At 41.9% G+C, this 274,157-nt stretch overlaps 1 protein-coding gene across 7 annotated transcripts; it reads right to left on the bottom strand.

Annotated features, from left to right (window-relative positions):
* Positions 1-42,894: 42,894 nt before the first annotated feature.
* Positions 42,895-200,918, bottom strand: MBNL2 (muscleblind like splicing regulator 2). 7 transcript variants are annotated; one of them, XM_049647502.1, is made up of 9 exons: positions 200,694-200,918; positions 176,640-176,731; positions 151,450-152,224; positions 98,973-99,137; positions 88,424-88,624; positions 85,429-85,692; positions 78,153-78,206; positions 77,328-77,481; positions 42,895-45,694 (listed from the first exon to the last, which is right to left on the bottom strand). In XM_049647502.1, exons 3-9 carry the CDS (start codon positions 151,621-151,623, stop codon positions 45,567-45,569), a joined length of 1,140 nt encoding a protein of 379 aa, XP_049503459.1. In that variant the 5' UTR covers positions 151,624-152,224; positions 176,640-176,731; positions 200,694-200,918; the 3' UTR covers positions 42,895-45,566. The 7 variants fall into 7 exon arrangements, with proteins under 7 accessions (XP_049503459.1, XP_049503458.1, XP_049503461.1 ...); XM_049647503.1 differs by lacking the exon at positions 176,640-176,731 and adding an exon at positions 68,762-68,856 and having other exon boundaries at positions 45,593-45,694; XM_049647501.1 differs by lacking the exon at positions 176,640-176,731.
* Between the last annotated feature and the right edge of the window lie 73,239 nt (positions 200,919-274,157).

Below are 274,157 nucleotides of genomic sequence, written 5' to 3'. Positions count from 1 at the left end.
GGAGCGCGCGCCCGAGCGGGAGCCGCAGCGCTGCCGGGGGCGGGGCCCGGCGGCAGGAGGCGGGGCTCCGCGGCGCGGCCCCGCCCCTGCTCCCCGTCGCCTAGGCGACCGGCCGCGCGCGCTCCCGGGAGACTGCGCGGTGCGGAAGCCTCGGCTCGCGCTTAGATAAACAACCTCCTCTGCCACGCAACAACACATTACCCCGCACGCCCCGTCGAACCCCAGGGCCTGCGTACTGGGCATGCGCAGTTCGTCTGCCTGAGCCGGGAACCTGGTCAACTTGAGAATCCCACGCTCGGCATTGGGGCGGAGGCAAGATGTTAGCGGGGCCAGAGCAGTCTGCAGGCTTTAACGTGAGGCTGAGAGTGAAAAGAAGAAACGGGCAAGGTCCAAAAGGAGGTATTAGGGATTTTGCTTGACACCACCCAGTCTCTCTGTACCCCTGAGGGCTTTGGTGTTTTCTTGTATAAACATGAAGAGAAGCTTTTTTAAGAGGGCGCAGATAAATACAACGGAGTGAGCCTTTTTTTAAGCATCAGAACACTGAAGGAGAGGACATAAGGCCCCCAAAGCCACTGCCCTAGGCGGCAAAGGCGAGTCCGCGGAAGTCAGGCCCACGCCCGGTGACGTCGCCGGGGTCCCGCCCACCGCCTCCAGCCCCGCCCCTCTCCAGCGCCGGACTGGTGTCGAGCTCTTCCCACGCCCTCTCAGCTACGGGCGCCTGGAAAACCGGGAGAACAGAGCTCCAAGCCGCAAAAGAAGGCCCAGGGCCACCTCATAGCAACAGCTAGCTGGGGCACCTAGTAGGAAGCTGGGATTCATTCCAACCAACCAGATCACGTTTCTGTACCCCATGGTACCATTCTCGGCCAATAGAGAGCCGCTTCATACCACGTGATGCCCATCCGTCAGCCAATGAGGAAAACTCTAGTCGCAGGATCAACCAACTTACCTCCCCTCGCCTGGCCAAGCTGGGCGTTTGTTCCTGAACACTCTCTGCCAACCAATCGTAGGTGAGCTGACGAATGACGGAGGCTCGATCTGAGCCAACCAGGATTCGCGATTCCCTTGCCACCTAGAGCCGGTGGTATGGAGACGGGGCCGCTGGTGGGATCCGGGAGGGGTCGGAGGATGAGGGACCGGTCGCTGTGCCCTGTGCTGGCAAGGAGCAAGGTGTGTTGCAGGCTAGAGTGATGAATTCAGACGTTTAACGTCGTCTGCTTGGCATTCTGCCTAAGTGATGGGCTTGGAAATGGTGCTGAGCGATGTGGGCTGAATCGTGGGATGAATAGAGAAAACAGGGACTTTTGTCTCTAGGGTGAGAAATTTTCTGGTACTTAAGGAGACGTACTGCAGCAGTTGGCACGGATCTTCTATGCGTGCCTCCTGAAACATTTTTTTTTTTTTAACTACTTAGTTATAAAACTTACCGTTAGGTCTTTGTAGCCTTGTATGTTACAATGTCTCACGCCCATAATGTTAAATTTAGGAGAAGTTATATTCCCAAGTACTCATGGATTATATTTTGTAATAATGGGTTATTGGATTTACTTGATTTAAACTATGTCCTTCTCAGACTAGTCTACGCCCATAAGTTGCTAAATCACATTTCTCTGGAATAATAAATTTCTGCAGTTCTTACGTTTAGTCGTGGCATACCTCTTCGCCCTTTCCCTTCCCTACAAGGTCATCATGTAGAGAGGATTTTGATCTGAGTTTCTCGAAAAACCAGGTGTTCCTTTACCGTCTTTTCTGCCAATTATCAAACTACTACAAAAGTGTACTCAGATTTAACAGTGTTCTATTGCCCTGTCTGTCCATTATATTAGAATGAAGAACTTAAGTTTGCATTATCTTGCTGTAGTATAACATATACCAAGTTTTGGCTTAAAATAATTGAGGGCAAGTGTCCTGTCAAAAAGTGTAGTAAATATAACTCAGCCTTTATTTCTTGATTAAATATCGTCAAAGTATGAGAGGTAATATCTGAGCTTATGGAATCTGCAGATAAAGCAAACTGCAAAAGAACTAAGAATCAGAGGAACGTTTTAAGAGCATCGAAACTAAAGAGAATTCTAAACTAGTAGTGTGGAAAAGTGAATTAAAATGAAAGGAGCTCACATGGATGCATTATATCTGAGCTTTTTGGCAGGGATATTTCAAGAAGATGTTTATGAATGCAGTGTGCACCTAGCTTTTTACAAGTCTCATGTTTTGTGTGAAACTTGTATGCTTATTTGAGATTACTTTAGCTTAGTAACAGCCACACTCTTTTAAGAGCAAAGACAGACTGTCTCTTTAAGATCCAAATTGTGCATCATGGTGATAAGTTCCTAGGCTTTTTGAGGGTTAAATGGAGCCAAGAAGCATCAAACTTTTTCTTTGTATAGAGCATTACAACCCGTGTAGTACCTTAATTACAGTGGAACTGAAAAATCATTTACTTTGCAAGCAAAAAAAGATCCAGTGGCAGTTCGTTCGTTCTCTTTCTTTCTTTCTTTCTTTCTTTTTCTTTCTTTCTCTCTCCTTCCTTCCTTCCTTCCTTCCTTCCTTCCTTCCTTCCTATTATTTTTTTAGAAATTTCCATTGGGATTGTGGATCAAGAATGTAATCTTAAGCAGTTTTTTCACTTCCCAGGTCACGAGAAGTTGAGAAGCTCTGGACTGTTGTGCATCTGATAGAAGTTGTCACACACAAAAAATAGTGAGTGGGCTCTCTAGCCACTCCACTTAGCATAATAAAGAATAGGAGAGCTTTTTGACATTTTTCAGGCTGTTTTCCCTGACCTTTCATTACTGCTGACTTTTCTTGATAAGGAGAGGTATACAGAATGCAGCCTCATTTATATTTCTCACGTTGATGTTCGATATTCATTCTTGATGAATCATATTCATTTGATATTCATTCTCGATATTTATTCTCAATGTTGCCTTAAAGGTGGGTTTTTGACCACTAAGAGGCAAAAGAAACATGATAAGTAGGGCATATTTCCTTTTCTATTCCGCCTTATATGTGGTGGTACTTACCTAATTTGAGGCCGTATGTGAAATACTAGCTGAAGGATTAGCTGCCATAGGAAAGGATGTCAGAACGTGTAGAGAATTTTGAAGATCTGGTTTGGAGATGGGTATCTGTCTCCTGATTCCTTAATCGTGTTCATTTTTATGCCAGCATGAACTATCTATTCTGACAGTGATTTTGGAAATAAAAACTTATGTCTCCATTCATTTGTTTGTGGGAAAGACAAAATAGAAATGAGATACAATGAAATTGAATTTTCTCCAAGAGCTATAAATCTGTATGATAGTGAAAACACTGTATACTGACACTTTAGGGTCTCTTTAGCTTCAGAAGGACATTGCTGGGAGAGAAAAAAAAAAGGAAAACTTCATTTCTCCCCACTAAATCTGAGAGTTATCTCACCTATGCCCAGATAGCCTCAACTGTCACACTTGTGTTACCATGGAAACCTAGCTCCTTCCTTGGCTTCTGTGAAAGATGTTGGAAAAGGTGGGATGAGGTGGGAAATACACCGTGTTCTGGGACTTTCTAACTAGAGCAAGAAGCAAGTATGCAAAGAATTTGATGTAAACAAGTTGGAAGAGGACGTTTGCAATAATAGCAGTGCTTACCCCGATGCTTATTGCTTCCTATTAAAGCCTGCATATATGTGATTAACCATAAAGGGGAAGGACAAGTCAAGTCTATTTTGCACCTATGAAATGCAGGCTGGCAGTTATAAAGAGGGCAGAAGACATTTTCATGGCCTCTGAGGCTCCTAATACAGTTGAGAAACAGAAATATATATATAAACAGTGGAAAGGAAGGAGCAAAAAAAAAATGTTTCTTTTTTAAAAATGTGATGTGTTTTAGTGGTTTTGAAAAGAAAGAACTGAAGGCAGAAATTAAATGAGGATGTAAACAAGTCAATGAAAAAACCTTCTGGTCGAGATAGTGTTGCTGAAGGAAATGGCTTAATGATTAAGATATAGGAAATAAAAAGAAAAAGCTCGGAGAATCCTAAAAGCTTGAATGTTTGGAGGAAAATAGAGCTTCAGTGTGGTGTACTTAACACGGCCAAAGAGGAAACATGGTGTTGCTTGCATCCCCAGCAGTTTCCCTTTCTTTTGGCTGAAAAACATGGGATGAAACAGGATTGATCGTTAATGGCAGTCCTTTCCTCTCTGCCCCATAGTTAGTCCACAAGTAGGCACATGACTTGGTTCTCATTAGAACGGGAAGAAGTCATTAGAATGGGAAGAGCTGGGGGATTCCTGGGATTCTGACAAGAATGAGCAGACATCCCCATTGTTTTGATGTCACTCCCCCTTGCTTCCTGCCTTGTGCGTTGAAATAAGAGACTGTGGCCGCCGTCTTTGGGCAATGATGCCTTATGGCTGAGGTTGAAACCCAGCAAGCTTTGGATGGTGAGGAAGGTGGGGAAGAATCCAGGCCCTGGAAGACAACACTGAACTGTCATACCAATGCTGGAAATGCCCACCTTTGAACTTGTTAACTAAGTACACAGCCAGCATCCTTTGGTTTAAGTGTGTGTTAAAGTCTGTTATGTTTTCTCCATCTTGGAGTCAAATATGTCCCAACTCTTATAGAAAGTGTGAGAGTTTCGAGACAAAATGTATTTAAAAAAATCAGCAAGCACTTGTGAGCACTTTCATTCTATGTATATCCTGAATGGTATTTCAAAGACATTAGGGCATTAATTGAGCACTTACTATGTATATTTTGTAGGTTCTGGGAACACAAAAATAGACAATTATCCAAAAGAGCTCGTAGTTATAGACATCATAAACAGAGGAGACTGATGTTGAACAACTGATCGCACACTTACATTACATAATAAGAGCTTACAATTCATGCTAATAAGAAAAAATTAGAGATTGCAAGGATGCAATAATAATATAAATAATAAAATATCACAAAATATATAACCACATAACTGAATAAAATTATAAAAACATACACTTTCAAGGACATGATATTATGTGTAGCTTATATATATGAATTCTTAGAGGCCAAGAGAAAGAGGAATCAACTGAAGTGGGTTTTAATTATGGAAATCTGTCTGAAGGAAATGAATTTGGAGCCAGGCTTTGATGGAACTAGCCACAGAATAGACAAGACTGGGCAGAAGGGAGCACTCTAGGTGCAAGGAGCCGTGAGGAAAGGAAGAAAGCAGAATGATGTAGGAGCAAGATAAGGTAAATACAGAATCACCAGATTCTTTAATTCTCTATAGCAATGCCATTCTAGGGACAACTATCAGGGGGGAAGAATCAGAAGCTAGAAGTCTCAAGGCAAGATTACAAAAGGTATAAAAATAATGCAGGAAAAAATAATACAGAAGAAAAAGTAGAAAGTACAGAGGTAGGTTTCAAGAAGTTAAGGCATTATTCAAAATGATGAATAATTTATACTGTGGGCATCATGAAATAAATGTCATAAGAGTAATTACGGACTTGAGGGCATCAAAAAGGTGGAATTCAAACTTTCACAAATAGTAGAAGGAAAAATGAGGAGTAGCAAAAAATGAAGACAGCAACACAGTTTTTGCTTATGGGTATTTTTTCATGTAGCTGTTACTGGCATGCTTTATGTAAAAATGAATGGAGTTTGATTGAAAAGAGAAATTTCAATGGGCCAGTAATATATAAAGATAGTCTTTTAGGTAAATAATGTAATTTAAAATGTTTTTCCTGGAGTGCCTTTTTGTACCTTACCATAGAAAAGTCTTTTCACTAAAGAAGCTGTAAGGAATAGGGACGCCTGGGTGGCTCAGTCGGTTAACTGAGCCAACTTCAGCTCAGGTCATGATCTTGCCGTCCGTGAGTTCGAGCCCCGTGTTGGGCTCTGTGCTGACAGCTCAGAGCCTGGAGCCTGCTCCAGATTCCGTGTCTTGCTGTCTCTGCCCTTCCCCTGCTTGTTCTCTCTCTCTCTCTCTCTCTCTCTCTCTCTCTCAAAAATAAACATCAAAAAAAGAAAGAAGCTGTAAGGAATAATAAGTTACAGATTAGTGATGCATTTTGGAAATTAAAAAAAAAACACATTGATGTGCCAAATATAATAGTATAGCAACAATAATAAATACTTGTAACAAAAATCAGAAGCTTGCCAGATTTTCTGTGGTTTCTGGTCAATATGGTTGTAGCAATTTTTCTAATGCTATTTTCTGTACAAATATAAGAATATTTCTTAAAAATTAGGCTACAATAGGCGTATGAACATTTCTCGATATTGTTTATAATAATGCAGTGAATAATTATTGTGCTTTGCCATTGCCAGAGCATGTCCTACATGTCCAAGAAGCTTTTCATTTTTTAATAAAGAGTGTAAAAATGATTAGGAGCCATCATACAAATTATGTGACTCCACGATGCTGAACTAACATTATTACTGCTCCTTCCTGCAAAGTCATGGAAGCAATATAGAGGGTACAAGACCCTCAAGTGAAGAAAACGAAGAGAAAAGCCTAGTGATGAGAGGATTTGAGGGAGCTGTTTGGTCAGGGGACTGGGAGAAGAGGGTGGTGGTTCAGGCCCCAGTAATGAGCAGCCAGCCACCCCACGGGAGAATCAAATAGGAAAAGAACCATTACACATGTGCTTGTGCTTCTCACTCACTGGGAAAATCAGTGCCTGCCCCAACACGTGTGGTGACCCAGAGCTCTGGCCCAAACGGACTCAAGGGGAAAATCAGGGCCACACAGAAGCCCTCTGCTTGTCAGGAGCCAAGAAACTCTTAGGTCCTAACCAACTTGGAGCATTTGCCGGCCCACACCTTGTGCTCTTCCTTCCCGGGACTTGTGAACTGTACCCTCAGGACTGTTCCCTCTCTCCTCTCAGGGGAAGCAGAAGATGATCTCTAGACCTAAAGAGCGATCGGCTGTGATTTGCTTGGACTTGGGGTTCTCTGCTCTAGAGTCCATTTATTAAGTGACTCAGAATGGGTTCTGGAAAGGTGATCAACCATTTGGTTTACCTGGGATGGTCCTAGTTTTAGTCCAGCAGCCTGCAAAACCTCCCTGAACCCTAGTGGGTCACCCTATGTCTGTCCTCATATGCTTTTGCAGAGGAAAATGAATGCCCATGACAAGGTATTTTGAGAAGTACAACTATTTCAAAAGAGAAAAAGATTATAGATGCCATCAGAAGCACAAACATTAAAATGGACTGTTTAGCACAAACATGCTAAAAAAGATAAGGGATAATGGGAGACTTATGAAAACAAAGACACATAAAAGGAACCAAGTGGACATACTACAAATGGAATATATAATCGTTGAAATAAAGAGCAAGAGAGAGAGGATAAGGTGGCAGAAGGGACACCATTAAGGAACACATGAATGAACTGGAAAACCAGATTGAGGTCATCTCACAGAAGGAGAAACAGAAGTTCAAAGAAATAGAAAAAAGAATAATCGAGACATGGAAAACAGAAGTGGCAGCATACAGATAATAGGAATTCTCCCAAAAAATGACTTGTTAGAGAAATGATAATGTGAAATTTCCCATGAATGAATGGATGGATAAACAGGTAAAACACCTCAGGTTGAAGTTTCAACCTGGAGTTTCAAAGGAAAGTGATCTGGAAAACCTACACCTACACATATTATAGTGAAATTTGGGATATCCAAGACAGAAAATGTGTAGAATTTTAACAGTATGAAAGATTAACATCAGATTAAACATCAGACTTCTGAATAGCAGCATTAGAAGCAAGAAGAACAGTGGAGTAAGGTTTTTAAAATATTGAACAGAGAAGAGATTTAGAAACCGAAGTGTAATATTCAGCCAAAGTGACAGTCAGGTGTGAGAATAAGGTACAAATATTCATAGGCATAGAAGGCCTCAGAATCTCAGAATATTGCCACACAGAGGCCCATGTTGAAAACAGTGGATAAACCCCTCTTACAGTGCATCTTTCTCTCTCAATTACTGATAAGTCAAGCAGACAAAAACTACAGGGATACCAAAGGTTTGAATTAATAAAATTGAACTAGCAGACATATACAGAAAAATGTAATCTATGATTAGAGCATACATATTTGTTTCCAAGCACCTACAGAACATTTGCAAAAATTGATCATATGCTGGATCATAAGAAAATCTTAATACATTTATAAGAATAGATATCATTCAGAGGTGCCTGGGTGGCACAGTCGGTTAAGCATCCGACTTTGGTGCAGGTCATGATCTCTCAGTTCGTGAGTCTGAGCCCCGCGTCGGGCTCTGTGCTGACAGCTCAGAGCCTGAAGCCTGCCTCAAATTCTCTCTGTCCCTCCCCCTGCTCTCACTCTCTCTCTCTCAAAAATAAATAAACATTAAAAAGGTATATTTAAAAAAAGGTATCATTCAGTCTCTGAATTCATAATTAAATTAGAACTTTAAAAATAAGACAGACGAAGAACCATATATTCAGAAATTTAAAAACTCATAATCCTAAGTAACTCATGGGTTAAAAAAGAAATTTAAAAACACTTGGAGCCTAGTGATAATGAAAATACCATCTATCAGAACTTGTGAGATACAACAAAGTGGTTCTTTGATGGAAATTTAGAGCTTTAATGTGTATACTAGAAAAGAAGATATAGGAAATTCCTGAACTTAACCATCTCTCATGGACATGCTGAGTCTATAGCGACATGCAGAAAAATCCTCTCTTAAAAAAACCTAAAGGCTGGCCGAGTGATGACTACAAATTGGGCAAATGAGAAGAAAACCACACTGAAATGAGTAGGAGAGGCTGGAACACAATCTCTCTAATAAGCCCCGTACCTGGCACAGTGTCCCACAAGTAGGAGGGAACTCAAAATCCAGAGCTTTTTCCTAAGTGGGGCTCAAACCCCACATCAGAAAATTAAAACACTAATTCAAAAAGATATCTGAATTCCCATGTTCATTGTAGCATTATTTATAGTAGCCAAGACATGGATACAAGTGTCTATCAATGGATGAATGGATTAAAAAAAATGTAGCATATATCTGCAATGGAATATTATCCACCCATTAAAAAGGATAAAATCTGGCCTTTGTGACAACATGGATGGACTTTGAGGGTATTATGCTAAGTGAAATAAGTCCGAGAAAGACAAATACCATAGGATCTCTCCTATATGTGGAATTAAAACAAAACTTAAAAAAAAAACAAACAAGCTCACAGATGCAAAGAACAGATTGGTGGGTGCCAGAAGTGGTGAGTTGGGAGGTAGGAGAACTGGGTGAACTGTTTTTGTTTTAGTTTAAATAAATTGAATTTTTTATTTCATTTATTTTATTATTTAAGTTTACTTATTTTGGGAGAGAGAGAGAGAGAGAGAGAGAGCAAGTGAGCACGTGCAAGTGGGAGGGAGAAGAAAGAAAGCATCCCAAGCAGGTTCCACACCACCAGCACAAGCCAGATGCAGGGCTCAAGCTAACAAACCATGACCTGATCTGAAATCAAGAGTTGAATGCCCAACTCACTGAGCCACCCAGATGCCCTGAAATAAACGGAATTTTTTAAAAAAGAGAGGCATCCTACAATTTAACTGACCAGTGCTTCTTAAAAATAAGAAAAGCCTGAAAAACTCTCACAGCCAAGATGAACCTAAAGAGACATGAAAACTAAATGTAACATAACATCCTGGATTGGGATTCTGGAACAAAACAAGGACTTTAGGTAAAAACGAAGGTAATCTAAATAAATTATGAACTTTAATTATTGACATTGTATGACAAAAAAGAAAACCCTTGGGTTTTTAAAAATTAAATTCCAAAATAAAATACAACGGATAGCAAAAAAGTCAAACATAAAATTAATATTTAAAGTGTATTTTGCTTAATCCGATATATTATATTATTATTTCAATGTATAATCAGGACAAAATTATTAAGATACTTTACCTTTTTTTCATACAAAACCTTTAAAATCTGGTGTGTGTTTTAGGCCTACAGCATCCTTACTGGACACATTTTAGATGATCAATAGTCCTATGTTGCTACTACATTGGTGATAGATGGTGAATTGTTCAGGGCAGCAATGGAGATAAGATTTGAGAATCTGTTTTCTAGATATTGACAGGACTAGATGATGGTTTGGATGAAGAGGTAATGGGAAAGAAGAGAACTCAAGGAAAACTTTCAGATCTTTGGCCTGAACATACTAGTCTGTGTGTGGTCTCTGTGGTTGGGCCAGATTTTTAGAGTGGCTTTGCTTGGGATTCTCCAGACTTTTATTTCACTGGTTCCTTCCTATTTCCCAGGTTTCTCTTCAGATAGCATCTCTTTGGAAAGACCTTCCTGAACCACACAATCTGGAGTAATCCCTATTTCAGGACACTGTGTTATATTACTGCTTTTTATACATTCATCATCACTCTCTGAAATTACCATTTAGATTATTTCTTCATTGTCTGTATACCCCACTAAAATGTAAAGTCTTGGTCTCTCTTGTTCCTTTTAATCCTCAGTACCTAGGTCAGTGCCTTGTACAAAGCAAATGCTTAACACATATCTCTTGAATGACTGAAAGGAATTTAGGTAAACAAATTACAATTCTTGCCAAAAACTTAGAAGATCAAATATTTGAATATCAATACTTCAAAAGTCAAAAGAGAATTAAAAAGATACCTGTGTTGGGGCACCTGGGTGGCTCAGTCAGTTAAGCATTGAACTCTTGATTTCAGCTCAGGTCATGATCTCATGGTCATGATCTCACAGTCATGGTATTGCACCCTGAGTCTGGCTCCATGCTGGGTGTGAAACCTGCTTAATATTCCCTTTACCCCTCCCCTTGTGCATCCACGTTCTCTCTCCCTCTCTCTCTCTTTCTCTCTCTCTCTCTCTCTCTCTCAAAAAAAAAAAGATACTTGTTACAAAAATGTACATTCTTACAACTCACATTATGCTATTTAGTTTCTAACATTAGCATTCAAGGGATAATTCTAGACAACTAACTATGTGCAAGGCATTATGCTAGGAATAAAAGGTGATTTTCTCCTATCAGATAGATAGATGGATGGATGGATGGATGGATGGATGGATGGATAGATAGGTAGGTAGGTAGATAGATAACCAAGCATAATGTTAAAGACTAGATTTCACTTTGAAAAAGTGGCTTACAGAAGTGTAGGTGCAACATTATTTAGGATACATCTCCATGTATGTATGGCCTATTCTCCAATTTTTTTTTTTCTGGTTTATGTTTAGGTTGTAAGTTTCACAATCCTTAGCATACTTTTGTGGTTAACCTAACAACTTTGATTGAGAATATAATTTTCCAAAAGTACTTTTCCCATTTGAAGTAAGGGCAAGTGCTAGTTTCTTGCGGGGTTTATACTCTTCTTTTTTACACAGTGGGAGTAATGTCTTCTTTTTAGCTCGTATAGTTGTGTACACTGGAGATAGAATTTACTGCTTATTTCTTGTGACCCCTGCTGTAACCCTGAGCCGACTTCTGTCTTAACATCAATGGCACATTGCCATGCTGTCTTCTCTACTCACTGAAGATAGGAACAGTGTTCTGTTCATTTGGGTTTTAGCAGCACCTGGCACATTGTGTAAAACATTGTGGGAACTCATAAAATGTCTGTAAATAAATGAACGATTGAATGGACTTATAACTTTGCTTCTAAAGATCCTGTAACATCGAGGAGATGAAAACAAGGGAAGAGAATGGGGAGTTTCTCAATATCAAGGAGAAAGAGATATAAATATTTCTCTAAAACTGGCTTTATATCCCCCAAAGAAACTTCTAGCTCAGAAATAGGTCTGCAGTAGGCAAGGTAGGTGGCCGTCTTTGGGCTTTAGAAGTGCCAGGAATGGTTTGGAAAGTCAGCTTTTCTATTAACTGACTGCCACCTGAAATTTTATACCTATGGTTTTGGTTTTTTGATGTGAAAGCTTTTTTTTTTTTTTCCAGTTAAAATGTAAGTGGGAGCTAGGCAGTTAAATTGTACTATCTTTCTATAAACTCTGGGGGCATTCAGCTGTGCTTACCGGTCAGGAAGAGAAAACAAGGAAAATAAAATAGAAGAAAAGTAGTTAAATGGCACAAGTGTGTGTCGAAAGTGACCATGAGCAGGTCATGGGGACCCATTATATTTTGTGCCATATAGTAATTTTTTTTAATAAGATTAATCTCCTCGCACAGTATAACATGACTAGTAACAACCTTCTCAGTTACTGGATTCTTAGATGTGATTCAAATAGTATCTTTTTTCTAGTGATTACAAGAATTTTCCAGGCCTTGGAACTGTATCCCTCGTCTGTTTCCATCCATTTCTTCTGCTTCTGACACTATTACATTCAACAGTGATTTGGGGAGCCCTGGGGAAGACAGAGCAGTCACAGCTGAAGGCCTATCTGATTGTTCTTCTCAGCAGCCAGCCAGCTATTTTGTCAAGGAGAGTTATCCATCCTTCTTTCCAGGGTGATCTCCTCAAAACTCAGCTTCTGGCTCTTAACATAACAGTACCTCCTCTTTTATTATTGTCTAGTTAATGCTTCTCACACAGCTTCACAAAATATTAGCACTTAATGAGTAATTAACCACATGGAAATGGCGGCACTAGCGGAGAAGGAGAAATCTTGTTTACTTAATCAAAGCACTACCTCTGTGCAAATGGCACTGATGGCAAAATTGATTCCAGTTTACATCTGAATGAGAGAAGCTGAGGGAGACATTTCAGGGATACTTAGCCTTTTTATTTTCCTTGGCATGCCAGGTAGTTGAACAGGGTTAAACTATCCCATCATGCAAGTTGCCTTGACTTCATTCTGTGGGGGACTGGTCTCTGGGATTTTTTTTTTTTAAATGAAGACTTTGGTTATTTCCCATGCAAACTACTGTTGTTTCCAGTGGAAAGATGCCACAACATATGTAAGTTATCTAAAAAAATATTAATCTGTCAACATAATTAAGTTATATGAACAGCAGTCAGCTTCAAGACTAAAACCGAACATGTCCGTTTTGCACCAGATACTGACAAAGTCAAAGGAGCGAAAATAGGCAGCTTGCGGTGTGCTAAGGTTATGATCATGGCACTCAAAAGAAAGCAATCCAAGTAGAATTATTGAGAAAGGAGATCAATCAACAGCATATGTTACTGAGGTTTTACACGGAAAATGCAAAGCTCGAGGGGCTCAATGCTGCCTGTATTAGGGCTGTACATTGTCTGAAGCTGGAGCTGTTCTACCTGGATCTGTGACTAACGGAGTCAGGGAAGGGCTGAGACTCAGTAAGATGTTTAACTATGGCTGGGTGAATTACCTGTGCATAGGATTGGGCCTGTTTTCAGTATTCCTCAAATCCTGGCTCTCCAAAAGCAGAAATAAAGAGCACTAATTCATTCAGGTCACTAGCTATCCATCCAGATATCTATCATCAACTTATTTTTATTTATTTATGTATTTTTACTCTACAAGTTTCCAGAAAGGACTAAAGTACATTTCATAAATACATCTAAGATAACCTTAAATAAAAATTAACTATAATGATACATTTTATAATTTTAAGAGTTAAATCAGATCTTTCCAAGAAACTTGAACAGTTATCTGTCCAAAAAAAGTATTTATAGAAACTGTTTCACATTGAAGTTCATGTTAAAGCTTTCACCATGGCATTCACACTTTGTCTCACTTTGTGTGTGTGTGTGTGTGTGTGTGTGTGTGTGTGTGAGTGTGTGTGTGAGTCCCACTAGTTAAGAATATGGGGGACACAGAGTGGGCTTATGTTTTTTGAGAATTGCATATTTGACAAAATACTAGATGATTCTGACACACCTCTGTGTTGAATATCAATGTGCCATACTAATTTTGTATTTTCTGAGGTAAAAATCATGCTTAGAGTAAGTGATGATCTTGAAAATTACTACTGAGGATATTGAATAACCAGATTACATACCTCAAGTCCAGAACCTAGTTAAAATTCCCTTTCCTCGTGTGTCCCTCAAATTAGAATTAATCTCTCTCTCTCTCTCTCTCTCTCTTTGCATTCCCCAAATACTTCATACTTCTCATATTTACTGCATTTTCTCTTGTATTTTGTTTATTTTACCTCCATCTGTTATGTGGACTCATGGATTTTTGGGCCAGTGGGGGAGAAGGATGGAGAAGGTACATTCCCCCCCCCCCATCTCTTAATCTCTGTAATGCTTTGGCCAGTCAATAGTATGTATTCGATACATGGTGACTGGATTAAACATGAAATGATATTAAAATTATGATCAAGTCCCAAATTACTGAATTATTGTATTGCCCTCTCTATTAAAAGGTGTTATTTCTACTTTCATAGTACTTAAAATCAGTGATGTTTTAAAAATGAGTGAAGCCAACTAAAATTATAACAGAATATGTCTTCAAAAAGAGTAACTTTGGCTTAATTCACAAGAACGACAACTAAGTCACATCCTTTAGGTAATTATTTGTTAATTTTCAAGCCAAATCTTACATTAAAACACAAACTCTGGATTTGACAAAATAGTGGAAAATACAGAAAAGCGCCCATTTGCTATCTCCCTGTATATATATTCATTCTTAAAAGGAATCAATCACATCATGCTCTACTTCAGTACAAATCACCAATAAGACAATTATAATCAGGTAAAAACACAATTATAAAACAAGTCACAAAGGCAAATGAGCTTTAAATGATATGAGTCTTCAAGTTTAAAAAATTAGGTAAATTTATAAAAACTCAAGCCTTTGGTATACTTTTGTCTGTGTCCCCTTAAAATTTCAGGAGCTTTTCATGTTGGTTGGAAATCGAGGATTTATGAATGGCAAGACTAGAAAAGCTGCCTAACAATATATCTATTATGTCTTAAACCCTTTATCAAAAAGGCCCTCTCTTCCCTTCCAGCCTAAGGTCTGGGGTAAACAGGATAGGAAAACTTGGAGATGGTGGGAGGCCCAGGAGTTTCATGGGGGCTCAGGCAAGAATAGCCAGATGACGACAGAGTAAGGAGTAATGAACACCACTGGCCTCCTCACTGTGAGTCCACAATGGGTGCCTTGGATGGCGTTCCTTGTATTGACTCTCACGAATTACATGATCTGATCTTCTGTACGGACGTTTCAGAGCATAGTTGAGTGTGCTAAAATGGCATTACTTTCTACTCAGAACCTGATGTTTTTCTGTGCCTGTTTATGGCCAACTTATTTCCAAATGCATTTTGGAAAAATAAAAAATAGGCTTCCTTGGGACTAGAGAAGTACGGTTAAAATGCACACAACCATTTTATACCCATTTGTAGGTTCCTTTGGGAATGTTTGCTCAAATCAGGCTCCTGAGGACCCATGTTTGTATTTATTTATTTAAGTTCTCTTTGGTCATAGCTCACTGGTACGTCATGCCCAGCTCATGGGCCAGTCAGATTTGCTTCCTCCTGGGAATTTAGAATTGTAATCTAAAGGCTGGGTGTTTGAACAAGGAAATGACAGAAAGCTACAATGAGGATGCCTTTTGGGGGGCTCTGTATACAAAGAAATCAGCAGAGAATGCTAATATACAGAGGAAAGCCATAGAATGAAGCAGATTTATGTAGAAAGGTAGAGAAAAGCAGTGGTGACCCACTTTATTCCAGAGGTCATAGCTCACTTAGTTACTGAGGGCTTTCTGCCTCATGAGGAGATCTGATCACATTTTCCACCATTGATGTGTCTGATGCCTCTCCCACTCCAACCCTATACTAAATTTTTCTTTAAGCTAACATCAGTGGATTTTTATTACAACCGGAATATTCCTGACAAAGACAAGCTTATTCCATTAGGATGTGTTCCGCTAAGCCTCTGGTAGGCTTACGCTGGAAATGAACAGCATTCTGCTGTCAGTGTGTCAGCATGAATTATATGTAATAGCCCGAGCGTTGTTCAGAACCTAACTATGTTCATGACAGGGACTTTAGGAGCTGCTGCCTGATGGTTAGTTAGAGGGCCCTGCTATATTCTCTGGAGGATATCCTGCGTCCTTTCTGTAATGATGGAAATATTGTCCCTCACGTGTGTTACTATTTGCATTAATAACAAAATGCACCACAGAAGCTCCAGGCAAAAGCCAAGTCGTGCATTGTGAGGCCTGGGATGCGGCTTATCTCACAGACCCAGGTAGACGGGCCTCCAAGAGTGGACAGTCCAGGAGGGTTTGAGTGTTTCCTGCAGCTATTCACATAGAAGGAGGTGTTTTGCTTCAACTTAGCATGTCTGTTGTTATGTAAGTAGTGTTTTGTCTTCTGGAAAGACTAAAAGTTCATCTGAAATCGTCTAGTTCCTCTGTAAGACAGCACATGGCTTACCCGGAACACAATTGGAGTTTTCTCCTGTGAACACAGGGAGCGCCTGCTGTCCTATCTGCAGGGCATGGAGGCTTCTAGATTGTAGCCTATATCACATGTGTAAATTTGCCATCATCTCTAAAATAGCTTTATATTTAAATTTTTAATCAATTTTAAAATGAACTGCTTAGACCATACGTTCATCCATCCAAACTGGGACACTTTCGAGAGTAAAATGGATGGTATTGATAATAAAGCTACGTCACCAAGCACAAATTGGGGCCGCCCCAGGCAAACTGGATAGTATTGTCACCCTACCCTAGGCTTTTTTATTCACTTTCTGAGTACTCATGTATTGCGAAGCCCAAAGTTTCTTGGCATAATTTTTTTTTAATTTATGAAACATTTCAATTATATGTTCATTCGAAACCAGACAAGAACTTATATAGTAGGTGAATACATGTGATTGTGCCTAGATAAATCATGTAGCGAGTGAAGAATGCTGTTGTTGTGCAGTGAACACAAAGACCACGTGTGTATGGATATAAGGTTGACCAATGTGGTGGGGCCATTAGATTCAGTCCCCTAATTTTAATATAGTCATGTTGTTAACAATGATAATAATAACCTAGCTAACATTATGCTACACATAGTGCTATTTGTTTTGTTTATTTTATCTTCACAATTGGTATGGCTTTTCACCAAATCACATTTTAGCTGTCATTTGGAAAACTGTTCACGATCTCACCACGAGTCAGTGGCCATATAAATTGGAACTTCTCTGGGGTATCACTTTCCTCATCATTTAAGATTAAGTGGGTTGTGGGGCACCTGGGTGGCTCAGTTGGTTAAGCGTCCAACTTGGGCTCAGGTCATCATCTCACAGTTCGTGAGTTCCAGCCCCATTTTGGGCTCTGTGCTGACAGCTCAGAGCCTGGAACCTGCTTTGGGTTCTGTGCCTCCCTCTCTCTCTGCCCCTATTCTGCTTGTGCTCTGTTTCTCTCTCTCAAAAATAAACATTAAAAAAAATTTTTAAAAAGATTAAGTGGGTTGTACTCTATAAGCCCTAACGTCTCTTTCAGCTTTTAACTGTCTATATTCAGTGATAGATACTTTCAAGATTTTATTTTTTTTTGTGGGGGGGGGGAGTTTTGATTATTTTGATTCTTGTCCTTAATACAAAATAGAGAATATACATGTTGATGAAAGAATATATTATAAATATGTTTTGCACACAAATACTTAGTATGAAAGCAACCTTAATGATGCATTTATAAAGTCACACTGGCGGTATGGTATAGCATCAAGCACCTGGACTACAATTCAACTACTTACTTTCTCTGTGATTTTGCTAAAGTTACCCAGCCATCCTAAGCCTGAATGACTTCAACTGTAAAATGAGAATAAGAATAGAATCTTCTCGGGGCGCCTGGGTGGCTCAGTCGGTTAAGCGGCTGACTTCACCCCAGGTCATGATCTCGCGGTCCGTGAGTTCGAGCCCCGCGTCGGGCTCTGTGCTGATGGCTCAGAGCCTGGAGCCTGCTTCCGATTCTGTGTCTCCCTCTCTCTGACCCTCCCCCATTCATGCTCTGTCTCTCTCTGTCTCAAAAATAAATAAACATTAAAAAAATTAAAAAAAAAAAGAATAGAATCTTCTCAGTGATATTATGTGGATTAAGCAGTATGTAGTATGTGAAGTGTCTGCTATATACCAGATAAATAGATGTATCCAATCAAGAAATACTTTTTTCCTATCGGAATGATAGCATCATTACTGAATATTTATATCATAAATGTATACTACATCTTCTTATAATTAAACTAAATATTGCCAATGGGCATCTCTATTGTCAATATTGACTTTTACTGTTAGAGGCAGTAATTACACTGGATACAAGCACATCCATGATAATATACATTATCAGGGTCCAACATACCTGGACCCAAATGCTTTTCTCACCTTCCCAAAATGACCTTGGGAAGGTTGCATAGTCTGTTTCCTCATTTGAAAGCAATGAATGAGTACTGTATATAAATTACATGTTGCAAGTCCTTGTTTACAGTCAATAATATGCACTATCATTACAGGTAAGATAAAATCGGGGGTGCCTGGGTGACACAGTTGGTTAAGCATCTGATTCTTGATTTCAGCTCGGGTCATGATCTCATGGTTTGTGAGTTTGAGCCCTGTGTCAGTCAGTCTCTGCACTGACAGAGGGGAGCCTGCTTGGGATCCACTCTCTTCCTCTCTCTGCCCCTTCCCTGCTCTCTCTCTCTCTCTCTCAAAATAAGTAAATAAACATTAAAAAAAAATAGCGGAGAACAAAAGTCAAGCTAAACAGAGATATTTCCCTAAGAAGAGCTTTATATGGTGCATGTACACTACCAAAGTGTCTGTAAGTGAAGAATGGTGTTTGAGAGAAGGAACCCACGGGCACTCCATCAGCACTGTGTTGTTGCCACAGAGCAGAATCTCATTCCCGGTCGTTGTTGAACCATCTGTCATGGACGGGCCGTGATGCTGCGACTCCGAAGAATCCCAACCGCTTGAGATTTACAGTAGGGTTGAAGTTACATTTCTCCACACAGGGCACCTGACAGCGAAATCAAAGGCCTGATCAATGAACTCTGTAAACAGTGCTAAGCTGCCCTTAATCATTTTATTGATGAAGCAGAACAATTTGATTAATAATAAGCCAATCTTGCCTGAGCCCTACTTGCTTCTCTTATGAATGTACTTTTGGGGGAATTCATTTCTATGGCTTGTTGATAAGAAATCTCTGTGCAGTTTTGATGATCATGTTTAGAGAATTATAACTGAGATATTAATTAGGACAGATAATGTGGATGATGATGGTGATTCATTTCATGTGCATAAGAAACAATTAACAAGTGTGCCTGGGTGGCTCAGTCGGTTAAGCATCTGACTCTTGATCTCAGCTCAGGTCATGATCTCACGGTTTGTGAGTTCGAGCCCCACGTCAGGCTCTGTGCTGACAGCTCAGAGCCTGGAGCCTGCTTTGGATTCTTTGTCTCCATTTCTGTCTGCCCCTTTTCCGTGCATGGTCTCTCATTCTCTCCCTCAAAAATAAATAAGCATTTTTTAAAAATAAAAAAAAAACACAATTAACAACTTGAGTTTACCTGCACTGTCTCAATTAGTACTTATTTTTAAAAAAATGACTTCAACAAGGGTCAAATGTATCACTGTTTCATAAGGATTTTGAATTTTCTGGCCTTTTCCCCAGGCCTTTTCAACCGAGTCTTAAGTTTGCTGTCCAATTCTTCTTGAGGAGGAGGATCTAGACTTAGTATATTTTTGGTCAACTTCTGGTACCTACCTCATGAATTTGGCAGATGCCTTTGGGTTCTTCGCTGAGGTGGAAACTATGGAAACCAGATGGATGCTAAAAGCCCAACCTGGGGGCGCCTGGGTGGCTCAGTTGGTTAATCGTCCAACTCTTGATTTTGGCTCACACAGTTCAAGGATCGAGCCTTGTGTCAGGCTGTGCACCCTGACAGCAGGGAACCTGCATGGGATTCTCTCCATCCTTTTCTCTCTGTCCCTCCCCCACTCACACACTTGGTCTCTCCCTCTCAAAATAAGTAAATAAACTTTAAAACCCCAACCTGCTGGGGCACCTGGGTGGCTCAGTCGGTTAAGCATCCGACTTCAGCTCAGGTCATGATCACACAGCTCATGGGTTCAAGCCCCACAGCGGGCTCTGTGCTGACAGCTCAGAGCCTGGAACCTGCTTCAGATTCTGTGTCTCCTTCTCTGCCCCTCCCTTGCTCATGTTCTGTCTCTTTCTCTTTCAAAAATAAATAAACATTAAAAAAATTTCAAACAAACAAACAAAAGCTCAACCTGCCCTCCATTCTCCAGGAGAACTTGTATCAGGCTGCCTGGTGGACAGGCTAAGCCTCAATTCCTCCTTTCCATGCTAGGTTTGAATTTCTTCTCTGTTTCTGTATCCAGTGGTTTCCTATTCCATTTTCTAGTTTGGGCATTGACGTAATTATATTTTATGTATTTTATCCAACGTATATATGTTTGTAATGGGACCAGAGGCCCATCAGTTCCGTATTCAGTTTCAGCATAAGTGAGGATTTGACTTCTCCTCATCTTCACATCTCCCGGAATACTGTGTCTACCTTGTTGCCATGAACAGAATTGGCACAAAGAAACCAGAGCCAATACCTAAAATCACAGAGTCCATCACCACATGATAGGTTGTTTGGGAAGACAAAAGAAAGCAAAACAATCTTCTTTCTACCCTAGAATATTTAATATCTGAAATAAAAGTCATAAACTTTAAACTTTGACGGCAGTGAGACTGCAAATTTTAACCTTTGGCGGGGAGTAACTGGGATTATTTGCTCTACTAGAGATAAGCACAAAAGGTCAGATAGTATTTGTGGAGTGTTCACTTTTGAGTAGGAGTCTCGTGGTCACCCCAGGAAGATACGCCAAAATCAATGCAGCGCTCTTGGTATGCAGAGTGCATTTGGGATAGAGATGTATGCCTACCCTTGTAGCGTCAGGGTTCGTCAGGGTTCCTACCCACCGTCACACTGTTCTCCATTTCTCAAGTGCTGCAATCTTTACCCCTTTTTTGTTTGGTACCCTTAATTATAATACTTAGTACCTTAACTGCCTTCTAGAGAAATGTAAATCTCTGCAGAAGCCTCTTGTTTTCCTTAAACACTAGTGTTCACATGTACACAGGGTTTTCCTTGTGTGTGTTTTCCCTGCAGGTTGAGCTGGCCGGCTTTTCTAGGCTCGGTGACAGTACTGGGCAGTCTGAGCAGGGCTGAGCTCTGACAGGGACAGATGAGACCTGGAGCAACAGAGATGTGCACAGACTAACAATATTCCGTTCTTTTTTTCCTTTCTGGTGTTTAAAAAGCATCAGATTGCATTCTGAGTAAATCCATAGTGGAAGGTTGTTAAAGTGAGTGGGCACCGCTTTGCCAACTACCTAAATTCACAAGCTTCCCAGAGGAAAGCTGGCTGAAGGTCGTTTCGGGATGCCGGCACCTGCCTCCCCAGAGTCGGGTCTGTCTGTGTTCTGGTGCCTCTGATGAACTGAGAGAAGGACTAAGTGAGGTTTTCCCGCACTTCCACTGACCCCTCTCCTCTCCAGCCTCAGCACTCCCTTGTGAAAAAGGCAAGTTAGGAAACAACGGAAGTGTCCTTCAACAGACAGCAGATGTGGCCTAGCCATACACTGGAATATTCCACAGCCATGAAAAGGAAGGAAATCCTGACATATGCTACAACATGGACAAGCCTTGAAAAGATCATGCTCAGTAAAGTAAGCCAGACACAAAAGAAATGTTGTGATGCCACTTACACGAAATATCTAGAATTGGAAAATTCATAGATGTAGAAAGTAGACCAGAGGTTCCACAGGCAGGGGCCAAGGGAAGGAGGGGCTGGGGAGTCATTGAGGTTCTGTTTGAGGCATGAAAACAGTTTGGAGACGGATACTGGCGGTGATCATTGTGAGTATCATCAGTGCCCCTGAGGTGTCATGTAGAAGTGATTAACGTGGCAAGTGTGATATACATTTTACATTTTAACACACACACACACACACACACACACACACACACACACACACACCACACACACACACACTCACACACAGGGGCAAGTTAAGGGGACTATAACCTCTGGAAACCAACTACAGTAAAAACTCTAGGTAGGACATATCAAACTAAGAAGACAGAAAGGTAGAGAGAAGGCCAACCTACCAGGGGCCCTTGAGACCCAAGGAATGACCCAGTTGTGAGTTCTTGGGTTTTCTTTCTGCTTCCGTATACCCCACAATGGATTCTGGAGAAGTCAGCAGCCTGTAAACACCAACAGTTGTGGGCAAAAATATTATTTTTAAGCCCTAAGAAAAGTCAGGTTGGCTTTGCAGGTGCCAAATTTGATGGGGGCGGGGCAGGGCTGGGGCTGACAACAGGATGACTGTCTGTAGGCCTAGAAAGCAGCCCCCTGGGTTGTTGTGGCTACAAAACCTGCCGAAAGAGTCTTCAGAGACACCTATTCACTCCCCCAACACCCCCTTTGACTCAGACAGTGCAAACCCTGTGCTTTTTTTTTTTTTAATTTTTTTTTCTTAATGTTTTTTATTTATTTTGAGACAGAGACAGAGCATGAACAGGGGAGGGGCAGAGAGAGAGAGGGAGACACAGAATCCGAAGCAGGCTCCAGGCTCTGAGCCATCAGCACAGAGCCCGATGCGGGGCTTGAAGCCACAGACCGTGAGATCATGACCTGAACTGATGTTGGACGCTCCACCGAATGAGCCACTCAGGCGCCCCTGTGCTTTCGTGTAAATTCTCACTCTTTTCTAATTGTCCCAGAAAATTTTCAAAGACCAGTTTAGTGCTATATGCAGTGAGGGACTTCTTGGTTATTGTAGCTGAATACAATGCCTGTAGAGACTGAGCAATCTGCTATGTCCAAAGTAAGTAGAGTAAATGTGGTTACTGGGGAGAATTTATACCCAGAGACATCAGTATTGTGGCGCTTTTAAACAAGAACCCAGGAATTCCTAAAATTCAAGCCATCATCTCTGGTAAAGATTAGTTAACTTTTAATCCTATGAGAAGAACAAAGTTTAACAACTTAAAGGACCCCCAGAGGTAGTCTCTGCTTCTCCATAAAGAAATAGAATAGAGACTGAGGTAAAGGCTAGAGGTTGAATTTCATTGTCCCTCACCGTCTTTGCTGCATTGGACAAATCACTAAACTCTCCTCTCTGTGCTTTTGTTTTCTAATCTATAAAATGGGAATGATAGTCACAGTAAAGATTCTTCTAAAGGTGAAAAAAAGATAGGATTAGTTGCTTACAAGTCCATTATAAACAATTCTTCTAAATGCTTGGAAAGTAGAGACTCTCTTCATTTTTAGAATATTCCAGAAAAACCTAATCTTCTGCCTTGTAGATGCTCAGGGAGGACTTCACCAACCCAAACAGAGTCCAATGTTGTGCATTGAGTACCACCACTCAAGCACTCTCTGAACTGCTGAGGACCTCCCAGGACTCATCTGTTCATCCCTGGGGCCCAGAGGTCCACACTGCCTGGTCACAGATCCTGCTCTTGTTGTTTTAGTGGCCTAACCACTCTTTAATTTCAGGCTGGAATATTCCTGTGGCAGGGCCAATGGGCACAGTTCTTCACTTAAAGGCCCTAGAAAACAATCACATCATCCTTTATTTATATATCTCCCTGGGAGGATCTCAGGATTATCCTGACTTCCTCAAATCCAAATAAACCATGAAACCACCCTATGGAATGGACTTCTTATCCCTATCTTGCAAATAATGAAAGCTGAGGGGTTAAGTGATTGTGCTGATAAATTTTAAGCGTGGGAGGGTATAAACCAAGTTCATCACTTACTCCCTATTTTATTCACTGGGTCCTACTCTCCTGGTTCCGAAGGAGAAGAATTTTTTTTTTTAATTTTTTTTTTACATTTATTTATTTTTGAGAAACAGAGTGAGACAAAGTGTGAGCGTGGGAGGGGAAGAAAGAGAAGGAGGCACAGAATCCGAAGCAGGCTCCAGGCTCTGAGCTGTCAGCACAGAGCCCAACTCGGGGCTCAAACTCACGAACCATGAGATCATGACCTGAACCGAAGTCAGACACTCAACCAACTGAGCCACCCAGGCGCCCCAATAATTCTTAACACATATTCTTTTTGCTTGTTTTTTTTTTTTCCTTCTCTGGTTATGAGAGACTTTTAATTCCTGAAATCACAAGGTAGTAGTTCGACTCCAGTGTAAAAACAACCGTAGTCACAGTGATTCCTTTCTGAGGGGTCTAGATACCAAGAAAACCTCTAGATAAGGACAGATAACAGAATTTCCTTGATCTCTACACCAGTTTCTATTAGACAGTGGTTCGTTAAAATGTATTTATAGGATATCCCGAGTCAAGAGTTAATGAAATTTGTCATTTATTTCATCTGCTGTTGAAGGATAACCACACAACTTTATTCTTGGGTATCTTCTCTTGGTTATTTGCATGAATTATTTATCTTACGTCTGGAAATTTAATACATGTCATAGAGCTGCAAATTACGCAATCCATCTTAGGTTTTGTCGTTTGTTGTCTAAATGGGTCATCCATCTCCGCTATTAGTTTTATTTATTAAACCCAGCTCAAGAAGTAGAGGTCTGACCCCATTTTGCATTATGCTAAAAACATAGATATGGTTAGCCGAGATGTTGGCTGCAGTGAAGGTAAGAAAGCAAACCAATTTAAGTGAGAGGTGAATTAGTGCTGTGCCAATCCTGCACAGCAGGACTCAATATTTGTTTCAGGGCTGTGGGAAGAGATTAATGTTATTGTGGGTGCCAGGGCACAAATCAAAACACGCTGGCCAGTAGGTACAAACATTGGACGAAATAACAGTTTCAAAAGTCATTCTGCATCAGTGAAACAAACTGGAAACGTCAAGAAATGTGCAGAATGGACCCGCTACTTTTTATCTGATTTTTTTTTTTTTTTTTTTGTCTGCTCTTTTCCATCACGGGATCTCCAGCAGAATGTACCAGAATACTACAATAGCCTCGCTGGTAGGTCCAGTGACAGACTGCCCAGAGAAACGAGTCATGAAATCCTTTCTGAGTTGGCTTGTGCATGGCTGCCTTTCATTTGAAAGAAAAAGTACAGAATAAAGGAAAGGAAGATTTTGACCCTGTGACTGTGCATCTGAGCTCAGGGAGGAAGTGGAGGAAGTGGGGAGGAGTTTCAGAAACAGAAACAGAATTTAAAAAATTCAGGACACACTCAGGTGTTGACATCTCTTTTTTTCCCTCCCTCCCTCCCTCATATTAGGACTTAGGTTTATCACTCAACTTCTTCAAACAGTCTGCAGTTTTAAGCTCTCCAAACTGCTAAGTAATTGACTTTTATTAAATAGAATAGTATGAAGGATCCCAGGAACTTGGCCGCTGCAGATCTTGCAGACAGAGAAAGGAGAGGGTTCTGTGGTCACAATCATTGGCTTTTAAAGCTATTTTTTCTTCAGTGTTCATAAATAGCTTTTCTCAAGGAGCGGAGCCTTTGTGTACGTTACTTTCTCCAACATCCCTCTCCTCACCCTCCCTGCAGTCTGCCGGTTTAACTTGGAATCAACCTTCAAATGTCAGGGGATGTGTCTTTTCTCAGAAGGATTTCTAGTTCTCCAGACTAACTCAAATTCCTTTGTTGCAGAGTCTCCTATACTTTCTTTCCATAAGACCTTCTTTCATAACCATTATATTTATGTGTGTCCAGGATTTTTTTTTTTTTTTTTTTTTTTTTTTTGGTATCTGCCTCTCCCAACGTCAAGTAAACTCCATGCAGTCAGGGGCCACGCCTGCTTTTTCTCATCATTTTGTCTCCAGCTCTTAGCACCGTGCTTATAGGGTAACAAGAACTCAATATTTGTTAAATAAATGGCTGAAAAGCAAGAGCAATTTTGCTTTTGAATTTGGTGGGAAGAGGAATGTAAAACACAAACTTTTGTGCCTTTCATTACAGAAGCAGTGTTCTCGTGACCAACACAAGAGTTCTCCGTAGTGTTTCAGCTCTGGGATGACCATGTAAATGAGCAGCACCTTCATGATAAGAATATCTGGCTAGTTTGGAAATAACTAAGAAAGGTGTTTACATGGTTGTTTCATTATTGTGCAACAAATACATAACTGGCTTTAAAACTCATGGCAATTTTCTATCATTTGGTGGAAAGAAGAGGCAGGAGAAAATTGAAATGGACCCATTGGGCACCTTGGTTACTTATAATTGTATCATTCCTGCTTTTTCCACCGTCATAACATCTGCTGACCTCCCATGACATATTTTATTGCTCTACTGAACGGAAGAGGTCAGCAACTGGACTGTCTTGTGGAGATTACAGTATGAGACTTCCTTTGTTCCATGACCTCCCCCTCCATCCCCCCTGTGACCCCTAATTCCTCTTTCCTTTGTCAGGGAAGGTGTCGTCTATGCATTTCTTCTTCCAAACTGCAAAGGAACTTCATAATTTTGTTCCTTTCCAGCTTGCTGCTTGGCTCAGTGACAAAACCCAGCTATTATTTTAAAGATAAATATAAAGTCGAGTGGTAAAAGTTGAGAAGAGTAAGAGGCTCTTTCTGGTTCCTTTTCATCTTCAATTAAGTCAATACATGTTTGTTGTATGTCTTTGATACAGAAGGCACTATGGTATGTGTTGGCTAATAAAAAAGACTCACATGCTAATGGAGACATACAGTGTAGCAATATAAGGCAGATGGTGATAAGTATTAAAATAGACAAAATATTGGAGCACAGGGGAAGGGAAGATTAATTCCAATTTAAGGATTTTGAAAGACTTTGTGAGGGGTTTGGACCTTGAATGTGGGTTTTTAATAATGGGGAAGATTTCAGTGAGCTTAAAAAGGAAGAGAGCCTTCTAGGCAGAAGGAACAAGAGAAACTTGGACAAGAAGATAGGAGAACACAGGAAATACTTTAGATATATATAATAATACAGTGTAACCGGAGTTCCCAATGTTTGGAGATAAAATGAGAGACGAGAGGGGCGCCTGGATGGCTCAGTCGGTAAAGATCTAACTCCTGATTTGAGCTCAGGTCATGATCCCATGGTTTGTGACATCAAGCACCGCATTGGGCTCTGTGCTGACAGTGTGGAGCCTACTTGGGATTCTGTCTCTCCCTCTCTCTCTCTGCCCCCTCCCACCCTCTAAATAAATAAATATTAAAAAATTAAAAAATTGAAAAAACTTCTAAGATAAAGCAGAAACAATAAAAAAGCTATAAGAGGCAAGACACAGTATGTATAAAGGAACAAATCAAATCAGCAGTTGACTTCTCATGTGTGATCTCTGAGTTCATAGATAACAGCAGACAGTGAAATATCTTTAAAATGCTGTAGGACAATTATGCTGTGTATCCACGCATAGGTCATTCAAGAAAAAGCAAATATTCTCATACATTTCTAAGGAAGATTACCACTCACTGACTCTTCTAGTGGCTGCTAAGGGATTCACCTCAACTGAAAGGAAGCTGAAACTGAACCCAGAAGGATGGGTTAGGAAGCCAATATGTGTAGAAAATTGTTGATGTCTGAGCGGACCCTGCAGACCAGTGGGTAAAAGATACATGGCTCACGAAATAGTGTGGAGCAGTCCATTATTCTCAAGGGAAAAACAAAATGAAATTGGGTACCTGCTTTACTCTAAATACAAAAATCAGTTCTCAGTGGAATAATTTGAAAGGCAAAATTATTACCGATGAAAATGTAAGAAGATATCTTTATGACCTTAGAGTAAGGAAGAATTTATTAAACTGTAAAGAAAAGGCTTGATAAATCTGACGATATTAAAAACTCCCCCCTCAAAAAAAAAAAAGATTAGCATGTAGAATAATTTTCAGAAAACTCAAATGGCCAGGAACTTATAGGAAAGAGGCTTAATGGTACTAGTAATTGGAGAAATGCAAATTAAATCACAATGGGATAGCAGACTGGCAAAACATATACATTGGCAATATCAAAAGTTGGAGAGGATTTAGTTCAAAAACTGGAAACAACTAATGCCCATTCATAGTAGTAAATGAATACGGTATTTACTAATCAGGACATAAGTTATAATATATTCACACAGTGGAATGCTATACAGCAGTGAAAACTAATGAACATCAACTATATGTGCATGGGTAATTCTCATACATAATGCTGAGTGAGTAAAGCAAAAGGCGGGAGAATACATATTGTATGACATTTACATGAAGTTAAAAATTCAAAACAGTATTGCATGTGGTTTGAGGATACGTACATGATAAAATTATGATGAGGTGCATGGGGGTTGGTGTAGTTCAAATTTGGGAGGAAGAGGTATGCAATCTACCAGCGTTCACAGGAGTTTCCCCTGCCTGTATATATGTACATATGTAACATATGTACATATGTTCCCCTGCCTGTACTTATGTTATTTATTAGGCTGAGAGGTAGGTACATGGACATTTGTTGTTTTATTCTGTATACCTTTTTAAGTCTTCAATATCGCATAATGCTTTTCTAAAACAAAAAGTAAATCAGACATGAGGGAATGGAGGTGGCAAGTGAGGACTGTTTGTTCCACCGTTTTTTATACTGAGAAGGGAAGAAGAGAAGAGAATGTGTTTCTGTTTTTTGACATGAAATGATTTGGAAGGATTTGAAACTTTGTGCAGTTGTGTAGATAAATGGACACATGACGCTGCAAAATTATGAGCTCATACCCGATCTATTCAACTTTGTGAAGTACTTTTTGTTATTTGGATAGTGCTAGGTACAAGGTCTGAATTGTGAGACACTCAACTTGGAATTATGTTGAGTTGTTAGGAAACAGAGTTGTACATGATTTATTCCTTTTTATTCCTTCTTAATCTCTGAGTAACGTAGCTTTTTGAGAAGAACCAATAGGACACATATAGAAAGAGGACCAAAATTCAACATACTGAAAAAAAAAGTCAACATATTGAATCATTGAAGATGTTTATAAAATATATTCTTCCAAAGAAGCTGAAATTTGATGATAGGAAGGTCTTAAAATCTGTCATCCAAATGTAGATTGTTTGTGGTTGAATTATTTTGTTTATTGTTTTCAATTCCATACACTGAACTGGGTATCTTTATACATTTTGTTTCATTTATTGGCCACAAAACTTTCAAAAATGAAAGAACTCACCAACAGCATCCATATCTCTTTGGTAGGTTTGGGGTAGATATTTTTAAATGTGTGTTGAAAATTATATGCTTTAATTGCCTCCCCTTTAAAACTAAATCATTTTCTGAGTAGGGTACAGTGTGTTCTGTACCAAAAGAAAACCCCTGCTTGGAACAAAGGTGTTGCTGAATAGCTCTGCCAGAGACCTCTATTTCAAAGGCAGAATTTTATTTCACAGGAAATGTGAATCTGAAAGTATTTTACTAGTAATTAGCTTTTAAAATAGCAGAGACTTCATATTCTTCATTTATGCTTGGAAGCTGCACATGGAAAATGTGGGGATTTTTCCTGACTTGCATAAAATTGTTAGGAACATGCTCTATTCTAGCTTGGAAACCAAAATATACCACACTTGGCCTTCACTTGAGACAGCAAATTGAGGGTGGTCTTGGGGAGGCAGCAAACCCAGAAGATAAGTAAGCTCTGGGTGTCCTCAGCAGGTGCTGTCCCAATCCGGGCCACCCCAAACCCCTTACACTTTCATCCTCATCTCCAGTGAAATTTTAAAAGAATTAGTAATCATAATAGCATTTATTAAATGTTCAGTCTTACTGTCCCCTTTTAGAGATGGTAAAACTGAGGCACAGAGAAGCTAAGGGTCTTGCGAAGGCCCACAGCTAGTAAGTGGCCAGAGTCAGGTTTAAACTCAGGCAATATGATTTCAAAACCACTCACTTAACCACCAGGCTATGCCTCTTGCCATATTTGAAGACATTAAACCACAGCACTGGTGTGAGTTACTGGTATTAAGTAAGTTCTATCGCAGTTTCGTTATCACTCCTGGCTGCTGTTATCACAGGTAAATTGGGGCTTCGATCTTCACTCCCAGCCCTTGACCCAAGCGATATGCTACTAGGTAGTAATGCTAAATAGTTTTGTAGAACAATGATACCAGTTTAAAGTCTGAACAACACAGTACGAGAGTATGCCTTGTTCCACATTTAAAGTTTTTACTGATCTGATGGGTGTGAAATGTTATCTCATTGTGGTTTTAAATTGCATTTCCTTGATTACTGATGCAGTGGAAAATTTTTCACATGTTTTTGGCCCATGCATACTTCCTCTTCTATGAAATATCTGATCATGTCTTTTGCCCATTTTTACACTGAGTTGTTTTGTCTTTTTTCATATTGATGTGTAGGAGATTTTTACATATGCCAGATGCTAATCTTTTATCTTTACATATGTATCAAATATCTTTTCTTATTTGGGTCTTCTTGTCTTCCTTTAGATCGTCTTGATAAATAGAAGTTCTTAATTTTAAAGGCTTTAAATGTATCAGTCTTTTTCCTTTACGATTTAGAGCTTGAAAAAAAAATTTAATGTATCTTACCCTCCCCCCAAGATGGTGAAGATATTCTTATGTATTATCTTTTCAAAAATTTATGGTTCTGACCTCCCTTATTTAAGCCTTGAATCTAATTGGCACTGATGATTCTCATGTAAGGTGAGGGGTAGGGATCCAATCAAAAAAAATTTGTTTTATCCCTCATGGAGCCAAATATCCAAGTACCATTTATTACATCATTTCCCTGTTTCCACTGATTTTCAGGGTCTCTGTCATTCCGTCATGAGTGAATCTTTCTGATAAGGACAGATTATTTTTGGCCTTTTGTTCCATAGGTCTGCCTGTCTAACACCTTATCAGTTCCACATTGTCTTACTTACTATAGTTTTATAATTAGTTCATCTGTGGGCTAAGGAAGTCCTTTACCATATTCTCCTGTGGGGGTTTTGGCATTCTTAGTGTTTTGCTTTTCCATATACATTTTGGAATTAGTTTGTCAGGTACCATAAACAACTTTGTTAGTATTTTTATTTGATTGCACGGAAGTTATCAGTTAATAAGGGAAGAGGTGATATCTTAATGACACTGTTTTATTTCTCATTTGTGCACATGGGATATCCCTCTGTTTATTAAGGTTTTTCCAAAAAGTTGAAAACCTTTCTCAAAAAGGTCTTGTACATCTTTTGTTAGAGAAATTCCTAGGTACTTTATACTTTTGTTGCTATTATCACTGATAATCTTGTTGAAAAATTAATTTTTAAACTGCCTTTGGGTACAGTTCTACAATTTTTATTTATTATGTGGCAGAAACAACCTTGCTTTTCACCCGAAGTGTTTCCCTTTCTTCAAGGACACACATTTTTTTCTCCCTGGCCATCCTTTCAATCAGGTTTGGTGTGGCCATATGACCTTGGCTGACCAATGGAATGTGGGCAGCTGTGATGTATACTTAGTTGAGGTCTGAGCCATGAAAACCTCCTCTACAGGGGCTCCTGGGTGGCTCATCTGACTTGGGCTCAGGTCATGATCTTACGGTTCTTGAGTTCGAGCTTCGCATTGGGTTTGCTGCTGTCAGCGAGAGCCTGCTTCTGATCTTCTGTCCCCCCCCTCACTCTCTGCCCCTCCCCCGTTCTCTCTCTCTCTCTCTCTGTATCTCTCTCAAAATTGAATAAACATTTAAAAAAATCTCTATAGCTCCCACTCCTTTTTGTATGTTGTTGGATGTTAATGCCAGGAAGGCTTCGGAAGCCACATATTGAATAGGGTGGCATCTCTATCAGCTGGGTCCCTAAGAGACTGGGTGGAGCAGAACACTATTTCTCATCTGCTCCCACCGAATTAGCTTTACATGATGAGAAATGCATTGTTATTTTGTGAAGCTGCTGAGGTATATCTATTACAACAGCAAGATTATCTTAATTAATGCATATTAATTTTAATCCCAACAATTCTATAAGCACACCTATTAATCTACATATCTGTTGATTCTTTGGTGTTTTCTGCAAAAAAAAAATCACGCCATCTGTAAGTAAGGAGTTTTGTTTGTTTTCTTTCTTAGTTTTTCAGGCTTTATTTTTTTTCTTGTGCTACAGTACTAGCTAAGACCTCCTGTACAGTGTTGGACAAAAGCAACAATGGTTTGCAAGTTACCTTGTTCCTGGTAGTAAAGGGCAACTTTGAACATTTTATCATTAATTGTTATTTCAGGTGTAATTTTATGTCCTTTATCAAGGTATTGAAATTCCCCCTTTTATTTTTATTTATTTTGAGGGAGAAGAAGAGAGAGAGAGAGAGCCCACACGTGCACATATGAATAACTGGGGGAGGGGCAGAGAGAGAGGGAGAGAGAGAAACCCAAGCAGGCTCTTCACTGTGAGTGCAGAGCCCCTTGTGGGGATTGAACTCATGAACAGTAAGATCATGACCTAAGCTGAAATCAAGAGTCAGATACTTAACTGATTGAGCCACCCAGGTGCACCTGGAATCCCCTTTTTATTACTAATTTGTCAAGTGATTTTTCATCACAAATGGATGTTATCTTATTTAATGATACATTTGCATCTTTCAGAAAATCATGGTTTTTTTCTCCATGAAACTGATAATGTGCTGATAGATCTGTTTTCAGGGTGACATTACCCATAATTTGAACTGTCTTTTACTGTCCTTTCCTGATTTTCTCATTGTTTTGGTATTAACATGAATTGGGGCATGCTTCTATTTTTCTCTCATTACAAAAAAATTTGTTTAACATTGGATCTTCGGTTTCCTGAATATTTGATAAAAATTACATATAAAGTTGGGTGTGCCTAATGATGTGTGTGCATGGGTGTGTATGAGTAATTGGCTTTTTTTTCTTTTAACACTAACTCAGTTATTTTGATTGACCAGTAGATTATAGAATCTACTTTTATTTTCCATTTCTTTTTGGAGGAATTTTGGTAATTTGTGCTTTCCAGGGATTGTATTGGCATAAACTGTGTGTGTGATCTGTTTACTATCCTGTTAGCCTGCACTGTGATTTCATTTATGCCATTTCACCTTCATTATATTCTTTATTTATGCCTTCTCTCTCTGTTTGCTTGACTAATAATTTCAAAGATTTGTCTGTTGAATTATTCTTTTCTGGTAGCTACATATTTGATTTCCTGATTCTCTATATTATAGCTTTTTTTTCTATTTTAGAGAAAATTTGTCTTATATTTATTATTTGCTTCTTTATGTGTTTTAGGGACTTTCACTGCTTTTTTTTTTTCTAACTTCTTAATTTGGATGTTGATTTATAAACTTGGGGCCTTTCTTTCATAACATAACTATTTAAGGGTATACATTTTCCTTTATCATTTTATTTGTACCTTTAAAGTGTGTGTTTATTTCATTATTGTTCTGCTCAGTGTTTTCTAATTTCCATTTATGCTTTCGCTCAGAGGACTATTTTTATATTTCTAAGCAAATAGAATTTCTCATTATTTTATCATTAATTTCTAACAGCTGCATTTTTTTTATCAGAAAAAATGTGATTAGATGCGCAACACTTGTGATTTATTACTGAGGCCTGCATTAATAGCCTGGCACAGAGTGAGTTTCTGTAAATATTTCCTATGTGCAAGAGGATAATTCATATTACTTAATTTTTGAGTTCTGTGTTTATTAGAACAAGCATATTGATAGTGTTATTTAGATATTTCAGATATTTCCTCATGTACTTGATCTTGCTTGATCAGTTAATTACTAAGCAGATATATTAAATTTCCTACCATGATGAGATCTTTCATAGTTCTATCAATTTTTGCTTATATAGTTTGCATTCATGTTTTTATGTGCATACTGGTATAGAACCGATTTTTCTGGTGAATTGACCCTTTGATCATTAGAAAGTGACCTTTTAAAATCTCTAGTATTGCTTTGGCTTTAAATTTTATTTTATCTGATATCGATGTAGTTATACCAGTGTTCTTTTGGTTCCTTTTTCCTAACACCCGCTCTTTCATTTTTTGATTTTCCAACTTTCTGTGTGTTTATGTTTTTGATATGCTTATTGTAAACATCATACCTAGATTTAAAAATAATCCAGTCTGGCAATAATAATATATACTAATAACATATTAATAAGTTATATTTATTGTCATTAATGACATATTTATTTCTATTATCATATTTTGTGACTTCTATGTATTTTCTTTTTATAGCTTCTCTCTTTTTATTTCTCCTTTCTCACCTTCTTATGGATTGCTTAATTTTATTTTTCTCAACTTTTTTTTCCATTTGAAAGTTATACTTGCCATGGTTACTCTTAGTAGTTACCCTAGAATACTGTCTTTCAAACTGTGGGTGGTAAAATCAATTCCCACGGGTATTGATCAGGACTTTCAAAAAATTCTATAGAAGAAAATAGTAAACAGAGAACAGTAAATAGAATAGTAAATGTATAATAGGGAAAATCTTGTTTTCATGACAATGTTCCTTCTCTCTGTATCTTAGAACAGAACTTACTGCCTCCTAAGTCCGTTGATTGTATTTTCAATCATTCAAACAATCACTGAAACACAGCCAGATTGCAGTTCCCTGTAGAGCCCTCTTGGAGCCTGAAGCAAAAGGAAGAATGTGTGCAATTTTCAAGATATCCTCTCATATTCTATATATATGCAATATATTTAATATATATATATGTATATTAAAATAGCCTCTCACATTGTGGACCAAGGGAAAAAAGTTAATGAAAGTTCAACAATCGAAAAACATGACTACATATAGAGCCCCATGTGGCCCAATCTGATGTCAGGCCAGCGACTACCTTCACAAACCCACTTTGGGGTTGGGGGGTAGGGGACCGGCGCCCGGATTAGAAAGGGCAGTTTCCCCTGCACAGTGACACTGGGCGGCAAGTCAAACAAATAGCAACAGTCTTTGTTCACGGTTTTGCTATTTTGTTCATCGTGGGCTTTTTCCATTGTTTGGATTTTTAAAGATATTACATTAACAATTTTATTTAAAACATTTTTTTAATGTTTTATTTATTTTTGAGAGAGAGAGAGAGAGAGAGAGAGAGAGAGAACACACACTGGGGGGGGAGGGGCAGAGAGAGGAAAGGAGACACAGAATTGGAAGCAGGTTCCAGGTTCTGAGCTGTCAGCACAGAGCCCAACGCGGGGCTCAAACCCATGAACTGAGAGATCATGACCTGAGCCAAAGTCAGATACTTAGCATACTGAGCCACTCGGTGCCCCTACATTAACAATATTCTTTATCTTGCTTACTGGTTTCTCTGGTGCCCGAGGCAGGTGAGAGAACATTAATCCAGCCCCAAAGGTAGGCCCTGGGGCTCTGGCTTCTGCCCACTCTCTGGCAGGACAGGTCCGCCTTGCTTTTGGTCTCCTGGGCCACGTGGAGATGCCAGTTCACTGGAGTTTGGTCACGTGCCACCAGGCAAAGGGTAGATTTGGTGCTAGCTCACAGGAAAGTCGTCCCTTTTTTTTTTTTTTTTTGCCTTTCAGCATTTCTTACTTTCTTGATAGCTCCATAGTGCAAAGAGATGTTTTTAATATTTTATTCCTCTGTCTTTGTTATTTTCCACCAGGGACTCATTCATTGTATTTATTCTGTTGTGCCCCCAGAAATGCAAGTCTCTGGAAGCTTCATTACTGTGGGATATAAAATAAGAGGAGCTGTCCACTGAGCTCAGCCAGTGTCCGATGACCGGCCACGCTGGTTTACCTCATTCCGCTGGGAGGCAACCACGCTCTCCCAGTCAGTTTGCCAGGAGCACCAGGGAGAGACTGTCTTGATGGAGAAATGCTACACATAGAGAGAGGCTCCTTTCAGTTGGCTGACTTTTTCAAGTTTGATTTGGTTTTCAAAGCTAACTAGTGCTTTTAGGTTCCAGGCGCACCTCTAGGAGTTTTGCGTATATTAACTCACCTGCTTCTCATTGTCCCCTTATGTGCTCGATACTCCTGTTATCAGCTCCTTTTCACGGACAAGGAAGACAGAATGAGGGGTTCACGCCCTCACTGAGGGTCACACAGACGGAAAGTGGAGAGCCAGGATTTGAACACAGCTTGCTGGGCTACCAACGCCACGCTCTTACCCACAGTGCTATGCTGCCTTTTAATGTCACAGGATGAAGTGTGGTTAGTGTTAGTCCCGACCAATGCTCAGCAAAGGGCTACCACACTGACCCAATTTCCTGTCTCCCGCCATGGCTCCTGTGAGTAGAATATATGAAAGTTAAAGTCCCCATGTTTTTAGCTAGTCAGGCACTAAATATATCAACTGATCTCTGTAAAGATATTTGCCAGAGCAAACCCACCAAATACGTGGTTTTTACTTGAAATGTGTTGATGACTTTTGGAGGAGTTGGGATAATCTCAATATTGATTATGTGTATATGCTTTCTTAATTACTCCTTGCTGTCTCAGTGGAGATTTTCATCATCAATAGTGCATATCAACTATTAATTCCCAAGTGTGACCCACTTCAACTTGCAAATGCTATGAATGATATAGAAGAGTCACTTCCATTAGCTTTGAAATGGCTTTGATGGGTTGAGCAGGCCACATTCTGGAGTTTTATGTTCTTTACGTTTTATAGCTGAATCTGGCTCTAGGATTGTAGTTGTCAAATGCAAACTTAGCACGCTTTGTTTTAACCTTATATGAAGATGCTTGGCTTTCATAAGAACTAATTGGATCATTTTTCTGGTTTCTTTTCAAACAAGAATTGACATATAAAAGGAATATAAAAGATTAAGAGTAAAAATTTGGACCAAGTTAAACCTGACTTTCACTGGTGTCTTTTTAATATAAAAGCTGTATTTCCCCTTACAGTATGTGAAATTTTATCGTGTTTTGGAATACATACTAGAAAATACTTCAGTTTTCACTTCTTTCTTATCATTCTCCTTTTTCTTCTATGATTAATTTGGTACTCTCTCAGGCAAGACACTTTTATAAGCAAATAATTTGTCAAAAATAATCAAATCGTGACTTTAGATATATTTCTGGCCTCAGTTTAAAAGGAAATCAAATGCTTGCATAATGGAACTAATCAATGGTAGATTTGTTTTGGTATCAAAGTTTGGGTTCCCTGAGAAGCAGACTCTGAGGTGGAGAGTCCAACCCCATGTGGAGGGGAAGGGAGCAGGATTGAGCAGAGGAAGAAGTTGGGCTGTGAGACAGTCTCAACAAAGGCCTCAGCCCACCCCATGGGCAGCAGGGGGTGAGCCTTCACTGCTGACTCAGTTGGGCAAAGTTGGGCCTGTGAACTCCATCAATCAACTGGACAAAGGCCATGCTGGGGAAGGGGGCAGATATTGGCCAAGGCAGCTCTTGTTAGTTCATGAAATTCCAGTTGGTCAATGATTCTGTCATGTCCAGAGGGAGAAGACAAACATTTCCGGCAAAGGAGCAGGAATTCAGGAGGCAGAAAGCTTCCAGAACTGGGAGAGAACACATTTCTGTTGTACGCGGCTCTCTGTGGTGTTTGTTTTGTTAGCCCTGGGAAACTAATCCAGTGTGCTGCATCCTTCCTCTGCTGCTCACAGGTTTATTTTTCCCCTTCCGCCACACGGGAAGCTTCTTGAGGGTAGGGGTGGGACTTTGCTTATGTTCACATCCCTTGAACAGCTTAACAGTGCTTAGTCAGGGCTCAGTGAGCATTTGTTGAATGGAAGTAATTGTAGGCTTCCACAGAAATAATGCGGTTCATTATTTGTTATTATAAATTCTCTATAATTTGCCTGTCAGCTCTTGACATTAATTGTCATCGACGAAATAGCAGAGGTGCCTCTTAGTTGCCAAGAGTTGTTTGGATAGGGCGAGGAAATAAATATTTACGGGGAAACACAAGAGCCTATTTTAATATTATTTTAAGAACAGTCACTAACATTCACTGAAGAGTCCGCTACGTGACAGGCTCTGTTCTGCGGTCAGTGTGTATTCTTTTATTTAATCCTTACAATGTCCTGGTGAGGTAGACCCTATTGTCAGCCCCAGTGTACTGATGAAAAACACTGAAGCTTAGAGGATGTAAGGAAGCAGAGTTAAGAGTCCACCTTGGGCAACATGACTGGAAACTTTGCTCTTAACCTAAGAGTCTTAACTTCGACTCTTAGGAAGCACAGAGCCTGATCTTCCCTTTGTGCAGAACTGAAACATCCTCAACTTTGTGTTTATGGATAACAAGTGTTTAGTTTGTTCTCCATATAAATGTGTGTGTGTGTGTGTGTGTGTGTGTGTGTGTGTGTGTGTGAGAGAGAGAGAGAGAGAGAGAGAGAGTTGAATGTATATCTAATCTGTAGCGTGTTTGTTCTTTCTGTATATATCCTATCAGTTTGCTCAGACATCTTTAGAGCCTGGGAGGCAGGTCTCCTAAGCTGTCGTGCTGATGTACTTCTCTCCCTGTCTAAAACGACAGGTTTTCTAGTTAAGTGAGTGGGTCTCCAGCTCTGCACTGCCAAGTTGACCAGAAGCCGCAGCTCAGCAGGGGAGAGCCCCTCGCAATTAGAGCACGTCACTCCTGTCTTGCCCTAGAACTTCTGTGGGGGAACGTTTTGTTTGAAGGAAGGCTTCTCTAGCAAAGGAAGAGTTAGACTTCCCTAATTTAGATCATCTTAGTTTACACATGAGGCCTGGTAAATAAACTTCTTCCTCTGTTTATATAAACCAAAGTCCTGGGAAAACCCTAGTAAAGTTACCAGAGAGAGGAACACCACCAAAACCTAACTCCTCAGACTGTCTGGACTCAGGTTGGATTTTAGGGCTATGTGACCTCTGTGTGACCTTTGTCCAGAAATTCGTTCTTTCCAGGGGCTGCCCCATCATGATTTAATGACATGTCTTTTTTTTTTTTTTTAACGTTTATTTATTTTTTTGAGACAGAGAGAGACAGAGCATGAATGGGGGAGGGGCAGAGAGAGAGGGAGACACAGAATTGGAAGCAGGCTCCAGGCTCTGAGCCATCAGCCCAGAGCCCGATGCGGGGCTCGAACTCACAGACCGCGAGATCGTGACCTGAGCTGAAGTCGGATGCTTAACCGACTGAGCCACCCAGGCGCCCCTAATGACATGTCTTTATTGAGAAAATGAGCAATGGCTTTCATTATTTTTGATTTCAAGAGAAACGTATGGAAGCTTGATGAAAAAAGGAGGGGGGAGTGGGGAATAACACTGGAGAGGTGGTACAATGTAACATTCCTCCCAGGAGCCTCTGTTCCTAACATTGCCTTTTTTATGTTTATTTATTTTTGAGAGAGAGAGAGAGAGAGAGAGAGAGAGAGACAGAGCATGAGCGGGGGAGGGGCAGAGAGACAGGGAGACACAGAAGCCCAAGCAGGCTCCAGGCTCCAGGCTCCGAGCTGTCAGCACAGAGCCCAACATGGGGTTGGAACTCACGAACCATGAGATCATGACCTGAGCCGAAGTTGGACACTTAATCGACTGAGCCACCCAGGCACCTCTGTTCTTTTCTTTATTTATGTCTCTTAAAACAAAAAGGGGAAGAACGAAAAAAAGAAAACCCCATAACCTTCTATGCTTTTGCTGTTGTTTTTTTTTTAATTTTTTTAAACATTTATTTATTATTGAGAGAGAGAGGGACAGAGTGTGAGCGGGGGAGGGGCAGAGAGAGAGGGAGACACAAAATCAGAAGCAGGCTCCAGACTCTGAGCTGTCAGCAGGGAGCCCCACGTGGGGCTCGAACCCACGGACCGCTAGATCATGACCTGAGCCAAAGTCGGATGCTCAACCGACTGAGCCACCCAGGCGCCCCACCTCTGGTCCTAATCAAGAATGAGGCTCCATCCCAAATCTACAATAGTACTGTGCAGCCATCGCTTCAAAATATTTCATAAATCATATTCTTGTGACAGGAAAGAAAACTAGTTTATATAACCTAGTAAAGGGTTCTTATTATAGTTTTACCTTAAGCCTGGATGGAGGCTTTAGTCTGATTCTTTTATGAAATTTTGACCGGAAGGGTGCTCCAAATAAACCTCATGTCAACCTGACTGTGGAGTCAGGACGAGCCAGGGTTTCAGAGTTCTGCTGCTCTGAGTCACCTCAAAAGAGTTACTTAATTTTTATGAGTCTTGATTTCTTGTCTACTTGACGGGTATAATAGCTCCTTCCTAATGCTAAGGAGTGTGTAAAGCATATGTGAACAAGGCAGAGTTACTGCCTGGTTATACCTTATTTCATGAAAACGGTTAGATGGGTTTTCACCAAATGTGGAGGAGATACCTGAATGGTTTGATGAAACTACAGGCCCAGTAGCACATGTGACATTTACACTGGGGGAGGGGGTGGATAGCGGGGCGCCTCAAAAGGGGGGGGCAGTTACTTTTCAAAATAGCTGAATGAGAGGGAGACACCCAGGCCACACGCCATTGAAATGACCCAAGCCGAAGTTTTTGGCCGAGCTGTAGATCTAGTCAAACTAGATCGCACAGACGCCAAAAAGCAGTGTTGATCCAGAGTGAAGCTACTCTCACAGCAGAATCTTCTGTACACCTTGAGTAGGAATCTTTGTAAGTAGTCGGAATTTACATATCAGTTATTAGTAGTTCTGTTCAATGGCACAGGGTGGGCTTGTTAGAAACCTATATAGACCGCTTAGCTTAGGACTTAGCACATAAATAGGTCCCTAGTGAACGTTCTCAATTCCACCCATTCTCCATTCCTGCCACCCACCTCCTCCACCAGGAGCATGTAGGGAAGCTTTAATCATGTTCCGTTTTGTATAAATCGTACTTAGTCATAGTGACTCAGTCATTTCTGTGGAGACAGACTGGTCCAACAACAATAATAGCCTAATATGGCAGACACACTAGGATGTTTTGGGGGAAGAAGAAATCATTTTTTTTAGCAAGCTAGTATCTTTATTCCCACAAATATTAGAATATTGAACTACATTTTGGTTTGCCCGGCTGCCCCTAAAGTGTTGAAAGTGCTGTGAAAGAACTTGAATTAATAACAAAAGAGCCGGGGCACCTGGGTGGCTCAGTCGGTTGAGCGGCCGACTTTGGCTCAGGTCATGAGCTCTTGGCTTGTTCGAGCCCCGTGTCGGGCTCTGTGCTGACAGCTCAGAGCCTGGAGCCCACTTCGGATTCTGTCTTCTTATCTCTCTGCCCCTCTCCTGCTCACACTCTGTCTCTCCCTCAAGAATAAATAAACATTAAAAAAAAAGACTTAAAAAAAATAAGAGAGTATATTTTTGTGTTTGAAGCATTATTTTTAATTTGCCCCCACCCCAAACTGAAATGACGCTTTTTCTATTGGCAGATAAGTATAGAATAACGGATATTTTTATATTGAAATATTTTCTATGCGGAGGAGATGAACTAGCCTTGCTCTCTCCCATTTAAGTTTCACTTTTGATTTTGATGTGGTACCATAAAAAGTCAGTCTACTGATGGAAATGACACTTTATAAACCCAGGTGTGAAAATTTTAAGTACAATTTGTCTTAGATCTTTCCTTTAAAATAACTTGTTCTCTAAAGTCGATACCTTGAACTTAACTGTTAACCGAGAATGTTTTCTTGTAATGCGTGACTGATATGATAGCAGCTTTTTTCTGCATTACAGTGAAAACATTGCTCGTCCAGACAGGTAGCCAGTTTTTCCAACATCCACAAAGGTGTGAAAGTATTTTTTACCCATGGAAATCCCGATGGCACAGTTTAAAAATACAGGTGATTTTATTTTGCATCTGCCTGATGTGCTGCTGATTGTTTCCTACTCTTCCCTGTAAGGGCTTTCGTAACCACTCAGAGGGCTGAAGCTTCAAACCTGCTGTGGAGCAAACGTTCTTGTCTTCCCCCCGTTCCTGCCCTGGCACATAGAGGAGGTGATTTCTGCCAAACTCAGCGTGACAATGACTGTTTCAACCCAACAGCTAATACCCCCCTCCTTGAGAAATACTGTGGGCCCCAAAGGGCTGAGGAAGGAGAAATGGGAGAAGGTACCCACCACCTCTTGGGGGAACTCTCTTTGTTGAACACCTGCCCTCAGGTGTCATGCTAAGTTTCTGTCCTCTCCTTAGCCCACCTGGCCAGGATGTCCATATGGAACAGGACTCACCATTGTGCCTCTGCAGCCACGGGGCTGAGCCTGTTGTCCAGTCAGGCTCTCACCAGAAGCCTGTCTTGTGGATTAATGGGCACTTCCTTGTCTTAATGAAACTGATATTTTGTTCCCATTTGGTGGCTGCGGTTCTCTTCGTTATCAGGCAGAATCCTGAAGAAGAGGGCTGAGTGGTGGGATTTATTGTTTATTTTATTATTTTTTAATTTTTTAAAATATGAAATGTATTGTCAAATTGGTTTCCACACAACACCCAGTGCTCCTCCCAACAGGTGCCCTCCTCAATACCCATCACCCACCCTCCCCACTCTCCCACCCCCCATCAGCCCTCAGTTTGTTCTCAGTTTTTAAGAGTCTCTTATGGTTTGGCTCCCTCCCTCTCTAACTTTTTTTCCCCCTTCCCCTCCCCCATGGTCTTCTGTTAAGTTTCTCAGGATCCACATAAGAGTGAAAACATATGGTATCTGTCTTTCTCTGTATGACTTATTTCACTTAGCATAACACTCTCCAGTTCCATCCACGTTGCTACAAAAGGCCAGATTTCATTCTTTCTCATTGGCAAGTAGTATTCCATTGTGTATATAAACCACAACTTCTTTATCCATTTGTCAGTTCATGGACAGTTCGGCTCTTTCCATAATTTGGCTATTGTTGAAAGTGCTGCTCTAAACATTGGGGGTACAGGTGCCTGTACGCATCAGCACTCCTGTATCCCTTGGGTAAGATAAACAATAAATAGCACTGCTGGGAATTTACTGTTTATTTTAGTTTCAAGGAATACTAAAAGAGCTTCCAAAGTGATCCCTTTAAATTGCTTTCCTTACGGTTAAAAAACCAAAGTTAAAAGCAAAACCTGTCAGTCTCCCATCTGAAGACCAGAACTTGCTCTTCTTTGAAGTCCCCAAATGTTTTCTGTGCGATTGTGGAGACTGTTTTGTTTGGCTAATTACCAGTCTGTCTCCACACAAAAAGGAGCAAGACTAGAAATGCTTTTAAATGCTTCTTTTATTTCATTGGTTGTACATTGGGTGAGTGAACTGAATATTACAACCAAAACATAGAGTTGATACAAATTAGACTCCTGTTTACACTGTAAGGTAATGAATGAGGGAATTCTTTAAGTGGTACAGAAAGATTTAGTAGAAATGTTACCAGTGGTATGGCTGAAAGAATATTTCGGTGAAGTGCTGTTATATCCTGAAAACCAAGAGTGAAATGTAGTTCCCAAACAAGTGGTGAGTTCGTCTCTTAACTACAGTATTTGTTGAGTTGCTATCTTCATGTCTTGGACATTGGTGATTTTATTTTTGTAATTAAACAAAGCATTTAAGATTTATTCATCATAGTCAGACTTCTGAATATAAACAAACTTTTGGCAAATAATATTTATACAGAAAAATAGTTTTAGATCCTCTCAAATCCCGGAATTATTCTATAAAATTACATTATAAATAAATAAAAAGCAAAATCTGTTGTACATATATTTGTACATCTATGCATTTGCCTTGCCTCCTCCTTATTGTAAATGGCATATTTATGACTCTTTGCATATTATAATCACAATTCTGGAAAATGGATATCATAGTAAAAATACAGTCTTCTATATTCATTTGGGGATACAGGTGATGTTTTTGATGCTGCATTATTAAAGGGCTGAAAATAGCTGTGTGCTAATAATTTTAAAAATCAAAATCATGAAACAAAAGAAAGAAAGACAATGTTACAACAATTAGTCTACAAAAATATTTCAGTGATTCCTGTAATTGACCTTTTAGTAACGCATACTATGCTTTCAATGAGTTTAAGTGAAGTAACAAAGAAAAAAAAAGAAATGAAAAATGAAACAAGTTTGAATGTTTCAGGCAAGTTGTAGCATAACTACATTGTTATAGTTGAGAAAATTACAAATATCGATAATACATAAAGATGAAACTACCAAAGAAATACAAGTTAGATACAATACTTTCCCACAAATTAAAACAAATGCAACGATACAAGCACTATGTAAGATTACACTTAGAATGTGATTTTCTTTTGATGGGGTTATCAAATCTACAATAGAAAGAGAGTCATTAGACTTTGACCAACATTAAGTAAAATGGCGGATTTCTTTTTGCTCAAACGAAAATGATATGGTTGGTGCATCCAGTTCTCAGAACAGGCAGTGATGCCAAAATTTAAAATATTTTACATTCAATCTCAAAAGTCAAAATACTTCAATCACTAATATGTTCACAAAGAAAATGGATGTTTTAAACAATTACACATAATATTCATTTATAACAGCTGTTTTGTTTTTTAAACAATAATTTAAAAACTATGTAGGTACTGTATAGGCTATGTGCAACATATAAAATGTGAAATATGAAATATTTGGTACGATAGTGCTTAAAATAAACTTTAAAACAAACTTTCTGAACAAAATTTAATTGTATCGCTATTACCTTGAAGATCAACCAAGTATTTAAAAAAGTAAACAACATTAAAATATGTTTCATCCATATATAGTATATATATGTATGTGTATATATAATATGTATGTACTTGTATTAAAGTTTTTTATACTTTTGAGACATAAAATATGCTTTAAGGTGAAAGAATTAAAAGAACTATTTTTTTTTCCATGCTGTAGTCAGTTACAACCCTTTAATCCAACTTTTGAAATGCAAAACGTAATGGATTTTTTAAAAAGTGAAACTATCTACTTTTTGTTTACATAGTAATTTAGATTAAAGTCACAGTCAAATTTTCAGTGACTAAACTCAAACTTACTTAAATTAGAATATTATACAGATCTCCTCACCTACAGCTTCGTTGTTTGACTAGGTGTTTAGTTTAGAAGTTATTCTGTAACAGGCAACTGGATGGTGAGTTTGAAAAACTAATCCCTTCGATTAGACTGTTGGCATGGGCCTCTCATTCTGGTCAAGCTGGATGAAGTCTGGCAAAATCTAGGCACTTCTACAAAGTCTCTCTTATAAAACAACTTTAAAAATATACTTGTAAAATAATACCTTCAAGACTTTGTTTGGTGGGGTATGAAGCTCATACCGTGCAAAGTTTCTTTTTTCAATCTAGTTAATGTTATTCTAGAATCACATGATTCAATGCGGCATCTCCAGGCAAACCAAACAACCACACTTTGATGTGTCCCCCGTACTTGTGCTTGAATTTCCATTCAAATTTTAGACCTGCGGGACAGGCGTCCGTTTTACTTCACTTCCCACCTTTGCTGCAGCATTCGTGTTGTGAAGAAGCGAAACATACTCTTTGATCCAGCGGGTAAATGAAATGACAGTAATTGGCGTTAGAATCAAACCTGCCCTCGGAATAGATTTTTTTTTTTTTTTTTTTTTAACTAATGCTAATCGCTTATTGCTAACTTGGAAGTATTCTCAATCGAAATGAGTACATTGGTTGGACTTTCTGCATCAGCTATAGTTATGGAGATAAGACAATATTCCTAGGACAGAAACTATGTTTAGAAACCCTTGAAAAGTAAACTTTACTCTTTATGTCTTTAAACGTCACAGCTGGTCTCAGGTAGTTAACTATCTTAGGTTGGAATATACTAAGCATACCATATTTAATACTCATATATGATATAGCAGCACTAGCTTCTTACAGTTGTGGTCTGTCCAGAAGAACTAAATCTTTATTTAGCATGCAGTTTGTGGCAATTCTATTGAGGAGGAAACAGGATAGTATGTACAGTAACAATGTTTAGTTATTCTCAATGCGGATTCTTGGCATTCCATTCCGTTTCTGCTGATTATTTCAGAATTATCTGTTAAAGAAAAAGACAAGCATGCTTTAGACATCCTGCTGGGAGGGAACATAACGAGTTTCAGTTTTTTACTCTTTGAAAATAGGAATTTTCTTCAATTTCTCATTTTGATATATTGTGATCTTTTGATGCAATCGTCATCTTCAACGATCCCCACCCTCCATGCTGAAAATTTTTATACTTAGGCGCTGCTGCTATGTGACCGCTGTAAACAGCAGTGAGGCAAATGCACAGAATTTTATTTTCTGTAAAACTCTGATAGCGGATATGTGGGCATGCAGTGTGTTTAGACCCCGATCTCCTTTTTAGTCTTTGCCTCATATCTCTTTCTTGTATGTTCACATATTCATTCAATTAGTATTTGCTAAGGTGATCAGGGAGTCTAATCAGAGAATTCATTTGTACATGAAAAGTTGTGGGAAACGTTTAAATATAAACATTTTTAAATGTATAACAAATTAAGTTTATCTATTATTTGCGCGCATGTAAAATTCAGAGGTGTGTTCCCATCCAAAGTAATTTCGTTCCCAAGATATAATAACCAGTAGAGAATGTATGAACGTCCCAAATGAAAGAGAAAAAGGGACAATGTTCTAATAAAGCAGTTAAAACATTCTTAATAAATCCAAAAGCACAGATAAAGCTAAACTATCAGATGCAAATCGTGGTCCCAGGAGTCTGATTTCCAAGCTCATTTCCAACTTCATACCTTTGCAAAAGACAGGGAGTTTGCCTTGGGTGACCCAGTCCTCTAAAGGTCAAGCATTTAAAAAGCCAAGCTTTTAACACGTTCTAACAAAAGTATTTATTCTTTGTGCAATACTTCAACCAAACTTTGTGCAATGAATGAAATATTTATTTATCAAACTGCTAAGAGTGTTTAGGAAAAAGCCAGTAAAAATTCTTTATGGCCAAGCTAATATTCCTGCACACTGGGATGCAACTCCCAATTAAAGCCTTATTTCTACAAGCATAATTTCTTATCCTATTATGTTAGAATTCACACGTGGATATTTTTTCCTTTTAAGTGGGTGCTCCTGCAGTTTACATAAAACAGTTTTAGTATATACGCAAATAGTACAAACTCAAATTAATTCCTCCCATGAAATAAACCATATCCTTTAATTTACTGGAACATACAGATGTGTATGGAATTGATAAAAATAGAGGAAGAACTCATTTATATTAAATATTTATACTAAATGTAAACTCAAAACTTCTCAGATACGTTCATTCTTTGTTTGTTTTCTTTTAAGTTCCTAGGAATTTAAAATTAACTGGGAAGAATAGCATTCCTTGTCTTGTATACTTATATACTGATGTCCTGGCACACTGATACACAAATAAAAATGAGATGTAATGATTTTATATGTAAATATTATCACAGTATCCTTGAAGAGCCCGTTGCAAGTTGCTAATACCAAATTCAGCTGGTCGTATTGTAACTTCACTTTTGGATTTAGAGACTTGACTATTAAATAGAAATTATTCTATTTAATCCCTCAGCTTCAGTCCTGTCTATAAGGCTTCCAAATAAGAATGTGCCCCAGGACATCAAATCATGTCCTTTTTCTCTTTATTCTTTTACTTCAGCAAGTCTCCCTAAAATATTTATGGGACAAAATTTTGCAATTTCTTAAACTGATACATAAATAATACATATTTTAGAATATATTTACATTCTTGCTTACTGACACTATAGTGCCACATAGAGTGATATTCTGAACTGCCTGGAAAGGAAGGTATCCTACAGAAAGCCTAACAAAGGGGAAATTTGTATGGCAGAAATTAGTCACAGCAACGCTTTGGACTTACATTTGACAAAGAGACATGTACAACCACTCGGGTTTAAAGGAATTGTAAATTAACCTTGAAGTTAACTGAGAGAGTTAACTGGACTCACCCAGCTTGCCTGGACCCTCTGCCTCAGTTTACATAGAATTCATTATATGGATAAAGACATAAACAAGAATGGCCAATGCTACTATCTGTCAGCTGTTACTGCCACCTGGCCTCTACACCGGGAAACTCTGGCCATGTCTTTGCCTAACTTGTGGACTATCGTATGTGGTATAAAAAAATGAATAACTCTCCTGGCAGCCATGAGCTTCAAGAAGTCCAAGAGATTTGATTTTAGAAGGTAAGAAAGCTTTGAGTGTTTCGTTTTTTTGGATGGTAGCATTTTTCTTGAAAATGTAATTTGATTATTACTTTTTCTCCCCCCTGAGAAATACAGCTTGCTGGTACAGTCTGAATTAAGTGTACTCTGGGGTGAAATACAGTCTGGGGATGCAGACAGGAGTCCAGATGAGGAACAGTTACCAATTGAGTGCCTCTGATACAGCTACCGCCCATTTGACTGCTACTTCTGATGGTATAGGATGTGGGACACGACAGGCCATGGGGCCCACGGAGGGGACAGAACAAATTCCAGCTGGAGGGAGACCCCTGGAGGGAAGAGAAGAGCCAAGTGTGTGTGGGCGGGGGGGGGGGGGGGCAGGGGGGGTAGGGAGTATAGAGGGTAGGGTGTGGGGAAGCCATTTGGAAGTAGTAAAGAGGGCTCTTCTGTCTAGTTTTAAATCTGGTTTTTCTTTAGTCAGATTATATTTTTAATTCACAGCAAAGAAACATAATTTTAAAATAAAGACAAATAGGTACATTTTGTATGCTTCCCTGCTGCGTCTTCTCAGAGATTTTCTTTCTTACTAATTCTATATGGACATATAAAATTTGTTCTACACATAAAGACTTCTTCAATCTCCACTGTAATTTTAATGGCCAGCAGGATCAAAACCTTCCGTGGGTGTCTGAATATTTCAATTTAGGTACAAAATGTGCATTCTTAAAAGAACAGATTTATACGTGGCCCTGAAACATGGGCTATGAATCGGATTTTGACAAGTCCTAATCCTCAGCCTGTCCATTTTAAAGAACAGTTAATTAAATCACAGTGCACCAAAGTGACCTCGATAGACTGGCTGTCAGTGGCACCCTTCTTGTCCTGCACTTGCCCAAACTGAGACTCATCTCCAAAGTTCCTTCCTCAACCTCCTGTGTTTTCTTGGAAGGGGCAATCGAAAATTCCCCTGGCCCCTGGGTCTGCCAGAATACACACACACACACACACACACACACACACGTCAGAGAGCTGGCTACCACACTGGATTCCCCAGAAATCTCCTCTCTGAAACATCATTGTTGTTTTGGTGTAATTTGAATAGATGCCTCCCTGATTTTCTGGGAGGCTCTGAGCGATTTTTACCAGAGCCCTAAGAGCTAGGTCAGTATTGCCAGTCATATTTTGCAGACACACAGGAAAAGCAGCACAAATGGTTTTAACCGGCTTGCACGACGTACAAAGTGCTTGTGCAAACCAGCATGAGTTAGAGTTGTTAGCTCATTCTGTCTGCTGGCACGGGAGTCCCCTCCAGGGTATAGTGACAGTCTGCGATGACCGGGGAAAACAGTGATTCCAAAGGACGTGTCTATACCTCTCATGGGGCCAGTGGAGATCAGTGCTCAGAAGAAGCCCTGTGGGAGCCTGGGAACCAGGGAAAGGCGGGGCCGTGGGCTAGTGTCTAGAGCAAACAGCATGGAGCCCTGTGTTGGAGGCAGCAGTGACTGTCCACAGGAGCCATGTGGGGAGAAATTGCTGAGGGACCCTGGGGCTGCTTGGTCCTTGCCCGGGGGTGGGGGTGGGGCAACCACATCCTACCCAGGGCTCCTCCCAGTGGCTGCTGCACATGTGTCTGCTCACAGCAGTGGAAGCCCCTCCTCCCAGTCACAGGTCCACTGCTTCAGCCTCAGGGGACCCCAGTATGGTATGTGATGGGAAAGAAATCAAATACACTGAACAGGATGTACTTCTGTTCATCTCTCTGATAGACCAGTCTCTCAAATTTAAGTCTTTTCTCATAGAAGGAGAACCATGATGAAGAAGGGTCTAAAATAAGATTTAAGCAATCTTGTATGGTAAATCAATATTTTGAACTTTTAAAAGTATTATTTTTAATTCCTTTTTCTACTAAAGGAGAACACACAAAAATGAGACTAGCTGATGTCCACAATATTGGGCAATTTAAAACATTTTAAAACTATTTTTAAAATAAAGACACACTCGATTTCAAATTATGAGCTCAGGGATAACTCTTTGGTGGACCCTCTAGTTGTAACAAGAGTATCGGTGATGCAAAAAATATTACTTGGCTGCAGTGGAGTCTACTTTTTAATTAGCATTTCCTTCAGGTGGTCAGATTTGAGAATCTGATGATTCTGCTTAATCCATAGCCTTAAATTATTCCCATATGAGCCCAGTATACACTTAGTCTAATACATATTTGCTGAAGACAAAGCATGAATGGCCCCAAAGAATATCAGATGGGTTGTTTTCCCCTCAAATGTGTTATGAGCAGCCATTTAATAATCTCTGCATCCTCCGGGAAGTGCGTATACCATTTGCTTCATAGTGCAACAGCAGTCAAATTTATTAAAAAGAAGACAGGGTCCCTGCATATTAAGCTGACTGACTACGGGGCCCAGGCAGGAAATGCACATGAGTGAGTGGGTCAGGTAAGGAGTGTGGCAGATGGGAGGGCCCGTGCCTGGAAGGAATGGCGGAGCAGCTAGTCAGCTCCAGCCAATGGCTACCTGCAGAAACCTGGGCTCCACATTGCTTGGCCTTTCTGTTTTCCAAAAGAGGATGGGAATTCAGCAACTACTTGACATTATAGAAGACAACTCTGTGGGTCAAATATATCTTTGGGCTGAATGCTGGTTTGTGCCTTACTTACTGGGAGGAGATATCCATTAAGCCTGGATTGCTAGCTTCCTGAGCCAGGTAACAGTCAATGCTGTAGGCAACACTGGGGAGTTAATCCTGCAACTTGCAGACATTTGACTTTCACCCAAAGGAATAGGGTACTTGACCAACAGGCACCCTCTAAGAAAAAAATACTGTCCCTCCCTTTACTGATTCACCAGATAAGAAATATCCACATTGCCTTCTCTCTTCCAAGATGATGTTAGATTTTGGCTGAGCCAACCATATGCTCTTACCCTTGGTGGACACTTGAAAACCAGCTGGCCAGAGTAAGAAATGCACTTGGTTGAAAGCAAAATAGTCCATGCAGAGGCTGAAACACTGAACTCGAGTGCATCGGCATCATCCACTCAACCACTGAACTAACTAGCCCTGGTTAGCTATTTAGCCAAAGAAGACAGATCAGCATAGGATTTCTCCAGGCTTCAGAGGCACCAAGTACTAACACTTTCTGAGTTTTCTGCCTCGTGGTGGATAGCCAGGAACTGAACATATGAATACCCTAGGTTATGGTGAGCTTCCAGATGACTTCCAGAAATATTCATACTTGTTATATAAATGTGTTCATGACAAAGATTCACAGGATGCCAGATGAATTATCTTTCAAAATGTTAGCTCAATATTAAAGTCAGTAAGAACTCTTACTGCTTGGCTTAATTGATATGAAAAACATTTCAATGAAAAGACCAACTGTTCCTACAGATCCAAACCACAAAATAATTAGAAGAGAAGAACAATGTTTTACTTAAATCTTCCTGTGAATAGCCATCCAACAGTGTCTTTGGAGTGTTGAGTTTGATGATGTAGATAAAATATGCCTCATACTATGTTTGTATGGTTTTGCTGAAATCTGAAGGAATCTCAGTGCATCTGAATACTACTAGCATGGGATCTCTAATGCACATTTCTGAGTAAGGCTGTTGCATTAACTGGGTCCACAGCAAAGTTTTTAAGAATGAGGCCATGTTTCATTCATCTTTACATCTCTAGTGTCTAGGGAGGCACGTATTAACTGTTGGGTGCATGGAACGCTGAAAAAGTATTTACTGAGGACACGATCCCACAAAACTGTCATCAGTAGCATACCAACAGACCACTCACAAGTGCGATATAGTAATGGGGGCAGGAAAAGAACCCTTTGTGCAATATATATCTCTGTAGTCTTTCAGGGAATTTCAGAATTAGGGAATATTTGAGAAAAATAAACCATTCCCCTACTCCCTGTTATATATCGATAAGGGAAAAATATTCCAGGCTGGGGAAGAATCACTCACAAAGACGGAAACAAGGCGGATAAAAAAAAGAGCCACTTGAAGAAAACTTCTAGACTTGGTTGATTCCTTAGACAATCTGTTTCATGGTTACAAGGCCCTGTTTCCTTGGAAGGTAATTTTTAAAAGGATGTTTCGCTATCTTTTTAAACAGAACTTATTATTAATTAAAAAATTGAAAACCGAATGGCATTTCCTGCAACTATGGCCAAGCTAGGGAAGCTTGCTTGTTGCTCACCAGGCTAATATTTTTTGTCTTTATTTACAGGGTTTTTTTTTCTTTCTATTCTGTCATGCATGTTTCTCTTCACTACTATCTACTGGCATCCCTCCCTCCTTCAGTCTGTCTACTGTTTAATATTCTCTCCGTCTTTTCTCTAGTACTTCTCATGTCAGTCACGACTGTCTGAAATTCCCTAATTTTGTCTGAGAGGCCAAACTTGTGAAGTATTTTGGTTGAGGCGAAATGTACAAAGGCAGAGGCCCATGGGTCCATTTTTGGCTGCAAACTCATTCTGTACTTAATCACAGAATGGATTACTAAAGTCAAAAGCAAATGTCTTTGGTCTCAGTGACCATAACCTTATCAGAGCAGTTCTAATGATACGGGTTAATAAATGAACATTTGTAAGCACTCTGGCCTACTTCAAGACTATGTGTAAACTTGAACCACACAGACAAGTCAAAGATAATTAGTGGTATATGAAAACACACTTTGGAAAATAGTCCCAGTCATCATTTGGGGGAATACTGTTCTGAGAGAAGGCAACATCTTGTGCCACATTTGACTTGATTTCAAAATGGGCTTGCATGTATGTAGGAAGGCTAGGCACACGTGCGGGTTGTAGAAGAAAGTTCTCAAATATGGCAATGAGTTTCACACTCAAAAAGAGCAACCCAAGGCAGCCGGAATGCCCACAGTATTTAGCAGACCGTAAAGAGTAGTTTAGTCAGATGATTGTTTTGTCCTCTGTTCTTCACAGAAAGTTTACATCCAAAGTTCTAATTCCTTTGTTTTCAATGACATATCATTTTGCTGAGGACTCATTTCTAAAATTTTCTATCCTATAATATTTGAACAGAAAGATTCTTCAGATATACTTTCTAATACATAAAAATTGATCATTTAAAAATATTAATAATTGAGGTTTTGCATGAAAGTCAATAACCCTGGTCTCACTGAAGATTACTGACCAGGGTCCACACTGACAATTTGTATTATCTGGATTTATCTGGATAAAATACATACATGGAAGTTCTTGATTTGAGTAAGACTGCACTTCTCACATGATTCCATGTCACATGTGGAAAAATCTAGATTCTTGTAAGAATGGGGTGAGGCTCTGCTCATGATCCCCTTATCTATCCCACACCTAGCCTCAACCAATCCAAGTCCCTTGAGGGGATGCTGAGGATCATTTCTGTTGGTTTTACAGTGAGACAGGAATCTAGCCCTCGTGTCGCCTAAAAATCCATAGATCATCCAAGGATGACTCTTTCTCCTGTAGGATATGAGAAAGAAGGAAAAGGCCTATGAGAGACTTTTTCGTTCCTCATGCTTCCCTGTAATACTACAGAAGTGTTCAGGGTGTCGGGTGCTTGTTCTGGAACAGAGGAGCCATAACACCATGTTTGCTCTGCAAGTGCCAGAAGAAGTCAAGACAAAATGAAAATGAAACCAGACCCTAGACTGGAGGGGCCACACGAAAGCCAGGAAAAAAAAGAAGTGGGTGGATCAGGCCGTGGCAACCAAGGAAAATGGGAAGGAGGGTGGATGCATGCATCTGGTGGTCGGGTAGGGACAAGTCCCAGGTTTTCTCTTCCTATTCATGCCTGACACTTCTGTCTTCCACACCGTGCATTGCATCCCTACCCCACCGACCTTCCCCAGCAAACATCCTAGCCAAGGAATTCACCGTGGGTGATGGTTCCTCTACTCCCAGCGGGTAGAGAAAGCGAAGGACTTTTCTATCACACAGCTGTCTGGGGCTTTGAGTTAGGCATATGCTCTTGGCATCTCTCTTGAGTCTCAAAGATACAGAAACGTCCATGCACATGGTATTTGGCCTGTCCCATGCTGTTAGTACAGTATTATCCTTGAGCAATGTCATGAGCTAAGTAAACTATGATAGGTCAACCTGGAGACCTTACCATCAAGTTCCTCACTGTCTCTATGGAAACATTATTTGAGTCTCAAACCAAGTGACAAAGGGAATTGTGAACAAACACTTTTAAAATTAAGGACTTTCTATATACGAAAGAAGGCTAAATTCCTCTACTATATCAGACACAGTATACAAGATTTGTACCACACTATTTGAGAAAATACTCTGGGGTGCCTGGGTGGCTCAGTTGGTTAAGCTTCCAACTCTTGATTTCGGCTCAGCTCATGATCTCACAGTTCGTGGGTTTGAGCCCCACGTCAGCAGGGCAGAGCCTGCTTGGGATTCTCTCTCTCTCTCCCTCTCTCTCTCTCTCTCTCTCTGCCCCTCCCCCACTTGCACATGTGCGTGCTCTCTCTCTCTCTCAAAATAAATGAACTTAAAAAATATTCTAAAACATTATAGGGAAAAATTAGAAAATATTTTTCTAAATATGATATTTCATATTTAGAATATTTTCAGTGAGATGTATAGCAAGTGAGGCTACCAGGGATGAAATAGGCTGCCCACCTCGGAGGCTATTTCACGGAAGGTGACCCCTGGACATGAAGGTGGAATCCAAGAAAACTTTTTTTATGCCTTTAAAAATCAGTTTATGCAGCAATGGAAAAGAGATTTCCAGAGCAGTCATTTATACCTGCTCTTTTCAATATGGGGTTTTGCTTCCAGTAATAAATTGAAGATTTGGGCCAAGAAAAAATCACAGAAACAAGATCCTGTTGGATTCAACATAAAGTCCTCAATCCTGCTCAATACCCTGCTTTTATATCCACCTCCATTATGTTGGACTTAGAATCCTGAGCACATTTTGGCTGTGGTGTTCATTTTAACAGTGGAGCAGAATGTATAATCCAGCCTGCTAAGAACTGGCTTTTAGGACACTTAAAGGCGGAAAAGTAACCAAATGCTAAGATTCGGTAAAAGGAATGGTAAGATTAATGTTGCATGCAAGCCATGAAATGTGTCTCGTACTTATCTTGCACATTTCTGGAATTGGTGGGATGACCCTGCCATCTAACAAAATTTCCAGCAAAATTAGTTTGTTTTTTTTTTCCTATTTTAGTTCTTTGCCTGTGTGTCTGAATATGTGAGTCAGAGAGAGAGAGAGAGAGAAGGTGGTGAACAAAACTACTTAATTGTGTGTAAAATCATGGCGCAAAGGAAAAATCAGAGTCCTGGACTGGAATTTCAGGAGCCTTATCTGTGCCATCAGCAAGCTTCGTGACCTTCTGAGCCTGGCTTTCTCACTCTGCTTGCACAATGTTGGTACCTCTGCAGGCTGGTGGGTAGCTAAACCAGGTTACCATCTGTCTTCCCTAATAACTCCCAGGGGGTGTCAAAATACCAAAAATGGAGACCGAAAAAAGAAAATATATAAAGAAAGCTCCTCTATATTCTCTTTTATTTCTTTATGGCTGTCCTCTGTCAAAACTCAGTGGCTAGGACCATTCTTTGAGCATTTCTACTTTTTGAGATGATCCTTATTATATGAGAAGTGCTTGGACTGTCACTGTTTGCATGTGGGTTTACTGCCTGGCACCCTCATTAGGTAAGATTCATGAGAACAGGGACTGTTTTGTTCAATACTGTATTCCCAGGAGTGCCTGGATGGCTCTGTCGGTTAAGCGGCTGATTCTTGATTTTGGCTCGGGGCCTGGTCTCATGGTTCGTGAGTCTGAGCCCCACATCGGGCTCTGCACTGACAGTGTGGAGCCTGCTTGGATTCTCTCTCTGCTCCTCCCTGCCTCTCTCTCTTTCAAAATAAATAAATGAACTTTGAAATTTTTTTGTAAATGCTGTATTCCCAGAAATGTCGATTTTACACGAAACATACTAGGTTCTTAGTAAATGTCTGTTGAGAAAAGGTATGAAGGTGCATTGCCACCGAGTGAACACTGGGCTGTTGTTACGGCCTCACATCTCAGCATAGACCCCGCTTCCAGCGAGGATGGCTCACTGAGGACAAATCTGCTTGTGTACGCAGCTGCCTGCTTTACGAAAACAGAACTCTTAAAAGACAACACAGCCACAAAAAATAATTTGTCATGTAAAAATAACTTTATGCGATGGACCTAATAAAAGTACAATCACATGTCTTCTTTCCAATCCTAATCCCTGCTTTGTTGGAGAAATGTCTTTTCAGATCCTTTTTCCAATTCAGAAAATTGTGGCAAATAGGCATAGCTTAAAATTTGCCATGTTGACCATTTTTAAATGTACAGTTCAATGGCGTAAGTATACTCACTGCTGAGTAACCATCAGCACCATCCATCTTCGGGCCTCTTCATCATTCCAAAATGGAACTCTATGCCCGTTAAAGAATAACTCCTTACACCCCCTTTCCCCCCAATACTTATTTCCTTCTTCCTTTTTCCTTCTCTTCTCCCCATTTTTGGCTTTAAAATGGGATCCCTGGCTCTCTGTTTCATACCTGAATTGTCATCAGCTTCCTAGGCTCACTTTCTAATTCAGCTCCCTGGCTTGCTTACAACCAGACAGCCTCCTAGTGGCTCCTTTGAGTTGCCTCCTCCAAGCCACCCCAAACGTTTATTCCCAAGTAGTGATGTTCAATTCACCTGAGACAGGTGTGAAGGTAAGGTTCTATGGAGACTGGGAAGAAAAACAGTGTCTCTCCTTTTAAATTATCGTTGTTTAGGAGTGCCCGGGGGTTAAGCGTCCAACTCTTGATTTTGGCTCAGGTCATGATCTCACGGTTTGTGGGTTTCAGCTCCACGTTGGGTTCTGTGCTGATGGTGCCAAGCCTGCTTGGGATTCTCAACCCTGTCCCTCTCTCTCTCTCTCTGCCCCTCCCCTGCTTGTGCTCTTTCTCTTGCTCTCAAAATAAATAAACTTAAAAAAATCTTAAAATTATCATTGTTTGAAAAATTAAAAAAATGAAAAGCCCTGGATGAGAGGACTCCTCTTGGTAGACTCTTTCCAGCCAGAAGTTATTTGCCAGTATACCGTCCTGGGAAGGGTGAAATGGTGACCTTGTCCATCTGCTTTCTAGCTGTTGTTTTCTGGACTAAAATTTGAATTTCCTTATGGTTTCATCAACCAACAGTATTTTCAGACTATTTCTGATACTGAACTTGGATTTCAAGAGGTTTGTTTCTATTAGAACTTCCTTCTTAAATGGTTACAACTTTAAAAACTAATAGTTAAACTCAATAGTTAGACGTTTTAAAGGGAACCATATAAAGAGATTCATCCCAGTCCTACAGTGACCATAAACTCCAATCTCATTCTATGGCGGAGACCCAAGAGAACAGGATTTGGAGGCAGGTAAACCTGAATTCTAAAACTGTCCAGTCACTTCCTACCTGCTTGAATCTTAAACAATTTATTCTTTAATGTTTGCTCTCCTCTGGAAAATGTATAAGACACTTCACAGAGTTCTGTTGAATAGTAAATGAAACAATGTATAGTAAGTATCTGGTTTTGTTAAGTGTTGGTTCCCTTTTCTTAAAAGGGAAGGGAATAAATAAAATTTCGTTTCAGTTTCTATTTAAAATGGACATTCAAATAATAATATTGTGCATTTAAGTATTATATGATCTGTATTGCCCTCCATCTATGTTGTTAATAAATCTGATTTTGATGATATTAACATACTAAAAATGTCAAATATAGTTACTCTCCTTTCTATATTTGTGTATCCTGACCTGTCACTGACAACTAAATAAATATAAGCTGGATTTCTCTGTTTATTCATGAAAGTCTTGACTGTCACTCATACTGATCATTTTTCAAACTAAAATCTTTGATTATAAAAGCATCAAGAGTCATCAGTGTATGATGATCAGCGTCCACTGTAGTAGAAAGTTAATATCCAATGACAGGCAGGATTCTTTTGAGTTAGATCCTGTCCAAGCCTGTTCTAGGCCCATTGGATGTGTTATACGGGCAAGTGATTCAACACTTATCATTCTTAGTGTTCCTCATTTCTACAGTGTGGATCAAACATTGTCCCTAACTCATGAGTTGTGTGGATTAGATCACGTATTTAATGAGTGCCTAGTGGTAGGAAGCACGTGCGACCACTGTTATTTGGTAATATTTCACCTAAGTTAGCTTCCTAGGCCAGGCCACAAAACATGAATACTTTGACAAGGTATAGACAGCATTTACTAATAATGTGTGTATCGCTCTGCTTAGAGCAAACCACGATTTATGGACACTTCTGCACACCAGTCTCGTCTAACACACATCCATGCTTCTGTCTTCAAACCTTCACCTGTCCTGTCCTGGGGTCCCCTATATACCTGTCCTGTCCTAAGCTCCACATACACTTGTCTTTTCCTGGGCCTCACATACACCGCAGACAGGGGACTTATGTTATGACCTTATGTTAAAAAAAAAAAAAAAGCAACACTTAAACACCTTTTTTTTCCCAAGGCAAAGGAGTACAATGGGGTTTTCTTCTCATTCTTGACATATTCCTTAGCTTTCCCTTTTTAAACTTCTCTCCTTGTTCAAGGCCATCCTTCACATTGCAAGGGCCAGAGAAGAGCAAAGAAAAGGTGAACAATAGGAATAGATTCAAGTAATTCCTTTTCTCCCGAATTCTCATAACTAAGGTGGTTCTCTGGCCCTTTCAAACATTTCAGTGTAACAATGACAAATATTGAAAGAATGACTCATGCAAGAGCTATGAAATTATTATTGGAAAATATATTTGGAGAAAAAGAAGGAATCAAGTTTAACATCCCTGGGTATCTTTTTGATTCCTCAAAAACTTTTCTAAGTTCTAAGAAGGAAGCAAAGCTATTGATTGTTCAAAAACAAATGTGTAGCTCACATATTCTTGCTGTGTTGTGGTTTGACAGTGGGGTAAGTGCAGTGTTAGGAGGCAAGTTTCGAACCCTCATGTAACCTTGAGCAAGTCACTTAACCATTCTAGGTCTTTCTCACTATGCAATGGAAGGTTAGGGGCTTGGAAAAGTTCTGAATCTGGTTTTGCCACTTGACCGATGATCTCGGACAAGCCTCTCGGCTTCTTGAAACTAGTTTCCTCATTTGCATAATGGGGATAAGACTAGTCCCTTACAGGGCCATTTTGGGTTTTAATAATTCATATAAAAGGCTTATTAGCACAACGTCTGGTTCTTGGAAAGTCCTCCATAAAGGAGAGCTGTTGAGTTGTCTGTGTGTTTTCTCTGCGCTCTCTACTTTGTGGCTGGGGGAATGAACAGTTAAAGCACGTTCTCAGGAGGGCAGTGTGGTGAAAGAGAAAAAGCAGTACTCTCAGAAGGACACAGATAATTGGGTTCCAGCCCTGGCTCTGTCAATATCTGTGTGCTTGGATAAGTTGTCCTGCTCACCTGGGCTCCTGTTCCAATTTGCAACTTGCATTTTAGTTTCCTTTTTTATATTACTGTGGGAGTATGGCAGGACTGCAGTAAATTTCTCTTATGGTGTACTGTCTTTCATGACTGTGAAGAGTTGATGCAGGTCTGCAGTCAGACCTGCAATGCCTGATATAACCATGACTATGGAAAAATGGGTGACATTTACAACGACCAGCTTAATGACGCTGCTTCTAGACTGTGGTGAACAGTGAAGAGTGTCTGCATTTGATGACAGGAAGCTCATCGACATAAGCTCTGAGGACCTTTGAAAACGCCAGAGCGAAGGCAATGATAGAAAGAATAATATGATTTGATCACTGAAAGTGAAACAGACCAAAAGCTCCAGCAGATTAGATTCTAAATGCTACACTTTTTCATGAACCAACGTCAGAGAATAGTGGTCAACAAACTGGTCCTTCATAGTACAAATACAAGTGAAGATGTGTCAACAAGAACTGTTCTTCTTAAGTGAGTCATTGCAGAGATGTCTTAGAGAAGGCTGGTGTGGCAGGGAGGAGGAAGTTGGTGAAATCCAGATACTATAGAAGCGGGAGAAGACCCTTGGGAGGCCAAAGGATCAAAACGCGCCTTTGAACTTTCCTGATTCTTAATTATCTATCCCTCCCCATATTTCCTCTTTTCTCTCCATCCCAAGTTCATCTTTTCATTGATGAGGTAGCTTCCTCCTTAGTGAACCTTCCCTCAGCCTGTCCCAGCTAGTTCCCACCCACTCACTTGTGGTAGATTAGCGTTTCCTAGTCTCTGATTTAACTCATCACTGCCCTGCTCCCATCCTGTCCTCCTAAGCCCTCAGTAACTAATCCCTTCTCACCTCCACAACTGAACTTTCCGGCCCTGCCCAAACGCACCCTCTCCTCTTTCTCCCACTCACTATGGCCTAGAGCTCTTTGTTTTGCCCATGTGAGCCAGGGTCCACCCGCCTCCTTTAGATCTGATAAAGTAATAGCTGTTCCATCCGCCTCTGTTGTGGGATAAAGTCCAGGACTGATTCTAAAACTCTTGTGTGAACCACATAGGCTACTGAGGAAGAATGCGGGGCAAGGGGGAGGCATAGACTTCAGGGTCAGATGGACTTGGGGTCAAATGCAGGCTCTACTACTGATGGCACATGTGGCCAATCTAAGCCTTGATTTCACCACATGTAATAGAAGAATAGGGCCCATCTGACAGGGTTAAATATGAGGACACACGTAAAGCAGAATGGTGGTACGTTCATATGGGTTGTCCCCTTTCCCCCTCACCCCATGCCCATCTCCGCCCCTTATGCTTCACAGTGGTCTTTATCTGTCAAATTCCTACATACCCCTCCAGACCTACTTCCCCAGCCCTTTTAGGGATAAGGCCCTGCCACGGAGCTTACCGCCCACATAGTAACGTTTGAGTATCCGACTATTTCGTTTGCTGGCATTCTGTGTTTTTCTGACTAGGCAGTAAACTCCCGGTATCTAGCCCCTGTCCACAGTGGCAGCCTCCAGAATGATCAGCAGACTCAGCCAGGTCTGACCTTGGAGTCGTCACCCCCAGCGATGTGGCCCAGAGGGAATGCTAGCATGGGCTGAGAGGCCAGACCAACTGGCAACTGTCTGTGACACGTGGTGGCGTCAGATCCAGTAAGTGAAGGAACAGTCGGGTCAGCTGGCTGTCCCTCCCCCCTCATCAGGAAGCGGTGGGGATGTCTCCTCTCCATCTGCCCACACAGAAAGGCTGCCAACACCCCAAGCATGCTGGTAAGAAGTGCAGGAAGGCGGGCGGCAGCGGTAGAACTTGGGGAGCTAAATGCCTATAAATCAAAATTGTACTCTGTTCCTAACAACTTTTATTAAGAATGAGACCCCATTCATCTTTCAGCCCTTGAAAATGGATTTGAATTCCTGCGTGGTAGCTAGTCTCTTTCCGTGCAGGTCTACAGCTGAAATAAACACACATACAGGATGAACAGTATATTCACTCTGCTCAAAAGCGGAAACCTCAAATTAGGAAAGTTGAGCATGATTTTATTACCATCAACAGAAGCCAAAATACTACTGGGAAAAAAACTTCTCAGTCTAAAAAGATTCCCCCCAAATTCCATCAAAATGCAAAAGAGGATGGGATTTGAGTCATAATAAGTAGGACAATCCACCAGGCAGTAAAGTCCCACATAAGGACCCTTGACATTTTCTCTTCAGCTGCACAAAATTGGAGCTGATATGTCTTTAGGTGCTCCACAGAAAAGAATTCTACCCAAGTTTCTCACCATGAGGTGTAAATTATTCATGAAAAATGAAAATGCACTAGATTACGACACTTACATAACTTAGCCTTTCCTTTGAGAATCTGCAGACACATTTATGAACTGAACCTCAGGGTCGTTTGGCCTGCAAAGCAGCTGCCTCTGAGGCAGAAAGCTAAAAGATCTATTGTCTTCTTATTTTCTGATTTCTTGAAGAGCAAAAACAATCTGCTTCTGTACGGCTGTCCTAGATCCAAGACCCACCCCTCCCCCAAAAGTGTTCTGACCCGGATGGTTCCCTCTGGATCCTGATGCCTGAGCTGCACTGTGCCATGGAATTTACACTTAAATTGCCAAGCAGCTTTAGCCAATAGCATTAACTGAATGCAAGTCCTGCAGTTTCAAAAACATTTAGCTTTTATTTATTTATTTATTTTTTTACTTAGAGCTATAGCAGGCTCCAATCTCAACCCCCCCCCCCCCCCACGCTTACTCACTGCTGCCTCTTTCCACAAAATATTTAATATGGCAGTTCTGCCTCATTTGAAGCAACCCGATCCATTACTGAAACAGAACCCCCTCCTATTGTTAGGACATGAGCAAAACGTGCAAGGTGGCTAAGGAGCTTTAGTGGTGGGAAGTCAAATGCTGAGATGGATGTTCTCCACCTGAGTACTATTCACAAGGGCTTGATTTTGACACTTGCCCTCTGGGCCTCTCTGGAGCACAACATAGTTGGGTCCCAGCTGCTTTCTACAGTCTGTTCCCAGGAATGAGCAAATGGTGAGAAAGGAATTCGAGCATCCGTACTTGGAGGCCAGTTACCACCGTGTGTTTTGGCAGAGGTGTCTCCCAGGAACCCACTTCCCCCACACCAATGCTTTACAGAACCAAGATTTTTCTTGTGGGGGGAAAAAAAAAACAGGCTCCAAATGGGTCAAATGGTGAATAGTGGGGAGTGTTTAATGCCTCCTACGTTTATCTGAATATAGTCCTGGCAGATGGCTTTGCATAATAGATGTTTTATAAAACTCTTTGAGATGAGAGTTTAAGTAAAACATGACCTTACCTTTCTAGATTTCTTCATTAGTACAGGCTAACTTACATATCCAAAAATCTTTATACAAATAGCTTTGAGGTTGTGTTCACATTTATTTGTGAGAAGTAAAATTTGATGCTTTTAATCTTTATTCTTCCCTCTCAAGTAATTTGTAGCAGGCCAGATAAAGCATACTATTATGAATCTGGTTGCGTGTAATTTTTTTTTGGTACGATATTATTGAAGTTGATTATCAGATACAGTAAATTTATAACTGGCATGTATAGAAAATGGGATTTTTCTGACTTAGATATGTTCTCATAAATAGAGAATTATATGTGTGTATTACTAATTTTCAATAAACTCTTCCTAAGGTCAACTTTTTGTTAAATGGATTTAATCTTTGGAGAGTGTTTAGAAGATGTGACAAGACTTTGAGGTCATAATTTTAAACCTGAGTCATCACTTTTTGTAGATATGATTGAGAGATTTTTAACATATTGCCAGAAATATAATTTGTTTTCCCTAGCTTTAAAGGTACTGGTTGGGGGGTGGGCACCTGGGTGGCTCAGTCATGATCTCACTCTTGATTTTGGCTCAGGTCATGATCTCGCAGTTCAGTGGGTTTGAGCCCTGCATGGGGCTCTGTGCTGAAAGTGCAGACCCTGCTTGGGATTCTCTCTCTCCCTCTCTCTGCCCTTTCCCCCTCCCTCTCTGAAAATAAGTAAATAAACTTAAAAAAAAAGTTACTGGTGGGGTGCTCTATAAAAAGCTTCCTAATATCCAAGTTCAAGAACTTTTTCTTCCTAGCACAGTCTCATTTCCCAGAATGAATTAGATGGATAATCGCCCTCACTGCCCACGTAGCTCTCACTGGGGAAACATGGGCGGTGTGTATTCATTCCAAATCTGGAGGGGCTCTTTCTTTCGAGCAAAGGCTTGGGAGGTCTTTGAGCTTCTGTGGTTCTGAAGTCTCATTTAGGAAGAAGTGGAAAGGCACATGTTAGGAGTAAGCACGCTGGAGACATGGGACCAGTGAGTCCACTCAACTGCTGTCCCTGAAGGGACTTAATTCAGGTCCTAGGGAGCGACTTCCTATGGCTAATCTTCCACCTCAGCCCAAATTTCTTTTTGTGCCATAGGACCTTAATATTTGGATGCGTTTGCCATGGGATGAGTTTTTATGTTTCTCTTTGGTTAAAAGTAACTCTCCCCATGTAAGTGGCAAAGGCAAGACAAAGTATGCCACTTGCCAGTGGCCACCGTCTCAGTTAAAACCTTTCAATGGTCTCCATAGACTCTCCAGCCTCAAATCTATCTGTTCACTCTCCCCAGACTTCTGTTCTGTCAACTATCCTGTTTAAAGACCTCTATTGGCCAAATCAGGCAAAACCCTTTGCCTTGGTCCTGTAAGGTCAGAATCAAACCCAACTGCAGTCACCACCACCCCTCCCACCGGAAACTAAGGCTCTGACCAATCAGATTGCCTCCTCCCCGGAAACTGAGGCTCTGGCCAATCAGATTGTTAGCTCTTGGCCTCACCTTTTACACGCCCCTGCCTGCCTGTGCGCATGTGCGCTTGCCATTCCTTCTTTCCAGCGATGCTCCGAGGAGCGTGCAGGTAGAGTCCTTTCAGAACTCAGAGGCTAGAAAAAGCACTTCTAGCTGCCGGGATGAAGGGAAAGACTCTCAGTATAAACTGTATTTTAACTGGGTCTTCAAGGATGTTATTAGGTAAACTGAATGAACTCTGTATATAAATGAAGAAACTAAAACTTGAAGTGTATTTGTTCGGAAACTATTTTCTCTCCTCTTGAAACAGAATGTAGGTTTGAAATAAAACATAACAAAGCAATGACAGCATAGAGTCCTATAATAATTCAAGTTATAAGAATTTCAATCTGTACTCTTGTTAAATGAAATTTCTTGCAATATGAAAAAAACTAGGCAATCCATATACTAAGCTGTATACCTCTACGTCTTTTAATGTGTACTCTGAGATCAAATATTTCCCAATATAGGCATCTATAGATTGATACATTCTATCTGTTGGGCTGAAACAGACCGCTTTATATGGTATTTTCATTTTCATGTCTGACCTTCCTTGTTACCAGGCCATTTGTTAGTTGATGGGCAGAAGTAAGAGTCAAGTCTGGGCAAGGGTTTCACCCAAAAGAAGCCCGTGAGCCTGCTTCACTAGGATTAAGGACGAATTCTTTTTGACTTTTTATCTTCTTACTTCTTATCTTACTTGTATAAATCCTGTTTGTAATTTTCACTCGACTCACTGTTATAATATTATGCAGAATATTCATATGTGGTTATATATTGCAATAGTGTGTATCAGCTATATGGTTTCCAAACACGACCTGGCAATTACATAATTAGCTCAAAGCTCAAGTTCAGGCCATCTCCCACCCCCCACCCCCACCCCCCTTAGGATTCACCATAGTTTGAGCTGCACGAGCAAGGCTTCTTCATTTCCTCCTGTAGCAACAGAGTGTGTTGCTATTGGGTCTCACTTGAAAGATAGTTTTATTTGAGGAGGGAACTGACTTTTGTGTATTTATAATTATGAGAAAGGTGGTGTAGCACGGTGGTTAAGAGCAAGGCTTCTAGAGTCAGATTGCCCGGGATTCAGTTCCAGCAAGACCCTTCATTCGCTGTTGAACTTTGGCTAAGGTAGTTAGTTAACCTCTGTTTCAGTCTTACCATCTGTGAAACAGAGATGCCCAAAGCTGTGCTCATAAGACTGTGATTAAGGCTTACATGAGTATATCTATACATATGTTCCCTTTCTCATATAATATAAAATATATGGCATGATATATAATGTAACATATATGAGAGAGAAACCATTTAGAATAGTATCTTGTGCAAAATAAGTAGTTGGTAAATAATAATCTTATTAGGTAATGATTATGTAATGTAATTTCTATAGTAAGGCCCAAAGACCTTAGCTGAAAGAGGAAATAGCTGCTAATAAATTTGTTCATTGCATCTTTGTTTATAAAGCTATGCCCAGAGTCAAACAACCAAAAGGATTATTTTATATTTCCCCCCAAATATTTGGATTTTGTCTTCACTGCATTTCAAACTACAAGTCTAAGTTCATTGAAAACTTTCATTGCTGGCCCCTTGATTCAGCCCTGAGAACATAATTTCGAGGTTTGTACCTGTTCATCTTGGCTCACCACAGGCTCACGTGTAAAGGAAGCCTGGACCAGAGGGTCTGTCATGGGATGTTTTGGTCTATCTTCTTTCTTCTATGAATGACTTGTCTCTAATTACAAATGCCTGTGAGGTTTGAACTGTTTGAACTGCCGGTATAAATTGATCAAATGCACTGAAAGACTGTCAAAACCCTAGCGCATTTTTTGTTAAAGACAGATCACTCCATGAAGGAAAAAGAAGGCAAGATGCTTATTGTGCCCTGAACTCTGAAATCGTTAGCACTATTTGCCATTCCGCTAGTGTCTAGCTTCATACATCTGATACTTTGGGTCCAGCATAGCAGCGAAGGGACCACAGGTTTTCTGGATCTTAGGGCTGGAAGGGACTTTGGGGTGATCTAATGCTGGGCTCCCTCTCCCAAATGAGGAAACTGAGACTTACTATGTTTAAAGGACACATCATTCACATGGATATGATTCCATTTGAGTTTAAAGGGTGAGATTAACAAGACAATGACTTGTCATTTAAAGGCCATCAGCATCCTCTGAATTCTGGATTCTGGGGCACTGGAAGACATTCCAAGTTCTTGTTTGGCTGCTTCGCTCTTTGAAACTTGTTGAAAATACATAAAAAATATTCTATCTGAAAAATTTATATTTACGACTGTTTCTTTTTCTGTGGTTTTCTTGAGCAAGCTGACCTTCCTGAAGAGCTGCTAAAGGATTTCTCTTCTTCATCACTGAAGTGGAGCCCAGCAACTAGTATATCTGATAAACTGCAAGACACAGATTTAGGATTCTCGAAGCTACTGTCAGGTACTCCTTTAATAATATCTCTTTAAATGTAGCTGGAGTTAAACTTGTCAGTTCCCTTGCCAATCACAGTCTGGTGTAAAATGGTATATCTTAGCCTTTGCATATCCCATGCTTCCTACCCCTGCCACCCTCCCACGTACAGAAACCCACACACGGGTGTGCAGTCTCTCAAAGTTTTTCCCAGGAAAGGGAGCCAAAAAAAAAAAAAATCACCAGGCTGGAAAAAATATTTATGATATGTGATTAAGTATTTACCATATGAATGGAATTTATGCCCGAACTCCACAGTGTTTCTTTATCTTGACTTCCTTTCCATTCTTAGGAAAGATCTCTCAGCATTAGAAGCACTTAGCTTGAGGTGCCCGAGTGGCTCAGTCGGTTGGTTAAGCGTCCGACTTCAGGTCATGATCTCACTGTTGGTGGGTTCAAGCCCTGCGTCTGGCTCTGTGCTGACAGCTCCGACGGAGCCTGGATCCTGCTTTGGATTCTGTGTCTCCCTGTCTCTGCCCCTCCCCAACTTGCTCTACGTCTCTCAAAAATAAGTAAAATGTTAAAAAAAATTAAAAAAAAAAAAAAACAAGTGCTTAACTTGCCATAAAGTATAGTAAAATTCCATCATAATGAATGCCAGTATATGATACTTCAAACTTGTTTTTTTAGGAGAGGACTTTCTCACAAAAATTCTGTCAACAACCACAAAAACATGGTTCAAGAAGGCAGGACTCAGACCTAAATATCCAAACATCCAGCTTCCTTATTACGAACGAGCAAATGAAAGGGAACCTAGTTATAGCAGGGATGAAAATTGTCTCTCCCTCTTCCAGCCCATCCTTTCTTTTGAATCTTCTTCCCAGCTAAGAAACTTACTTGCTATTCTTTATCATATCTGTCTGGAAGCTGAGTTGGCTTTCCTTAGAGGTAATGTGGCATTTTTGAGGTGGTGAGGGAGAGCTGAAGCGTTATCGCTAGTTTATGTCTGCCTCTGAGAGCACGTGTGCCCCCCCCCATCCCTGTCCCGCTTCATCACATTTCAGAGGACACAATCGGACCTATCACGGGATTTTACTTTTATTCCTTCATTCAAGTGCACTCACACTTGTCGCTTCCGTGATGGGACGCATAGCACTGGAATCACTTACGCACTTGAACATAGAAAGAAAGTGTGAATCGGCCCTTCTCACCTGCAAAATGCAGTCTGGAATCTGCATTTATGACCTGACATGATTTCTCCCAGTTTCTCCCATTAGCTCAGACCTTCCTTCCGGCCTACTCCTATATCTATTTTTATCTTTTATCAGTACGGTCGATTTTACTTTAAAAAAAAATTAAGCTAAAAAGCAGAACCAAAACCATTGCTCTTCTATGAAGGGAGGGCATGCGCAGTAACGTGTTTTTCTAGGCGAGGTTAAGAGTTTACGCTCACCAGTCCTCATGTGCCTCTCCCGTGCGGGAGCACATGTTTGCAAGTCGGTTGGCTGGGGTTAGGGTGACGGTCAGCCTGTGATTACAGAGTGGGAAACAGCCAACTGGTTCTCACTGAGAAATAGGACATCCATGGTCTTTCCGGCACATGCGTTAAACCAACAGAGTTAAACACCCCTAATTAGTTATATCCAGCCTTTGTGAACTCAGTGCCTAGTATTTCTCTTCCAGTACGCTCTGGTTCTTAGGCCAATATCTACACAAATTGTGAAGTGGGGACCAGTGAGTTTGGGAGCACATACGACCAAGGCGAGATGTGGACAAGAATCATTCAGACCTCAAATTTGACATGAAGGAAAAAGGGGAGACTTTTCTCAGAGGAGAACTTTTTTCCTCCCCGGCGGGTGATAGGGTCTGAATGAACCGAATCGAAATATAGCCAGTTTTCCGGCTCAGCTTTTACAGTTTCTCTGTGGCAATTCACAAACCACTGGATACGTAATGCTGTACTAAAAGGAATTTAAGCCTGTCAGGTTAATTACACAATATTAGGTACGAAAACAAACAGTGCAACACAAAACATAGCTACATCATTATTTGCAGTAAATGTTAACTCTAAATAAGTGCAACCTGTCCATAAATGCTGGCTATAAACTAATTAAAAAAATAAAATTTGATGGATAAACATGAAAAAAAAATTCTCACCGAGAATTTTTTTTTTAAATATCAGCACTCATTTAGAGTTTGGGATTTGTGAAAGAAAGCTTTAAAAGGAGCAAACCTGATTGGCTGTGGCTGTTGCTGCGAAGGGGACACTTGTTGCAGGAGTTGTTGCTGCAGAGACAGTGGCTGACGTAGCGCTGTGCATCATGGGTACTTTCAGGAGGGGTACCATGGGAGCAATGAACAGGAGGGTGTAGCATTATGGTAATAGAAGTGGTATTTTGGCATGGTGAATATCAGAGCAGCAAGCCATCATGGGTTAAACCAGCAGATGGCATGCAATCACAATGCAAAGCAAGGAAGCATGGGAGAGAAATAAAAAAGGGAAAATAGCTTATTACAAGTACAATTAAAGGAAGTTTTAAAACATAATCAGTGATTCCCAGAAAGGCCAAAGCGGATCACTTTGGTTGATGTATTCATAAACATTTTACTTCTAACAATAGATCATTCCCAATCCGGCGTCTGCGGTTGTTACGTACTAACCGTCTCCTCTAAAAAAGCGACATGTAACGTCCAATGAAGTAAGGGTATACGATATTCATGTTTGTCATTCTAAAACATCCAAGGCTCAACGTGTAGGCCCAGTTTGGGGTAGGACCTCCTTTGGAGCTCATTGTGGTGGGACGGAAAATTTTTGTCAATTTGGGGCTGCTTTTTTGAACTGAAATTGCTGGAGGCTGTGGGGTTTTTGGGGTTAATAAATGGTAGAGCAAAAACTCGAGGCCTTGGTGTTAATTCTAACACAGTTACTGTGAAACAGCCCAGCAAATTTGGCCAATGTTTATTTCTCTTTATTCTAAATGGGACGAATCCGCGTGTCCTAAAGACGGACTTTTGTACCAAGGCACAGGATGTGTAGGGATAACGATGGATTATTAAAATTTAACATCTAAGGGAGTGCTAAGGTACAAATCATCATCACAAATAAGTCAACACTTAAAATTAAAAAACCGATCATAAAGCAAAGCAGTTCAGACATTGGTTTTCAAAATACATCCATTCATAATTTTTAAAAATAAATACTTCTGGGAAACTCTGATAACTCTAACACACAGCAAAGAGGAGATAAAGGCACACCACTATGAAACTTTAAAACACTGATGAAATTAGCCTGCCTTTCTGATAAAGTAAGCTTTTCTTTTTCTTATGCTAAACCATATAAACTATAAGGAGAAACAGAATACAGATCATTAAAAAAGCAATACTTGTGGTTTTATGTTTTGTAAGTGGTTGCTCTACTGTTCTGGTCACATTGAAATGGTCATTTTCTTCAAGTTACAAGTACATTTAAAAAAAAAAAAACCCTATACATTAACTCTAAAGCCAAATAAGCCTTCAGATCTACCATTTCCTCAAGCATTTCTACCATCTTGGAAATAAATTTCAAGCAAGTGAAGGTACTGTACACAATATAAAAGACACATAAAAAAAGGTTGAAACCTACCAATACTGGTAGCGGGTGTCATGCACAAAACTGACCCTGCATGTCATGCAATGGCAGGTGGAAAAAGTGAATAAAGGGAAAGAAACAGGTTAGCGGTTTAGAGTTAACATTCAAAGTGAGATTGAAGCACAACCAGAAATCAGTAGGGTTAGTTAACACAGTCTCTTAGAGTTACTCACATTTTTAGTACAGACACAAATATATCTGACTTATTGGAAGCCAATATTACTCAAAGCTCACTCTTTACTTTTCACACTTCTTATTCACATCCATCGAAATGATTCTTATAAGAATGACATGTGACAACGCTACAGTGTCCTTCCTCCTAGACCTCAAGGTATTTTACAGACAGTATCAAGGTCATCCTCTAAGGTAGGAAGTAGGTATTTTACAGATGAAAAATCTGAGGCATAGTAACTACTCCAAGGTCATGCATAGTGTGAGTCAAGGGTAAGGCTCAAAATAGAATTCTATTCCTAAATCCAGGTCAGGTTTTGTATTTACTAGATTACGCTGACCTTACTGCATTAAAACTGTGCTTGTTTCGTGTCAAAAACAATGTGAAAATACAAGCAGTAATTAAGATTCCATATCCTCCAAATCAAATGCTCGCAGGTCATGTGAACTTGGGATTATTGCTCCTAAGCCCTACAGTTTAGGAAGGCTGACATTCTTGTGACAGAATGACCTCGATGCATATGTGATCTGTTTTCTGCTACGAGATTCATCATTATAAAGAAGTGGTGCTGGCAACAAAGCTTGAATATCGTAGAGGCAAAATAGTGCAGAACTGGGGCTGAGTTAGGACCAGGGCTAGCGATTTTGTCATGGCTACTAGTCGGTGATCTCTGAGGGAGACCTTTGGCAAAACTAGGAAATCAGGTTGGCCTCCAGGTGGAGGGAGGGAGGGAAGATTTCATTCCTTCCAGGGGAATAGCTGCCTTCTCTGGGGGTTGTCTTATTAATGTGCTTGAATCAGAAAACTCTGACCATGAAGAGAAATGTGTGTTGTAGAGTACTGAAAAAAATGAATGACCTACTTCCGGTTCAGTTCCTTAGACTAAAAATCAAGGTAATATAATATAAGATACCTGAAGGTTGGGGTCATGTAGGTGACAGAACATTCGTTTGTAATGAATAAAGGAAAACTCTTTTTAACGAATGGATGTACACACTTAGGGTTTTAGAACTGTTTTCTGAGATACTAGGCGAAGAATCTGAGATGTGAAGGCCTTTATTCTCTCTGCCAAACTGTTCACACCTGACGGGTACTTTCTGCGTGATGTACATTTTGGTCAGGCTAACATTAACTAGTCAGGAAAAGAAGCTATTTAACTGGGCTTTTAATGGAGTCTTCAGCAAACACGTGCTAATATGTCTGATTTAGCACACACACATACACACACACGCACATCTCAAAATCCTGTTGACGACAGGATTCTTTTTCCTTCTCTTTCTCTCACCCTATCTCTCTAATCTTCATAACCGAACTTCTGAAAAGTTACCTGCACAATAATTTTCACTTCCTCGACCCCACATATTCTTCAATCTTTTCCACTTTGGCTTTCATTTTCACGTCTTCCCTCCAACTGCTAATGTCACCAAGAACTCCGTATTTGTGCAATCAGTAGGAACTCTTCCACTTTCATCTAACTTCCTGAGTCTTGGTAACATTTGGCACTCAGCCCCTCCCTCCGTAATAAACTAGTCTTTTCCCTTGGATTTTCTGATAACCCAGACACACACGTGCATGCACACACACACACACATACTCCATATCTCTATATGCTGGAGTTTTTCAGGACTCACTTCTGGCTCCTTTTCACCTACTCTGTGCTTTTTCCGGGCATCATTCAATTCATGATACCATTCAACCCAGGATTTAAATACTATCTATGAGCTCAAGGCTTCCACATTTATGCATCCGCCTTCCCTCTTGAAATTCCCTGCTCCGGCTCACCCAAAAGCCAAAGCAATCCTGCTTCTAAAATGCATCTTGCATTTGTCCGTCTGTGCGTCTCTCCTGCCACTTCTCCGGTCCTGATCGCCATTGTCTCCAGGCTTGGCCCTGTAATGATGTCCTAACTGGTCTTCCTGCTTGCCTTCCTGTCTCCTGCCTAATCCAGTCTCCACTCTGCTGTCAGAGTAAACCTTTCTAAATACAGGTCTGTTCGCTTCTCCGCTGGAAACAATTCACTGCCTTCTCATTGCTTTTAGGATAAAGGTCCCCTAGGGTCCAGTGTCTATCTCCCTGGCTTGTTCTATACCCCTCTCTGGAGGCTGGCACTGTGACCCGGGCAGATTAGTCTATCATTTCTTTGAACCGAACACATCGCACTTTTGTCCTACTTTTGGGCTTCCCACAAGCTGTCCCCTCTGCCTGGAATTATCTTCGCCCTACTCTTTTCATCTTCCGGGTCTCAAGGCACATACCACTTCTTTAGAAAACTGTTCAATTGCTCTTTTACCTACCTCCACATGCCATTTAAATCAGTTTTCTATTTTCAAGCGTATTGAACTCTACTTTTTCATTCATAGGATTTATAAAACATTTAAGTTACATATTTATATGGGCATTTCTTGAACATCCATCTCTCCTCCTCTGCTGTTAACTCTGGGAGGGCAGCGTTCATTGTCTGTCTAGGTCTTTGGGGCACACAGTAGGTGGACAGTCGGTTGAATGGGTGTTCTCTGCCATTAGTGAGTGCAGTGGGATCAATCTTTTCCTAAAATTTATGTACCCACTTTGTAAATGATTTCATTTCAGAGTGAACCATGGCTGGATTCAAAGTTAGGCCCATAAAAATTCTGTTGCATTCCCATGTGGAGGGGTTTTCTTGGAGGGCTTTCTTGTGTCACGGATGCGAATGTCACTGGGTTGAAAACCATCTACAGCAGCTCCAGCAGCCACACTGAGCCGGGATCGAATGTGTCACTTCAGCTTCAGTTCAGGATGTGGTTGAAATGTTCAACCAAATTAATTTCATGAGCCTCTCTTTCTCTCTGTGTGCTCTACAAACGATATGAATATTGGAAACAAATAGCTTTTGCTCTGCGTGGCTGTCTTACTCAGTGCCAGATTCTGGTTCTCATCTTCTTTTCCGCCCTTGCGCCCTCCTCCTGCCCCTTAAATACTTTATGCTGCAGCTAAAACAGATAACTTGCTCTTCCTCGAATATGCTCTCCCCAACCTAGGCTGTCTCCCCTGCCTGGGATGCTCTTCCTCCGCTGGGAAAATGTTCCTTTCAAAGTCCTAAGCAAATTTCTTCTCCTCTGGAGAGTTCTTTCCTTCTCAGGATCCTTTGTCACCACCACCCACTGCACATGCTGATGGCCCTAATGCATTGCCTCTTGGTGCCCTCTCAAATAGCTTTGCTCATGCCCTAAGGGGCCCTTAACGCTCTGCATTGTATTGATTTTTGCCTCTTCGTTGTATTCTCATTACTGGATCTGGAACCCAGAACTTACTATGTGTTCAAGAACTGTTTGCTGAATTAAGTGGGACAAATAGATTCTGCTGTGGTGGTACAGATACAGTTTCCACTGAATGCTGACAAATCTTTCACCAAGGTGTGTGATAACCTTACATAACATTATGGTTTCTGATCATTAGGCAATGTTTGTGCTAACACTTTTCCTTGTTCTGGTTATTCTGTACATCCAGTACAATGAAATATATCAAGGAAAGAGTCGGTGGGTCGTTTTGTTCTGACCGGCTGAGACATTTCACTAAGGCACTAACTCTCTCAACAAAGACTTCTCAACTATTCTCTGCTTTGGTTGCAGAAATATTCCAACTCTAGAATCTGTGAGTTAGGGTTCTCTGGATATTTCCATTAATTATATTTTCCACTTTGCAGCATAGACACAGCCTCGGTTTTTCCATCTGCAAAATGCCAATAATTACGCCTGCTGCTGCCAGAATGATCTTGAAGAATAATGAGAAAATGCCTATAAGAACACTTAGAGTAACTCAGAATAAACCTGTCAGAGAAATGCCAAGAATTATTACCCTGCTATTTTTGTAAGTGTGTGTGGTTTTTGCTGCTTTCCTAACATAGCAAAGAAAAAGTATAACTCCTAGATTAAAATAATCCCTATCAAAAAAAAAAAAAAGGGAGAAAAGGAAAAGTCCTACCCACCACAAACGTGCTAGGGCACCAACCAAGGTGATAATTATGTTAGCATGGTTTGGGAGAGGAATCCCATATTTTGCATGATATTTTACATTACTATCTCCACAGTCTGGAGGCAGAATTCCTAAAATCCAAATTCATACTGTGTCATTGGGAGAGTTCTAGTAACATATCAAAAACTTCACTATGGGTGACAGATGGTAGGTAGACATACTGTGGTGATCATTTCACAGTGTATACAAATATCAGATCATTATGTTGTACACCTGAAACTGATATAATGTTCCATGTCAATGATACCTCAGTGGGGGAAAAAAAAAGAAATAAAAGTTAGGGATCTTAAAAAAAAAAACAACCCCCAAAATTCCACTATGAATGACTTTTCGGTAAAGGGTGGCCTCCAGGAGAACACGAAATGCTTTTTGTTTCATATAGGATAGATATTAATATAAAGTATTTATAGAAAAATCAAAATCTGTCATGTTAAAAATAATGGGCCCACCCATCTGGCAAGTTACAAAACTTATTTTTGAACATCATCACTTAATTTGCAGACGTTTAAGACAACAGTGATTAACAATGATCATTGTCGTTACCATTTTAAAATTAAGTTGAAAATGTGGTTTATGAGAAAGAAAGCCTGAAATAAAAGCTAGAGCCAAGATAAACACTAAAATTTCTGTTCTGGGTTTAAGTGGGGGAAAGATTACACTAACTGCCTTTTGAGAAAATTATTTTCTCTTTCATCATTTAAGAAAAACATGTGAAAACTTCTTAGAAGTTGATATACCATTTCAGAGCACGAGAGCCACATGGTTGTTCACTATGATATTGATATCATGTTACAGATGGAAACACTTGTAATTCACAGAATTAAGTGGGCTAGGACCCACTTTTCGGCTCCCAAAGTGCACACAATTGAGGGTTGCCGGACACATGGACAGTTTTTAAACAATCCAGCAGGGGGCAGAAGTACTCAAGCACAGCAACCAGTACAGCCTATCGCTCCTCGATACAATCATTCCATCAGCAATAATCAGGTCACTGCATCAAGGATGTTATCCATTCTTGCTTTGGAAGTCTTTAAATGGTTTCCAGGTGAAACATTTTTAAGTGAGGGTTCTTTCAGTGATTTAATAGAGCAGTCATTATTGGATTGAAGTGTTAAATACGAGTTAAGAGGCCTTCACATTTTTACACGACTAAGTTCCAGGGTTTCAAAGGCATTCTCAGGAAATTGTTCTGAAATTATTACCCAGTCTCCAGAAACAGACTTGTCCTTTTATGTTTTACCCCTCTGTACATTCTTCCCTGATTTTTTTCTCTTCAAATATCTAGTGACGAGGTCTATAAAATAAGACGCTTCTAGAAATCCTACGAGACCTCAAGGTAAGTTTACCTACTAGTTATTATTTTACAAACATGTTATATCTAGTGGCTTACAATGACAAGTCCTGCTGTGCTATCCCTGCACTGAAATGTCACTAGTTAAGGTTGTGATAGAACCTTAAGTACAATAAGTCTCAGTAAGTACTGATATAGAAACTCACTCCACAGGTCTATGAATCTACTTAAGAGAAAAGCGGAAGTAAAATAGGAAAACTAAACACTAAGAACGATTTTCCTCACATAACTTATATCTTTACTGTAATAAATATTGTTAAAAGGTTGACAATTCATTTCAAAGTGTAACTTTTACACAAAGAATACCACAGAAATAGCGATTCTACTCCCTCCCACGTTAATTCCTGATATGCTACAGGATTTAAAGAAATGGAAAAGAAACCCAAAAAGTCCAATCATGTGGATTAGGACCAACAAGCTCTTTTGGACAAAACTGTTGTTCATCGATATTTGCCTTCCAGTCACTATCATGGGATGCAAATTTTGACTTCCGAACTAAGAACTCAGTGGACCGTCTTCTCACAAAAGCCTAAGTTACTCTCTGATTCTTCTTCTTCGCTTTTTTTTAAACAGTGGGAGGAGACTTTATTTATTTTGAGGACATTATCCCTGCTTCTAACACAGACTAAAAAGTCAATACCATGGTCAATATATGATGACTTTGTGTTCGTATATGGTGTGTGTAGGTCTGGGGTCAGGGAGGTGGGTACAAAAAGGAGGAGGGTTGGCATGCTTTGCACTTCTGCTTCTTCGCTTTTATCTGATGTTTTATGACTGCTGAGCTGTAAGGGAGAACTCTGTGACTCCACATACGGAAGCCGCGTGGTGTCATGTCCCGGTACGTCGGACCGGTCACGGGGAAACTAGGTGCTGGGTCCTTGTCTCATTAGCTGTGCCACCTTGGGAAGTCACCTCACATTTAGGGGGCCTCAGTTTTCTCATCTGTAAAACGATCGACTGGATGAGGAGATCACTAAGAATCCTTTAAACTTCGAGATTCTGTGATTAATAGAATTCATCTTTTAGTGGAATGATACAGTTAATGGACCTGAGCAGCTAACACTATCAGGCATTGGCTCAGAAACTGCGAGTAAGAGCCCTATCTATTTGTGCACTTGGTGAAGCTGAGAACGATGGAGAAAGAGAGAGAATGGATGTAAAATATGAGAAGAAGATCGCTTTAATTTGAACAGCCTTGGTTTTTTGTTTAGTGCTCTGAATAGGAATAGGGAAAAAAAAGGTTAGTATTTACTGGAATTGCTATTTTTAGGTCATTCAGGGTTAATGACAAATCTGAACTGTCACACATAAAAAGGCCCTACTGACATAAACAATTTTACACAGCATGTGCAGATACAAGAAACCAAGAGGCCTAACTGACCACTCTTTGCGTCTCACGGGTTCAGTCTGTCACTCAACTCTCTAAAATATTTGGCTTTAGAAACCTGACAGTCTTTCGCTATCATCCAAGCAAAGTAAATGTATCTAGCTAGCTAGGACAATGATGAGTTTCAGGCTGTATTGACTGTACCTTTACAAGCAAACTAGATGCCACCGAACAGCTTTGAGGGATGAGGAGAAAGCACATGACCGGAAGGGCACACGGACACGGGACTTGGAGCTGTCAGGGCACATACCTGTTGGAATAAATGCCGTGTGTTGCTGCAGCTGGGCGCTGGTGAGAGCCTGCTGGTAGTGCAGCACGCTGGGATTGAACACCGTGCTGGCACCGTTGTTTTTTTCAAGTGCTTGTCTCTTTGGTAAAGGATGAAGAGCACCGGGGGGAAAGGCCTATGAGGAAAGAATCGGATAGGACATGTATAACTCAAAGTAACCACACCTTCCGTGTCCACAGAGATCATCAAGTCCAACATTCTCTTTCAAAATGACAGCTAAGGAGATGCCTCTGCCATGCACCTTAATTTAAACAGCGGCAATGTCGAATGAGTGAGAATTTGTTATTGAGAGCGGAAGCATGATTTCTGTAACCCAAAACGGTAGCATCTCAACTAAGGAAAAGAAAAACTATCAAGCAACACCAAAATAAATAAATAAATAAATAAATAAATAATAATAATAAAAAAATAAAAAATGACTTCAGCTTTTAAAACGAGTTAAACTATTCTAAGGGGGGAAAGAAGCATTTGTGTTATTATTAATACCTATTCTCTTCGTTAACTAAACGGCAATTTCTTGGATTTAAAGGTTAATAAGAATTATAATGTGCATTTTTCCGAGGCAAGTAATTTAAATTTGCTTCACTCTTTTGGAAAACGTATTAAAATTGGTTAGGATTAATTTATTTCACATATTACGTATGAAAATGAGATGGCTAAACACCTTATTTTTTTTCCATTAATTAATAATAATGATCATTTGCAACCAATTTTTACAAGTAATACAAATCTCAGATGGTTCTCTGAAAAGCTACATGCAAAGCGAAAGGTGAAAGGTCAAAGTACCAGGTCTACAGATGCTTCGAGAGGTCGCTTCATTGCTTTGGCAGTCGACTGAGTCTTTTAATAACAGGCAGCGAGCACATGATGGCAGTGGGCCAATGGGATTCAAGCGAATTAACATACAGGTAAACAGCAAGCAGAGGTGCATCATGGGAACGGCATTGCATTGTGGATAGGTGAGAAGGAAAAAAATATTCTGAATGCAATATACAACGTACAAAACACTAGGCATGCACAACAACAAAAATGTTCTCTAAAGAAATGAATATTACACCTTAAATTAGTATTGAAGCAAAAATGCATCTACTATACCTTAGTTAAAAGCATATAAGAGAGTAAAATATAGATGTTTGAAATTCAGGAAAGTTAATTAAAACAGCAGCTTGCATACACACCATAAGCATTTTTTATATTGCTTCAGAAAAAAAATGCAAAACTTTCAAGGGCCATAGGATTGATGAACTTCTGATAAGTTAGTTTTCAAACGTAAAATAACGAATGTACTAAGTGGAAGATCCAAGTGAAAAAAAGATATTATCTTTAACGTTCAGAAAAATAATTGTTAATGAAGATCTAGCCTAACAAAATGAAGTGGCAAACTGAGACAAAAAATTCAGGCAAAAAAATATTCAAACACAAGATTATTTGGGCAAAACTGTTTGGGTTTGGATCTTAATTTTTTGTCTGAATCATGTGGATAATTGTCTCAATTCTTCTCTTCACTCTGCTAGCATGGATCTGGCAACACGGAATAAGGTTCCAAACTTAACAAGTTTTGAATTTGAATAGTAAGTTTCTCAAATTTCCCACTCTCATCCCGTTGTACTGTTTCTAATGACTAACTTATCATCCATTCTGTGTTTTCCACTACATTTGAAATTATAATTCAATTTATCTCAAACAACTTACCGGATTATGCTAAGAAAATACCCTTTAAAAAGGTATTTAGTGTTCTCAGGTATCAGAATAATCTCTATTTAATAATTCTATTTGTAATTTCAGCTATAATCAGTGACCAACCCAGTTAATGAGAAGTGGAACTCGTGGCTAGAACAAGTTACAACAGCTAAAAAGAGCAAACAGCTAAAAAAAATAGCCAAGGACTGCTTGAAATATTAGATGTAAAATAATATTTTTAGCTTATAACCATATTTGGGGGCAGACTGTCTCATTTAAGCAGCTGAAATAATAACAAATATCGATTTAGACCACGGTGAAAAAATGTTCCTATTCCTGGATCATTGCTGTAAAAAATGGAAAATTCTATGATGGAATTCTGTGAAAATAAAAATAAAATAAAAGGAGTAGCTCCAATGCAAATAAAAAATGAAATACCCCTTTTTCAATGGGTAGCACAATAGGTAAATCCCTAAGGTTTGTGTAACCAATACAAAACGTGATATTCTAAAGTTCTGAGCTGGAACCATGGCATTTGCAATAATATGAGGTACTACTAAACTCTCAAAATGGGAAACAGTTAATGATATTTTCCTCTGCAGACAGAGCTCTTTTCATCATCATTTGATGATTCGAGATCAAAAGTATAGAGGTGCCAGGAGGTAAGGAAGGGCAAGGTAGGCAGAAAGAAAGTGGGTGAGGAAAGGATTGAAGGCAGAGAAGAGATTTAGAATGTCCAACAGAGAAATGTTTGGGAAGGCAGTCTTAATAGAGGCCATCAAATAATATAAAATGAGTGTTCTGGAAGTAGAATTACAACATTTTTAAAACCCAGAGAGCCTCACAATAAGAAAGCTTCTTTGTACTGGATATTCTTTCTTCAGACGTAAGTTCCCCATTATGTAACTTCCATGACACCACATTATTTAAGATCTTCGGTTGCTGCAGAGTCTCGACACTGCTTGATAATGCGTTTCTTTAAGCTTAAATTCGTCTGTGCTAACTGTATAAGGCTGCACAGCCCGTTCTCACAAAGTGCACCGAGAACACAAACTCAGAATCAGTTTGGTCTCAACGTTCTGGACTCAGTTCTTCTCTTCCCTTTTCCAGTCCTTGGGAGTTCCAAAGCAGGTCTACTGTTGGGTTGATTTTGTCTGCTATGCTAACTGCAAGAGTGATTATGTCTCCAAAGGATGGCATTTATGAATGAAATTTTGATTGAACAAAGCATCATTCAATGACGTCTCCAAGTAGAAGAAGAAATAGCAAACATGTCTCCCTAGGATCCTCACCTGGAAGGTTAATGCTCTTTTTTTTCTGATCTTAGATTGATGAAAGTTCATGTCCACAGAAATCAGAAGAACCTAGCAATGTGAGGACACTGAGAGCTCTAAACTGAGCTGGCCAGCATCTCCTTTTCTCCCACTGCATACTGTGAGTTATCTTTCCTAGACACAAATATCTTAGAAAAATATCCTAGAAAAAAATCTTTTCCTTTTTTTTTAAGTTTATATTTATTTATAAATAAATAAAACATCTCCCAGGCAGGCTCTACACTGTCAGCGCAGAGCCCGATGTGGGGTTCCAACTCACGAACCGTGAGACCGTGACCTGAGCCAAAGTCAAAAGTCGGACACTTAACCGACTGAGCCACCCAGGTGCCCCATATCATGTCTTGTCAAGGAAACAGTAAGTTTTCAAAGGTTGGGCATACATATTAGTATCTTGCACACCTCATGCTTTGAAGCACATGTGTAGAATAAAGCTTAAAAAATCTGTATGGATTAATAACCACGTTATAGTATGGCTTTGTAACACAGAGATACTCTGCGGTAGAAGAATGACTTGACTGCTGTCATATGTTTACCTACATTGAAAGGTCTTCAGGCTTAGACTAGACTTTAGAGATCACCAAGCATGGCTGGTCTTAGAAGCTTCGTTAGGTACCTAAGCAGAGAAAGAAGTTCTTTATTTGGGCCTCGACTATGTGCCGGACACTTGGCATCCATTCCTGCTGGCCTCAACAACGTTTTGGACCCTCTGCCCTTTCTGGACCACCTGCAGGTTTGTGTACATCCAGCCAGATATTTCCTTCTCTGGCTCAAAGAACAACTCAACTGCGAGTCAAGGTACGCAAACCAAGGGCCCGTGCCAGGCATTGTGGGCGAAGACCAACTCTGAGGAGTCAGAAAACCCCGGTGACAATAATCAGAGCTGCTGCCCTTCTTGTGGAAGAAAGGGATGTAGACAAATAGGATGGAATTCAAAGTTCCTGTACATGTTTTCTTGAACGGTTGAAGCTTATCTAGCTGACGGCAGCTGGCCCCGTTTCCTTTCACAAAACAGGACTCTCCCATGTAGCCCCATGTTGTAGGATTGTGAAGAAAGACGGCTTGCTTAAAGATCACATACCCTTTGTGTGAAAATTACCAGAGAGACGCTGTCTGCCTTGTTTTCACATTTAAAAAAATTCTGGTGAGGATGAGGCCCACGTTTTAAGACGTATTATGAAAGAATAAGGCTCTAAAGGAAATAAATGTCTCCTTTTCTGGAATCAAAGCTTTAAATGTGTTTCAGGGTCCAGTTAATCAAAAGAAGGGGAAATCCCTGGACAATAATACAAATTGCATTACAGAAATTCTTTGTGTTCAGACATGGAGCCCAGGTGAATGGAATATTAAGATCTTCTGACTGCAGTCATCACTCTCATTTGTTCTTTTAAGTAAGGAAATAAAATAAGAGGGTTTTTTTCCCGTGTGTTGGGCATTCTTGCTCCTAGAGTAAGAATACTTTGACTTTACCCAACTGCATCTCAGTGGGTTCACATAAGCCTCTCACTTCAACTAAAAAGACATGACAGACTCAATAATTTTCATGTCATTGTCAGAAAGAAGCTGGCTTTTCTTCTGAAACTACATTCCTTTGGCTTGTCTTTGACGATGTTGCAAGATCCCCTGAAATATCAGAACTCCAAATTTGGGTACAGTATAACTATCTGGGAAAATACGGTAACTACATACACTGACATCCACTGCAATACCTCTATGCATCTTGGTAAGTGTGATGTGAAAATGCGCAGAAGGGCACGCAGAAGCACACACAGAGAAGGAGTCTTGACTTTAAAATACCAAGCTGAGGAAGGACGTGTTTGTGTAAATGCCTATGTCTTCTCTTATCCCCACCAACCCAAGTCACCTACCATTGACATAGAGTGGCTGCATTGTTCCTTCAGTGACTGAAGGATAGATAGATAGATAGATAGATAGATAGTGGACATTACAATTGCTACTTCTAATAAACAGCCAGATACAATCAAGGCTCAGATAAATTCAGGGCTTAGCCCTAAGGTCACTATTACTACCAGTGGCTTGTTGTATCAACAGGTATTTGAGATAGAGGGACTAATTTTTTCATATTCCCAGAACCTCGTCGCCTACCCCAGTGGCCAGAGACGGCTGTCGTGACCCAGGCTGAGCCAATCATAGCACGCTCGTACTCTGACCATGAAGACAGCCCCCAAAATGACCTTTAATTGCTTTTTTAGTTTTTCTAATTAGAACTGCTGTAGTAGATACTGTTTTCTCTCTTGTCGAAAGACATAAGAACGTATCCCTATAGGGGTCTGGAGCCGTGGTCAATGTTGCATTGGAGAACTTGGTCTTAGAAAACAGAGTTGATATACCAAGAGAGGCAGAAAAGAGAAAAAAAGACCTACTGGTTTTCTAGTTTCTGGATGCAGGCATCCTGATCTCTGTTTTACTTCTACTCCCTTTGGAGGGCACCGCACGAAGTCCAAAGTTTTTATTTCAGCTACTTCGGTTGGGTTTTTGTCTCCTGCAACCGCAGTCCTCAGAGGAAAAAATGTGTTCTTTGGGCCTAACTGTCAATACACCAGTTAGGATAAATTGGGGCCGGCCTAAAACAATGATTGCAATGAAAACAGTTTTACTTCGTTTTTTTTTTTTTTTTTTTTAAGTTTTTTTTATTTATTTTTGAGAGACAGGACGGGGCAGAAAGAGAGAGATTGGGAGAGAGAGAATCCCAGGCAGGCTCCACACTGCCATCCCAAGCCCGACGTGGGGCTCGATCCCACTAACCATGAGGTCATGACCTGAGCTGAAATCAAGAGTCAGATGCTTAACCGTCTGAGCCACCCAGGCTTTCACTTCTATAGGATGAGATCTTCACTAAGAGGATGGGAAGACAGATTCCACATAGGAGAAAGGTAGAAAAGACCTCACTTGTTCACTAGAAGAGTTCCTTTTCCATCAGCATTAAGTAACCAATTTACTCTCCTCCCCACTCCCACCCCCATTCGGTTCCCAATTACAATCAGTTTTGCAAACTGCTCTTTTACTAGAACAAAAGAGAGGGAGAATTTCTTTATATTGTACGACAGACTCTCTCTCTTGTGGTTGCATACACCTGTGCATATATATAGAAACTCACACATTCAGAAAAATCACTGTTCTGTCCGGGGACATAAGACTAAGAAGATGTGAGGCAAAAGCACCAAAACCTCAGAGACTCTGAGGAGAAACCATGGGAGACGGAGGACCAGTGCTCAAGCCTCTTGGGAACAGGATCCGTTCGGAAGGGTCTGTGTGACCACATACCGCGCCCAACGCGGTCATCACGTGAGGGCAGGCTCTGTGCTCTTCTCTGTATCCCCGGCACTCACAGGGCCAGGCCTTTAAAAACATTTGTGGGAAGAATGTTGAATAATAGGAGCTTTTTACGTGTAACAGCTACGCTTGCATTTTGATCAGTTATCCAAGTGTGAGGTGGCAGTCGCTAGTTAGAATACTGTTTTATTAAAGTACACCTTTCATCTCTGAAGCCCCGTCTGTCTCTTCCGAGGAAGCATTGGCCACTGAGTCTTTCGTTCCCCGCTGGGACCCATTATGCATTTCCATCATCCCTGAGCAGCAGTGTTGCTCTCACTAAACTCCAAGTTCCTTGAGGGTAAGGAAGCCCTCTTAATGTGTGTATGTTCCCAGCAAGTGTCTGCTGCATGGCAGGTCTCATTAAATGTTTTGGGGGCGTCTGGGTGGCTCAGTTGGTTAAGCGTCGGACTTTGGCTCAGGTCACGATCTCGCGGTTCATGGACCTCGGGCTCTGTCTGTGCTGACAGCTCAGAGCCTGGAGCCTGCTTCTGTGTCTCCCTCTCTCTTTCTCTGTCCCTCCTCTGCCTGTGCTCTGTTTCTCTCTCTCAAAAATAAATAAACATTAAAAAAAACTTAAATGTTTTCAATGAATGAGTGAATGCGCAGTGTCTATCATATATTAAAGTGAGCTTCTGATAAGCCAGAGACCTCATGTTAAAACAAATTAACTAGAAATTTCTACAGCCTAGTGTGATGGTTCTCATGCTGCACAGGAGAATCCCATGAGAGTTTCCAAAAAAACGGCCACCGCCCAGGCCACACCCAGACAAATTAAATAAGAAACTTTGGGGGAAAGGACTGGTGTTGAAATCTTTTAAGACCCCTCAGGTAATTCCAAAACATAGCCACGTTTGAGAACCAGTGTTCCAGGCAGGTGCTTGTCAACTGTTAATGTGGATACAACCCCTCCTGAGCATATTTTAGAATTAGAATTCTGATCCCAAAGGTCTGGGGTGGGGCCTGAGAGTCTGGAGCTGTAACAGCTCCCCAGCCATGATGATGATGATGATGATGATGGTGGTGAGGAGGAAGAGTGGAGAGGAGGAGCAGGAGGAGGTGACAGAGACAGCTGGTCTCTAAGGGACAGTACAGTGACTCAGGGACTCCAGGCTGTGTTACCCGCCCCCCCCTCCCCCTTTTAAAGCACCAGTCAGTGCAGCTCCATTTTCATCTGTTTCGTGACTGGATGTTCTGCAGACAATTGCATTTACGGGGGAGGGGGGGGGGATAGTTTGAAGGACGGGGTGGGGCGGGGGGAACAGGAGTAGGAAGAGCCCGTCACTGGTCACCTGTTGCTAGCCTCCCCGCCCCCAGGGCCGCGCAGCGCTCAGCCGCATTTCCCTCCGCTAAGCTCTGGAGCCCACCTTCCCGCCGGCGCCGGCCACGGAGCCCGCTCCCAGGAGGAGTCCAGGCCAGCGCAGGCCGGACTCACAGCAGGACGGGCCCCGGGGCGGGGCGCTGACGCCTCGCCGGGGTTCCCTGCGCCCGAGGGATTTACTTATTGTGCTGAAGGAGGGAAGGAGGGGGAAACAAAACAAAACAAAACAAAACGGGGGGGAAACAACAACAGAACTTAGGCAGCGGAGCAGCAGGAATAGCAGCCTTCCCTAGGTCCCGATCGTTTGGGAGAGCGTCTGAATCCCGCGGGGAAAGCGCCGCCCGGCGCCCAGGGCTCCCGGGCGGAGGAAGGTGCGCGGCGGGCGCGCCTCACTTACCATGACTGTGGCCGCGGCCGCGGCTGCCTGGGCGGCCACCGCCGCTTGGTTGGCTTGGTGCTGCGCAGCTTTGATTTTGGCCTGCAAGTGTGCAGGAGGGTGAAAATATTTGCATTTCTCCCTCATGCAACGCCCCTTTATGTAATCCATACAAACGGTTACGGTGTTGTCGTTTGTGTCGATCATGGTGCTGTCTGCGGGGTGTGCAAAGCGGCAGTCGGTCTCTCCCCGGGCACAGTTTCCTCGCTGGAACTCCCTGCATACCTAGGACACAGGGGGGAGAAGCAGACGATGCAGAAGAGAGGCTGATGGCCGCCGGGAACTACCTCTGCGAGCGCAGCCATTTAGGTTGAAAAAAACAAAAAAGGAATAAATGCTTTTCCTTTCTTTTAATGGGGGCCTTCGTGCCGTTTCACTAGAAATTTGCTGTGCAGAGCTCAAGTAACCAGAGTCCCTGACAAACTAATTTGAGTTTTGCTTGGCCCTCTTTGCTGGGGTGGGACTCTGTTGAGAAAATAAGTCAAAACGCGCAGTTTTCGCTAAAATAACAAAAATCAACAAAGCCTCCATTTGTCCCTGGGCTAGTGTATATACATCTCTAATAATTAGGACATAATATATGTATTTAACGACATATAGTATATAATTTGGACATCTGTAAGCACATCCAAATCTTTTCCTACTCTGACAACCCTGGGATGCCATAGTTTTTTGGTTGTTTGTTTGTTTGTTTGTTTTGCACGGAGGGATAGTTTCCTCACAGGTCAAGCCACCAGGTCACAGCTGTACAACTCCAGAAGGGATTGGGGGAAACAAGCTTGTTCCTTCTCCGAGGATGGCAAGTGGGTGGGGTGAATCTGAATACTCCTGTTTTCCCCTAGGACTCCCGGGCTCTAAAAAGATAACTTACGCTTATAATCATAAGTCAGAACAATCGAGGCTGAGACGTTGAAACTTGCATTTAAGATCACTCTATTATTATTTTTGATGGCACCGGAAGAAGATAAAAAAACAAAGAAAAGACAAAAAGGAGAGAAATATGGGAAGAAGGGGAAAGAAATAAGTGGAGGGAAGGAGGAATAGAGTTCCAAGTACTCATGTGTTGTTGCTATTGCTTTTTTAGTCCTTAATCCTTAGTTACCCTAAATGCTCCATCACCTAAGAATTCCGATGCATCAAGAGTTTATTGTATAAAGAAAATTTTCTTTAGAATTTAAAGCGCATTCTTGATTCTGCCCTGAATATCGATAATATAAGATGACATGACTGACCTATAGACATAACACTTAGGTTTATAAATATCATTAGCAGGACAGAACTACGAGTAAAACTGTAAGTTATTTTCCTTTTAGGCTCTAATTCCAAAGCCAGTAAGCGGTGGTTGGCATCTCGGCCATCAGTGACGTTATATGAAGGGTCACTGATGTGACAGTCAAGCTTTGTGACAGTCAAACTTACTTGGGAAACACAGTTTCACCGACCAGTGGCCAAGAGGGTTTGAAGGGTAACACAGAAGTCGCAAGATTGCTCATCATTTCCTCCTGCTTTGGATATAAGCCAATATTCCGATCTTTAGTTCATAAAATGTACAAATAAAAACAACTAAGATGTTCCCATCAATTCCGAGTAAGCCTTCCTCTCTAAATGGAATCCTCCAGTCTGAGACCACATCAGAGGTACAGACCAGCCGTCAAGCATTTACCAAGGGTCGCCGTGTGCAGGACAAGCCGGCTTCATTCCTGGCTTGAAATGAACTGCATGAAGGCCTGCTAAAGTCATTGTAAATTATTTTTCTATGTTTTTGTCTACCAGTCCTGTTGGGGAGGACAATTTGTTCCCAACTCTGCTGATTTAATTTGTTTTCTAAACCACACAGTCACGAACTGAACACTCCATGGGTCCAGCAGGTGGAGCCCCAAACACTTTTCTAGACCATGAAAGGTCTGTTCTATATTCACAGGGGCAGGCTAGATCAAAACAGCAGTGTTAGGGTCTTTAGTCTTTTCGTTTTGGGATTCATATGCTCCAGACTGAAGCTGATACCAGGCAGCAACACTGTATTGCCCTCAAGATTTATTGGGTAAATATTTAAGCAAATGCACATTGAAAGAACATCTTCCAATGATCCAATGTAAAGCACCGTGTACATCCTAACCATACATATATCACCTAACAACTTAAATAGGTAATGGAATTAAAGGAGCTCTTTAAAAAATCTATCAGAATCTCTACACTACTGCATAAAGTGCTCTATTAAATATCACAGGATATAGTAGCTAAGATAAATCCTCTTACTCTGATTAAAGAGAAAGTTTACCCAGTAACGGTTGGCTTGACTTATGACTTAAGAATCATCTTCTATAATTATACGAACGTGTTTTCTTGACTTTTACCGAACACTTGAACTTAAAGAAAATATCTCAATGAATACTTAATACGCCCAGCTTCCAGTTCCCCTGTTTACCAACAGTACAACCAGGGCTGATATTCTGGAACGTTCCAATATAACCATATTAGCTCTTAAAATATTGAAATGTGATCATACCAAATGGTCAATAGTCATAGTTCCACTTACCCCTACCCCTGTCCCCAGGTGTTTCAAATTCTTCTGATTTGGCCATTCTCAGACCTTTCCAGGAGCCATGAAAGGTTAATGCCAGCACAGCTGGAGGCCTTCAGGAGCCATCTCTATGGCCTACACAGTGATTGATTCAGTGTTCCACTGGTTGTTAAATATTTTGCCCCTGAACACACATTCCAAACAGCTGAATTTTGTTTGTGCTAAACTAATTCTTTCCCTACAGACTAATTTCCTTTATAACTCTGCCTTAAATTGAAACCACAGAATTACGAATGCATGGCTTTTAGATGAATGTGTGTGTGTGCGTGCGCATGGCTGTTTTGCAAGACTGAATTAATATCTTATAAGCATTCACTTACACAGAAGTACACCTCTACCCCAGATGCATCTCAAACCACAAATATAATGAAGTACCTCCAGTTTGTCAGTCCTGAGAAGTTTCTGAGTTGCAGTTGAGCCCGGGACAGTGACGGGTGGACTTCCGGGAACAATAACGGGTGTGGTGGGTAGAATTTCCGTTGGGACTAACCCAACTCCAGGGGTTACAGGTGCTAAGTAAGGAGCAAAGCTAATCGCCGTATTTGTCCCTATTGCGGGACCTACAGGAAAAGTGGGCTGTTAAAGGAAGACAACACAGGACAAAGATTTCTTTAGAATAAAACTTTAAAAAATCACCAGTAAGTGTCATTTGAGCAGAACTTACTCACCATACACAAGACCCTTTGTGTTACTTGCGTAAATCGATGCTGGCCTGTGAAAGTTCATTAGATTGCCTGTTTTGTTTTGCTTAAAAAAAAATAATATCCACGTATATCCTCTCTTCCTAAAACCATACAAAAACATGCGAGCACATTATAGAAACCTAATTACAGGGAACGGATTAAATTTTTATTCCTATGAAAGTTTTCTCAAGAAAAAACAATAATTCTCACTGTCATTGCTCATCATTCCAAACAGTGAATGTTATAACAGGAAGGGGGTAAATGTATGGAAAACTGACTCCTAATCTTTGATTTCTCCTCCTTGCATCTCAAAAAAGGACAGGAGGAAAGAAAAACCTTGATTAGAGCCTGATTTTCAAGTTGATCGAGTACATACATTCTCAAAAATTGGGGATTATCTGGGACTGTATTTGCTCTGATTCAGCATCATGTTCCCACGTTCCGTCACTAGCCTGTATGTAGTGTTCATATGGACCTGCTGTTTCTCGGTCCAGTTCAACTGTGTCTAGATCTAACCTTCCCTGCCTAAAAGGTTGGATGAGAGAACATGAACTTTTTAATTGGCCAATTTTTCAACTGGCCACTAAAAGTTGTTTTGGTTTCCTAGGTTAAAATCAATGCAGCAGTGATAAAGGCATACCGTACTTCATTTAAACTTCTCGATCGCTACACTCCTTGTCCAGAGATAAGAAAGAACTGCGCTAGGGGGTTGATGGGATAATAATTTTTAAAAGCCCCACCTAAAAATATGCTTTCCAGAAAGGAAATAATGTAAGAGAACAATAAAGTTTGCTTCACTTTTCTAGAACCAATGTTAAAAGTGTAAGACGCTAAAGATTTTTCTTAGAATGAATTTTACACTAAATTGTACCTGTATGGTTTTATTGGTTGGTTGGCTTTTTAGCTAGTTGGTGACTTTTACCCTCTTTATTTTTAGGAGCAGTTTGCAGATATTTGCAATCACGTGTTAATGCAATTTTCTAATAACCAAACCGTGCTCTCGGCCATGTCACGCTACCCCTCTATTTATATATTGTGAGTAACATTCTTGTTTTCTATTTACGGCTCTGAATGAGTTGTTGAACATATGGGAAAAATAACAATCTATGTTTATTATTAAACAAATTTTTTGTTGACAGCAATAACGGAAAAATACCTCTTATGGATGCTCATGTTAGAAAACAGTGAATTACTGATAGTTTGTTCAAGGAGTTCTCAGAGGTTCTGGAGGTCTTTAGCGAAGTGGCTGGGGGCTGTGAGAGGTGATTCTAATGGCCTGCGAGCGCTGTTATAGCCCTCCCACGAGGAGCTCTTAGATCTTTATGGCTCAGACATCAAATTCACTTTGGGACAGGGTTGCAACATGAGGTCTCAACATGGGAAATAGATGGCAGTTAGGATTTTTTTTCTCCCAAATTTTATATGTGTATGTTTTCCATTTTCAACCCATTGAGCCATAATTACAGAAAGTTGCGGTTTTCAGTAACTATAGTTTTTATGAGTTAGCGCCATTGAAAAAAAGCCAAGTGATTTAAATAGTATGACTATCTAATGTTAGAATTAAAAAAAAATCAACTCTGAAAGGTCATAAATCACAACAGATCAGGGATTCAAAGAACCAGCTAAATCAGAAATGCCTGAGGGGAATTTCATAAATAGAAATATCGCCAGACTCGATAGGTCTAGGCAGGGACCTTGAAATTTGCATTTAAAAAAACTTACTATGTGATCTGATGTGTGGCCCAGTTTGGGGACCACTGTCATAGATGGAGAGTGAAAATAGGTATTAAAACACTTGTACTGAATGTGTAATTTAACACAGAGACCAATTATCAAAGTAAACATTTAAAGAAAACAGCTCTCCCCCACAGGCCCGTTTTTGATTTTCTGCAGCAGCAAATTCCCAACCCTCCCTCTTGTGGATCATTTGAAGCCAGGGTCAGTGTAGTGACATAAATACAGGTTGTACCTTGACTGTCGGTGGGATGTCAGAACCTCAAAACTCATTTCCTGAAACCTTTTTTGGATATCAATAAATCTATTAAAATCAGAAAAATTTTGCTTTCCAAAATGTAAATTACTTGTTCATCTAATTTAATGATCTAAAATGAACGTTGCAGGGGAGCCTGAGTGGCAGTCAGTTAAGCGTCCGACTTCGGCTCAGGTCGTGATCTCACAGTTTGTGGGTTCAGGCCCTGCGTCGGGCTCTGTACTAACAGCTCAGGCCTGGAGCCTGCTTCAGATTCTGTGTCTCCCTCTCTCTCTGCCCCTCCCCTGCTCATGCTCTATCTGTCTCTCTCTCTCTCTCTGTGTCTCAAAAATAAACATTAAAAAAAAAAACCCTTAAAATGAATGTTGCAGTTTACTGATGATAGCTGTCACATAGCTCAGAGAGAGTATTATTTCAAAAGAAAAACACAAATTTTAGACCGAGAGTGATCTGGATTCAAATCCCGAGCTCTGCCAGTGAACTGTTATCCTAGGCAGTGAATTAACCTCTCTGAGCTTTAGTTCTCAAGGAAGTAAAACCAGTTGACTTGAAAAGTTGGGCTGAACAAAGTGCTACCTCTTCCCCACTTCCCATGGTCAGAACTCAGCGAATTGCAGGTGTCACGGGTAGTGTAAAAATTGGTATTAATAAAGTTTTCCCCCCAAAATCATCCACTGATTCTATAACAGGCATATAATCAGCATGGTGATATAATAATAGAGGTATAAACTCTTATTTAATGATAGCAAATGTTTTCTCCTTTTTGAAATATGGGCTGGGGAAAATACCTATTTTCTTTCATGTGAAGCTGACAGTTAAAAGTTGATAGGCCTCATGAAGACAGATTCAATGAGATATTTTCTCTTTTTTTAATACAGTGTTTTTGATTGAAGGCGATTAGTAAAAAAAAAAAAAATAGTTATAGTCATTCTCAGAGACGGGCACTCCATTATTATTGTTGACAGTGCTGCCTTACGCGTACATAGGAGCCGCTGTTTCCAAAGCACTGTCACACACACTGTCTTCTTTAACCTTCTCGTTATCCGTGAGGAGCAAGTGTGGCATCACAGTAGGTGGAAGCAGGTCGTCGGACTATAGACTCAATAGATCACCCAAGGTCAATGCTGCTGAGGCAAAGAAATTACAAACAAACAAACAAACAAAAATCTAGGGAGTGCAGAGGAATGGGACTCCTGACTCCCAGGCTGGGGCTATTTCCATTCCTCTGCACTCCCTAGATTTTTGTTTGTTTGTTTGTTTGTAATTTCTTAAAACAGAAAAGGGGAGAAAAAAACCCCAGCCGCCCTGATGTGTTTGAGTGTAAAGCCAGAGCCTTGGCAGGGAGCCCTGTCCCACAGTCAGCGGGTGCCTTCTCCAGACGGGAGGGTGAGGCTGCTCTGAACAGCAGTGCCGCTGCCCTGGAAGAGTGGATCTCAGATCCCGGATTCAAATGAAAACTCCCCAGGTAGAGTCCGGGCTGACACCGCGTCCTCGCGTCTGAATTCAGTGCTTCGCTGCAGCTGAGAAAAGAGAGAGGTGGCATCTCCAGATGATTCCGTTCTGCACACCACCAGCTAGAGCCCCGGGGGAGTCGGCCCCATGCTCTGTGCAGAACGGCTGCTGCCAGGCTGTCTGAGATGGGATCCATTTGGTCCCCGGCATTGCTCAGAACGAACGGCCGCCAGAGAGGCCAGAAGACCAGAGCTACAGAGTCTCGTGGGAGAAAATGGCTTCTGAAATGCTGGCCTTGCTGTTTCTAACCTCTGTTCTTTACTTCACGCTCCTGTGTTTCTCTCTCCTTAGCGTTTCACACGCTGGTCTTCTTGTTCAGTGCACTCTACCAGTAGATCCAGGTTCCAAGATCCTCTCTCTCTCTCTCTCTCTCTCTCTCTCTCTCTCTCACACACACACACACACACACACACATTCAGCACGCGTTCTTTGATATTTTGTAGTGGCAAGGAAGGATCAGTGCTGAGCAGTAATGACTAAGTGGCCTGGGGTGTTTTATGGTTCTAAAATTTAGTCAATTGACTTTTTAAAACAGGAGCGTGAGAGTTCATACATTTAGAAAGCTTTCACTTCAAAGGTAGGTATTTGGCACTCGAACTGAAAGGCTTAAAACATGGCATCCCTTAAGCCTCCTCTCTTTACTTCCAGAAGCATCTCTGGAGGGCAGAATACTCAATGCAAGACCTTGTCCCCAAGGACTGGGTTGTATAGGCTTTTAAATCTCTATCCTCCCCCACCCCAACTTCTTTTTCTTTTCTTTTTTTTTTAAATTGAGGTAATACCGACGTACAACATTCTATTAGTTTAGGGTACACAACACAATGATTTGATATTTGTATATATTGTGAAATGATCGCCACAGTAAGTCATTAATATCCATCGCCATATGTAGCTGCAGAATTTTTTTCTTGTGATGCGAACGTTTAAGATTTGTTCTCTTAGCAACTTTCAACTATGTAATACAGTATTCTTAGCTGTAGTCCCCGTGCTGAATAGCACGTCCTCACGAATTTCTTTCTTTTCTAATAACTAGAAGTTTGTACTTTTGACCCCCTTTACCCATTTTGCCAGTTCCTCTCCTCTGCCTCTGGCAACCAGCAATCTATCTGTATCTATGAGCTTGTTTTTTGCTTTGTTTTGTTTTGTTTTTTAGATTCTATGTACAAGTGAAGTCATATAGTATTTCTTTTCTCCGTCTGACTTATTTTGCTTAACATAATATAGTGCCCTCGTGGTCCACTCATGTTGTTGCAAATGGCAAGATTTCATTCTTTCTTATGCCTGAATAATATTTCATTGTTTATATATATCACATTTTCATTATCCATTCATCTGTTGATGGACACTTGAGTTGCTTCCATATCTTGGCTGCAATGAACATAGGCGTGCAGATATCTTTCCAAGTTAGTGTTTTCATTTTCTCTGGATAAATACCCAGAAGTGGAATTGATGGACCATGTGGTAATTCTATTTTTTAAATTTATGAGGAACCTCCATACTGTTTTCCATAGTGACTGTGCCATTTCACATTCCCAATGCAATGGATTTCCTTTTCTCCACATCCTGGCCAAACTTGGTACCTCTTATCTTTTTGATAATACCAGTTTAATAGATGTGAGGTAATATAGTGTTTTTCATTTGTAAGTCTCTGATGATTAGTGATATTGAGCACCTTTTCATGTACCTGTTGGCCACCTGTGTATCTTCTTTGGAAAAATGTCTATTCAGATCTTCTGCCCATTTCTTAAATGGGCATAGGATTTTGTGTGCTTGTTTGATATCGTGTTGTATGAGTTCTCTATATAGTTTGGATATTAACCCTTTATTGGATCTATGATTTGCAAATTGTTTTTCCAATTCCATTGATGCCTTTTCATTCTGTGGCTGGTTTCTTTTACAGTGCAGAAGCTTTTTAGTTTGAAGTAGTCCCACTTGTTTATTTTTGCTTTTGTTGTCTTTGCTTTCGTTATCAAGTCCAGAAAATCATCACCAAGACTGATGTCACCACTTATATTTTCTTTTAGGAAAGGAGCTTAATGGTTTCAGACTTTACACTCAGGTCTTTAATCCATTTTCAGTTAATTTTTGTGTGTGGTGTAAGAAAGCGGTCCAGTTTCATTCTTTTCCATGTGGCTGTCCAGTTTTCCCAACACCATTTATTGAAGAGACTTTTCCCATTGTATATTCTTGGCTCCTTTATTGCAAATTAGTTGACCCTATGTGAGTGAGTTTGTTTCTGGGCTCTCTATTCTGTTATATTGATCTATGTATCTGTTTTTATGCCAATACTATACAGTTTTGATTACTATAGCTTTGTGACGTAGTTTGAAGTCAGAGAGCATGATACCTCCAGCTTTGTTCTTCTTTCCCAAGATGTCTTTGGCTATTCAGTCTCTTTGACTCTATATAAATTTTAGGAATATTTGTTCTAGTTCTGTGAAAAATGCCATTGGAATTTTGATAGGGACTATTTGAATCGGTAGATCCCTTTGGGTAGAATGGACATTTTAACAATACCAATTCTTCCAATCCATGAGCATGGGCTATCTTCCTACTTATTTGTGCCTTCTTCAATTTCTTTCATCAATCTTGCGTTGGTGGTATAGTGGTTAGCATAGCTGCCTTCCAATTTCTTTCATCAATCTCATATAGTTTTCAGTGTACAGGTCTCTTATCTTCTGGGTTAAATTTATTCCTAGGTATCTTATTCTTTTTGATGCAGTTGGAAAGGAGACATTTTTCTTATTTTTTCTTTCTGAGAGTTCATTATTAGTGTATAGAAAGATGACAGATTTCTGTGTATTGATTTTGTATCCTACAATATTAGTGAACTAATTTTTTAGTTCCAACCACCAACTTCTTTATCTTGAGTGTACATATGAAGGTTGTGTGTTGGGGGAGGTGCAGCGTGTGAGGAAGGAAAGGAAAAGAATTACTCCCATTAGGAACTGGGGAGAGAAAAACTGCCAGGAGGAAAAATTTAAGGGGACTTTCAAAATACAGTGAATTGGAGACATAAAAGGAAAGAATGGTTTGTGTTTTCATTCGGTAAGTATTTAATGGTTTAAACATTGTACAAGGACACTGTGTGCACATTTACTGAACTTAAACCCTAATGGGAAAGAACAAACAAATAAAATTACAATTTATTTTTATGGATAAGCAGAAATGAGAAGGCCTTACTCATAGTGATGGAGATTGGTGGTAGGTCACAGGGGATAGATTTGGAGTCCTTATGCATAAGATGAAGTTAACATGTGAAGAGCAGTAGGATAGATACTTCCAGCAAGATCAAAGGCCATGAGGCAAGCAAGAGCTTTGTGTATGTGTGGAGCTGAAAGTTCGGTTTTAGTGAACACAGAAAGAGTGGCCCATGATGAGTTGGTGAGCTGATGGGACCAGACCACAGATGACATTATAGATCATAGTCATGGTTACATATTTGGCTTCGTCTCTAATGAAATGGGAAGGCACTGCAGGGTTTTAAGTAAGGGAGTGGTATGATGCATTTATGTGTTAAAAATATTCCTCTGGTTGCCATATGCAGAATACACTGGAATAAAGCAAGAATGGAAATTGAGAGATTAGAAAGGAAATGCTTCCAAGGTATTTTGAATGAAAGATTGATGGTGGCTCAGATGGGAGTTTGGGGAGTTCGAGAAGGGAATAGACTTGAAAGCAGATATGACAGGACTTGCTGATGAACTCGATGTGAGAGAATCTGCTTAATTTTGGTTTTGAAGCTGCTGGTTGCATTTACTGAAACGGGAACTTAGTCAAATAAAGAATTTGGAATTAACCATGTCAAGTTCCAGGGAGAAATTTAAAGGTGAGTCCAGTAGGAAGTTAGATATGCGAGCCTGGGGCTCAGAGGAGAGGTCTGGAAACATATTTGGGAGTTCTCAGCCTGCAGATGATTTACAGCCATAGGAATGGATGCAACCATGAAGGAGAGGGTCAATAAAAGAAATGTCCAGTGCTGGGAACCTCAATATAGAGCAAAGGAACATAATGGGCAACATCTCCAGCCTTTTCCAGAAGAGGAATACAGATTAAAGAAGAAGGAGCATTCCACAAAGGAGAGGTTGATTACATATGTTGCATATGGCTAAGCGGTCAAATGAACACAATGAAGGCAAAAGTGACCACTGGTTTAGTAATATGGCGAGCGGTGGTGAGATAGTCAATGGATTAGGTCTAGGGTGGATGGAAGTCAGAGGGAGTGGAAAAAATATCCACCGTTTGTTTTTTTTTTTTTAAGAGAAATTTAGCTTAGAAGGAAACCTAAAAATGGCGTGGTTCTTCTACTCCATGTTTATCAGTTTATTTGTCTTAAGCAATTCCTGCATGTATTAGTTTCTTGTAGCTGGTCTGAGAAATTTCCACAAACTTGGCAACTTAAAACAACACAAAATTATCCTTTGATTGTTCTGAGGGCCAGAAGTCTGAAGTCAGTTTCACTGGGCCCAAATCAAGGTATTGGCATTTCATGCTCCCTCTGGAGACTCCAGGGAAGAATCTATTCCTTGTCTCTTCTATCTTCAGGTGGCAGCTGGCATTCTTTGGTTTGTGGCCTCGACACTTGTCTCTGCCTCTATGGGCACATTGCTGTTCTCCTCTTCTCTATGTGTCAACTCTCCTTCTGCCTCTTTCTCATAAGGATACTTGTGATTGCATTTATTTCAAGAGGATTGCCCCATCTCAAGATGCCTAACTTAATCATATCTGCAAAGACGACTTGGTTTCCTTAGAGGTGACATGTACAGGTTCCACGTACCTTTCAGGGCCATTATTTGGCTTACTATACTGTATGATGTCACTAACGCATTCCTGAGATTCTGAAGTTATTTGTAGAGTTGATGATTTTTAAGTTTATCACACTTTTTATTCTGAGATTTCTTGTGATTTAGAAGCCTCTGCTAAAATATTTAAATGTAATATGAAATGTAATATAAATATTAAATGTAATATTAAATGTCTTTTTCATAGACAAATCATGATTATTAACTTCTAATTAATACTTGAGACAATACATAAACATAACTTTCAAAAATGATTTCAACTAACAGCTAACAACGGGAATGGGCTTTTCTTATTAACATTGCCACTGTTGGGGGGGTCAATCTTTATGAATTCTAAATAAATAAGAAGTGAATGATTAAAGTGAGTGAGACAGACACAAAATACCGTGTGACTGTGTTGATCTCAGTGGTTCCAAATTTATTCCTACAGACATTATTCAAGACGAAAAACTAAATTATTTTAGCTTTAGGTAATTTAATAAATAATTTATGTGCGAACATCAATAGAGAACCATAAATTATACATGTGTGTGTGGTTTTAAACAGATCCACTTAAATGCCTATATTTGGTGTTAAATGTATGCAGAACTCTATGTTGTCCTTACATTTAGGCTCCCAACTACTCATCCTTTGGGATACAGTTATTTGGGATTTTCTCCAAGCAGTATTTCTTGCCTCATTCAAAATCATAATTCCCTGTGCCTGAATCTTACCTCGCCCTTCTCATGACTCTGTCTACCCCCCAAAAGACTGTATCTTATTATTGCTGGATCCCCATGCACCTGGATTCCCCGCCCCCCCCCCCTCCGGGCAGAGCTGGGTCCTGGCTACTTTGTCCTGTCCACCATTCTTGAGCAGAAGCACCAGCAGAGCTAAGGATCTGCCCAGATTCTCCCTTCACCAGGGCCTTCCCACCCTCCCCACCTCATCCCGCAGACACTCAAGAAAGTACATCTCAGCTGCAGTGTCCTTTTTAATTTGGCAGCCTTTAATCACACGGACTTTTCACACAATAAAGACTAATTTTTAAACAATAGTCTTTTGTGTATGTACTGCTTTAAAAAAGCAAGTATCTCTCACTTTACTGGCTTTGTTGTGTGTGTGTTTTTTTTAAATTAGCTTGTTTTTGACAAATAATTCACAGATGTAAATGAATTCCACTGAAGCCCAATGCGCTCCTTTCCCCCAGGGCCTCATTCCTAAAACAATTTCCAGACCTTTAAGGAAATACTTTCAAACAATCAGGGAGAAAATATGGCACAATACATATTCTAAGCCTGAACTCCCTTGAGCATTTACTCTTGGGGCCCTGGCCACAGCGCCACACCCTTCCCAGGCCTCTGAGAGGCAGCGGAGTGTGGGTGGCTAAGGCAGCCTCCTCTCTGGCTGCTGTGGGGCTTCAGGCCTAGCACACTGCAGACAGCGCCCTGCTCCCAATGTCTGAGCCCCAGTGCCCGACCCACAGCGTATTAGCTGCGAGACATCGGGTAAATGGTTCAGCCTCTCGGGTTTCTCCCTTGGCTCATCCTTAAAACGACGCCATTGAATGGAAGAGTCCACCTGCTAGATTGCTAACAACGTGCTAGGCATCGAAACCTGCTCTTCACATAGATCATCACTTCGTACTCTAAATGAAAACGTCGAACTCTTTCTGTTCTAAGATGGTTCAAAGGTGGAGTTTACCGGTGAGCCCGAGTTGGGAGGGACACAGATTTCCCAGACACTGCTTAGAAACTGTCTTTGCCTACTGTTTCCACACACACTTTTTCCATTTAAATAATTTCAAAAACCCTATTTTCAGAAACCATTTAGCTTCAAAGCTATTTGCTTTAATTGTAGCCAAAGACAAAGTAGAGCGAGGCCGTTTTAGGTCAATGTGGCGCTGCCCGTACCAACACTTTAATCATCAAGCCCATCATTAGATGAGATGTACTCACCACTGGATGGAGTGGGGTTCCTGGAAACATAAATTGCATCTGCTGGGCAAGCATCGCTGCAGCAGTTTTTTGCTGGATCAAATTGTTCCTCCCATTAATTTCTAGTTGAGTTTTTAAATGTGTTGGAGGATGAAGATACTTGCAGTTTTCTCGTGAACAACGGCCCTGTAAAACGAATGTTTTGGTTTTAGGACTGTTAGGAGTAGTTTTCATCTACTGTCAACCATTTCACAATCGCTCCATGTATACAAAGGCAAGGAACCCGTGTGTGAGTGTGGGTGTGTGCGTGTGTGCGCATGCACGCACCCTCCCGTTGGAACATACAACAGACTTGGAACATACGAGGAGTGAATCAGGCATTAGGTGATTATCAATGTTGCTGAAACCTGTTCAGCAGAGAAGCTTCCTGAGATTTTTTTTTTCTGTTGTTCTTTCTAGTGGATTCCCACTCTGACAACAGACTCTAAAGGAATGTGAGGGCTAGGAGGAAAGGCAGACCCTTAGCCTAGGCAGTGTGGAAGGCAAACAGAGGAACATATTTATCGGGACTTACCAAAAGGAGTCTTTGAACTTGCTCTGCATTGGTTTGTGCATGACCAAATATGAATAATCATGTACTGAGTGTGTGCAGTGGGGACAGTAATACTAATTCCTTGAAATGTGTGTTCCACATTGGCTGAAGATATCCCTAATTCAAATCATTAAAGGAGACGCAATGGAAGTATAGGAGTGGACATTTCTTAGGAATCGATGCATTAATGAAATCTCCAGGCATAAACTCAGATCATTACCTGCGGCTAATTCGTTTGGTACACAAAAGTGGTTACCCCATGGCCCTGCCCTGCTCCCATGACGACTGTATCAAATGTAGTGTCCGAAGAGTGCTTATGGCTAAAGTAACATTTGGATGTTAAAGTTGGCCCAACAACAACAACAAAAAATAATAATTGGGTGGCAGGTGTGCATAAAACCCGTCTTGGAGAGTAATCGCTGATGCAGGGTTCATACTGAGTTCCCAAGTTTCCAGAAGTACCGATCGAGACAATCATGTTAACGTGTGACTCATGCAATTTCTGGAGAAAGAAGGGCAAATACTCTTTTCTTCTTTACAAGAGCCACCTGGTATGAGTATTATCATTCCCTAAAGAATTAGTCTATTTGCAACCAAGAGAATATGGCTTTGTTTACCAGATATAAAAATAATTTTAAACAGCAAGCTTGGTGGATCTGGAGAAACAAATTTGTTTATAGTCATCCTAATTCTAAACATCTGGAGTTCTCACTCTGTCTCCCACTAATTCCGGCTGCACTTTTGGCTGTGTTGGCTCCCTCTCCAGTCTGAGCCTTTCCCCACCGCAGTGGAGAGGGGGCAGATGTCGGTCGTGGGCTCAGTCCTAGTGGTCTGTGGTCATCAACCAATGCTGTCCTCAGGCTCTACTATTAGCAGCATTAAAGGTCGTGTCACCCACTGAGTGTAGGACATAGTCAGGTACTGGGGACATCAGAGGGAATTGGTCACATTTCTGCCAATAAAATTCTATAACAATGGTTATATGTCAGTGTGTCCCTTTGGTCTCAGGCTCATATTGTGAATGTTGTCATGCAGCTTCCTATGTGTGAAATTGCCATCCCCGGTCAACTATTGGAAGGTCTATTGTGAAGACAGATAGACTGAAACCACAATGAAAGAGAATGTAAATCAAAGTGGTCTAGGAATCCCTTTCTTTCTCTCTCCATCTCCTTTTGTTTGCAATTCTGGGGGATAGTTCTTATCCTCACTTCACTTCGCTTTTTGTTTTGTGATGTCCCAGGGTCCCTCCAGCCCTACCAACTTGCTTTAGGTTTCTCTTTGTTTATTTCCCTTTCTGTCCTCCTTGACAACTGCCTGCAAGTTTCTGTTTGCTAAAATCCAGTCCCGAAGAGGCATTCGTATCGGGCCAGCTCCTACAACACAGACGTGTGGCCAGTCTCTGGATTGGCTGCCTCTCTGCCAAGTGCCCACATACACTCCTATCATCTGTGATGGGAGGTGGTTCATGGGATACAGGACGTAGCTGCTGCCCATCGGCAGGGGTGGAGGCGGATTAAACAGAACGATATTTCTCGTACAGAAGATAACGCACCTCAGGCTCCTCTGTGACAACCTCAATCCACACTCTTTCAGCACAATCATTTGACCTGGAGGCTGACCCCAGCAAGGCTCAGGTATACAGAGTACCTTTACAGCCCTGTGTGCACAGACATACGGCTGGGCCCAATGCGGGGGATTCGGGAAAGTAGAGTTCCATGGAATGGTGAAAGAATTTGTGACATGTCTACACTTCTACCAATTTGGTTCTTCGGTGTTGCTCATTCATCTAATTGTCCATTTGATCCACTGGTCTTCTAATGTAATCCTTTGTAGCTACATGTAAAAATTTCGATTAGGCTGGCTAGAAAAATATGGTTTTCTTGTAAATGCTATTATCTTTTGATACAGCCGGGACACTTAAGGAATGGTATAAACCATTTTCAGCCAAGAGAACATGATTTACAACATCAAATTAGTAATTTATTGATGGGACCTTCTTTTTCATGAGAATTAATGTAATTTCCTAGTGTTCTCATTTACACATTTGGAATAAGGCGTATTATTGATCACCCACGTGCCAGGCAATTTATACACGGTTATCTCATTTTCCCCTTACCACAGCTATCATGATCCCCATCTTACAAAATAACAAAGGGGTTCAGAAATAATTAAGGAACTTTCCCAAGGTCATCTAATGGGTAAGTGGTAGATGGATTCTAAGTAAGTGGATTCTAAATTCAGGTCTTCCTGACTCAATTACATCACTTTACCAAACTAGTTATTGGCAATAGTTAAAATCTAGGAAAGATTAAAATCTAGTGTTATCCTTGATAAAATAACATGGGCACATATATATAATATAATAGTAAGAATGCATAACACAATTTAACATATAGTAAAATATACATGAGAATTTGGGAATAGAAAAGATTATTTGCCTTGGTCTATTCCTTGATAGTGGTCTGTCCTTCGGTAGGGGGATAAAGAAATGGTTAAGCTCACAGGCTCTGGAGGCAGACTCCTGGGCACATAACTTGGTTCTGTCCCTCCTCACTGCGTAACTTTGAGCAAATTACTTGAATTTCTTGTGCATCAGTTTTTTTAAAGCTGTACAATAAAAACTATTGTGTTTTCCTCTAAGGGCTGTTGTGGGATTAAATAAATTAATATATGCACAAGGTTTAGAGGTACATCTTCCTAGTACATGGTAAGCATTGAGTAAATGTTGTTAATATTACCAAAAAAGAGAAAATATTTACATATGGCATTTTACTTACAATAAGTAAATAAGTACATTTAATTGTACTGGCTTTTTGATTCTTCCGTAGAATAGAGTTTTACTTAAAAACTTGATGAAAGCTACTTAATTATGCTTATTCAAGTATTTTATATTTAAAATTATTTTCAGTTCTACAGGGTATTTCTGCAAGTACCCATACTTAAAGACACACCCCTGCACTGTAGTTCAATCTAGCGTAAATATTTTGAAGCGTGTTGCACCATGGATGTTTGGGGCATACTAACTCAAGAACTGGGAAAATCCAGGCAGAATCTTAGTAAAGGATCCTACAGGACTCTAAAATCCTAAAGGAAAAGCTACTGTCAAAACATAATGAGCTATTTGACACAGTAAACAATTTGTAAGGAAGTTTTTGTTAAGGCATACGATTCGTGGGATACGCATCATCGCACAAAAACTGTTGATTATCACAGCAAGTTGTCATAACCGAATGGGAGAGGGCAGCGTGCAGAAATGTAAAGTGTCTTTGTTTGTCATTGTGAAACACAACAGAAGTGTCAAAAGTAATGTTTCCTGATTTTAGTCCAAGAAATAAAGATAAAAATGTCTTGGAAAAGTCTTCCTGTGGCCGCTAGGATGTTTTTTTTTGTTTGTTTTGTTTTATTTCAACTCTTCCTCCTTTTTAGTTCTTGGTTAAACACTGTTTCTGGGGAAATGAGAGAGGTAGGGTGCAGCCTCTAGAGAAGGGGACCGTTCGGCTTCTGTGGGATGGAGATCCGAGGATGCCATTGCAGAGTCTGTGTGAAGAGTCTTAGGGAAATAAACCGCAGGAGCCCAGGCAAAGGCAGGCAGATGGGCCCATAGGAGGGGCTGATGTGGGGATCAAAGCTCCTGAGACATTAGCTTCAGGTCGTATGGAAACCATACGTGGTCTGGATCACATTCACCATTGTTCTTCGTGTACTTTCAAGCTTGGGTCTCATTCATTCATTCAACAAATATTTATTGAGATCCTACTATGTGTGTGCCAGACATTGTGGTAAGCACAACACCCTGCCTACCTTCCTAACGCCTGCAGTCTAGGGGTGAACAGGGGTACTAACCAAATAACGACACCCATAAATGTATAACTACAGATTGTGATACGTGTTCTGAGGAGAACGCTGAGACAGGATAGTGGGAGATGGTCAAAATTGAGACAGGTGGGTCAGGGAAGGACGCTGAAGAAGTGACATTTACACTGAGACCCAAAGGATTTGAGAAGGAATGAGGCAAAGGAGTGAGTGGTGCCTGGTGTGTGTGCGTGCGTGTGCGTATGTGTGTGTGTGTGTGTGTGTGTGTGTGTGTGTGTGTTGAGGGGAGAGAATACAAAAGGAGAACCAGAGGAAGAGAATGTGCGAGATGAATGCACATGGGGTGGGGGAGGGGGGGGGGGGGAGGGGCTTGCGTGGTTTCCCGAGGCTGGAGTACAGGAGCGGGTGTGGGTTGGAGCAGGAGTGAGAACCTTTACAAAACAGGCAGCAAATGGAGCCACGTTAAGGGGTCTGAACTTCATTGCCCCGGAGTTTTTAAGCAGGAGAGTAGCACGGTTTTATACTAGCTACATGCAGAATCTCACCGTGATTATTGCATTTTATACTTTTTGTTTACTACTTTCTTTAATTTTATTATAGTTTGCATTGTCTGGAGACAGCTTATTTTAAAAGAATAGCAGATTCTGACAGAGTCTACATAGGGTTTGTGCAGTTTATTTTACCTTCACAATAATCTCTATTCCAGGAATATTTAGATTAGGGAGTCGCGAGTAAAAATTTCAAGCCGAATTAAGTTTATTAAAGTAAGTGACCGTGGAAGATTCTAATACAGAGTATCTGTGTTGATTCTCAGCAAAATGGGGAAAGATGCTAAATAACTATAATCTGTAATTTGGCAGAACAACAGATTGGAGCCATCAGAATTACACGGCCATTACATTACATCGCGTGGGATCGAATAAACGCAGCCTTGGCTAAGAAAAGATTTCAGAATCAGGTCGGTGTGAGGGGGGGAGAAAGTGTAACTGGAAAATGAGATTTTCTAAATGCTTATTTTAAAACAAGTAATTTTTAGAATCTTTTTCTAATATGCTCCTAATTGAAAAAGTCAATTAAAATATGGAAGCCAAAAAGAAAACAGATTAATTAGGAGATTGTTAAAGGGATTAACAATAGGAGTTTTTGCCCACAGGAATAGCTCACAGAACACGTCCCATTAGTTTTCCATGGGAAAGCTATGGATTTTATATATAACAATTCAAACAGTTACTACGTTCCCTACTGTACATATCACTTGGGGATAATTGGAATCGTGTCTTGGTGTGGGCTGAGCCACGGATCCGCAGACTCTAAAAAGATCCTTTTCGGGGGGAATCATTCCAGGGGAGGTTCGGGAAACACAGTCTGACCTACTGAATTCTGCCTCTTCCAGTTGGGTCCTGGCCACGCCCTGCTTTCAGCACATGGTGGTATTTTCCAGTGAGCGGCCAGCTGTAGAATGGCAAGGGCTGACTCTAACCATCGAGGGGAGACGGCATGTGCTCTGAGACTGGCCTGCGGGGATACTCTGAGTCCAGGGGTCTGCCTTGGACCCCAAGGCTGGCCGTGAGAGAGGCTCTCGGATTCCCTTGCATTCCACACGCGTGAGGCTAGCTTAACGGAACCCTGATGTGACGACAGATTCTCGTCCTGGAGTGACACTCCTGAGACCCGTTCTGTCTCGGAACCCTTTTGGAGGAGCCGTTTGAACCAGTGGTAAAGGGAACAGACTCTTTCCTGAACTACTTTGGCCCCAAATCCAGCTTTGTTCTTCTTGCCACGGGGCTTGGTGGCCTCCAGTCGCCACATCCGCAAAACAGACATAACAATAGTTCTACCTCTAGACTTTCAGTAAAGATTATGAGTTGATGCCTGTAAAGTGTGTGAACAGTTTCTGGCACCTAGTAAGCCCTCCATAAGTTTTTGATATGATTACTCTTATTATTTTCAGCCTCATCCTCACCCTTATCATTACTATTACTGTTAACACCGTCATTGCACAGTAGATAAAGATAAATGGAATTAAAAACAACTTCGCTAATCCTACTTTCGTCTCTCCATCCCTTGCTTCTCTCTGGCCTGTCTCCCAAGCTCTTTAACCCTTTGTTATTCTTGTTGTCACAGAACAATGGCCAGCACAGGCCATTTCTGTCTTCAGAAGAGCCTCAGATCTGTTTTTCTTTGGTATTTTTCCTGCTGAAACTTGCCAGGGCTGATTGACATGGCATGACTAATCTAGAATCAAAAGCAAATATGCATTATAGTGGGAAAATCCTGACATTCTGGTTGTGGCTTCATCCCCAAATGGCTATACTAACTTTTACAAATCATCATAATGGTCTGTGTCTCCATTTTTTCATCTGTTCAAATGGGGGCCATCGTATTCCCATATCTCAACCCCTTCTGATGGTTGTGACAGCTGGAGAGATAGCAGAAGTTGCTCTGGAAACATCGTACTTTTCTATGCATTGTCTATTCCACATCTATTTCCTCGCAAATGTCCCTAATCTAGTGAAAGGGGAAAACTACGTACAGCAACAGTTACAGTAAAGAGTGACACCAGGGACTTCTGTTGGCAACAGCTCCAACGTGTTCGAGAATAGTTGAGAAGTCTATGTGACAGACAAGGCACGAGATGCGCCAACAGAAGTGGCAAATTAAGTCAAGCTGATTAAGTCTAGGAGGATTTATTAAGTACCTACAGTGGTACACAGCTTGAAAGTGAGAAATTCAGTCAGACCACCGTTTGGTTCTTGTGCATAGAAGATGTCCAGCAGACGTTTCCAAGTGACTGAACTGGCCTGATGACCCACCCGCCACCTCCGTTTCCCTACAATTTCAGACCCTCTCAAGGTTTTTTTCAAAGTGGGGAAAAATAAAGGTCTTCATTGATATTTATATTGGGCCATCATTTTTATGGGTCTCTGTCAGGTGGCAAGAGGCTGAGTTTAACATTTGGCCTAAACCTTTTCTTCCTTCTGCAGCACATTTCCGGAAGGATATGGGCAAGTAAAAGTGTAGGGGAATAAAACGGTTATTCACATCAGGGCCTAATTTATAATGTTAACTATGCGGCTGAAATAGCTGTACTCTAAGGCAAGTGACAGATTAGGCTTTTAAGCTTCTTTTGAATTTAAATAAACTAATTGAACCACATGAGCTCCTTGTATTATTAGTTCCAACTACATAATAGAGCAAATAAAATACAACCACATAAGTACTTTGGAATTAGAGGAAACTGAATTCAGGGAATCGCTACAAGCAAATGATAACCAGAACTTCCATCAAAATGAGCAGTTGCCCAGATCATCAATATTATGAATGAATTTAAAATAAGTACTTTCTGTTTATTAGTGATTTAGTTCAATTTGTATTACAATCTACCTTTTATGGTCCATATATGCAATTCTCTTTTGGTAAAGAGCATAAAACATTGCCCTTATTAAAGACAGATTAAAAAGGGAATATTTATGATCTGATCTTCTCTTTTCTAGGGAGTGTTCCTTTATCTCTCGCTCCCACAGTATGGAGGAAACGTGTGGGAAGATAGAAGGAAGGCTGGAGAAAGTAGCCAGATGGGGAAACGAGGGAAAATCACAAATGCTGATAGGCAGCTACCAACACCTCCAATTTTACCCGCCTTTGCACAGCTACGAGCTGGGAGGAGGAGGGGGAATGAGGAAGCCTGAATCTCACTGGGTAGATGGCTGGCCCAAGTAAAGGTGGTGATGGTAGCATTTTCTTTCCAGAAACTGGCATTGCCTGTCATTCCACTGCTGCACCGGTGGGGTGATATTCAGAGCTCTCCCCCAGTGCTAATGCTTTTTACCTTCCTTAGAGAGTGCTTCAAATGCTTCTGAGTCTTCCCATCTTTAGATATGCATTTAGGACCTTTTATTATGAATAGAGGGCTGGGAAGACCTTAGGGCCATCCCCAGTGTCTCGTAAATAGATTTGTGACTCAGGCTCCATTATGCCAGTGCAACTGCCCTGTTCTTTGTTTGTATTTTTAATTTTTCAATGGAAGTATAATTAACATACAGTGTTATATTACTTTCAGGTGGACACTGTAGTGATTCAACAATTTGATACATACTTAGTGCTCTTAATCCCCCTTATCTATTTCACCCATCACCCCACTCACCTCCCCTCTGGCAATCACCAGTCTGTTCTCTGTATTCAAGAATCTGTTTTTTGTTTGTCGCTTTTTTTCTTTCTGCCTTTGTTTTGTTTCTTGACTTCCACATATCGGTGAAATCATACCCTATTTGTTTTCCTCTGACTTATTTTACATGGCATTTTTCCCTCTCAGTACATCCATGTTGTTGCAAATGGCAAGATGTCATTCTTTTTTTACGGCTCAGTAATATTCCATTACACATAGACACATCTTCTTCAGCCATTCATCTATGGATGGACACTTGGGCTGCTTCTGTATCTTGGCTACTATAAATAATGCTGCAACGAACACAGGGGTGCATTTATCTTTTTGAATTCATGTATTTGCTTCCTTTGGGCAAAAACCCAGTAGTAGAATTATTGGATCATATGGTAATTCTATTTTTAATTTTGGGGGGGAACCTCCATACAGTTTTCCACAGTGGCTGTTCCAGTTTGCATTCTCACCAACAGTATAAGAGGGTTCCTTTTCTCCACATCCTAACCGACACCTGTTGTTTCTTGTGCTTTTGATTTTAGCTATTCTGACAGGTGTGAGGTGATAGTTCATTGTTGTTTTGATTTGTACTTCCCTGATGATGACTGATGTTGAGCATCTTTTCGTGTCTGTTGGCCATCTGGATGTCTTCTATAGAAAAAATACCTATTCAGGTCCTCTGCTCATTTCTTAAATTGGATGATGATGATGATGATGATGATAATGATTATTATTATTTTGGTGTTGAGTTCTGTAAGTTCCTTATATATTTTGGATATTAACTCCTTATTGGATGTATCATTATTTACAAATATCTTGTCCCATTAAGTAGGTTGCTTTTTTTGTTTTGTTGATGGTTTCCTTCATTGTGACAACTGCCTTATTCCTTCAAGCACTATTGGTAAGTGCCATTAAAGCCTAATTTTGTGGGGCACCTGGGTGGCTCGGTCAGTTAAGCATCCGACTTCAGCTCAGGTCATGATCTCATGGCCCATGAGTTCCAGCCCTGCTTTGGGCTCTGTGCTGACAGCTCAGAGCCTGGAGCCTACTTCAGATTCTATGTCTCCCTCTTTCTCTGCCCTTCCCCTGCTTGCTCTCTCTCTATCTCTCTCTCTCTCTCAGATAAACAAACATTAAAAAAAAAGTCAGAAAAGACCTAATTTTGTAACCATTTTAAGTAGGCAAAACATAAAAAGTGATGAACGAGGAAGAGAGACAAAGAGGGTTATTTGTTTGTAGCTTGCCATTTCAAAGCACGTTGAAATTTTTATTTTCTTAAATGGATTGTAGTTGCCTGTGCAGCTTTAGTTTTCTGGTACCATTTTTGTCATGTATTTGGAAACAGCTGTTTGTCAGTTTTAATTAAGGAGCCACACCCTGTTTTTACTGGTCTTTTCAGTTCATATGCTAACTGAAAATGTGCCAATTAAGAGACATCAATGAGACTAAAAACTGCCCCCGTGTTCTTGAGAGATTTAAGGAAACTAATATCTGGGCATCAGATGCCTTATTTGAAAATTATTTTGTTTAATTGGAAGAGAACTGTCTTTTGTCACAGAGGTACATTGGTTAGTGTGAACTGTGATAAAATAACATAACACAAAACCAGTCTAGTGGTTGTTTAATTCCATGGTGTTTAGATAGGCTAACGTGTATTACCATGGCCATGGGTGAAACAGAAGCTGTATGAAATATTAATATCACAGCAGTAGCATTTTTCCTGTGGGGAAGGGCACACCTTTCTAGTCTATTTATTATACCTCTCCTGCAAATATCTGCAGTACAGGGACTCTTAGAGAGAGTGCACGTTGTCCAATGATTGCCCTTTCTTCTTTTTGATAAATCTTCTCGAGCCCCTTCTATGTGCCAAGCCCTGTGATATGAAATGGGCGACTAACACAAGAGTGACCCATGCCCTGACAGGAGGAATTCAGGGGTGCTGTGTGGACATACTGTAGGGAGCCCCAACTAGTTTAGGGCCCAGGGATCGCTCTAAAGGAAGGGACATTTCACATCTAAACTAAGATCTTTATCAGATTCTCTAGTTGGATGTATGTGGAAGGGGCAAATTAAAACAAGCCAGACTAATTCACAACCACTCTGTGGGAGTTACATTCCTGAGGCCTTAGAAAGGCCTTCGAGCAGCACCTGGAGCAAAGTAAATGCTCAGTAAACACTGGCTGCCATTTTTATCAGCAATTCCAGAAGCTGGCCATTTTTTAAAAATAAGTGACATCTATCCAAAGGCATAAAACGTTATTATACATCTTCATTTTCCTACAGACTTTTCCAGTCTGATTTGTAAAGTGAGTAGTGAATCACCTACCCCCTCGGAGGCCTTCCTGGAATTCAGACACAAAGAGACCATCAGCCCTAATGGCTGATGTTTAGGGGGTATGCTCCTGTATAGCTGTGCTATTTATCAAAATGCTGGAAGTACTTCTGTCCCAGTTTAAAAAGTAGCTGCTGTCCCACTGCTGTTCACTCCTCTGGTCACTCCAGCCACCCCTCCCCCCCCCAATCCTAGCACCTCCCCCCACCACCCCCGCCCCCCATCCCAGCAATGGAAGTGTTAAATCCTGCACAGCAGGGGGCCTCCCTGAGCCAGCTCTGGTGCCACTGACTGGTGGCTACCCACCTGGGAGGTATTTATTTTAAAATATCGCGCATATCACACCTGATTATAAATATACTTGTGACAAAGCTGGAGTGCCCTGGTTGCTGGTATTCGGGCTGGGAGGGCTGCCAGGAGGAGGTGGGGGCGGGGTGGGTCTGAGCCTAGGGAAGCGGTGGGCAGCAAGGGAAGATGAGAAAAGACAGCAGGGGAAAGAGGAAGACTGGGGGAAGAAGCCGTGGAAGAAGATGGGAAAGCTAGGGGGCCCTTTCAAGAGTGCGTTCGTTTTTAGCAACACAAGCAGAGAACACTTCTCTCGGGCTGGTCTGCGTTACTTGGTGGCGGGGGACTGGCCTGCGAGCCAAACTGCAGCAGAAGGAAGCGGCACTTTGTTCAGAAAAAAAAAAACAAAACCGCCTGGGCAGGTGTAGGCATAGCGGCTTGTCCACAGGTGTGGGGCTTATCCAGGCTGTGCCCTGCGGGCAGAGCCACATGCCTCCGTTCCTTTATTCACTCGACAAACATTTCGTAGAGCATCTGCTCTATGCCAGAAGCTGGGCTGGAATTACACACAGGGTACTAAGACGTGGTCCCACCCTCCATAAAAATAACTGAGGCTTATATAACAGCGCGCGCGCGTATCATGCACCAGGCAGCTTTTCATAGATTACATTCTAATCTTCAATACAAGATCTGAACAGAGGTGCTGTTCATGTTCTCGTCTTCTGGGATGAAAGGGAGGCCCAGAGGGGTAAATAACTTCCCAAGGTCACACTGGGAGTAATGGCAGAGCTGGGTGACCAAGGCCGCTCTCTGCAGAGCCACTATTAGGAAACTTGAAGTCCAATAGAAACATTTGTATCACACCTTCAAAAAGCATTCTTGAGACCCAGTAGCTTCTTACAGCTTCATAACATTCTTGTGATCTGGCCCCCTAATTTAAAGGTAAGGAAAATAAAGGAGGCTCAGAAGGTTTGAAGGTGCTATCCAACGCCGGGTCAGAGTCAGCCAGGACTAAATTCTGGTCCCAAGTTACTAAAAAGTGTGCCCTCTCCACTGTCCCTGGAGGTCAGTGGAAGAACTACGGTTAACAGTTTTTTGGCCCAACATACGAGAGCTGTGTTTAGGACAGAATTAGCAGCCTCGTGTGGCAATGGACATCAGGGAGGTGACACTGGATGGTCAATGTTACAGGGTGCATTGTGTCATCCCAGAAGGGTACATTGGTGTCTTAAGCCCCTGTACCTAGAATGTGACTTTATTTGCAGATAGGGTCTTTACAGAGGTAATTAGGTTACGATGAGGTCATCAGGGTGGGCTGTACCCCACTTAGACTAGCGTCCTTATGAGAAGGAGGAATTCAGACACAGAGAGACACATGTACAGGGGGAAGATGATGCAGACACAGGGAGAAGCCCGCCATCTCTAAGCCAAGGAGCATCTGAAATGACCAGAAGCTGGGAGAGAGACCTGGAATAGATCCTTCCCTAGTTCTTCAGAGGAAGCATGGCCCTGCCACGCATCAAGGACATGCTCCTCGATTTCAGACTTGTAGCCTCCAAAACTGTGACAGAATACATCTCTGTTATTCTAAGCCACCTATTTGGGGTACTTGGTTGAGCGGTCTGAGCAAACTAATACGGTCACCCCTAAGAAATGCTAGATTATGTAGTGTGTCATGAGACCGGAGCCTTTACCAGCAAAACACCCTGCTATCTCCTAACACAAAGATTTGGGTCTGTGAATGTGTCTTCTAACTTTTTTTCATGAACTCGGCTAACAAGATCCCCTTGCCTGATCAAAAACAAACTGTAACAACTCCTAAATCCTTCCCAAGCACAATGATTTTCTACAAGTCAACCTAGCCAGCTTAAATGCTATCAGATTTTTCACATGGAAGATTTAATAGGAGAGATTTATTTTAGTAAAAGACAAAATGTTTCACTAAAGAACTCATTAGTAATGCATAAAGGCCTACTGAGTCTCTGAAGATCCATTTTCAAAGAGAAATGTTGGGATAATTTTTATATCCTGATTACAGAGAAAGACTTGATAAAAATTGTCCTTGATATTAAAATTGCATGGAGTGGGGGTGGTGGGGGGAGAGTCATTCAGTGAAGCAGGAGGGAAGTCAAAGAAAATGTGTAAATTTGGCCGGCACTTTGAAGTTGCTTTTACAAAGGTCGATATGCATTTCTGTGGTCTCAGGAGGTGAGGCCACCTTCACAGGCAGTTTGATGCACCGAGGATAGATGGTAGAGAAGAGGGTACAAAGGAGAGGCCTGCTGTGTTCAGCTCAGGTTTCCTGTTATTCCCGCCCTTCTGAGCTCCTGACCTGTTCATTCTTTCCCAGGTTCCTAAGACAAATCCTGAACTGAGACTAGGTCTTTGCCCTGGCTGATAACGACTCAGCCTTCCCAGTTTTGATGGCAGCATGGCTGTTCTGGCCCAAGTTCCAACTTTCTGCCTTCCTTTCGACCTGGTTCACTCACTGGGCGACCTCGCTCTCTCATGCTAGATAGGGTAACACAGGCTTTCTCCCTTCACCTCCCGGTTCCAGGCCTGAGAACCTGCCTCCATTCAGGCTCCTTCCCTGACCGGAGCTTTGCTTGGCCTCTGCATCTGGAAAACTCTGCTCCCAGTTTGGGGCCTGTGGTCCACTAGGGACAGCGGCTCCCCATCCACAGACCCACCAAGGATCATTTTCCTGATTTACCCTCACTGTAACCCAGCCTCAGTAGACAGACACCCTGCTAATTTTTCTCAAGCTCCCTGCTGCTCAATGTTTCTCCAAAGTGTACGGAGGAGGGTAGAATCTTTGAGACAGAACTCTTGGGTTCATGGGAAGCATCTCTTCGATCCAATGGGCAGAACTGTCTTCAGAGCCTGGGGTCCCTTCCGGTCAGATCTAGCCAAACATTGAGATATGACATTACTCCCTCTCCCTCCTGGGTCCTCCCCATACCCAGTTTATGGAAGAAGTATTTTCTCTCAGCAAACCCCAAATGTTCCCCGTCTTTTGCTACTGGTTGGATACTTAAGCTTCTGATAGTCCAGAAACTGCTGGTCAGATTTATGTATAAACTGAATCAATTTATTATTTGAGAGCCTAATGTTTTTTTTTTTTTAAAAGATAAATACTTTCATGATAATAATACTTGGAAACATTTAGTGAATGTAGATATATACTATTATTATCATTATTATTATTACTATAATAGTTATCATAATATAAATGTACATAATAAAGTTATTATATCCATGCTAGGCACTGTGCTAAGTGCTCACACGCATTGTCTCAGACAGATCTATGAGACATGGAAGTACTGGTAATACCTCCTTGTGACAGATGGGACAACTGAGTCCTGGGGAGATTAATGACCTTGTCATGGGCCGTCTAAGTAGCAAGAGGTAGAACCAGGAGTTCAACCCAGGCAGCGTAACCCTTGAGCCACTGCTCTCAATCACTGTGCTAATCTCACATGTTCATATAATCATGAAAATTATGTTTAGCGGATGTTTATGACATGCCAAGCATGGTGTTAAGCGCTCTGTATGAATGATCTTGTTCATGCTCATAGTAAGCCTCTGCAGTAGGTCTCATTTTTATCCCCATTTTGCAAGTGCGGAAACTAAGGCTCAGAAAGGTTAAGTTACTTGCCCCAGGTCACACAGTTGGGGAAGATCCAAGATTTGAATCTACTTAGCCTGATGCCAAAACTGCCACGCCCTAGGAATATAAATTATTGATTTCTACCATATGCCTGGTATGATGATGCTAGGTCCAAGTGAATACAGAGATGAAAAATGAATTGTTCCTATCTTTGAGAAACTCTAGACATAGAGATTTGCAATGCATATACATATGAAGCGAAGAAAGGAAAGAAATCACAGTAATAAGTAATAGTTAAGCCCAGTATTAGCCGGAAGGATCTATGTGATGTTTCATAAATCATACATTCTCACAAATCCAATTAAAGTGACTGAGTACATTTTATAAATATGGTTGAATTTTAATACATCAAACTAATAATTGAAGGGAATAACCAAAGTAGGCCACTCTCAGCACCTCTCCATGTATTAGAACAGCATGATGACCACTCCCAGCCCCAGCAGCTATCCTGTTAGGAGGAGATTGCAAGCTTTCAAAATCAGTAGGTGAGGCCCTTGGATTTCAGGGAGATAAATGGATGATACATGTATCAAGCTATAGTTTAAGAATTATGGAAGGGGGCACCTGGGTGGCTCAGTTGGTTGGGCATCCGACTCTTTATTTCAGCTCAGTTCATGATCTCCTGGTTCGTGACTTCGAGTCCTGCATGGACTCCTGCCTACAGCTCGGTTCCTGCTTGGGATTCTCTCTCTCTGCCCATGCCCTGCTGGTGGTCTCTCTCAAAATAAATAAATAAACTTAAAAAAAAGAATTATTCACGTATGTTTTAGGCACATATCTATGCTTTGCTTATAGGAAAGGCGGAAAGCCCCAGGGGAGGGCAGTTTCCCCAGGAAGTTTCTACCTCCCTTGGATGACCCCAGTATGATACTTCTGCCAGTACAGGGCACAGAGCTGTTTTTATAGGGCCAGTATTTTCTTCATTTTCATCTACTCAGTTTCACCTAGTTGCTTCCGTGATCAATAAATAAGGACAGTTTCTGGCTCTAGAGCACAGTGAATTTTACAGGACCGTGTGGCATGGATCCTGTGACTGGTTCTTCATCTACTACAAAGCCCCACGTCTCCCACATGGGGTTATCTGGCCCTGGATACATGGCCACTAGGTCTCCTGCATCATGGCTCACTTTTCATTCCCACTGTCACCTTCAGGCTGGTGCAAGCCATTGAATGTGGCCCGATGCTGACAACAGACCCTCATCCACCTCCCCTCCAGCAGTGCTCTTTCACCCAAAACTCACAAATACCCCCGTCTTCATGGAACTTGGCTTCTATTTGGGACAGACAGGCAATAAGCAGTGAGTATTAGAAGTAAGTACATTATAGAGTAGAATATGCCAAGTTCTGAGGTTGGGGGGGGGCAGGGAAGTGAGGTCAGCGGTGGGCATGCTCTAGTGGGTTGGGAAGCCTTTTTTAAATTCTTTTTAAATGAGAAAGTGATTTTGGAGCAAATACCCAAAGGGAGTGGACAGCTGGGCATGGCCTGTGTCTGGGAGAGGCACGTTCTAGGTAGAGAACAACCAGTACCAATGCCCCAAGGAGGAAGCATGTTTGGCATGTCTATGGCCAGGGAACCTGGAGTACGCTGAACCAGGGCACAGCCAAAAAAGACGTCGGAGAAGTAACAGAGGTTTGGTCACGGAGGGCCTTGTAGGCCACTGGAAAGACTTTGCTGACTTTGAAGGGATGGAGATTTTGAGCAGAGGAGTGACATGATCTAAGTGACATTTTTGGGAATAGACAGGGGAGCCAGAGTAGTCACAGAGACCAGCTATGCTGTGGCAGTCATCCTGGAGAGGGACCATGATGGTCTAGACTAGGCTGGTGGCAGTGGTGTGAGAAGTGGTGGGTTTCGGTGATGTCTCGAAGGAAGACCCAACAGGATTTCCAACACGCTGGATACGGAGCGTGAAAGAGATCAGTGAGAGGACAGTGAGGGTTTGGTCCTGAGCCACTGGAAGGGTAGAACTGACATCGACTGAGATGCAGAAGGCATTGTTCAAGCAGGTTTGGAGAAACTGCAGGAGTCGTGTTTTGGAGATGTTGAGGTTGGGATGCCCGTAGCTTACTGAAGTTGGGGTTTCAAGCAAGCAGGAATCTCAAGTTCAAGAGAGAGGTGTGGTCTGGAGATGCACGTTTGGAAGGCCAGGGCATGTGAAAGGTACTGACCGCCATGAATGAACCTCCTGAGTTATGACCCTGGACGCATTTTCCTCCCCCTCAGAACCTCACAGAAACTCCATTCATTCCTGAATCGTGTCCAGATGTCCTTATCTGTGGTCAAGGCCTCCACACTGTCAAACAGCAAGCTTCCTTTCCAGGCTCACATCTGCTAGATCCACACATCCTAGACCCAACCCCAGTTAAAGCTGGGAAACCTAAGGCCTGATGACTTCCTGCCTCCTCTATGGCCATGTTCAAGCTGTTGCCATTCCTAAGTCTCCTTCCCCATGTCAAACTGTCCAATTCTACTTCCCTTCCAAGGCCCAGTCTAACCGGCCTTCCTCCATGTGAACCATTCTCCAACCTCTCCCCAGCCACCCTTGAGAAAGTATTTTTGCCTTCCCTGCACTTCTGGAACAATCTGCACTTCTTGGGCAGCACCTAACACCCAATGCCTGCTCTTATCATTAGGACTCAGTCTCAGGGCTTTATTGCTAGTTGTTCCTGAGGGGAAGCTCTCCCACTTGCCTCAGAAAAGTCAGTCATGGAGAGCACAGTGCCTGGTGGAGAACGTGTATGCCATCAATGTTTAACAAATGAATCTTTGGAACACACAGATTTTGCAAGTCCAGACCCTTGTAAACCTTGTGAGATGACATTTGGAGGTGGGGGAACTGATATAACTGGAAGATGATCTTCACTGCTTAAAGGACCATTTCTTCCTATTTAAGGATCCTTAAGTAGTACCAATCCACACTGGAATGAAATACAAGTGTATATAGGAGACTTTTTTTCCTATAAGGACAAAAATACTATTGCAAGGAGTTTTAAAATAGACTCAATGTATTCCCTAAAATGAAAATGCCAACAAGCATGTGAATTTCTACTTTTACCAATAATGCAAACAGCTACAGATTAATACAAATGATGGACATGTATGAGAATAGCTTTCACTTTCATGAAGGCTTGCTATACACCTGCTGTCTTATGGACATTGGCCCTGATTCTCACAACAACCCTGGACTTTTGAATCATCATCTTTCTTTCACATATTGATTAAATTGAGAGAAACCAGTCACCTATGTCAAACAGCTTGTTAGTGGTCACAGAGCTAGTGGGAGGTAGAGTTAGGATTCTAACAAGTCTCTTGAGAGCCAAGGGCAAAGCTTCTTGCACCTTGTCCCCTGGCCTCCCCCCCTCCACTTGGAAGCCTCCACACCTAGTGTTGTTGACCTCGGTGCCTAAGCTGCTGATTTTCTCAGTAGAGGAGAGCTGTCATAGCAAGATGCTTCCAATCGTTATGTCCCCAGACTACCATCTCCAGTCATTCATTCACTCAGTGCATATTTCAAACTTCCTTTGTAGCAGGCAAGCCTCTCAGCATTTGAGAAAGAGTGATGAGCAAAAGAGGCAAAAGTCCCTAAGCTCAGGGAGCTTCCATTTTAATGGGGCAGGACAGACCTTGAACAAAGTCAGCAAGTGAATTACAGAGTGGGTATGATGCTGATAAGTGCTAGGAAAAAAAATATATCTAAGGGGGAGAGGAAGTGGGTGCATGGGTAACTTTGCAGTTTTTGTTAGGCTGTCTGAAGGAGGTCTTGAGGAGGACTTTTCAGGTAAGGGAATAAGCCTGGTAAGAGGAGACAGGAAGTACAATGATCCTGAGGCAGGACTTTGCCTAGAGTAGTCTAGAATGGCAACCAGGACAGTGTGGCTGGAGCAGAGCAAGGGAAAGAGTGGTAACCAAGACTGGAGAGGTGAGGGGAGGGAGGTGCAGACAGGGCGGGGGGTGAGGGGGTGGGGGGAGAACCTCACGGGTCATCAGAAGTACTTTGGCTTTTACTCTGATTGAGATGCAAAATCAATGGAGGGTTAATGCACTGGACGATATTACCCCTAGGTTTCCATGTTCTTCACAGATTTTTCAAATGTATTGCAACTTTAATAAATTATGAGAAAGTGCATTATGTCAGCCTCCCAATCACTAAATATTGCTGATCTCATACAGATCTCCATTTAGCACTGCTCTTGTGATCAGGCAGCAGGCTGGAGGCCAGGAGAGCACAAAGAGCTTAAATACCAGAAACGGGGGCCACCATATGCCCGGCCAGCCCCCAGACCGTTCCCGCTCTCTGCCTTGAAAGGACGTGGGTGGCTCTTCTGCAGCCTCCACCTGGGCCTTAAGACCCAAACAGCTGATCAGGCCATCGGCACCATCCATCACGGGCTGCTTAAGCAACAGGCTGCAGGCACTCCTCTAACAACAGCAAGAGGAGAAAAGATCTTTTCAACAGAGCACAGAAAAGTCCCGGTCAAACTCTGCCAACCCCATTTACACCTTACAATGTAAAAGAATCCTCAAACCTCATTGCCCCCAGTTTTTCCTTCTGTTCAAGAAGATCCTTCTCTTTTGGAATTTGATGAGTATCCCACAAAGAGAACATTGACTATTTAGAACATGGGTTTCTCCGTTTGTGCAGGGGCCTGACACGGTGTGGTGAGAGGGCAGGCATGGAGCTGGATGTGTGGAAAAGAAGGAAAAAGCAGAGAAAAGCACCGAAAATTTGCCTCAGAATAATCAACTTGACAGCTCAGTTTCCATTTTCAGGATTTAAAGTGAACACATTGGACCTATCTTTAGCTTGGCAAATGTTAGGATGCTGAGAGACATTAGACCTTTAGAACTTAGGGTGTACCACTGAGAGCCTCCATTTTCAAGTTCATAGCCCTGAGGTAGTGGGTCATTGACTTCCTTTCAATATAGGTACATGCAATTCCTTCTAAGAATTTTTTGGAACTCACTTGACTTTGAAATGATCAGTGGAGGGGAGTTTTTGTCAGGGGAACATGGATGCATGTATCACCAAACACTGCTGGAGAGTGAATAAAGAGTGTCCTGCGAATACTATGTATTTTCAGCCTCGGAGGTTATAAAATGCTGTTTTGGGGAATAAAATGAAGATTCAAACACATGATAGTTCGTTGAATTCACAGCAACCTTCGTAAGGTGTGTTCTCAACATACAGATAATAAAAACATAATTGGGAGTATAGGGGCTCTGAGAAAAATGTTCAGTGTTAGAAAAGGAATTTGAATTCTTCAAAAATGTGTACGTCATAAGTGATAAATAATAAATGAATGTAAGTTGGGGGCTACTGACATTTCAATTCTAAACTCAGTGGCTGTTGCTGGAGTAAACTAGGAGTTAGTAAGATAATAGAAAGAAGCAACATTCTGCTTTCCTGGGTCTGAGCCTCACCATGATAGACTCATTTCTGGGGATATCTCCCACTCTTTTTGGTCCAGGCCTTTTAATGAAAATGACACTGAAATTATTAAAACTTCAGTGTGAAGTAATTTCATAATCACTTTGCTCAGGTAAAGGAGAATAATAGACATTGTGGAAAAAAAAAACGTGAAATTGGGAAAAGAATCTAGAAAAGAGAGATGAGGAGGGAAAAATACTACTCACAGAAGAGGAGCTTACCTCTTTTTATCACGAGAGGTGCTGGATTTTTTCAAGTGCTTTTTCTGCATCAATTGAAATAATGTAGATTCCCCCTCCTTCATTCTATTCATGTGGTTTATTACATCGATTGTTTTTTGTGCGTTTGAAGGCGCTTTGCCAGAGGCCTGGCGGGTCTGCGATACATACACCTATACTCTTCTTCTAACCAACATTCCCAAGTTATTGCCTAGGCTGGCTCATTTCTAGACTGTTCTCACATGCCACGGGGATTTGAAAATTAAAACATTTTCAATGTTTCAACTCAACGTGAAGAAATAGTCCTTGGTCATAATTCGTTGGTTTCAGTCAGACGAATACCAGGGGTAGAAGCTCTTTCCCTTTCTTCAAAGAAATAACAAGAGGGAGAGGAGGGGTACAGAGGATTAGTATCTGTCATGAGCAATGGAGCAGGCTAAGCAGAAGGAGGAATAATGGCGGCTGGGTCACTAGAAGTGATTTAACCAATGGGTGGAGGCCTGGAGGGTGCCGCGCACAGACGACCAATAGACCTAACCCATCACCAGCCCCTGACTAGGGGACATGAGCTTCGTTCAGCCGGCTGCAGTCACCTGGAAGCAAACAAGGAAGGCTTCTGCATGACTGTCAGGGCCCACTCACGTTTTAAAAAAATCATTTCTGAAAACCAAAAGCTAGTTCAAGAAATTAACAACTTTTTCCAAATAATACAATTTCAGTTTGTTGTGTTTGCGTTTTTGAAATCTTTTCCTTTCCTTTTAGCTGCGCAACAACAACAAATGTAATCCCATAAAGCACAACATATGTGAGTGGCTCGTTCTTTTCAATTTAATTGTAAACATTATTAAAAATTTGGGATATATGAAGGGGTGATCACTCTTCAGAGTTAGTATTATTGCTGTGTTTGAGGACTCCCTTTGATGTTTTCCATATCTTTATGTAGTTATAATCTTGGTGAAGAAATCATTTTATCTCTTGATTATTCTCATGGAGGCTATCATCAGCCAGTTCCACTCAACAGCTGGGGAGTCTTGTTTACGATGCCTATATTATACCGCCTGCTTGGATGCATCACAATTAAGTTAAACTATTTCTCCCGTTTTGGTGTTTTACAGTTTTACACATTCACAAATAATTTTGTGACAAGCGTTTTCTCCCACATGGCCCCTCCCTCCTTTTATTTCCTCAGTGTAAGTGGAATTATTGGATTAAGAAGTATAGATTTTTTTTTCCGTGATGCTTAATGTATCTTGAATCAGTGTATTTTTAAATGTAATCTTATCTGAGCACTCAGCATGTTTTTCTCAAGAACTAATCAAATTACATGGATTTTTATCAGACAGTGAGCACATGCTTTTTCTTTGCCTTCACTGCCAGGAAACTCAGAGTTAAAGTTCAAATACAATACTGTAGTGAGTTCACCTTAGATGACCATAATAAGTTTCTCATTTCCTTCGGATTGATTTTCTACTTTGTTGTCCGTTTTAAAAACAATGATGCTGAATTCTGAAAGTTCCCTCAAATTGCTCCTAGAAACAGGTTGGAGCTCACTCTCCCTCACACACACTCACACTCATACACACACACACACACGCACGCGTATTTATCGTATCTAACATAAAACTCATGTAATTAGCATTGTAAAATCAAGACGTTCTTGCATGTGGAGTTTAAGATGATCTGGTGCAATCCCCTCCCTCTACGATGGGCACACTGGGCCAGAGAGAGGGTGGGACCAGCTTGGGATCAGAGCCTGGACCAACTAGGACCCTGGCCTTTTCATGCCTAGTCTGAATGGTGAACAAAGAACCAGGAGCCCATTATTTGCTGTACCTGACACCTTGACATTTCTGCCAGCAGCCTGATCAGGAAGCGCCTCTCTCTGCGACACTGTCATGGCTCTTTCGCCTCTGATTTCCCATCACCACCATCCTGTGAGGCCACATCTTTCATTCCTGGAGCACACATTCTCTAGCCCACGTCACAGACAGTCGCTGCATGAGTCTGCTGGGGTTGCCTAACACAGTACCGCAGCCTGAGTGGCTTTAACAACAGAACGTGTTATCCCACAGTTTGGGAGGCTTGAAGTTCAAGACCAAGGTGTTGGCAGGACCACCCTCCCTCTGAAGGCTCTGGGGAAGTGTCTGTTCCAGGCCTGTCTCTGGCTTGTAGATGGCCGTCTTCTTCTTGTGTCTCTTTGCATTTTCTTCTCTCTGTCCGTATCTCTGTGTCCACATTTCCCTTTTTAGGGAGAACACCAGTCCCACTGGATCAGGGCCCACCCTAATGACTTTGCTTTAACGTGATCACCTCTGTGAGGGCCTATCTCCAAATAAGGCCATTTTCTGAGATATCCAGAGTTTGGACTTCAACATAAGAATCTGGTGAGGTGATGGAATTCAACCTCTAACAGTCACGAAGGTCATTTCTCTAAGTTTTCATCTCCCTGTTCAAAATCTTTCATTGTCCTGTCTTACCAGCTTAAGTCCAAATTCCTCACTTTGGTGTTCAGGCTCTCCCACAACCCTGTTTCAACATATCATTATTATTTTATCTCCCTACATGCCCTATATTCTTCTATGCTGCAGTCCACCTGGACTGCTCTCAAATTCCAAACATCCCACACTTTCCTGTCTCCACCCCCACGCTCATGAGGCCCTTTCTGCCTAAAATGCCCTCTTCCTCCACATCTACTGGCCCATCTCAGGCACCCTCTCCTCCACTACACCTTCCTTGTCCCACTCAGGCATGTCTTCCCCTCCCACAGGGCATTTTCTTGTGTACCTGGCTGACAGGGAAGGAATTGATCAGTGTATTACAACCAGTTTGTGTCCCCTCCAGCTGGCCTCTATCCTCCGTAAGAGTCAGGACTTACCCACCATCTCATCCCTCCCAGTACCTTTTCTTTTCTAACTTAGTTAGAAAACATACAACATAGTTGCTGCTGCCTTTCATGAACACACGGGAAGTAAAAGAGATATTCTGCTATAGAGATCAAGAATATCACATAAAGGGTCATCAGAGGCAACTCTCGTCATAGTAGTATGCCGATTAAGCATCATGTATGTTAACAGTGGAATAAATAAGGATCGGATGTATCATTTAAGATTGTTGGTTTGTGGGCATGGCCAGTGTTGAATGGGTGACAGATATTTTTACTAAGAGATTCCCTTTGTCCTCACCATTTTCCCCTCTTGACAGAAAATTCCATGAAGTTCATTTATAAAGAAAAGTAAATATCCAGATGGCCAGAGGAATGACCTTTCTCTAATGGAGGGGATGAATTTGTTATCCAGCCAAATGTTTGAAATTCTTCTACCAGCATGCATAATTGAGAGAGATGTGTTAATTACCCTTAAGTGACAGCTGGTAGGACTTCCTAGGCAACTCGGAGAGGTATTGATCTGGAATCATTGTAAGTGACTGTCCTGTGGTGATATACAGGTAAGGCCCTCGCAACAATTTTTGCATGGGCAGGTCAATGCACAGTTCTCTGTGAACCGGGGCCTGCAGGCACTATGGCAGCTGGCCAATGCTGGTCCGGCAACAAAAGCACCAGTGTAGCTCTTTGTATGACATTTTGATGAGTGACATAGGGAAAACCCCAAAGATGTAATCCCTATTGTTATAAGAGCTCTTCTCTGGGTCAAAATGGGCTGATACCAAAGAGAAAGGCAATTCCAGAAAGTGAGGCTGAAATCTTCTTTCTGCCCCCCTATAGCCGTGACTGTAGCAATGATCCACATCATTGATTATTACTTAAAGGAACTGAGTGCACATCTCTTGACTCAGCACTGTGGACATTTTGAAGAGGAAGCAAAAAATACAATCCTTGTCCTAAAGGAGTCACCATCTTGGCATTGGGTGGAAAATAATTTAGCTCTCTAAGGTCTTTTCCAGATCCAAGATTTCATGACTCTATGATCATGACAGGAGAACTGTTTTGTCTTTAAACAGCAAAAATGTCACGATTATTCTTTTGTCTTCAAAGTAACATACTCCTTGACTAATATAATTTGCCATATTGCTTCTACATTAAATTGTTCAGTTTTTATATCACAAATCTGAACAAGAGAGCTTGTGGATTTACTTTTCCTTTTCCTGTTGCTGACTAAATATCTTTTCTTTCACCTGGAGTCATATGAAATATGAAAGTACCTGACCTCTCTGAAATCTAATATAATGGCATGTCAGCTGCTAAAGTAACCACTTTGTTGTTTATTCATACATTTCTGGAGAAACTATCTGGTTTTGGTTTAGTCTAGGGAAAACACATTCAAGTTTTTCCCCCTTAAAATGTGTAGAAGAAAAATATACATCTCTTTTAAACAACTGGAATCAATTTAAGGCTTTGGCACGCACAATGGAAAAATCAATGGAAGTTAAAAGTTGAAAGGTAAAGCTTGCTTCTACAAGTGTCACTAAATTTGGGCCCACTAAGAAAAATAAAAGGAAGGTCTTTGACGACAAAGTAGAAAGGTAGATCAGATAATCAATCAATCAATTAATATGGTTTTATTGACGATATGCTGAATGCTGGGAGGTAGGACTCAGAAGATTTAGGCATCCTTTCTGTCCCTCAAAAGAGTTTTCAATTTAACTAGGACAGAACAGGAACATGCACAAAACAATACTGAATAAGACACTATGTCGACAACAAGAATCAAGATTCTGAAGGGCTAGGCATGCTAGAGAACTCATGAATACTGAGTGATCTAAACCAAGGTTGAGCCTCCCTATAAATTTCAGAAATCTCGTTTGAGAACCCATCCAAATATGCTTCCCAGCTAGAAGGGAACTTAAAGTCCTTGAGCCTTGTTCTTGTTGCTTGGCAACCAACATCAGTCTATACTGAGTCCCGGGAGACCAATGTCCAAAGGCTCCCTACTTCCCATGAATGTTTTTTCCATATGGAAAATGAACTAATAAGTAGGACACCTATTTTTCTCCCTCCCTTTCTGGTATTGGGAATCCCTTCAGGTTTTTCTAAAAGCATTTGCTGCTTTGTCCCTTGCTCAGAGGGGGCAAGTTAAATGAGGATCACCACAGGGTGAGCTTTCCATTTGTGTCCCAGGCATTTACACTGGTGGCCCAAGGCCAGCTTCCCAATAGTGCCAACAAATCATTGCAGTACCGTGTAATATGTGTCATATAAGTTACAGTGATGGCAAGAAGAAGCCATCACCAGTTTGGTCTCAGATGGTAATTAAAGGCCCCACAAATAGAATTCTTGAAGGAAAGGAAAACAAAGAGAGGGTAAGGCGTGGACAAACTGGTACCGGGTAAGAAAGTGAAAGTGCCCAACACTGTCAAATACTGCTGAGAGGTCAAGTAAAATTAAAAGTTGCAAAAGTGATCACCGGATATGGCGTTTAAATAGTTGTCGGTGATCTCATCAAGGTTAATTCTGGTGGAACGCTGGGAACAAATATCAGGTTGCGGTGCAGTAAAGAAGGGTTGGGGAGTGGTTATAGAAATGTTCTCTGTTATTCTCCCTTCCTCTGTGTAAGGAGACAAATGGAATATGTGCACACCAGCAGTGGGAGCCGCTCAGCCGGCTGCCCCCACGCTTGAGGCAGAGAGAGCCCCATTGGAATTCTGCTCTGTTGTGTTTTCCCTTAAGCAGTGTATGTGTGCATGCGTGTGTGGGTGCACGCATGCCTGAGAGCATGCGCGCGTGTGTGCGTGTGTATGTGTATGTGTGGGAGAGAGAAAGCGGGAATGAATGCATTCATTCTATTCCTTTCCTGTGCCTTCTTCACCTCCTCCTCTGCTTAGTCCCTCTTAGGAATGTTAATGACTGATGGAGGAACTTTGTGTCAAATGTCTTGAACTCTTCATGAGAAACCTACTATAAGAATCTGAGAAAAAATAGAGATAGCTTGCAGATACATGATTTGAAATTTTGAAGTAACAATTTAGGCTTTTAAGCAGTTAATCTAAGATCATATCAACCCAATATTAGCTGAGCACTGGGGACTGATCAGTTTCATGATTTGCTCATTTTGTCTGATATATGTGTAAGTCTAAGATTTCACTCTTATTTCCAAGTAATAGATTGTAATTAGCTACAAAGGAATTCTCTTATTATAATAATTTCTTAATTATGCATAGGGATCGAAAGAAAATTAGAGAATAATAGTAATTCATCTAAAAACACACTTTAACCATTAGTTTTAAATTCACCCCAGGAATTTAACTAGAATTCCTGATAAGAAGTCAAGGAAGGAAACTAACTGGAATTTTACCTTTTTAGAATTTCTATAAAGGTGATAATGAGCAGTTACTTGTTTAAGGTTGGGCTGGCAATTAAAGAAAGAAGAATGTGGGCAGCAAGCCAAATAGAACACAGAAGAGTGATTTTCAACCTCTTTTCTCTTCTTTTCTTTTCTTCTTTTCTTTCCTTTCCTTTTCTTTCACTTTTTTTTTTTAGCAGCAACTTTCCAATGAAGCCTTAAGCAGAAAACCAACATATAAATCATATAGAAAGTAGAAAAGTCAAACAGAGCTCTGTCTATATTAAGCAGAGTTAGAATCCCTCTCACTTCTCCCCTTGGGGACTGTTCTAGAGGAAACAACATAGAGCTTCTTATTTTAATTCTATATGTAATGCATTTATTTGTAAGCACTTAATAGTTCTCAAAGCACTATCATTTTCAACACATCATTTGATGCTTCCGAAATTTCTATGAGCTAACAAGCAGACTAGATATTAGCATTGTTATCATTTGTTTGCAAATAACCTGCTTAACGTCAGCTATCTTATTAATGATAGATATGGGATCCAAACAAAGCCAGGTCTTCAAAGATCTTATATTTTTAATACTATAAAATCCTTCATTTGTCTTATCATTACACTCCCGGTCCAGGATACATGAGAGAATTTGGACAACATACCAAAGGACAATAGCAAATATCATTACATCAAAAATTAAAAGTAAACAAATCTGTGTTTATATGTTTGCCCAATGTAAAAAGGTACACAAAAATTTTAATATAAAATTTTGACTTATCATTGGTATAAGCAATGATCAAATAAACACCTCTCTACTTAGCCCAACTAGGTCAATCCCTACAAAGTTTAGGTAGATAAAATATGTGACAAAGCTTTCCTCTCTGAAAAACATAGAACAGTGTTTTCTAAATTTGACTTTCCAAGAGAATGAATCGGAGAACTTTTTAAAAATGCAAATCCTTGCCCCCACAATTGAAAATATAAATCAATAGGTCTAAATTGGAGCCATTTTTCAGATGTAGGGATTAGGATGGCAAAACACATATAAAATCATAGAGTAGACTCAATTTCCCCAGTTACTGGCAGAGAGTGAGCTAGAAGTTTTGGGAGAGAGCTTTTCAGGCCACAACAGTATCATTTATTCAATTATAGCATTAAATTTATCCCAGTGACCCGAAAGAATCGGTGCATATCCAATTATGCCTAATTTATACCCTGGGATGTGCTGGTCTGGCTCAATGTAAAATCCTGGTAGAATCGCAATTTAACAAGCTTGACAGGACATCAAATTGCTATGTTGTTTCCAAACCTCATTCAATGGGAGCCTACACTTTCCTATAATGTTCAGAGGGAATATACACTATTATTATTTTTCTATTTGTTTATGTAAGGCAAATGTTCAGCAAATACTTTATCGGAAAACCAGTTAGAGGCATATTTTCTGAAAACGGCATTTACCACCCAAAGTAGTGGGTGCCCAAGAAAGTAAATACTTCATTGTCCTTTGTGATTACAGCGTGTAACGGAATGTAATATATTCTTTATGAATTTGACATGATTCAAAACATCACAGTAGCAGCCTGGGCTGGCTGGAGTGAACTGACAGCTGGCTGGCTGAGACACGCTTGGATTCAGAACTTTTTGGACATAGCCTCCGTGTTGGGAGTCTCTGATCATGGCACCCTCGTATTTTCCCCTCTGGTGCTATCTCCATCTCTTTTGCTGGTGCCTATGGGTTTTCCTGGCCTCTACTTGTGGGCAACCTTGCTGCCCACCCCCAAGTGCCCTCCTCTTCTGACTCTACTTGTTTTTCCCTGAGGGGCTGGTGTCGACCTCATGACTTCTGCTGTCAAATTGCAACTCCAGTCCCCAGATACCGAAGACATTTCTACCCAAACAGACTCCTGCCACCTCACCCTCAAAAACGTTATCGTGCCCATGCCTCCTCACATGTTTTTCTCCCTGAGGATTTCCCCACTTCTGGGAATAGTATTGTGATTCCCAGCCCCCCCAACCCCCAACCCCAGGGCTCCAGCTGGAAGCCATATTGGAAGCAGCGCAGTAAGGCGCCACAGACACCAGATTGGGAGGCACACAGGGCACAATTCAAGTCCCTGCTCTGCTACTCGGGAGACGTAGAGTTATCTCAAATCTCTAAACCCATCTCCTCAACCACAAAACGGGCAAATAAGATCTTTTCCACAAAGTTATTGTGGAGATTGAGGACGTGACCACGACATGTGTCTGGGTGCTCACTAAGTGTCTTCTCCCTCTGTTCCTTGTCTTCCTTTTTGCTCTCAGTCTGCCAGTCTTCCCTGTGAATTCCCCCTCCCTTCCTTTCTGTTCTATTCCTGGAGCCAACAGAATCTGGAGTCTCATACGTATGGACTTCACACCAGTCTCCTGGGAGTTTCTGTGTCTTCACTCTACGGACATATTTGTGCCTGTTGCATTTGTATTGAAATCCTTGAAATCCTTGTGTGGGTCTGCCATAGGAAAATCGAAGTCCTCTAAGCTTCAGTTGCTATAGGCACAAAATGGGCACAAACTTCATAAGGTTGGTGGTGAGGATTCGGTGAAATAATGTTTTTCAAGAGCCTGGCATAGTGCTGGGCATATATTAATACTCGGTAATCGTGGTGAGACACAGTCTCTTTTTCACTTGAAATTAATCCTACATGCTGTTACCAGCCTGCACATTGTAAACTTCAATTTTATCCCTTTGTCGTCCTTCTCAGGGACCCCTAAGGTTTCCCCAAGACCCCGGTAACACCCCAAACTAAAATAGCTTTAGGAAAAAGTGTGAACTATGCTATTTAGCATTCTGGTCTTCCGTAATACAGGATACTCCTGCCATGTCTTTCTAATTTTTTAAATAATTTTTTAAAAGTTGATTTAATTTTGAGAGAGACAGAGACAGTGTGAGTGGGGGCGGGGCAGAGAGGAGGAGAGAGGGAATGCCAAGCAAGCTCTGAGCTGCCAGCACAGAGCCCGATGCAGGGCTTGAACTTACAAACCCGTGAGATCATGAGTTGAGCCAAAACCAGGAGTTGGATGCCACCCTGGCACCCCCATATCTTTCTAATTGATTGGGATTCTTTTCTCCCATTTGACCAATCAGAATAGTGAGACTAGTTCTAGAGAAAAGCTCTTCAAACAGCATTTGGGACTTGTTTATGTATGGTGTAGGTCAGAGAATGAAAGAAAGGGACATAGCGAAGGAAGAGAATTTTTGCTTAGGCTTTCCGGATGAGAGGGACTTCATGACGAAGAGGCAAGTGAAGATGTCTGCAGTACCAGGGAGAGACAGACGAGCAATCTCCAAGGCCGAGGATGTGCTAAAGAATGGCTACAGAAATCCGGAGGTGTTTCAGAGGGGATATTCTCTGGGAAGACACTGCAATACTGTCACCGTATGAAGAACTGAGAAAGAGTCCAACCGGAAGAAATGGGACAGGAGTAGGTGGAGCTTGCTCTCGATCCCACATAGGTCTGGGACACGAAGACCCTGCCTGCTCTCGTTTCTGGTGACCACAAGTAACCTGGTGCAATGCAGGGCTCTCATCACCATTTGCTATTGGTGAGCTAATATAGGGGGTGTTTTCTGTAAACTAAACCCCTTTTCTAAACTGATTAAACTGTTCAATTGGGCCAGTGGAGCTGGACTGACTCGTAGAGCTTCTTCTTCCCAAGGCTGGGGGAGAACTCAATGGCAGGCAAAGGATGAGACAGCATTTCCTTCAAGTAACTCAATCTTCTTGTACCTGAGCATGCAGACAGCAGGGTGACCTCAACCCCAAAGCATATATAATGACACTCTGCTGCTCAGTGAGGTCTCTTACCTGTGCCTCAACAGACCAGGCTCAGCTCCTTCCCATCACATTGCCCCAGCTTTTCCTCATGCCTGAAAGGCTCTGAGACACAAACAGGTCATCAGAAAAAAGACAAGTCTAGATCTATCCAGAAAATATTACATGTATGGTATAGCATGTTATATAATATATAATATTTACATGTGATTTATTTTACATAATCATATATAATATTGATAAATAATATATTATTTAAATATATAACATGTATTTATATGTTATATATATGTATTACATATATAATATATGATATATATTACATGATATATATTACATATATTATATGTATTACATATATAATGTATATATTACATATATAATATATATTGCGTATATAATATATATTACATATATAATAGGTACATTATATATGTACCTATAGAAATCTATCTTTTGGAATGTAAAGTTTTTAAATGTTTTATTTTTGAGAGAACACAAGTGGGAAAGGGGCAGAGAGAGGGGGACAGGGGATCTAAAGCGGGCATTGACAGCAGTGAGCTGGACGCAGGGCTCGAACTCGCAAACCTCAGTATCACGACCTGAGCCGAAGTGAGACGCTCAACTGACTGAGCCACGCAGGTGCCCCTGGAATGTATTTTAAGTGCAAACAGCTAATAGTGTACAGAATACTGCAACTAGCTCTTTTTTCCTACTAAATAATGTGCTTTGGAGATTTTGCCTAGTCAGATGTGGATGTGTTTGATATAGATGTTAGAGTAATTCCCCTCAGTTTTTAAGTGTCACGTGTATTTCAGAGTATCAGTTATCCAAAGCTTATTTAACCCGTCCTGGATGACCTCAGTGATTAGTTTTGTGATCGTTTTTCACTCTTATTAATACTGCTGACATGAACACACTAGTACATGCCTTTTTATATGCATATGTAAGTATTTCTTTAGCATAAATATCTAGAAATGGAATTGCTGACTTGAATGCTATCAACATTTAAGAATATAATTTATATTTCCACGTTGTCCTCCAATAAGTCTAAGCTGTTTTAGACTTCCATAGCATATGAGAGTGCATAATTCTCTATAACACTGTCAGTATTAGGGACCTTTAATTTTGTCCAACTAATGGGGAAAAATAGAAAAGAATATTAGAGAAAGAACCAGAAAAATCTAGGTCTAGAGAGATGAAGGTAGCTGCAATCTAGTTTGATAAACTCCCCAAAGCCTCAGTGATCACACTTTGTAAAACTGAGTCACTTAGACTCTTCTGATGATCACAGCAGACTGCTGCCTTTCTCCCAAAGCAGCCAGGCTCATGACAAGTTAGGCACCTCGTTTCACTGTTGTGCTCGAAGATCAGTCTGCCCACACATGCCAGGTCACCATAATGATCTTAATGATGAGGATGAGTCGTGACACACCAGTGAGTCTTTACATTTTAATAATGCAAATAAGTCCTGATGAGGAGACTAAGCTGCATTGTCCCAATAGTCCAAGGCTCGCTGTGGCTGTAGGGGACAGGCAGCCCATTCTGTGTATTCCCCCGTTCTTCCGGCACAAGCAGGAGGAATAAAACTTCCCCATTTCTGGGGCGCTTGGGTGGCTCAGTCGGTTAGGTGTCCAACTTCAGCTCAGGTCATGATCTTGTGGTCCATGAGTTCGAGGCTCCCTGTCGGGTTCTGTGCTGACAACTCGGAGCCTGGAGCCTACTTGGATCCTGTGTCTCCCTCTCTCTCTACCCCTCCCCCACTCATACTCTGTCTCTCTCTCTCAAAAGTAAATAAACATTAAAAAATTAAAAAAATTAAAAAAAAAACCCTTTCCCATTCATGTTCCCCTCACCTCCCATATTATTTTTTGGGAAAGTTGATAATTGCCATTACTAATAGGTATGTGCTAAATATTCACCAATATATGCTATTGTGCTAAGTCTTTTCAACGAAACTATCCTAGTGAATTATGAGTATCTCTGAAACTTGAGCAGGCCTGAGATAATGAGAGAATGTACAGAAGGAAAGGCTTGACTGGTGTGATGTAAAGGGAGGAAGAACACGGGTTGACCTGGGATCAAGTCCTACATGGTCTCGGTTTATGTGTGATTTTGCATAAAATACTGAATTGTGCTGAGTCTCTGTTTCCTTGTCTTTTAGAGGCGGCACAGCATTGAATGCCTGCCATGTGCCAGCCTCATTCTACATGCTTGGCATATGGAAGAAAGCAAAATGAAGTGCTTGCCCTCAAGGAATTTTATTTTCTAGGGGGTGAAGCAGGTGAGAGACAGCCAACAAGCACACAGAAGCATTTATATCTTCATTCATTCAGGAAATAGTTACTGAGCTCATAGTTTGTGCCCAAGACCGTTCGAGGACTTGTTTTAAGAATCCTGTGGGGCGCCTGGGTGGCTCAATCGGTTGGGCGTCCGACTTCGGCTCAGGTCACGATCTCGCAGTCCGTGGGTTTGAGCCCCGCGTCGGGCTCTGGGCTGATGGCTCAGACCCTGGAGCCTGCTTCCGGTTCTGTGTCTCCCTTTCTCTCTGCCCCTCCCCCGTTTATGCTCTGTCTCTCTCTGTCCCAAAAATAAAATAAACGTTAAATAAATAAATAAATAAATAAATAAAAAAGAATCCCGCCTTCCAGGATTGTTTTCAGAATTACATGCAATACCCGAACAATGGCTGGTACAGTTGACAATGTGTAGATATGCTTACTAAATGGTGGCCATGATGGTGATGATTATTTTCTTTCATTTCTCTCTTCTCCTTTCAAGAAACATTTTGTTTATCCACTTTAAAAAACTTCTTGAATGTGTGCATATATTTATTGCTGCTCTCTCTATAAGTTAGCCTTTTGTCTTTAATTCTTGTTTTAGGCAGTTATTTCTTCTTTGGAGAGGCGAGCGGAGCCACAGTTAGGATTTCACGTGTACTTGTGTACAGACCTCTTGGAATCACTGGGAGAAGGAAGAGTCAGACTCCTTTCTCAACCTGCAGCCTCCTTCCACCTGCAGCAAGGCCTTTACACAGAGCTTATTCGTCATTGTCCTGTAATAGTTTGACGGATGGCCCTCACAGGGGCTGCTCTAAAGCAAATAATGGTCCAGTAGGGAGACACGGAAGATGGGAGTCGTGTGACACCAGGCAAAAGGACCGAGATGGGGTGACTAAGAACACAGGTGGCCTCATGGAGTCAGAGAAGGAAGACAGAGACGGCGTGTTCTACCCTCTTACCCACTAACGCCACCTCCATTTTCCTACTTAAGTCCGATGAGAAGTTTCCCTCACCTCCTTAAGCCCCAGTCTGAATTGGCTAGCCCCTAGTATGCTTCCAGAGTACATACCCCGGAACTTCCCATGCTCTAGGGCACACAGATACCCTCCTAGTACTTATTATACTGCATTCTAGATGCCTGATACTCATTTCTGACCCCACCTCACCCCAACCCCCAACCATTAAACTATCACCGACTTGAAGTCACGATGATGTCTTCACTGCTGTATTCTCTGTACCAAAGACAGAACCTGGGATATATCAGGCTTCGGTAAATTTTCTGATGAATGAATTAGGCAAAGACAGAGAGAGAAAGTAGAAAAGTTAACAGGTCGGGGCACCTGGGTGGCTCGGTCAGTTAAGAATCCGACTTCAGCTCAGGTCATGGTCTCGTGGTTTGTGAGTTCGAGCCCCGCATCGGGCTCTGGGCTGACAGCTCAGAGCCTGGAGCCTGCTTCGGATTCTGTCTCCCTCACTCTTTTCCCCTCCCCCGCTCATGCTCTGTCTCTCTCTCTCTTAAAAATAAACATGAAAAAAAAAAAACAACAATTAAAAACAAGAAAAGTTCACAGGTCAAAGGCTTAGAGGGAAGGCCCAGGTACCAAATGAATCTTCACAATGAGTAAAAAGTAACACAGGCCTTCAAATAGTGACTCTTATCCCACAGTTCTGGATAGACAGAAAAAGCCGAGAGAAGCTCAGAAAAAGGGCTACAGAGAAGACCTCCAGGGTGGGAAGACTTCCCATCAGAGAAGGTGAAATTGGACTCTTGCCTTCTGAAATCCACTTATTTGTGTTTGCATCCAGTCTGTGTTCAGCCACTTAAATGGCCCTGCTGTTTAAATGGCAGTGATGAAGGTTCACACCATGCTTTATCTATAAAGCCTTTTTGAGTTACATGGAGTCAGACTGGATACTTGGGGCCAAAGATCTAGAGATCTTCTGCGGGTCGTGCCTTCTTCATTTTCTTGTACGTATAGTGAGATAAATAGACCTTCTCACCTAATAATAGCCTTTTTCCCTCTTTTCAGTACTGTTTGCAACTACCTGCAAATTTAAGTGCTAAAGAAAAATGGACGGCATCCTCTTTGCTATCTTATTAAACCATACTTCTATGTTCACTAAGGTGACAAGAATAGATACACTGAAAACTTCTATAGCATATTAATGTGTTAAGCATCACACCATACTTAGTTCCTGATATAATTTTGAGTTTCCTCTGGGGGAAAAAACAGTTCCTCTGGATTATTTTTATAAAAAAAAAAAAAAAAACACCTTGAAAAAGCTTTCAGATACTCAAAGACATGAATCTTGCTCTATTCCCTTGTGTATATCTGATTTAAAGGTTAATAAGTAATTAGGAAGAACACTCATCCAAAAATTACCAATTAATATACCATCATTTTCATTAAAAATGCTATTAATTATATTGTTGTACAAATGTCCTAGACTGGCTAATAAAAAGTTACCTAAAGCAATTCTAAGCCTTTTGTGGGGGGTGGGGTGGGGAAGAGAAATGAATCAAAATCAATCACTTTTTAAAATTATGATTTGGGTTTAAGAGGTCAAACAAAAGAGGGTGTTAAAATAAAAAAAATCAGAGGCCAGCCTTGAAAATTTCCTGAGCATACACAACCAGTTTAGCCATACAGACAAAGCTTAATTTATCTTATTTTGCAAGGTTAACTTGACCTGGATCACTTCTGGCTTATGACTCTGAACATCGTAAGCAAAACTGGGAACTATTTCCCGAGGTTGATATGAGGTCACCACTGACCAGCTCCCTATCCTTTGAGAAAATTCTAGTATTGTGTCCAGTCACTGTGAAGAATAAACTCTCTCACTATATAAGCTGCTTTACAACAATGCACCCTGGAGCCTCATTCCCTGTTTTGGACTGAGTGCTCCCAGTTTGCAAAGTGTCTTCTTGGTTGTGCGCACAGTAAACTTATACTGATTACTCCTTCAGCGATTGGCCGGTTTTACTTCTGTTATTTATGATCTTTTGACAAGGAGAAGCGAATGTCTCCGGTATTTAGTATGGATAGAATCTAATGGGGTTCCATGATTTATTTTATGTACCCAGTCATTATCACTAAGAAAACCTGCCTAAGAAGATATCCTGGCAGATGTTTAATGTGGAAGCTTGACAAACAGCTGTTCTTTGGTTCTTATAATGTAAAGCAGTCCTTTATAAATGAGACCAAACTTTTAACCCATCCACATATGTTTTTGTCAGTTTTCTAGGAGACTGTGATTAGAAAGTTATGATTGCAGTATCTTACACATTTGGTTCTACACCTTAAACTTTGCTCTATACCATAAATGCTATTAGTCATTTATTAGAAATGCACACAAGTCCGAGGTTGGAGAGTTCATGATTAAACCTGTACCGTGACACTTAGGGTTCCACCAGATTTCATTTGAACCGTTGTACATATCTCCAAAAGTATTGTGCTCTCACCGTCTTATCCTGTCGCCTCCTGTATGGACCAAACATCTATTACTGTTGTGTGCCTTTGGGCTCGGCGAGGCAGCTGGCTAGTGTTCGGCAAAGATCGAAACTGTGTAAAGCTGCAGCTCAGCACCATTTTGATATGTAACAGACTATAACAGGAATACTTATCATCAATGAAATGAACCAAGTGTGGTATTAGGAACTATACAATCAACCCAGACGCAAACTAAGGATTTTCCATTGCATCATAGATATTTACGGGTTGCTAGGCAACTAAATATTCCACCACTGACACTAGGGAAAATTTCTCTTGCTAAGCTAGGATTGGCCGTTTTAGTAATTAGTTCTGCATGAGACTGCCTCTTAATATCCCCGGCATAGAACATTTTAAAGGACACAATACAAATCCCAAGCTTGCATTATTTGAGCAGTTCCCTAGATGGAAACTCTTATCCCTCCGGGCATGTTCAGATATTTTTTTACTCATATTGAACAAATACCTGTCTTCATCCTTTCCACAGAGCAACTTTACCTCTTCTTCACCATTCCAACTCTGAGTATTTGGCAATAGCTGCCATGTTTTCTCTGAATCTGTCTTTCTTCAGAGTAAACATACCCAGATCATTTGCTGATTCATTCCCATTGCTTCCCATCCTGGTTGCTCTCCCCTCCTGGTGGCACCAATGGCAATGACTGGGATTGGTGGCTGTTGTTTTATGGTGCACGGTTACGGGTAATGACTTGTAGTCTGTTGTGTTGTTGGATATTTCAACTAAAGTGGACACAGGAATAAGAAGTCAAAGGCTATGGAACAGGGGGCTGACCTTTTTTATCCTGACTTGGAAAATGCTACCTGTGAGACACCATACTTTTGTGCCGTCTTGGAACCTGGGGAGACAAGTGGAAACTTTAAGTAAGACTTTCAGGGATGCTTACTAGGTTTATGCGGTGTTGAGAACAAGCAGTTTCAGTGCGTGATGAGATCGTTTGGAGCAAAATTTCGAAAATGGGCATATGAATCACTGGACAGCTTCTAAAAATACAGATTCCTGGGATCCATGTACTCAGTCTTACTGAATAGGTGCCTCCAGAAGTCCCCAAGGGAAAAACGGGTAGAAGCCACAGTTATAGGGTATCCAACGTGAAGGTCAGCCATTTCTTTCAGCTGACATCTACATAGCCTGTGAGGCTCTTTTCCATGACATGCTCTGGCTCCCTTTTGCAGTCCATCCTTCTCTTTTCTCAAAAGGTCTTTTTCCAATAACTAGTACCAAACAGTTTAGTATTTAGTTGTTAATTTTGCATGGCTCTTTGTCTCCTCGGCTATTTTAGAAACCCCGTCAGAGCACAAACTCCGTCTGATACGTCCATGTCTCTCAAGGAATATGGCACAATATTGAACAGCCATTGATGGATGGCGAGGGGTTTTGGAGGCTGTGGAAAAAGAAGTTAAAAGACAAAAGGGAGTTGGGGCGCCTGGGTGGCGCAGTCGGTTAAGTGTCCGACATCAGCCAGGTCACGATCTCATGGTCCGTGAGTTCGAGCCCCGCGTCAGGCTCTGGGCTGATGGCTCAGAGCCTGGAGCCTGTTTCCGATTCTGTGTCTTCCTCTCTCTCTGTCCCTCCCCCGTTCATGCTCTGTCTCTCTCTGTCCCAAAAATCAATAAACGTTGAAAAAAAATTTTAAAAAAATAAATAAAAGACAAAAGGGAGCAAGATGCAGGAGGCCAGCTAGAAAAGTTTAAGATTACAGAGATTAAAGAAGTCTTTCTTGTGAAAGAAGTTTCTTTTTTTTTTAATTTTGTTTTAATGTTTATTTATTTTTGAGAAAGAGAGAGAAAGATAGCATGAGTGGGAAAGGGGCAGAGAGAGAGGGAGACACAGAATCTGAAACAGACTCCAGGCTCCAAGCTGTTAGCACAGAGACCGACTTGGGGCTCAAACTCATGAAATGTGAGATCATGACCTGAGCCAAAGTGGGACCCTCAACCAACTGAGCCACCCAGGCACCCCTGAAAGAAGTTTCTTCTGAATTGCACTTGTGGCCTGTTATTAAGTGATAGGGTTCATGCAGGGTATTGGTCTCTCCCCATCAAACCTGATCTTTGGAGACATCAGGCAGTAATTCACAAGACTATGTTATATAAATCTGGCCAGGAGATCTAGAATTTCCTGCATTCCTTGCCCATCTGAAACACCAGAGGTAAATGAATTATCTCTCTTCTGGTGCAATTCCATCATCTGACAAAGCCTACAGCAAGGATACCGTGGGCCACTGATAAAAGTTCCAAAATAAGCATAAAGGGGTCCCTTAGGCAGTTACGTAGGCTTTTTAAAAAATATCAAAGACACATAAGATTTCAAAATTGCTTCAGTCTGGACGATGGAAAGACTCTCCAATGATGTCATGGCCTGGCCTCCTTCTGCAATTCCTTCTCCAGGCAGAGTGGCCTTCTCCTGAGGCAAACGGGAACGTGTCAACCTCTTGTGGAAATCTTAGTATTGAGCATAAAACTCAGACTCTTACATGGTTTCTCTCTTATTCACGGTCTCAGGCTTCTGTCCCCCTGACCAATGGATTGTGCTGTAGTTGCCCTGCCTCGTTTCTAGAAAGAGGGAAGTACTTTTATCCCAAGGCTTTGGAGCTCCCTTTCCCCCACGCCTGGGGAAGGTCTTCTCTCCATCTGGCTGCCTCCTCCTCCGTGTCCTTCAGATCTCTGCTCAGAAAGTAACTCCTTGAAGACAGCATCCCAGGTCACATTTTCTATTTAAATTCTTCCTCGATCACATTGACTTCTATCCAAGTTTATTTCCTATTTAGCATTTCTCACAACTTGAAAATAACTAATTTTTTTAGGATGGGGGGGTGCTGTTTTTAGCCATTTGATTTCTGTCTACTCTCATTAGAACAAAAGCCCCATGAGGTCGAGAAACCGGGCTGCTTTTAGAACAGGCTGTATTGCCCGTGCCTAGCCCGGTGCCTAGCCCGGTGCCTGTCACTCTGTGGGCGCTCGGTATTTCCTGAATGAAGAGCGGTCTTGATAAGTTGTGATTATTTGATTAGTTTGTTTACTTTTCTCTTGTTTCCTTCACTCGACTGCGAGTTCCATGGGAACAAGGTGTCTGTCTTTTTAGGCATCAAACATAGTGCTCAGCACTTGGTGGTGGCCCAATGACTATAGAAGAAGTAAATGAGCAAAGACATTGAAATTCTCTAGGAAACGAAACTTCTTCCTCTGCGGCTTTATATACCACTCAGAACATCTGGAGCTACTAGAATTCTTCATTAAGAATTCTGCTATCCCAATATTTTCCCGCGATCACAGTTCCTGTTAACAACCAAGTGCCCGACGGGAGCAGAAGGGAAGCGATATGAATTAAATTTCGCAAATGAGGTTGCTGATGATTAATTTTACATCCTGAGCATCTGGGTCAGGGCTTCGTTTCATGGCAGGTGTGGAAATAATATCTTTGGTGTCATTATTCATGATTTTACTAAGGGCTGGGAGCACTTGAAATGTTCTTCTGAATGAGATTTGAGATGTGGACCAGATGTGTAATTTTAAGTTTTTTTTTTTTTAATGTTTTTTATTTATTTTGAGAGAGAGAGAGAGAGGAGAGGGAGAGAGAATCCCAAGCAGGCTCTGCGTTGTCAGGACAGAGCCTGACAAGGGGCTCGATCTCACAAACCGTGAAATCATGACATGAGCCTGAAATCAAGAGTAGGATGCTTAACTCACTGAGCCACCCAGGCACCCCAACCAGATGCTTATTTTTAAAAAACCTGTATGTACTGTATTCTCCTTTTCGAGAAACAAATTTTCATATTAAGATGGCTCATTAATGTACTTTGGTGTCCATGGCACTTATTCAGTTGAAAACTACAAGTGATTAATTTTTTAAAAATACAAAGTGTCACTTAGATGACAGCAGACTGAGTGAAATGTAAACATGCCTAAAATTGAAGCCAATCATTTCGTTTTGCTTGAACTGGGTAAAAACCTCCGAGTCATTTTCCCTTCCTCCTTCTCCTGGCATCATCTCATTTTCCAAGGGGCCTGCCATTCATTGTGGACACACGAACTCAGTCCTAAGAAAATGGTCTCATCAGACATATCCCCCTAATGCTGGTTGGTCAGGCAGGACAGCCAGGTACGGCTGATCACAAATAAATATGTCAACATCCACTCCCTTCCTGAATCCCAGAAGTGGTGCTCTGGGGGCGGATTCGTCCTCTTATCAGTTTTATTCTTCTTGGTCTTGACAGTGCTGAGAAAGGGTAATAGAAACTAGGCTATAATCTTTGAGCCAGAGGAAATTGAACCAAACCAAGTGGAAAGAATATGCTACTTAGCATTAGCAGGTCAATTCACGAGGAAATTGTAAAACAGGTGCAGCCTGTCACTGGTAAAGCTCTGCCAGAAGAGGCCTGGTCTCCGTAGCCCCAGAGGTGAGCCCCCCTGCTGTAGTTTAGACCTTAGTGTTGGATGCCGGCTACCCTGGGCTTCTGGGGGACCCGCTCTCATACACTGAAATGGGTATGTTCTAGGTCTGTTCTATGTCTCTGTCTCCGCTCAGGCTCATTTCCCACCCCCAACCCCCGCCAGTGAAAATCCACTCATTTTTGATGGATCAAGCTGTCCTTGTTTGCTAAGAGAAAAAGGCTTGCAGAACTTCCAGGCTTCTTTCAGGGAACGTGTGGACTTATCAGTGACTTTGTGATGACAAAGCCTTCTCTGTGTGCAGGGTCCAAATGAGTGAAATGGGGATTTCAGGCCAGATAGTATGAGCCGGCATGTCCCTACCTTTCAATTGTATGGAGTTAATATTTCCAAGAAGAATGGGAAACTGACATAGAATTGCTCACTTTTTCTTTTGCTGAGTAAGGCCATTAAGGGAAAAAGAACAAAACTCATTTGCTAAGAAAACCTCTTTTAGAGACAAAAGGAACATTATGATAATCAATTAAAAAAAAAAAAAAGAAGGTACAGAGACGCCTGTGCAGTCAGTTAAGTGTCCGAATGCAGCTCAGTTCATGATCTCGCCGCTCGTGGGTTCTAGCCCCGTGTTAGACCCTGTGCTGACAGCTCAGAGCTTGGAGCTTGCTTTGGATTCTGTGTCTCCCTGTCTCCCTGCCCCTTCCCTGCTTGTGCTCTCTCTCTCTCTCTCTTTCAAAAACAAATAAACATTTAAAAAAAATTTAAAAAGAAGGTATAATCTCTGAATAAAAAAGAAACTTTGAATTGAAAGAATTCAGCTTTATTTAAAAAAAAACCTTTTTGTACAGTTTCAGTTGTTTCAGACGGACACATCCTAGAGTATTACAATAGACCACTATGCCTGTACATAACAATACGGTGTCGTGCCTTTAAAAATTTGTTACACGGGTGAGGTCATAGCTCATGTTATGTGTCCTTACCACCATAAAAATGAAACAAAACTAAGAAAGAAAGTATTTCAGTGTCCTTATTTTATAGACTAGTGAAAATGTCGTCCAATGCCAGCGTAAGTGTATAGCCAGGCTTTTGGGATCTGCTGAGTTGCCCACGGTGGTCCAACAAGCCACTCCATGAATTTTAACAGCTCTTCGCTGACACTTGTGGGCAAATCTCCATGTGATCTGTCATTCCAGAAACATGAGCATGACCCAGAAACACCTTTTGGGTTGTAAAGCAAAGAGCTTGTTTGTACAGAACCTTTAACTTTGAGGTTTTATCTGTCTGTGGGTTGACAGAAAAAAATTAAGCAGTGGGTAGCCAGAAAAGTGATTTGAATGTTGTTGGAACAGTGGCATTTAAAAGCGTAAGAATTAAGGATACATTTATGCATTTGCAAATCTGATTGAGCACTCTGCACGTGCTGGGTGCAGGGACAGAGCAACGAGATCCCTGCCTTACAGCCTCACCTCCTCGTGGTAGAGACAGACGCAGAGGAGACACAGAGATAGATCACATCCCTTAAGGATAATTTCTGAGGTTGCTTTTGTGGGTAGATGTGGGCCATGTAAGTAAAGTCCGATGAAAGTGGAGAACTGAGGCTTGCAGCTACATGGGGGAAGAGCATTCCACGTAGAGGGAACGGCTGGTGCAGAGGCCCTGAGGAACAAAGAGGCCACTGTGATAGGAACACAGTCGTGAGGGGGAGCGTGGTCGACTTATGGGGCCAGAAGTGCAGCAGGGAGCCAGAGCACAGGGGGCCTTAAGGGCTGTGATTGCATAAGTGACACGGACAGCTACTGGAAGGTTCTGAGCTAGAGAATGACGTGACCTGACTTCCAGGTCACGCTGTTCAAGGAGGGAGTCGCAAAAGTGTGAGCTACCGTAGGCTGTTACAATAGTCCATAGGAGACATATGGTGGCTTGGGCCAGGGTGGTCATGACAGAAGTGCCAGAAAGTGCTTGGATTTAGGGTGTCTTCAGAAGGTGGAGAAAGCCGGGCTTCCTGATGGACTGGATGTGGTGGTGATGGTAAGAGAAGATTGAAGCTGGGTTTTAAGATGTTTTACTTGATCAAGCAAATAAACAGCACCATCTACTGAGAACAGGGACAATGGGAACAGGAGGTTGTAGGGGAAACCAAAACCTTAGCGGTCCTATTAAATGTGAGACGTCACTTAAATATCCAGGTAAAAATGTCAGGTGGGCAATTGAATACATGAGTCTAGAGCTTAGGGGAGAAATTGGGGCCAGAGACAGAAATTATGAAACGTTCAGCATACGAAAGATGTCTACAGCCACTGGGTTGGATGAGGTCATCTAGGGAGTCCAGCTCTCTGGATTATGGGCCAGAAAGTACAAAGGTTCTGAGGCAAGATCATGCTTGGTGAGTTATAAGGGTAAGGGGGGTCATTGTAGGTGTGAGGAAACGTAGAGACATTCAAAGTCTGGAATGATGCCAGTGTTCAGAAGGAGGAGGATTCAGGAAGGCAGACAGAGCAGGAGTGGCCAGTGAGGTAAGGGGAAACCAGAGAGTGAATCACCCACACTACGCACGTAGGGTCTTTCAAGCTTAGGCCCTTCAGAGCAGTTTATAATTTTGCTCTGCCCTCTGTGATCTCCGCTGATGGAAGAAGGGGTGTATGCTGTTCCACTCCCAGTGTTCACCAGCACCTGTCCCACGATCAATTATTGTTCTTTTGTTTTGAGCAGAGGTTGAATGCGGCAGTCTACAGATGGAATCCAGCCTGTAGATGTGTTTTGCTTGAACTTCAGGGTCTAAAAAATATTTTCGTTGGTTGCCAAGGTTAGGGATTGGGAAACTTCACACCAAAATATGTACCTCTGGTTCTTTTTTAAAAAATCCCCAGGAGTCTCAGAAGGCAGGCAACAGCTGTGTGCGGCTGAATGGTGGCCGCCACGGTCGGGGGGTCACATGCTTTTCAGTTACTTTCCTGCAGTCTGTAGTCCTCCTTGCATTTCCCCCACAGCCAGTGCTGAGTGCCTCACTCCCATTTCTTGCTGAGTCCTGCGGATTTTGGTTTGTACCTCTTGTTCAGTGAAAGAGGGAATGAATGAATGAATGAATGAGCGGACTAAATGAATGAGTATTTACCAATGAGGCACCTGGAGCCCGCTCAGAGAGGTGAAATGAAATAAGATTATGTGCAGGAAAGCCAGGGCGCAGATATAGACTCCCAGGCCAGGGCTTTTTAAATCTTTGCTTCCTAGTTTGCATTGTATTAAAAACATTCTGGGGCGCCTGGATGGCTCAGTCAGTTAAGCATCAGACTCTTGATTTCGGCTCAGGTCATGATCTCGTGGTTCGTGAGTTCGAGCCCTGTGTTGGGCTCTGTGCTGACAGCGGGGAGACTGCTTCAGATTCTCTCTCTCCCTCTTCCTCTGCCCCTTCCTTGTGCTCCCTCTCTAAATACATACATACATACATACATACGTACATAAACAAAACCACATTCTAAAATAAAAGCAAAAGTTTGAACGAAGGAAGGAGGGTGCTGACAAGATGCTATTTCCATTTTTAGAAAAAAACTAGAATCTTAAACAAATCATGATAAATGTTCCTTTCTCCTTAAGCTTTGGTGAGAAACGGTTTCATAAGAAACTGTTACACAGACTAGCAAAAGTTAGCATCCCTGCCCAAGGCTAAGTGAATAATAAACAAATGTAATTATTCAAGAACGTAATTAAGGTTAAAAGTGATATTTTGCTCCGTTTGATTTTTGGAGAAAATAAGTTTTGCCAGTTTTCTCTGCGAATTATTTTAATCTATTTTTACATGTTTCAAACACAGATTATTGTAATCACAGAATGTCAGCTTATCATCTTTCTTTCATCTACTCAGTACCCAACACTGGAGTTTTTCAAGCCTCATCTCTCTTGCCAACTCCAACGATGGCCAGCGGCTGTTCCGAGCAGTGTGCACAGGTAGACTTTGAAAGTAGTCTGGGCTCAGGAGTTAGACGGCAGTGTTTGGTTTCTGACATTCTCTAGGTTTGGATACGATTCTTATGGTTGAACGGTGTCCCCCTCCACCCAAAAGATGAATTAAAGAATTAACCTCTGTCCTCCAGACTGTGACTTGATTTGGAAGTAGGGTCGTTGCAGACATCGCTAGTTAAGATGAGGTCATACCAGAAAACATGGGCCCCTAACCTAAAGTAACTGGCGTCCTTGTGAGATGGGGCAATTTAGACACAGACTCCAAGGGAAGACCATGTGAAGAAACACATGCAGGAAGACAGACATCAGAAGCTGGATCCAGAGAAGACACTGAGTCACCAGAAAAGAGAAGAGGCAGGGAAGCGTTCTCCCACGGAAGCTTCAGAGGGAGCATGGTCGTACCAACGCTTGTCTGGACTTGCAGCCGCCCCGAACTGGGGGACAGTACATTTCTGTTGTTTTAGGCTGCCCAGTCTTTGGTAGTTTGTTATGACCGCCACAGGAAACTAACGCAGAGATTATTTTGTCTACCTCTTAATTTTAGACTGGGTTAGGATGCAGGTGTCTTGAGGGTAGAAGCCGTGTCCCTAGGAAGGTGGCATCGCCCACAAACGCCATAGATGTGCTATCCCTGATAGGACGTTTAGGGAGATGCCACCTTGAGAATCCTCATTCCTTTGCTCGCTAAAGGCACCGAAACTGATTCCACCTGCACTGTCCTCCTCTTGGCCCTCCTCTTGTCCTGGAAGCTACGAGTATGTTCTTTCTTCACATAGAAATATCTTGAGTATCAGGAAGAATCTGGTGCTAATTTTGACCCTAGGCAAATTTGAGAAACAGCCAAAAAGTATCTTTAATGACCCTCTGGTCTTCTTGTGCCCACTTTAATGTGTCAGACTTCTCTGTAGATGAGACTTTCTTAACTTGCAGTCCATAGATAGTTTTTAGAAGCCAACATGAAACCCTTGAGATCTTAAGATTTGTTGCAATAGTCTGTATCTGGGTAAACATTTCACAGTTTAATAATTTATTAATTCTTAAAGTTTATATATTTCCCTACAACCAGAACAAGAAAGAAAAAGAAAGACTAAGGATCCTTGGCATGGTGGTCAGTGTCAAGCTAAGGTTTTGTGCCTGGGGAACAAGGCACATGGAGTGGGATGATGACTGGGGGTGGATGAAGAGTTTGGATCTAGGAATGTTCAACTACAGGTGAGTATGGAGCCTGCCTACAGGGTGTTTGGTGGGCATTTTGGCCACGGACTCGGCCAGGAAAGGGCATGCACCCAGAACCTGGATTGATCGACACAGAGGTGGGAATTGAATGCTGAGCGCAGACACCCTTTCAGAACTCGTCACCGACCTGATCTAGGAAAGACCAATGCTGAGTCTTGGCAAGTATCCACAGTGAGGAGCAAAGAGAGGAGAGGTGGCATTAGAGGCGAGATAGGAAGGAAGATTGCAGTGGTAGAAGAAGTAGGAGTGGGGGGAAAGAGGAGGAAAGAAGTCCAAGGAGGGGCTGGCCAGGCTTGCAGAACAAAACGGAGAAATTAAAGAAAATGGTGAACAGCCACGCAGAGCAGTTTGGTGTCTGAGGTTCACTGGCAATCATCAATAAGTTCGTTTTGAAAAGTCGTGGGGATTCCTTCGTTAATTTATGCACTCTTGGGATGGTTATTGTTGCACCTCCTCCACGCATCAGTGCCACGCTAGGTGCTTGGGCACAGAGATGACTAAGACACCATCCTGTCCTTGGGAAGCTTACGGGCTTGTACGGCGACACATACTTAGAGGAGTGAACTGTTACATGGAGGTCTTCATAGTATCACGAAGGGGCAAGTGGTTGATTTGCCCCGGAGGGCAGCAGTCAGATGATGGATACATGGATCTCTTACACAAGGAGTAGAATTGGTGGTCCGGGCACCGTTAAAGTAGAACATGTCCTTCACTTTATCGTGATATCTGAAATCCTATGTGTCAGAATCGCACGGGCACACACACACACACACACCAACACCTTGGACCAAAACTACTTTTGCTACTGAGACCTAGTAAGTGATGTATAATATCTCTAGACAAATACAGACAAAAAGAAATACATGTGCCTCACTGTCTCTCCTTTTCAAATATGTAACTTTTTAGTACCTAGATCAGTTTATTCTTGGGGGCTTCTATTTTAGAATGTTTTTGACACTTCTATATGCTAAATTTGTGAAACATGGATATTGTTAAGATATTAGGAGTTTTAGAATTCATTAGACCAATGAGTTATTCCATAAGAGGAATTAGGAGGAGGGAAGGGATGGGGCGGCTTTGGAGTGACACTTACCTTGGATCATGTCTCTTCCCCACCATTTGTAAGTTATTTGTTGTTTCCAACCTGTATCCCACAACTGTAATGGTTGACTGAATATTTACCTTACAGAGCCGTTGGAAGGAACTGATAATTCATGAAAAATACCTGGCAGAAAGTAGCCTCTATGTGACTACAGAGATTTCTATAGATAACAAAATAATTGTCTGAGATTATATCTTCAAATCAGGCCAGAATTGAGCACATAACTTAAAAAATCCTCAAGCAATTTCTGCAAAGAATTAGCTTCTATTTGAAAGCAATTCAAGAACATGAAGTTAAGGCCAAGGCCAATGACATACATTTTTTAGTATGTTTTGAAGAACTGTCCCAAACGATCACATATCTACTACCATATTCGATTTTAAAATTTTCACCCATACACATGAAGACTAAAATTTTATTTGTCATCAGCCAACTTATAGCCAGCATCCCACAAATAAGTGAGTAGGATCTATTTTTATACATTTTCAAACTTAGAAAGAATGGGAGAGTAATAGTAAGTAGTTTCTGCAACACTTCAGAGAAACTGAAGTAATTTACTTGTCAATTACTTGTCAGTTTTCTTGTCAATTTTCTCATGTTGTATTACACTTCTATGCTGTATTATACTGGGGCCTCTAATTCCTGCACAGAGCCCCCTGATTTTGAAATCTATTGGACTATTGAGAACAGGGCCATAGCACATTGCCGTACAGGTTGTGCACTGCACAACTCCAGGGGGTGCCGGTCACACAGACCATATTGAGAAATGCACCCACACAAGCCATATGCAGCAGCCCTACCTGAGAGCCTTGAATCCTTTCCTAAGGAACATGCTCTACCGTGCAACAAATACTTATTGAGCATCTAATACGTAGGAGACACTGTTCTAGGCTCTGAGGATACGACAGTGATCAGAAAAGATACCATCCCCATCTACATGGACCTTTCATTCTAGCAGAAGGGAGGGGGACAGATAATGAACCCAAACCAAGTATGTGTTCAGTTTACCAGAAGGCGGTGTTAGGGAGAAGAAGAAAGCAAGATGGTGAGCAAATGGAATCACAGCCACGGGGAAATTACTATTTGAAATAAGGTTGGCAGAAAGGCTTCACTGTTGGCAGTTTGGATCAGAATCCAGAAGGGAATGAGGGATAAGCTGTTCGTACAATTGAGGCAGGAATATTCCAGGCAGAGCAAAGAGCAAGTGTAAACACTCTAAGGAGGAAGCCTACTTGGCACAGCCAGGGGCCAGGATAGAGGCGGGGTGGCTACAGGGGACTGGATGGGGGGACAGTGGTAGGACAGAAGTCAGGGGGTTGGGGTGAGAGTCAGATCTCCAGGGCCCAAACAGTTTTGTAAGGATCGGTCTTTACCCATGTACCCAGGCGAGCTGGGAAGCCACTGGGAGGCTTCCAATGGAAGAGTGACATCATCTCACTCAGGTGCTCAAAGAATCACAGGGTCTTTGAACTAATTTTTATTATGTAAAGCCAAAAAAATTTCCCCAAAGACTGTAGGAGTGCTTTTTGTTTTTCTTTGGCCAAAATTAGCAACATGATTTTTTAAAAAATTATTTCCTATTTTAATTTCAGTTTGAATTAAAACGTCTAAGCAAAGACATTAAATACTTGATGAAAGTGGTAAATGCCAAAACCTTTAGTGCCAATAAGCATGAAAGGTAATTCATTTATTCTCTTCCGGATGTTTCCGTCTGCAAAACAATCCAGACTAGTTCCTATTGGTTACAGGGAAAAGAACCTGAAAAGAAAAATCTCAAACATCTCAACTGTGAGGGAGACTGTTTTATGGATTATAAAGGAACAGAGATGGGGCCAACATGGTCAAGGATATGGGGAGGTTAGCTGCTCACGAAGCAATTTGCATTTTGTCAAGTTAACCTATCTTGTGGAACACCATGTTCCAGGCCTTCCAGAAAAATTTAAGCAACTGCACTGTTAAAAAAAATATCACAAATGCCTTTTCTGCCCAGTGGTTTCATTTAAAATGCAACAAGGTAACAGTTGTGAATAAAGTACAGTTGTCATTGTAAGAACTGTGCTCTATTTTCTGAAACATTTCTACAAAAGTATTTATAGATGTACAACTCTCTTTCCAAAGACCTCAGCAAATCTCCTTTGTAACCACCCACTCATTTGTTTAGTATGCTTTTATGGATGTTTCCTCATGGTTGCAAATAGTCCATAACAAAAACTAAAAAACAAAAAAGAATATGTCAGGCTTATAGTCGACTGGTCTCTATATTGGTATGCCAACACAGATTCCTCTTCCCTATTTTTCTGAACAAAAATAGTCCACAGTCCTTGAGAAAATACCTTGTAAGAAATACTAACCACAAACATAATGTCGGCATCAAACTTGACTTGCTTTAATGTCATGACTAATTTGTATCACTGAGCTGTTATCACTCACACAGTAGATTCTTAAGAGTTTGGACACATTAAGAGTTGAACGCTTTATGAGTTGGACACATCCTGTCTGTAAAGCCAGTCATCAAAATCAGTGTCTATGCTGTGATACTTTATTATGAAGGGAAAATAACAGGAGCTGGCTCTACTATGTCCCGCCCTCTGCTAGGCATCTGGCATATCTTAGGCCAGGTAGTCTTTGCAGTAACCTTATCAAGTTGGAATTATAATATGAATATTGAATAAGAGGAAACTGAAGTCAAGGAGGTAAAATAATTTGTCTCAAATGCTATAGCTCACTTCTAACCAGCCAGAACTCATTCAAGCCCTGGCCTGACAGCAAAGCCCTTGTATTTCTGTCTGTCGTAGGCTGGTTCCGCGGAGCAACACTGTCTTATTTATTATATTAAATGAAATTAAAATTAAATAGCTTAATTATTGTTGTCATCATAATTTTTCTCTTTAGCTACCACTGTTGAGTGCCTTTTTTTTGAGAGAGAGAGAAAGAGACAGAGACAATGTGAGTGGAGGAGGGGCACAGAGAGAAGGAGACAGAGTCCCAAGCAGCCTCCACACTGTCAGCACTGATCCTGATGGGGGCTCGAACTCACAAAACCATGAGATCATGACCTGAGCCGAAACCAAGAGAGCGTGACGCTTAACCAACTGAGCCACCCAGGTGCCCCTGAGTGCCTTTTTAATTTACTCGTCCTTATTGTAAGAACTCGTCATTCTTACATCCACCTTGCAAGGTGAATATGCCCGAATGGTGCCGGGCAGTGTGCATACGTTAGCCAATGTCACTGGCAAATGTTCTCATTTCACTGATGAGACAAAAAAGCTAAGAAGTGACAAGGGACCCACCCAAGTCGGGGAAGTGGTTGAGCAGGTATTTATAGACTCGGGTATGTCTTACTCCTATGTTATGGGCTCTTTTCACATTCTTCACAGTTTGACAACTTTAAAAATAAGTGACACCACGCTCAAATTAAATAATCTGAAAATGTACAATTCTAAAAGGGAACTGATAACTTAAGGCAATCTGTAACCATGCTTCAACAATGCAAATGATTCCACTAGACACTTCTGAAAATGGTCCTTAAAACTCAACATCTTCATGCTTGGTTCATGCTTTTATGTTAAACTTAACTGTTCTTCACACTTTCTCCATGGGTTGGAATTCCTCCAACAACTGTGGTCCCGGAGAATCCACATTGAGGTAATAAATTGCAAGGACCTGGAAGTTGCTGTCTTCTTGATATTCAAGAAGTACTTAGCCTTAATGTGTTGTATATATCTCCCTCATATTTCCTTAACTAGATGAAAGAATTAAGTTTTAAGACACTTCCTAAGACGTTGGTTTCCTAGTCAATATCCAACCAGTGAAGGCTTGGATCAATAAAACAAAGGAAGTAGGATGACCTGGGAAATGAATTTCTCACCTCTGACCTGTTTCCATATCTTGAAGCTCTTAAAATCTAGTTTTTAATCTAAACTGCTTTTTATAGTGAATGTTTCCATGGGTGATGACTGTAGAAGCAAATACATACTTAGGTTACTTGTTTGACTAAAAGCAAAATAAATACTATTATAAAAATATGCTTATAATGTTATACTTTATATAACTGTGGTTTATCCATCTGTTTATTTCTGTGTAGACAAAACAATTCATATTTTTAAAGTCTAATCTAATAAACTTTTCGTGATAAAGAGGAATAAAATAGGGAAAGTTATGGGGATAAATGGCATATCTAATTTTTCAAACTTTAACCCTTAAAAGACTTCTCTTGGGCTACAAATGTATCCTTCTGCTTTTTAGTGTGTAGACAAATTTTCCCTTTAAGATATACTTAAATATACAAAGTCTTATATTTCAACTTCGACTAATAAATATCATAAGACATAACTTTTCACCTTAAGATGAAATTCTCCCTCAAAACATACCCAATCCTTCAATATCCAAGAATAGGCTAAGGTCACTATTTCGTAAACTCACAGCACTAAGATTTCCCAAGAGCATGGACCACCTTTTTTTTTTTTTTTTTTTAACTCTTCGGTAAGCTTATTTATACAAAGTTTTGCAGAGATGTAAACATTAAGCTCTTATCTCCATTGAAAACTATATCATGATGATGTTGGGAACTGTCCTAGACAGTCTGGGATTCATAGAATCCATATTTTAGGGCAAAATAAGCCTCAAAGAATTATGGGCTAAGTCACACCTACTTCCTTCAATTAGATATTTCATCATAATTCCTCCAATTTCTGCAAGTCCAAACCCCACCTGACTTAGTATACACCTCAGGTGGCAACAACCTTCTAGAACATGTCTTGAAACAGTCAGCTGGAATCCAGCTCTCCCTTCTATGGACCCACATAGAAGCTTGTTTCTCTCTTAAGGCACGTGTCCCTTTCTGTCTTGCATTATAGTTGCTTGCTGACATGCTGTATTTTCCCTCCTAGACAGTGAGCTCAAGGAAACCATCTTGAATCACATTCAATTCTTCCGTGATGCTAAGTGTTAACTAACACATAGTGGGTTCTCAAGGAGTACTAAGGATGTACTCAATGATTTCTGTTAGCCATGGCAAATCGCCAGAAAGAATGAAAAACCTATTAAGAAGTATTTTAGGAAGCCCTTGGTCAAGAAAGAAAAGCATAAGAGCAGAAAATTCTTCGAGAGGCGAATCAGAATAACTGGCACATAAAAGTGACACATTCAATTTCTTCACCTTTATATAACCTCCAGAAGATCAAACGTTAATAAAATATTTATCTTCAGTTGTCACAAGCCAGACTTTGATTTAAAACTCTTGGGTACATGAATGTCATGCCAGACCCAAAATATACCGTCATGTATTTTTAATTTAAACATGGCTCTGTAAAAAATTTATGTATGCCTGGTATGAAAAAACGTGGGTGAAGATCTCCCAACAGTCACCACAAACAAGAAAACAGAACCTAAAAATGACTGTTGAACTTCTGTGAACCTACATGGGAAAGCATTCCATCCGAGAGTCCACTGTGCCATCAACACGACACAGGAAACGCATCCCCTTACCTTCAGGGAGTCAAAGCAGGCAATCACTCTTCCATTCTCCACCTGGCAGCTCTTGGGGGGGTGAGCAAATTTGCACTCCTCGTCAGAGCGCGAGCACGTGCCCCTCTGGAACTGCCTGCAGACCTCCAACGTCAGCCATTTTGTGTCTCTGACGGGGGCCACGTTCAAAGCCATGATGCTCGAGCTACTGGGATTCTGTTTGTTTGTGTCAAATGATGAAATCAATCCAGGTCCCAGTGATTCCGAGACTACTGTTGTGAAAAACCCCACATGTGAGTCTGAAGGTAAGTGATCAATTGCTTAGGGAGGCCCAATCCAGGAAGCAGTGAGGAGAGAATTTATCGGCAAGCAGTCACTCATCAATCAATATGCCCCACTTGAAGACAGTGGGCCGCAACAGAAGCACACTCAGTGTCATCTCTGGCGGTAAACGTCCGAGTCTCTCGACCGATCTGCAGACACAACTGTTTTTAATAAAGTGACGTCAATATCATGGCACTCCTTGGGAGGATATTCACTTCTGACACTCGCAGCTATTGACGGTGCTGGAGAATAAGCCACCTAGACGTTCAGATCTTGGCAAGATTTCTCTTTCTTTCCACCCTTCTAAATCCTGAAATCGAGCAATTGGCAAAGTCAGACAGTTGAGGTATCTTCATCCACCGTAAGGTCAGGGCTACGTGCATCTGACGGAAGAACAATTTGAACACAACAAGAGCTCAGGCTGCAGTTTCCAGCGAAAGTGACTTCACACAGGCACTTTGAAATCATGAACCTGCAGAACACAAAAAAAACATCAACTTACACCAGACTCAATGGAATCAACACTTTGATAAACTGTTTTAGGTCTTCTATAGAATTTGCAAAAGTGCAGTTCAGAACTTTGAGGTTTAAGGCTAGAGAGGAAAGTTATGCATTAAAGAGGGAGAGAGAGAGAGAGAGAGAGAGAGAGAGAGAGAACAAAACTGCAGCCGTATTGCAGAAATCTAGGCAGCAGTCCAGAAGTTAGGAATGACTCAAACACATGAGTGTGGCAGACACAATAATTAAGCATTCTGAAACAATCCCATCTAATGTGCTTCATCGCCAAAACAGTGTATTAGAACCGTAGCTTCAGATTAATTTCACATTTAGGCCATTGATCTTACTGTTGGAAATGCTATGAACAATTATTCGGGATGTGTCTTCCTATGTAATAAGGGTACTGTCATTTTGGGTGCAGTGTGGGCTCCTTATTCTTTATATTTTTTCTAGTTTACAGAGATTTGAACTTAGAAATGGATAGGGAGAAGCTTCCCAATATTTTTTAGGTCTCTTATACTTTCTCTCTACTGTTATTACTTGCTTAATGTTAGTATTCCCCTCTCTGCAGTAAGCACTCAGATGGTAAGGACTATTTATATTTGTCATTTCTGTGTCCCTAGTGCCTTAGTTCATGGCTATTAGTTCCTGAAAAAATATTTACTGACCGATTTAACTGGTGACTGGCTCACTGACCAGAGGAATGAATGCAAGTTCGTTTTAGTTTTAGTTCAGTTTAGTTTTTAATGGACTCACAATCTCCATTCTGTGGAATGCTGGAGTTAAATCATATACCTACAACAAAAATATAACTAGAAAATTCATATTTCTAAAATTATATTTCATTTCTTTTAATGTTTTCAAGGATTATGAAGTAGTTAAAATGTTAAAAATTTAACATCGTTGGGTCCAGGAGGAATAAAGGACTATATACTAGAAGCTGATCATTTTCAGATATTGTATATGCTGCCAGCTACCTTAGACACATGGCCTTGATGTCCTTTTAAAAATTTCTTTAAGTAAGAACTTAATGGAAACTGGACGTAGAGTATTTAAAATCAGCATGTATAAGTTCAAACAGCAGTAACTTTTGAGTGATTCATAAATGTCCCCTGAGGAAAGTAGGTCCTATGATAATTAAGTTTAGTTAACTCCAGGTAAACCAGGCTGAACACGCCTCCTTGCAATAGGGCTTTTTTCGGTCTTGAACGAGTCTCCAATAGAGTAAGAGAAACAATGGTGTTTCTCAAGCTTATCTGATCGTGGAAGGTTTATTTAGCAGGACGTCTCTTGGGATGGTAGGCAATGCTGCTTCATCCCAGGACTTCATTTACTTGCTAGCAGAAGTGTGTAAATGGGTAATAACTGTATGTGCATGTAAGGAAATTGGCCACCTTGACGGCCATGACACATGCCTGACTCCAGCTGTAAAATACTTGAGGGGACAGGCAGGCTACTGCTTGTCTGTTTGGCAGCATTGTGTTCCCAGCAGCTAACATCAACTTGCTTAACTAGGCAGTTTAAGAAGATGAGTTTAATAACCAAATTTACTCTGGGTCAGGTTTCACAGACCAGCCTGAACCTGCACCTCCATTGCCTCAACCCCCATCTCTAACCCCCACGGAGAACAAAGGATGAGGGCAGCAGGGGACAAGAAAACATTCCTGCCTGTGTATTCAGTGGAGCTGAGGCACTAATAATGAGGTTTAAAATGATAGGTTGGACACATCTAGTTTATATTTGTACGATATTTGATAGAGTCCCTGAGTCCTATGGACCAGGGTCTCATGGGATTACAGGATGACAAAGATCCAGGAGAAGCTCATCCCTAAAGACAGCATGGCTTTGGTCACGGCTTTTCACGTGCAGGAAAAGAAATGGGCAAACTTGTATTTAGGCACAGATGGCAAAAGAATAATTACTCAAGTATTCCTAAAAAACCACATAGAAACGATGCTCTCAACCCAGTCCAGTGAATGGGGTAGACTTTCGCGTGTATTTTCAGGTAAGAAATAATTGTTTTCCTGGGAGAAACAGATTGCCATTTGTAGTCACTATGAAAATCCAACCAGAATTTAGACAGACTCGAAGGAGATGAACTTGCTTTATTTTTATTTTTATTTTTATTTTTATTTTTATTTTTATTTTTTTTATGTTTATTTATTTTTGAAGGAGAGAGAGACAGAGCACGAGCCGGGGAGGGGCAGATAGAGAGGGAGCGACAGAATCCAAAGCAGCCTCCAGGCTCTGAGCTGTCAGCACAGAGCCCAACGTGGGGCTCCAACTCATGAGCCATGAGATCACGACCTGAGCCGAAGTTGGATGTTCAACCGACTGAGCCACCCCAGGTGCCCCTGAACTTGCTTTTAAAAGCAGAGGAGCCACGCTTTCTGCTGGCCAGAGTCCTGTGTAAGTCAATGATGTTCCAGAAGGAAAAGAAGGCACATCATACTATACATAAGTATATTGCTATCCTCTCACAAATCCCCTCTTCCTTCCTGCTTGTGCTTGGTTTCTATCCTAAAAGTTACAGAGCTAATGTTATCAAAGACACTGCCTCCCTTGGCCCATCACAACCTCCATCTTCTGAGATGGATATAAGCAGGCAGTTGTGGGAACAAGGAAGAGAGCACAGACTTGAATTAGGTTAAGGAAGGCCACCAAAGAAGATGGCCGATGAGGGGTAAGGATGGAGAAAACCAACTTTTGACACGGTTATCAAGGGACAAGACTAACCTCTGCTAGCACACAGACCAAAGCACATATTGGATCTGCCAGACTAGATTTCTTGGGAGGAAGGGTTGTGTTAGGGCTTCATTCTCCTGTATAGGAGCCGCTAGCTACATGTGCCTACTGACCACTTGAAATGTAGCTAGTGCCACTGAGGAGCTAAATTTGAAATTTGTATTTATTCTTAACGAATGTAAATTTAACTAAAACGTTGATCCTCACTTTAGTTCCTGGAAACCTTTCAGGTGGGCTTGGACTGACCCGAGTACATAAATCTACTTTTCAGTTGTAAATTCTATGAAATCTAAATACAGATCAAGAATGTCCAATGAGTTCAGCTCCTAATTGAGTTGTGCTTTGAGTATAAAATACATACCGATCTCAAACACTTCGTATGAAAAAAGAATGTGAAAGTATCTCATTAATATTGTTTCACATGTACTACATAGTGAGTTGACAATATTTTAAGTAACTGGTTTAAATATTATTATTTAGCTTATATTAAGATTAAGCTCACTTGCTTCTTTTTAGCCCCTCCAAAATTCAGAGCTACATGTACCTCTCATTATATTTCTACTGATGGCAATGTCTTACTGGCTTTTGCATTTTGTTTTCTTTCAGCCAACACAGAACATTCTGGAATGGTGGAAAGTACCTTGTCCCAAGAGCCAGCGTCAAGCCTTTGTTTTGCCAAGGTTCCTTCATGTGACCTTGAGTAAGTCAATTTCTCTAAAATGTTGATAATAGTTCCTACCTACATTACATGATTGATGCCATGAAGGACAGATTATAGAGGGAACAAAGAATACTTTGTAAGCAGTAAAGTGCTGTCCCAATGCAAGGCAATGAAAGGAGGAGCTACTCTATAAATATTTATTGAATAAATCCACTTTCAGGCTTCCTCTCTCTCTTCAGTCATTCTACATCAATGGCCAGGCTTATGCCTTGTGCGTATCTGCTCCAGCTACAGAAGCTGAGAGCAGGGCGGTGCCTTAGAGATCAAAGGGACCGACAGAACTGTGTACTCAGGCCACTTATCCGGAGCATCCCTCGGTTCTCAAACTGATTTATTTTGCAGCCGGAAGGAACCCACAGAGAAGTTGCCCCAAGTACAAATCCCACAGCGTTCTTCTTACAAAGGCCTGACGCTTGCTTTCTTCCCTCAGTTGCTACTAAACCCAGAAGTGAATCAAACACTTTTAGGGCCCAGGCATTGACCCTGGGTGTGATGCCTAGTCCAAATATGTGGGGAGCACTGCTGGGGTGCCTACTACATTCGAGGGCTTGCTGGAAATGCAGCGACAGATGCCATTCTCCAGTGCTCTGGGTGAGCGGGGAGGAACCTGTGGCATTTCCTAGTTCATCTACCCAGAGGGGCCCCTGGGAAAATGTGTCTGAGTGGAGAGGGCACCCTTTTCTCATTCTCAGAAAGGTCCTATATATGCTGCCATTGGCCCTGCTTATATGCAAGACGTTTCTGGGTTGCCCTAAGAAGCTGGGGCTCCTGCCTACAATATTTTCCGGTTTCTCCCAATGCTTCGCTTATGCTTCTATTTTTCCACCTTTTTTTGTTTGTTTGTTTGTTTTTTGACTTGTGCTTCAGTTTTATTTCCAACATCACAATCCATGCCATCCCAGTTAGCTCCTTCCGGTGCAGAACCCAGGCAGAATTCAAAAGTAATTGTTCCCAGTTCTTTCTCTGGCCTTGTTCCTTCTTTGGCGTTCCTTTCCTTGTCCTCCTCAGGCATTCAGCGGCCTCGTGTTCTCTCCCCCTTCTGGCTTTCTAAGCCCCTCACAGAGGAGGAGATAGATGCCCTTGCCTTGAAGGCTCAGCTGAGCACTGATCTGGCAGGCCCTCACTGCCCTGTACCCTGAAGTGCTGTTCCTGATGACCTGCTTCACCCCCTCTGGTGACCTCTGGGTAGCCCACTTTCTGATAGTGCCTGGTGATGATTGTTAAGTATCACCTCCTAATTCTCCAGAACTTACACATTGACTTCTCCACCCGCCTGCCCCCAGCTCAAGGTTTCGCCCTGTGTATGTAATAGACTTTGCCTATTATTTTCAAATCCTCAGTGCTCAGTTACGTGCCTGGTATCAAGAATACACTCAACAAATGTTTGCCAAATGAACTCCTGATCCTCCTCCAAGGAACTTTTGCGTTTTAATGTGAACCGAAGGCTAACCTAAAGGAATAAGGCTCTGAATAGGGAATTTCAGTATTATCCTGGAGGAAAATTCCAGCAGGTGCCACTGGCTTACCTCGTTGCTGCCAAGAAGGCCCTGGTGACAGGGAGGATCTTCCCCCAGGGCAAATTATTTGATCTTCAAACCCCAGCATCATTAGCCCAGCGATTTGCAGATTTGCAAAGTGTAATACCTGGGCCAGCATGGCAGCAGCCTCTGGGAGCTTGTTAGGATGCAGATTCTCAGGCCCTGCCCAGAGGTACTGAATCAGAAAGTCCGGGGGTGGGGCCCAGCAAGCTCTCGGGGTAACTCTGGGGCACGCTCAAGTTTGGGAACTGCTGTAGTACGCATTTCTTGTTGCCCCCCCACCCCATGTGCTGCGGGAACAAAGATGTCTGCCCTGAGTTGATCACAGGGTCTCGGGGTCACTGATTCCCCCAGAAATAATTTCAGGAGGGCTGGCTGGGGGCTTCTTCCAGTGGCTGTTTCTGATCGATGAAAACAAAACACAACTACACAGAAAACATCTGAGAGATCTGTTCTCGACAAGACTTCATTCTATGAGAATTACAAGAATAAATGAACTCGTAGCCTGTAGGTTTGGTTCAGGATGAAGCAGGCCTTTGGTCCAGGTGAGTGGGGCTTTGTTGCTAGGACCCTTGCCTGAGGGAGGACTGCCTCAGAGGGCTGGTGGCCCTTAGTGACCAGCAGCTCAGTCCTTTGCCCCGTCCTGCTAGAGCTCTTTACAGAAGGGCTGATGTGTAGCACCCGGGTATAACGAGGGTGGAGGTTCACCACTGGACGCATCTTCAAAGGAAAAGCAAGATTGAAGTTCAAGGGTAAAGAAACGCTGTAGTATTTCCTGAAACACCAAAGGACTCGCTGTGCAACTCTACAAAACAATCTCAGGCTATTTTTAGGGGTTTCACTTACATGACACTTCATTTTTCAAAATATATTTAAAACCCTCCTAGGTGTTGGATTTTCAGAAAGCTGTGACTTCTGACTATAGAACACTGAGCCACGCAAGTTCCCTTGCAGCTGTTCAACGATGCGGCAGGCCAGTCTGGAAAGCGCGGCCTCCAAGCCAGGCCACCTCCCTTCGTTCCACACCTCTCAGCAGCCAGACAAGCCCGGGCCAGGGACCCCAGGTGTCCTCACCCTGCTGACGCTTTGTAGCCAGTTTGTACATTTCTGAAGGGAAAAACATCAGTCATGTCGGATCGTGAGGCTGAGACTGATCAAAATGTAAGACCGCCTCAAGGAAAATAGTTGTGCGGCACGCGGCTCCCTCGCTCACTTTTTGGTCAGCTGTGGCATTTAGCCGTCTGCCAGACACCGGCCTCCTAGCGAGCTGATCAAAGGGTCCTTGCAAAACAAACCGATTTCTGAGTCAGACAGTCAAGGACTCATTATCCATTAAGTAATTTATGGGATGCCTTTAATTTTATTTTCCATAAGTCTAATTACAATAAAGAAACGATGCCTCCTTGAGTTTCCTAATTTCTCATTTTGAGATTCTCTGGGTTTCCTCTTTTCAATTTTTAAATTCTCCGAATATATTTTTAAAGAATGATTTCTCCTCCCTGCGAGTCGCTTGATGTCTGAGCATCCCTACTTCTATTTCTGGAGCCTGATTTAAAATAGCTCTCAGTGTGCTCTCGCCCCTGATCAATGGCTGGCCTCAGCCCGCACCTATCAGATGCAGATGCCTGGGCAGGAGAGGAATCTCGAGATGCTGCTGGCTGGTGTGCTGGGCTGAGAGCCACTTGACCTCCGGGAGAGGGTGTAATCCTGCCCTGTAATCACAGCCACTGAGAAGAGGTCCCTCACTGGGGCCTTCCCACAGGAAGCCCTATGCACCAATAAAAATACAGAAACTAGAGAGGCCCCACTGCCAAACGAATAAAGGACCTAGTTGACTTTTTGGAGAAAAGGTTTGTAAAGGGAGCAGCAGAATTGACAGTCCTTAAGAACATGTTTCTTTATAGAACCTTGAAACTGGTTTCTTTATAATTTACTGAAAACGTAAGTTAAATGGCATTTTGAGACTTCTGCGTGGTTTCGGATGGAGAATCAGTTTTTCTACACGGGGTTCTAGTTGCCCCTCTCTCCTGAATAGCTGCGTAACGTCTTGAGTTACGCTCTCTGAGTGTCAGTTTCCTGTTTGGAATCAAGGGGTTGAAAATACCAAAGCCATAAATATATGTCCTGCAACCAACATAGACGTAGTAGTATATTGTAAGTCCTCTCTATACAGCATTATCAACATTAGATACAACATCTATATGCTTTACATCTATGTGCATGTACACACACACACACACACACACGACAGGTGGAGATAAACTTCCACTCACTAAAAGTTATACATTTCTGTAAAGTAAATGAAGTTTGAGTAACAGAAACTAGAAAGGTCCTTGCTATGAAGTTGGTACACACTATGAAATCCTTCCCAGAAATTAGTGAGACAAACTTTTGATGGATGCTCTTCTAAGACGAATTCCAAACACACATTCATTCTAAGCAGAGAAAGAACCGAGGCTAACAATGATGCCTCCATTTTATATGGTACTTTGTTCTTTTGAACACACTTTTAAATACACTTCAATAAGAAAAACAAAACACTGGCCACCCAAGGTCACAAGGGCGGGTCTGCTGAGCCAGTGTTCATGACAACAGTAATAAAAGGAGAAATTCCCAGCTACAGTTTTTCTCTTGTATCTTAAAATACAAGCGAAAGATTCATAAAATCCAGGTCGCATTTTAACACATGAAAATTTCCAGTCCATTTTCACTGCAGTTTCCAGGAATGGGCAGAGAAAGAAATCTCATCTTTAATTAGAAGAGGAGAAATTTCTAAATATAATCCTGAAACTACAGTCAGATGTAATATATTCAACACACGTTTGTATTCAAATTATGTTTTTTTCACTGTGTCTGTGTTTTCTATCTAAACATTTATAATTCAGTTAGGAGACGCTCTTATTAGAATAAACACAATTGTATTAGATACCATTTAAGGCTGACCACACTTACCGGTTTCCTGGACCCAGTGGCTGCTGTCAGAAAAAAATGATTACTGAGCGGCAGGCTGCAATCTAGCCCCTGAATTCCCAGAGAAGTCTTTGCCAGAACCTTCCATTTCCTTCCCTGGCCACCGCCCCTGGTGGACAGGACTGCTTTTCAGCTGACCTTTTTCCTTTTCTCTCTCTCTCTCTCTCTCTCTCTCTCTCTCCATTATCACCAGCCAACTGGCTATTTCATCTGCCCGCACGCTTACAAATGCCTAGACCCCCTTTTGCGACAAAAGTTTTGCAGCATAACTTTCATTATCACCGAACAAAAATAATCAATAGTGCGGCCAACAAGCATATGTTACCATACTGGAGTAGAAGCTTTCAAAGGAAGTAATTGTTAATAAAATGAATAATGTGTGTTTTGAAATTTCAGTGCTTAGGTACATACATATATGCTACCAGATAGAATGAGGAGGTCAGAGGCTCACACCTGTATGCATGTAGCATTATTTTCAGTGTGACAGGCACAAATGCAGACTGACAGAGGTATGACAAGTGATGTGTCTTTTCAAAATGTCAAAAAATTCCCGTTACAGCTCCTAACAAGTTAAAGAACAATGTTGCCTCAATTTACACAGGTGTTATGTTCTTAACAAATTCAGCTGTATTAAGATGGTCTAAAAGTAAAAAATAAATCAATTAAAACCACACTTTGTACAAAAAAATACACTTAAGATCTTGACCAAGACCACTATGAACAGGATTTTTATCTATGTGAATGTTCAGCAGGACACCCAAAGGTCATGAGCTACAGGCCGGTTCTTCGCTCTGAGGGAGTCACAGATAGACATCACAAGATGGCAAAATCCTTCACTCCTGCCCACTACATTTTTAAAAATATTTTTTTAATATTTATTTATTGTGGGGAGAGTGCAAGCAGGGGAGGGGCAGAAGAGGGAGACAGAGGACCCGAAGCCAGCTCTATGCTGACAGCAGCGAGCCCGATGTGGGGCTCAAACCCACAAACTGCGAGATCATGACCTGAGCCAAAATCGGACGCTCAACCGACGGGGCCACCCAGGCGCCCCAGATTTTAGAGATGCTCCCTAGTCCTTTGGACAATGGGAAAAAATGTTCCCTTAAATCTCCAAAGAAATGTTTCCTTTCTTTACAGCGCGGTCCTATCCTCACTGAGAATGGTGTTGTAGGGTCTTAAGCTGTCTAAATCTGACGATGGTGACTCAGGTATAAAATATGAGGGTCACTAGTATGGTAAATTTGGGGGGGCACTGGAGGAACCCAGCTAAGACCCCAGCTAGAGGAAGCTCTCTCTGATAGCATCACCCAGGATGCATTAGAATGAGAAGGTCTCACAGGTGGTAACACTGGATGTTGATTATAGCAATGGTCCAGAGAAAAGGGATAATTGAGGCCCCAAATTACATTGCAGTAGTGAGAAGGAAGAGGAGGAGGGTGTGGCTGGGGTGAATTCACTAGAAGTGGACCAGCTTTGGGAATATAGACAGCAAGGGAGAGATCAAAGAGGACTTCAAAAGTTGGATCCTGTGTGGACACTGACGCTCTGCCCAGGAGGAAGGATGTCGGGAAGTGGAAGCCAATTGGAAATAGGGGCATTGAAGTTGAAGAGAGGGGACAGAGAGAGTGAGTGAGAGAGAGAGAGAAAGAGAGAGAGATTCATACCTGTATCTACATCTGTGTCTATATCCAGGGGAGAAATGAGAAAGCCTTGAACAGAGTCAAGGACAGTCTGTTCAGTTACTTAGAGGTGATGGAAAGAAGAGGAACAAGCGAAACCATAGACCAAGAATGACGAGAGACACGAGATCCTCTGAATAGTGCAGGGTCAAGGGTGTGTGGGGAGAGTTTCAGAGCTCCAAGATGGAGGGAGTAGCCAGAAGAGTCCACTGCCTCCAGGAGACCATGGGCATGTGCATGGTTTGGGGTGGCCAGACATCCTAACGAGGCTGTCACTGCTGACTTTCCAGATGGCAGTTTCCCTGGCTCACAGCTGTGGGGGGAGGGGTCAGGACAGCTGGAAAATGAAGCCCTCGGTGCCTGGAGCTCTTCGGAGTATTTGGTGCTGCAAGAACACCATGTAGCAACAGGGGAGGCTTTGAACTGTCTTTGCTTTGCAGTCAGCTGGGCGCTGATTACCTGCGTGCTCCCAGGGCAGGTGACCCTTTGTGAGCCTGGAATGTGTTCGCAGAAGCAGAAGGAGGGACCAAGTGAAGCACCCAGGAGAGCGGGAGAGAGCCTGCTTCTCCTGTCTCACTTCCAGCCTCTCGTTTCTTTCCTGAGCGGAAGGAGGGAAACACAACAGCAGCTTGGGAAAAGATGGCAGACTGAGGTGCGGGCTCGAGAGCCGGAACTGTGGCCCAAAGGAGGGGGAGGGATGAGGCCACCAGCTCCAGTGGAGGCCCAGCCTTGGCGAGAGAGAAGATGCTCCTTTCTCAGATGCAGGGCTGAAAGAAGGTGGGGAGTGAAAGAGACAGCCGGGTTTTCGGTTGGAGAGCAGGAAAGTGACATGGGGCAGCTTCTGTGTTGTGGCCCCTGCCCTCTGGGTCAGTAAGAGATGTTCGACCTGCTGGGACAGGCAGGTGTGGGGCTGGGCCCCCACCAAGAGCTCCTGAAGCTTCCGAAGGCCCTTGCGGGCAGCTGCAGCAGGGACAAGAGATAAAGCCAGAGAATGTCAAGTGGCCCAGAAGGCACAACCTCCACGCGATAGCATGAGCTTGCTCTGAGCTGAAAGTTTGGTTTCGTCGCTTTCTCCATCTGCCCTTGGCATTTGAGAGCAGGGGCGGCGAAGGGATGCTGTCAATTTCAAAAGTCAAGGCCTCAGAGACGGGGCAGTTTAAAGCAACAAAAAGACCTGGGTTATAACAAGAGCACACACGAACGTGATGGGAGTTGAGGACGTGGGGGACCAGGCTGTTCTCTCCCTGTGGAAACTGGATACGCCATCAGGAGAGCGTATCATAAAGTATCTCGGTATGTGTGTGTGTGTGTGTGTGTGCGCGGGTGGGTGTGAGTGATGTCAGAAGCCGGCGTGGCCGGTACCCCCACCATGAGGGGCCGGATCAGATCACATGTGCTCTGGAAATGAAGAGCCAGTGGCTTCCCTTAGATCAGCACAGAAGGGGCCATGAGCAGCACATGTCTCAAAGAGAAGAAAAAGGCAGGGGCTGGAGCCAGTCTGCGTGCAGGGCAGACAGATAAATTCCTGGGACATCTTTAGTGGCGAGATAAGACCCAGGTACTGGCTTAAAACAAACATTTGTTGAGAACCTTTTGCCAGCATGTTTTTGAGGTGAAAGGTTAATAAAGAGGAGGGAGATCAAAGCGTTTATGCCTGGTGGCCAGTGTTAGCTGGAGGAGGAGGGGGGAGAAGGAGGAGGGGAGGAGGGGAGAGGCTAGCATACCTGCGGCTGGTGAATGTGGAGGGGGTGGGGAACAGACTAGAACTGCAATGCAGGCAAAATCCACCAGGCCTCTGTTTGGCCGTCCTTTCCCCGGGGTGACGGCTCGAAGCCCACCAGACAGGGATGACTCCCCAGAGTTGTGCCCTTTCTCTGTCTCTGCCACCGCTTCCTCCCCCCTCCTCCCTCTCTCTGAAGGCAGCCCACATCTGACCCATTAGGAAGTTCCCCTGGCTCCGCCTTTCCAACAGATCCCGAATCCAGCCCCTTCTCACCACCCACGTGGCTGCCATCATCTGGATTAATGTCACAGGTCCAACCAGTGTCCTCTGCGGCTCCCCATGCCCCGCTGCAGCCCCTCCAACACATAATTCTGGGAAAGCCTTTGAAAATGGAACCAGATCATGTCATTTCTCTGCTCAGGAACTTCCAGTGACTCCCCACCTCGAGTGTCAAAGCCAAGAGACTTATAATAGCCCGTCATGACCAGCCTCACACCTTCCCTGACCTTCCCTTCACTCCCCCTCAGCCACCCTTGCCTTTGGCCGGTCCTTGAGCTGTCAACTGTCGGCCTGCCTCGGGACTCTGGCCTCGCTGTTCCTTCTGCTGAGAATGCGCCTCTCCCAGAGAGTCATACGGCCCAGGTGTCAGCCTATGGGGAGGGGAGGTCTTTCCTGATGTAATATTGTATCAGTCTTCCTTCCTCACTCAGGGTCACCCTGCTTTATTTCCCTCCAAAGTCCTCATCATGATTGGAAACTCACACACGTAGTTACTGATGTTTTCGTTTTTCTCCGCCAACCAGAATATAACATCTATAAGGGCAGGGTCTGTCTTATCCCTGACAGCTAACGCGACACGGAAACTTTTAAGACATAGTAAGCACTCAGTGGATGTTTGCTGAATGAGTGTGCGGATGAATGGACACATAAATCAATGAATACACTACACAGCTCATAGCTTGTGCCTTAAGGCTTGTTTGGTTCCATCCTCATGATGTGATTTGAAATATTTCTCGTCCATTGTTGTTCTTGCCACTATGTCGGTTCTCTGGGGCTCCAACTTCTTTCTTAGTGTCAAACTGGAGAGGGTGCAACAATATTTTAAGGCCACTTCTGCCCTGAAAGTTCTGTGATTGTACAGTGATTGGCAAGGCTGAGTTAAGGAGAAATGTATTTTTAGGAACTCTTCTGGAAATCTTATCAGCTCGGCTGGGTTTGGCCTAGATTTGTTAGCAGGCTGTTTGAGCTGTGAGATCTAACAGGAGCAACTGTACCGGGGAGGGGGGAGCATTTGGGGAGTCCATTGTGTTCCTGCTCCAGAGTCCAGATCCGAGGGGGCACCCAGGGAGGGTGCAGAGGTGAAAGGGTTTTGCATTCAGCGCGAGGACAGAGCAGGTGTTGAAAACTTAGGCTCCAGTCTGCAAAAAGGACACAGATCTAGGGGCGCCTGGGTGCTTCAGTGGGTTGAGCGTCCGACTTCAGCTCAGGTCATGATCTCACAGTTTGTGAGTTGGAGCCCCGGGTCAGCCTCACTGCTGTCAGTGCAGAGCCCACGTCAGATCCTCTGTCCTCCTCTCTCTCTGCCCCTCCCCTGCTCTCTCTCTCTTTCTCTCAAAAACAAATAAACACTAAAAGAAAAAAAGAACACATATCTAGGGGCTGTTCCCTCTGCAGAGAATGCGCCTCTCCCAGAGAGTCATATGGCCCAGGTGTCAGCCTATGGGGAGGAGAGGTCTTTCCTGATGTAATATTGTATCAGTCCTCCCGGGGCAGGGGCGGGGGGGGGGGGGTAATACTTCTTTACATTTTCTCTTCTACTAGAACAGCACATAAAATGCTACTGTGCACCAAGAAGTCACCGACACCCCCACCCCAGTCGTCACGGTATGGTGGTCTCAGGCTTTCCGGATGGGAGCAAAACTGGCTCCTGAAGGCTGTCAGCAGAAAAGTTTGCTGAAACTGGCTTTGAGTAAGTTCTTTGATAAGACTGGGCCCCAAGTGGCCCCATCCCTGGCCCTGGTATTCTTAGCAAGTGAATGCCCAAGTTTTGAGCCACATGGACCTTCAACACAGTGGACTGGGGGTTTGACCTATCTCTGGAGGCGGACCAGAGAAACCAAGTCTTCCTCTGCCCTTGTCCCCTGAGGCCATAGCCAGGTCCCCTTCTTCTGGAGGTTTGTAATCCAGCTGTGAAATACACCCCAGAGAGGTTCTGATAGGAAGAACCTTCTAGTTCTGCAACCTCTGTTGACGTCCAACCCCACTCCACTGACTTCGTAGAATACAATCATTCTGGCATGGAACCAGATATGGGGGATGTGGATTGAACAGCCCAAAGGTTCAGAAGACCCCAGAAGGAAAGATACCCCCAGGGTCAGACATCCAGGTGATGGTATTTCATTAATATTTAACAAAATAAAAATTTCTCTACAGAGCACCATTTGACTTAAGCAGAAAAGTACAGAACCCAGAAATGCAGCATCAGGAAGAAGTCAATCTATGAAAGGAGGATTTTTATTTTGATGTCATTTCACTCACCCTAGAAGTTAAAAAAAAAAAAAATCAATTTCCTGCCATAGTTTTTAGAATGGCTGTGGACAAGGAGTGACTCAAGCCCCAAGTATAAAGCAGGCTACACAAATGAGTCTGAGTCAAAGATTCCTCTTATCTTTCAGGAAATTGAACTAACTGCTAGAATTGAAATCAACAACAAATATTTACTGCACTTGAAAACCGGAGCTCTAATAAAAAAAAAAAAAAAAAAGGACAAACCTGGCAACAAAGTGCATATTCTATCAAAACTTAGCGCGCTCTGATGTAACCCAGGCGGGCATTATTAGGTCACACGATGCTAATCGCTGGAGGCTGGTAGCACCACAGGACCTGTCAGACCCAGGTCCCCTCCTCCACAACCCCCTCCCCAAGCAGCGTCTTTTGTGGCCTCTCCGCCCAGATGGGGCACTCCTCCCAGGCTAATCACTGCTCGCTCAGCCTCCCCGCTGCCACCGGTTGTGGTTATTTCTAAGCGACGTCACCCGGTGCTGTGTCACCATGGCAACAGCGGGCCACCGCTCTGAGAAGTGCAACAGGGAAACTGGGGGAAAGGAAAAATAAGTCACAGGGCTGCACTGCCCCTGGTCACGGGCAACTTCTGAAGTGGCGAACGTGCTTCCCATTTTATGGAAGGGGAAACTGAGGCGCCAGTGCTCTCCCCAATTCCTGTGAAAGGAGGATCAAAATGTAAAGCCTGATGATCACAGCCTACCCATGGGGCTCTGCTCCCTTGTGACTTGGAGTTCACTGGGTCATTTCAACAAGCACCAAATGTGAAGGAAACAAACGAACGAACGGGGGTGGGGGTGCTTTGGGATTATGTAGATGAATCATGAAATCTTCAGGCATCTATTTTAATGTACTAAACACGGCTCTCTCAACTACATATTCTGCGTATTTTTCCAAATACACAATTCTTATTTAAATGTACGTAGTTTTGCTTTCCCGGGTGACTGACCCGTGGACTTCAGTCAGTTCCTTAATCTCCTCCAACAACTGCATTTCTTTCACAAACGTATCCCTTTTCCTTTAAGTGTTTTTTAAGAGGCATACTGCTGAGCTGGAAAATTAATAACCTGGCATAACCTGTGATACCACCCTCACGACAAGCTCTCAAGTTACCTGTTCATTATTTTCCAAAATGATTTTATCACCTGCGTTCCCATGTGCATACTTCGATTGCTCTCCTAATGCTTTTTTCTCAAACTGGTCTGACCTCCTTCTCTAAGAGAACCAATAGCTTTGAGTCAAACCAAATCTGACAAGATAAAATGAGAGAGAGAGAGAGAGAGGCAAAAAGGGAGTCTGAACAATACCTTTTCTGGCATGCGGATCATCACATGGCTACCTCCTTATACTCTGTATACAGCCCCCCCCCCCCCGCCAAAGTTTTGTCATTAACAGTATGCTATGATCAGGCAACTCCCCTATGCAGCACTGCTTCTACATTTAAAGCATTATTTTGCTCATGAAGCCTCTTTTAAACTTGGGGTAAAATGCGAAATAATTTTTATGGTTACAATAAAGCCCTGCGTGCAGATGTAAATGATGTTTTGCTCGTTGAAATAGAATCAAAAGGACTTCTTAGGGTTTAACAAAAGTGTGTGTCTGGATGAGAAACGTATGACTCACTTACATCCGCAACGGCTAAGAGTCAAGAGATACGGTTTGTACGACCACATGCCATTGAGCCGACCACTGAACTTGAAACTTCATCGCCCCAGCTACACTGTTGTTGCCGAGCCTCAAGAGGTGGACTGTCTGTGCAGGAGTCTGGACGACTGGAAGCAGAGCACCACTACAAAGCATCTCATCCCTGGGTTCTTCATGGAGCCGGGGCAGGGAGGTTGCAACATCGCTGGTGGAAATTTTGGTTAAGGCCACACAGATAACCCCTGCAGCACTTGGCAGAGATGATCCTGTCTGCACTACTTTTTCCGGTAAGAATGACTCAGCAGCAGAAAATATTTATTATGCCTGGTTACGACTTCTGCACGGTGCAAGGCGCTTTCTCTAACTCCCTGTCAGCTCTGCGAACAGGCCTCCCGAGGTTCATCCAGCTTCTCAAATGGTACATGAAATATTTTCAGACAGCCGCTAAGGATGGAGATCCCGTCCCTAAGCCGGCAGTTTTAAAGGTTCCCACTTATCTGTCTTAGGCCAATGCTTTAGGCTTTCCCAAGGTTTCCTTAGAAGGAGAAGCACTTTGGTTTTCAAGAGTCAGGAAGATGATGGAGAGCTTGAAAACACATAGGTAACTGGCTCCCTCACCACACCTCCTACTAAAAAAAGCACTTAGCTCACTAGATCCCAGGAAGTTTCTAGAAAGAAAGGGCCATCTGCACTTCTTTTTCCAAAGTGGAAAAGTGGAAAAAGGAAAGGCCCTCCGTCTGAAATACACTTTCCTACCCTTGGGGAGTAGCCCGATTGCCTAACTATCAGCAAACGGGCAGGGCTGGCAGTTAGGAAAGCTGAGTTAGTTTTCACATGGTCACAAGGTAGGCAGGAGACTTGGGGTGAGTCACAGCCCCTCTCCAGGCTTTGGCTTACCCAGCCGTGAAAAGGAGACGCTGGACCCAGCAGTGGTTGTGAGACCCGGGGGTAAGTAGCTACACAACCACAGGTAAATACATACTGTAGTATACGGAAGGATCAGTTTTACTAAAATAAAATAAAATTAAAAAGTTGGGACAAAAAGGAAAGTCAAATAACTTCAGGGGTAAGTAATTTTAAATTTTTTGTATTAGAGCAGACATACATAATGGAGTAGAAGATACCATTTAGAGACTTCAGATAAATAAGAAGCCTTCTTCTGTCAGTCCTCCTAAACCTCAGGAGACCATCTCGTCTCTCTTCTGTTTTGAGGAGGTCTCAGTGGAAACACTTGAGGGTCTCCAGGGCCCCTTTGGCCTTGGACACGCTAGGAGTCCTGTTTCTTGCCTAGTAGTGACAGGGATCTTTAGGGAGACACCTGTGGTCCGGTGGGGTTTGCCTGGTTACCCTGCAGCAGAAACACAAAGTTCATTTAAGCTAAAGGTTTCATCTGAATCACTAACCCTCCTCGGGGAAGAAAAGAGTGCTTCTCCAGATCATTCACATGCCTGAAATGATCATGGGGGTACATGGATTTAGTGTCACCTTTGGGGCTGGGAAATCTAATGTTCTCACTTCTTCACTACAACATCAGAGACAGCCAAGGGCACCTGGGATGTTCATGCCACTGAAAAGTACACCCATTTGGTTTCAATCGTGTTTGCTCTCACTTATTAAGATCAATCTTGATTTGGGAAATCCATCAAATTAACTAGTTTTCCTAGGAGTTTGCACTATGACTGAGGATAATATGTATTTGGAATTGTAGATCATTTTATGTTCCTACAAGTATAAGAATTAAATATTAAAGGGGGGACTAGATTTAGGGTCAAAAGAAGTTAAAACACAATTTTTCAATCCATTTTTCAATCAAATAGATTGAAAAATAATTTTTTTAATGTTTATTTATTTTGAGAGAGAGGGTGTGCATGCATGCACGTGAGCTGAGGAGGGGCAGAGAGAGAGAGAGAGAGAGAGAGAGAATCCCAAGCAGGCTTCATGCTGTCAGCACAGAATCCAACAGTGGGGCTCGAACTCACGAGCCACAGGATCATGACCTGAGCTGAAATCAAGAGTCGGATGCTTAACTGACCGAGCCACTCAGGTGCCCCAAATATATTTTCAAAATAGAGACAAATGCTTTGCAGAAAGCATTTTAGAGATGAATTAGAGTAAATGCATTAGAGTAAGTTAATGACATTGGTTTTTGCTTTAAACTTTTACAACCAAAATTGTCATGAGCCCTTCCTAGAACATTGCTTACTGCCTTCCTCTTTATCATAATGTAACAAAATCTTCCATCATGCTTCAGAAATCAGTATATGTTATATTTTATTTTATTTTTAGGTGTGATCACAGTTTGTTTTTCAAAAAGAAATCATATATATTAACAAACTTGAAGATTCAGTGTTATAATATGTTAATATAAGTATCTAAATGCTTTTTACTCAACATTTGTCCATCAAAATTTTATTTGCTTGAAAAATTTTATTGGAAAACATTTCGAGAATGTAAGCTTCCAAAAAAAACTATATGATAATTTCTATAGTATTAAAATCAAAAGTATGGTGGTGGGGCACCTGGGTGGCTCAGTTAATTAAGCATCTGACTTCGGCTCAGGTCATGATCTCGCAGTTTGTGAGTTCGAGCCTGCCGTTGGGCTCTGTGCTGACAACTCAGAGCCTGGAGCCTGCTTCGGATTCTGTGTCTCCCTCTCTCTGCCCTTCCCCTGCTCACGCTCTGTCTCTGTCTCTGTGTCTCTCAAAAATAAAAACACTTAACAAATTTTTAAAAATAAAATGAAATCAGTATGGTGTTATTATAAAAAGAAAATTTTGTGCATCACTATTTTACAAAGGGAGGATTATTAATGATTTTTTATTGTGTTTTTTTGTTTTGTTTTTGTTTTTGTTTTGTTTTTTAATGACATAGAATCCGAAGCAGGCTCCAGGCTCTGAGCTGTCAGCACAGAGCCCAACACGGGGCTCAAACCCACGAACTGTGTGATCTTGACCTGAGCTGAAGTCAGACACTTAACAAACTGAGCCACTCAGGTGCCCCTCAAAGATTTTTTTTTTTTTTTGATGCATGTGCAAACCAGTAAACTTGAAACACGTTTACTTTTCCCACATTCCCCTGTATAGCTGCAGACTTTCCTCAAGTGAGAAAATAAAAGAACGGGACAGACAGGCAAAAAAGAGAAGCCTTTTGATAATGAATGAACAGGATCCACAAGTGATATTTGGTTTTACTCACATGTCACAAGTGTTTGTTTTTCAGAGAATCAAGTTTTAACTCCGAAGCATATAATTAGTGTGATAAGAACTTAAGTATATAAGTATTCACTCAATATTATTTAATCAAGCCATGAACATTTTTGGGTGCAGTTATGTGAGCAGAACTATGCATCCCTAGTAAGTGTCAGCTGAGAGTCTCTAGGGTTGGGACTAGACTTTTTCATTCTTTTGCTTTGAGCACAAGGTTCAATAAATATTTGTTGAGTAGATAAATGGATGGATGGATGGATGGGACAAAGCAAAAGAAAATAGCTGGCTCTCTTTATTTTAAATTTATATACCAGAGTGATATTTTCTATGAGGCAGGAAACTTATGTGCAATCAGTCTAAATGGACTACCCTGCATTTTTTAATATCATAAAACTAATATTTATGAGATACTTAAGTGTCTTAGATTTCAGTTAGCAAGATGAAATATCTGGTGCTGGTTGCTATAATTAGTTTAAAATTCCCTAGGGAACTTGCATTCATAGCAGGATATAAAATATAGAGAAACCTCTGTCACTAACCATTTATTTTTGAAAATTTTCAGAAAATCAGCTCTTCAAAAAAATTTTTTTTAAGTCAAGACATAGTGCAGGTCAATACGTTAATATGTAACAGAAATATATGGTATAACTGTTAAGAAAGAGGAGAAAATGTTGTCATTATCTTGATTTGATATGATTATATAGCCAGAAAATTCAAGAGAATTAAATTTGAGTCTCACAAGGAAAAAGCGAATTCCGTAAGCTGCCAGAAATGAGGAAAATAAATAAAATTAAATGGAACCAAGTTTTCTTGCTTTCTAGCAATAATCAGGTAGAATACATAGTAGAAAACGTATCATTCATAATAGCTACATAAAACATAAAACAGTTGGGAATAATGCTAACTGAAAATGTTTTGGACAGACAAAAAATTAACAAATTTTACTTGGAGACACAAAGTATTATTTTTTTAATTGAGAGATATTTCTGGATTAGCATTCTTACCATTTAAAGATGTTAGTTCTTACCAAATTAATTTATAGATTCAAGACAGTTTTTTTTAATGTTTATTTATTATTGAGAGAAAGAGAGAGAGAGCACAAGTGGGGGGAAGGGCAGAGAAAGAGGGAGACACAGAATCCGAAGCAGGCTCCAGGCTCTGAGTTGTCAGCACAGAGCCCGATACGGGGCTCGAATCCACGGGCCATGAGATCATGACCTGAACCTAAGTCGGACGCTCAACTGACTAAGCCAACCAGGGGCCCCAGGTTCAAGACAGTTCTACTAAAGTCTCAAAAAGAATTTTTTTTTGTTCTTGTTGGAGAAGGTTTTTATAAATATGGAAAGAACTTAATGATTTTGAGATTTTTCTAGAAAAAGAAATAGATGAAGACAGAATCATAATATATGGGATATATGGGATAATAGATGGATGCATGTAGTGTCAATAAAAAACAATTAAAACAGTTTGTTACTGCTGAAGAATAGATAGACGAATCAATGCAATTGACTAAACGCATCTTGAAAGGGATGTTAGTGTACCCAAGAATTCAGGATCCAAGATAATAAGTACCACAGTTGGAGAAAGCATGTCTCATTCAGGAGGTACTATTTAGGAAAATTGGGGAAAAAAGAGAGGATACATTGAGTTTATTAACTCAACTTGTACTATTCACCAAAATAAATTGCATGTTGATTTGATTAAAAAGATAATCCACAAAAGGGCAAAAGAATATATAGGTCAATCTTTGATAACAGGCATCTAAGTCTTTCTGAGAATAAAAAACAATGCAAACAACAAAAGGTCAATCTATTTTTAATGGCTTTGATACATTTTAACTAAAAACTTCTGACTTCTTGGTACACTGTCAACTTGAGCACATGTAGCTATTTAATTACCCCCCTGCCAAATCCCCAGTGCAATAACTGAAGGTTGATCAACATACAGAAAAAGGAAACTTGAAGAGTGTTAGAAATAGGGAAATTGTATCAGTTACATGGTTTGAAGTCTCTACTGCTCCTAGTTTACAGAAAAATCCAACATTTTGCTGAGAAGCCACACTAACTTGAAATCCAGCAGCTCAGTGGGTTTGTCTCCCTTGTACCATGGGAATAACAACAGTAAGGAGGCTTGGCTGAGGCGGAAACTTGGCATGAAGGCCAAGCAGAGGAAGAGTGGGTAGAGAGTAGTAATCCCTAGGGCAAGAAACCGAAGCCAAGATGACACATCCCTGCTGGGTACCCCACGGCCCGAACTCCCTCCTCGCTACACCCCTGTATACCATACCACTGAACTCAATCTACACCCAAGAACCCTCTGCCTGCCATCTGAGAAGACGGTTCTACTGACAGTCAGGTGGCAAGTGGGGAGCTATAAAAAGGTTTCTGTTCCCTGTCTTGAATAAAAAGAACCAGGCCTGGACAGACCTCTTTCCATTCAAGATGGATGAATGAGTAAAAAGACCAACAAAAACTTAAATATGCAACAAAGATCCAATATGACACCAGTCATACTACAGAAAGAGTTTGCAAATCAAAAAAAAAAAAAAATGTCAAGATGGAGAGCTTAAGGTCTATCATAAAAGAAAAAGAAGAAAATGTTAAGATAGCATCTTGCTTTGTGTTTTCAATAAAACCCAGGGAAGCCCATCCTTTCTTCATAAACTGAAACAGGGAAGGGAAAAATGGTAACTGAACTGAAACGGGACTGAAACAGCCACAGATAAAAATGGCGGTTGGATGGCACAAGAAAGGAATGTGAGGAAACCAACATTTCAGTAGCAAAATTAAAACCTTAATGTTATACAATAAAGAGCACTGTCAGTGTACAAAATGGAATCAGTGAGGTGAAGAATACACTTGAGACATATTTCTAAAAAGAAGAGAAAAAGGAAAAAGATTGAAATCATCAGAGAGCTGCTTACAGATCTGGAGGCCAGAAAACAAAAATCTAAACTAAGAATGATTCATGTCACTGGAGAGATAAAAATAAAGGAACAAATGAAACAGCATAATTAAAAAATATGGACTAGAAAATTTTTGGAGTTCAAAGGGAGCCTAGAAAGAAGAGATTTCCGTGTCCTAGGCAAAGCCAATGAAAAGCTCTGTGAACTTAGAATATTCTAGTAATCACCAAGACAAGGGGAAGTTTCTAAAATGATTTAGCCCCTCTGTCCCAAAAAGAGTTAACTACAAATAAATCGATCAGCTTCTCTTCTGCAGTACAAAACATTAAAAGCCAATAGAAAAATGTCTATAGAATTTTGAGGGAAATTATTACTCTAAATAATATACTCTATCATATATTTCCTACATGAAAGTGAAAAGTATTCTCCAACATTCAAAGGGTGAAAACATATATAGTTCATAGAGATCCCATTTTGAGGGATTTATCCTAAAGGAATCAGTCATGGGATTAAATATTTACATATCAGGATGTTAACCACAGTATAATTTATAAAAATAAAAAAATTAGAACCAATGTAAAGTGACAGGAAATGCTAAAACAAATTATTGTACATTCATATTATTAGATATTAAGCAGCTCTTCTAACAATGTAGAATGTCAGATCCAAATGCTTACCATGTGATATTGAATATTGTATATCCTTTCTTCAGGAAGCAACTATCATCAGAAAATAAAACAAAAAAATTGCAAAAAATTCTAAAAATGCCTTGTGGGCTTTTATGCTTGCAAACATGTCATTGTCTCGTTTAAAACTGAACAATAGGTCAAATGCTATGAAGATCAAGAGACATTTATAAAGTGGATATAATTTCCAGACTGAACATCCTAGAAGGCAAGAAAGTAACCAACTAGAGAAATCACATTATTTTGCTGAGTCTGGACACACTTTCATTGACATGACCCTTGCCCACTTAGTTGATACAATAAGCAGATTGCGTATCATAGTCTGTTGTCCAAACTGCTCAGCAGAAATTATAATAATGTTGCTGAAAAGTAAGTCACAAGTAAAATGCAGTTTAATATTTAAACAACTTGATGTTAATTTGAATAATTCAAGCTCACAGTGAGTAGGTTGTGGTAGGGGGCTGGCCAACTTTTAAGGAAAGAGATTAAATAAAAGAATGAACAGAATGACAATGGCTTGCAAATTGTAGCTTCCTAATATAGTAAAATTTGCATAACACTTTACATAGAACTTGGCATAAAAACGTTAAATTATAACTCCTTATTATTACATCTAATAATAAAACATAACTAGTGTAAAATTAACCACTAAGGCACCAAATGAGACAGTTTTAACATTACATTTCGGATACAGCTCCACCTTCTCTTCCCCTCCTTTGATTTTATAGGGTTTCAGAATAAAAGGGGAGATTCTCAGGAAAAAAAAAATCCATTATCTGGATTTTATTATTCTTAACAGCAATAGTGAACATGGAATTTCTTTTTGTACGTCACGTGGTTGAAGATATCATGGTATGGTTTGACCCCCTTGGGGACTCAGAGCACATATTTCTAGAAGGGTTGGCTAAGGTCTGGAATGGAGCATAAGTCCATGGTATCAGCAACCCATAATCATGGTCTCTTGCTTTAATCAACTAAGCTATTCAACCATGTAGAAGAGCTTCAAACATGTCTGTGAAATACTACGAAAAGTAAATTGTTATGCAATATGAAAATAATTACATGTTAAATCCAGGACTACTAATAAATGGCGGGGAGGATATTTGCCAAGAAACACTGTTTCCAGTGCAACATCAAACACTGAACTAGAATGAGATTGTCTGATGACAAATCATTTTAGGCTTAAAAAGTATAATGAAGGCGGGGCGCCTGAAGGTAGGTCAGTTGGTTAAGTGTCTGACTCCTGATTTTGGCCCTGGTCACGATCTCATGGTTGTGAGATCGAGCCCCGTCCGTCTCTGCACTGAGTGTGGAGGCTGCTTAAGACTCTCTCTCTCTCTCCCTCTGCCCCTCCCCAACTAGTGCGTGTGTGAGCTCTCTCTCTCTCTCTCAAATAAATAAATAAATATTAAAATTTAAATTTAAAAAGTAAAAATTACAAAAAAAAAACTTAAAAAGTATAATGAAGGATTTGCCTTATCTGCTTTGATGCGGACTAAATGTTTTCAAAATTTGGGCACACGTATGTTTTGGGGTAGAAATCACAGGTAGAGCAATGGTCTGCAGATTCAAATATTAACTGCTTATGAACTGTCTAAAATAAAAACAATACCACCGAACCAAAATGTGATTAAAATAGAGTAAGTGACATTATTAATCTTCCAACCACTCTGCTTTTTTTTTTTAGCTGTCTGACTAATGAATGAACTAAAAGCATCTAGAGTTCTAAACAGTTTTCACGTAACCAAGAATACCACTGCCTCAATAGCCTCGACGCTTTCCATCTGAATCCACACAGTAGTGTCCCAGATCATATCGTTAACTTCAGCCAAGAGGCAAGAGAGACAGGAGAGAAACGATGCTTTCCCAAAGAGCTCTGAGAAGAACTACAGTGACATTCTTCTAGAATTAAAAAGCTCTGCTAGACCTTAGGAAATACCTCTTTCGCCTGTCCCTCTTTCAAAGGGAATCAAAAGACAATTCAGAATTTTAAAACTCAGGGTACCATACCATTTTAAAGACAAAAAAGTCTCAGCCTGTTCTCTGATGGCTTTTAGTGATTCACATACAGCCAGGATTCTGGTGCTGTTCCTCCAAATATCCTGGACCATAAAGAAACAAATAAAGCACACTGCAGTTTTTAATGAATTCTCTTTTTCAAGAAATATGGTGGGCAATCTTAGAGCTCTCTTCATGTCTTAATTAAAATTTTAATACAGTTATTATCATTAATATTATCAGCTGGCATTTATGGAGCATCTTACACAGTGGATAAAGTGCTTCCCGCACGCAGTGTCTCAGTGAATTTCAGAGGAAGACAACAGGCACTCAAAGGATTAGTTTGGAAACTAACAGCCCGCACAATTAGAAAGAATTCCAATTACTAGTTTCATTACTGAGTCTACTTAACACTTCTCCCCAAGATTACCAGAATCTGTCTCATTTGGACCCCATAAGTGATTCAGATTCATGATTGCCCCCGTGCTATTTACGGAACAGCAATAAGTATATTAAGAAAATCTACTGGCTTTGCGATAAAGCTGACTGTAACCAGCTCATAAAGCTGCTATCTGTGTCCTTCAGCAGGAAGGAAAACTCCCTTCTGGGGGAGCCTGTCCTGTTGTGTGGTTTGGTACAATAGCTCTCTTTTTCTTTACAGGGTCAAAAATTCAGGAAAAGAAATTAATAAAAAGCCTTCTCAGAGAAAAAGGAAAAAAAATAAAAGAAGTTTCTCTCTAGCGCCAACCCCATACTGCCCCCTCCCACCAAAAGAGAGACGGAGAATTTTAGAAACAGGGGTTTATTCACAGCGTTTAACTAAAAGCAGACTTCCTCTGGATTAGAACTACAATTTAGAAACTGTATGAAATGTCGGATGATAATCTAGTTTCTTACACACACTGCTGATTTTATTGCATACTTTGTAGTCTTTATCCTCCTATAAAAAGTTACCCTTTCTAGGTTTAGATAATTCTCTAAGATAAAAAGTAGGCATTCACTTTTTCTTGAAATAAAAAGGCAAAGTGGTTTGCAATAAACATTTGAAGTTCCACAGACATTCACTACACACACACACACACACACACGCACACACCTATGTATGTATATGTGCACACGAGAGAAGAGGGGGAGAGAGAGAGGGAGAGAAATAGTAGTAGCCAATACTTACTGAGGACTCTCAAAATGCTAAAGTTCTAGAATTACTTGTCAATATTTAAAGTGTCACCGCAAAAGTCCTGTTTAAAAGTTGGCACAAGTGGCTTATGTTTAAATTCTGAACTTCACACAGACATTTCAGCCTGCTTTAGAAGCGGGTTCCAATTTAAGCTCCATATTGACCTAACAGCTAACCTTCCTAAACCTCATTTTTCTGATCTCAAAAATGGGACAATATTCTGTATCTCTCAGGGAAGCTGGGAGCATTAAATACATATATTTTTTAACATTTTGAAAACGGTTGTCAAGGTGCCTAGAACACAGTGGGTGCTTTAAGAGAGCTGGTTCCCTTCCTGTGTCCTGTGTGTTGTTATTAAACTTAGAAATGAAAGAAAATCAGCCTGTCCTGTGGACCTGGCCCTGAGTTTCAGATTTGTTTTAATGAAGGGAAATAAGCACCTGTTCACCTTCTTTCCAAAAAATGCAACAACTACGCTTGAAATATCAAAATGCCGGGGCGCCTGGGTGGCTCAGTCGGTTAAGCGGCCGACTTCAGCTCAGGTCATGATCTCGCGGTCCGTGAGCTCGAGACCCGCGTGGGGCTCTGTGCTGACCGCTCAGAGCCTGGAGCCTGTTTCAGATTCTGTGTCTCCCTCTCTCTCTGACCCTCCCCCATTCATGCTCTGTCTCTCTCTGTCTCAAAAATAAATAAACGTTAAAAAAAATTAAAAAAAAAAAAAAGAAATATCAAAATGCCATTTTGAAGGGCTCATCCCCGTGGAACAGCCTCCCTACTCCCTTCCCCAAATATCACACCCAGAAAGAAGGGTTGTAAATAATTCTGTTCTTCAAACTTAGGAAGAGTAAAAATGCATTTCTATAGCTATACTCGTAAATTCAACTTACTTTTCTTACTCAGGGTTCAAGCTGATTAAGATACTTCAACGGCTACCATTCTCGTAGGAAGAACCTTCAACTGTGGATTTTGAAGGTACCTACCAACTGCGTTGGCAGTAGCTGAAGTTATGATCAGTTTGCAGTGTGTTCTGGGGGTGGCTTTGTGACAATGCCAACTGGGCAGCACTTTTGAAGGCTCCAGCCAAGGGTAGCAAATGGATAGCCCTCAGTTCCCCTCTTCCCACCTTGCCCGTCCACAGCAGGCATGACTAATCAATCCTAGCACTTTCTCCCTATGAATCTAGACTTGGCACTGGAAGACTTCTCAAAACAAGGTTCCAGGCAGGCAGCCACCACCAACTGATCAGAGTTCCCTTGTGAGTTGAAACCACCCCCAGACTAGGCTAAAGGTTACCTTTGAATTACTTACGAAAAAAGGGGGGCAGAAGGGGTGTGCGCTTGCTGAAAAAATTAATAGTCTTAGCGTCATTCTAATGGGATTATTTACCCTACTTATGAGACCAAACTTCCCAGGCATTTCATTACCATTCATTTAGATATAAATACCTGTAAAACTACTTATAAATCATTCTTATCTCTTCATTAATAAGAACTTCTTAAGAGCCATTATGAGAAATACTCTTGGCCGGTACAAATTGCTGTATGTTGGTATAATTAATAAAAGTGTACATCTTTATGCAGAGCCTATAATTCAGGCTCTTTAGTAATTACATTGAAATGAAGTTTTATTTTATTTCAATTTCATTTTCTATAGTAGTGGATACATGGACGCCCACCCCAGTGCAGACCTGGGGTATCTTTCATGCAGATGAGCCTCTGTTTTTATAGGCAGTGTAAAGATGTACCCAGAACTGATTTCTTCAAAACAAGCACCCGTGAAACAAATGTCTGATTCTTTGGCCAGTGTGCATCAGCAGCAAAACAAACAGGCCATTATATTCGTGGCAAAGAATGAGATCGCAAAGTCAATGAGGAACAAGGCACATTATCAGCTGGTCTACATTGTAAAACAATGGCACAAAAGGGCTGTTAATACACGAAAAAGCCAAAGTTTCATGGTTCTCAGCGAACTTCAAGGGTTCGTGGGACCATCCTGAATATAAGTTGACTTGTCTCTATTAGTTTCCAGATTTTTCTTAGCTTTCCTGATCATGTTCAGTTTGGCAGTATTATTGGGCACTGGTGCCCTTTTCCCTGTGTATCCCTCAATTTGTTGCTTTCGAAATTACAGCCGTGTTTACTCAGGAGAGCTGAAAAAAAAAGTCACGCAGGCAAACTTCAATTCATTACAAAGATCTTCACAAGTGGGGTTTTCCTTGGGGCGTGTGGTAATATTTGAAACAAACTGAACAGAACTAAATAATCACATTGGAATTTTACAGGCATTTCTATGACCTAATCCTGTAAATCAGCCTTTAAACTATGAGGAATTTTGAAACCGCCATGATCCGATGTCATGTGAGATGAATTGTAGTTTTATTTCGTCATTTTAGCCAGCGGGGAGGGCAAAATACTATCCACGCTGTGGCCAAGAGAAGGGTGTGGTTCTCTTTCTTGCCTTTTTGATGCTGTGGGAGACAGAGATGTGAAGAGAACAGGCAGGGATCTTCAGAGAAGTTTGCACTCTACCCCCCCCCCCCCCTTTTTTTTCCTTGCTGCTTCTGATGAATGATAACAAAACAAGATCTATGCCGGAGGATAAAAAATCTCCCTAAATATCCAGCCGTAGCCATGCTGAATAACACAGTTTTGCTTCCGTGCGTACATATTATGCTGTTTGCTGGCAAATTAAATCTTAATTCATGTGTTTTTCCCTTGAAGGGTAGGGAGGAAAAAAGCAAAAAAAAAAAAAAAACCCAAAAAAACCAAAAAAAAAAAACCCCACAAAAAAACGCAAAAAAAACAAGAAAACAAAAAAAGCCCTAACTGCCTATTAGTTTTAGTTTACAGATGAGACTTGATAAGCCTCAAAAGCCACTAATTAGAAGGCACATGCTAATTAGAAGGAGATTGTGACACCCTTCGCCCCTTTCTTTGCTTGCTGTTGTCTGGAGCATCTCCACTGCCTTGAGAGCCGCTCACCCTCCCGGCCCATGGTGCCCCCCTCTACTCTAGTCCTCATGTCCTTGGAGTTGATCTTGTTGCTGTTGTGCCTCACCAGAACATGATTTAAGGACCCCAATTTTTCATCCTCCAGAGTCAACTGAAAATCCATCTACCTAAACCGCAGCGGAACCTGAGATGTTCAAGAAGCACAGTGCGCTTTCTGGAGGGCTTTCTTTCCTACATTCACCGCGCACGCCCTACACTGGCCACTGCCCCAGATGGTCACCTGGGGGAGGATGGAGGGAGGACGTCTGAAGCATACCATAGCTCTGGGGGTTGAGGCAGAGGCGGGGGAGAGAGCACGATGGACGCTCCTTCACGGGAGCACATCGCTGGACCCCATGTCCAGCGTGGAGCCCTACTAGGGCCTGCGCTTTGCCTTCTGTGGGCACTGCTTTCAGAGATGACGTCAATAGAAAGGACTCCATGATACATGCCACTTACAGTAGCATCCCCACAAATCCAAGCTCAACTGTACTCAAACTGTCAATCAGGCAACACAAAGGAGGAAAAAAAAAAAAACCAAACCCACAAGTCCCGATCATTCCAAGCTTTTAAACAATGCATAGGTGCCCCCCCACCCCCACCCCAGGAGCTCAGTGGTGCCAGGGAAATTTCCACTTCTTATGATGTTTACTGAAATGAATGCTCTTCTTCTAGATCCTAAAGTCTTTGGGGGCTGGGAACGTCATGCCTGTTTCTGTGTTCCCCATGAGGCACCAGGCTGCACCAGGCTGTACCCTAGAGAATCGAAAGCTCATGGTCAGGATTGTATTTTGGATAGAAGCTGGCAGGTAGCAAGACTGTTGATGCCACCATTGTCTAGCTGAGACGCCTGCATGTAAAACCCGTCTGAGCCCAGCAAGAAGCCTTGTCCCAGTTGGCCTGGCCCACCCCAGGAAGCCAAAAAGGGCCCCAGAGAGGAGTGGGTCTGCCAGGCTGAGCCTCAGCTGCCTGATGGAGCCTGAAGAATGAATGAGCTTTACCCAAAAAAGTACCCGAACATTTGAGCCAAGTGCCTGCTCCCCACCTTCTCCTAGATCCATATACCTTAAAGCACAAGCAAGAGCATAAGGAATCGCCCTTTGGGTCCCCAAGGACACATCTTGTGATAGAAGTTTCTAGAAGTCTAAGAATGTGGGTAGTTTTGCTAAAATCCTACCGGTTTCACTGCAGCCAACCCTGGCTTGAGAAAGACACTCTCCAGGTTGTGGGAACACAGGCCCGGCCTTGCCTTGTAGCTTCAGGAGGCATCGGACGTGTCCTGAATCAGGCAATTTCCTTTCTGTGGAACCCCATGTGTGCACACAATACGAGCTCATTTCCTCCTATTGGCTTTTGTTTGAACAGTTTCCTCTGATACGGGATGTCTTCCGCTCTCCTTGGCTGTTACCTAAATCCAGGCATCCTTCTCAATTCAAGACCCACTCCAATGGGAATTCAGCCCGACCGGCCACATTCTGATGGCCTCTCCCTCCCTCCTGCCTTAGATTAATGGTTAAGTGTCTGGGGCCCCCAACCCAAACAGGGCTAGTCTCAGGGGTCCCCCACTGGCTTTCGCAGTGAGTGCCTGTGTGCGTGCACACGTGTGTCCTAACTCCTCACGGCGATCGCTGGCTACCCATCAACTCTGTTTTGCTTGCTTTACGGAGCATCAGTGCACCAGCAGACGGCTGGATTTTAATCAATGCTTTCTGAGCGGAGGGAATGAGCATTTTGAAAATGATTCACAATGGATTTGAAGATTTGCAGATATCCCTTGATTTGGAAGCATTTAGAAATCTTCCCCAACTGCAAGCTGAAACGGAGACTTTTCCATCCCAGAGTACCATACATTTCTCTTTGTACTCCCTCCCCTATTTTTGAATTTCTTTTTCACTCTTCTGTCCTTAGGTTTTCCCGTGGGCCGATCAAATCAACGGACTCCACACCACCCTTCTTTCCTCTGTGTTTGTGTGTGACCCAAATCTCATGACCCGGGGCACCAGCAAGCACCTAACTTGTGAAAGCATCTCTGCTGTCGAAGGGTTCTCGTGGGGGGAAAACAGGACATGCCACATCGAGTCTTCCAGCACAGGCAACTAGGTCACTAGGGCCAGGAAGGAAGGAACGCACGGTTGCAGGAAACACCTTGCAGCAAATCCTTGCTTATTTGTTCTCTAAGCAACAAAGGGCCAACCTTTCTCCGGGGACCAGAAGGCCAGGACAGACTGGCAGATGTCAGGAGTGTTTCTTGGCCCCCGAGGAAATCCATTCATTTATTCATTCACTTCCAAAAGTTTAAGTTCAGGAGTTTGGTCCCAATGTGAGCCAGTTACCATCTGCTCGAATGACCTAAAAACGGCCCGAGTGGGGACAGAATCAATTTTATCTGCCGAAACAGCTCAAGGCATGGGCGGTCACAGGGTCGGGTCAAGTGCTCCATTTTCACACATGCACTGTATGAAGCTTTCTGAATGTGGCCTGGTCCTCCTGTTGTCAAAAGCAACCGCACTCCTCTGGTTTAGGGAAATATGCCTCACTGTCTTACCACCCCTACCAAACGTAAGTGTGCCCAGAAGTCCGGCCTAAAATTATTTTGAGGAACAGCCTTCTTGCATTTTGTGGCAAAACCGGGAATGTCTTTGTGAGCGATACAAGACTGTAAGAAACTGCAGAAACAGTCATGATGGAGTCGCTGCTCCTTCTGGAATTGTCTAGAAGGTCCGCGGCGTTCCTTGGGGACCATTCCCCAGTAGCTTCGTGTTGGGTCAAAGAAATATAGCCAAAACTATGTGTTCTTTATTCTGTGCAGGATAGAAAGTTCTTGGCATGGGTGATCCCCTTTAAGCCTAATCGTCACCCAGAGAAGTATTATTAAGTGCATTTTTTCAAAAAGTTGAGATTCAGGTACAAGTTAAACTTTGCCTGAAATGGAGCCTGTAGTCTGTGAAACAGCCGGGATCTGAGTGCAGGGTTTAAATGGTCTCTTTAACCCCTGGGCCCAGAGGTCTATTAGTCATTTGTGTTCACATCACTCTGTTTCTGTAATAAATGTAGATTCCTGGGCCCTGTCCCACACATCTCAAGTGAGCATCTCAGGGGCCACGGCCTAGGAATCTGTCACCTGCTTTTTAAACAAGCTTCCTGAGAATTTGTGCAGCCAATGAAACCGGCGTTTGGAGTAACTGGTAAGGGCTTTGAAATGGGTTGGGAAGGAAACCACACTTCTTTCTTCTCTAGGAGCTGGAGGTGGGTGGGGCAGCGAATGCAGAAGAGAAATAGGACCTTGTCCTATGGCTGTAGGAGCTCATTCTGGCCTCGACTGGGGGCATGCTTGTCCTTCACTTAGTTTTCAGGTGGCCCTCAAGGGTAAATAAATAGGCCAATCCATCCTGTGAGATGTGCTGGATACACTGTGCAACTGAACGTCAGCAGAGGTATGTGTCCTACAGCAATTAAGCAACTAAAACGTCCTGTGAAAGTTAAGGGGCTCCAAACCCCTCCTCCACGTGTGTGTTTTGTTCTAAGTCTCTGACCGCCCATTGCCTTCATCAACTAACTACTCTGAGGCTTAAATGCAAAAAAACAACCCTTGGCCGAAGGGGCTGGGGCTTAGCTGGCCTCTCTTTCAGTACTAAAGTACAGCTACACAGACGTGCGTGCAGTCTCCTGGGGGCAGAACACATACCCTCTTCAACCGGAATAGAAACTTCTGGGTGCTTTTGGGTGGAGGATGGACTGTGAGTTTCTGTAAGTATGACTCACAGCTAATAATCATCTATACAAATGCCTGTCTCACTAATAAAACACTTCAATCATTCCACTGCATTCCATGCACATTTAGTGAACATCTACTACCTACCAGGTTCAAGTTGAAAATGCATGGGGGAGTGGGATGATAAGGAAGCTTTACAAGTGGCATCTATATTGGCAGGTTGTTATTTAGGGGAAGAGTGCCAGGCCCGTGATTATCCTTTTGCTGACCCGAAGCAAAATGAGGGGAAAAGCTAAGGAAAATGATAAAAAGACAGAAGAACAACAAAAAGCTTCGACGTAACACTTTGGAAAGAAGCCACAGTCGAGCAGGTGCCATGTCATAGAGAAGCCTGCAATGAGGTAAAGCCTATCTCTCACTAATAACTGGGGATCGATGCCGTATGTCGGTAACCCCACTACAGTTACTTTGAATAGAGCAGGATACATTTCAAGGCAAAGGCTTCTGGGACTCTCCCTGGAGAAGCATTTGGTCCTCAACTTACTCCTTCCTTCCAATTTATCGGATGCTTTTCACCTTTCCTGTTAGAGCAGAATCAGACCTGTTCCCACAAATTTTCAAAAACCGGGTGGTTTCATCCTATCCATCACTCTGCCAGCCTAGTCAACCTCCCCTCAGTCCCACACGGTCTCACCTTAGCCCTGATTCCTCTCCGGCTTCCCTCCGTCATCCCTTCGACTGCTTTAAATATCCCACTCCCTCTGAATGATTTCACCTCCACTGTCCTGGCACCTTGCCTTTCAGCCTCCCAGTCGCCACCCTCCAGGTGTCTCTCAAAGGTCAGGGTGCCGTCTTAACTTCCGCACGTCAAGGTACCAGACTGAGTCCTCATTGTCACTGAACTTTCTTTCTTTCCCATTAGCACTTGGTTTTAGGAGAACCGAATACTCATCCATATTACATCACCCACCCACGTTATTTCTAGGACATAGTGAACAGCATGATTGCTTCTCACAGATCCAAGGGCATTGAGAGACGCCCTGAGGCCCACACACCTGTCCCAAGAACACCTGCTGTCTCTGCAAATCTCTTTGCTTTCAGATTCCCTGCCACCGGGAGTGTGCCTAGGAGATCCCCTCAAATGTAAGTGCTCCCCAAGGCTGTGCCATCAACCATTTTCTAGTTCTCCGAGGGAACCCCTTAGCTATCTCAAACTCCTTTATGATTTCAAATTCCACTCCTCTGTGGATGAGTCCCCAATGGACTCCCAGCTCTGCACTCTATGGAAGCCCAGACCTATACTTCCATGACAACATTCCAACTTCAAACTTCCAGTGACCAGAACCAATCTCATATCTTTCCCCATCCTCCTGCATGTGTCTGTCTCCGGTGTCATGAATGTTTCTGTCACTGAAGTTCATGGTCTCCGGGTCATCCCGGACTTCCCTCCCTTTCCCTTGGCTTCCAAGGGTCCTGCCCCAGCAGCTGGGAAGCCACTCCTGTATGAGTGCATGACCCCTGCCAGATCCTTGTCACCTGCTCTCTCCTCCATGACTTCCTGGGTGCCCACAGCTCTCAGCTCTAAGCTGTACTCACAGAATTATCTCCCCAAGCAGTGTCTGATGTCTCCCCCCGCTCCCCCACTCACCTGTTCACAAACATTTGGTGGCTCTCCGCCGTACTTGGAATAAAGTTCAAAATTCAAAGTTTGGCATTCAGGGTCCTCCACAATTGAGGCATAATCATGCCAAACATTTTAGCTGTGCTCCCATGAATACTCTCTGGATTCTGCCCTACTCTCCAGAGAAACCTGCATGGGTGCTTTCCTTCACAGGCCGTGTCAGAGGCTGCCTCCTCCAAGAAGACTTCCCTGCTTCACCTGCACAGCAGGAGTCTACTGACAAGGAACCTTATACCTCCCTTGTGGCACGAATTACCTTCACCGTTGCGGTTTATTTATACATCTTATCTGTCGCACCAGAGAACAAATTCCATGACAGGAAAGGAAATGAGGAAAATTTAAGACATATTTCCTCAACCTTTCACACGGTACTTTTTTTTTTTTTTCTGCAAATTTTTCTTTTGCCAAGAAAACTTCACTAAATAGAATGTGTTTGCCCCGGCAGAACAAGTAAAGATTAAGTGAATGATGATCAGCCTGTTGACACAGGGCTTTCACTGTGTGCAGGGCACTTCTGGTATCTTGTGGCCCCAAATCTAAACAAAAATCCTGAAACACGGAATGATCACCTTGATCGACTGGGCCAATCAGGAGATCAAAGTTCCAAGTGACTTGTGACTTTTGTTCATCCTAAGTAGGGGAAGCCAGGATTCAAATTCCTGTGGATGGCCCGCAAGCTGTACATTCTTGCCATCCTTAGTCACTCTTATTTATTTTTTGAGACCTGCACTCCCTTGACTTATACGCACTCCCACAAATCTAGGGTTACACGGGAAGAAAGGGCAAACAGTGCGGCCATCTGCGGTCCTCACACAGTTCCTTCCCTCCACTGGTCTTGTTTGCCAAATAGGATTAAAAAAAAGAACCCCAAAACACTTTAAGCACGACTTGCACGTGTTTGTAAGACATAAAACATAAGCACAGGAGGAGAAAAGGACATGCTTTGTAAACCATACCAAAGTGGCACTATTATTATGGTTATTATTTGATGTGGATGATGATGATCTCCTTTTCAAGTCTGAATGTGAAGCATGAACTTCCCCCTGGCCCAGGGGTAGGATGCGATGGTGCTTCAGGGACCTCACTAGTCGTGGGAACAGAGCCCACTGCTAGAGCCCAGAAAGAGGGGAGAACAGATAAGGAGGGGGCGGGGCCGCAGTGAGAAAAGGATATGGGGTGCCATCCCACCCACTTCCCTTTATCTTACAATAGACAGTGCCGGGTAGCCAGCTACACTTTTAAACATTTTATTAAAAACAGAAAGATCACACATCCTAAGTGTCCAGTCACTGGATTTTCACAAAGTGAACACATCTGTGTGACCCACCCCCAGACCGAGGAATAACGTATTAGCAGGACCCTGAGAACCCCTGTCGCCAAAGGGTGACCCCTCTCTTGAACTAGCTACTACATCTCACTAGCTGGCTACATCTTAAATTAACCCTTTGACTGTTGTGGAGAGGACGGCAGTGGGTTCTTGGAGAAGCCCTGTCTGGCAGCAATTGCCATTTCAAAGCAGGGGGTAAAAAAAGTGTGTGTGTGTGTGTGTGTGTGTGAGAGAGAGAGAGAGAGAGAGAGAGAGAGAGAGAGAGAGAAATTTTGCATGTAGGAGAAAAGTGTTTCTAATTTTCAATCCTGAAAATGTGAGGGGAAGAAGGAAGATGGGAAGAAGGGAAATAAGTCAGTAAATGCAGTCTCTTTCTGCGTCCCCCACTAGAAGCTGAAAGGCTCCAGCGATGTGCCATTTTGAGAAAGGAAGCAAACAGAATGGCCCTTCTCTACCTGCCTCAGCCTCCGGCCGGAGCAGATCAGCTCCTGTGCCTGTAGCCTTCAAACATGGGGCTAGGTCGGCGGTGATTATTTGATAGCACAGTGTTCACTAGAAGCCTGATATTCTGTGGAACATATGGTTTTGATTTTGGTGGGTTTTTTTTTTTCTTCTGTTTTTAGCCAGTGAGCAAGATGGAGAGTGTCACAAACCTAACTCCAGAAGGTGCTGGGATTTGCCAAACTGTAAAGGGAAACTAACGCCCGAGCCCGTGTCCCTCCCGCTTTCGCAGCTGGGGGGGGGGGCCCTCGGGGGAGACACAGAGGGCCGGGATGGAACTGCACTGACCGGATCTACGACAGAGACTCCCTACCGTTGACAAAGCACAGAGCCCAAGTCGTGACTCTCTGCACTAATTGTCAGCCTGGAAGGAAGAGATCAGAACATCAAATAAAAATCCACAGGCACACAACCATTAACTCAAGACCCAACATGTATCTGGCTAAGAAGACTAATGCTGACTCCGGTTTCCACCATGTTTTAAACAGCAACGTTCTCCAACTTCCCATCTTGGGTTATCGGCTGCCAACATTTCCCAAAATAAGCACTCCTCTCAATTACTTTTTCTGATCAATTATTTAGCATGGTCTGGGCGATATGACATCAATCTTACCCTGAGGGGGAAGAAATTTATGCTCCCTCGTGGTCAGCTAGAAAACTTGTAGTTTTAATTAAAAAGGCACATTTTCAGCATGGACGAGAGTGCTGGCTGGGTTTATGGACATTAGTAAAACTAGTAGTAAAGAGAGAAAAAAAAAAAAAAGGCAGAGTCGAGGCCTGGGGATCTTTAGGTTAAATATCAACCTGGGAATTTTCCTAAGAGAATCTGGAAGGCTTTTCTCAACTCATGTTTGAGAGCCCTTGAACGGGCTTTTCTCTAGATGAAAACCTGGCCAGCTAGTCGGGAAACAGTTGACCAGCCCTTCCTTTGTTTGCACAGGGTGTCCCTGAGTAGGCCCCGGGCGGAACTGAAGGAGAAAATCCTTCCTGGTTTCTCCCTCTCTGAGGAAGGAGGACAGGTTAGTGCAGCTCGCTGTCGACTGGAGCTGGGATTAATTAGTTCCTTCGGTGACCTTGGCATCTGCTGATGGCGGAATATGTCTCCAAGCTGTGGAGGGGCTGTGCTCAGCCACGGAGGGACTCAGGAGGACCAAGAGCCACGGCGACAACGATCACCATTTTGTTGAGTCCCAAACCAGAAACAACACAACAAAAGAACACCCCGAACAAGTGCTTTAGGTCTAAAAGCCGCTTTAGTGTGGTATTCAAATTGTGTGGATTATCTGTCTGTGTCTGTATACACACTAATCTAGATCTGTTGTTGTGTGTGTACATATCAATGTATATATCTGTGTGCATATATCTATCTGTGTATGTATATTAATCTAAATACATAATATATATTAGCCTAAATCTCTACCTAACTTTATCTGTATATACAAATATTTATCTGTAACTATCTACATATATTAATCTAAATCTGGGTCTACGGCTCAATATGTGTTTACGTATATATTAATGTCTTTCTCTACCTGTCTACATACATATATATCCATCTAAATCAATCTGTCTATCCATCATCCTATGGGTGGTTTTGCAAGTCAATGCCTAGCATCTTGCCAGGTATTTCCAAAGGCGTCTATAGCCTCTTGTTGGGATTGACAAAAATTTTTAAGCATCCCACGCCATTGGGGAAGATGTCTGACCTTCCTCACTTCACCTGCACAGAGCTGAGGGAACACGGCGTGCCCTACCCCTTTCTCTAACACAGCTGGTTCAAGGTTCAAGTAGGATAGCGATGTGGGTCAACGTGAGAAACTCAGAGTGACCCAAGAGAAACTCAGAGCGGGCTAAGTTGCATAAATAAATGTATTACATCCTAAATAAGGGAGCTGCCAGCTGCTCCTATGAGAGGCAGCCTGATTGCCATCTTTCAATATATGAAGAGACTCACCCACTGAAGAAGCATCTGGGTCACTCCAAAAGCCCAGACGAGGGCCGGAGAGTGAAGGTCACTGGAGTCACATTTCGTCTCAGCACAAGGCTGAATTTTACAACAGAATGTTATAGTTCGTAAGCACTCTGGGGCAGTGATTGTCCAGTCAACAGAGGGGAAAGAAGCCATGAGAACCTGGGTAGCAGGGCTGTGGTGGGGGGTAGACATGAGCTGTGCTAGATAATCCCTCCAATTCCTCCCAATTTGGGATTGCCTCTGATCTTCACCTTAAGTTTGTGGGTTTTTTAAGTCAGGAGGAGGGGCTATTAGGGTCTCGAGTGTGTGAGGAGCCCCTTCTGAGGCCCCGAGGCATCTCCCCAAGCTCCCACAGCCCCAACACCTGAGCACCAGCAGAACAGAGAGGTGCAAGTGAGCAGATCACAGGGAGTAAGGAGTTAAGGAGACCAAAGTTCTTGGTGGGTCCCTGCAGCCCCAGAGGCAGCTAGTTCCCTTTGATCCCGACTCTTAATTGCAGCCTACTAGCAAACAGGGAACTTGAAAGAAAAGAAACAGGGAAACTCTGGAGATAGGGTTTGTTTTGTTTCCTGAGGGGATGGTCTTTGTGGTGGCTGCCAGGAAGCTGATACTTTAGGGCTGGAAGGATGGGCTTCCTAAGGGGGCAAATAAATAGACCTTTCTATCAGCTAAGAGCCAGGTGTGAGCGGAACCCCAGGAGCAGTGGGCAACTATGTGTGCCCGTTAGCAGGGGTGCCCGGGAGAGATGCCACGGCAGAGAGAAGAGCAAGAGAAAAGAGAAGATGGGCTGGCTCAGGAGCAGGCCAAGCAAGAAAACAGGATGGTGGGTACACGCACTAGAAACAAGCAGCATGGGCCTCGGCAGAGGATGGGAGACACGCATGTGAGAGAAGAGGGAAGGCGGGGGACAAGAAAAGCGGTTTCTAAGAACTTTCACAGAGCACAGCAAAGCCACAACACAACACATCTCCCTCTTGTACATGCCCCACAGCCGATAATGGGCTTTTACATATGTTATCTATTTAAGGTATCAATAAGTTGACATCTTTAGGTCTTTAAGCTTCTTACACACACACACACACACACACACACACACACACGAGATTCAAGAGTAAAGAAAAGGCCAACAAATGACAACAAATAACGGAGAGAAGGCTCTGGCCATCCCTGGCGATTTATCAGGTCCCTTTGGGAAGGGGAGCTCCTGGCTGAAACTGAACTCATGCCCGAACAGTATGCCACTAATTGCTTGTTTGTGTTCTGTCTTACACACAAGTGTAAGTGGAGTGAATTCGGCTAGCAGTATGTACAAATGTAAGACAAGTTTTTCTAAAGCAAACCCCCAAGGAAGCACCTTTGGAAAAGGTCGGGCCTTTGGAGACCACCGACTGGGGTTTCACCGCTTGCTCTGTCACTTGTTAGTGTGTGACCCTCGCAAGTAACTCAGCTCCCGGGACTTTATTTTCTTCATAAAAATTCTTCATGGGTCAATGTCCACAAAGCTCCCAGCAGAGGGCTTGGCATATAGCAGGCACTCAATATACTCAACTGACACTTGTTTCCCTTCATTCTTGAAAGGCTATTAGTTAAATTAAAAATGCAAGAAAACACCAGCCATCTGTGTGTGAACTGAACCAGCATCTGGGCAGGGAAGACTTCCTCCAAATCAGTTTAGCTAGACTCGGCCCAGGAAAGAGGGGCCACGTGCAGATGGACAGGAAAATGAAGCATTCAAGGAAGGAAAGAGAGATGGACACAAAAGAAGGTGTAAGACTTGTGACAAGATACAAAGCTGTCCACAATCAGGCCTGGACATTTCCCTTGAGCCACCACCTTAGACAGCTATCATTTCTAAAACTGTCTTCACTTCTACTGCAAAACATTAAAAGTAGCATTTTTAAACAGACGCGATCTTCATCACCTTTAACACGTCCTCTCTATTCTTCATATTCTTTGGAGAGAATAAGGGAAGAATGACATTCCCTGCACCATGAAGGGAGATGATGAGTTGGTCAGAGTTCCACTACGAGCACGGGGAGACATCCACAGACCAGCTGTCTAAAGCACAGAACTCCTGGAAACAGCCCAAGGCCCTGCCTTTCACCCTTGATTACAGAGGCTTTGGGGCAAGGCCCACGGCATAAGTCAGTTCACCCTCGCCCCACTCTGAGCCTGAGCAGTTTGGAAAGGCTTACTGTGTCAAGGAGGTAGGTCCTGGCTCCCAGCCCCAGAGAGCACTCCTTGAAAACCACGCCAGATGCAGTGGTCTGCCGCCATCTACATTTATTTTAGCAAAACTGCCATTGTGCTCTAGAGCTTTGCTGATGAGCAGCGTGTTCATCGTCCGGGAGCTTGTTAGAAATGCAGACTCTCAGGCCCCACTCCAAATCTGTTGAATCAGAATCTCATTTTTAATAAGATTCCCGGCTGATTCCCTATGCACGTGGAAGTCTAAGAAGTGGTGCTATGGTTTACGTACTGCGGGGGTCTGCTATGAGGACGGCAACCGTTTACCCACTTTGAGTGCTTTTCTCATTTTCTCGAGCTCCTAATGGCTGGGTTCGGCAGAGACCTGTTGTATTCAAGAATAAACAGACCTCTGGGTCTGTGAGAATAGGATGACCGGTGTCCAGAGAAATCTCCAATCGCCCTGGAAGTAACATTCTAACCAATGACACCACCCCAAAAGGTGTATTTCAAGATACAGACGCTGAAGTCTTGATAGTTGCTGGTTTTAAGTGTTTTCTTCTGGTTATTACTGAAAATCTATTTTTTAAAAAAAGGCTACCGTATATATGAAAAATGCAGCAGGAAGATCTCCCTATCCATCCAGTATCCTGAGACTCTCACCATTACAGCGAACCAATATTTGCCTTCAAGAGGGCCCTGGCTTGAGCACTCATGCCAAAGAGGGTCAACCATGCGCAGCGGGATAATGCAGTGTGGGAAGCCGCACTGTCATCCCGTGGAACCACGGAGACTGCGGTACGGTGCTTAAGAGTCTTGGAACTCACTTTTTGTTGACAATTTTGCTCCTTTGTGGCTGTTTATTTTCCCGATTCTTTGCTAGCATTTCTGCTCTTCTAGGCCTCTGGCAGTCCTCCCCCAAGGCCCATCCTTGGTCATCTGCCTGCCTCCATTTATGGTCCCTTTGCCTTGGAGGTTGTCAGCATCCTTGGCTTGGATTATGACTGCAACACAGGTATGTCTCAATTGACATTTGAAGCCCTGCATCTAAGCTGTTCTCCGTTCCCACACTGTCAGATGTCTATGGAATAGCCCACTTGGATGACCCACCATTAACTAAAACACCACGACCAGAACGCGCCATTCATCATCTTCTTCCGTTCCACCACCCCGCTCCTACTGATTGGTTCCTTTTCCCATCCGCCCCTGTTTTCTGTTAGGGTTCCACTGACATTTTTCCTGATAACTCCAGTGCCATTTTGGCTCTTATAAGCTCTCACTAGTTTCCATTATTTTCTCTTCAAGGACCTTTTGGATTTGCCCTTTCTCTTCTATCCTCACAATGCTATTCTAAGCCCACTTTTTCCCACATCATACCTAGAATATGGCAAAAGATTTTTTTCCCCCCAGTGGCATCATATGTTACAAATTTTCAGATCTCCAGCCCTCTCTTACAAGTTGTAATTGAACACTTTTAAAACACTAGATATGATGTTATAAGTAACAAAATTAAGCTCGACATAGCTCTTCAGGTCTTCCATATTCGGACTTCCCCCACGTTCTATTTCCCCACTACCCCTATTTCCTACTGCTCCCCAACATCTAATCCCTGCTCTCCAGAGACAAGTTTAAGCTTCCGCACTGCCCCCTACATCACATCATGCTGTTTCCTCCTCTGGAGATGACTTTCTTTTCTCTAATTCTGACTCCTGTCCTCTCCGAACTTTATTGAACAAATACCCCTACCTGAAAAATATCTTTGAGCAGGCACAACTGTCATGAGGTTGTTACTTATTTATAAATGTTACACTTGCATAACAATGCTAATATGTTACATATATTATCCAACATATGTGAAAATCGACATTTTAAAAGGATGAGCTAAATAATGTATAAGACACAAGTTCAGCTATTCCTTACCTAGTGAATCATCTTGCCCTAGGTCGGGTGTAGACTTCCCACTTTAGGACCACTGATCTGGACAAAATATATCCATTCAGAGCTACAGGATAGAGCTTCCTTCTATAAAGTTATCTACTACTCCAGCCCGAACAAAGTTCTGCTTGCTTGAACAACCAGAGCATTTAAAATTACAACTAGTAAATCACTAATATAATGTATGCTTCACCAATACTTTTTAGTTGATTAATTGAAGTTTGCATCTAGGATGCCAGAAATTTATAGATTTTTAAAATAATTCAATATCTTAATTAAAAATATTACTGTCTTTCCAAAATTGCTTGGGTTGGGCTCTATCCACTGTGCAACATCCATTACAAGAAAACTCCAAGTCAGACTGCAGTGTGACTTCATTTAAAGACTTTTATCTCATTGAATATCATGTGCACAGATTCCCATAGCTTTGAGGACTAGCTTTTCTGCTTTTTTTGGCTACTGAAAAAAAAAAAAATCTTTGAACACATTGTTTAACCTCACTCAAGTTCAGTTTTTGTTTAAATTATAAAACAGGAACAAGAAGGAAATGTTGGGACCATTAAAGAAGTGATAAAAACTGAAGGGATACGTACCTGTAAGACATCACTGTTATTATCACACCTAGCACTTTGGCGTCATAATATGAACTGTATCAGTCATATCTGGGATCTCTAAAAACAATTGCCCTCCTACCTCCACCTATTTCTTTCTGAAAATGAATGATTTTTATTTTCTCCTTTTCATTTGCTCAGCTGAAAACACGGTGCTGCCTACCCTGTCAGGGTCTGAGCTTACATACTGGCTCTAGCAAGTATTAGCGATGGGCTCACGGGTGTGTTACTGAACCTTTGGGAACTTCTCTCGTTCTATGGACCATCATTAACTTTGCGGGGAGAGCATTAACGTTGTGATATTCTTCAAAGGCTCAAATTAAATGAGATATGTTGTAAAATATTAATTTCTCCCCCACCCCATTAGCAGGCCTAAGAGGACTCAATGAGAAGCTCTCATAGGCAAAAGGAATACTTTGAATTTTGGTTTTTCCCACGTGTGCGGGCAATTTACAACCATTAATGAACTTTATGTTCTAGAAGCACCTCCCTGCCATCCATAGCCAAACTTACCTGGCTACTATGTGGCTAGGCTGGTGCACGAACCCAGTATAGGTTTTGTCCCCTGGCGCCTTCTGAACAGTCAGAGCTGAGAAAGCAAAGCCATCAGCCTCTCTTCTTGTTCTGCCTTGGGAACTAGGCTGTCTGCAGTACTGGTTACAAGGAATTGTCCAAGAAAGCTTGTGGGGACAGGAGATAGTGACATGTGTACATGCACCAGGGATACTTAGAAGTTTTTCCTGCTTTTCAAAATTCAAGTCACTAACCACGGGCAAAAATAAATGAATAAAAGTTTTTTGTTTTTTTTTTTTTAATCCAGTTTATAACTCATCTGTTCCAGGAGCTTTACCCAGTGCTCTAATTTTAGGCTTCTGGATTTTTTAAACCCTCTTTTTTGAACTGTTAATTGAGATAAGGTCTGTGAAAGCCCTTTGTAAAGTGTAAGAAACTATACATATGTTAATTATTCTTCTGAAGACATTTGTGTGCTGACCTATTCTTATCTTGTTTGTAAGTATCTTGTTCCCCAGCGATCGTGGATTGCAAATGCTTAAGACCCAGGACCTGCAGTGCTGGGTGTTCCTTGCCTCCTCCCTCTGTCCTCTGAGGGGGGCTCACCCCCCCCCCCCCCCCACAAGCTCGTACAGCAGCCAGCTGCCTGGATGCTCCTAAACCTTAGAACAGCCCATCTGCCTGCCAAGACTCGTAACTAAAAAGACTTCTTTAGGCTCGTTTACGTCCCTCAGTCTCCCACTCAGTTCTCCACAAAGTGAGTCCTTAACCTTGCAGTTTGTCTGCACCCAGAAAATACACAGAGATGTTAGAGTAAAGAAAAAAAAAAGTTAGAGTAAAAAGAAAGAAAGAAAGAAAGAAAGAAAGAAAGAAAGAAAGAAAACAACAAATAAGCAAAGGAAAGCAAAAACTTTGTGTTTAAAAGGGGAAACCTTTTTTTTTTTTTTTTTTTTTTTTTAAGTAACTCTGTTTTTAAGGGGAAAAGCGGAGGTAGTTTAATGCTCCAGGGTGGGGAATCAGGTTTCCTTACTGGGACGGGGATGGCGAGATAATTACATCAGGGGCTCCCAGGTACCCCGAGGCTCTGGAGTATGGGAGAGGATCTAGGATTTCCTTTTGGTGACTGGTGTTTAAGGCTTTTTAGATGCGTCCATATTCCCCAGTCACTTTGGGGCTGAATCTCAGCTTGCTGAGACTGGGTGATTGCTCTCAGTGGCCTCTTATTTGGGACTTTCCAGCACATTCTCATAGGTCTATTGCCCATCTTACATCTTTATATGTTATTTAAACAGCACTTATGCTGAGGAAAGTAACAGAGGTGAGGAAAGTGCATATAGACATTTAAAACTCAAAATTCCTTCCCTTATTCTCCCCCCACCAAACACCAAGAACAATCTGAAACCTACAATTAATGCCTGATAGTCAAGGTGAAATTAACATTAACCAATACATTTATTAAAGTCTTTAAAACTTACAATTTTGCATCATTTCTTTCTGCCGCTGATTTTGCACATACACTAAGTCAGGTATTAGGTAATTGACTCGTTTTAACTGAATAGCAAAAGCCAGAGAACCCAAGAGGTGTTTAATAAACACTTGTTGACTGATTGATGGAATATACTGACCTAGCATCTTCTAGACAATGCGTTCTTTGTCAGAGCGCTAAGGTAAGTCGTTGGGTCCACTTTTATTACCAAGCGTTTCTCCCGCGTCAAGGGGAGTGGGCCAGCTGAAAGTTTGTCCACTGGCCTGTGGCTCAGGTTCACAAAAGAAACCCTGGGGCTTTACCTTTCACACTGTTTTCACTCTCACAACAGAAGCGGGACTAGCCTTGGCTGCTGAGCCTTCGGAGGCACCGACCTGATGCAGACTCAGCCTTGACGCCACCCTGGACTGCTTACTATGAATGTTATCACAGCTGCAACCCCCAGTTTGCACACAAAACCTAAGAAACAACTGAGCTGAGTAAAAAAACCAGGAGAAAAACACTGTATTGTAACTAATTTAAAAGCCCAGCTATGTCTTCCTGCCTCGTTCTTCCGAGAGAAACCAATGCGTAAAATATCAAGTCCCTGGCTCCACGCGGCCAAGCACAACTCCGCCCATCTGGTTCGGTGGACCATTCCAGAAAGGACGCCTGGGCGCATGACCCCTTTGCTTCTCTCTGCAGCCCCTTCCTCTCTTTCCTTGCCAGGCCTTCGGGCAGACTTTGTGAAAGGAGCGAAGTCCTTTACCCTGTTCCCTCTGTCCCTGGGGTTCCGTGCTCACCTGGCCTGACTCTGGACCTACAGCTTTGCCTTGACTTTGCTACTGGCTGATGGTTTACACCCCCACCTTTCTCTAATGCCCCTCGCCTCCACTCCCCCTGCTCTCTCGAGCTGCCAGATTTCTCTGCCTGATATGACACAGTAACTGTTTCTGACCCTGTCAGCTCTCAGGTGCAGCTGTACCCAGAGATATTCAAGGCCCCCAAACTATGTTTTCAACAAACATGCCCCACAGTTTTATCACCTTTCATCAGTCAGAATCCTTTACCCCTTGCAACGTTACCAACCTGCTTCTATGCTGACGATACGTTTTGTCATTTTGGAAAATGTAAACAAATCAATATGCCTTCTTCCCCCATCTTCTCTCATTATCAGTAAGAAAGTGCAGGAGGAAAGGGAGAGGAAGGGCATGAGAGACTGAGCCTGGTCAGTCTATCGTCAGGAATTCTCTCAAACTCAAATCTAAATGCTTTTCTCCCAATTCTCGCTCGGAATCTTGAGTGCCTGATCTTGAATTTCGATGGCGCTCCCCGAGCGCGGGACTGGCTGGTGGCCATGTGATATTGATTTGTTTTCGCCATAGCAACAGCAAATTAAAACAACTAGCAGAGAGGAGGCAGGCCGGTAACCAGTAAAGCTACATAACCAGTATATTTTGCAAGCGTATTTTCCTCTTTTCCTCATATTCTCTCTCTTATTCAATCTACTCTCGCAAATTTAATGCAAAGTCAAAGCAAAAATAGCACTAAATGCTTTGGGCACTACAAGGCCTATGTCTGAAATAGTCTGGTTGGCACAGCTTCTGGTATATTGCATGAGATCGATGGAGAAAATGCAAACAGCAATGCTCTGAATTCCTTGGAAATTTTGTTTGTTGGTTTAAGGATAAATATCCCTAGAAAATTGACCTGAGCACACAGTAGAGTGAAGGGTTCTGGAAATATGACTATCTTAATACCCTAAGGCATTTGCCAACTGTTTCATTAATACGGAGGTTTTATCCCTTTGTACTTTAAATAGCTCATTGTGGCAAGAGACAGATGACTTCTTTTTATTTTATTTTATTTTATTTATTTTTTTGGTACAAGGTCAAGGCCTCTCAAAATGAATGCTGGAATTATGAGAGAAAAGTGTAGCAAGTATTACTCAGTTCTATTAAGAGAGAGAAGAACGAAGGACGGTGCCTGCTTAGGGCTACACGAGCAGCTGGAAAGGGAATGTAAACTAGAACCGGGAACTCCCCAGAACTCCGGTCTGTTCGTCTGGTAATTCTCCCTTCAGAGGCCCCATATTAAACGCTACCTTCCCCTGATCTCTCCGACCCAGGTTACCACCTGTGACACAGATTAACAGCCTGCAGTACTGGACTTCCCTTCCTTCAGCCCATCTGCACCAGGCATGGTGCTTTTTATGTAAAAGCAGCTGTTCCCACCATCACGGCCAGCCACGAACTTGGTGGCATAACCTTGGTCCTACACAGTGGCTCCGGGGGAACTGGGAATGAGGCCACAGGCACTATCCACCCAGGTGGCAGTACTGGGCTGTGCCAGGCGAAGTTGGGCCAGAAGCAAAGCCCGTGCTCCGCTCCCCACTGCTCTTCGCCAGCACGGCCAGAACCCTGCAGAGAACCTGCTCAGACCCGCCCGACGTGAGGCAGGTAGGAGATGTCCTATTTACGCTGGAGATGGGTTTAGGGTTTAGAAAGGACGGGCTAAAATATGAAGACATAACTCAAGACCTGCCAAGTGAGAGTCAGAATGTTCCTGGCCAGGACATAAAGCAATATTCCTCTCCACAAGCCTGAATAAAAGAACACCCAGCAGAAATAGTTGGGGGATGACGTCAGAAGTTCTGGGCTAGTGTCCTGCACTTCTCCTTGAAAGTAAAAACAGTGGGTCTGGAAGAATCTACGTGGCATTGCCCTTATTTAAATGAATATTTGAACTGCTCCTCAGAAAACAGGCAGGATAGCTGAAGAAACTTCATCTTATTTAAAGATTATAAGCATGCCCTCCTTTTTTCCCCCACTTTATTAGCTCCCCAATGCACATATTACCAAATTAACAAATTGTCTTTCCACTTAACCTTTGTCTTTTAAAAGGACAGTAATGTTTCTCGAAGAGCATTCACGGTAGTAGTGGTTAGGCAAGTCAGATTTTTTTCTTCGCTTCAGTGCTTGCTAACTATTCTAAAAATGTTACACATTTATTGTAAACACATGCTTCCGAGGCCTAACAAAACAGCACAGTTTCCTCATGCCTGGCAGAAATTTAAAACGGAAAAGGGCAGAAAGAATTCTTTAACAAATATATCATTTCCTTCTCTTGGGCCAAGTGTGTTAAAAATAAATCTCCATCATTTCTCCCTGCTGCTTCTCGGCAAGAAAGTTGATATGGTTCGGCATAGTGAAGACACAGCTTTAAAAGCTAGCCTGCCCTCATTAAATTATTCTGCTGGCTGTGTGTTCTCATTAAAAATGCATAAAGATCAGATAATTGCAGTAAGCATTATTAACCCAGCTTTACTTTTGAATATAATGGTTCCACTTTTAAGCTGGAAACAAAGGCTCAGAAAAAGAAATGTAAACATTGAACTACAGTATCGAAAACTTGTCAGAAAGCTACCTCTTGCTGGCTTGTTAAAAAATGTGCTTTTGAAACTCAAAGCCGTGGCATTATAGGGCTAGGTGGGTCCCTAATTTCTAACACATAGACGTATTTTTGGCTAAACATTCAACCGATGGTTATTTACTATGAAGTTTTCCTTTTCTTCTTCATTACCAGTCCGTTTTCAAATAGCAGGATCAACGTAAACTTTATTTATTCGGGAGCGAACTGGGGCAGTAATGAAAATTTTCTAGAACAAGAACATAAGAACGCTCCCAGGAATTCACAGTTTTTGTTGAGTAATAAAATGGATCTCTTCTTTGAAATAAACACTCGTTTTATGCCTCACCCCAGTCAGGCGGCACAGATTCAAGCTTTTGCCGTTTCTTTCTTTCTTCCTTTTTTTTTTTTTTCCCTCAAATCAAAATGTTACGTAAAACTCCAGGGTCCCCGGCAAGTGTTACATTTGAATTAGTGGAATCCGGTTTCCCTGGCTTCCCTAAGCAACACACATGGAATGCACCATATACTGCAGCAAACTCTTTAAACATTCAAAAAAAAAAAAAGGGGGGGGGTGATTCTCTTACCTTGTTTAGCTCTGCCTCTTTTTCCCTTTTACAGTAACCCCGGGAACATCTGGCAGAATCCAGCGGCCGAGGCTTCTCCACTGCATCATGAGGCAGAAATTTCCATGTAAATAGTCCTCATTCCCTGTGTATTGTACTCTGGGAGCCGTCTGCCGTATCTGGAAAATTTTGCCTTCAGATGATGAAGCAAAGACAGTCTAAACTCTGTTGCTGTAAAGCTGCAGCCCTTCCTCCCCAAATCCCTCCCAGCCGGGGGCAGCCAATCCCCGGGCAGCTCGTCAGCCCTCCTCGTCTGAAACTGGCTCTTATAGGATGAGTGACACAGCAGCACAGCACTTGCGGTGTGTGAAAACAGTGCGTCCATACTGATGAAAGAGGAATTTCCCTCTCCGAAGAAAGCAATCATAGCACCAAGACAAAGTGGCACATAATTGGCAGAGCCGGGAGAGGGGTAGCTGGAGAAAACACCCTCCAAGACAGCCAGCCCAGAGCCTGGGACTGCGCTGTAAAGACTTTCGACGATACCAACTCCGCAGATTCAAAAAAGAAACCCAGGTTGTGCAGGAGAAGCTGAAGTCCTTCTCCCATCTGACAAAGCATGGGTTTGGTTTTTGGGTTTTGGTTTTTGAAAAGGGAGAAACAATTCAGCGTCTGCCGTGGAAATTAATACCTTACAGGGAGGGCATTTACAGCTGATTCCTATTAGTGAGGGAGAATGTGTGAGCCCAAGTGCATATTCAAAATCAAAACATGCTTAACCCCCTTGCACACAGTTTTCCTGGAGAACATCTGTTACTGCAGCGGTTAATTACTGTGGCTCGTACAGCTTTCATCTAAGTTTTCCAGCCACTGGGGTCTTCAATTAGGGAATTCTGAACAATAAAATTGATATCTACACATTACCCTTTTGTCCTGCTGGCAGGCCACGGCGAGACGACTAGGTGTGCCTTCACCTAATCCTAAGGTACCTCAGGTACCATTTGATAAATACGGTGCCTTGGCCCATATCGTCATCAGTGAAGCAGTGATTACAGGAGGATATTCACAGCTGAACACACACGGCACATGATCCAAGGGGCACCATCGGGTGCCATTCCCCAAAGGTTGTCTAGACGTGCCGAAGTTCCCTGAGATAAAGCAGGAAAAGAGAAACGGAAAGGTTAGTATGGGTTATTTATTTTTTCCCCCCAGTCAACAGTGCTCCTGCAAGCTCTGAAAAAACTCATATGGCATTTGGAAAACACAAAAAGAAGCATACATTTTCCTTCCACTTAAACACAACATTCTGAATTTAAAAAATGAAGTGTCATGATTCCAAGACCAGACCAAAGCAGGAACAAAGACCCATTCATCCGGAAGGTTGAACCAACGCACTATTGTTTATAAGCAACTGTTCAGTGCATCTGTAATGAAGTACCATTTGGGGTGGGATGTAATGGTTTCCCTTGATTTTGCTAACTGCAGTTTAAAAACACAGCATTTCCTGGGATTTCTAGGCTATTTCTTCAATAGAATATCACACGTTATTCCCCTCTGATTTCATGCTTACAATAATAATTACAACAGTTTTCATCCCAGTGTAAATCCGTCGTCACGTATAACTTTTAGGTTTCTGTCTACTACGATCTTTTTCTGAAAATTTAAATAATCTCTACGGTCAAACTGGTAGAAAATTATTTTTAGCTAGCGATACACTCAGTATTATACTGCACGCAAATGGACAACCATAGGTTGTCTCCTCTTTCCCATCTCTCTGGTTCTGCCTATGAAATTACCATTCCCTTCATTTCGTTCCTGAAATTCGAGTCATCTTTGACTCGTTCTCCTACTCTCATTCAATGAAATGAGGTCTTGTTGATTTTTCCTCCTGGCTAGTGAAGAACTCTGATCTGATACCTGGATAATATAAATGCCAGTAAGTTGGCCTCTGGGATCAAGCCTCCCCACATTCAAGAAGATTCCCTGTTGCCAGACAGGTTTTCCCATCATGCAAAGTCATGCTCCTCTCATATTCAATGCCTCCTTTCTTAAAATCCAAATCACAGACTCTCAACGTTCTTCATAACCTGCCCCCCCCCCCCCACTTTCTAACTCAACTTTTTCTACACTGTTTTCCTAAGTGAACCTCCTGATGGAGGCATGCTCATTTCTCTGGGACCTGGCTCCCACAGTCCATCCCCAGACCTGACTCCCAAGGGCTTCACTTAACAAAATCTTATCCAACCTTTAGACCTCAGCTTGCATCCTCATTTGTCTGTTATGGCTTCTCTGTTCACATTGTCTTCTCTGACGTTCTTCTCCTCTGAAAGCGTTCTGCGCTGTTCGTTTTACCAGGCCATTAAACCCCTAATGGTGAGCTTATCGCCCCACCTCGGAAGGCAAGGTTTGCATAGTATATCAAGATAATGTACTTAAAACATCTATACGGTGGCTGACACATGACAAATGTCCACTAAATAATGGCCACTCTTACTGTTCTTTCTACATTTTCGTCGTATCTAGTGAGGTGCCATGAGTAAACTTGCTGATTTCATGATTCCTATCTCGAGAATTGCTATCATATCCATCCAATTGCACAAGCCAAAAACCTGGCGGTCATTCTTGATGCTCTCTCCCCAACCGCCATACGAAAGCCATTATCAAAGCCTATTAGGTTCTGTACTAAATGTTTAGAAATGTTTCACTTCATTCCATCTCTGCCAATGCAGTTTTGTCCAAGATATCTGTGTCTTTCACCACGACTATTGAAACAGGCTCTTAGCTGGCCTCCTGCATGTTTTCTTGATCCCTTCAGTCCCTTTTCCACACATCAGTCAAAATAAGAATTCACTTGAAAGTAGAATTCTGATGATTCTACATTCTTCTCTCTGCTCAAAATCTTTGCTATGGACTGAACTGCGTCTCCCCCAAATTCCTGTGTTGAATCCCTCAGCCCCAACGTGACGGTATTTGGAGATGAGGTCTTTGGGAGACAATTAGGTCATGAGGGTGGAACTCTCATGATGGAATTAGTGCCCTTAAAAGAGAAGACATCAGGGAGAGAGATCGTTTCTCTCTCACCCAAGTGACAACACAGACAGAAGCAGGCCATCACCAGAACCTGACACACTGCAAGCTGATTTCAGACTTCTGGCCTCCAGAACCCCAAGAAAGCACATTTATGTGGTTTAAGCCACTCAGTCTACGTAGCATTTTGTTATGGCGGTTTGGGATTGGGAACAAGACAAGAGTCCTCAACATGGCCTACAAGGTCCCATGATATCCAGCCCTAACCTACCTCTCTAGCCTAATCAGAAGCCTTTTCTTCAGGGAACTCTTCCCTGACCCCCAAGATGAGTTTAGGTCCCACCTGTTGTTTTTCTCTCACGGCCTGTGCACTCCAGAGCAGTGCTTCTCAATTTTAACGTGCGTGCAAATCCCCCAGGGATCTTGTTAAAATTCTCTCTCAGTAGTTCTTGGGTGAATACTGAGATTCTGCTTTGCTAACAAGGTCCCAGGTGATGCTGATGCTTCTGGTCCATGGACTACTCTTTGAGTAGCAAGATTTTATAGATGTTGTTTACTTTATAGCACTTTTTATAGGGTATGGAGATACATTTGTTTGGTAAATTACTGAAGATCTACTCAACCAGCTCATCAGCATTAGAAGTCACTATTGTTTCTCCAGCCTCTCATCTAGTATGTGCCTGGCACCTGACAGGAAGTGCCCAGTAATAAATATGTGTTTTGAATTAATGAATTGATCAATACAACATACTGCAGATCCAAGCTGGACTTTTCTTTCTTTTTCTTTTTCTCCCCTCACCCTTCCTCTTCTCTTCCTCCTTCCATCTGTAACTCAATATTGGAAGCCGTGAAACTCTGCAAAGAAAATTAATGTTTATTGAAGTCATGATATACTAAATAGAAGGGAGAATGATTGAGAAACCAAATAGAACAAGTGCCAAGAAAGTGTGACCTATGTCAAAGTAAAGAAGGTGGACACAGGACTCAAAACCAAAGACATTTGTCCAAAAGAAGTTGTCAGTTATCTCCTTCAGGTTGATGTATTCAAGATCTATAACTCCGTCCCTTTCTCTTAACCTCTAGGCCCAATTTGTCACTTGAATGGACCAGGGATGACTCATTTTCACCTTGTCTGTAACTAAAATCATTGTTTGTTTTATTGAAGTACATTTCTCTTACATTTCCCACTTGAGTGAATGGAGCCACAACCGCCTTTGATGCCCACCTCTGTCTCAACATCAATATCCAAACACCCCCACATTCTATAAATTCCTATCTCTTGAATTCGCCCGTGTCTCCCCATCTTCACTGCTGTGTCCCTAATTTAAGTCCTCATCCTCTTCTGTCCACTCTTCACCTCTCTGCTTCCAATCTTGGCCCTCACTTATCATGCCATTATCTACATAAAGTCACTGAGGGGTGCCTCTTATCTTCATGATGAATCCCTTGCCTATTTCTTGAATATATGCTCTCACCACTCCTCTTGAACTCACTTCCCTCGTACTTAATACCCAACACTAATTACTAAACTAGTTTTATCCCTAAAATGTGTTATGCCCTTTCTAATTTACAGCCTGGGTTTCTTCTGCATGAACATCTCTGAATCCTTTCATACCCATCTATCATCTTTCTGTCCATCAATACCCAAAATACACATCATCTCTTCCAGGAAGCCTTCCCTGACCACCATGGCTTCCTTGGCCCCTTGACATTATATTCATCATAGCAATCATCAAGATCTGTTGTAAATATGGTTTGCTTGTTTATGTACCCCACTAGTCTCTGTGAGAGAAGAACTCACGTCTTTCTTGTTCATCAGTTTATCTCCAGGACCTAGAACATGCAGTGATATAATAGCAGACACATACTAAATTGTTGATGAATGGTTAAATGGATAAACTTAAAAATAACATTAGTAATAAAATGGCAAAGAGAAATGCAGGGCTCAAACAAAAAATTGATAGTGAAGGCACAGGAACAATGGACATTATATATATATATATATATATATATATAGACATTATACTTACACACACACACACACACACACACACACACATATATTTAAAAAAGAAAGTTAGGCTAGAGAAGAGAAAGGAGAAATAATATAAAAACCAAAAGGCACAGTGCAGTTATGAGATCACTCCCTTTGTTGAAGGTACCAAAGTTAGCAAGCTCATAGGCAAGAGGAAAATTATCTCTGATGATGTTCAAAATGGAGGTGATTTCCATAGAAACAAAATCTTCCTTCGAATGGAAAAAGATAGGTGTTCTGGAACAGATGGAAGTGTTGACTCTCCAGAAGAGATGGCTAGAAAGGAGGAGAAGGTTGTTTACTGCAAGAAGTGAGACAGGAATCACAGTGCAGATGGGCCTGGTCTGTGACAATTTGGTCTCAGGGCTCATTTCTCTCCCTGTATAATCTCTCAGTATACTCCTTCTAGCCTACACATGTCTACTTTAGTATAGTAGTCCTTTAGTCCTTTAGTATATACGGTTTTTTTTATTTTCCTCTAGCTGTTTTGTGTATAAACCTTACCACAAGTCCCATGAGGGCAGAGACCATGCATTAAAGTCTTTTCGTAACCTCCACGGTGCCTCATATGGATCAGTGCTGACTTAATTTTGGTTGATGGATTTTTACTGGTGAAAATGTGCATACTTTAGAAAACATAGGTGGTTTTTGTTTGGTTGATTTGTTTGTTTGTTTTTAATGTGCAAATTGTTGAAAAATGCAGCAGGGAATAGAAACATTGGTTTTATAATTGTCAGAAAAAAGTTATAGTGTTTTCCACTGAATTTATCACAAGAAAGATCAACTGGTTCTTAAATTTTCTCCATCGGTCCAGAGCAGAAGACTCTGAGAAAAGTCAGGACTATCATTTCTGGGTTAAGGAAAATAGAAAATAATTGTGAAAGCATGTAAATGAAATGATGTGAGAAAACTTTTGCATAAAACATGGCACATAATAAATTCTTAATATATGTTCGCTATTACTATTACTGTTTTTATCATCATCATTCTTAGGTTCTAGAATTCTGCTGAGATTTCACTGAAGAGTGATGTCAAAAAAATAATCACTAGAGGGGCGCCTGGGTGGCTCAGTGGGTTGAGCATTCGACTTCAGCTCAGGTCATGTTCTCCCAGTTTGTGAGTTTGGGCCCCGTGTAGGGCTCTGTGCTGACAGCTCAGAGCCTGGAGCTTGCTTTGTATTCTGTGTCTCCCTCTCTCTCCCCCAACCCCCGCTCACATTCTATCTGTCTCTCTCTCAAAAATAAATAGGGCTGCCTAGGTGATTTAGTCCGTTAAGCATCTGACTTCGGCTCAGATCATGATCTCGTGGTCTGTGGGTTTGAGGCCCGCATTGGGCTCTGTGCTGACAGCTGGAGCCTGGAGCCTGCTTGGGATTCTGTGTCTCCTTCTCTCTCTCTCTCTCTTTCTTTCTACCCCTCCCCATTCCCACTCTGTCCCTCAAAAATGAATAAATGTTAAAAAAAATTTTAAATTAACATTAAAAAAATAATCACTAGAGTAGAGATTTCCAAACTTTCTTGATTTGTAGCACTTTTGATGTTCTGTATCTTTTTTCACCGTGCTCCTAGGCTAAAAGAAACACCTAATTGTTTTATTTATTAAGTAATTAGATCCTAACAACTTAGTAAGTGTTTATGTTTTAACAACTTTGTAGCTGTTTAAAAAGTTAACACAAAAAGTTTGAAAGAAAAAAAAACTGTTTTGATTTCATTCTTAAATAACCCTAATAAGTTATTAATGGATTGTGAGTGCCTGTTGGGCACTGCATACAATTCTCAAAGCTTGAAATCAGACTGGAACCACTACTCCCATTTCTCGGTCCACATTGATCTTTGTGCGGCACTTGCTTTTTGCCTTAGCCACTGCTAAAAATCCAACTTTGCAAAGACAGAGGGTATCATCGAAAGGAAAATGTAATATGAGTCTCATACTGAAGCTGAATTACCTTGAATTAGTATTTTGCACACTGTCTGACAAATGTTGAGCATGGCTGTGTTTTCCCTGGGAACAAAATGTCCCACGGAACCCCTGTGAGTTCACTGCATTTTCTCAGCACATGTTTCATAGCACAGTTTGGGAACCATGCACTAAGGCAAGGGGCCCAATAGGCTGGCCAATGTCAGCCAATGTCAAGGGTCCCATTGTCTTTTTTTTTTTTTTTTCCTGGTGTGATACTTGCATCAGGCCTACTGTCCTGAGGCCTAAAAGCATTTGAAGTTGCAGAAAGAAGGTCAGGTCAGAGGTTGCGGGACATGCCCCGCCTTGAAACTGAGGTCATTTGAAAACAAGCTTCTGAAATGTGGGTGAGGCTAATAGTCCTCCAGAATTTCAGATGCTTGTGGGGCCAAGAGAAAAGAACATGAAACAAAGAGGACGCTGATGCTGCCAGCTATTCATGGGGAAAGGCACTTGCTCATAACCGTTGCCTTTCAAAATCGTGAATTCTGGAAATAAGTGCAAAGAGGAAGGAATAATGAGTCTTTATACATACCTTTCGCTGCTTATCCCCACCGTTCTCCTAGGCTGGCGGGAACGACCATGCTTCCTTCATATGTACTGCGGTGTCCACGATAATTTGATCTTTTACCTATGATAAAGGATGAATATTCTTAGGCCCGTCTCCCCCTCCTTGTATTAAAGCGGTGTTTCTGACAGAGAAGAGAATCCCCCAAACCGGAAATGCTCTAGGCGGCTGGCACGCTCTCCCTCCCGTGGGCTGACTTCGAAGATTTGTCCATCCATTACCTCCTACCCAGCTCCTGAATGAGAGGTCACGCTGGCCAGGGGTCCAGTAGCCCCTGGATGGGAGGAGAGCAACTCGCTCTACTTTCCCTTCCTTTCCCACAGCTCCGGCTCCCGTGCGTCCGGACGCGCATCGTGGCTCCCGTCCATCAAACGTGTCCTTGATGTTTACTGTTTGTCGTTCCTTCTCTCCACTGGAGTATAAGCCCTTCACGGGCAGGGGGCTTTTTCTGTTTTGTTTACTGGTATATTCCAAGTGCTGAGTACAGAACCTGACACATGGGATTGATGATGAATATTCGTCAAATAAATAAATAAACCGTGGGGGGACGGAAATATGGTACAGGATGAGTAAGAAACTGTGTTTGAGGCGGAGCATCCAAGCTGAAGTAACATCTCCTAAGGTGCTTCCCAGGGTCGTTAGAGTCACGTGTGTGAAGACCAGGGAAGAGTCACAACCCCCGATGGAGAACCACTTTGATGCCGACTTTGGCGTGAGCTGTTGCAGAGTTGGGATTTCATGCTTCACTGATGTCCCATGAGCAGCCCAGATCCCTAGGAGGGCTCTTTGATGGAACGGGAGTGACCTCTTTCCCAGAAGGCGGAGAAGTGGGTGGGATTGAGGAAAAAGGCGATGTTGGAGAGGTCACCATGAGCCTCTGTGACAAGCGGGGGTATGGGAGCTCACTGCCTAGGAGGAGACACCGTTATCCCCGAGTGAAGGGACGGACTAGCTTCAGGAAGTAGAGTCAGGTGTGTGTATAAGTGCAGCTTTGATTACCAGCTAGCATTTAAAAAAATAAATGGAACTGGTTTTGATTTTCTACCGTCTAATGTTCCTTAATGAAACGCTTTCCAATGCTCTGTCCCAACTCTGCCTCGTTTTGCTTCTCCCAGGATTTCTGCCCTACCTGGATCCACTCCTTCACTCATCTGATTAGGATTTATCAAATACTTGCCATATATCGGTCCCAATCGAAACATGGACGATCTAAAGTGAGCAAGACACAGCAGTGACCCCGAGGAGCTTGAAGAATTACACAGTGATCCCCAAAGCAAGACAGTCTCAAAAAGTTCCCAAAGGAAACAGCCAAACAGGCTCGGGAAATGTTGGAATCACCAATAAACGTGTACTTTCACGAAAGGACTTCTCAGAGCTTTTATTCTGGGAATGTACTTTGTGAGTCTCCAAAAAAGGTTGATATAGTTAGCTCTGTTTGAGAATTTATTTTATCACAGACCCTTTTATTTTAAAAACATCTAACTAGTATGATATTCTGGGGGATGCATTTTGGGAAACACTAGTCCAGACAAATTTTTTTTTTTTCTTCTGTTCTTTGGGCCTATATATGCTCACCTCATTCAACTCAACATCTTCTTTTTGATGTTCAATCTTCCTACTTTATAAGGGTCCTGAACTCTGTCAACAACTCATGAGGCAGCTACCATAATGACTCAATGCTACTTTCTATTCATTTCTTAGAACCACAGTTACCTGGAAGTTCCCGTGGCTCCAGAATATCTTGGCTGGACCAGACTTTCTTCCCTAGTCAAATGTCGCAGACCATTTGCCCAGGCATTCCTGGCCAGCAGAGGGCCTATGGTGGCGGTAAAGTGACCTGGGGGCATAACCACCCTTTTAAATCTTAATCTCATCTAAACTCTACATTCTAAAAGAAACACCCATTTATAGAAAACATGTTACTTCCTTTGCTCCATCAAATGCCATTTGTGGCAAATGCTCCTGGGGAATTTCTACAGTCTTGGAGGTTGGAGGTGGGTAGAGACAATTTATTTCTTACACATGTACATGGCGATTACTATGTGTTGAGTACAACACTATGAAGTACATGCTATTATTATCCCAATCTTACAGACCGTCTCGTTCACTTTTCTGGGGCCACAAAGCCAGCCAGTGGTGGAGCCCATTTGCCTCAGGCGGGCTGGCTGCATAGTCCATTTCTTTACCACTGTACCAGGCTGGCTCTAAATGTAACACAGGCAATACGGTAATTAAGAAGTGTTAAGGAAAGAAGAAGGAGAAGGAGAAGAAGAAGAAGAAGGAGAAGAAGAAGGAGGAGGAGGAGGAGGAGAAGAAGGAGGAGGAGGAGGAGGAGGAGGAGGAGGAGGAGGAGGAGGAGAAGGAGAAACAGTAGGGTATGATCAGGGGGATCAGACAATCTGAGCGAGAGTTGGGGGTGACAGATTGCATAGACAGGACAGGCCACCTCGAGAAAGATTTTGCCGAGGTGAGGAAGCGTGTCATGGGCCCTCGGGAGAAGCATGTTCCAAGCAGAAGATGCAAACTCCAGGGTCCGGGGAGAATTCTGGAAGGCATTCGTGTGGAAGGGGCTTCTGTGTTCAACTGTTCTGGCTGCCAGTTCGTCACTTAAGTTCTACCCCTTGTTTCTTAATAGTACTTCCTGGCTATGCCCTGCTCTCTCTCTCTGTTAACAGCACAATCCACCATTCAGTATGGATCAGCCATCAGCCACAAAACTGAATTCCGTCTTTCTTCCTTAACACCCAGGACTCAGCTCACCACCTTCCCTCTATCAGCCAGATCTTTCTTTCCCCCTCTAGACGGTTCCCTAGCTTCCCTTTCTAAATTCAAAATACGGCTACCTCTTTTCAGTTTGACTTATCAAATGATCCCATTCCAATACCCATTCAGATCTCGGTATATATTCTTGATAAATGAAAACTCCAAACTTCCATACAATGTTCCGAATTTTCTTCCAAGAACATGTGTTGTGTTTTATAATAAAATTTTAATCTTTATTTTAAAAATAATTTGTGCAAAGAGAAAGCATCTGGCTTTGTTTTATCTGCTACAGAAAAGGGATCATGTCATGGATATATTCTTTACCAGAAATGGGCAATTATCGAGCCTTCCATCTGGATTAGAGAGAAAAACAGCTTCACCTTAGCAACAGCATTCTGATGCTGATGTCATCACCTTACATCATTTGGTCTCCTGTCACTGTGTTCTTTCTCTAACATCTCAAACCTTAAAAACCTCGGAGCTTTATAGATCTCTGCATTTAAAAGGCTTAATGAAAAAGGAAGAAATAACCGCATTTAAATATGCACTGAGTCATTATAATGTTGAACTCTGTTAGCAGGTCTCTTTGCTGGCGCAAAACAAAATGAGAATTGTTCTTTTTCAACTCACTCCAATTTTTGCCACTGTTTTGCCTGCACCCTTGTGTCTCCCGAGCTGATGCCCACAAGCTCCCCCTTGCACCCCCAACCTGTTGGACGGCCAGCCTCCCCAAGAAGCCTGGTCACTTACAAATGTAATTATTTTATTTGGCAAAGCAGTCCAGTCCTGAAGGGATTGCGATGAGATTACGATCATGGATCCCAGGGCTGGAAGAAATCTGACTATTCATCTAGATTCCAGTCCCTTATTTGAAGGCGGGGAAACAAACACAATGGTTGGCTTTTGTTAAACACAGAAAAGATCCTAACCCTCTGGAAGTTTGTGGTTCCTTAAGATTTCAGTGAGGATTCTCACAACATGTCAGACCATTCCGCACCCCCCACCCTCCATCAGATGTCCTCCCCCCACCTCCCGTGGCTCCCTCCCTTGCCCCTGCCTCCCCCCTCCCCCCACGGTCCCCTCCATAGACAAAAATTCATGTGGCTCTGAATCAGTGCCAGGAATCTGTCCTGCGCCAGAAATTGGGCTGAAAGACTCCTCTGCTTGGAAGTTGAAATACAGGCTCTGGTCTCAAAATAAATAACATTTGAAAACTCACAGTTGTGTGGAATCATTTAAGTTAGGGTTACTTACAGTAATAAACATTTGTATATATTGGCAGGAACGATTCGCTGTCGATGAACAGAACACTATGCACATACAGATGACACTTTGGCAAAATCAGGCTCTCCGTTTTGGAAACCTCAGGCCGTGCCCCAAAGACAGAGACTTCCTTCAAGAGCCCTCTTCACACGTAAACCGCCAGGCTCCAAGAGTACTTTTACGAGTTCTCGATTTGCTGGATCCCTGACTAAGAAGCACACAGATGATATTTTTAATCTATTTTAATCTTAAAGTTATTTTTAACATAATTAAGCATTTATAACTTTGCTTTATATATACTTTGAGTTATATAACATCGCTGAGCTAATAATTTGGACTGCACTTTAAAAATTCTCTATTCTCAAGATTTTTCACATTGAAGTATAATGAGGGAAACTGCCTTTTGGTTAGAAATCAATATCTCCCTTGTAAAGGCCCTTTTAATATTGAAAATAGCAACACAAAAGATCCCCAAACTTTTCAAAAAATGTGTATTTTACCGAATGGGCAATTAGAACACATTTTTCATCCTGAATCAACTAGTAAGTACTCACTGCCCCAATTACACTAACTGACACCTAAATACAGATTCTGCCATTGTCCTCAGAGGAGACAAAAGGGCTGCCTAATTTGTCTTCATGTCTTCAATATTGGAAAGATTATTACTAAGCGTTCATTGCACACTTTCTTTTGGAAAGCACTTTACGATAATTTATCACTTCATACTCACATTCGATCTGGGAGGTCACTGCCTTTATCTTCATTTTATAAGCAGAGACCCTGAGGCACAGAAGGTCCAGGACTTTATCCTGGGTCTCTGAAGGACCTACCTCTTTTATTACTGGGTGACGGACCCACACTCTGTGTAAAATTTAGGTCCCTCAGTGGCACAAATACCCAAGACTCGGTTTAATTTGAAACTTTGAGCAAGGGTTTGGACTCAGCGGACACGTTTTAGCAGGGAGTTGGCAAGCAAAACTTTGGTGGGTTCTCACATTCACGTGGAAGAAAATAAGAAGGGAAGAGATTATCTTGGAAATATGGAAATATAGAGAACTTCCAGAAACATTCTAAAGGAAATTCAGAGGTTTAATTTAAAAAATCATAATTAAGTTACCCAGATCATATCTGCATAATATTTTTAATTCATTTCTTGTGTTTTTAGCTGTGTGGGTGGCCTGTTTGATTTTTCTGCTTCTACCTTTAAGAACTCTGCTAAACAGACAAACTAGCCACAGACTGACAGACCATAATGACACCTTGCAAAAACACATTTTCAGTTAGTTTACTTACTTGCTGAGGTTAATGTCCAGGGCCACTGTGTACAATCAGGAAGGTTATGTTTGGCAAATCTCCAGTCCATAATTCAGGTTACAATCAATATTCTAGAGTCACCATTCTTGAAATATGTGCACATATTTGTGCAGTACACAACCTACTCAGCCATACATGTCTGCCCAGTTAACATCTTCAGACCAAGCGTGAGTGGGTAGATAATAATAGGGCTGGTCACAGACTTACTACTTTTAGATAATCTTTGTGTTTCTCCACTGACTCTTTTCCAGTCTTTTGTAAATCTTGTCATTTTTCCCTCAACTCTTTCTCAAGCCCCTGACCCATATACATCTACAACTGAGATTTCACTACACTGTCCCTAATAGCCTAAGGACTAGGAACTAGAGTTTCTGTATCCCAGGAGATTAATAAGATAAATCCATGAATCAGCTTTTACTTCTAGAGTTCTAAGAACAATCTAGTTCTGTTGTACAATCTGGGCCAAGCTGCAGCTTCCTCAAAAGGCTCGAGTTCCAGCTCTACAATGCAATCAGAGGTATGGTGCTAGTCTCACTGCCTTGCTCCCTAAGTCACAGAAACAATTCCAAGCACTGAGTCCTACATTTAATACTTGGTGCCACTGGAGTCCAAAACATTCCCAAGTATTTTCCTGGTAAATACTAGTCCTACAAGATGACCTGGCGGGGGGGGGGGGCGGGGGGGGAAGGATTCTCTTACAAATTTGTTTGGAAAAAAAAAAAGAATTCTCTTACAAATTTGTTTGGGAAACCTTGCATACTGTGTCCTCTACTTGGAGATACATATAGTTCATTAGCATATTAAAGGCTCTGATAAATCCTGCAAGAAATAAATCTGTTTAATTTTGTTTATCCCGAAACTTATTTATTTACTTTTGGCAACTCCTTTTAATATCAATAATGCACTTTGGGAAATGCAAATCTACAGAGAAACAAGTTCTCTAAACAATGCTCCTTTACATGACTGAAGACTCTTCCCCTGATCTCACCCTCATTGATTAGCTAGTTTTTAGCATCCATGATAGAGTGCTGTGCACCATTTACATGTTTTCCTGAGCACTTTGCAGGTTTTCGCTGTACGATGAGTTGAGCTTTGCAACAATTTGCATGCAGGAAAGAGGAGGAGGGATACAAGGGCTAGGGAGACAGGTGAATAGAGGGAAAGGAGCCAGGTAAGTGACAAAGAGAACTCAGGGAAGGTTCCCTGAGTTTACCTGGCCACCCAGGTAAGATGAATGTAAATTCATCTTACATAAGAGGAAACTGAGGCTTAGGTAAGTTACATAACTTACTCTAGTTCACTCTACTAGTTTGATGCACAGCTTTAACAGGAACCCATGTGACTAACCCCGAATCCTCTATGCCCTCTCACTTCATTACATTTTGCACAATTTCACATTATTACAAATGCTGCCGCTATTGGAAAGGCATCATGGTGCAGCGGCCGAGGACAGGCTGTAATGCTTCCTCAAGTCCCACCTCTCCTGATGAGGAGCACATGACAGCGGTCCCCTCTGCCTGGGATTCCTCGTCTTTGTAACAGGGACAGTCATCCTCGCGGGGTGGAAGAGAGAAAGAAAGGAATTAGTGCTCAGAGAAGACTTTGAATAATTCCCATCAATATTCAAGTAAACACTGGAGTCATTGCCAATTGTTTTTGTTATTACTATTCATAGCTTAATTCCCACATTTTACAGGTTTCACAGCCAAGGCCTAGTTGTCAACTATCAGGAACAACTGGAACCGAATGTGAGGTATCATCTCCCCCGCCCCCGCCCCCCCCCCCCCCCCCCCGTCCTGACTTTCCCATAGAACTGAGAGGGGGCTGGGAGGTCTTCAGGTGTGAAAGGTCACATACTTACTCAGTGGGCTGTTTGAGGTCCTCAGTCCCTATGTAGTGAATGAAGAGTGAAAGAGCTGAGCATGGAAACAGAAAACAAAATACCCCCAGAGCCTTGGGCTCTGAGGCTCAGAATTGTATGAGTCACAACTCAGACACAAGGGTGAATTCTGCTGGGTCAAATGCTTTCTTGCTGATTCATTACTGTGAATATAGCTGATAGAGACCTGGGATGTTTACTGAGGGCTATAGCCCTGCTCGAAATACTCTCTGGCTTTCACATTGATTGATCTAATAGCCTGGATCTATAATCTCAAAAATAACTCCGAGTTGGGTGGTGTTTTTCCCCATTTCCAGTGAAAGGCTGTTAATACTCTCTCCTGATGAGGCAGACGGAGCACTTTACATGGATTAAAAACAAAGGAAAGTAAATATAAACTCTTTCCTACTATTTTTAACATCTCTCCCTTTGACCTTAGCAAGTGTGATTAAATTTAGAATTAAAATTTAACATTGGTAGTGCATTCAATGCATCGATATATTTTGATGACACATTACTGCAGCAGAGATGAATTTCGCCTTCTATTTAGGTCAGCTATGTAAATCAACCACATTAATGAGCTTTATTAAATCATCTTAGTAAAATCTCCACTGTCTTTAATGTTTACTTAAATCCATGCCCAACAAAAAAACAGCTGTCACCTCCTGACACATCTTACTCTGAGTGAGAGTTTCCTTCTTACAAGAGGAAAACTGATATACATTGTAGTCCAACAGAAATGTCATATTTAGACTCTTTTAAGAGGATACTTAGTTACAAAATGCAGGACTTACTGTTAAGGAAGAACATTGGTGAAGGGAGGAACCCAGGGGAAACACGGTGCGGCTGTCACATACTTTATATGCAGAACACAACTCTGCTGAAACCACTGAGTTACTTTACAGACAATCGCATTGACTTGAGGACGCAACGTCTAGAAGGTTTGGGGAGACTGGATGAACTAGGTTATGATGCAACTTCCTTACAACTTTCAGAAGAAAAGTCATTCGACTGCTACATGGTTTCATTTTTTTTCAACATTCTTAAGAAAGTATAAGATATTTCTTCCTTGAGCCGTAAATTTAAACAGTCAAAAATAAAATAAACAGTCTACGCAAGGTGATGTTCCCCCAGGAAATGAAGTGTATGTGTTCAAGGAAACAGAGCTAGGAGTTCCTCATATTGGTAATACTTGGTTAACAGCTTGCATTGATTCTGTGTACTTAAATGGACAAGACTGCCTTCTTTTGAACGTATTTTGTAAAATGTTGAAAGTTGATGTTGCGTTATTTCAGACAAGGCTTTTCCTAAGACATTTAATGACTGACCAAGGCACTAAATCGTAGTGCTGGCTTTAAAACTGTCTACAGGCAAGCTCGGGGACCCTATAACAAACAAAGTGCAGCCTCCACTCCGTGTGTGTGTGTCTCTCATGTGAGAGTAGGGTTTGCCGCATGGAGATGCTCTCACCTTGTAGGCCATGGGAGAAGTTCAGGTACCCGTGCTCCCAACAAGGAGACATCCATCACTGCTGTGAATGTCTGGAGTAAATCAGGTCCTCAGACAGATAGTGGGAACTCCGAAGACAGACCCTAGGTAGGCAGGGGAGGGAATTGGCCTTTGTCGGTTAAAAATGAATGCACCACAGCTTGTAATGGCAAGTTTTACACTTTAAAAAAAAAAATTATTTTTATTTATTTTTGAGAGAGAGAGAGGGCATGAGTGAGCGAGGGGCAGAGAGAAAGGGAGAGAGAGAATCCCAGGTGGACCCTCTGCATTGTCAGCGTGGAGCCCAAAGCAAGGCTGGAGCTCACCCAATGCAGGGCTGGAGCTCAGCAACCATGATATCGTGACCTAAGCCGAAGCCGGATGCTTAACCAACTGAGCCACCCAGGTGCCCGGACAAGTTTTACATTTATTTCCGTACTTATTTCCCTTGTTCATTCGTTCATTATCATTCATTCCATGAAATGGGTATTTGTTTAATAACTCTGTGCCAGGTGGCATTCTAGGCACTGGGGGTGTGTCCATTGAAGAAGTTATAAATACATGCCTGCGTGGGGTGGGGGAGATTCATAATTAACTGAGTAAATTACATAGTGTGTTAGAAGGTGATAAATGCTATGTAGCATAGTAAAATGAGGAAAAGGCTGGCAAACGCAGGTCTAGGTGGGGATCTACAGTATTTATAGGTTGTCGGGGAGGCCACACCAAGAAGGCTGTATTTGATCAAACACCAAGAAAGGGGCCACGGAGATACCGGAGAGGTCAGTTTTTGAGGTGGAGGCAAAGAAGACACAAAGACCTTGAAGCAGGGGCATACTTGCCTGGAGCTCGCTGGGGTGGCTGGTTAGAGGCCAGACCACGTATGGTGGGGGGTGGGTGTGTGTGTGTGCGGGGGGGCGGGTGAGAGTTATGCAGATGGTGCTCCGCACTGTGAGCAGATTCACATAATATTCCAAAGACTTGGGTCTCTAGTCTTAGCGTTTTTAATCTGTTTTGCATCTATCAACGCATACATGAATTAACAATACCAGGTTTTTGTTTCCAAATGCATACACTTAACAGTGTCTAAAGTGATGACGCTTGCATCCCCCCCCCCCCCCCCGCCCCAAAGTCCTCTGCAAAGCAAGCACTTTATTAAAAGTGGCCTGTATTGTGCATAAAGTGTTGTTCCTTAATTCTGCTCAAAGGCATCCTTTCCTACAGCTGTCCCATCTCCAGCACAGCCTTTGCAGACAAATCACCACTCTACCATGGCTTTTCTCCGTAAAGAAAGGACAAGAAGGTCAGCGGTGAAAGGGGGACCGAGGAAGAAAGCAACACACGGAAGAGGACGAGAGGGGTAGCCGAAGGGAGTCCACATTGAACAATTCCTTTGGCAATGAACAAAATCTGCTGGCCGTGACTGGCAACACATGGTCCAGCCCCAGGCCAAAGCCACCTATGGTGCTCACTGCTCAGCCGAGGAGAAGATATCAGGTTGCTGTGATTTTGGTACAGGTTCATCTTTACGATCAAGAGGATTTCTTCCTTCCTTCCTTCCTTCCTTCCTTCCTTCCTTCCTTCCTTTCTTTTTTTCTCAGAAATCAATAGAACAATTTAATTAAAAACCGATAGAGTATAAAAGAACAATCCTATCAATCAACTTGATCATATTTAAATTTCTAGAATATTTTACCATCAGCAGAATACATAATGTTTTCAAATGCATATGGAACATTTACTGAAATAGACCATAGTCTGGACCACAGAGCGAATCTTAACAAATGTAAAAAATTCAAACCATACAAGAATAGGCAAATTCATAAAGACTTAGAAAGCAGGATCGAGTTGTGAGGGGCTGGGGGGAAGGAAGTTTTTGTTTAGTAGGTGCAGAGTTTCTACCTGAAATAATTAGAAAGTTCTGGATAGACAGTGGTGATAGTTACACGGCATTGTGCATGTGTGTAAAGCCACTGAATTACACACTTAAAAATGATATAAAATGGTAAATTTTATCCTATGTACCACAATACATAAAAATCAGTTGGAGAAACAATTCACATACACAGTGTGTTATCTGACCAGAACAAAATTAAGCAAGAAAACAATACAAAGGTATCAGAGAGTCCTCAAATATTTGGAAATGAAACAACACTTCTGCATCCTGTGATCTAACCTTTTGTCTTCCTCACTGCATGACCTGAACAGCTGAGCGAGCCCGCTTTCTATCTCAAATCCTGGGATAATAGTATTCACATCTTTTACTTACTTAACTTTTTTTTTTTTTTTTTTTTACCATTGCCGTAGCTGTGGGGGGAAACAGAAAACCATAGCGATAAGGCATCCTTTCAAATAATGACAATAGCAGTAATAATATATTAAGTAAAATCTGATGGATTACTATTGTGCCAGGGGCTGTTTTAAGGGTTTTACTATGATCCCATTTAACTTCGACAACCCTGTGAGGGAGTTGCTTTACGCCCGTTGTATAGGTGGAGGAAGAGGATGGCAGTAAGTGACAGGCAGATCTGGAAGGGAAATCTCCCTTGTTTTGACTCCAGAGATGCTTCTCACCTTAATGCTCCAAGTCGTGCAGTGTTTTGTTGTTTTGTTTTGTTTTGTTTTGTTTTGTTTTGTTTTGTTTTTAACTAACTTTCTGTTCCGGAAAAACTCAAATGTTAACAGAAGTAGAGGGAGCAGCACAGTCAACTCCTCTGTACGCATCACCCGGTTTCCGTAATTACCAAATAAGGCTAGTCTGGTTTCATCTGTTTTTTTCTCCAAAACTGTTTTATTCTGAAGCAAATCCAAGACATCAGATCATTTCATCTATAAACAACTCGGTATGTATTTCTAAAAGAGAACTGTTAAAAAGTATAACTGCAATACCATTTTCACATCTAAAGATACTAAAATAATTCATTAACATCATAACATATCCTGTCTCAAGCTGTGGTTTAACTACAAGGCCGTAATCTTATAGGTGTAAAATGATTCGGTAAAGATACAGAAGTAAATCTACCAGCCCCCTAATAGTATCCTTCGTTTTCAGGCACTAAAAAGCAAAGGGTATCTGATCAAATGAGATGTTGTACATGCACGTTGCTGAGGCCATACACTGCTCCGAGTGGTAGGGTAGAAAACAAGAGGATGTAGGAAATCTAGGTTCAAGTCTGGCTCCTAAGCGTGAGTTTATTACTTACTGTTTTAGGGTCTCAGTTTGCTGTGTAGAAAATGAGAGGTTTCACACTGATTTGTAGTTCCGAATTCTCAAATTCTAGAACTTTCTGAAGATTACGGTTTATCAATAGATAGAGCCCAAAAGGATCTTATTTCATAAAAAAGATTTTCTTAGTAGACAAATCTTTCTTAACCTGAAAATGTAGAATCATTGATATTAAAAGGGAATACTAGATAAATAATTTCAAACAGCCCCTTCCTCTCTGACACTCAATATATTTATCTATCCTATCCATCCACCCATCCACCCATCCATTTATCCATCCTTCAATCTATGTGCCTACCTATATATCTAGCAAGACATATGTTGAAAAGTAGTTTTTAAAATACTATGTGAGGGGCGCCTGGGTGGCGCAGTCGGTTAAGCGTCCGACTTCAGCCAGGTCACGATCTCGCGGTCCATGAGTTCGAGCCCCGCGTCAGGCTCTGGGCTGATGGCTCGGAGCCTGGAGCCTGTTTCCGATTCTGTGTCTCCCTCTCTCTCTGCCCCTCCCCCGTTCATGCTCTGTCTCTCTCTGTCCCAAAAATAAATAAAAAACGTTGAAAAAAAATTTAAAAAAAAAATAATAAAAATAAAATACTATGTGAAAGGGAACTATTATTTTTCACAGAACCCAAAACATAGTCATGCATGTGAATTATACCATTGTAAGTCTGATTGCTTTGTTATGTAATATGGAGAAAGAAAGAATTAATTGCAAATTCAGATGAGAATCAGACAGGAGGGCTTATGTGTTTCTAAAGATAAGATGCTCTTTGAAGTTCCACTTTTCTTCTTACGGGCAGATGACTATGACCCCCAGCCCTGTTTTACCAAGAAGAAAGTGATAGATCATTAAAAGCTCATCACTCAAGGGCTTCAAGGAAGAAGTGGCTTTGAAAGAACTTTTTTTTTTCTCTCTTTCTAGTCTATCAGCTTAATGAGCAAGACAGAGGAAATAATCTGTGAGAGAGGAGAGTCTGAGGTCAACAGTAGGGAAAAAGGACAAAAATGGGTAATGAATAATGAACTTTCATAAACAAAGGTAGAGTTTAAAAAGGAAATAAGTAAGAGCATAGTATGGCAGGGCCTTGGGCAGAAGGTCAGGTAGCCAGGCTCTGTAAGGAGCCGCGTAGCTTCCCTCCCTAATGCATCTGGAACCTGTCTCCAGGAATAAAGGGCAGAGCAGTAAGTCTAGTTAGTTTAAAATGTTCCATAATTGCCTTGTTCATCTTTTAGTGCTGTCTGTAGGTGGGAGAATATTAAATAAGACACTCAAATACAAGGAATTTTGGAGGGATTAAGTAAGTTGCAAATTTGAAAGAGTACGTGGCCAAAATTTATGTAAAGCCATTTATAGTCGAAATCATGAAAGATATAATCCACAAGAATTTTTTGTTATTGTCATCCAACGTCTACCGATATTTTATTATGCCCATTCTATAGATGCGAGAGAGATAACTTATAAGATACAAATATTGTGAGGAGCAGCTCTTACAACTGTGCTGTGTTGACTTATCTAAGCTGGAACTGCTCCCCTAGATTCCTTCCCTTGAAGGGTTCTGGGTTAGTACTGGCCACAAGAGACATTTGATGGGAATGTGGAAGGGAAGCGACAGCCATGTTTCCTTCCAGAGCTGAAGGGTGGTGCCAGGATCCGGGTACTGTGGTGGATCTGCTAGCTGGCCTGATGGGTATGGCACCTCGCCCAACTCATCACACCTCTAGCTCCTGGAAGATCTGCCTTCCAGATTTTCCAAGCCTTGATACAGGTGCATGTGCACCTCTGTGCTGAAAGACACCAGGTTCTCCCCACTGTAGTAGCATCATGGGAGAAGGTGGTGAGATACAGACAGGCTCCAAGTTATCTTGCAGGTTCCAATTAACTTTGTGGGAGTACCAGTTTATCAATGTGGGGTGCCATTTGTCCTTGCTGTCACCCATAGTCAGCTTTCTTCTCGATTTACCCATCTGGTAAAGGCTCTACATGTGAGGTTCAACAGTAAGTGCACAGACACAGCCCACAGAGACCGTGCCACCAGCCCTGCACCTGCACACAGGTCTAACCCCTATAAGGCTCCCTTATGTTTTATCACACATGGCAATTCCTCTTGATCCAATATTGGCTGATACAGCAACCTTATGAGGTAGGAGAACTATTCAGAGACTAAAATTCATTCAGTGCTTGAAGCAAAAAACAGCCTCCAAAATTCACAGAGGCCCCCAAATTGGCAAACAATGTGAATATTGTGTATAAAATTGACACCAACATATTTATTAATCAGTATTCTGTTCAAATCTACAAGATCAAAATTAAATAATTCTAAAAATTAAATAATTCTAACAATTATTATTTAGTTAATTTAACAAAAAATTAATTCTAAAATTAAATAATTTTAGATTACATATTATGTCAAATATTAAACAATTCTAATGAAAAATTAAATAATTGGGTTAAGTTTATTTATTTTGAGGGACAAAAAGAGTGAGCATGTGCAGGAGAGGGAAAGAGAGAGAGGAAGAGAGAGAATTCCAAGCAGGTTCCATACTGTCGGCGTGGAACCCAACGAAGGGCTTGAACTCACAGACCGTACGTAGAACCACGACCTGAGCCGAAACCAAGAATTCGAATGCTTAACCCACTGAGCCACCCATGGGCCCTAAATCATTGTTTTTTTAATAAAATAGTTCATTATTTTAAATGAATTATTTAATTTTTGAAGTAAATATTTGACCATTACAGAGCTTCTAGGAAAATAAATTTCCCACGTAACAAAATCCAACATCACAGATTTTTTTTTTTTTAGATTCATTGTGTATTTTTTACTTCACCAACTATCAATACATTCTCAAAATTAAAGAAACAAAATCAAGGAGAAATGTCCTAAGACCACAAATCAAGAGTGTAGCAAAGGATTTCACGTACTTGCTTTGCTTCAGCAATCTCCACCTTTGTTTTGTTTTTTTTTTTTTAATTTTTTTTATTTATTTTTTTGAGACAGAGAGAGACAGAGCATGAATGGGGGAGGGTCAGAGAGAGAGGGAGACACAGAATCGGAAGCAGGCTCCAGGCTCCGAGCCATCAGCCCAGAGCCTGACGCTGGGCTCGAACTCACGAACCGTGAGATGGTGACCCGAGCCGAAGTCGGACGCTCAACCGACTGAGCCACCCAGGTGCCCTGAGCAATCTCCACCTTTGGATGACCGTCCCCATAATGCCATTCTGAACTCCGGATCCGCATTCAGACGTCACTAAGTGTATTCCACTAAATAACGCCACTGGAATTCAACTCCAGACTCAGCTTTTCATTATCTCCGCACCTCCAACCTCTTTCTCCTGATTCCTACTTTCTGTTAGTGGCAGAGATTGGTGTTTGTCATAAATGCGGCCTCCAATCCTTTTTTAAATACACCTTTTTCCTGTCCTTCCTTGCTGCTCTGGGGAAGGCGCCTGATGGAGGCCACTACCCCACCTGTATGCAGGCAAGACTTCCACTTAGAAGGACCAATGGGACAGACTAAGCACTATTTCAAATTCATTTTTTGGTTGGGGCGCCCGGGTGGCTCAGTAGGGTAAGCATTGGATTCTTGGTTTCCGCTCAGGTCATGATTTCACGGTTTGTGGGACTGAGCCCCGTGTCAGGTTCCACGCTGACAGCGCAGAGCCTGCTTGGTATTCTCTCTCTCTCTCTGACTCTCTCTCTCACTCTGCCCCTCCCTCCTCTCTCTCTCAAAAATAAATAAATAAACTTTAAAAAAAACCCAGAATTCTCTAAAAATAAATTAAATTCCCTTTTTTGGCAAAGGTGGCAGTTCGCTGCTTTTGGACATAAGGGTAGAGGCTCTGACTTCTGTTGCCCAGTTCCGAGGCGTGAACCATGGTGTCTGCTCCCAATGGGCACAGTGTGGTCTTTGCAACATGCTCTGTGCATGGTTCCTGCTAAACAGTCTCTGGGCCTGATTCTTTGGACTTTCTGAAGATCTTATGAGGTACGTAGGCAGGATCAAACGCTTAATCCAATGAGGGCAGATTCTCTTACTTGTAATGAAGAATATTGGCTGATGCAGGTGCCTGAGAGCAAGCCAGAATGCTCTTCAATTCTAAGTGGTTGAAAGACCTGGGTCCTTCTGCAAAATGTCTTCAGAATTTGTCCTCTTCTTTCTCACCCAATGCCCAATGTCACTACCCTAGTGAAGCTCTGAAAATGGCTAAGAGAGTGCTTTCCATATACCAAAACAATCTAAGCTTTTTATACATATTAACTCAATTAATCTTCCTATCAACTCTATGATGCAGGCACCTTTAGTGCCTCCAGGAAGCAGATGAGCAGACTGGGTCTTGGAGAGATTAAGTAACTTGCAAGTATCTTGCAGAGCTGGGGCTGAAGGCCAGGTTTGTCTCCTAGATTCCATGCTTCACTGGTAACTTGCACACAGATATATCTCTGTCGTTCCTCCACACTGACTGGAATCATGTCACTCTAGCCATGGCCCTGTGCGATGCCTTCCATGACTCCCTGGTGCCACGGTGTTAAGTTCACACCCGTGGCTGCCATCCGAGGTCTTTAGGGGTCAGGCCACGACCATCTCCTCTTCGTCTTTATCTCAAGTTCCTCATGCATGTCCAGAAAGACCAGACACTCTGCTTGGCACAGGCCACGGGCTGTGTTTTCCCTGGTCTCCACACCCAGGGGACTTGTCTAGCAAGACCAACCATCCATCGAAGTGTGCCTTTCATGCCAGGCCCCAGCGACCTGTGACATATACGAACCCCTTCAGTCTTCACGAACTCTAGGACACAGGCATTATACTGCATTTCCAGTTAAGAAAATGGAGGCGCAGAGAAAGATGAGGTGACCTACTGAAAGTCACGTAACTTGTAAGTAGCAAGGTCAGGATTTGAATCCAGGCCTGTCTGACAGAAAGCTCCAGCTTTCAACCACTGTGCTGCCGGCCTTCCATTCTATCGAAAAGTGGATCAAGGTGCCTGGGTGGCTCAGTCGGTTAAGCGTCTGACTCTTGATTTCGGCTCAGATCATGAGCTCATGGTTGGTGAGTTTGAGCCCCACATCGGGCTCTGCACTGACAGTGTGGAGCCTGCTTGGGATTCTCTCTCCCCCCACCTTCTCTGCTCCTCACCCGCTCATGCAGGAGCCCTCTCTCTCTGAAAATAAATAAATAGACATTTTAAAAAAGTGGATCAAAGGTCCCTCAGGCGTGACCTGCCCTTGGTCTTTGTAGCCAGAAGTGATGTCTGTGTCCACACACACAACGCTTGTCTCAGCCGGCTTGGGTAGCAATCATACACTCAACATTTAGCAATGGTCGTTCATGCCTATGCTTATTCATTCATTCAACAACCGTACTTTATATCCTGTGACTTATTTTGTTTATAACTGAAATCTTATACCTCTTAATCCCCTTCACCTCTTTCACCACCCCCCACCCCTCCCCTCTGCCAGCCACCAGCTTGTTCAAGTCTCTTTCTGTTTTGTTCATTCATCTGTTTTGCTTTTTAGATTCTACATATAAGAGACATAATATGGTATTTGTCTCTGTCCCTGACTTACTTCACTTAGCATGACATACTCTAGGTCAATCCATGTTGTTGCAAATGGCAAGATCTCATTCATTTTTATGGCTAAGTAGTATTTCATTATATATATCAATCACATTATGCCATGTTATACCACATTATACACACACACACACACACACACACTTTCATCCATTCATCTATCCTTGGATACCTTCACTGCTTCCATACCTTGGCTCTTGTAAATAATGCTGCAATAAACATTGGGGTGCATATATCTTTTCAAGTTAGTGGTTTCATTTCCTTTGGGTAAATACCCCTAGGTGGAATTATGATATTTCTATTTTTAATGTAACTAATGAATTTTAAACTGTGTCTTAGGTGCCTATTCTGTACCAGGCACTGACCTTCATGTAGTGATACAGCAAGGAGGACAACAGGCAAACTCCTTGCCCTCATGGAGCTTGCATTCTAGCGGGAAGACATCGTATTAAAGAGTGCATAAATAATACGTAAGGTGCTGACAGCTGCTACAGAGAAAAGGAAGATCAATAGGAACTGTCAAAAAAGATAGGAATTGTTGATTTTCAATAGGGTGGGAAGGGAAGGGTTTTCTGACAAGGTGGTACTTAAGAGGTGAAAGAAGTAAGGGACCAGCTACTGGGTCTTTGGTGGACAAATATTCTAGGAAGAGAGAACAGCACTCTGCAAAGACCCGAAGCAGAAGCAGGCTTGGTGCATTCTAGAAACAGCCAGGAGACCAGTATGCTCAACACACATGGGAAGAGGGAAAGTGGAAGTGAACAGGCCAGAGAAGTAGCAAAGGCAAATCATGTTGGACCTTATGCAAGCAATTTGTGAGGTCCTTTGCTTTTACTTTGAGTCACACATAAGGCCCCTGGAGCATTTTGAGCAGAGAAGTGTCATGCTCTGATTCATGCATTGAGGGCAGGCAATAGGGGGGCAACGGTGGGAGCAGGAGGCCAATTAGAAGCCTACTGATTATTAGACAAGAGACAGTGGTGGCTTGGAATAGAATGGGAATCTGGAGATAGAACCAATGGCTCTCTCTGGAAGATTGTTGTGGAATGGGATAGAATAAGATGGCTCCAAGGATTCTGGCCTGCGTTCTTAGAAGGATGGAATTGCCATTCACTGAGAAAGGGAGAACTGAGGTTAGAAGCAGATTAGTGGAGGGAAGTGAAAAGTTTGCTCAGTCTGAGATACCCACTGGACACTCAATAGAAGGCAGCTAAATGTGGGTCTAATTTCGGTGCAGAGGTTTGGGCAGGTGATACAATTTGCGTAGTCTTGTTTATACTAAAATCTTCATGACACAGCAGGATCTGTTCTGGCTTAACCTTTGCATCCAGCATAGAACTAGGGGCTCAACACATAACCACAGTGGAAAAAACAAAACAAAACAAAACACCAAAAAAAAAAAACAAAAAAAAAAAACAACAACTAAGGGTAAAAATCAGGCAAATGTTTAAGGAGTTAACAACCTTGGCTACTTTAATTGGGCCCTAATATCATCCAAATACCCATTAATATTATTCTCTAAGGAAACATTACATTAGTGAAATCACAATTAGGGGACTCATAAATACTTCAAATAAAGTAACGGTACATCTGTAGATAAAAGAACACAAATATTTTGTTCAAATGATTTTTATCAGGAGAGTTAAAAGTACAAGAAGAGAGCATAGAGAATGAGCACAACTGACTGGAAAAAAAAATGGTTAATCGAAAAAAATGTTTGAACAAATCAAAAACGATCTCGATGGCAAACGAAAAGAAAACCGGGTTACGGCAGCATACTTTCGAGAGATTATCAATACTATTCCGGGAAACTGAATAAACAGAAAGCTGAGTTTGACACACTGATGGAATAAACGTAGAAACTCAATAACTAGGAATTGCAGAAATCCTCTTTTTAGCCACGGATGTGTAATGGCTAATTTCACGTACAAAAATGTGAATCTACCGCAGAGATCATGAATTCATTCTGCAGTTTGTTGTGATTTAGCAAAAGGGGGAGGATGTGATTCAGAATGCGCGGGCAAAGAACAGTAACTTTTTAAACAAAACTAGAAGCATGGTCTCCAGGCAGTGTATCTCCATGAGAAATGCAGTGTTATTTGTTATTCGAACTAGAGAAAAACGTTTCGCTGAGTTTACAGGTACCAGAGTGTAGGTGGGAGCTGTCTGACCTCCCTCAGTCAAGTAGCAGGCTGGGTAATCAATGTCTTTTGAGGTTCTGTGACTCTGCCTTTTAATTTGCAGTATCACTGAAAGCAATTTCCTGGCATTCCACAATCTAGCTCGAGGGGCAAAGTAATTGGTGACCCTTGATCTATGTAAACAATCTGAATAACAAAGATCACAAAAGGGACATTAGAGAGACATTCAATTTAAACTGCAGGTTTCTAGGCTGGGGGTGGCAAAGAATATGCTGGAAATGAGGAAGTTTCAAAAAAAAAAAAAACTGTGAGGGGATCAGGGAGCGGGGATCCTAGTAATTAGAATTGTGGAATTTAACTTTTTTTTCTCCTTTTGCTTCTCCTTCAGCCTCACCTTTCTGGGCCCTGGAGTTGATCCTCTGTGGACTGCATCACTTGGACACCTGGAAGGAGGTATTTTCCTTCATCATTTTGAAGCTCATTTCTGGAAGTGACTGTGAGCCTTCATAGCTCCAGGGCTGGCTGAGCCCCTCTTCCTTGCCCTCAGCCAGGAGAGAGATTGGTTTCCCACTCTGCCTCACATCTCCTATAGGCTGTCTTTACCCTGACTTCACCTTTGTAGTCAGTACCTTCTTTAAAGCCTTCTGAACTATTTAAATTGGATTCTGCTTCCTTAGGTAACTGGAGTGCTAAGCAATTTCTAAGTGGCAGCAAAAACTCAAAGGGTAGCACACACGAGGCTCTCCTCATGAGAGTGCAGGACCCAATCCTGGGGGGGCAGGGCATTCTGCCCGGACCTTCCAGTGACAGCCAGGGAAGGACGTTCTCTGTCAGGCCCTGAGACAGGAGCCCTGGGCATCAGGGGGCAGCCTAGAGAAGCAGTATGGTGCAGTGGCTAACAGAGTGGATTTGTAAAACTGAACAGATTTGTGCCAAAACCCCAGGTCTGCCATGGAGCAAATTCCATTGCAAATCTTGGAACTACAATCTCCTAATATATAAACTGGGAAGCTAAAACCAACCTTGTGTAATTTACAAATTTTAAATAAACTAATACAAGAAAAAAAAATTAAAGGGTAGGGACTCTGTAGTCTGATGCCCCCTAACACCATCTAAGGTAATTCACACGCAGTGCAATCTTCATATTTCTGTGTAAAAATGGCTGCTGGATTATAGCTGTATGCAACGTCGTTCACTCCCTGTATCAGCTGGAGTGTCCACCTCCCTGTAGACAGTCATTTCTCCATCTTTGAGGTTTCTATCATGCCCACGGAGCCTGCTGGAGGAACAGAGCTCCAACCATGCAAGGCACAAAAAGGTAGTTTATATTTGTGACTGTTTATGGGATTAATATAGGACACAGCGTGGGAAAGATTAAGGTCAAAATTGTTTGAAAATTAATGTTCTCTAGGCTGAGACAAACGTAGCCACTTATACGCATTTGTCTTGCCGAGACGATGGAAACCCTTTGAGATTATGCTCTGGTTACCTTTGACTGATGCTGTCCAGTGAAATGAATGTGTACAGCAACATGTGCTGTACCGTTAGAGAGAAAAACAACGTGCTATAGAATATGAGTCTCCATAACTAAAATGGATTATCACCAAGTAACATGTCAATTGGCAATATTAAAAATGCCCAAGATTACAAAGAATCCACCCTTAGTGAAAATGCACCTAAAACCTTTTAAAGTCACTTATCACATCTAATTGTCTGATACCAGGCACAATTACGCTATTATATATAATTTTAGTACCATGGCTTACATCATGCTAATTCACCCTATACGCCATATTGAATTTCTAGTCTAAAATTGTCAACATATTGACTTCAGTAAGACTCATATACGAGCAGTCTAATATAGTTGTTCTAAGAAGCTCCCGGAGAGGGATATTTATCGGACAAAATTTTCTGAGCACCCATTATGTGCTATGTAAGGAGCTAGATTCTGATAATATGGTGACAAATAATACGTCCTTGAAGCACACGCAGTGCAAAGGAGAGCGGGGTTGGGGAGAGACAAACAGCTCCAAATAGACAGCTGTGCCATAGTGGAGGAATATGAGGGGTTATGAGGGTGTCAGCTGGCATCTTTGGGGGAAGGGGGAAGTGGTTGAAATCATAGAGGAGATAATGCCTGAGTTCTCAAGGAGGACAAGGACACAGGCAAAATATTCCAGGAGTAGTGTCCTGAGACAGGATGTTCCATTTAGAGGTCTGCTAGGGATTGCTATGGCCACAACACCAAGCTTAGGGGTGTCAGCATAAGGGCCTGGGTGGGTGGACAGGACTTTGTGTGTCAAGGGCTCTGATCTGCACTGTGTAATTTCTGGAGACCACTGCAGGTTTTAATCAGGTTAATTCATCTGGTCATGTAACAAGTATTTAAGGAGCCTACCCATGGGTGGGGTGTGTGCTAGGCACTGAGGTTACAAAGGTGAGCCAAGTAGGAAAGGTCTCTATCCTCGTGGAACTTAGATTCTAAAGGAAGCGGGGTGTGCACTGAAAGAAAAACAGTTTTTTGGGGTTTTTTTGTGTGTTTTTTTGTTTAAAAAATTTTTTTAATGTTTATTTATTTTTGAGAGAGACAGAGATAGAATGCAAGTGGGTTAGGGGCAGAGAGAGAGAGGGAGACACAGAATCCAAAGCAGGCTCCAGGCTCTGAGCTGTCAGCACAGAGCCCGATGCGGGGCTCGAACTCACGAGCTGTGAGATCATGACCTGAGCCGAAGTTGGATGCTCAACTGACTGAGCCACCCAGGCGCCCCAGAAAAACAGTTTTAATGAGTAAAGTCAGTACAAATTATGATTAATGTTATAAAAGAAATAAAGTACTGGCATGGAAAGTAATGGGTCAGGAGAATGAATTTTGGGTGAGGTGTTCAGAGAAAGACACGTTTAAGGAGGTGTCACTGAAGGAAAGGCCTGAAAGCTGAGAAAGATTCAGTTATACACAGAATGGAGGAAAGAATATTCCAGAAGGATGTTCCAGGTAACATTATGCCTGGAGACAGGTAAGGAGCTATACTTGCTCCAGAAACTAAAAGATCAGTGAGCCTGGAGCATAGCAAGAGGGAGGAGAGGGACCAAAGAGGTTTTGGAAAAGTCATCAGGAGTCAGATCAGGGGAGGCTGTGAAGTCCAGGATAAAAAGCTTTAAAGTCCATTAAAGATGCTAAATGAAGGCATTTCAAGGCAGTGAGCAGTGAGCTGACATGACATGACCCTGGCTACTAGGTAAAGAAGGGACTGTAGGTAGGCAAGAATGGAAGCAGGAAGAGCAAGCATATGGCAGTTGTCCAGGAAGGAAGTCAATGTGGCTTGGATGATGGCAGCAGAGATGGTAAGACATGGATATACCTTGGAGGCAGCACTGTTTTGTCTTCTGTCAGCATTGCTGTGGGATGTGGAGAAAGCATTTGATCCCAGATGACTCCTAACTATATGGGCCGGAACCATGTTCGTGAAGCCATTTACTGCAATGTGGATACGTGTGGGTTGCATGGGACAGGAGACATAATAAATTTATACTTTAAAAATAAAATCCTGCCTGTAGTTTGATGGATCTATTAAGCTTTGTGGGGTGTGTGGGAGGCAGGGAAAGGTAGAAAGACTTCCAGACAGAGGAAGATTCCACATTCTAAGGGTAAGAAGGCTACACTAACACACTGAGGAAATGACCACAATAGAGATGGACCCGGGTGAGAAACACAGAGCCCCTGGCGAGGCCAGTGGGACAGTGGCACAGTGGACAGGAGAGATGGCTTCATGGTGTGGAGAAAGTATGACATGCTCATGAAATGGATGAGCCGGCAAGGAGAGAGAGACGCCCATAGAGGAAGGGGGTGGCCAGCGCCAGGGGTGATGACGTCCTGCAAAGTGCCCACAGATTTGGCAATTAGATGGTCAGAGGCCCTGGAAAGAACAGCAGGAGGGAGGGGGTTGAGGCACAGGTGAATGGTTGGTGAGGAAACGACAGAGTAGAGATGAACCTTGGAAACAGCTTCATTTTAAAGCAAGTTTGGGTTAGAGCGTCAAAGCACAGAGCAGATCACAGCGTGGGTACAGGCTACAAGGAGTGAGTCAGGGAGTGTTTGAAAAGGAAGGTGGATTGACAGAGAAAGGCCTGAGAAGTCGAATAACTTCATAATGCAGCAACATCCGCTCTAAGGAATGTCTATGCAAAAACTTCCCGCCGCGTGACCCTGATGGTGGCATTGAGTCACCACAGGTAGAAACTGTAATCATCTGCATTTGACTGATAACATAATAGAGATTCAAGTGTTTTGCCCATGGTTTCTCAAGCCAAGAAGCACCACCACCAAGATCCAAACTCAGTTTGGCTGTGGAAGGTGTCTCTTCACCCCTGTGCTGTGCTTCCTCCCCATTCCACCAGCTTTAATCCCAGAAGCCAGCCAGTTTGTGTCCCTATCAATTCAGTGTCCATCACTCATAGTTTTCAGCATCCTGCCTGTCTAGGGTTGCCACATATTGCCTTCAACTATCCTAAGGGCCCTCGGGATGTGACTACTGGCTGAGTACAATCGAAGCCAGTGGATGGCGTGCGTCTTCCCCGAGGGCTGGCTTCTTTAAGGAAGACGGTACTTGGGGGAACGTGCCCATCCTCTGAACAGTGACGCTGCTGTTACTTTTTCCATTTCCGACCCCCTCTTGATCATCTCCATCTGGTCCAGCCCTCCACACCAGGTCCCTGCTGCAACCCTCTCTCAAAACAGTTCCTGTCCTCTATGTAACCACCCAGCTAAAATCATGTCAGGGTTCTTCAGACTTGGTGGGGTGGGGCAGAGATGGGCAGCAGCTTGGGGCAGAGTTATTACATCAAAACACTCATTGAGTCTGTCTTGATTAAATGGTCTTGGGACCAAAGTCCAGAATGGTTCTAGTTTTTATTCTTTCTCTGTTGGCTTCCTTGGTGGCTTCAACCAGCATGGGAAGCTGCTGATTGATACTGGACATCTGTACACTCTTCGACTTCACCTCCCCGTGATCTTAACTTACTCCCTTGTTGGTGTCACAGCTGACCCACTTGTTCGTGGGTGAAATCTAGAACTATCTCTTAGTACGGTGTTTTTCAGAGAGTGGCCCACAGGTTCCTGGGCCTGCCATAAATCGATCGAATCAGAATCTCTGCAGGTGGAGTAAGTCTAACCTCTGGTGAATAAAAGCTCTTTCTGGCCTCTTCTCTGGATCCTGGTTTCCTGACTGCCAAGCCATTGATGGTAAACAGGGCAGCTTACCTGGGCACCTCTGAGATCATTCAGATTCAACAACTCATGGGCACCTTTGTCTACACTGACGGACTCAATCTCTTCTGCTTTCCCAGTGGCCTAACCCTTGAAGTGTTAACTATTTTCTTAAGCTCTGGGATTAGCCCGGCTTTCAATTCTAAATTATTCAGTCTCACTTCTGCTTCTGATTGTTTGCACTTGATTCCTGCCTGGTGGATCAGGTCTGGTCTTATCTTCTCTAGTGACAGCCCAGGGTCCTATCCATCCTAGTAGCAAAAATAACGTTGGAAAGGTAGGGGCAGGGTCAGATAAAAGCTAAATTGAATAACTGCTTCTTTTTCGTGAAAGCACGAACAATGAAGTTTTCTCTCTTTTTTTTCCCCCTGAATAAATATCCTTCAATCTCATGTCTGCCTTCATTTCCGAAGATGTTAGTCTCTAGATGTTAGGTTTTCTTCCGTTTGAGGATTTGAATGTTAAACTTGAAATGTCCAACCAAGCTGCCATGGTAACAAGGCTGACCATCCTAGGACCAGGTTATTTCTGTTTTGTTTTTGTTTTTGTTTTTGTTGTTAGATCTTACAGTTAAAGACTGCCTGTCTCATATGTCTATAACAGGGAATAGAAATTAGGAAATACATCAGAGTCACTCCCTGACCTATAAACACCTAAATTATGAATGTCCTATAAATAGAAATGTCCTGTACTGAGCCTCAAAGCGTAGGTGCAGCATTTTCTTCTTTTCCTTTGAGAGGCCACGCAGATGCAGAGTGAAACATCCCTTCCCATCCTGGGTGCCACGTACCTGGAACAGCTACAGAGGGAATCTCCTTCCCCAGGGGACGCCTCTCACTGCGGGGTGGGGTGTGTGTCTTCCCGAATGCTTGTGAAAATGGGAATGTGTACTCAACAGCCATCTTGAGTTGCCACTCGTGAGAACACTTTCCCACAGTGAATAGATAACCGTGCTGGTCCACCAAACTCCTTTTAATCCCAAACACAGCAGAATTATTACTCTTATACCCTGCCCACACTACGAGTGCCCAGGCATTGGTTGGGTTGGCCTGACACGGATAGCATGTTTTTCAGTGTAACTTGCGTTCTAAATCTCAAACAAACCAACTCCAAAGGGCACTTTCGGAACACCATCTTCAGGTAAATTAAAAATACGCATACATATGGTTCAGGTGACAGCTCTTTTCTCAGAACTACTCGTTCCATTGTTTTAACACAACAGCATGACTTCATTACAGGCACGAATTTCCAAGTAAATGATAAAATTTTCCGTTTCATGTGACAATTTTTAATGAAAGTGCCCATCTCTTATGAAAACTTTGTGTTATCACCAGAAATCAAAACAGTAGGAGCTATTTTAGCCAACAGATGATAAGTTACAATAAAACAGCAAGCCAGTTCGTGATGTATGAATGTGTAGTATGTTCCCCTTTGCATACGGGTGTTCAGAGCTGAAGTATTCTACTGACACCGTAAATTCCGACTCCGGCTTCAAACTCTGTCACACTGGCCTCTGAAGAACAAACATCACAGCACACTACAGCCATTCACCATGGTGGCAGACAGCTCCTATCAGAGCACTTCAGGGACGCCTGGGTGGCTCAGTCGGTTAAGGGTCCAACTTCAGCTCAGGTCATGATCTTTTGGTTCATGGGTTCAAGCCCCGCATCGAGCTCTGTGTTGGCAGCTCAGAGCCTGGAGCCTGCTTCCGATTCTGTGTCTCCCTCTCTCTCTGCCCCTCCCCTGCTCACACTCTTGTCTCTTACTCTCTCAACAATAAACTAATAAACATTATAAGAATTAAAAAAAAAGAGCACTTGAGAACTGACAATTTTCTTTCATATGCACCACCTCCTTGGACATACAAGGGGAAGATATTTCTTTTTTAGCAATGAGAATATTAAGCCCAAGAAAGCAAATGACTTGTCCAGGTCCTATCAATGTCTGTGGACAAACTTAAAATACCTTCTGTCTCTAAGCCCATTGTTTTTCTACTGTATTGCCCCTCTGTTTTGGAATAAATACCTGATCCAAAATAAATATTTTTTCAGGCTTATCACGAGTAATTTGGGAAATCAAATTTACCTCTCTATTCTTGTTTTCTTCATTTTTTTTAAGTTTACTTCTGAGAGAGAGCAAGTGTGAGCAGAGGGGGCAAAGAGAGAGGGAGAGAGAGAATCAGAAGCAGGCTCTGTGTACTGTCAGCTTGGAGCCCACCACAGAGCTCGATCCCATGAACCACAAGATCGTGACCTGAGCTGAAAGCCAAGAGTCTTCCATTTAACCAACTGAGCCACTCAGGGGGCCCCTGGGTTTTGTTTTTGTTTTTTATTAAAAAAATTTAATGTTTATTTATTTCTCAGAGAGAGAGAGAGAGAGAGAGAGAGAGAACAAGGTGGGGAGGGCTAGAGATAAAGAGGGAGACACAGAATCCGAAGCAGGCTCCAGGCTGAGCTGTCAGCACAGAGCCTGACTCGGGGCTCAAACCCACGAGATGTGAGATCCTGACCTGAACCAAGTCGGATGCTTAACCAGCTAAGCCACCAGGAGCCCTTGGTTTTTTTTGTTGTTTTTTTTTAAACACATTTTGATTTCCTTCCTCTACTATTGTGGAGAGCAAACAAAAATAATGTGTGTGAAACACTGAATAAACTGTGAAGTGCCATCCAAAGGAAAAGGAATTATTCTGGTCTTCATAAACCATTTTTCTATCACTGTTGATGATGGTTTCTTTTTAAAATTTATTTACACAGGACAAGCGAACTGGAAAATTTCCTCAGAACGTTGTCAGCAGCAGCAAGGCCATGGGCTGGGTTCAAGAAGGGCTGAGCCTCAGCTCCTGTCACCTACTGTGGCCAGTTGGACTTGCTTTCTGTCATGCTAACACAGCACATGGAAACTAAGCAAGGGATCCGCTGAGGCAGGTGGCCAGAGCCCCATGCCACCTTACATGCCGCGGACACGCATGGTTTGAACTCCTTTGCCCAAACACAGATGAAGTGGTAAATTACATATGAGGCTGGGATATCTGCTATTTTCCTCCCTCATCTTTGTAACCAGGTATTATTGGAGAAGCACCAGGCAGAGCGTGGCCCATGCAGAATCGCTGGCTGCACATGCAGTGTGTGTGGTTTCAAAAGTAAACATCCATAGCCATTTGCTGAAAATTGGTTAGAAGGCCTTACGTGTCCCATAACTGTGATCCTATTAGTTTCATTTGTGTGCACTGTGGGTTGTATAGACATGTTGATAGATGATCTAGGAAAAGGAGAATATTTATGTATGTGTGTATACATATATACATGCATAGAGACCCAGTATATACATATAAGCCTATACACACACACATGCAGATATGTACATAGGCATGTATGTGTACATAAACATATACATGTGTATGTTTCCTTCCCCACAGAAACAAAGAACTATTGTGGTTCTTCTCCTATTAAAACATTTAGTTTCATCTTAAAAAAGCAAAATGTACGACTTCCATCTTGAATTTCCTTCCTTCCTTCCTTCCTTCCTTCCTTCCTTCCTTCCTTCCTTCTTTCCTTCCTTCCTTCCTTCCTTCCTCTTTGTAATAGGCATTTACCGAGTTCTAGCGTGTGCCAGGTCCCTATAGAACAAAGATGGAAAGTACAGTCCTCTACTCCCAACAGTGAGGGACCCAGCAACTAAACTGACTTCTAGAACTCAGTGGGTGGGTGTTCTGGTGAGGTAAATACGAGCAGCATGGACCACACTGCCCACTTTGGAGTGATAGCATATGGCCTCATAGGTCAAGGTGTGCACGAGCTGTTTGAGAGGATAAGGTGGTATTAGCAGATGGGGACAGGAGAGTCCCACAGCGGGAGATGAGCATGTGTGGATAATGGTGTGGAGGCCTGCGAGAGTAGGGCTCTTCCAGGAATTTTAGGTAGTGTTGACCGGGAGTGAAGAAGTTGGCCGAGAGTGCGGCCTGGGTTGGGGGAACGGAGTTGGGGGTGGAACAGTGAATGATGGGCCAGGAGAGACTGAGCAGGAATTGAGTAATGAAGACCACGAGATGTCACAACAAGGAACTTAGAATGCATGCTCAAGGAAGCCCTGGCCTATGGCCCAAAGGACATCAGGGTGGGTTTAGTGAAAAATAAGTCTTCAAAGATATGTATTATCTTTGCCTCTCCTCCTTTTGTCTGGGCTTTTACGTGGATCAGTATTCCAGGGCAATTATATGTGCATCAGCTGTATGCAGATGCGTGGTTCCCACAGCCAGTTGACGGAGAAAGCCATAAGGAGTGGCAGGTCAGGTTAAGGAAGAGGCCCCATGTATTTTATTATGTGTGTGGCAGATGTGGATTCTCTGATCGAAACAGAAACGCGGGCAGAGAAGCAACTGTGTGTGTCCCACAAACTTTCACTGCTCTGAGATGATGGGTGTGATTGTGGCCCCAGGAGGGATGATAATTCCTGATATGCATGACTGTGGTCATCGCGGAGTGCCCTCATGCCCACTTACAGGATGCTACCAGGGGAAGCATCCCGTGCGGGGTCTGGAACGTGGATTTCTAGCCCCACTCTGCAGAGCAGGAAGCCCAGATCTGGACAGGTGATGGAATTACCCTGTCTTTTTGATAATGGCTGCAGTGGAGCCATTTGTCAGTTGGAGTGTCTCCTAAGGACCTTCTCACCTTTTGTAGCTTCATTTTAAGGACAATTATGCTGTGGGTGAATTTAGGGAAAATATTCCCTCTGCAATCGACAGCAGCCTTGCTCCAAGCATGAATCTGTCAGTGATGGCGATGAGAAACACAATGTTCCCCCGCAGATTTTTCTAGTAAATCAAGGGCTACATCAATTCTCTGTGGGTTAGGGGCTAATATCTCAGTCCTCAGTGCATTTAAGGAAAGATATTGTGTTAGTTTCATTTTCATTTTTTTTTTTAGCCACGTACTGCACAATTTGAGGGTTCCCAATGGCAGAAGGAAACAGATAGGTTTGGCTTCCTAATTACATTAGGGAATATTATGTGTGGCTCTGGGCTCTGACTCCTTATGTTTGCTGCCACAGCACAAATAGAAGATTGCTTCTCTTATTTTTGAACCTTTTAGCTTCTCTGTTTCATGTTTTGCCCTCTGGCACAGACAAGAGCCTTTGAGTTACTTGCTACTTAGACAAAATCCTGGAAGAATATGAACCACATGTAAACAGTGACTAAATCTTAGTGGTGGATTTAAGATGGGATTTATTTTCTATCTCTTAGATTATACTTACTTTCATTTCCTTGTTGTGAGAATATATATATATATATATATATATATATATATATATATTCTTTCTGTTGATAATATATTATCAACAGAAAGACAATAAGGCTGGAACTCCCTTGGAAAAATAAAAGTTACTTACTCTCTGGTCTGTGCTTCGGAAAGTACATGGTTTGTCTCTCTCCATACTGCCCACACTTTCTAAGTAGTCATCTGTTAGTAAAAATCAGGTAAGATCTTTAAGAATCTCATTGCCAATAGGACAAAATGCCCAAAACAGGGAACCCAGTGGAGACAGACTTCTTACTATTCTAACTGAGGGTCAAAATAAGGCAGTGGAAGTCAATGGGACTCAAGCCCAAACAAAGTCATTGGTCACTAGGTGAGCCCCTGGGATCCAATTTCAATACATCATCTCAAGCCAATAACACTTTTTGAGCACTGGAGGTGACAAGCGTGGAATGCTACCCTTTCTTTTACTGCATATGGTCAAGATATTAATGCTTTATAACATGATTCACAATGATCATTTTTACTGTTATTATCAGAGTAACCTGGAAAGAGGAATAACCTCTGTAATACCAGACTGATACTACTATTACTATTATTATTATTTTTAATGATATTTATTTCTGAGAGAGACAGAGCAGGTGCATGGTGGTGCGAGAGGGAGACAGAGGATCTGAAGCAGGCTCTGTGCTGACAGCAGAGAGCCCGATGCAAGGCTCAAACTCAGAAACCATGAGATCATGACCTGGGCTGAAGTCAGATGCTTAACCGACTAAGCCACCCAGGCACCCCATACCAGATTGATATTAAAAGGAGGATTTGCTGTGACTTCCAGAAGAATCTGAAAGTATTCACACTCGGAGGGAAAAAAGTCTGTGATTAGACTGATAAGGTCCATAGAAGTCTTCTAGTTAGTAGGAGGAACTGCATTGTAAATTTAAGAACTCATGCATTGAATATAGTTAGATTGTCACACTGGGCTGTTCTATTAATTGACAAACAATGTTAATGTTACATTTATTTATATATGTACATTATGTTAATTTTATTAACAGCTAATGACAGCTACATTATACTAAAATAAGAGCTATACTCTACTATAACCACGGTCCTTGATGGATTGTAAATTACAAATATCCCAAGGTAAACAACTGAGCAGCTGTCCATACCTGAGCATGAGAATAGTATGGACCGAGGGATCTAAAAATAAGTCCGAGGTTTGAGGAGGCGATGACTGGATGTTGCCAATGACCCGGATTGAGAATGCAAGGGAAGGGGAAGGATGTGGGGGAAACAGAGTTCAGTTTCAGGAATGTTGAGTTTAAGTACCTACGGGCACCTTCAAATAGACATGCCCAATAAGTTACTGGACACATGCACCTAGAGCTCAGGGAAGTTTGAGGATAGTAATAAATTGCTCATGTCTGATGGATCTGGAAAGAGGAGGATCTACTCTCTTCTTCTGGACAAGTGTTACACTCGGTGCTGTTAGTGGCCCAGGATTCTAGGTAAGGCCAGACAGTGAAAAGACAAAGGCTGAGTTAGCAAGAGAGAGGATCAGGGAAGTCAACCTGGCTTACAAAATATAACTGAAAGGGTAAGGTAAAGAGAAAAAACACAAGGCATGGGGGTAAGCAGCAAAATGAGGAGAAGCAGTAAAATGACTGGTGGGAGGTAGAGTTCTGAAGGACACCCTGAGTCCCCAGAGCAATGTTTTGTATGGTGCCTCTAGAATTTTGGCCCTGAGTGTGGAAGGGGATTGTGCTAGTTTTCTGTGGCTGCTGCAACAAATTGCCACAAACTTAGTGGCTTAAAACAACACACATTTATTATCTTACAGTTCCGTAGGCTGGAACCTAACGTGTAGATGGGTTCTACATGTTAAAACCAAGGTGCTGGAAGACCTGCATTTCTTGAGGAGGTGACAGACGAGAATCCCTCTCCTTGCCTTTTCCAGCTTCCAGTGGCTGTTTGCATACTTGGCCAATGGCTCCTTCCATCTTCAAAGTACATCACCCCAACCTCTGCTTTCATGGCCAGATTGCCTTCTCTCACGCTCTCACCTCCCTCCTAGGACCCTTGTGATGACACTGAGCCCAACACGGATAAGCCAAAATAATTCCCTGGTCTCAAGATCCTACACTTACATCTGCCAAGTTCCTTCTGCCATGTACGGTAACATATTCACAAGTTCTAGGGATCAGGACTTAGACATCTTTGGAGGAGAGATTCTTCAGCCTACTGTAGGGATGTAGAGATTCTGGAAAAACCTGATTCCCATTCAGAGGCACTCCAGATACAAGAAATCTTTCTTCTGAAAAATTATTATCTATGCATTGGACAATACTGCATGTTAACTGCAGGCCACACACTTTGTACTTAGCTCCCATTTTGGAAATTTTCTTAGAGTAATTCAGCCTATCATGGATATGAATTCTGTTCTTTATTGTGGATACCAAATATCACTGTAAATTAAGGTCTGAACACTCTACTGAATACTATACAACAATTAAAAGCTTGAAAAATACAAGGAAACACAAAAAAATAGTTGAGATAATATATGCAAAATATGAAAACAGACCAGAAGGAAATATATCAGTTGAATAGTTGTTGTTCCATTAGAAATACGGGAATATAGTCACACGTTGGTCCTTTTCTCTCTCATGTATTCTATAATTTGAAACTGTTTTTAAAAAGTGTCATACAAAAGAACTCATGTGTGTCTGACTCAGAGAAGAGACGGCGAGTAAGTCACTAATGCCAAATGCAAAAAAGGAAGTAAAGCGATGTCGAGGGAGGAGTCATCACAGGATTTGGGAATGAGACGGTCCCTGGAGATTGGTGGTGCAGGAGAGGTGCAGCGGGAATGCAGACAAGTAGCGGGACAGTGTTTGTGTCCACAGGGCAGCAGCAGCCAGAGGGCACCGGTTAGGGAGGGAAAGATAAGAGCAAAACATCACGGAAGTCAGGGAGCAGTACAGTCAAGTCGTTGTTTTAAGGAGAAGAGAGGGACCCTCCCGTCCTACCAAAGCAGCAGGCAGAGCTGTGTAACAAGGGCTAGACTACACTGACTGTACACTTGAGATTTTCCTGAGATGATGCTCTCCTTACCCTGCAGCAAAGAGAAGCAGTGCTAGGGAGTGGAACGAATGTGAGAATAGTCTTTTCTCTCCCTCACGGTGGGAAGGTACTTCCATTTGATGGGCCTCAGTTTCCTCTTTTTTAAAAAAAAGTTTTTATTTACATTTATTTATTTTTGAGAGACAGAATGAGACAGAGCATGAGTGGAGGAGGGGCAGAGAGAGGAGACACAGAATCCAAAGCAGGCTCCAGGGTCTGAGCCATCAGCACAGAGCCCGATGTGGGGCTCGAACCCATGAACCGTGAGATCATGACCTGAGCCGAAGTCGGATGCTTAACCGATGAAGCCACCCAGGCACCCCTCAGTTTCCTCATTTTTAACATGTGTGTTTTGGATCAGATGGCCTCTAAAAAGCACTGAAGCTATAATATTTCACACCCATCTCTGAAAACTCCTGCTGCATTTAGGAAGCCTTAGTTTCACCCTCTCAGAGTGATTAGACCAAAGCATAATGGCTGAAGACAGACTGCAGATCTTGTTTCATATCCAATTGTCTGCTTCCCATGCAGGCCAATCAGCCTCCTCCCCCAGAAGCACTTTTATGCAAACAACTCACCAACTGAAAAAAAAAAATGGCAATGGCCCAGGAGGTAGGATGATAAATTCTCCCTCTTAATGAAGACAGAAGGCAGGCAAGCACCATCTATCTAGGCAAGGGTCAGAAATTACCATTAAGAGGAACCATTACGGGAGAAAGTGAGGGTGTTCACTGGAGGACGCATAGTCTACCTTGGGTCCGGGAAGGCCATGGGGCTTTCGGAGGTATACCCAACTGTGGGTGTGCAATTCTCAAACACCAGGTGTTTGCCACTATGCATTTAGGAGAAATACAAATGAGTATCTGGGCAGAGAGGGCAGAGATCCTGTTGCGTACTAGACAGAGTATGATGGCAGACTGAGGAGGGCTGAGAGAAAAGAAATGGGACTATGGGAAGACATTGGCCAGACTGCATCTCCCAAAGAGAAAAACCCTAGTATTGTGCAATAAATGAAGGGAAGCAATTTTATGGGTACACTAGACACAGATGGAATCCTCTTTTGTGTACCTAAGAATAGAGGTAATTAGGGTTCAAGAAACATAGCTGCTGAATTTTGAGTAATTACTCTGAGAGACAGAATTTGCCACAATTTCCATAACAGAAAGAGGGAATAGTTGGGACAGACACACACACAGTGATCACTGGTACTGAACAATCAAAGCAGAAGAGAAAGCCAAATTAGAGACACATCCTATAGCCACAGTTCAATTCAACTTTCTTCAAATTCTTGTGGAAAAGACGTTATAATTTATGAGAGAGACCTCCTCTGTAATGTTTGATTTTGATACTCTTGCATTCAGATAGTAACTGTATCATAAGCTGCATAGACTTCCATTCTGTAGTGGTGAAATCAGACACTTATACTGACACTATAAAAATCTGGAGTTTAATTATTCTCCAAATATGGCAATAGCCACATGTATAGTTGGTGGAACCTGCTATGGACATTTGTCCTTTTTAATTTTGTTTTGTTTTTGGGTGCCAGCATGCATTCCCCTTCCCAAGATTAACTCTATTTCCTTGCCAAGACGAAATACACAATGGAGGGGAGTAATTCCACAGAAGGAATTCAGCACACTTTCGGAAAGGTGACAGTTCTGTGCAGGCAGCAAAAAAAACAAAAAGAAAAACAACAACAACAACAACAACAAAACTGATGTACACTTAATAGAGTCCACTTGCTTGCCTAAAATCCACCATATCTTTTTTTTTTTTTTTTTTTTTAAGAGAGGGCAAGAGCACGAGAATGGGAGGAGCAGGGACCGAGGAAGGGAGAGAAAAAGAATCCCAAGCAGGCTCCACACCCAGCGGGGTAGATCCCATGACCATGAGATCATGACCTGAGCTGAGATCAAGAGTTGGGAGCTCAACCAACTGAGCCATCTAGGCACCCTTATTCCCATCTTGACAGTTCAAAAAAATGCCCAAACGAACGTAAGTTAACTCTCTTGACACATCAAAAGTGCACTGAAAGGAAGAGAACCCAGCGTCTTGCCAGTGTCTCCATCCATCTCTAGGTTGACGTTATCCGATGATGCCCACCCCTTCTCTGCTTCCACCGTGTTCCATGTTCTTCTCAACAGTCTCCCACCTACGAGCTAAGTAGCATCGATGCCACTTACAGGTAGTATATGCGATAACGTGGCTCAGGAAGAGGAGAGAGAAGGGAACCCAGGTAAAACGTTCAATATAAGCATAGCACAGCAAGGAAGCAAATGTGAGTTCATGGTTGCAGTTTTTACTTCTGTGACTTTCCACTGGGTGAGAACCGAGGACTCATGCCTTCCTTCTTCCACTTCTTCATCCCTTTGGCCGGAGTCTTCTGCGATGCACATGTTTCTGAGTCCCAGGTGGGTTTCTCTGTTTAGATTGCATGAGTCATGCAATGACAGTACCACAAGGCAGCACCCATGGGACTCCCTGGGTTCTGTCCACACATTTTCCTTCCACCTATTGTCCCCTGATGGTCAGGGTCAACGTTACCAGCCTACATGTTAACCCTTCTTTTGCTTGTTTGTCCAGTGGCATGTTGAAATAACCAGATTAAAAGGAAGTGGCTACTTCCTTGTCTCAAACAGCACATCTCAGAGTTACAGGGGCATGAGTACCTCACTGGGCATAATCACAAAAGAGGTAACCTTCATGGTGGCTATGTACTCTGTGTACTGCAACTATGGCAAAGAAAGTCAAGGTGTCAGTACTTAGAGTGCACAGACCAGGAAAAGCTGTCCTCTTACCAAAGGGTGTCTTTACAAAACTTGATACGCCATATACTACCACTCATGGAACTCTAGAATGCCTCCATAAAAAAGCTGAACAAATTCTCAAGATGCCAAGGTTCAGATATCATTTATTATTCATACACATGTTCAAAAGCAGCAATTTCTTTAGGGTCAAAAACACCTAAAACTTATTGGGTAAAAATAACTTGGATTCTGTGGTATTGTAAATTCCATCATTTTCCCTAGCTCATCCATTGTACTTCTCTATCTCTCTGAGTTTGATTCTGTCACATTAGAGGAAAAAACATGTCATTTAAAATACTTCATTTGTGGGGCACCTGGGTGGCTCAGTTGGTTGAATGACTGACTTCGGCTCAGGTCATGATCTCACAGTCCATGAGTTCAAGCCTCACGTCGGGCTCTGTGCTGACAGCTTGGAGCCTGGAGGCTGCTTCTGATTCTGTGTCTCCCTCTCTCTCTGCCCCTCCCCAGTTCATGTTCTGTCTGTCTGTCTGTCTCTCTCTCAAAGAATAAATAAACATTTAAAAAAGTTTTTTTTAAACACTTCATTTGTTTTCTTTTAGTCACCTATTCAAAACATTTGCAGAGTTGTACCTCTGTGGCGGGCAGAATGATAGTCCCCCAGAGATGTCCACATCCTAATCCAGAAAACTGTGAACATGTTACCTTACATGACAAAAGGGATTTTTTTCAGACATGATTAAATTAAAAATCTTAAAGTGAGGAGATTATCCAGGATTATCTGGATGGGCTCAATGAAACCATGAGGGTCCTTATGAGAGGGAAGCCAGAGGGTGAGAGTCATACAGGGAGAAATGACACTAGTAGCAGAGATCAGAGAGAGAATGAGTGGGGAGTGGGGACAGAAAGACACACGGATTTGAAATGTTAAACTGCAGGACTTCAAGATGGAGGAAAGACCTACAAGCCAAGGGATGCAGAGTGCAGGTGATCTCTAGAAGCTGGGAAGGCAATAAATGCCCATCAACTGATGAATGGATAAAGAAATTGTGGTTTATACACACAATGGAGTACTACGTGGCAATGAGAAAGAATGAAATATAGCCCTTTGTAGTAACGTGGATGGAACTGGAGAGTGTTATGCTAAGTGAAATAAGCCATGCAGAGAAAGACAGATACCATATGTTTTCACTCTTATGTGGATCCTGAGAAACTTAACAGAAACCCATGGGGGAGGGGAAGGAAAAAAGAAAAAGAGGTTAGAGTGGAAGAGAGTCAAAGCATAAGAGACTCTTAAAAACTAAGAACAAGCTGAGGGCTGATGGGAGGTGGGAGGGAGGGGAAGGTGGGTGATGGGTATTGAGGAGGACACCTTTTGGGATGAGCACTGGGTGTTGTATGGAAACCAATTTGACAATAAATTTCATATACTGGAAAAAAAAAAAAAGCTGTGAAGGCAAGGGAATCCATCTGCCAACACCATGATTTCACCTAAGGGAAACCCATTTTGAACTTCTGACCTCCATTTTGGACTTCTGACCTCCACTTTGGACTTCTGACCTCCATGTTGAACTTTTGACCTCCATTTTGGACTTCTGACCTCCATGTTGAACTTTTGACCTCCATTTTGGACTTCTGACCTCCATGTTGAACTTCGACCTCCATTTTGGGCTTCTGACCTCCATGTTGAACTTCTGACCTCCATTTTGGACTTCTGACCTCCATGTTGAACTTTGACTTCCATTTTGGACTTCTGACCTCCATGTTGAACTTTGGACCTCCATTTTGGACTTCTGACCTCCATTTTGGGCTTCTGACCTCCATTTTGAATTTCTGACCTCCATTTTGGGCTTCTGACCTCCATTTTGAACTTCTGATCTCCAGAACTGTAAGATAACAGATCTGCACATTTTAAGCCAGTAAAGAGATAGAGACAATTTGGTCCTTATCTAGCATCCTCTAGCTTTGACTGCCCCCACGGCTACTCAGTGTTCAAACAGGAAGTACAGGGGTCACACGGGAGATGCCTTTCTCTTTTCACTCCTAACCAGGTATTACACAGGCTTGTTAATTTTACCTCCTAAACCCCTCTCTGTTTCAATTAACATCTCTCCATCTCTACCATCACCACCCTAATCCAACTACTGTTACTGTTGGATGGTGTTACTACACCATTCTTTTTTTTTTTTTTTTAATTTTTTTCAATCTTTATTTATTTTTGAGAGAGAGAGAGTGGGGGAGGAACAGAGAGAGAAGGAGACACAGAATCTGAAGCAGGCTCCAGGCTCTGAGCTGTCAGCACAGAACCCCACGCAGGGCCCAAACTCACGAACCGTGAGATCATGACCTGAGCCGAAGTCGGCGGCTCAACCGACTGAGCCCCCTAGGCGCCCGTTACTGCACCATTCTTAACCGTTTTTCTCTTAGCCACACCTTACACATTCTCTGCACTTCACTCAAACTTATCTTTTTTGGAAATACAATCAAAACCATTTCATGTTCCAAACAATTGCACTCGTCTTAAATAAAAACACTAATCCTCAAGCTGAATCAAAGGACTTGTGTCATGCAGCTTCAACACCGTGCTCCAGCCTCATCCGTTGCTGTCTTCTCTAACTTCTGAAGTTCTTCTCCGGACCTTTTTTCTGTCTCTCTGACGTGCATTCCTTCTTTCCTTGGGCCCATTGTGCCTGCTGCTCATTTGTCTGGACAAGTAGAAACTAGATTCTCCGGTCCAGGAAGCAGTCTCAGGAGTTGGAGCTGGGCAGAGGAGTGAGCAAAAAGCCCAGCAAGTCAGGACATAGTTCAAGGGAAGCTGGTGACCTCATGTTAGATGAGGGCAGGTGAGGAGCCAAGCACGTCTGGAATTTAAGTCCAAGGAAGCAGAGAGAAGATATTCTGCAGAAGGGTCGGCTGCAGAACAGGGTCCAGAGAGAGACCTGGGAGATGACATAGGAACTTAGTTACAGGTCCGTGGAGAGCTCTTTGGAGCACATTTGCATGCCAAATAGAAAAAGCAGCTTTGGAGGGAGTGAGGAGATGGGGAGTGAACAGAGAAGCACGGAGAGTAGGAGAAATTGTTGTAGGTAAGCCCCAAGAGAAGGCTGTGAAACGCTGTGAAACGCGGAAAAGGAAGTCTTGGGGTTGGTCAATGTAGAGGTCAGTAAGCATGGTGGATGGATAAGAGGAGACAGACAGTGAGGACAACTGCCATTGAAGAAGCTAGTCTGTGAAGAGACCAAAATGGAGCAGCAGGCTGAAAAAGCCCAAATGTCAAGGAAGTTTTGTGGTGTTCTTTGTTTTAAGACAGGACAGACTGGTACATGCTTCAATGTCTGTGAATTACTCATTGCTCTTTCTTATTGTGGAAATGACTGATTTTTAAAAAAAAATACTTATTTAAGTAATTTCCACACCCAATGTGGGGCTGGAATTCACAATCCCAAGATCAAGAGTTGCGTGCTCCCCTTGACTGAGCCAGCTGGGCGCCCCCAGAAAATACTAGGTCCTTAATTTTGTGCATATGTATATATATACATACATACATGTACACAGTTTTAAAAAATCAAATGACATAAAGGTTAGTAAAAATAAATGTTAATTCCCTTGTCTCAAGCTTCCACCTCCAAGACTTACTCCCTGGAAACACATTCAATGATTTTAGCTGCTTACTTTGATATTTGCCATTGTATGTCTAAGTAATGTTCATTTTGGACATTTCTATTGACTCCTTTTTATGAATGATGAGGTGTTAGCACTCAGAGAAATCCCATGTACCCCCCCCCACACACACACATTTCTCTACCTCTATTTTCCCCAAAAGGTTATAGATCAATTTTTTTTATTTAAATAAATATTCAGCATCTACTATGTAACTAATATTCATGGTAAGCCACAAAGTACACTGTTATTTATTTTTGTTGTACAGCTTTGTTTTTTCACAAAATTTCTCTGGGCTTGTCATTCATTCTTACCCAGCCTCTCCAATAGAAGTGTATATTCCTCTCAATATAGTAAACACATAAATAAATCCATTCTGGTCTTGTAGTTGTTAGTGGCATTGAAGTCTTCCTTACTGCTCATCTGTCTGCTCCAATTCAGCCCAGCTACTCTCTCCTCATGTCCAAGGGCTATACATTTTACCAGAATCCTGTGGATTAATTCTCACAGACCATTTGTATATCGGAGCTCCTGTTTCCTGAACTTTACGTCTTTTTCTTTTTTGCTTTACTCTGTCATTTTGGTAGTGCCACTTCCCTAGTAGCTTTCTAAGAACACAGACATAGGAGGTGAATTTATGAAATCTCAAATGTCTGAACATGTAAGTCATTTATACTCATATTTAATTAATAGTTTATCTTGGAGAATTCTAGGTCCAAAGTCATTTTCCACCAGAATTTGAGACATTGTTCCATTTTTCTTCCAGCCTTTAATATAATAATTGAGAATTCTGGTGCCATTCTGATTCTTGACCCTTTACAGGTGACATGTTTTATCTTAATGGGAGTTTTTGTGATTATCTTTTTATCCTTAGTAATCTTAAGTTCAATGACAACGAATCTTATTTGTATTTTCAGTAATTCATCTTCAGGCATTTTCTTTTTTTTTTTTAATTTTTATTTTATGTACTTAAAATTTTTTTCATGTTTATTTTTGAGACAGAGAGAAACAAAGCATGAGTGGGGGAGGGGCAGAGAGAGAGGGAGACACAGAATCTGAAACAGGCTCCAGGCTCTGAGCTGTCAGCACAGAGCCTGGCGTGGGGCTCGAACTCACGAGTTGCAAGATCATGACCTAAGCTGAAGTCGGACGCTTAACCGACTGAGCCACCCAGACACCCTTCAGGCATTTTCTAAAAAGACATATCTTTTAATTTTGGAAAAATATTACTGCTCTTAATAATTTTCTTCTCTCCTTTTTCTCTATTTCTGAAATATTGGACCTAATTAGCTGGTCCCCTATGTTTTTTCTCTCCTATTTGCCTTTTTGTTCTATTTTATCCTGAACTTTATCTTCCTAAGCTTCTACAGAGTTATTGATTTGTACTATAATAATTTCTAAATATCAAAAGCTTCTACTTATTCTTCAGATGTTCCATTTCAATGAAATCCTATGGTTCCTTCATGGCTGTGGTAGCTTCTCTTATTTCTCTGGGAAGCATAACCATGTTTTTATTCTTTTGCTCCCTGCTTCATATCCATTTCTGTTTTCCTTTACTGTTTGTTTTGTCTCTGTGCTCTCAAGGTAATCAATTTTCTCAACTGTCTGTGTGGAGCCTTGACTATTGATTCTGATTCATTATTTATTGACTATTGTTTTTTATTCATAATTTACTGATTCGTATTCATATTTAGGTACTAAAGAGTGCTGTCTGGAGGGACATCACTTCTATGAAGAATAAGTAGATCATTGAAGACTAATCTTCTACTCAGTATAAGTGAAAAAAAATGACAATATACATAACACATCTGCTGGGTTGTATCAGAAGGCTACTAAGGCGTCGAGGACTTGAGGGGCCAAGGTCTCTGAGAGAAGAGAAACATTTAGAGGTAAACCTTGCATTCTTTGCAACTTCTCCTCTCGAAGCACTTGCAAATTCTTACACAGCGCAAGTTGCACTTCTTGGTGACACCATTTACCCTCCTGAAAGTGCATTCCTGATGGCTTAGGTGACTGTTGCCGTCCTCTGAGCCCTCTAGAGGAGAAGAAAACTCAAGAGAGACTTTGGGCCTACACTCCAGTCTTCTATGCCTTCCTCTGACATCTGCCAGGGAAACCCAACACATGCTCAGGCTTATCTAACACCGAGTTTACCCCAACCCCTGGGATCCTGGACAGAGTATTTAATCCTGTGTTGCAAGAATGTACCCCCAAATCAATGTAATCTTGCTTACCCAGATTTACTCTAGCCTCCTTGATCAATCACCCTCAAATTCTAATCCCAAGCATCCATGTTGGGCTAGCTCCTTCCAGTACACACTAGCTAATTCTTTCAGCTCCTTGGTGAGAAACTTCTTCCCTCCCTTTTTAGACCCAGTGTGTCTCCAGCCAGGTTATGCTGGGATTTAACTGGAGGTATCCACCGTGCAGGCAGGAAATGGAAAAGCCTCTGCAGTGTCCTCAACATGGCAGAAGTAATAGCTTTTACTAGAAATGGGAGGGTTCAGAAGGTTCTGGGAGTTCAAGGGTATCAGCAGAGCCAAAACCTTTGGGGTGATCCATCCAGATAGCCCCATCCCATGTTTCAAAGTTTCAGATTTCTCTAACCATAGCCCTGAACTTAGCATAACCAGCACGGCTTGGGTTGCATTTAAGCATCTCTGGAGGTTGGCAACTCTTGAGTTTGCTCCTTAGCTGTGTCCACTCTTCAACTGCAGCAAGATAAGGGCCTCTTTATAAGCTGCCAGAGTCTCTCCACCTCTCACACTTAGCCTTTACCTATGTGGTTATAATCTTCAGTTTCTCACCATCCCTCTATGAGGTGCCAATACAAATCAGTGCTTATTAGCCAACTCTGCTGTGTTTGTGGGCATTGGTTCCTCTTAGCTTTTAAATACCTGATTATCTTGAATCATTGCAAAGGGCACTCACTTCTACTGAGACATTTTTATGGGTCACCACCAGTGAAATCTTCAGCACAGGGGCCACCACCTCATGCAGGGACTACACATGCTCCACTCAAGGTGGGGTTCTCCTTGCCAGCCAGGTGGTGAATGCGCTGGTCTCCAAACCCCACTGTAGCACCTGTTCTCTGAGACCGCCCTGAGTACCCCTTTTCCGGTACAGATCCTCTGAGAAGACACCTCAGGACAGGATTAGATGTGCGATGGATGTAATGGGGTGGGGGTGGGGGGAAGCACCTTTGAAGGATGGAGGACAGGGTGGGATAGGCACGAAGAGCCATCAGACCACAGTGCAGTTCTGGTGGCTGGTGGGAGGAGACAGGAAAGGAATGAGTGGATAAGAAGAGTCCAAGATCACAGTACAGTTGTAGGAACATCTTGGCCAGGCTGTTGGAAGTCCCTGAGCAAGCTTGCCTGTTGGAAGAGTCCCCTGGCAGGCTCATACCCCTGAAATCTTCCGTCATTGGCTGGATGTAGTCCGTGACAGTGATAAGTATGTGGCCACAGAGGTGGGATTTGAAGCCTCCTTTCTGAGCGCTCTCCTGTTTCCTCTTGTAAGCCTGACTTCTCTCACATCCCCCAACCACCCACCTGTATCATTCCAGAAGCAGCTTATGATGACATTTCTACTCTACTAAAAAAAAATTTCCCTTTTCTATTGTTTTACACAGCAATTTAAAAAATTCACTTTATTACAAGCACTGCACACAAAGCTCTGTGGATAAAAAAATGCGTCACATGTGGCCCTTGCCTTTAAGGAATTTAAAAGTAGTGAGATAGATGATATAAGAAGACTATTTTAACATAATGTGGCAAGTTTTTATGGCACAGGAATTTAGAGTGTGGAAACATAATGGAAGGTCCCTAAATCAGCGTGAGAATTGGGCAAGATTCCTGCGGGAACTGAGGCCTCAGCTAAGTGCTGAATGATTCTAAGCCAGACAGAGATGGGGGGGTGAAATTCCAGAAATGGGTGACAGAATAGCCAGGGCATGGTGGTGAGAAATATCCTGCTGCATGTGGGGAGCTATAAGGCGGAGAGGGCAAGTGGGAGGTTGGGGAGCAGCCTTAGAGGAGGACAGGAAGTGCAAGGGCCCGATCTTGGGGTTTTCTGGTGTCACCTCAAGTAATTAAGGAAGAGTGACACAGTCTGACTTGGATGTTGATATGGTCTGGCTTACGCCATAAGGAGTAAAGAGAGAGCAGGGCAGACTGGCAAGTGGCAGTGCGGGCCTGAACCTGGTAGGTAAGATTCAAGGGTAGCAACTGCAGCCAAAGACCAGGATGGAGTCATTACCCTGCCAGCCATCGTGCACAAGGTCATTCAGCCTCATTCCACACTGCTTGCCCTGTGCCGGCTAATTCTGCACATTGGAGAGGACGATCCCAGGAAGAGCCTAACGTAGTGCTTGGCATATAAACAGTAATTTCATTCCGTTTCCTCACTCCATGTATCTAAGTAACTTCCAGTTTTCCCTCTTGTCGTGCCTTTGATAGTTATTTTAGGATGACAGGAATGGTAAGTAGACATGCTCAGTGGATCGTCTTGCTTTAGATTAGTATGCTCCAGAGCCCATCTACCCATCGTTACATTACTTCTAAAGACAAGAGCACGCACGCACGCACACACACACACACACACACACACACATCCTTTTTCTTCCCGAGTGCATCCATCCTTTTTCTTCCCGAGTTTCCTACTGTGGTCACCATTGCTCATTGCTCCCTTCCTCCACTTGCTGGGCCAAGAGTCCCAAAAAGTCTTGAGGATACCCAGAAATTCAAGATGTATCAAAGATTTCATGCAATTCATGTACTCATTTGACTTTACTTTTTTGAGCACTCACTCTATGACATCAAACAAGAGAACTCTTTGCGCTCCTGGAGCTTTGGAAGAGCTGAGAGGGTTGGAAGCCTTCTGGTCACACACTGACTTTCTCAGTCATTTGGAGGCAACATGTTCCAGGGCTCTTAACTGATGGCAGTGAGGTAACCAATGGGTGTGGGGTGTGCTGTTTCATTTGGCCAGCAGGATAGCATGGTGATTTCCTTCTTCAATCTCGTGGTACTACCCTAGGAACAACTGACAATGAATTCTCACTTAGCCACACTGTCTTCACATATGTAAGCTTCTCTGATATCTAAAAAGCCTGAGACCCTGAGCCAACTCCAGTGGAAAATTTGCTATCATGTCTAGATTAGATGCAGACCCAAGAATCCATCTTCCTACTGTGGAACAAGGCTTGTCACAAATAGCTTGAATTTATGGGTGCTCTTCTGCAGCAGAAACCGTTTCACCTTTTGAGGTAACCTTTACAGAATCATAAAATCAATCAGTTTTATTTGACATCCAAATCAGAGTGCTGCCCTAAATAGATCGCTAGCATTTTACGTGGAGAACAAAACAGAAGAGAGGAATGTGCCCAGGGGTCGGTGGAAGAGGACACTGGAACGAGAGCAGGACCATTCAGAGGTCACACGGTCGACTGTCAGACAGTACCTGGGGAGCATCGTGCCTTGGGTTCCTGTCTGTGATTCTGGATCTCCCCCCGCTCATCCTGGAATGGACCAATGAAAACGAGGTGGCAGGCTAAAAATGAATTGCACACAGGTTGATTCTCCTTTTAATCTTGTTTGGCTCAGTGCCCACAGGAATCTGTGTAGATTTGTCTGGTGGGAAAGGGGGCACAATTCTAGATGTAGTCTCTGTAGACAGATGGGATATATTCAGCTTAGTAAGTTTCAAACCTTAAATGAGTCATATGGTGAAGACTTCAAGAAAGGGGTGTGAAGTATGCAAACATCTGTGTGTGTGTGAGTGTGTGTGTGTGTGTGCATGTGTGTACGTGTGTGTGTGTGTGTGTGTGTGTGTGTGTGTGTGTGTGGTGTACTGTGGATACACATGAATCACATTTTGGTAGTTTCAAAGAAAAATTTTACAGTTCTAATGCTTTTGCAGAACTATCTTCAAAGGTATTTGTTCAACTGAAAAGCCAATATAACATAGTGGTTATCAGCCAGCCTCTGGCAATAGGTTTTCTGATCGCAAATTTCAGTTCTATAACTTACAAGCTGTGTGACTTTCGGCAAGATCCTTAACCACTCTACGTTTCAATTTCCTCAGTTATAATAATGGCACCTATCCCACTTATGAGTATTAAATGACATAAAATAAAGCACGAACAGTGCCTGGCTCATGATAAGTGCCAGGTGCTACGTATTAACTGTTATTATAAGTAAGGGGGCATGGTTGAACTCTGGAGAAAATCCTGCAGTTGGAATAGAGAGACAGTCTTATGTAGGCCTTGAGATCAGACAAACCAACATTTGGATCTAGCACTTCCACTTGCAACCTCAGGCAAGAGACTTATCTATTTTGGGGATAAGTATGTCCCATAATTATTACTGGGAGTTTTTAATGAGATAGCACATGTAAAGTACCAAGCATAATGGCTAGCTCATAGTTGGCACTCAATAAATGGGAGTGATATTTACTAGTATCGTTCACACACACGCCCTTGAAATAACATCACAAACTCGTAACTCGTAACTATATGGTAGCCCTTAGAATTTAGGATGAACTCAGGCAAGTGAGATATTGATGTCCTATCGATATCCTAAAATGAAAGGAGTCAGGATAAGCCTATAACGTGTAGTGTCAGAATGACCAGAACAGCCACTGTTAGCACGGTGAGCACTTCAGCCTTGGAGTTCTAATATTGTAGGTGGCTGTTGCAAAGATGTGGTGGCAACGTGAATAAAAATGACCAGAAGCTTCTTTAGTAGCACTTGCATTTCTTTTCCAAAATGTGCTAAGTGAAAGCCATCTTATTAGGATTAAAGTTGTAAAACTGAACGCACCTTTTGAGTTTCATGCTGAAAGGTGACATCAAACAATATGGCAGCATTTTAGGGAAATAACCTCCCAGAACACCAGCCCGTCAGCAGCCTAGTAAAACAGGGCAGGTCTTGTTACTCATATTCACCAGGAAAGGCTTGGGAAGGGCGGCCCTAGTCATAAATGGGACGTAAGAGCAGGATAAAAAGAAGACTGTTGGCCCTGTTATTAGACCCTCTACCTTGATCTTTTCACATACAAACCATAAACACCAAAAAGATGGAGAACTTTAAACACAAAAGACAATACATGGGGCGCCTGGATGGCTCTGTCAGTTAAGTGTCCAACTTCAACTCAGGTCATGATCTTGTAGTTCGTGGGTTCGAGCCCCGTGTCAAAGCTCAGAGCCTGTAGTCTGCTTCGGGTTCTGTGTCTCCCTCTCTGCCCCTCCCCTGCTCATGCCCTGTCTGTCTCTCTCAAAAATAAATAAACACTAAAAAAAAGACAATATATGGTCATTTTGTATTCGTGATGCTATTTGGGGACACGAAAAACTTTCAAAATACAGTCATATGTTTGGTTTCAGCCACCTCGAGTTTTCTCAGAAAACTATGAAAGCAGAGAAATTTTGTTTCTGCAAAATTTCTAACCTGATTTATCCCTGACTGAGAACATTTGGGGAAATGCCCAAACACGGATAGGTAGAATTGAAACCATCATATTGTAGGTGCGTGCGTGTGTGTGTGTGTGTGTGTGTGTGTGTGTATTAAGACTTTATTTTTTTTAGAGCAGTTTTAGGTCCACAGCAAAACTGAAGAGCAGGCATAGAGTTTTCCCACATACTCCTTACCCACACACATTTATAGCCTCCACTATCAGTACACTCCATGGAGTGGTACAGTTGTCTTAATTGATGAACTCACAATGACATATCATTATCCCCATAGTTTACATTAGGGTTCACTGTTGATATTGTATATTATATTCTATGGGTTTGGATAAATATGTAATGGCATGTGTTGTCCACCATTATAGTATCATCCAGAGCAGTTTCGCTGCCCTAAAAAAATCCTCTGCCCTTGGAATATTTATCTTTCCCTTTCTCCATCAACCCTTGGCAATAACTGATCTTTTTTACTGTCTCCATAGTTTTGCCTTTCCAGAATGTCATATAATTGGAATCATACACTACACAGGATTGGCTTCTTTTACTTAGTAACACGCTTTTAAGGTTACTTCAGGTCTTTTTGTGGCTTGATAGCTCGTTTCTTTTTAGAGCAGAATGATATTCCATCATCTGGATACACCACAGTTTATATATTCATTCACTTATTGAAGGACACTTGGTTGCTTACAAGTTTTGGCAGTCATGAATAAAGCTGCTGTAAATACCTATACGCAGGTTTTTGTGTGGATTTAAGTTTTCAGGTCCTTTGGATACATACCAAGGAGCACGACTGCCGGAGCACATGGTAGGAGTTGGTTTAGTTTTATAAGAAAATACCAAACTGTTTTCCAAAGTGACTGTACCGTTTTGCATTCCCGCAACTAATGTGTTAGAGTTCCTGTTTGCTCCTCGTCCTCATCAGCATTTGGTGTTGTCAGTGGTCTCGATTTTGGACATTCTAGCAAGTGTACAGTTGTATCTCATTGTGTTTTAAGTTACATTTCCCTGATGACATATGTGATGACATACGGGGAGCATATTTTCATGTATTTACTTGCCATCTGTATGTCTGTTAAGGCCTTTGGCCCATTTTTTAATTGGGCCAAAGAATTTGAGTTTTCTTATTTTTGAGTTTTAAGACTTTTTTTTTTTTGCATATTTTGGATGACAGTCCTTTATCAGGTATGTCTTTTGCAAATACCTTCTCTCAGTGTGTGGCCCGTCTCCTCATTCTCTTGATATGGTCTTTCTCAGAGCAGAAGTTTTCAATTTTAATGAAGCCCAACTTATAAGTTCTTTCTTTCATGGATTGTATCTTTGGTTTTGTATCTAAAAAGTCATTACTGTGCCTAAGTTCATCTAGGCTTTCTCCTACGTTATTATTTAGGAGTTTTATAGTTTTGCATTTTACTTCTAGATCTGTGATCCATTGTGAGTTAATATTTTTGAAGGGTGTAAAGTCTGTGTCTAGATTCTTTTTGTTTTTGCATGCATGTGGATAGCTCGTTATTTCAGCATCATTTGTTGACAACTATCTTTGCTCTGTCGTATTGCTTTTGTTTCTTTGTCAAAGATCAGTTGACCAGATTCATGGAGATCTGTTTCTGGGCTCTCTATTCATGTATTTATTTGTTCTTTCACCGGTACCGTACTGTCTTGATTGCCTTAGCTTTCTGGCAGGTCTTCACGTCATGTGGTGTCAGTTCTCCAACTTTGTTCTTCCCCTTCAGTATTGTATTGGCTGCCTGCTCGGGGTCTTTCGCCTCTCCACATAGAGTCATTTTGTTGATATTCAAAAATAACTTGCTGACATTATCACGGGATTGCACTGAATCTACAGACAAAATAGAGAAGAAATGACATCTTGACAATACCGAGTCTTCTCATCTATAAACAGGGACTATCTATTACTTTAGTTCTTTGATTTCATTTGTCGGAGCTTTTTAGTGTTCTTCATATAGATCTTGTACTTATTTTGTCAGAGTTGTACCAAAGGATTTCATTTTGGGGTTTGCTAATATAAATGGTGTTGCGTTTTTAGCTTTCAACCTCATTTGTTCATTGCCGGTATATAGGAAAGTGATGGACTTTTGTACATTAAATGTTTATCCTGCAACCTTGTTACAATTGCTTATTAGTTCCAAGAGTTTTCTTTTTTGTTGATCCTTTCAGATTTTCTACAGAGATAGTCCCGTCATCTCTGAACAGCCATTCAATTTCTTCCTTCCCAATGAGTATGCCTTTATTTCCTTTTACTGTCTTACTGCATGAGCTAGAACTTCCTGCACAATGTTAAATGGTGGGTGAGAGGGGGCATCCTTGCCTTGTTTCTTATCTTAGTGGGAAAGCTGCCAGTTTCTCATCATTAAGTAGGATATTAGCTACATGTTTTTTTGTAGATGTTCCTTCTCATGTTGAGATTTCTCTCTATGCCTAGTTTACCAAGAGTTTTTATCATGGAAACCATCGATTTTTAAAAGCCTTTCTGGTTAGGGGCACCTGGGTGTCTCAGTTGGTTAAGCATCCACTTCTTGATTTTGGCTCAAATTATGATCTCACAGTTTGTGAGATGGAGCCCCATGTTGGGCTCTGTGCTGACAGCATGGAGCCTGCTTGGGACTCTCTCTCTCTCAAAATAAATAAATAAACTTTAGAAAATAAATAAAAAGTTTTCTTGTTCATCATGGTTCTTAGTGTCTAGCAGAGTGTCTGACACACTGCTATATACTATGCTTTTGGTTGCTTGTTATGGGCGATGAATGAAAGAAAATGAAACCACCTGAAATAATTATCCCCCCTATTTGATTTGATAGAGTAGTTAGTGCCCAATAAGAACTACAAGAACACGGCTGTCAAGTAAGAATTACCCGAAGTTATGAAGCATTCACCAATCTGACCTAGACATACTTATGATAAAAAGTCACTGGTCACAGAAATGGCCATTTACAGGGATGCTGCAGAGAGGGCAGCTTGGGTGCAGCCTGCACATGCCAGAGAGGAATCCAGAAAGTAGATAATCTTTGCCCTCAAAGGGCACAGCTTCCCATCTGGGTTTTAGCACTTTCTGTCTTTGATGTTTTGGGACAAATCCTTTAACCTGTCTGAGACTCAGTAACCTCCTTTGTACATAGTGAGAATAGAAGAGAGCCCCCTAAGAGGCTTCTGGGAAACCAAATAAGACGATGCATAAGAAAGCACTTTGTAAATTGCGTAAGTGCCATAGAAATGTTATTCAGTTTATTGCTTCCATAAAGCATGACCTAACAGTCCTTGAGAAAACACCGCACCACATTCTGTTCTAACTAAACACTGACAGAAAATCGGGGCTCTGAGCTGTTATGTGTTTGCAGGATAGCTGAGATCCTTCATTAATTCAACAAGTACTTATGATATGTTTACTATGTGCCAGGGACTGTGTGAGCACTAAAGATGCATCAGAAAATAAAACATGCAAAAATCCATGATCTCATGAAGCTTACTTTCAAGCAGGGGACAAGACATTAAACAAAATTTAAAATTACATAGAATGTTAGAAGACAGCAAGTTCAATAGGAGAAAACAAAGTAGGGAAGGGAGGTAGGGATAGTGAGTGCAATATTTGTGCAATATTTCTAGTCTCTTTTGTTGACATACTATCTGTTCTTTCTTCATTGCTCTCCATTGTTGACAATTCTGGGGAACCACAAGGGAAATAAAAGTTAATTTAGGAATTAGTTGTGTTTGATGAGGTTTGAAGCTGATCTTTTTAAACTTCTAGACCACTTATTTTTTTATTTTTAGTTAAAGCACACACCAGCAAAAATTGTAAAGCTTCCCCCTTTTCCCCTTGCCACAGTATACATGAATATGGCAAGAAATTAATCAATTTCAAATTTGACGAATATATAGGTTAAGGGGAAAATGATACACACATTTTCTAAAATGTGGTAGAATGCCCTCATTACTCAAATTTCATTTTCTGTTTTCAAAATGATCTCTACTCACTGGGACACAAGATGGGGAAAACGTGACTTCTAATACCATGTCTCTGATCCATACAGAATGAAACCCTTTACTTAAAACCCAACTTTATAATTAAAATAAAATGCAGCTATAACCTGTTTCAAATGTGCTAGATAAGCTGGTTGATAAAAATATAAAATACAATATGTGAGTCCAATTTGAGATTAATTTTACTTTTTGAAAACAACGAAATACCCATATATAAACAAAAGGAGTTAATTCCCTATAATTTTTGTCTTTAATGCTTTATTCCCTTTACCTTTTAGGTTTTCCTATAAGAATTCCTACTTTATGGTTCCTGTTTCTCAGATCTACTTAAAAAATAGACGGTTAATTCATCTCCCTGTGTTTGGACAATGACAATGGCACCTTTATGGAGCACGTGGGTGAATATTACAATTAAGAGATTCGATTTAGTTACCTCTTTAAACAAAAGGTACTCTCCTATATATGTTCTGCTTGATTTGTTATTTTGGTTCCTGGCCGTAATTCCTGAGATTTCAAATTGAATGATTGTTATTTTGTTCTTTAATTACTGTTCTTAATATAGGCAGGTATCTGCCTGATATGTTAATATTCACTTATGAATCCAAAAAAAATGTGATTAGTCACTTACTCTGTGTTGGGTGAATTCAAGGCATTCTCTTAACTTTGTAACAGGTGGCAGAGCCCAATGTGGAGAAGTGGGGTAGAAGAGACCTTCAGGCTAGTACATCCTTCAAGTTTCTGGGGTTCTCATTCAAGTAATGCAGTCAGAATTACTCAGAGGAGGAAAGAACTGACACAGCATATGGATGTCCCGTGCTTTACTACCTGTCTCATCCACACTTGAAACTGAGGCAGAGTGAAAGCCATCCTCTATGGTAAGACCATGGCCACGTTAGAACCAGACTCTCGAAAAGAGTCTGTTGGAATTCCTATGATTTATATGCTCCCTGATAATTCATTTATTTTGGGAGAAAATGTCCTGAACAATACATCACCTAAGCTAAAAATCACCGTGTCTGCCCCCACTAATATCTTTAATCAACATGGAATACAGTTTTCATATTCCAAAGAGACTCATGCAGTGTTTTCTCCTCTCCTGTTAAAACTCTAACACAACGTTACTTCGGGTTTACATAGCAATTATCCCCTGTGATTAGAAAGGGCTTCTAGTGATTTGTCTTAAAACATTGATAAGCAGTAGATATAAGGGCCACACACAATTTCAATGATGGAGGAAGTCTATCCAAAGTAATAGGCTCTCAGGTGTGGGAACAGATTTCAAGGCTCTTGATATCCACAGGTGGATCCTATATGTCGCGGATAGTGTGATTTATACAAAGAGAAAATGAGAATATTAGACATGGTGGTAACCTTTTTAAAGTACATGCCTCTTTTCAACAAGCATAAATATATTACATGGTGCTCAAGTTCAAAACTGATAAATAGAATCCCTCCTTGGGGAATATCCCTACTGCAGGTGAGTTGCTGGTACTCAGATGTCTATCTTTTGTATGTCCCTACTGGTGAGGATTTGTCACTCTTTGCTTTCTTTCTATAATTTGTAGTATTAAAATATTAATTTTTTTCTAGGAGTAAATCTGTATTACAATGTTGAATATGCTTTTCAAACCACTCATGCCCCAAGCCTTCCAACCAAAATTCTGATTTACTCTGCTTTCCTCTGAATAATTAATTCAGAACCAAAGGACTCACAAAAGACATTGGAAAATGATGTCAGGAAGGGTTTGTTTTTTTTTTTTTTAAGAAAAAGTAGCTCATCTTGGGTCAGTGCTTTAGATAATAGACTTTAACTGTGTCACAGATAGAAGAAATGTAATAGCAAAGCCCCAATTAAATTAAGGTGACATTTCCCCCTTTAAGGGATTATTTTAAAACCCTTCATTTCTCATTTCCCTCAGGCTACGTTTTTGCATTGCTCCTTAGAGTTTGTTTTGGAAATAGAGCTTGTTTTCTTTTTCTAAGTGTGGGAACAAGGGAGAACTGCCTGATTTTGCCCCCAGGAGGCCCACACCGGACCTTCATAGTGGTCTGGGAGACCTGAGCATTGATGGGATCACATCAGGACAAAATCAGGTTTCCTAGAACTTAGAGCCATACTTCCCCCTGGCATTATTAGGAACTGGGAAAATTAATCACCATTGTAATTGTAAAAATTTGTCCAACTTGGGATCCCTCCTTTAGGGAAGATATAAAAATTAATGCAATACTTGGAAAAAGTTTCTGTTAGGCTACAGCACAGTGGAAATACCTGCACTGTTGCCATTTCTACCCCTCCCTTTGTGCTACGGCTGCTGCCTCACCCAGACTCGTCATTAAGTATTTAATTGTTTTTGCCTTTTGCATTAACCTCAATTGCTCATTCATTGGCTCATTCTGTATTTATTAAGTACCTCTGTACGCCAGGCACTGTGCTAGGAGAAACCAGTTAATATGGCACAGTAGCAACACTTAACAAAATCACAGGTTAATTAGTTGTACAGATAGGAATGTAAATTCTAACAATCCCAATGGTTAGTGTCTCAGTAAAGTGCATTCCCATGGAGAAAGCATGAACAAACCGTGCTTGGAAGTTCTGAGAATGGTCGCTGCATGAGTTTCCTAAGGTTGTCATAACCAGTACCACAAACTGGGTGGCTTAGAACGACAGCAATGTTCTGCCACAGTTCTGGGGCCTGGAAGTCCAAGATCAAGGTGTTGGCAGGGCCATGCTGTCTCTGAAGGCTCTGCAGGAGAATCTGTTCCGAATTTCTCTTGGCTTCTGGAATTATCAGTGTTCTTTGGCATTATTTGCATTGTAGATGTATAACTTTGGTCTCTGCTTCTGTGGTCACAAGGCTACCTTCCTTCCTTTAAAATGATTTGTTTTTGTGTTTATTTATTTTTGAGAGACAGAGAGAGATAGAGCATGAGCAGGGGAGGGGCAGAGAGAGGGAGACACACAATCCGAAGCAGGTTCCAGGCTCTGAGCCGTCAGCACAGAGCCCGATGCAGGGCTCAAACCCACAAACCGTGAGACATGACCTGAGCTGAAGTCGGATGCTTAACCGACTGCGCCACCCAGGTGCCCCAAAGCCATCTTCCTTCTGTCCATCTTTGTGTTCACAAGGATGCTCCTTTCTATGTTTGTGTCTCTCTCCTCCCGTATGACGACAGTCATACTGGATTAGGGGCCCGCTCTACTGCAGTATGACCTCATCGTACTTAACTACATCTGCAGTGACCCAGTTTCTAAATAAGGGCACATACTGAGGTACTGGGGGTTAGGGTTTCAGTAGTTACTTCCTGTATAGAGGGTAAAAACTGATCTGTGTCCTGACTGATGAGCAGGAATTGCCGAAAAGAAAGAAATGGTCTGTGCAAGGTGTGTGTGTGTGTGTGTGTGTGTGTGTGTGTGTGATGATAGACACTCCAGGCAAAGGAAGCACCATTAGCAAACAGTAATTTGTTGTTCACAATGGCACCAATGAGACTAGAATGCCACCTTAAACCTGGGCACAGACCAGACCGAGTAGCACTGGGTCTCACATTTCAGTGTCCTTGTGTATCTGAAACACCTCAGCACAAAGCATTTTCCTTCCCTTCAGTCTAAAATAAAGTTTTCTGCAAGTCATTGACCAGTGGAGCAAATAGGAATTACCTGGGGAAGATGCAGGGAGCAAACTGGGCCCCCAGGCCAGAGGACATGGGAGCAGTTGCTGGGAGTGTGCAAGTGTGTGCGGAGGGAGGAGACAATCCCAGCCTCTGCTCTTCGGAATCAGAGGAAGCGTGGGGAGTTTCCTTCTGAAGTTGGCCACCTAAGTCACCCAGGCAACGTTTAGGCAAACTGAGATCCTCTTATAATTGCAGCCCTCTTTCCCCTGCTCAGGTGGCAAAGTTCTGAAAGGTGCTTAGAACTGCCTGATTTGGAAACTGAGTTGGAAACATGAGGTGTGGACAAGAGGCTCCTGCCTGGCCTGGCACTTCGCAGAGCTGTGCAGGGCGGCCCCCTCCCAGAGTTTTTCTCTGCCTGGACCAGCTCCCACCCTGTCCCACCCCACTGATGTACTCTAGGTCCCTCTCAGGGTCCCTCATGGCAAGGCTGCCCTGGGGGAGACAGGGCTCCATTAGCCACTCGACTGGGTTTCATAATTTATAGATTTAAATGCCTGGCATCAGACTTCATCTGTCCTCTTTCCCCAGCCCACAACTGTTATAGCCCAGAAGGGAAAAGGGAAGGTGGGGCCAGGTCCTGTAAGGTGAGGCACTTGCCCTTGTTGTGAGAGGTTCTTTGTGCTAATTGCTTTGTTCTTCTCCTTTAACTCTTAAGTATGGAGCACACGTTCTTTGTTGTGACTTTGTTGTCATTTTGGGTCATGACGGTGGCAGTGCACCTGTAGACCTGATCAGTCTGCAGCTGAAGGTAGGCCCATGCTCTGGTTAGCTCGGAAATGATCTTCTGTGGTGTCCCCTCCTCTTCCTCTAAATTTCCGCCCCACCCCCACCCCACAGGAAGCTGGAGCTTCTCAAGTCCTTTGTTTCTTACCATCCTCCAGTGCTCCAGACTGGCTTTCCAGTCTCCCCCACCCTGCCTGTAGTCTTCTCTAGTCACCCAGATCTTAGCTAGGTATTAAGAATAAACTTGTTTTATGTTAGATCTTGAAAGTAGATTACTAAAAAATATAATTTTGCACAGGTCTGCACTCTTGGAAGCCATAGGCAAAGATGAGTATATTCACTCCAACCAGTCTGAGTCAGTGGAGAGAGGCTGAGCTACACAATGTCCTTATGCTTCTTAACGGCTGTCCTGACTTCCTCCTGAGGACTGTGAATGAACAGTGAGGAGCACAAGGTGCCTATATTTTCCAGGGTCTTAGGACCTATGCTTAGAGTTTCATAGTTTCCCTAAGCCATAAGCAGTAGGAACTATAGTCATAAATACAAAGAAACCTATGTGTACGGATGTGCGTATTAAAAGTAACAGGTGTTACATAGAAAATACACCCAATACTGCACATAGGAGCCCTCTCTGCAAGAATTCATTTCTATCAGTCACTGCTGACATACTGAAGGTTTCCACTTATCCAAGGTTAGAGGCCAGGAACCAGTGCATTTCCTATTCCCCCACCAGACTTTTCATTCTTAGAGTTGGTTTGATGTAGATCTCAGCTGGATGTCCTCCTCACACCCTGTGTCCCTGTGTTAAAATATAGGGCTTTTATCTTTAAGAAAAATCACTCACTGCATTCAAAAAACAGACCCCAAACACCATTCAAGTGTGTCTACCAATTCCAAGTAATTTTCAAAGCTTGGGGCAACTGAAGCCATGGCAAGCTTTCATTTGTCAATTGCTGGTAAGTCCCCAGTTCCATCAGGAAGGTTTATGGTCTATCAGCATAAAGACAGAATTCATGGTCATCTAGAATAAGCTATTCTATTCTATATGCATATTAGACCTTTTCAACATGATGCTTAACTTGTTCATTCATAAAAATATTACAGCCATAGTATTAATTATAATGAAAGCTCATAACATTCTGTGCAAGATTTGTCCAACACTATTATAATCCAGTAAAAGAAGTAAAAGTTACTAAAAAAACCTGAAAGTTCCAACATGCTCTGGAAATTTCAGACCTTAAAGTCCAAACACTTTCAAGGAAGCTGTTCAAAGATTATCTTTACCCACTATTGCAAGGTACAACTCAGCTGTAAAGGGAGTTGATGGCGGTTGTAATGAACAAGCAATGAGAACCAAGCCAAATACTTGAAAGTCTCTAGAGGCGTGTGGGCAAAAAAAGATGCTGCATTCTTGAAAAACAGAGTATGGGGGCGCCTGGGTGGCGCAGTCGGTTAAGCGTCCGACTTCAGCCAGGTCACGATCTCGCGGTCCGTGAGTTCGAGCCCCGCGTCAGGCTCTGGGCTGATGGCTCGGAGCCTGGAGCCTGTTTCTGATTCTGTGTCTCCCTCTCTCTCTGCCCCTCCCCCGTTCATGCTCTGTCTCTCTCTGTCCCCCCCAAAAAAAGAAAAACAGAGTATGATGTCCAACTGGATTAATTTTCCTTTCAATGCCAAATGCCATTGGAATTAATCTGCACTGGTTTCCGTGAAAGACAACATCCTAACTAGTGCTTCTCCAACTTTACTATATGAATTACCTAGCATTTTGTTAAAAAGAACATGAAGGGCTTGAGATTCTCTTTTTCTAAAACCTGCCAGGTGATGCCGAAGCTGTTGCAGGTAGACCACAATGTGAACAGCAAGGACCAACAGACATCCTCCAACAAAACACCGAAATTCCCATCTTCAGTATCACAACAAAACCTTGCATGACATTCTCCATCTCCACTAAAAAATGAAGTGAGAACTGCCCCTTTTCACTTTTACCCAAACTATGGGGCCAGAAAAAAAAAAGGGTTTTAACAAGTAAACAGTTTTGAGTGAAATAAAATAAAGCCCTCTTCACCAGGCTGTAAAGCCAACCTCTGGCTGCAAGCATGCTAAGAAGAGCATGTTTGGAAAGCTGAGATTGCTGATTTCCATTCCCAGGTGTTTATCCTTGAGAATGAAAAGCCAGTGCCAACAACTATGGTTAGCTTGGCTCTAATGAGGCAGAGGGGTAACCACCCAGGCTGTGCTAACAGTGTGAGTGCTGCAGGCAGATGGACATTGGCCAGCCAGGGCTCCATGGCTTAGCAAACCCATCGGATGCCCTGAGAGTAAGTAGAAAGGTATGTCCATGCTCAGAGAATAAATGGGGGCTGAGAACTGGCTTAAATGGTTTGTTATTGCCTCATAAATTACGTCCCATATATACAATGGTCCAAACGCTGCCTTGACTTACTCACCTACAAAGCTAAGAGAGTTAAGTGCTGAGATCCAAAAGAGAATTGATGGATCCAATATTTTTAATTTTCAAAAGATACCTTTATGGTTGGCCATATACCTTTTAAGCATATTTATGGGCTCACCTGTCTAATTCTTTCAGCGTGTGTGCGTATGTGGGTGTTTCAGTGCCTCGCAATGAAGCTACTGAAGTAAGTGCTACGTTTTCCACACTGTTTTCAAAGAATTAAAGGCAAACTAAATGCAATTAGACAGAAACGAAGAAATGTCTTCTCTTTATTTCTAGTAAGCAGAAGTCCTCCTGTTTTGGCGGCCCTACATTTATTCTTTCCTTGAAGCAATGGTTCCTTTCAATGAAAGCAATTTGAGACTTATTAGGGGGTTTCTTCTTCTGCAGTGAGTGGGGAAGCAGCCAGCTAGCTCAGCAAGGTGAGCTAAATACAGTCTGGATTTTCCTTACAACTCAACTGAAATCACTCAGCTGCCTTGAGAGACAATTGTCTGATTCCAGAAGGCTCTTTCTCTCCAGAGTTAACATTATAATAGACATCTGTTTCTTAACAGCTATACTGTCTTTTAAACATGAGAAAATAACTTCCTTCCCAATACATATAATGACTTTGTATTTAGACAAGGGTGAGAATGAGCAGAGCAGAATTATATTTTGGATGGAAAAGTTATTTAAAACCTGGATTATACATATGTATATATACACACACATACATAATTATGTGTAATTTATATTAAATATATATTAAAGAAATACACGCACACACGTGCACACACACACACACACACACACACACACCTCGGTAAAGAGAAAAAGAGAACAAGAGAACAACCTGAAATGAGAGCATGGAAAATGTGTTTCTAACTCAAATAAAAATAGCTAAAAAAAAGTCTTAAAGTCCGTGTGTGTAACTAGTCTGGTGGTTCCCTGAAATCTAAGCCAAGGAAACAAAGAGCTCCAAAAATGAGCAGTTTTAAAAACATGAGGCCCCTGGGAGTCTAGCCCCATCTCAAAATTGTACTTATGAAAGCTGAAGGCACTGGAATACTCATGTCCTGATGAATAGAAGAAGCCTTAGAATCAGATCCTTCCAAAGATTTCTCTTTTGGAATCAACCCAAGTTATTGGCACTCTCCAGTGTATGGTTCTTCTACTCTTAGAATCACTTTCTTAATAAGCCAAGGTGAATTGCATATGAATTAGCCTATCTATCCATCCATCCATCCATCCACCCTTCTTTCCACCATTTATTCATTCAAGAAACATTTAGGTCATACAAATCTTGTGCCAAGTACTCTGGTTAGGCATTAGGGAGAACAGCAGAACAAGACGCTTCTATCCCGTGTTGCCTTCTCTGCTTCTTCCTGATGGATTTAATCACTCCCTCTCTGCACTGCTGATGTGAATCCATATTCTTCAAAACTCAACCAGGTGAAAAATAGGGTTAACATCCTCTTGTGAAAACTAAAAGCCTTATACAAAATTCTTATGAGAATTAGAAGATTGGTTCATCTCCAGTCTAATTTTTGTACGCATCTAGTTTCCTTTTATGACTATGGGTTCTGAGAGGAAGAAATTGTTTCCCCAGCTTCTACGCATATTAGACACACATAGGGAGGGAGGGCATGGAGGGAAGAGAGAGTGGAAGGAAGGAAGGAAGGAAGGAAGGAAGGAAGGAAGGAAGGGGAGATGTGAGGGAAGGAAGGGAAGGAAGGAGGAAGGGAGGGAAGGAGGAAGGGAAGGAAGGCCGATCTTTGGTTCTTGAGCACACTTGAGTACATGGTCTGGAACAGACTATTTGTCCTTTAGAAATATTTACTACTTGAAATTGAATTCACAGAGTCAATCAACATCTAATGAATGAGATACACATAGAACTTGGTCGTTAGAGTTCGGTTAAGTTCCTTCTACATAGAAGTATGTCAAAGGGTAGTGGTAGCATATGGGAGAAATTTATGGGCATACTTTATCTGGAAGCAAGAACATTGGTAAGTTCCACATATCAGAAAATCTCATGATACTGTGGACATGGTCAAATTGTTGGCCACTTTTCTGCCACCCCTTTGTGAATGGGCGCCAGACCTGTGGGGTTGGGCATGACCCTTTATGGTTTGCTTCTGCCTGGAGTCCACACTATCCTTTGTTCCAATCATTTAGGGAGTAGTCAGGTATTCACAGATAGTTCTAGTCTTATTAAAGGTTTTCCATTTTATCTAAATATAATCATTTTCTTTCTTGCTTTATGTTTAATATTTAATCAAAATTACATGTGTTCATGGCATTAAAATGAAATTTTTTTCTGCAAGTCTTACTGAAAAAATCTCAGTTGCCTCTTCTCCCCTGTCCCCCAACTACTTTAACTGTTAACTACTTCTATTTGCTGACTTCTATTGATTATGTCTTTTGATTATACTCACATTTATATAAATAATGTGCTCACAGTGTTCCAGTTACTGTTTTTGGTTCTCCATAGAAGACTAGAATTTAGAACTTAAGTTTTTTGTTTTTTTTAGCCCCTCCCCCTCCCTGTAGGCAGTCTCTCTCTCTCTCTCTCTCTCTCTCTCTCTCTCCTCCTCATATTCTTCCTATACAATTATAATGTTGGTTTGCATCAACATATGGTCTTTTACATTGCTATGAAGTTGGAAAATGCTATTTCCGGCTGAGCCATATAGTGAACTATTGTTACACTTCCTTTCTTACACTCATGTTTATGTCCTTGGAGTTAGTGATTTTCCCTTCCCTTCTCTCCCCTCCCCTCCCCCCTCCCCTCCCTTCTCTTTCCCTCCCCTTTTCTTTCCATTGAGGGAGTTGCCTAGTTTTCTATATACCTATTACTAATTAATCCCCAAATGCTTTACCACATATGTAAATCATATATGTAAATCTCCTCTTAATAGGCACACACATTCACGATGCTATTGATTCTTCTGTTTTGAGAATTCGTCGAAGCCCTGTGCCTCCCTGGCAGGATCTGGTGTTAATATTCTCTAGATTTACTGCTGAGATGCCCTTCTGGGATCTCTCTTCACCATTGCCCTTGGAGATTCCTTTGGCTTCTCTGTGTTTCATTACTTGGTTCCTGAACCCACTGTCCTTTTTAAATTTATATACTCCTTTGTTTTAAAATTTTTCTTCCTCTAGTTGCTTCCTGAAAAAAGGTGCAAGGAAAGAAAATTTTGGTTTTTTAAGTTTTTTTTTTTTTTAAGGGAGGAAAATATGAGGACCTAGAATATCGGACCATGTCTTTATTTTATACTCTCAGTTGATGATGTGGCTGAAAACAGAGTACTAGATTGCAAATAATACCCCCCTCCACATTTTGAAGCCATGCATTGACATGTATCTCTACTTTCCAGCATGAAATTGAGAAGTGCAATGTTATTCTGAATCTTGATCATTTGTTTTGTTTAAAAAATTTTTAAATGTTTATTTATTTCTGAGACAGAGAGAGACAGAGCATGAGTGGGGTAGGGGCAGAGAGAGAGGGAGACAGAATCTGAAGCAGGCTTCAGGCTCTGAGCAGTCAGCACAGAGTCCGACGCGGGGCTCAAACCCACAGACCGCGAGATCATGACCTGAGCCGAAGTCGGTGCTCAACCGACTGAGCCACCCAGGCGCCCCTTGAACATTTGTTTTTACTTTCTGAAAGTTTTATGAAAGGTTTTGTCTCTAGTGTTCTGAAATTTAGCAGTGATGTGCCTGGGCTTGGGCCTTTTCTATCCAGTTTTCTAAACTTGGTAGTCCCTTTAATTTGGAAACTCATGTATTTACATTCTGGAAACTTCATTTATAGCATTTCTTGGATAGTTTTCTCCTGTTTCTTCTTTTTGTATGAAACTCCTATCATTTGATTTTGCACCTCTTGGGTTAATAATCTATTTTAAAATATTTTTCTATCATTGTTCACTTATTTGCCTTTCCCCCTTTCAAGAAACTTTCCTGAGCTTTACCTTTCAACTCATTCATTGAGATTTTCCTGCTTTCCTACAGTACTTTTTTTAATTTTTAAGATTCCTTTCTGCTTTCTGAATGTTCCTTTATAAAGACTTCCTTTTCTTGTTTCATGAATGTAATAATCCATCCCAGTATTTTTGAAATGTTTTTCTACCACACTTTTTCTCTTTTTATTCCAAATTCCTTTTTGTTCTTTTTTAACTTCTGACTTTCAAGTTGGCATATTTCCTAAAATTACATCATCTTTGGATGTTTATAGCTCTGTAAAGCACCACTGAAAGCTCTCTGTAGGGAGGGCTTGTTGTCAGATGCACATTATAGAAGAATCTGGTTGGTCATTTCAGGGGGGTGCTCATGATTATAAGTATTTCCAAGTCTCCTTATCTCTTACCAACGTGTCAAATCCTCCAAGGGAAAAAAAAAACCTTCCGATCTACTACCTATAAGGTATCATCCAGGCTGTGTGAATATGGGCATTGATAGAAAAGGAAATGGGGGCACCTGGGAAGCTCAGTTAAGCATCTGACTCTCGGCTTTGATTCAGGTCATGATCTCACGGTTTGTGGGTTCAAGCCCAGTGTGGGGCTCTGTGCTGACAGCTGCAGAGCCTCCTTGGGATTCTCTCTCTCTCTCCCTCTCTTTCTGCCCCTCCCCTGATGGCTCTCTGTCTCTCAAAATAAATAAATAAACATTAAAAAAAAAAGAAAAGGAAATGAAGGTGGAGGTTATCTCACAGTTTGGTGCATAAACTTCCACTCAATACCTCTGTTTGTAGCATTGTTGGTGGTCCTGGAGCTAGTGTGTCCAGTTCAGAGAAGCTAATTATGTGTATCTCTTTCCAACTCCATGATCAGAGACTTTGTGTTGTTCACTGAAAATTAGCTTTGGTGGGAATATTTACCCCTTTGAAGTTGGCAGTGACTACAAATGGTCTTCCCCTTGCCCAGCCCAAGCGGATTGTTACCAGAACCAGTGCTTTGTGGAACACACTACCCTGAGCTGTGCCCTGAGCTGTGTCTGGGTCTTCCTTGTGCCAGAACCCTGCTGGCTTACCCTCCAAAAACACACTTCTAGTCTCCTGCCCGGGATGGGGGAAGGGAGCATGCTCGTGGGGCTATGCAGAATGGAGAGGGGGAGCCTAGCACCTACCCGCCTCTCAGACTTTCAACCCGCTCTCCCATCTCCAGCCCTCTCTTCACCCCCACTTTGAAAGCACCTGGCACCATCACTGCTGGTTTTCTGATGCACAGTCAGGTTGCTTCTTGTCTGTACCTGCTGCTGGCTTGGGTTTCAGCTCCCAGGGATCTGCCAAGTCAGTGGCCATTCATCCATCTGTCTTGCGACATGCAAAATTAGGTTTCTGTGGTTTCCTCTCTGTTGAGTGTTTTTTAATGTTTTTTTAAAACCCTTTACACTCCTTTTAGAGGTTTGAGGGAGGAACTCAATCTGCCCTTTTATTTTTATTTTTTATTTTTAACTAAAACATAGTTGACATACAATATTATATTCATCTCAGGTGTACAACATAGTGATGTGAGAATTATATATATTATGCCCACACCCAATAAGTTTAGTTGTCCTCTGTCACCATTCAATGTTATTACAAGGTTATTGACTGTAATCCATAGACTATACTTCTTATCCCCATGAGAGGATCTGTTTATTTATTTTACAACTAGAAGTTTGTTCCTGTTAATACTCTTCACCTGTTTCTCCCATCCCCCCACCTCCCTCCCCTTTGCCAACTGCCAATATGTTCTTTGTATTTATGAGTCTGTTTCTTCTGTTGTCATTGTTGTTATTTCGTTTGTTCATTTGTTATGTTTTTTAGATTCCACATATGAGTGAAGTCATATGGTACTTGTCTTTCTCTGTCTTAGCTCACTTAGCATAACACACTCTAGGTCCATCCACGTTGTCATAAATGGCAAGATTTCATTCTTTTCTATGGATTAGTAATATTCCTCTGTGTGTGTGTACATTATATATATATATATACTGTACATTATATATACTGGATATATACTGTATATACTGTATATATACTGTGTATATACTGTATATATATACTGTACATTATATATATAATACATATATTATATATATATATAAAATACATATTATACATATATATATATATATATATATACATACATACCTTGGCTATTGTAAATAATGCTGCAATAAACATAGGGGTGCATATGTCTTTCTGAATTAGTGTTTTCCTTTTCATCAGATAAATAACCATAAGTGGAATTGCCAGGTTGTATGGTATTTCTACCTTCCTGTCTTTTTAATATGAAAATCCAACTGAAGGCTGTATGGTATATTAGGGGCTGGCCAAGAATCTGAGGGGTCTGGACCACTGAGGCACTCCTCCTATCCTGGGCCCACCCAGAAGTGCCTCTCAAGACCCCGGGAGGCCCCACAGCCAAGGTGGGCTTTCTTGTGCTACAGTTAATAGTATGCAGGTCAGCACTGCCTTTGGGGGCAGGAGCAGAACCACATTAGTGAGGATGGAGTTACCACGGATATTTGCTAAGTATTCGCCTGATGCTATTCAGGGCTTGGCCAATGGCTACAGACTTGGTAACTCTGACTTCCTGAAACTCCATCTTATTGGCCTTTGTAAAAGACATACATATTTCCTCTTGGAAAAGTTTCCAAGTACCAGAGCACCTGAAGTGATCCTGTGGATTTGAGCCATTACCTGTTGGTCCATAAATTGGTTAGAATTTATTTGGCAATTGAGAAATAACTAATCTTGCTCCTGTTCCATGCAGCCTCAAGGTTCACACCATTCATCTTGTTAAATTCAGTTTTTCAGCTCCAAGAGGTAAGAAGGCATCTCAGCATGAATAACTCTGATGAACAAATGGCATTTCTGGGCTGATCACTTAACAAAAATGTGTGCTGGGCAAGGAAAAAGCCATGCTGATTCCTTTCGTTCTGTGCCCAGTGGCCCTACCACTGGTGAGTGTAGGACGGCTGATTATTGAAGACTAGAAAACTTTTCCACTTTTCCTTATGAGACTGGCAACAATTTCTGAGACAAAGAACACTCTTGGCCCTGCAGGCAACCACGCAGCACCAATGTATAATCGGAAAACATGCTCTAAATGGTTGGCCTGGACTCTCAGGAGACCTTGTTCTCGGTGTGCTGGTGTGTGACATGGTGGGGCACCAACTTCACTTCTGGGAGCACAACTCCCCTCCTGGGATCAGAGGGAAAGGCTTCCATCCCCCTCAGAAACATCTGTAAGTGTGGGAACCCAGGAGATCAATGATTTCTGGATAAAAGTGGTGCTTCGCAGGGATAGGAGAGTAAGGTGTCCATCATATAAATGTGTGTGCTTGCAGTTAGATACTTGTGGGTCTCAGCCTCGGCTCACCAGTTCCTAGCCATTTGCCTTTGGGCAACTGACCCTCTCTAAGCTTCATTCTCTTTGAGAAAATGGAAGTAATCATAAGAATTACCTGGGGAAGCTGCCGGGAATAGGGAAAAGCAGAGGGCCCACTAAGAGTTTGTTATTGTGGGCTGTTACTGTGGGTGACATGGCTGCCTCCAGTCGGCTCAGAGCTATAGCAAGGTGGCTTCTTTGGAAGGGACAGTTCAAGGTGCAGGGTCTACTCTCTGAGCATGTGCCAGGGCGGCTCCCTCAGAAAGCAGAGAAGGACTTCGTGAACCTGAGGAAGATGCGGAGTCAACATTAAATATTTACTAAGCATCCAGAGCACATGAGAAAGGAGATGAATTTATCTCCAGGAACATTTCACTTAACTTAAGGCATTAAACATCCGTCGGAAGCATGAACACGTCCTCATTGAATCACTAATGAGAAGGTACCTTAGGAAGCATAATATTACATTCTTTAATGCCCGCCAGAGCTGAATCTTGCCTTATCACTTTCTCTCCTCTATTTTACAC

This window comes from Panthera uncia (genome assembly GCF_023721935.1).
Source record: "Panthera uncia isolate 11264 chromosome A1 unlocalized genomic scaffold, Puncia_PCG_1.0 HiC_scaffold_16, whole genome shotgun sequence".
In the NCBI taxonomy this organism is placed as follows: Eukaryota; Metazoa; Chordata; class Mammalia; order Carnivora; family Felidae; genus Panthera; species Panthera uncia.
This window is presented reverse-complemented; position numbering and strand designations above follow the sequence as displayed.

Coding starts and splice junctions, on each gene's coding strand:
- MBNL2 (XM_049647502.1), bottom strand. CDS start 151,623: ATGGCTTTGAACGTGGCCCCCGTCAGAGACACAAAATGGCTGACGTTG. Junction 85,693..88,423: donor TCAGGACTGACAAACTGGAG/GTACTTCATTAT, acceptor CCTGTGTCCTAG/GTATGCAGGGAGTTCCAGCG. Junction 45,695..77,327: donor CACGGCATTTATTCCAACAG/GTATGTGCCCTG, acceptor TTTCTTTAACAG/ATAATTCTGAAATAATCAGC.